This window comes from Ranitomeya imitator, chromosome 10, assembly GCF_032444005.1.
Source record: "Ranitomeya imitator isolate aRanImi1 chromosome 10, aRanImi1.pri, whole genome shotgun sequence".
Taxonomy (NCBI): Eukaryota; Metazoa; Chordata; class Amphibia; order Anura; family Dendrobatidae; genus Ranitomeya; species Ranitomeya imitator.
In genome coordinates, this window is record NC_091291.1 from 129,897,027 (window position 1) to 130,169,645 (window position 272,619).

The 272,619-nt window shown below is 45.1% G+C and overlaps 8 protein-coding genes and 1 long non-coding RNA gene across 17 annotated transcripts; 5 read left to right on the forward strand and 4 right to left on the reverse strand.

The window, feature by feature from the left end:
- Window positions 1-275: 275 nt before the first annotated feature.
- Window positions 276-30,034, reverse strand: ANAPC4 (anaphase promoting complex subunit 4). 3 transcript variants are annotated; one of them, XM_069741288.1, is made up of 29 exons: window positions 29,968-30,015; window positions 24,055-24,176; window positions 23,275-23,380; window positions 23,066-23,198; window positions 22,242-22,316; window positions 20,971-20,997; window positions 20,034-20,078; window positions 19,302-19,386; window positions 18,894-18,998; window positions 18,667-18,750; window positions 17,565-17,651; window positions 15,376-15,440; window positions 14,398-14,440; window positions 14,250-14,326; window positions 13,774-13,874; window positions 12,577-12,628; window positions 12,318-12,373; window positions 11,855-11,901; window positions 11,731-11,787; window positions 11,600-11,656; window positions 11,297-11,390; window positions 10,156-10,253; window positions 9,978-10,039; window positions 9,655-9,693; window positions 9,473-9,574; window positions 8,062-8,139; window positions 7,582-7,752; window positions 6,946-7,069; window positions 276-1,357 (listed from the first exon to the last, which is right to left on the reverse strand). In XM_069741288.1, the coding sequence occupies exons 2-29, from the start codon at window positions 24,160-24,162 to the stop codon at window positions 1,166-1,168; spliced, it is 2,370 nt and encodes a 789-aa protein (XP_069597389.1). In that variant the 5' UTR covers window positions 24,163-24,176; window positions 29,968-30,015; the 3' UTR covers window positions 276-1,165. The 3 variants fall into 3 exon arrangements, with proteins under 3 accessions (XP_069597389.1, XP_069597390.1, XP_069597388.1); XM_069741289.1 differs by having other exon boundaries at window positions 396-1,357; window positions 29,992-30,034; XM_069741287.1 differs by lacking the exon at window positions 29,968-30,015 and adding an exon at window positions 25,704-25,943 and having other exon boundaries at window positions 396-1,357.
- Window positions 30,035-34,885: 4,851 nt separating this feature from the next.
- UBE4A (ubiquitination factor E4A) lies at window positions 34,886-64,183 on the reverse strand. 2 transcript variants are annotated; one of them, XM_069741284.1, is made up of 20 exons: window positions 64,126-64,183; window positions 59,909-60,078; window positions 58,936-59,109; window positions 50,239-50,351; window positions 49,664-49,816; window positions 49,408-49,567; window positions 48,211-48,413; window positions 47,820-48,011; window positions 47,300-47,633; window positions 46,407-46,533; window positions 44,997-45,304; window positions 41,127-41,259; window positions 40,223-40,410; window positions 40,036-40,136; window positions 39,572-39,685; window positions 38,768-38,942; window positions 37,474-37,654; window positions 37,223-37,370; window positions 35,957-36,114; window positions 34,886-35,526 (listed from the first exon to the last, which is right to left on the reverse strand). In XM_069741284.1, the coding sequence occupies exons 2-20, from the start codon at window positions 60,027-60,029 to the stop codon at window positions 35,388-35,390; spliced, it is 3,222 nt and encodes a 1,073-aa protein (XP_069597385.1). In that variant the 5' UTR covers window positions 60,030-60,078; window positions 64,126-64,183; the 3' UTR covers window positions 34,886-35,387. The 2 variants fall into 2 exon arrangements, with proteins under 2 accessions (XP_069597385.1, XP_069597386.1); XM_069741285.1 differs by having other exon boundaries at window positions 63,998-64,131.
- Window positions 64,184-74,963: 10,780 nt separating this feature from the next.
- LOC138651247 (T-cell surface glycoprotein CD3 gamma chain-like) lies at window positions 74,964-87,904 on the forward strand. Of its 2 annotated transcripts, none has more exons than XM_069741298.1 (6): window positions 74,964-75,360; window positions 75,559-75,606; window positions 80,910-80,990; window positions 83,645-83,776; window positions 85,101-85,144; window positions 87,692-87,904. In XM_069741298.1, the coding sequence occupies exons 1-6, from the start codon at window positions 75,105-75,107 to the stop codon at window positions 87,758-87,760; spliced, it is 630 nt and encodes a 209-aa protein (XP_069597399.1). In that variant the 5' UTR covers window positions 74,964-75,104; the 3' UTR covers window positions 87,761-87,904. The 2 variants fall into 2 exon arrangements, with proteins under 2 accessions (XP_069597399.1, XP_069597398.1); XM_069741297.1 differs by having other exon boundaries at window positions 74,968-75,360; window positions 80,910-81,107.
- A 2,817-nt stretch (window positions 87,905-90,721) lies between these two features.
- CD3E (CD3 epsilon subunit of T-cell receptor complex) lies at window positions 90,722-108,472 on the reverse strand. Its single transcript, XM_069741307.1, has 6 exons — window positions 108,207-108,472; window positions 104,090-104,119; window positions 99,677-99,841; window positions 92,439-92,600; window positions 91,925-91,968; window positions 90,722-91,108 (listed from the first exon to the last, which is right to left on the reverse strand). Exons 1-6 carry the CDS (start codon window positions 108,253-108,255, stop codon window positions 91,052-91,054), a joined length of 507 nt encoding a protein of 168 aa, XP_069597408.1. The 5' UTR covers window positions 108,256-108,472; the 3' UTR covers window positions 90,722-91,051.
- Window positions 108,473-112,512: 4,040 nt separating this feature from the next.
- On the forward strand, window positions 112,513-133,273 carry LOC138651252 (myelin protein zero-like protein 2). Its single transcript, XM_069741306.1, has 6 exons — window positions 112,513-112,649; window positions 115,221-115,375; window positions 126,804-127,014; window positions 128,632-128,773; window positions 129,869-129,940; window positions 131,871-133,273. The coding sequence occupies exons 1-5, from the start codon at window positions 112,595-112,597 to the stop codon at window positions 129,915-129,917; spliced, it is 612 nt and encodes a 203-aa protein (XP_069597407.1). The 5' UTR covers window positions 112,513-112,594; the 3' UTR covers window positions 129,918-129,940; window positions 131,871-133,273.
- Window positions 133,274-139,485: 6,212 nt separating this feature from the next.
- Window positions 139,486-153,864, forward strand: LOC138651248 (myelin protein zero-like protein 3). The gene is made up of 6 exons (XM_069741299.1): window positions 139,486-139,610; window positions 143,193-143,359; window positions 147,060-147,270; window positions 148,926-149,088; window positions 150,555-150,654; window positions 151,724-153,864. Exons 1-6 carry the CDS (start codon window positions 139,553-139,555, stop codon window positions 151,766-151,768), a joined length of 744 nt encoding a protein of 247 aa, XP_069597400.1. The 5' UTR covers window positions 139,486-139,552; the 3' UTR covers window positions 151,769-153,864.
- A 9,598-nt stretch (window positions 153,865-163,462) lies between these two features.
- Window positions 163,463-212,853, forward strand: SCN2B (sodium voltage-gated channel beta subunit 2). Of its 4 annotated transcripts, none has more exons than XM_069741304.1 (5): window positions 163,463-165,080; window positions 187,709-187,872; window positions 194,426-194,636; window positions 194,867-195,103; window positions 210,803-212,853. In XM_069741304.1, the coding sequence occupies exons 2-4, from the start codon at window positions 187,723-187,725 to the stop codon at window positions 195,076-195,078; spliced, it is 573 nt and encodes a 190-aa protein (XP_069597405.1). In that variant the 5' UTR covers window positions 163,463-165,080; window positions 187,709-187,722; the 3' UTR covers window positions 195,079-195,103; window positions 210,803-212,853. The 4 variants fall into 4 exon arrangements, with proteins under 4 accessions (XP_069597405.1, XP_069597404.1, XP_069597403.1 ...); XM_069741303.1 differs by having other exon boundaries at window positions 163,476-165,080; window positions 194,867-195,063; XM_069741302.1 differs by lacking the exon at window positions 163,463-165,080 and adding an exon at window positions 180,156-180,354.
- LOC138651256 (uncharacterized) lies at window positions 185,769-194,956 on the reverse strand. The gene is made up of 3 exons (XR_011315458.1): window positions 194,826-194,956; window positions 189,350-189,453; window positions 185,769-185,887 (listed from the first exon to the last, which is right to left on the reverse strand). It is a non-coding gene; the product is annotated as an uncharacterized lncRNA (long non-coding RNA).
- Window positions 212,854-225,791: 12,938 nt separating the features above from the next.
- On the forward strand, window positions 225,792-271,398 carry SCN4B (sodium voltage-gated channel beta subunit 4). 2 transcript variants are annotated; one of them, XR_011315457.1, is made up of 7 exons: window positions 225,918-226,038; window positions 226,300-226,435; window positions 265,825-266,006; window positions 267,954-268,194; window positions 268,736-268,865; window positions 270,717-270,870; window positions 270,995-271,127. XR_011315457.1 is itself a non-coding variant. In XM_069741300.1 (6 exons), exons 2-6 carry the CDS (start codon window positions 226,363-226,365, stop codon window positions 270,799-270,801), a joined length of 711 nt encoding a protein of 236 aa, XP_069597401.1. In that variant the 5' UTR covers window positions 225,792-226,038; window positions 226,300-226,362; the 3' UTR covers window positions 270,802-271,398. The 2 variants fall into 2 exon arrangements, 1 of the variants encoding a protein (XP_069597401.1); XM_069741300.1 differs by having other exon boundaries at window positions 225,792-226,038; window positions 270,717-271,398.
- Window positions 271,399-272,619: the final 1,221 nt, after the last annotated feature.

Genomic DNA, 272,619 nt, shown 5'->3' on the forward strand with positions numbered 1-272,619 from the left:
TTTCCTTAGTATTGCACAGGTGAAAATTGCATCACCTGCACAGGCAATAATTCCATCACCTGGGCAATACTAGGGAAATCCTCAAAACATGACCTGTTGGTGGCTCTTGAGGACCGGAGTTGGGGAACACTGGGATAGACTGTGCTGGGCAAAAGTCCATTGCTTCATTGGGGGACACAGGAAACCATGGGTGTATATGCTGCTGCTGCCACTAGGAGTTCATTTCCTTTACACTTCACAAATATTTGCTACTTTTGTATTGATACCACATAAAATCCCAATAAAATGCATTTGTTTGTGGGTGTAACATGAAAGAAAAAGCAGATAAGTTCACAGCATATGAATACCAGTTCAAGGCTTTGTAAGTCAACCGCACAATTCCACAGGACCAAAAGGAGAAAATATTTGCATTTATTACCATTACAGAACGGCAGACAAACTGGTAAATTTGTTGACAGCGGTTATTACTGGGATAGGCTCCCGGAACACAATCGATATATTAGACCCCCGGTAGCAAACCGTGCAAAATTCCTCAGAGGAAGGCAAATCGGAGATGTGGGGGTCTCACCTCTGTTCATTTCTGATTACGGTAGAGGGTTGAAGCCTTTCTGCCCCATGGTGTATACTGCAGGAGGGCTCGATGGATAAAGACTAGTGATGAGCGAACATGCTGGGATATGGTGTTATCTAAGCATGCTCGGGTCATAAGTGTCTTTGGCGTGTTCAAATAATATGTTAGAGTCCCTGCGGCTGTTAGACAATCCCTGCATGTGTTGTGCCTGTCAAACAGCTGCGATACATGCAGGCACAGGGACTCAAACATTATTCAAGCACGCAGAAGGCACTGTTAGGACTTGAGCATGCTCAGATAACACCTTATCCCCCAGCACATTTTCTCATCACTAAAAACAAAACTAACCACCAGCAACAATAGAGGATACGGTGCTGCTTACTAGCGTTGACCCAAGTGGTAGTTTATCGTATACGCTCCATAATTTTGTGGGCAGCAGCATCCAGAACCTTATCGGCCATTAAAGCGTAAATGTTTTGGCTCTTACACAGACCTATGTCTGGATGCAGTCGTCTACCTGTTTATTGTGGACCTCACCGTCCTCTTCACAGAAGTCTACTGGACGTGAGCCGAGGGTCGCGCTTCCTAGCAGCGTCAGGGCTCCAGACTTTCTTCTGTAACATCTACAGCTTCCAGGCCGTTGTTCGGTGCCTCGTCCGTAGAGTGATCCAAGTCTTCCTCCGTGACTTCTTGAGAATGGCATTCTTCTTCCTCTTCTTCGTCAGCTTCTCCGTCGTCTTCCACGTCCATTTCGAACACTCGTACGTGTCGCAGATTGGAACTTAGCTGCAAAATAAAGAGGGAAAACCTCAGCCAATTCTGCCATTTTTCAGTACCCGGAGAACCAATGCATTTTAGATTTCTCCATCGCCTCGTTGGGGGGCACAGGAAACCAAGGGTGTACGCTGCTGCCACTAGGAGGCTGACACTATGCAAATAAAGTTAGCTCCTCCACCGTGTACACCCCACCGACAGGAAGTAGTATATTCAGTTTAGCTTCGTGTCAGTAGGAGGTGGACACGGGTCTTTCATTAGACCCTTATCTACCTCCGTGTGCGTCGTTCCTTTTCAGGTACCACGGAGGGATACAGGGTAAACAGTCACAACTGTACTCCCACAGAGACTATGAGTACGGCGTGTACTGCCACCCCGTATCCTCATACGTCTAGTCGGCAGGACCCCAGCCCCTAACACAGAAGCGTGTTGAGGTGATCCGATCGTCGGTCCTGCCTCCGTCTCCCACCCACTCGCCCACCAGATCCTGTCGGTTGGAGGAGACGTGGATGTCCCACAGAATTTTCGAACGTCCGATCTATCCCGGATAAGGAGGTACTTGCAGGATACTGAGAGACGACCGCAGCAGTACTCTTTCCGCTATCAAGGTTTTTGACGCACCACCTACCAGGTACAGTAGGGTACTTTGAAACTGTCGTATTTTCAGTGCATTAGACTGGTCCTGGGTTGACTGCTGCAGTGGTACTGGTATTCTGTACAGTATCAGGTGAGTCAGAAGCCTTTTCCTTCATGTTTCCCACGTTCGATTGCAGCAGTACTCTATCCGCTATCCAGGTTTTACATGCGTCATCTGCCAGACACTTGTGGTCGATATCCGCTGTCTTTCCAGTGGTTCAAAAATGCCGAGGTTGAGTGCTGCATCTGTTCCGCTCTTCTGTCCTAGACGCAGGTGAGTCAGAAATGCCCTCTTTCATCCACCTCAGGGTCTTTCTGCAACATCTGCCCAGACTCTGGTTAACCACTCAGAGGTGCCCAGTGTTCATTACTTCTGGTTGGCTGCAGCAGCGGTTACTGTCCGCTTTCAGGATTAGTCAGAGGTACATTCTGCTGCGTGTTTCACGATCAACATCTGTGATCTATTAAGTTTTTACAGAAAATCTACCAGGATCTCAGCGGCAGCATGAGTGGCCAGTCCATTTTCAGGTAGGTCAAACACGCTGGTGTTAGTTACCGGATGGTCGCAGTTTTCTTTTCTTCGGCCACGCTCCGGGCCCGCATTGCAGGTTGCTCTCCAGGGACCTGTCCAAATCTTCTGATTATTTGGGCCTACTACTAACTATCCGTAGGTCAGTTTACAGTGCTGTCTTCAGGCTATCTTCATTATCGAGTTTGTTTCTCCTGTCCATAGATAATTTACCAATCACTGTTTATATGTTCTGGCTGCCTTTTACAGAGTCAGCACCAATATGTACACCATGACTCATGATTGTTCACGGTTCTATCCTAGGGGCCTTTGAGCTACCTCAATACCAGAACTCCCCATCTATTTCTTAGTGCTAACTCTTCTTTCTTACAGACACTGGATAAAGCCTCGAGCAGCTCCGGGATTTGATTTCCGAGGGTGGCATGAACAGGTTCTCCCACCTTGGACAAGAATTGGACCTTACTCGGCGCACATATCAACCAGTGCGGAAGGCTGCTCCAGGCCTGAATCCAATGAGGAGTTTTGTGATAATACGTTTCTTCAGCAAGATTCGTATCTTTTCCACTGTTTTTTTCGGTCATGTGGTCTTGCACTTAGGTAAGTGGGTCCACACACTACAATCCTCTCCCTGTTCCAGAGAGTCCAGGACACACAGGGTCTCCGATGTCATCAGGAAGGATCTTCCCTTCGTCAAGTTTCTTCTGGGGTCTATGTGCTCCTTCCTAGGACCAAGTTTCCATGGCTATGGCACACTCCATGTTTTTTTTTCATGGATTTTCCTCCTTTGCCCACTCATTTTTTACTGTCTCCCAACGCCCATCTAAATCCTCATCCCTATACACTTGGAGTTTAGCTGCCAAGTCGTCCAGTAGTTTATGTTCTACCTGATTAGATGGGCTAACGGTTGTCTTTTCCGACGGTTCTCCTGTTCTGAACAGTTTTTTTTTTTGTTGGTCGAAATAGAGCCTTCACCGTTGTGATGAGATCTAGGGACCACCTTTCAGTGTCTTGCCATCTAGCAGGTTCTCAATAGCCTACTCTCAAGTCGTTCCTTGTCAATTCAATTTAATGGTCTTTCCTCATCCTTTTCTCAGAATCCTAGTCGAGCCGCTTCCAAACAGGGTAGCACCTCGGTATCCTATATCTCCTCTTTTGAGCTCACTGGGAATTGGACCAATTCTCCGACTATGGTCCCTCTGGTTTCCAGACTTTCCACCATACGGTCCTCCCTCTCCCAGATGGTGCATCCCTTGAGGATACCAATGGCGGACTCTGTCATTGACAAGGGCAACCCTTTTAAGCGTCTGTCGCTGCATTGTGCCCTGCCTTTGCTTCCACCTGGGTAGCAAGTTTATAGTCGCAGAGACCGCCGTTGCAAACCAAATTACCTTGGCAGGGAATTATCCGCCTTCCCCAGATGCCGCTGCAGGTGCTGCTCGGGCATCCAGCAATATCGTGTCCTTCCGAAGGCCCATTTGGCTAACAATGTGGCAGGCGAACTTATCCTCAAGGAGTCCCTTTCCGACTTGCCTGTCCAGGGTTCCCATCAGTTTGGCTTCAAGTTGATCCACATTATTAAGGTGATCACCGGAGGGTCGAGCTGTCTCCTTCCTCTGGCTAAACCTCGTTCTCCTGGGGGCTTTGTTTCCGCAGCGTGTTTCGTCGGGGATCCTAGATTGCTGATCGGGAGGGTCAATCCTTGTCTTTTCAGCATGAAACCTCATCGTTCAGTAATTACTTCCTGGGAACCGCATGAGTTTTCCTTTGTCCCATGGAAGCCTTATCCAGGTCTTGATCTCTCAGGGCATCGGACTTTTCTGCGTTTTGTGAGGGGCGCACCCTTTGTTTCCTTTTGTAGCTTTCTCTTTAGGGCTCCCAACCACTCTGAGTCTCACAGAGTGTGTGGCAGCAGTTTTCACATTCTGTGGATCACAGCTTCAGTGCTCGTCACGTATCCCGCCGGTGTTCTCCATGGCCCCGTCAATCATTTTTCATTCTTTCCTTCGCCCTGGCTCGGACTCTTCCTTCATAGCGCTTTCATCAGGCTACCTGGCTAGGGCAACGTGCGTCTGTCTGGCTAATGCCGTCCCTCTCCCTTTTTCAGAACACGGGCTTGGTGTATAGAGGCCCTCTAGCCTCCAGGTCAGCGAATGCTCGCTGAATCCGGTCAACCTTGGTAGGTTTACCAGGTTAGATCAGAGCGTCTTCTTCTGGGTTAGGGCATACTCTACCTGGCCAGGGCAACGTGCGTCTGTCTGGCTAAGGCCGTCCCTCTCCCTTTTTCAGAACACTGGTTCGTATAGAGGCCCTCTGGCCTCCAGGTCAGCGAATGCTCGCTGAATCCGGTCAACATTGGTGGGTTTACCAGGTCAGATCAGAGCGTTGTCTTCTGGCTTAGGGCACACTCTACATGAGCAGGGTGCGCTTCCTGGAGGTGCACATAGGGATTCCGCCCTGCACCTCGACAGAGCGATTTGCAAAATCCTTCAGAGTCTATGTCTTTCTTCGGCGGATGCCGGCTTAGCTAGAAAGACCTTGCAGGTGACGGAGATCCGACCTGATTGGAGTTATCGGCTGTTCCCTCCCTTTGGGGACTGCTTTGGGACGTCCCATGGTTTCTTGTGTCCCCCAATGAGGCGATAGAGAAAACAGGATTTTTGGTTGCTTACCGTAAAATCTGTTTCTCGGAGCCTTCATTGGGGGACACAGCACCCTCCCAAGTTGAACAGCTCTGTTGTATTATACTGTTAGTTTGAGTTTCTGTGTAATTTTTCTAATATTTCTTACTTCTCCTACTGCTTTCTCACTAACCGAATATCCTACTTCCCGTCGGTGGGGTGTACACTGCGGAGGAGGAGATAACTTTATTTGCATAGTGTCGGGCTCCTAGTGGCAGCAGCATACACACGTGGTTTCCTGTGTCCCCCAATGAAGGCTCCGAGAAACAGATTTTACGGTAAGCAACCAAAAATCCTGTTTTTGGGAACAAATCTCTACAGAATTGGAAAGAACATTAACCCTCCACGAAGATGACCCCACACGTATCCCTCGTTCGTCCCAGTAAACACCACATGGAGCAGGAGAATAGATGGTGGCAGGTATCATGGCGCTCCATTCTGCGCCAACTATAGAAACAACAGAGAAAGGAGGGCACCGCACATAATTTGGAAAGAGGGCTCAACCACGTGCATATAAAAAGTATCAGAAGAAACACAAGAAAAAAAGATATGCACAAACTGGGATCAACCATCCTCACTTGAGGATTTCTACTGTGACTATCTGTGACTATGTGAACCTGCAGTTTGATTTCATGTCCTGTGTACCATCTGCACATTTTCTATACATTTTCACATTGATCCTCATTATTGAGTCCTGGGGGACGAGGGTTGGTCCGTTTGGTTTTTTAAATGTTTTTAAATTGTGTGTCCTGTTTACTGCCTTTTTTTGTAATGATATGTTAAAATAAAATTGATTGTCTATGGTTGATCCCAGTTTGTGCATATCTTTTTTCTTGTGTTTCTTCCATTCTGCGCCAACTGCAATATTCAGTTATACTCGTTGTTTTTTTACAAACTTGTAATATGGCGTCCAGGTACCTGCGCAACCTGCCACTCCACTCATTTACTCTTGGGCAAAATCTTGCAAACAGGAGGCCGTAGAAGTCACAAATTCCCCATTCTGCTCCCACAATGGGAAATTGTGGTGGGATCAATGCTAAATTGTAAGATATGTGATAACTTTCTTAAACTGGAATACCCCTTTATGGAAACAAGTCTAATATATAAATTGGGCGAGTGATGGACAGGATCTGTAAACGTGAAAAATCCATCTTTGCAACAATTGTTTTGTGCCTCCAATACGGGGGAATTTTGTGTACTCACCGTAAAATCCTTTTCTCCGAGCCACTCACTGGGGGACACAGGACCATGGGAGCAGGACCTCCTAGTGGGAGCAGCATAACACCCATGGTCCTGTGTCCCCAAAGGAGAAAAGACGACTCTGCACACAGTTTTACTGGAAATCCCTGTTTTGTGTCTACAGCTCTAAATTTACACCTATGCGTTTCCATGGAAACAGACTACAAACACTGATGTAGTCAGGACCAACCTTACTAACTAGGGGAATGTAGGAATGAAATAATTAGGGGGGGAAATAATTAGGGGGGGGATATAATTGTAGGCCCAGACGACTCAGCTCATGCTGTTAACTTGGAGACGCAAAGCAGGAGGACACTTCATTATGGCATCGGATGAATAACTACTTGGATGAAAAAGGTGAATCTTCTCATTGAATAGTTCTGAAGCACAGAGTAATAGTTATCATTCTGTATGCATGGTTACAAACAGGTGTCAGTGTGGCTTTGCTTGGCACTGGCGGCGGAGCTTGTGGTGTAGAGGTGTCTTTCGGCACAGGGGGTCGACACTGAGTCACTTACCACAGATGCCACTTTGCGTATTCCGTTCACAGACACATAATGGGCTTTGATATTCTCCAGGACGCGCCACTGATTTTCCAGGTAAGCCGTGCGAGACGGGATGTCGGCACACTGCTCCTCCAGCCTGTACAACAACAGATGTAAAATATCAAGGTCCAAATTCAATACGTGTCCCCTACAGACATGGCAGATACAGGAGCTCTGTATCATTATACCATATCATTGGCACCCCCACCATAGCACTGGAGGGAGGCCGATGGGAGTCAGAAGGGATGCCCTTCTCATTTCTAAAATCTTAAATGTGGTTACAATTGACAGTGGCATCTAAAATGTTAAACTGCTGAGATTGGAGCAGCTAGGGCTTGCTCACACCTAGCATTTGTGATGCATTTTTTTTTTTTTTAAAGTGTTGGCCAAAATAATTGAGAACACTGGCCTGGGTAAAAAGTGCAGTGATCAGCCATCACACAAGCAAGACACTTGTGGGCTGTCTGGATCATTTACAGTCCGCAGCACATCTCCCTCCAGCCAGGATAGAACTTTTCATTATAGTATACAGCTGATGAGCTTACTCCGTCCTCCGCCCGCGTCTACCCTGCGTGGCTCTATATACAGAATACGTTCACAGCTTCTCACCTCTTACTGGCATCTCTAATGAAAGGACGATCTGCCTGGTCGGCAGAATACACCACAGACAGTGGGAGAAGAGCTAAGACCCGGTCTTTCCCCTCCGGCTCACTGTGATCTCTTAGCACCAAAGTCAAAACTTCATCTTCATAAAAACGAGCATCGAGACAGCTGTAGTGTCTGAGGAGCAGAAATGGCGGCACTACATAAGTAACCACAATAATGATGGCGACGTCACCGATTTCACAGCACCAGTCTATCTCTGGAGCGCCCCGCTACTCCATTTATTGGCTGTGGCATGGTACGTCGTACCGACGTATTCACAGAGACAATGAATAAAGCAGCAGCGTGAGTACACCAGCTCCATTCAGCCCCTTCTGGCCACTTCACTGACCATAGTGAGGGTCTCTGCTTTACTACCTACAGAATGGATGGGTGATCATCTTTTGGACCCCTTTAACAATGTAATGATACTAATAAAAGACCTACATGGATTCTGGATTTTCACACGAGCTTCTGTTTAAGGAACCTCCAAATTCCACTGCAACGAAAGCATCGTTCACAGATCTAGAGAAATAAAAGAACGCAAGCGTTAATACACAGCAGATGAGCAATGTCCGACGACAACTCCAACCGCCTGAAATTGTCCGTCCTGTGTGACGCACTCTGCACACGAATCTCAGCGGGAACGATAAAATGGCAATACCCAGTCAATGCCCAAGGAGAGGAACACGCATCAGATCCTCCTCTGCCCGTCAGCCCCCCGCTGTCCTCCTTTCTACTGGGTTGTCATGATAGAACAATTCTGGATTATCTTTTCTCATTCGCATTATGTTGTACCTCTGTAATTCCTCCTGGACATTTATTAATAGACAACTGGGAGTTACTGCAGAAATTGTGGGGTTAAGGCACCCCTGATTATTGTGGTAGGCTTCAAGGGGTGAATGTCCAGGATAGCGACTAGCCAGCCATTAAGCATAATCCGATCAATGGGGAATCCACTCCACAGACTAGGGGTCTGCCTCAAGACACTTTAGTGTTGAGGGAAATCCAAAAGTGCTCACCGCACCGCACAGGGAAAGGTGCATACTTACAATGTTTCGGGTGTTTTACCCTTCCTCAGGTCAATATAGAATCATATAAAGAGTAGGCAGCCAATGGTCCAGGGTGGTATCCCCTGCGGTAGATCAGTACAGTAGCACCTCTTACCTTTAGACTGCTACATTGGCGCTCGTTGACCTTAGACGTCTATATTGGTGTTTTTAGACCGCAACATTGGCACTTTGTGACCTTATGCAGTGGTGCTGAATAAGGACACAGAGTACCAGTCTACCACAGGCGATACCGCCCAGGACTGTGGGCAGTCTACTGTGGGCAGTCTACTGTGGGCAGTCTCCTGTGGGCAGTCTCCTGTGGCAGGTCTTATTACTGAGGACAGACTGAACACCTTGCACTTTTAGATTCTTCTCAACCATATGGGGTGGTCTTCGGAGCAATGCTCCCCCAATATTCCTAACATACTTGTCAATTTATGCAAACATTTCTAGGAGGAATAACAGGAACGGCACAAGTAAAAATTATGAGAAAAGATGCTCCGGAATTAATGAAAAATACGAACATTTACTAAAATAGACCAGTAAGGAGGGACGACGGGTCAGGGAATGATCAAATAATAAAGCGAGGAAGGGACAGTAAAATCCCCCATGGTTTCATTGTCCGCAGTTATGGGAGGTTTAGTTTGGCCATGTGGAAAGTGCATAAAGAGCGAATAAAGGCGCCCAAAAAAACTAACATTGTGACTTTCTCTTTGAACAAAAAAAAAAAGGCACAGGATCTATAAATCCTGGAAAAATGTATAGAAATTGTAAACAATTATTTTTGTTTCTCCATCTTGTAATACCTGGTAACATCTGTCGGCTGCCGGAAGATAAACAGCTTGGTGTCTGAGCTTTCCTTCATGCGGAACATGACGTAATGCAGATTCCGGGATTTATCGTTCCAGCTGTGAAATGAGACAGAAAAAGTGGCCGTAATCCAGAGATCACCCCGAAATATGTAGCCCTAACGTAGTGCAAAACTTACAGGGACGGCAAAGAAATCAGCCGTGGAGAGGACTCCTCACTGTGAGAAAAGCAGAAAAACAGTCATTTATTCCACGCTAATTATTACAGGAGGAGGAGGAGGTGAGCTGTGACATCACCTATTGTGAATGGTGGATCCTGTGTTATCTGCTGTATATAGAGGTGTTATCAGTCATTGTACAGGAGGAGGAGGTGAGCTGTGGCATCACCTATTGTGAACGGTGGATCCTGTGTTAAGTACTGTATATGTTTAATACATATACTTTGTTGTATTCCACTGATTTACAAATATAGTAAAAAAAATAAAGCAGCAGCAGAAGTTACCTCTTGGATGCATGATATAAAGGAATACACACTCTCTGATGCACAGATTTCCCTATAATGTCCTGCGAGATAACGTACATATAAGAAAAACTCCAATGCACTGTATAAAGCTTCATTGTAAAACATAAAATAAATAATAAAAAAAAACTACAAAGATAATAAAGAAGCACAGTGTTACCGCCGGCTTTTCCAGACATTGGTCAATAACTGCCTCCATCTGTCGTTTCACAAAATGAAGTGACTTTTCAGGATAGTAAGGAAACAGCAATGGACTCTCTGCGGAAGAAAAAGGCCGACATTAAAGCTGCGCCCTTTTTGTATCATGACCTGTAATCACGGCTTATACGACGCGGCTGCATCTCTACTGCAATGTGTGCCGGACAGCGAGACATCACGTGTCCTGGGTGGAAGCTGCCAGCACCATCGTACGGGGACGAGCCTGTGGTCGCTGCAGTTTGGCGTGACCTGTACATCCCTATATACATATATATGTTTCACGGGAGAACGCAGAGATCACGATTTAACCTGTTGAAGTAAAGCTATGGCCATAATGCCGCTGCTATACTGGTTTAATGGATACCTGTAGTGAAAAAAAAATGAGTAGCCTGGTTCTTAATTCACAGACCATTTTGGTGCAATAGCCTTTTCGTGCATCGGGGCGGGACTGTGGTAGGATCTTCGCCTCTGGCATGGCCCCTGCACATTTGTAGGAGCCTCTTTTTTGAAGATTTGCGCAATTGCTGCCCGCACACATTCATGTCCTGGCTTTCTCCAGCAAAATGTCGTTGGAGGTGGTGAGTCCTCAGATCAACCTCCGGCGTTCTGCAGCAAAATGGAGCTGAAGGTGGCGAGTGGTCAGATCAACCTCCAGCGTTCTACAGCAAAATGGAGCTGGAGGTGGCGAGTGGTCAGATCAACCTCCGGCATTCTGCAGCAAAATGGAGCTGGAGGTGGCGAGTGGTCAGATCAACCTCCGGCATTCTGCAGCAAAATGGAGCTGGAGGTGGCGAGTGGTCAGATCAACCTCCGGCATTCTGCAGCAAAATGGAGCTGGAGGTGGCGAGTGGTCAGATCAACCTCCGGCATTCTGCAGCAAAATGACGTTGAAGGTGGTGAGTGGTCAGATCAACCTCCGGCGTTCTACAGCAAAATTGCACAGGAGTAGGCAAGTGATCAGATCAACCTCCGGCGGTCTACAGCAAAATGACTCCAGTGGATGCACAGGCGCAAATTGGGATCTCAGCTCAATGACGAGCACAATGGACCCCCATACAACAGTAAAAAAAAAAAAAAGTTGAATTCCAGTTTTGGGTGATTACCTTTCAGGGGAGCACTGTCCTGGAGGAAGTTAAACCACTGATTCCCTTCTGTGCTGGGGGGCGACATCAAGGTGTCATCTTCATCTTTTAAATACTAGAAGAGATTTCAGAGAGAACGGTTTCACCTTTTCACACCCTATCTCATGCCAGATCATACAATAATGGGGCTGCATCCCTCCCCTTGGACAATGGCCACTTTGTTTTCGGACTTGGAGAGCTGGCATGCACAGGAATAGGTAAACTTGGATTTAAAAGGTTTCCCAAGTGATAAAGCAAATCTCCGTTAAGTGATAAGAGTCCTACCTGTCCGACTCGCTCCACGTTGAAGTATTTGCCCTTCTGGTTATATAGATCAGGTGCCTACAACAATACACAGCAGGACTAAATATGGCACCCGGCGTATGATCAGCCATATAATGGTCACCGGGACTCACCTCATTGAAATGTTCTGTAAGGAAATCTGCCACAAAGGTGATGTCCTTCTGCGTCATCTGCACACAAATAATATATGTAGCCTCCATCCCGCAGCCATCGGGTCGCAGTCAGACGGTACCTTACCTTATTCAGCTCAGGAAGGACGTGATCTTCTGACATCCGCAACATGGCTGCAGAGACACATCGTCAGGGAGCTTTACTCAAGGGAGTGGTGATAGGACAGACATTTATGGCATATCACAAGGATACAAGTCAGAGACATTTCCTCGTCCTAAATCTTCCATTACCTGTGAGTGATGCAACAACTCGACCCCGAGCAGGGGGCCGACAGGGCAGAAAAGTCACCACCGCTCTGCTGACCCCATAACTGCAGAGTCCAGACCTCCTCTTGTATCAGCACAAACACTGCGCCCCCGCCGGGAGCTTCATGCAGCCTTACATCACCAAGCACGATGACAAGGTCCATACTGTTGGGGGGAGTCTGGTGGGAAGAACGTGGCCTGCCTCACAGACCCCGGACGTCAACCCCATTAGTCCCTATCCACTACTGTATTATCCCTGTATAAGAACGGATTATTCATCTTACCTACATACAGCCATCGAAAGAACGCCTTGAAATTTTTCATACCACTGTCTATGACTCTGAAAGAAAGTAGAAGATAATGGTCACTGCCAGCCGATAATCAGTATTAATAATGCGGATGTTGCATCCTGTCTACAACCACAAATCATTATAATCTTACATATATGTACAGGTAATTTCTAATGACACCTAATAGCAGCACATGTTATCAGACAGGCGGTGGTATGATCGATCCGATCTCATCAGTACACGTGCCACTTACTGAAGAAGCTCATTGGCTTTAAGAATGAAGGAACCGACTGACGTCACCGCATCTGCAGAAAAAAAAACAAAAAACGCAGTCATTACCGTGTAATGCATTACTGAGGGTTTTGTATTTTACATTCATCCTCTGATTATTTTTCATTTATTGCCACAATTAGGACACACAATCTCAGTTTTCACTGTCTTTATAGCTGATAGTTTTGCTGACTTCCAGGCACATCAGCTATGTGTGTCACAGAACCCGCCACAACTTCCCTCATTCTTGTGTTAGGGCCAAATAAGGTGCCTAGCATCCGTCTAAAAAGGACTATAGGACAGTCAGGTCTGTGCGACTGACTTCCCTCGTTCTCATGTTAGGGCCATATACTGTGCCTAGCATTCGGCTGAAAAGGACTATAGGACAGTCAGGTCTGTCCGCCACAACTTCCCTCATTCTCGTGCTAGAGCTGTATACTGTGCCTAGCATCCAGCTAAAAAGGACTAGAGGACAGTCAGGTCTGGCCACCAAACAGCATTCTGAGAACACTCCCCGCACCGCTGCCTGGAGAGGAGCAGCTGATTAAATCATAGCAAATCAAAATGGGTTTTCCAAAATGCCATTTTCAGTCTGCCACCAGGACTAGTGTACAGTCTGGCCGGGGGAGATATATACTAATAGGTGTATGGGCGATCGACACGGTATATACCGAGAGGTGTACGGGCGGACTACACGGTATAAACCGAGAGGTGTACGGGCGATCGACGCGGTATATACCGAGAGGTGTACGGGCGGACTACACGGTATAAACCGAGAGGTGTACGGGCGATCGACACGGTATATACCGAGAGGTTTATGGGCAGTCTACATGCTTTTGTTTAGTAATAGAAGATTATGGCCCTTATGGTGAAATATCTCATAACTAAAATGGGGGGGTTTGTATATAACAATGAAGCAGAGTTTTCTTTCGGAGTCTAATTTAGACTTGCACGCGTGAGATGAAAGTCAGCCAAGCCCCTCAACTACGGCCGACCATCTGATGTGTATGGTGGTCTCTCAACTCTCCCACAACAGGAGATGTCGGGGATAGAGAAGGATGGGGCAGTAGGAATTTCAACGCCAGATCCTTTTGTTTTCAGGGGAGATTAGATGCCACTGGCATCGGCTTATCTCAGTGATTAAGTACCTTAAGTATTTGCTAATCGCCCATCAACGCACCTTCAATTGCTCTGGCATCCAAGCCGAGCGGCTGGTATTTCTGCTTCCACAAGGCCATGCCCTTCAGCTCACTTAGGTGGTAGAGCAAAGCTTCCGAACCACTGCAAGAAGAGAAGACAAGTAAAATCACAGACACCGCAATCCCACCAGTGATTCTCATCAGCTACCGAAACACATCAGGCTCCACTAAAGTATATAGTTATCACATGTCACTTCATTTCTGCAAAAAGGAAAACTGCAGCCATAAAAAAACATAAAAAACGAAAAAAATATATATATTAAAAACACATATGTAGCATAAATATCCTGGCAGGCAGCGGAGGGGTCTGCGTTCAGCGCAGATTGCACTAATGTCTATAATAATTTTTACGTTATCAGCGCTGGTCTGAAAACTAAGATGACGACTGTACGGACTCACTACTCAGCGCTGTGTAACACTTGGACGCCCGTGAGAATGACATGAGCGGAGCTCTTACCTCTGCAGATGACTGATAACCAGTTTCTGAATAGTGGAGTATGAAGACTCAACAGACTGTCCAAGCTTCTTCAGCCCCTGATAAAAAGAAGACCTATTAGTTTTGACTGTACGTTTCGTTGATAGAGAAGAGAGGAGTAAAAACTCACCTTCACGGTCAGCTGGTTCATCAGTAGCGCCTGCAGCTCGGGACTAAAGGCCAAAAACAAAAAAGTGCAAGTATCTGACGCAAATATGTGATCTTGTTACATTAAAAATCATTAGTGAGACGTGAAAGTTGGTTCAGGCACCATCTGTTTTTCACTTATTGCATTATCACAGATAGAACAAGTACCCAATATAGTCCATGGGGCTGTTCAGATGCAGACAAAAAAAAACAAAAAACCTGAGATGTCCAATTATTATCAGACCTGGCGTAAATTATCTTGTTTCCCTGAATCTGGCATGGTTTTTCTTTTCTTCCTGCGCTTCTCCATTCTCGAGATATGGGCCCTTCTTCCCTATATAGAATGCCTTTTCCGCCAAGGGGTGTGGTCCTGAAGCACACGCCCACAAAAAAAGCGCTGAGGACCACGCCCCCTTAGCGTAATTTATTAACAGGGAAGAGGAAGTCTTATCTCAGGAACGGAGAGGCGCAGGAACAAAAGAAAAACAGCGCCCGATTCAGGAGAACAGCGACATTAACATCAGGTAACAAATGACATATTTATGACAAGTGACAGATTCTCTTTAAAGGCTCTTTTACATGGGTTGTTGCAAACTATATGGTAAAAAAGATGTGTTACTACAGTTGCATATTGGAGAATAATCGGGACAAGTCAGGCATCTTTTTTCTGTCGGAATCATACATGATAACTATGTATACTGTCAGAGGCGTGCAGTAATACAGCAGGGCCCCATACACCCCTATAGCCACTGATTATAGCTCTGTAGAGACCAGAATCTGTAAAACAGCCGTCATACAGTGGTGTAAATAAGCCCCAAGGCTTAAAAATAAAAAGTAAAAAGACAAATCACTGTATGCCAGTGCAAATATGTCAAAATATTACTAATTACCCCCCCCTCCCCCTTCAAAGCGGTGACAGATACTCCTCTTGTACCACTAGGAGATTGGGCTCTGAAGTTACCTGGCTTTACCCCAAAGCAGAAGCTGCATGAATTCGTCCTGGACAGAAGTTGTTGTATTTTTTTCCTAAAAGTATAAAAAGCATAAAGGATATTATTTATATTATGCACAACAGACACAAGGAAAAAAGTTGGAAGTAAAAGGTCATATAGAGTTAGCGTCTATGCTTAGTCTTTGTTCACTCCAGATTTTAGCCTTTATCTTAGGTGCTTGCTGGGTGCATCCTTCTGATGTACACCACTGCTGGCATACAGCAGCACATGTACACCATAGGTCTCTACACTGTTTGAAATAGACACAATTATATTTATATCATTTACAGGTTTGTTTTTTTTTGTTAAAGTCACGTTTCTTTATTTTTGTCTTACGGTATGTGCTGCTGTGGTTTTTTTCAACTAATTGTGAGGAAGAGAGAAAGAGAGAAAGAAAGAGAGAGAGAAAGAGAGAGAGCGAGAGAGAAAGAAAGAGAGAAAGAGAGAGAAAGAGAGAGAGAGAAAGAGAGACTAAAGATCCTAATAATGGTCCTGTGTCCCCCAATGAGGCGTAGGAGAAAGAGAGAGAAACAGAGACTAAAGAACCTGATACGCCATGGACTCCTATACCCTAACATAGACATGTTAGACATATCCCCTATCCTCTAAAAGGAGCCTGATATATCCTGGACCTCTATATGCCTCCCTACCCCACCCCCTATTTTTACCATATGCTTTGGCAATGCTAACATATACTTAAGGTACCTTCACACTAAACGACGCTGCAGCGATACCGACAACGATGTCGATCACTGCAGCATCGCTGTTTGGTCGCTGGAGAGCTGTCACACAGACAGTTCTCCAGCGACCAACGATGCCCGTAACCAGGGTAAACATCGGGTTACTAAGCGCAGGGCCGCGCTTAGTAACCCGATGTTTACCCTGGTTACCATCGTAAAAGTAAAAAAAAAAAAAAACACTACATACTTACCTTCGCTGTCTGTCCCCGGCGCTCTGCTTTCCTGCACTGACTGTGAGCACAGCGGCCAGAAAGCAGAGCGGTGACGTCACCGCTGTCCTTTCCGGCTGGCCGGCGCTCACAGCCAGTGCAGAGAAGCAGAGCGCCGGGGACAGACAGCGAAGGTAAGTATGTAGTGTTTTGTTTTTTTTTAACTTTTACACTGGAAACCAGGGTATACATCGGGTTACTAAGTGCGGCCCTGCACTTAGTAACCCGATGTTTACCCAGGTTACCAGTGAAGACATCGCTAAATCGGCGTCACACACGCCGATCCAGCGATGTCTGCAGGGAGTCCAGCGACGAAATAAAGTGCTGGACTTTCTGCAGCGACATCACAGCAGGATCCTGATCGCTGCTGCGTGTCAAACTGAACGATATCGCTAGCCAGGATGCTGCAACGTCACGGATCGCTAGCGATATCTTTCAGTGTGAAGGTACCTTTAGTCCTGCCAATAAAGCTCATTTGAAGAGAGAGAGAGAGAGAGAGAGAGAGAGAGAGAGAGAGAGAGAGAGAGAGATAGATAGATAGATAGATAGATAGATAGATAGATAGATAGATAGATAGATAGATAGATAGATATAGATAGATAGAAAGAAAGAAAGAAAGAAAGAAAGAAGGAAAGACCCCCTAGCCCTTAAAGCGACCATTTTACAGCACCAAAGTTTGGGTCCCCGTTGGCTTCTATGGGGTTCAGGTGGAGTTCTGGTACCCGAGCTGAACTTTGGACTAAAGTTTGGTCAAAGCTGGTGAACCTGAACTTTCACAGGTCTGCTCATCTCTAGCCTTTTACCTTTTTTGTGAATTTTTAGTGCCGAAAGTTGCACATTTTGCAAAATATAAAAAATGCTGGCGTGCATAAAATCCATTTGGGGTGGGGGCAAAACTGGAGAAAAAAAAATTCAAACTTTTCAAAAGGTTGCAAATGATGAATCAGACGAAAACATCTGGAAAGTTGAAATACACCCAAAATGGTAAACTATAATAATAAAGACAGATGAAGACAAAGTGACCTTACAAAGGCACAAATGAAAAGCAGGAGAAAAATGCAAAAACCAGATGAAGGATGAACCACACACCATGCCCGTGTATTTCACTCACACCTTTTTTTTTTTTACTTTTCTTGGGGGAAAAAATAAATAAATAAAAGCTGCATAACCTCTTTAAGTAGTCATCCCACAAGGACGATCCGCACATACCTGTACAAACTTAGTGAGTCGTGAATCCATCTGCATGAGGATTTCTTCCCAAGCTTCACACATACAAGTCAGGGATAGCTTTAAATACTGCAAACAATACAAAGAAAATGACTGTCGTAAGAAAAAAAGCAAACATGGGACGTCCCCAGCACAGAATGAGAATTCACAGCGTGCGCCGGCTTTGCTATACAGCCAACACCTATCTAAGGCTACTTTCACACTAGCGTCGGATTCCGATGCTAGCGTTTAACGTACTGCACAATGGAGGCATTTCTCCGGCGCATCCGCTGCCCCATTGTAAGGTGCGGGGAGGTGGGGGCGGAGTTCCGGCCGCGCATGCGCGGTCGGAAAAAGCGGTCCGTCAGGAGCAAAAAACGTTACATGTAGCGTTTTTTGCTCCCGACGGTCCGCAAAAGCACAACGCATCCGTCGCTCGACGGATGCGATGTGTGGCAATCCGTCGCAATGCGTCGTCAATACAAGTCTATGGGGAAAAAACGCATCCTGCAAGCACTTTTGCAGGATGCGTTTTTTCTGCAAAACGACGCATTGTGACGGATTGCAGAAATTGCTAGTGTGAAAGTAGCCTAAAACAGCAGTGATTGGAGCTGGCTCTGATCGCTGCTGCTAAACCACTTAAAGGTCTCTGACAGTAGGATTTAAGTGGGAATCTGGGGTGGGGGTCCGTTCCAATGCTCATTGCAGCCCCGTGACACAATCAAAGGGTTATCTGTGCTGAATCATGTAACCAGGTCATCTTTATTGCAAACTTGAAAAAAAAATACTGCAAAATTGCAGGATTTTTCTTTTTTTTTTTTTTTTTTAACACCATTTCACCCCATTTGGAATTTTTTTTCTGTGCTTTTTCAGTACAATGAATGAGTTAATTCAACACCATAATTCAATCCCTGCAAAATGAACAAACCCTGTATCAATGGAAAAACAAAGCAAAAAGAAAAACGTGCGTCTAAGGATATGGGGAGGAAATAAAGGAAATGCAAAAATGAAAACTGTCCATCCCCTATAAATACACTATGTGGTTACACCGAGACAGGCTAAAATCTGACAGTATCAATGACAACAACACGGTCCAGCAAACTACCTGCAGAAGAGTTGAAATGTGGGTAAACTTTCTCGCCATTCGGGTCACTTCCGGTAAATATTCGGATAGTAAACTAGTATCAAGCTAGGAAAAAAAAAAAAGAAAAAGAGACAAGAACTGATCTAAAAACTAAAATAGTTCCAGTACCCCCAGTACAAAATCTGCCCCAGTACAGAACATGTCCCCCAGTAGAGAATGCACGCCCCAGTACAGAATATGCGCCTCACCTGGAAATAGGTGATCTCGGAAGTTGTGTTTGTGGTCAGCTCAGTAATGACAGAAAGGGACTTTAAATCACTGGCCAAGCACAAGCCAAGACACGATCCAAACACCTGAAATGCAAAAGGAGGAGGACAGACATGAACCTTGCCGCAGGGAAGGGGCGCTGTCTTGTGTGCCGGATTGAGGAAAGGTGGCAAAAATGGGAACGGGGCAAACATGTTCTTTTATTTGCGTGTTTTCCCAATGATTGTTTTCTGCACGGTTCCATGTCACAGTCAATGCATGAGTCCACAAACATCCAGGATGTATGTATGGAGCATCCAGTATGAATGCCTGTGTAATAGCCCCAGAAGATAATATATGGCTATGCTGCTGTAATATAGTGCATTATACGATAAGATTAGAGATTTTACCTCTGTGATTGTCGCGATCTTGTACATGCCGTACGCGTAGATTTCAATCTCCCCCGAGACTCCACCAAGGACCAAAGCATTAAGTCTTAAGGGACAATAAAAAAAACAATATATCAAATACCAGCGATGTCTATTCTCTATACAAAGCAGATCAGAAATCTAATGGGCATCTGCAAAACCCTTCACATTTTGGGGTCTTCTTACGGAGCAGTAAGAAGCTCGTCATGTCACTCGATGACATTGATTCACAATCACTTCTGCTTCCTAACTGGACAGATTGAGCTTCCTAACCTGGAGACTTATTGTATTGTGCAAATGATCCCTTCAATTTTTTGGAGCAATGCACAACGGGCCAATGGCAAACGTCATATGGCAACGGCTAAATAAAGACCCTTCAGGTTAAAATCGCTGTCCATCAACTACAACATTTCACCTATTCTGCGAAGTGTCTGATCGCTGGCAACATGGGTCCCTGGCATGATTTGAGGAGGTCACACGTGCACTGACACTAATCATTATCGATAGGACTGGAGAAGATAGACGAGCGTTGTTCTCAATCATCTCCATCAGTCCGATCACCAATAAATAGAGCGTCGGGGTGCAGGACCTACGTTCTCGTGATCGGAGGGGCTCCCAGCAATCAGACACTTCAGAGTCCTTCTGAAGTTGCTCCACAAACCATGGAAGCAACAAAGAAGGAAGATTTATGGAAACGGTCAGTACTTTACCTACCGTACATCTCCCAAAAGCTTTATTATCTCATCAGATTTCTCTTCACTGCAACAAAAAAAAAAAGTTAGGAAAAGTTAGTGAAACTATTCACACCACATATGAACTTCTTGGGCGACTGAATCACCATGAAGTCTATTCGAACAAGAGCATTCACTATTATTAATAACTTATTACTTTATGGATTTATACATGTTATCATTGCCGCTCCAATCACGATGCAACTTCTCCCCGTGCTGGAATGAGAGCTGAAGGCAGAAGTATCTGTAGTTTGCTCAGAACAAGTTTATTTATGGGTAGGAGAATTTTGCATTTTTCTTTTATCTGGGGTTGTTTCGGCAGCATGTGCATGGATTTCTGCAAGTCTGGTTCACATCTATGTGACGGTTGCATAAACGTGCAACAAATCTGAAGCATTTTGCTTTTACTGCGTTCATTGTGCGGTAAAAAATGACTTGGCAATATGAATCTCCAGGTCAGTACTATTACAGCACTATAATATATTATATAAAATTCAGTAGTAACAAAAAATAGATATATTCAAAACTTTGCAAAAAAATATTTGATTTGTGTCACCATTGTCCGAGACCCATAACCTTGTATAATTCCTGCAATGGAGGACTTTTGCGAATGAGGGGATACCAAATTTTTATTACTTTTTTTGCATTGTGAAATAGGAGTGATAAATAAACAAATCAAAAAAGTTGTTGTTTTCTTTTCTAGACCACTCATGGTAACTTGAACCCTCAAACCTTAGATCGTTTGTCCTATAAACTGTAACACTTCAGTTGGTGTTTTGCGCCTTTTCAATCACATAGATCAATATTTAATAATGGGACAAATAATCTCACAGCCAAACAACTGGAGTGTTACATGCCAGCACTATAGTGTATATTGTGAATTTCCAAATCAATAAAGTCCAATTTTATTTTTCCCTTACCTGAATATTTTAGCTGTGGCATTGTAACTAGGGGAAAAAAAGGGTTAATTAACAGAGTGAAATTATTCAGGGGAAATGGAACATTCACATATAAAATGTGTTGCTTTCAATAACCTTTCATCTATGTGACAATGGAAAACTTATGTGTACTTGTGAAATTACCCTTAAAAAAATAAAATAAATAACAAATAAAAAAAAAACTTTTCCAAAAGTATCTTGGTATTAAACTTCCAGGTAAATGTGTACAGAGACCCCTCAGACCTGTGATAAGAACCCAGGAAATTTTTTTTTTTACTTTAGTTTAAAAGTTTTTCTTTAGAATTTTTCCTCCTCTGGTTCCAAGAGCCACAACAATTTCTTATTTTTCCCAGCGACGTAGCCGTATGAGGGCTTGTTCGGTTCTTTTTTTTTGGAGGGGAGGGAGATGAATTGTAGCTTTGAATGGCAGTTAATTTTCTCATAAAATGTACTGAAACATGGAGAAATAATTTCAAGGGGGATGAAATAGTTAAAAAAAAAAAAAAAAAAGCATTCTGCTATTTATTTAATTTTTTTATGGGGTGGTGTTTTTACAGTTGTTTATTACACGGTAAAAATGACCTGGAAACATGATTCTGCAGGTCAGTATGGTTACTGCAATACCAAACCTCCATGGTTTAAAAAATGGAGAAAAATTAAAAAAAATGAATAAATGTTGGCTTGGGTCGCCATTACAACACTATTTTTTATTGTATTTTTTTTTCTTCTCTCTAGGGGACAAACCTACAAACATCCGATTGCTTATACTATATACTGCCAAGTCTGAAATACAATAATTTTGCAGCATATAGCGAAATTCTGGTCTTCCTATGGAGCCCAGACTGTGGGTGAGCTTCACAAGAATACCAAGATGGACGCAAAGAGGTCTTCAGCGGACCCCTGGCTGCCATAGTAACCTATAGGTGCCCCACCATCGTGCTGCAGGGGCCGGTGACTTTGATGTCATTTAAATGCTGCTGTCAGATGACTAACAGCAACGATCAGAGCTCACGATGGAAAAAATACCCGTGTAAAAAAAAAAAAAAAAAAGCAGGTTCTCCTAGGATTCTCATCACCTCTGACAGTTCTGTCCCCATCTGTATGTATAGGAAAACATCTGTAAATTAGGTGGGAAGTGAGGAGGCAAACTGAACACTTGCAGAAAAGTTTTGCCATAAAGTTTGTATAAAAAAAAATATAAATCATACGTGGAAACGTAAGTACGGTAAATTACAACAACAAAAGATCTTTACTTTTTGGGCAAAGCAGGCAGCCTCGGGAGAAGCGTACTGGACTCGTCCTCTGCACTGTAAAACGACTTCAGGACACTGGGATAATATATAAAAAAAAAATCTGATATTAGAGATCACACAATAACAGCCATTAATCAGTCCTCTGCAGATCTGCAACGGTTCCCGACACCTGAATTTGGCCAAAGCGACACTTTTTGATAAGTGGGTGAATTGGTAAATGAATTGTGAGGACCCGGATGATGCCATCAGCTCGCCAGGGGATAGCTAGGCACAACCATACCAAGTAGTGTCTCTAAAGATCAGTGTGCACAGCATTTTCAGATATTGTCAAGGTTAGACATTAATGAGGCACTGTATGGATGTATGAAATGGCAGACAACATGGAGCACTAATAAATCCACAGAAAGTCATATACTTCTGCAGTTTTCACCATTTGCAATGCAAAAGTTTTTAAGCAGTTTCAATCTGAGAAACCCACCGATGAGCGTTCATACCAGCACCAGAAGTTCACAGCTTCGTACATTGCGTAATGGCTGTTGAAGTTAATGGGAGCTGAGCAACAGTATCCAAGAACGCAGTGTACACAGTGAACATCCACAGCTGTGTGCCGGGCCGCCAATTATCTTATGACCTTAGGGCCCAGTCAAACAGTCATAAATTGGACAGAGATCGGACCGCATAGAAATACATGGAGCTGTCACGCTCGGGTCAGGAGCGTTACCGCCAGTCTGTGCGCTGCACTCCGATTTATACGGCTTTAGAATAGGTCATCTATAACTTTGAGGTTACTTAAAGGGGTCGTCCAGGACGATCCGTGAACTCACCTGTTCTCCTCCGTTACTTCCATCCACTGCATGCAGGACACTGGCGTTTCCACAGAGAAAGAATGAAGGCTCTCAGGCTTTTCGACATCACAAAGCACAACCTTCCTGGTGTCAGCCAGACCAAAAGCCAAGACTTTGGGCACATGCAAAGGAACCATAAGTTAGTGTAATGAAAATTTCTTATAGTCAAGACGCGAGGATGCACTTACTTTTGCCATCGGGTCTCCATGCCAAGCACGTCACTTCTTTTCCTGTATTCTCATTAGGGGGTAGAATCCAGACCCTCTGAATATTGGCCAGTCTGTGGAGCAGCACCTGGCGAGACAAGGGGACATTAGTGTGCAAAACGTACAATTCACATATTTACCACATTGTATATTTTCTGTACTTTTACACATACGGAAACTCTACAAAACAAGATACAAAATAAGATGGAATTATTGCTGTCAGGAAAAAGGTGTTTTCACAGGGCTCCCATCTGACGGACAGATTACCGACGTGGCCATAGGACTAGGTCCTGCAAATCGATCCGACACAATCTCTACTGACCCCTGCTGCTTGTACGGGTGATATTTGGAGGCTGGAAAACCTCTAACGTTCTTTATAAAAGTTTACTAAATCATAAGCAGAAACAAGGTGACGCTGCAAACAATCAGAACGTCGTCCAATTCTAAGACTAGGTACCCACGTTGCAGAATGTTAGCAGAATTTTCCTGATCAAAACCAAACTCCCTTTGAAGGAAATCCGCTCGTGTTTTTCTCACGTTTTTTCCGGTTTGTCCCAATACAATTATATAGCAGCAAAATCGCCAAAATTCCGCAAAATTAATGAACATGCTGCGTTTTTTTTTTTTTGCGGAAAAAAAAAACGCAGCATGGGCACAACAATGCGGAATTCTATTAAAAATAATGGGATTAGTTTGGTAAGCGTTTTCACTGCGAAAAAACGTTATAAAAAACGGAATGTCTGCACACAGCCCGACACTTACCTCTCCGGCTTTGTTGACAAGTGCAATGAGATCCCTCTTGGGAGACCAAGACATAAAGATAATTTCATGGGGTAATTGCTTCTCCCCGACTTGCCTAAATGAAGGCATCGCAAAATCTGCATCTGCAAGGAGAGAAACGGCATCAGCAATGGTATTGTGGTAATGGACGGGAATTACAACCGGGTCAGAGCAAAAAGTTTCTGTTTGGTCTGAAGTCAGCACAAATGATATACATTATATGGCTTCCGCTCCTACATCCATAGACAATTAACATGGAGTCTCCCCTCTGCAGATATGACTCCCGCTCTCCTGGGAAAAATTCCTATAAGATTTTGGAGGCTCGGTGGGAATTTTTTTTCCCTTTTATCCAGAAGATCATTTGTGGGGTCAGACCCTGATGTTGGGGGGAGGCTGGGCTCACAATCTCCATTATAGGATGGGGCGGAGATCTGAGCTCTGTGCTCATGTTCTCCCCTCCATGTCTGTATAGACCTCGTGCCCTGGGCTCAATCATGGGGAGCAGAAAAGGGCGAACTCCAAAGCTGAAGCCACAGTTGTCCACAATGTCTTGTGCTGAAGTATTAAAAATTTCCTTCCCTAGAACTACAGTGGGGAAAATAAGTATTTGATACACTGCAGATTTTGCAAGTTTTCCCACCTACAAAGAATGGAGAGGTCTGTAATTTGTATCGCAGGTGCACTTCACCTGTGAGAGACAGAATCTAAAAAAAATAAAAATCACATTGTATGATTTTTATATAATTAATTAGCATTTTATTGCATGAAAAGTATTTGATACAATAGAAAAACAGAGCTTAATTTTTGGTCCAGAAACCTTTGGTTGTAATTACAGAGGTCAGACGTTTCCTGTAGTTCCTGACCAGGTTTGCACACACTGCAGCCGGGATCTTGGCCCCCTCCTCCATACAGATGTTCTCCAGATCTTTCAGGTTTCTGTCGCTGGACAACTGAGGCTACTTTCACACTAGCGTTAACTGCAATCCGTCACAATGCGTCGTTTTGCAGAAAAAAACGCATCCTGCAAAAGTGCTTGCAGGATGCGTTTTTTTCCCCATAGACTTGTATTGACGACGCATTGCCACACGTCGCATCCGTCGTGCGACGGATGCGTCGTGCTTTGGCGGACCGTCGGGAGCAAAAAACACTACATGTAACGTTTTTTGCTCCTGACGGACTGCTTTTTCCGACTGCGCATGCGCGGCCGGAACTCCGCCCCCACCTCACAATGGGGCAGCGGATGCGCCGGAGAAATGCATCCACTGCCTCCGTTGTGCAGTGCGTTAAACGCTAGCGTCGGAATCTCTGCCCGACGCATTGCGACGGGGAGATTCCGACGCTAGTGTGAAAGTAGCCTGAGTTTCAGCTTCCTCCAAAGATTTTCTATTGGGTGCAGGTCTGGAGACTGGCTAGGCCACTCCAGGACCATGAAATGCTTCTTACGGAGGCACTCCTTAGTTGTCCTCCCTGTGTGTTTCGGGTCATTGTTATGCTGGAAGATCGAGCCACAACCAATCTTCAATGGTGTTACTGAGGTAAGAAGGTTGATGGACAAAATCTCACAATACATGACTCCATCCATCCTCCCTTCAATATGGTGCAGTTGTCCTGTCCCCTTTGCAGAAAATTACCCCCAAAGTATGATGTTTCCTCCATCATGCTTCACGGTTGGGAAGGTGTTTTTGAATTGTACTCATCCTTCTTCTTTCTCCAAAGACGGCGAGTGGAGTTTATACCAAAAAGTTCTATTTTGGTCTCATCTGACCACATGACCTTCTCCTGTGCCTCCTCTGAATCATCCAGATGGTCATTGGCAAACTTCAGACTGGCCATGGACATGTGCTGGCGTGAGCAGGAGGACCTTGCGTGACCTGCAGGATTTTAATCCATGACCGCGTAGTGTGTTACTAACAATAATGTTTGAGACTCTGGTCCCAGTTCTCTTCAGGTCACTGACCAGGTCCTCCCGTGTAGTTCTGTGCCGATTCCGGACCTTTCTCAGAATCATCCTAACCCCACGAGGCGAGATTAAAGAGCCCTAACTTATTTGTCATTATAGAGTGTTATGGGGTGAAAAGCGTGAGTCATCAGTGAGCGGGGCGCTATTTGTGCAGGTATAAGGTGCAACTCTCCGCAAGATAGGATCAGACAGTGCCAGTATAGGGTAAGGCACTGTCCCATTTTTTGTACCATTTATGTATTATTAATGTTCTTAGTCTTTCACTGTATTTTAATAAGTATATATTAAAGGTTATATTTTAATTGCTACATAGTACACACTGGCTCGGTGAGTTTAGGATTTTCGGTTGAACCAAATGAACTTAAGGCCCCTTCACATTAAGCGACGCTGCAGCGATACCGACAACGATTCGGATCGCTGCAGCGTCGCTGTTTGGTCGCTGGAGAGCTGTCACACAGACCGCTCTCCAGCGAGCAACTATGCCGGTAACCAGGGTAAACATCGGGTAACTAAGCGCAGGGCCGCGCTTAGTAACCCGATGTTTACCCTGGTTACCATGCTAAAAGTAAAAAAAAACAAACACTAGATACTTACCTACCGCTGTCTGTCCTCCAGCGCTGCGCTCTGCTTCTCTGCTCTCCTCTTGTACTGTCTGGGAGCCGGAAAGCAGAGCGGTGACGTCACCGCTCTGCTTTCCGGCTCACAGCCAGTGCAGGAGGAGTGCAGAGCGCAGCGCTGGAGGACAGACAGCGGTAGGTAAGTATCTAGTGTTTGTTTTTTTTTACTTTTAGGATGGTAACCAGGGTACACATCGGGTTACTAAGCGCGGCCCTGCGCTTAGTTACCCGATGTTTACCCTGGTTACCAGTGAAGACATCGCTGGATCGGTGTCACACACGCCGATCCAGCGATGTCAGCAGGAGTCCAGCGACGAAATAAAGTTCTGGACTTTCCTCAGCGACCAACGATCTCCCAGCAGGGGCCTGATCGTTGGTCGCTGTCACACATAACGATTTCATTAACGATATCGTTGCTACGTCACAAATAGCAACGATATCGTTAACAATATCGTTATGTGTGAAGGTACCTTTAGTCACGCTGTGAATAGTAGTACACCAGAGGAGGTCTGGAGACCGGTGGTGACTTTCCTCTCCTCTGCTCCTCAGCCCCCCACTCTGTAACATTACGGGGTCTCCACTTTGTGGCTGACTTGCTGCCGTTTCTTCCACTTCTCAATAATATCACTCACAGGTGATGGGGAAAATTCAGGAGGAAGAGATGTCATGGACGGATTTTTTACCCTGGTGGCTCCTATTACAGGACCGCGCTGGTATCAGTGAGCTCTGAACCACCGGCCACTCTGTTACGTTAGTAAAACCAGATGGCAGGTGGGGGCCCAGAGGTTATACACCGGGGGGGGGTGAGGGGCCAGAGGTTATACACCGGGGGGGGTGAGGGGCCAGAGGTTATACACCGGGGGGGGGGGTGAGGGGCCAGAGGTTATACACCGGGGGGGGTGAGGGGCCAGAGGTTATACACTGGGGGGGTGAGGGGCCAGAGGTTATACACTGGGGGGGTGAGGGGCCAGAGGTTATACACTGGGGGGTGAGGGCCCAGAGGTTATACACCGGGGGGGGGGGTGAGGGCCCAGAGGTTATACACCGGGGGGGGGGTGAGGGCCCAGAGGATATACATCGGGGGGGGGGGGGGGGGGATGAGGGCCCAGAGGTTATACACTGGGGGGGGGTGAGGGCCCAGGGGTTATACACCGGGGTGGGTGAGGGCCCAGAGGTTATACACTGGGGGGGGGGGGGGGGTGAGGGCCCAGAGGTTATACCCTGGGGGGGTGAGGGCCCAGGGGTTATACACTGGGGGGGGGGGGTGAGGGCCCAGAGGTTATACACTGGGGAGGTGTGAGGGCCCAGGGGTTATACACCGGGGGGGGGTGAGGGCCCGGAGGTTATACACTGGGGGGGTGTGAGGGCCCGGAGGTTATACACCGGGGGGGTGAGGGCCCAGGGGTTATACACTGGGGGGGGGGGGGTGAGGGCCCGGAGGTTATACACTGGGGGGGGGGGTGAGGGCCCGGAGGTTATACACTGGGGGGGGGGTGAGGGCCCGGAGGTTATACACTGGGAGGGGGGGGGGTGAGGGCCCGGAGGTTATACACTGGGAGGGGGGGGGGGGTGAGGGCCCGGAGGTTATACACTGGGAGGGGGGGGGGGGGGGGGGTGAGGGCCCGGAGGTTATACACTGGGAGGGGGGGGGGGGGTGAGGGCCCGGAGGTTATACACTGGGAGGGGGGGGGGTGAGGGCCCGGAGGTTATACACTGGGAGGGGGGGGGTGAGGGCCCGGAGGTTATACACTGGGAGGGGGGGGGTGAGGGCCCGGAGGTTATACACTGGGAGGGGGGGGGGGTGAGGGCCCGGAGGTTATACACTGGGAGGGGGGGGGTGAGGGCCCGGAGGTTATACACTGGGAGGGGGGGGGGTGAGGGCCCGGAGGTTATACACTGGGAGGGGGGGGGTGAGGGCCCGGAGGTTATACACTGGGAGGGGGGGGTGAGGGCCCGGAGGTTATACACTGGGAGGGGGGGGGGGGGTGAGGGCCCGGAGGTTATACACTGGGAGGGGGGGGGTGAGGGCCCGGAGGTTATACACTGGGAGGGGGGGGGTGAGGGCCCGGAGGTTATACACTGGGAGGGGTGAGGGCCCGGAGGTTATACACTGGGAGGGGTGAGGGCCCGGAGGTTATACACTGGGAGGGGGGGGGGGTGAGGGCCCGGAGGTTATACACTGGGAGGGGGGGGGTGGTGAGGGCCCGGAGGTTATACACTGGGAGGGGGGGGGTGAGGGCCCGGAGGTTATACACTGGGAGGGGGGGGGGGGTGAGGGCCCGGAGGTTATACACTGGGAGGGGGGGGTGAGGGCCCGGAGGTTATACACTGGGAGGGGGGGGTGAGGGCCCGGAGGTTATATATGGGGGGTGAGGGCCCGGAGGTTATATATGGGGGGTGAGGGCCCGGAGGTTATATACGGGGGGTAAGGGCCCGGAGGTTATACACTGGGAGGGGGGGGGTGAGGGCCCGGAGGTTATACACTGGGAGGGGGGGGGGGGTGAGGGCCCGGAGGTTATACACTGGGAGGGGGGGGTGAGGGCCCGGAGGTTATATATGGGGGGTGAGGGCCCGGAGGTTATATATGGGGGGTGAGGGCCCGGAGGTTATATACGGGGGGTGAGGGCCCGGAGGTTATACACTGGGAGGGGGGGGGTGAGGGCCCGGAGGTTATACACTGGGAGGGGGGGGGGGTGAGGGCCCGGAGGTTATACACTGGGAGGGGGGGGTGAGGGCCCGGAGGTTATACACTGGGAGGGGGGGGGGTGAGGGCCCGGAGGTTATATATGGGGGGTGAGGGCCCGGAGGTTATATACGGGGGGTGAGGGCCCGGAGGTTATACACTGGGAGGGGGGGGTGAGGGCCCGGAGGTTATATATGGGGGGTGAGGGCCCGGAGGTTATATACGGGGGGTGAGGGCCCGGAGGTTATATACGGGGGGTGAGGGCCCGGAGGTTATACACCGGGGGGTGAATGTTATCCATTGGAGGTGGCCGGTGGCGGGAGTAATGGGGGTGGGCAGTGATGAGCAGAGCGGAGCTCAGTGATGTCCGGTTGTACGGGCGGGTCTATGCGGTCTGCACACGGTACAGGTCGCACAGGGCGGGGCCGCTGGCGGGGACACGTTACTACACAGGACGCCGCCCACATTACTCCTGATGTCACTTCCATCCCTCCAGAGACAATACATGAGACACGCAGTGACTACGGCGGACGGTCAGTGACGGGAGGACGCGCAGGGCGTGACGTGCAGGTACCGCAGCCCCGCCATATGCAGGACGTCACCCGCAGCGCTACTCCCGGGCCGGCACCACTGACCTCCCAGCGCCGGCTTCACCTCACCGGAAGTAGACGTGGCCCCGCCTCCTGACGTCACACATTTCAGTTTCGCGCCTGTCGTCTCCTGAGGAAATGTATAGCAGAATCAGGGTGACGTCACGGTCACATGACCGCAGCGCCCCGCCCCCTGTGGTGCTCACGGTCACTCGTGTGATTGTCCCGGTCATTGTCACCATCTTCATCTCTCCGCCGCCTTGTGAGGTTCTATAAACCCGTTTATTTTCTAACCAAGCTTAGCTTTCTCCTCCTCCCCAGGTCCATCACTGAGCTCCACTTGTCGGGTATTATATGTATGTAACCAGTCATCGCCTCTGTCCCAGCAGGCCGCACCACCAGCTGCTGAGCTTATTGATTGGCTGCAGCGTTGTCCCCATGACCCCAGCACTGCAGACAATCCCCACCACACAGAGCTGTGCTGGACCCGGGGAGGGGGGAGTAAAGTTCATTCATTTTTTATGTATTTGTTTTAATTACCTGCATTTGGGGGTCTGGTTTCCTGAAACAGAAAAAAAACATTAAATTGTCATTCTGATCATAAATGGTTTAAAAAAAAAAAAAACGAGCAGTTTTACTTTTTAGTTAAAAAAAAATCCGTCTTTTCTCAAAACCACCAATTGTTAAATGATCTTGCTTACCGCTCGTTGCCTAGGTTACCGGCCACCTTTGCTGTCTAGCAGCAGTCAAGCCTGCACAGTGGAGCGCTGACCGAGACAACACTTTACAGGAACGTGCATCACAAAGTGACTGTTCAGACCAAGCAGTGGCGCTGGGTGCCCCGCGGTGGGGCCGGCGGTCTGTCACCTTCCCACCTCCTTCTCTTCTCCGCCCGCCTCTTCCTTGATTGACGGCTCTAGTTTTACAGTAGGGAAAGGAAAGATGGGAAAAAAAGGCAGTGGGAATGTGCACGGACCCCTCGGCACCACCAAGGGTGCGCGGACCCCTCGGCACCAAGGGTGTGCGGACCCCTCGGCAGCACCAAGGGTGCGCGGACCCCTCGGCAGCACCAAGGGTGCACGGACCCCTCGGCACCACCAAGGGTGCGCGGACCCCTCGGCACCAAGGGTGCGCGGACCCCTCGGCAGCACCAAGGGTGCGCGGACCCCTCGGCAGCACCAAGGGTGCACGGACCCCTCGGCACCACCAAGGGTGCACGGACCCCTCGGCAGCACCAAGGGTGCACGGACCCCTCGGCACCACCAAGGGTGCGCGGACCCCTCGGCACCAAGGGTGCGCGGACCCCTCGGCAGCACCAAGGGTGCGCGGACCCCTCGGCACCACCAAGGGTGCACAGACCCCTCGGCACCACCAAGGGTGCACGGACCCCTCAGCAGCACCAAGGGTGCACGGACCCCTCGGCACCACCAAGGGGTGCACAGACCCCTCGGCACCACCAAGGGTGCACGGACCCCTCAGCAGCACCAAGGGTGCACCGGGCGCCCGCTCTGAGCCGGCGATGTGCATCTTAACTGTGTGCGACCTACTCATTACCGGCAATGTGGTCTGTAGCACTTTCCTCACCAGTGTGGGGGGGTCCGGCCCCCAATAACGAGGCCGATTCTGTATCATCCGCAGAATCTTAAAGCCACTGGAAGGCGTCAAATGTGAGAAAAGTCAGAAATTTTTATTTTAATAATTTATTAACGAGGGAAATGATTCATTTACAAATCCAAAGCGAGGATCCACGTAATGTCTAGAGAATGAGCCGCCTCCCCGGCCTTCCAGAATAGATCTTAAAGGGGGATTTCCAAAATTAATGGGATAGATCAGATCAGTGGAGGTCCAACAGCCAGGAAGCGACCTCCTGAATAGTCGCCAGGGGGTCCTACGGCATCTGGATGTGACCCCGCAGCTCCGGACACCATAGCTGTCTCCTATTGAAGAGGATAGAACGGCCACTACTAGATCCGAGCTATTCCGGCTCCATACACTGCATATGGCCGCCGCGGGGGGGGGGGGGGGGGATACCAGCTGATTGGTGTCGTACAACCACTGATCTGAGGACAGCTCATTGATAGATGAGATCTTGACAACCCCTTTAAAAAAGGGTCATCTGACAACTTCCCGAGCCCTTTTCTTTCAGGTCGGAAGCGAGCGGTGCCCATGACGCGGTTGTGCAGGATGTAAACGTCCGAGTCAGAATTCAGCGCTACCAGACGGCGTCCAATAACCCCTTTAAACGTCTCGATGCACAGACTAAATCTGACCAGTAAACTTAAATATCACGGCTTCACTTTTGTCCATGGGTTATTCCCATCGTCACAGATGATATATTATTTGTGAAAACACTTTTGCAATTCACTGTAAATTTACAGCAATTCTTGAGCTATTGACACTGTTTACAGCTTGTTGTAAGTAGGGAAGAGCGGACCCACGGAAGTTCTTGTAAGTAGGGAAGAGCGGACCCACAGAAGTTCTTGTAAGTAGGGAAGAGCGGACCCGCGGAAGTTCTTGTAAGTAGGGAAGAGCGGACCCGCGGAAGTTCTTGTAAGTAGGGAAGAGCGGACCCGCGGAAGTTCTTGTAAGTAGGGAAGAGCGGACCCGCGGAAGTTCTTGTAAATAGGAAAGAGCGGACCCGCGGAAGTTCTTGTAAGTAGGGAAGAGCGGACCCACAGAAGTTCTTGTAAGTAGGGAACAGCGGACCAGCGGAAGTTCTTGTACGTAGGGAAGAGCGGACCCACGGAAGTTCTTGTAAGTAGGGAAGAGCGGACCCGCGGAAGTTCTTGTAAGTAGGGATGAGCGGACTCATGGAAGTTCTTGTAAGTAGGCAAGAGCGGACCCGCGGAAGTTCTTGTAAGTAGGGAAGAGCGGACCCACAGAAGTTCTTGTAAATAGGGAACAGCGGACCAGCGGAAGTTCTTGTACGTAGGGAAGAGCGGACCCACGGAAGTTCTTGTAAGTAGGGAAGAGCGGACCCGCGGAAGTTCTTGTAAGTAGGGATGAGCGGACTCATGAAAGTTCTTGTAAGTAGGGAAGAGCGGACTCATGGAAGTTCTTGTAAGTAGGGAAGAGCGGACCCGCGGAAGTTCTTGTAAGTAGGGAAGAGCGGACCCGCGGAAGTTCTTGTAAGTAGGGAAGAGCGGACCCGCGGAAGTTCTTGTAAATAGGAAAGAGCGGACCAGCGGAAGTTCTTGTAAGTAGGGATGAGCGGACCCACGGAAGGTCTTGTAAGTAGGGATGAGCAGACTCATGGAAGTTCTTGTAAGTAGGGAAGAGCGAACCCACGAAAGTTCTTGTAAGTAGGGATGAGCGGACCCACGGAAGTTCTTGTAAATAGGAAAGAGCGGACCCGCGGAAGTTCTTGTAAATAGGAAAGAGCGGACCAGCGGAAGTTCTTGTAAGTAGGGAAGAGCGAACCCACGGAAGTTCTTGTAAGTAGGGATGAGCGGACCCGCGGAAGTTCTTGTAAGTAGGGAAGAGCGGATCAGCGGAAGTTCTTGTAAGTAGGGATGAGCGGATCAGCAGAAGTTCTTGTAAGTAGGGAAGAGCGGACCAGCGGAAGTTCTTGTAAGTAGGGAAGAGCGAACCCACGGAAGTTCTTGTAAGTAGGGATGAGCGGACTCATGGAAGTTCTTGTAAGTAGGGAAGAGCGAACCCACGAAAGTTCTTGTAAGTAGGGATGAGCGGACCCACGGAAGTTCTTGTAAGTAGGGATGAGCGGACCCACGGAAGTTCTTGTAAGTAGGGAAGAGCGAACCCACGGAAGTTCTTGTAAGTAGGGAAGAGCGGACCCACGGAAGTTCTTGTAAGTAGGGATGAGCGGACCCGCGGATGTTCTTGTAAGTAGGGAAGAGCGGACCCATGGAAGTTCTTGTAAGTAGGGATGAGCGGACCCACGTAAGGTCTTGTAAGTAGGGATGAGCGGACCTGCAGAAGGTCTTGTAAGTAGGGAAGAGCGGACTCACGGAAATTCTTGTAAGTAGGTAAGGGCGGACCCGCGGATGTTCTTGTAAGTAGGGAAGAGCAGACCCATGGAAGTTCTGGTAAGTAGGGATGAGCGGACCTGTGAAAGGTCTTGTAAGTAGGGAAGAGCGGACCAGCGGAAGTTCTTGTAAGTAGGGATGAGCGGACCCACGGAAGGTCTTGTAAGTAGGGATGAGCAGACTCATGGAAGTTCTTGTAAGTAGGGAAGAGCGAACCCACGAAAGTTCTTGTAAGTAGGGATGAGCGGACCCACGGAAGTTCTTGTAAGTAGGGATGAGCGGACCCACGGAAGTTCTTGTAAGTAGGGATGAGCGGACCCACGGAAGGTCTTGTAAGTAGGGATGAGCGGACCCACGGAAGTTCTTGTAAGTAGGGAAGAGCGAACCCACGGAAGTTCTTGTAAGTAGGGAAGAGCGGACCCACGGAAGTTCTTGTAAGTAGGGATGAGCGGACCCGCGGATGTTCTTGTAAGTAGGGAAGAGCGGACCCATGGAAGTTCTTGTAAGTAGGGATGAGCGGACCCACGTAAGGTCTTGTAAGTAGGGATGAGCGAACCCACGGAAGTTCTTGTAAGTAGGGATGAGCGAACCCACGGAAGTTCTTGTAAGTAGGGATGAGCGAACCCACGGAAGTTCTTGTAAGTAGGGAAGAGCGGACCTGTGGAAGGTCTTGTAAGTAGGGATGAGCGGACCCGCGGAAGTTCAGGTCCTGCTACTTGACCTGAACTTTATTCCAAAGTTTACTTCAGGTACCAGAGCCCGAATCCTATTGAAAATAATAGGGACCTGAATTATTGAGCTGGGGAAGTGTTCTTTCTTAAGTTCAGGTTCACTCATCTATCCTTGTAAGCACTGCGCATGATCTGCTGTGTAGCAGAGGTGGTCGGTCTCCTAGGCAACGAGTTGAAAACAAAAGTGTCACTATCTCAAGAACAAATTCAAATTTTAATAGACAATAAATTGCGACTTTGCTCGCGTTTACGAGAAGGTTTCCACAATTTTATTCAGACGGGAATAACCCTTTAGGACTTGAATTCACAGCAAGAAAAGAACGTTTTGCAGTCAGACAACACTGCGAAAGAAAACAACAACAAAAAATGTTTTAGCTCTGCTACAAACTTGTAGAATAAAATATATTCATGAATTACATTAATTACATCTGAGGATATGCCTGTAAATTAAGGAGCGGGGTCGTAGAATGTGGGGATGTGTGCGATACGTGATGTATCTACTGTGCTAAGTCTTACAAACATTCCCACATTACAAGAGCAGGCAACGGTCGGAGACCACTTTGGCAGATCGGTTGTTAAATATATGTTACAATATGATAAAATGAGATTTATGTCACATGTTTGGCTGATTCGTGAGGTCAGCCCCCCCATTTCTCTCCCCGTATCGTCCAGCAGGGGAAGAACACGACCGGAATCTGAACGTTTCTGCTATCTCAGCGGCGAGCAGATTTCCCGCGGCCGAGTCCGTCTATAAAGCCTGATTCCTGTTATCTTCACTCTGCTGCTTGCGCTCCGACAGCCACTTGGAAATCTTCTCCTTTAGTTCACGGTTTGGTTTTATTTGATCCATAGTCAGAGGGCTGCGATTAAACGGATCGGTTTGGTCACTGAAAAGAAAAACAAAAAAATACATTGTAATGTTTTAAGAAACAAAATTTTTTTTAAATTATTTTTGCACTTTTAATTTTCACTTTCTTTCAAGAGTCATAACACTTTTTCCCCCACCATCAAGAGTTATTCTCTCAGTTATTCTCGGGCGCTGGCTGTAGAACACAGCACACACCTGACTGTATGCGGCCGGCTTAGCTCCTGAGCGCGCTCCATACATGTATGATGGATGTCAGAAAAGGTTTACTGCAAATATGTTAAAGGAATCAATGGAAATTGTGTAACGTCTCATTTCCCCTGTGGGGGCGCTGTAAAGAACCTTACACACTTGCTACCAGATTCCTAAGTTATTACAGGGGGTCCCCCCCACACTTATTTGATAACCTCCCCATAGTATACGGCATGATAATGCACTACATTCGCACTTGCCTAAGTAGATGTCGAGCAATGGTCGACCTGTCCACGGTGACCCGGGAGGAGGGAAGGATAACAGGGTCCGACATGACAGTACTCATTATAGGATCCAGGAACTCATCAGGGGCATCAGCGTACGTCTCTTCTTCTCGCTGCTGCTGGTCCGCTAAGGACTAAAACCAGAGAGGTATTTATGATTATACCAGCGGCCGGCAGAACTTTTAATTATTACTGAAAGGAAATACAGTCTGCAAAATACAGAGACCGAACACATTACAGTTCTGCTTCTGATTCCTTTATGGGAGCGGGCTGAAAGACACTAGTGTGACAGCATAAAAAATGCAGACTGGAAAGACAGAAAACACAGAGGTAGTATCATAAGGGAACACAGCCTAGAAAGAAACACTATTACAGCATCCTCACAATGGAACGCAGAAAAAAAAGCAAACTAGTGCGGCATCCTTATAATGGAACACAGCCTAGGAAGAAAAACTACTGCAGCATCCTCACAATGGAACACAGCCTAGGAAGAAACAAACTAGTGCAGCATCCTCACAATGGAACACAGCCTAGGAAGAAACAAACTAGTGCAGCATCCTCACAATGGAACACAGACTGGGAAGAAACGCAATTACAGCATCCTCACAATGGAACACAGCCTAAGAAGAAACGCTATTACAGCATCCTGACAATGGAACACAGCCTAGGGAGAACAACTAGTGCAGCATCCTCACAATGGAACACAGCCTAGGAAGAAACACAATATTGTGGCATCCTCACAATAGAACACAGCCTAGGAAGAAACACAATATTGCAGCATCCTCACAATAGAACACAGCCTAGGAAGAAACACAATATTGTGGCATCCTCACAATAGAACACAGCCTAGGAAGAAACACAATATTGTGGCATCCTCACAACAGAACACAGCCTAGGAAGAAACACAATATTGCAGCATCCTCACAATAGAACACAGCCTAGGAAGAAACACAATATTGTGGCATCCTCACAATAGAACACAGCCTAGGAAGAAACACAATATTGCAGCATCCTCACAATAGAACACAGCCTAGGAAGAAACACAATATTGTGGCATCCTCACAACAGAACACAGCCTAGGAAGAAACACAATATTGCGGCATCCTCACAATGGAACACAGCCTACGAAGACAAACATGATTATGACGCCCAAAAAAACTTTTTGGAGAAAATACCTCTGTGCTACTTTTGAACATGATGTTAGGATTTGTCCTGGAGCGTTAGGACATACATTTGTCTCACCTTGATCTTTTCTGCCATATTTGTGAATGCTACGATCATATTTCCCGGCTTATTGATTTTCTTCAGCACCCGCACAGTTTGAGCAAACAGCGTTGGCGAGTAGGAGCGACCATCTTTTGGCACGGAGGCACAGAAGTTCTCTTCATCTCTGCAGCACAGAAGAGATTTTTTTTACTATGTTAGTTATGAACATAAGCCTCGCCCCGATGGTGACAGCGACATCCCCGATTATTCGGCAGTTGCATATTTACCCCAAGTTTAAGTAGATGGTGCAGATATCCGAAACGAGCTGCTGAGGCTTGAAGTCAAATTCGCTGAAATCCTTCACCTTCAAGGCTCCCATCTTGGGGCCAACTAAATGCTGGAGGAAGTAATTAAGCATGGAGATGATCCGCTCTGCTAGAAACGGTTGGATAAATAGGGAGCGAATGTCTGGGGAAAGAGAAAAAATATATTAAAAAACAACAGCAATATTCATGCTCCCCAGGTCCATCGCTGCACCAATGCTCAGCTCAAGCTTCAGCGGTGACATCACAACTACTACAGACATGAACCCTGCGGCTAATCACCAGGTTCAGTGGCTTTTGCCGTCTACATTGACATCACCTTTAAATGTGATGGGCTGCAGCGGTCATGTCCACTGTAATTGCGATGTCACTGCTGCAGCTTGTCAACAAAAGACGAAGATAAATAAATAAATCTCGGGGAAAGTAACTACAGCCTTGTGCTATTTTCTACACCTTTAAATGTAAAATTAATCCCGGACAACTCCTTTAAGGGTGCATTTTCTCTGGCGAATTATCCTGGGAATGGAAGGTTCCTGATGATTGTGCAAAATGTTTTTTCGTTGGGTAAAAGGATTTTCAGCTCACGTAGAAATAATCATTCTCGGCAGCACATTGTCCTGTGTTAACAGTAAAAGTGTGCTGCCGAGAACAATGATACTCTATGTACACAGAAACATCGTATTTAACAATCTATCAGTACACCTGAAAAATGCGGTCAGCTTGCTGAAATTTTTGTGCAGCCGATCGGGTTGGCTAGTCTAAATGCACGTTAAAGGATTCAGCCTGGGAAGAAAAGCACTTGTGCCACAGAAGACGCACCAATCTATTGGCACGAGTGCCACATCCACCTGCCCACCCTGGACAGCAAAGTGGCATCAGCACTGGATCTGTCCAGCCATTAAATTGTCCCAACGTAGCAAATTATGGGGCATCCACGGGATAGGAGAACCTGCGGATCACTGGGGTTCCCAATGTTCGGATCCCTCAGCGACCTTGAATATAGCACCTAAAGCTCCCCATCTGAATGGGCTAATGGTTGCTCATGTGCACCACCACTCTATACATTGTCTACAAGACTGATGGAGATAACCAAGTACATCACTCCGATGCATCCCTCAGTCCCATAGACAATGAATGAAGCGGTGGTGTGCATGCTGGACTGCCGCTCTATTCAGACGGGGCGCCGTCCTCAGGATCATGGTATCCTCAACGATCGGCAAATAATTGACACGTTGGAAACTTTAGGGTGCGTCGTTACCGGAGGTGAGGAAGGCCAGGGTTCCGATCGTCTCATTCGACATAATATTGTGAAAGCGGGCTAGCTGTCCGAACATGAGCAGATTGGACTCCTTTTCCCGCCGGCTGTCAGCGCTCAGCCCGTCCCACTCTCCGCTGTCCCGCTCTATCTGTAGGACTTTAATTTTACTCAGGTACTGGATGACAAAAAAAAAAAAAAAAAAGGCATTCAGCAAAATGACCTCAGATGACATAGACAATAATGTAATTAAGCTGCAGGCACGGAAGCAAATCCCCCTGTGTATTGGACTACCACATGGCTAGTGTATGGGGTCCTGGGGATTGTCCTGTCCTCAGCTGCTGCGAATGGGCAATAAACCGGCGCCGATCAACCTGTATACAATCACATTCAGAGTGAAGTCAGACGGGTGTATGAACTGGACCGCAATGCTCGGACTGGCAGCGGCTCTTCCGACCCGAGCGTGGAAGTGGCATAAAAACGTATGAAGCGGTCAGGAGGGCCGCGGCCAGTCCAAGCATTGTGATCCGACTTGTATGGCTGTCTGACTGCGCCCTCATTGACCGAATTCAAGGTCTTGACAAACCATGGCTGCTGTCTTACATGTGTTGTATCTGATATTACAATGCAACCCCAGTGAAGTGAATGGATCCGAGCTGCAGTACCAAGCACAGACTATAGTCAGAGGTGGCGCCGTTTCTGAAAGAAAACAACTATGTTTCTCTATTCTTCGATAACCCCTTTAAGATTGCGGATGCTGTTACCGCTGACACCTTTTGGGGTTGCCCTAGATATGCTCTCTCTTACCTGGATAGCCTCATCTAGTAAAAACACTGCATCGTTCATTAGCAGGTTGAGGAAGCGCAGAAACAGAGGAGGGTTTACTGCCTCGAGGTTTTCAGCAGCGTAATCTGCCAGTCTCTGGAGGGCACAAAGTAGATTAATTCGGGAACGGGTATTAAGAGTTTAAAGGGGCCTAATTAGAAACATTACCAAGGGCAGGATTGGAGTGAAAATAATAAAATCCGGCATTATCACCTGCCGCCACTACTGTGGTCTGCACCATCACCACAAGCGATGACATGACCATTCTTCTGTCACAGGATTGCAGAGATTGGCTGCAGCGGTCCGGTAACTTGAAGGCACATCATTCGATAATATCTTGCTGTTGCTTGACCGCTGCAGCCAATCACAGACCTCTGTGAAACAAGTAACGTCGCTGATCACCGCTGGATCCAAAATATTACTGATAAATGTAAACCTCCGCTCACCTTGACGCTCTCCCGATAGGCGTCCTGCCCCCACATGTATCTTAAGATGGGATACATAGGACGTCGATAGTTAAATTTCTGCTCGAACTGATGGGGGTCACCTTAAAAAGTAAATGGTTTGCAGATTAAGAGGCGCAGCCGTGAATGTCGTGTCCTTGACGAGTGCAGATCAGGACCGACCACCTACCAGTAAACTCTATGTCGACGAACACCTTTATGAGCGCCTCGGCCAGACGTGGGGCATGTCGGTAAGAACAAAAGATTCTCTGGCGGTGGTAAACGCTGGAGATAAGTGGGTTCTGACTTTGCTCCAAATGTGGCATGACCGCCTCCAGTACTTCTGCAAGCTTGGCACGCAAGTGGGGATTCTTCATCCTGAAAAACACAATTTTCAAGGGTTAACTTATTTCCAATCTTCATAGCACGATATGGCTGGATAGTACTTCTAAATACAAGACCTTTTCCAATTTACTGTTTATTTGTATTTTCAGTAGTTCTTGAGATATTAACATGTTTACTGCTCGTTGCCTAGGAGACCGACCACCATTGACGCCCAGCTTATAAGCACTGTGCTGAAACTAGTCGAAACTACTGTAGAAAGCACTGGTTTGCTCCAGCAATCCTAACCGGCTTTAACACAGTGCTTACAAGCTTGATAGAAAAGCGCTTGTAAGCCCAACTGTGCGTATTCTGCTGCCTAGCAGAGGTGGTCGGTCTCCAAGTCAACAGGCTGTAAACAAAAATGTTAATATCTCAAGAACGCCTGAAAATTTTCATAAGCAGTAAATTGCAAAATTGGTTTTTATTTACAAACTCTGACAGTATCCATCTATGAAGATGGAAATAACCCATTTAAAGAGCTTTTTCTATTCCATTAGTGGTTTATCTTGTAGTCTTGATTAGAGGAGGTGGTAATGTGGTCATCTAGAATACTCATTGCTCTCATGATTGTACCGGTCAGGGGCAGAGACGTGACAATATCTGATTAATCTCCATTTCAAATTATTGTACCACTTAGCACTTTCTGATATTTTCGGTCCCCCCAGTTTTGACAGAGCGCCCATGATTGTCTTCAATGACGCCCCCTTTACCTTTCAACACTGCCGGTAAACACGGTTATAAAATCCAGTATCTGTTCCAGAGATTCTGCCGCCGTCTCCAAAACTTCATCTGCGAAACGTCTCAGGAAGATGAAAAAGTCTCCCAGGTTATCAGCAAAGAATTCTGTGCAATGAAGAGAAGTGAAGGAATATATTTATTCAAAGACCGGAAAAGAGACAGCAAACCGAGAAAACGCCTCCAAAAATAATTAAAAAAAACCATTTACTCCAATACTTCCTCATTAAGGGTTATTTTCTAGTGTCCTCTCCACTTCTCTATCTGGCGTACTGTTTACTGGGTGCGGTGCGCTACTGAAAATGGAAAGTTCGGAACAGCAATATATAGTTGCACCACTGGTCCAAACTGTGCCCTCTCCGATGCTTCAGGGCTGCTGGATGCTTGTGCGCTCCAGCGATCGTACCACTGAAAAGAGCTTGTAAAAAAAAAAAAAAAAAAATCATCTCTTTGGAGCACAGCCATGTCCTCAACTCCTTGATTTCCCATGCCTGGTTGTAAGACAACTAGCTGCAGCAGGAGCCTCTCCCTTCCGTAAAGGCTACAGTAGTTCACAGAAATTAGCAGGATATTAACTCCAAAGGAATTTTACAAAACGGTTTACATTATTTTAGGTTTATGCAAAAAGTCATGCCGACTAACAAACAGTGAGGGTAAGGACAAGTTTATGCTCTGGTTCCGATGCAAAAATTGATGGCACCGTACTAGGCTTTGCCATCTTTCTTGTCCCACCTCAGGAGCATTTTACAGGTTTCTATTCAAACCCATTTGTAATTCCAAAGAACGACAGAAGAGTCCATCTACATCACATCAGGATGGAATCCCTTAGTTCAGTAATTGCTTCCATGGAATCACAAGAGTTCCTGTGTTCGGTGGATATACATTTTTCAGGGTTATCAGAGATTCCTTCGGTTCACGGTATGGCAGGACCACTTTCAGTTGGTCGCTCTTCCATTTGGCCAACCACACCCAGGGTCTTTACAAGATCATGGCAGGGGTGATGTGGCCACCTTACGGTGCAGGAGTCTAGAGGTCATACCTTGCCTGGATGACATCCTTGTAAAAGCGCAGTCCTCCTCCCTAGTCCAGGAAAGCATGTCCATCACTCTCGACATCCTGTCTCGGCTCGGCGGAATTATCAACAGGTAAAAACCTTGTCTAGTTATGACCCAGGGTCTGATTTTCCTGGGCACACTTTACAACAACCTTCATGCAAGGGACTTTCTCCCCAAAGAAAAGAAAGCAACTCTCCAATGGGGAGTTCGCGCTCTTCAGGCCCCGCAGTCTCAGTCCCTTCACTCGGCCATAGCGGAGTGGTCTCTGCCCCAGGACATCTTTCATCAGATTTGCCTACGGCTGGACTCTCTGGTCGTAGATCTGATGACTTCCTGGATTGACAGACTGGTTCATCTCCAGATCCCACGACCCTTTTGCAGTGGGTGTCGATGCTCTGGCAATGGTCACCGTGGTCACAGTTTGCTGTTCTTTATCTGTCCCCGCCTCTGCCCTTGCTTCCCACGCTGTTGAAGAAAATCAATGTGGAAGGGGTGCTGGTCATCCTAATAGCACCGGATTGGCCCAGGAGGACCTGGTAAGCAGAAGTCGTCAATCTACTCGCAGACATTCCCTGGAGACTCCCACAGAGAACAGATCTGCTTTCTCAGGGTCCTGTTTTCTACCATAATGCTCGGTCACTTGATTTGACGGCGTGGCTGTTGAGACCACGGTTCTAAGTCCGACCAGGTTCTCAAAACGAGTGATTCAGACGATGATTCAGGCTCGGAAGCCGGCATCATCTTGGGTTGACTATCGGACTTGAAAAGCCTTCTTCCGATGGTGTGAGACTAATCACCACATGCCTATGATTTTCTCTGTTCCTTCTGTTCTGGCTTTTCTGCAATTAGGGCTTGATGCAGGTATAGCTCTCAGTGCGCTAAAGGTCCAAATTCTCTGCCTTGGTTATTTTTGTTCAAGAATTTAGCTGCACATTCTCAGGTCAGAACTCTTCTTCAAGGAGTGGCTCATGCAGCCCCTCTGTATCAACCCTCCCCACCCCCCCCGGTAAATCCCTGGGACCTCAACCTGGTTCTGGAGGCTCTAAGGAGTTCCCCCTTTGAACATCTCTGTGCCTCTTCTATCTTGGAAGGTGTTTTTTCTTGTGGCCATCACTTCCATCAGGTGGGTTTTGAAGCTGGCAGCTCTTTCATGTAGCTCACCTTTCCTTATTCTGCACCAGGATAAGGTGGATGTGCGTCCTGTTACCTCCTTCTTCCCAAGGTAATTCCGCCTTTCATCTCAATGAGGACATAGTCCTCCTCTCTTTCTGTTCATCTCCAGTTCACTCTCTGGAGCAAAATCTGAACAGGTTGGACCTGGTCAGGGCAAATCGCATTTACCTGTCACAACACTGCTGTCGGGTGACCCGGGACCAGGGGCTTCTTCCCTGTCCTTAACACTAGGGGGCGCCCTAGCTCGCACTACTTCCCACGGATATTTCTGAATGCTGGGGCCTCCACCCTTGCCTTATCTCCTAAGTTAAGCCTTCCGTTTGTTCTCTTCCCCCACCAGGGTGCACCATAGTACACCAACACAAACAAGGGTCAACAGAAAACTCCAGGCATACAAAATATTCACTCACATATAACAGAGGAATGCACCAGGGCGTGGAGGTAGGGGAATAAACCAAAACAGAAGGATAAGGAATAACCAAACATACAAACCAAACAACAGTCACCGATAACTCCTCCAATTCTACTTCTCATATGCACTCCTCTCCCTCCATTAGCCATGCAGCAAATGCTAGCTCTGACAAGGATTAGTATCAGAGCCCAGATTATAAAGGGGAAAGGAGTGGTTAACCGAGCTCAGCTGTGAGCACAGGGATTTCCAACATGGAGGATTAACCCCTGTTCTGCCAGAAGGAATAACCACATTCAAAATGAAGGAGAAGTGCTTCTTATCAGTGCCGCAGTAGGAGCAATCTTCTGGCTCCACACTGTCGCGGTAACCCCGTGACATTACCTTTCTAGGACCGACTATCTCCGGAGGATGAATTCTCTCTTTGTCATGCCTGATGGCTCTCAAAGAGGCTTTCCGATGTCCAAAGTGACAATTGCTTGCTGGATACAGGCAACTACTGGATTAAAACAGAACGTCTCCCCCTCGGATTAGGGGCCCTTTTACCCGAGCGGTGGGAGCCTCCTGGGTCATTCGACATCGGGAATCCGCCTTACAGCTTTGCAAAGCAGCGACATGGTCCTCTATTCACACATTCGCCAAGTTCTACAGGCTTCATACCTATGACTCGGCGTATGCCAGCCCAGGTAAGAGAATCTTGCAAGCGGCAGTAGCCAGTTCTCCGAACGGAATTGAGTTTGTGCTGTTTCCCTTCCTAGTGACTGCTTTGAGACGTCCCTTGGTTTCCTGTGTCCCCCCCAATGAAGCGATAATGAAAACAGGATTTTTTGGTTACTCACCGTAAAATCTGTTTCTCGGAGCCTTCTTTGGGGACACAGCACCCGCCCATGTTTGACAGCAGTATTCTTTTTTTTTTCAATTGTTACAGTTGTTTTTTCTTCTATTTTCCTTGTGTTGCTTCTCCTACTGCTTTCTCGCTAACTAATTAACTTAGTGCAAGTTGATGGAGTGTACACTGAGGGGGAAAAACCAACACTCATGGTTTCCTGTGTCCCCAATGAAGGCTCCGAGAAACAGATTTTACACTGAGTAACCAAAAATACTGTTATTTACATCTACTCGGCCAGTCTTGTGCAAGTATAAGGTGGTAATTACTGTACCTGCCAACATGTGATATAATACAGATTCAGTAAGCATATACTTGGTACCTGGTATGTATGCGAGGGCACTGTGCTGCACGTCAGGTATCGGGAACGTAAGTGAAACTGGTTCTGTGCCTCGATTGCCCAAAGCGATCTGCACCAAGAGAAGCGCGGTGGAGACCTGCAGCTGCAGGCAGTTTTGGAGAGTCTGCGGTTCGGTCAGCGCAGCCTTCAGGCTCAGATAGATCGTCATAAGTCGCTCAAATTGTTCCCGTAGGTTCTCTGAGCCGGGAGTGCCGCTTTGCTGGGCATCACGCCATGCTCCTTGCAGTCTGTGCAAACTTTGGTTTACTTTCACCATTTGTTCATGCAACCTGGGAAGAGATATGTAAAATAATAATTACATGATTCATAAAGGTTATTTAAAAAAAAAAACATGAAGCAGCAAAAGGTCACGCCAACTATTCCAAGTAGTTAGCATCAAGCTAAAATCATCTAGACTCCTGAGAAAAAAAAGATTTCTAGGCATCCCCAATTTCTCCTGTACTGCTAAGTTAAAGGGATATTCCCATCTCATACACTTATGGTATATTTACAGGATGCACCACAATTGTATAGATTAGGATTCAACCAATGGCACCTGCATCTATCTCGAGAACTGGACCCCTGTCATGTGCCGTGCTCAGTGGAGAGGTGGTCAGAAATTGATATACAAATGAATGGAAACTCCAACCACCTCGCCACTGACAGCTGCATGCTTCATGGCTCCGACAGGTATATACAAAAGTCAAGTCCCATATATCCCATCTACTACACAATTATGGCATATCCTATAGATACTGCTTCCGATGTCCCTCGCTGGTCAACCAGCTTCTCCTTTGGGGGCTGGGTACAGTATCTCCACTGCTCCTGATGTCCCCCACTGCTCACCCAGATTCTCCTCTTTTGGGGTCTGGGTGCAGTATCCCCACTGCTCCTCTGTACTGCTGATGTTCCCGCCGCCTTCCCATCTTCTCCTTTGAGGGGTAATTTTAGGGGTTTAGCATCTCAGCTTCTCCTTCACAACACTGCTAATGTCCCCCTGCCATTCACCTGGCTTCTCCCATCTATCCCTGCTGCTCTTGCATACTTCTGATGTCCCCCACTGCTCACCTGGCTTTTACTTTGGGGGTGGGTTGGGGACCACTGGAGTCAATAAGTGGTCACTTATTGCCTGCAATGACAATCTTCCACCTGAACCGTAAGATTCAGGACCCTTCTTATGGCTCGGGTGGGATGTGACCACTGGTCGCTTGACACCCCACTGCCCCAGAAGAGGAAGCACATGAGCGTTGGGGGGACATCAGCAGCACTATAGAAGAGTGGTGGGATTCAGTAGCTGAGTTTTTTCTTTTTAACAATAGCTCCACGATGGCTTCTTTTTTAAACTTTGTCCAAGTATTAGACACCCCCTTGAAAGGTGAGGACACGGAATACCTGTGAAAGCCGAGATGAAGAGTGTATTGTGTCAGCACCAGGTTTTCTGTCACCAAGTTAAAGTTCTGTGGGAAGTCTGGTTGCTGATCATCAGCCGGTGGAATAAGGCAAGTCTCCTTGTCCAGGCCTGTGTGCAAAAACAATACAGGAAAAGTCGTTAAAAATATAGAGTTGTAGTATAACTGGTAGATGGGGAAAAAGGAAGAATAAGGTTACAACTAATCCTGTATATGAGATATGGGGGGCTTATTCAGATATCGGTTTTAATACAAAGGATCCCTGGTCCATTAATCAGAGTGGAGTAAAGCTATGAAATAAACCTAACGATCCCTGCATTGCATGGACAGGAGGGCTTTAAACAAAACTGTCCAAAGTCAGCTACATACGTGGGTAAAGAGTTATTCACATTATTAAAAGTTAACCGATCTAGTGGATACGTGAAACCTTTGTGTGGCGATGGGGTCCGACCACTCTGACCCTCACAAATCCTGAGAACGAGGTTCCAACAAGTCCAGTAAGACGGGAATGGTGGCCACACATGCATCCACCACTGCGCCATTCATTCCCCATGGGACTGTCGAATGTCGCAGAGTACAGCGCTTGCGATTTCAGAGCCCTGTTTTTAGGATCAATGGGTCTGCCAGCGGTTGGACCCCCAACAATCCCCAAGGTATCCATTATCTTTTAGATAGGAAAGTCATACAAATTAGCTCTTTGGAAACAAAGCCAACTATTTTGCTAGTGACAACCATTGGAGGTAGCTATCAGCTGTAGGTGACATTAGCGAGATAGCTCTCCCCGTGAAGGAAAGAAAACTAATTTGTATGCTGGGGTTTAACACATATTGCAAAAAGTATAACTGTAACATTGGATTTTGTGAGGATTCTGCTTACCCTTCATATGTATATTCCGACTCCTTCGCTCTTCTTCGTTAATGTCTCGAAGCATGCAGTACGTGGGATTGAATGTCAACAGACGGGCCGACTTAGGTTTGCAAAAAGGCTGGCACAGCCGCAACAGGGCTGCACCCAGATTCAGAAAGAAGCTGTCCGAGGCGTACGTCTGAAGGAAGATTTCTGGAACTTGGTTGGCCCAGATTTTAGCACGACCTGCGTTGGCATGAAGACAGTTCCCCAGCCAGGACAAGATGAGATGTTTGGTATCTGGAGATAACTGGAGAAGGTTCTTCAGAAGTTGGTAAATTTTCTCATGAAACTGAGCCATGAACTAGACAAGAAAAAGAGGAGATTAAATTGCATTAGTGATCTGCACAGTCAATGGAAGGAGGTAATGTATATCATCTGGCCACCATATTGGGGGTCCCATGAAGGGATCAGTGATATGAATAGGTGATAAATGTATGTCCTAGAAGAACCCCTTTAGGTTTGGGCCGCACACACTGACTTCCATTACCTGATGTATATTGGCTTCTTGCACTTTAATCTCCTGCGCACTGGAACGTGAAGGGTTCACAAAGTAACCATGATTTTCTACCACTCCCGGGGTACGCAAAAGGCAAGAAATACTAAGGATCTCCCCCAGCAATGTCTTCTGATACTGGTGTCCGTTTGTTGGATCTTGAGGTTGGATATAAGCCACAAAAACCTGAAAAATGAAAAAGTATACAAGAATGAGAAACTAATGGTTTCCAAGGGAAGTCGTGTCTGGCACGACACGTAAAAGGATCATTGGCTTTTGTCGGGCCATTATATTGGGGGGCCGTGCCAAGGTGACACATTGCTGAACGGAAGCGTATGACTTAAACGGTAACAGGACTTTATACATCACAGGTAAAGCCAGTCACCTTTGCAATGTCCTTCTGACGAGTGCAATACAGAAGCAGATCGAGGTACGTGTAGAGCAACATCTGGCAGAGATCCAGGTCCTTGACTCGTTCCAGGATCACATCAAATATAGGATGAAAAACTTCGCTGAAAGACTGCACCTCCTCGTCAGCCAGAAGGGCTTCGATTACCTCCTCCAAAAACTCCACCACCTCATCAAAGTCTGAAACAGAAGCATGGAGCCGACGGAGAGATGGTCATCATTCATTTCTACTGGGTATTAACTGCAGCAATGACAATAAATCCTTAAGATGCAAATCTACTGGATATCCCAGGAGGATTTACTGCAGAATTAATGTAAAAATCAGCATGCTCCATTTCCAGATGCTTCGAAGCCCCCCTAACAGTAATACCAGCCTGATGTTGTATTTTAGCTGTCGGCGAGTTTATGCGAGACCAACCACTGCTTTTATACTTGTTAAAACTTAACTGTTGTTGGTGGGATACCCCTTTTATCCCCCATCCACAGAATAGGTGATAAACATATGATCTGTAGGAATCTGACCACCGGGAGGGACCCCCATAGAAATGAATGGAGGCCACAAGAATGACATTTTAGTAATCGCATTAATTTTGCTTCTAATATAAAATGCTGCAAAATTCTACTTGTGACCAATTGCTAGGACCCCCGCTCAGTGGATTATTGAGGGGTCCCAGTAGTCTACCGTATATTTAGCTCCTGTTCTGTAGGTAGGTAATACATGCTGCTTAAAGGATAAGTCCCTGTGATTCTCCCTATGATAAAGTAATAACATAAACCTCAAAACGTGAACCTTCAGTTTTTGACCTAAGGCTAGGGTCACATTGTGTTAGGCCAGTTCGTTTAGCGCATAGCGCTACGGACTGCGCTAACGCAATGTCCCAAAAGGGATCACGTTAGCCGATCGCGGTCCGTCACTCAAATGACAGCACATCGCTAGCGCACGCCCAATGTGGGCATGCGCTAGCGATGCGTTCGCCATAGACAGTAATGGCGGCGTTAACGGACTACGTTACACCGTGTTATGCCGCGGTGTAAGGGAGTCCGTTAAACGTACCGCCATAACGCAGTGTGACGCTAGCCTAAGAGAGATCTGCTGATTGAGTGTAATCCACTATTTGGCCTCCACTGATCTAGAAGTCACAGAATGACAGATATATACGGCTAAGTAACCTACTTGCTCCACGCAGTCCTTCCAGCATGAGGTCCACCACCTGAGCCGGGACATCCTGCCCCTGATATATCTCCGGGGTCAGCAGAACAGTGCGAGCATTGGAGACGGTTAGTGCCTTACAGCGCACTGCATAAGGCAGCAGATTCTCTGGCACTTTAGTGACCTGTTAAGACAGATAAAAATGCAAAACTTAACAAAACTTAAAAAAAATGTATGGTGTGAACAGTGTTGACAGGTCGTGGCATAAATGAGATCTAACCTCCTTCTTGGCTCTCTGGAAACAAGAGAATAGGAATGGGACGATATGCTTTTCCTCTGCATCTCGTTCCGCGGACAAATTGGGGGCTGCCGATGATGTCATACAGATCATGTATTTCCCGGGTTCGGAGAGAAGAAGCCGCGTGAACAAGGCCTGAAATCAGAACAAGAAAGTGGTGCTCAGACACCTGTAAGAAATGACGGAGGGATTGTACCTACTATGGCATTAAATGGGTTCTCCGGGATATGCAATAACTTATTCATCGGTGCGGATCTAACCGCTGGGACACACATCGATCGGCAGATCGTGTGGCAGGTCAGACGCCTGATCACTGCTCCATTTATTCTCTACGGGGGCTGACGGAAAAAGCAGAGCACAGCCCCACAGGTAATAAATTGAGCGGTGGTTGAGCAGACGCACTGCCCCTCCATTCTAATGGGGATTAAAGTTCCCCATTCTCCCAGCAGTCAGACCCCTGCCGATCAATCACCTATAGAAAACTTGTTTTCACCATACAACCCCTTTAGAAGTACAGATTTACTTGGCGTATGTTGTGTGGATGTCGTGTGATCTACCTGTTCTACATTGTCCATATCCAGCCAGTCCTGTCCATCGAGTTCAGATCCGAGCTCCTCCAGATACACACAGCGCTGAGGGATGCCATTCCCGCTCTTTAAACTGGGGTCACCTACGGGACAGAAAATTGAATAAAACTTACAAATGGACTAGAAGTAACACGTAAGAGATTACACAAACCGATTTTCTGCAAGGAAAGATGTCGTAGCCCCCCATTTATGCAGCCGGACCCTGCCTCCATCAGCAGCGACCAGAGCTAGTTATGATCGTTGCTGATTAATGCCGCTGTCAGAAAGAAAAATACATTCAAGGGTCACGTCCCCGATGGGGAATATGTCCATGCACCGAAATAGCCAAATACTAGGTGTATCCAGATATGGTACCCCTATAAGGTCCTCTAATAGAAAGTCTATATATATATAAAGCCAGGAGGAACCTGATAAATCTAAAACATAACCTTTATTTGTATCCTTCTAAAAAGATTTCTTATGGACAAAACAGTGAAAAGTGCATAAAGTGCTCAAAATAACCAGTGCTCAATAAAAAATGGTTTGATCTCACCACATCAGTCGTTTCTCAGGAGCGTCCACATGTATGTTTAAGGGCAAGGGAAAAGTACACAATAACTATGCTACCCAGTCGTGCCCCTGTATTGCTCCCGTCCTGACAAGGACAGTCCCCAAGTCAGGCTAAGTTTTGTACCCACCACAACCAGATTACTTTCCCTACGCGTTTCCTCTCCCATAGGGGAGATTCATCAGGGGAATAGAAAGACGGTGGTATGCATATAATGCGATATTCTATTTGGGGATATCAAGCCCCTGCATTGGCAGGCGGCTCCTATGTGTCCAGTGCACTTGATTTCCAGTGTGGACTATACCTCACCATAGTCCACACTGGAAGTCAAGTGCACTGGACACATAGGAGCCGCCTGCCAATGCAGGGGCTTGATATCCCCAAATAGAATATCGCATTATATGCATACCACCGTCTTTCTATTCCCCTGATGAATCTCCCCTATGGGAGAGGAAACGCGTAGGGAAAGTAATCTGGTTGTGGTGGGTACAAAACTTAGCCTGACTTGGGGACTGTCCTTGTCAGGACGGGAGCAATACAGGGGCACGACTGGGTAGCATAGTTATTGTGTACTTTTCCCTTGCCCTTAAACATACATGTGGACGCTCCTGAGAAATGACTGATGTGGTGAGATCAAACCATTTTTTATTGAGCACTGGTAATTTTGAGCACTTTATGCACTTTTCACTGTTTTGTCCATAAGAAATCTTTTTAGAAGGATACAAATAAAGGTTATGTTTTAGATTTATCAGGTTCCTCCTGGCTTTATATATATAGAATATGTCCATGCACCCATCGTCAACCAACGCAAATCACAATGGGATGCCCTGGAAATCAGCAACCTCCCAAAAGTTGGCTGCATAGATCATGATTTTTTGTTCTTATTTACTAAATGCTACCACACAAGTCTATTTGCAGACTCCAGTTTTTTTTAACAGGGATATGGTGCCCACATTGCTATATACTGCGTGGGCTGTGTTATATACTACATCTCTGTGCTATATACTATGTGGGCTATGCTATATACTACGTGGCTGTGGTATATATTACTTGGTAATACTACGTTGCTGGGCAATATACTACATCGCTGTGCTATATACTATGTGGCCTGTGTTATATACTGCATGGGCAGTGTTATGTACTACGTCTCTATGCTATATACTACGTGGCTGTAAACTACATACATATTCTAGAATACCTGATGCGTTAGAATCGGGCCACCATCGTGTGTGTGTGTGTGTGTGTGTGTGTGTGTGTGTGTGTGTGTGTGTATGTGTGTATACATACACACATGTCCCCCTTTCAATTTACCTTTAATCAATCCCCCTTTCTTTTACCAACTTAAACATAATTAGAAAAACGCTACTAAAATAAGCATATCTGTATCAGTGCACCAGTAAAAAGGAGATTTGTGTGTACTCACCGTAAAATCTCTTTCTCTTAGCCTCTAATTGGGGGACACAGGACCATGGGTGTTATGTTGCTGTCCACTAGGAGGCGACACTATGCATAATCTGAAAAAGATTAACCGTGGCTCCTCTGCAGTATACACCCCTGGACGGCGTCAGCCTTCTCCAGTTTTGTGCAAAAGCAGTAGGAGGAACGTAACATGAATAATATAACCATGCCTATAAGAAGGCAACTATGTGCGAGCTCAAGAAAACAATATGAGATCTCAACAGTAACAACGGCCCGGAAAGGGCAGCAGAGTGGGAGCTGTGTCCCCCAATTAGAGGCCAAGAAAAAGAGATTTTACGGTGAGTACACAAAAATCTCCTTTACTCTGTCGCCTCATTGGGGGACACAGGACCATGGGACGTCCCAAAGCAGTCCCTGGGTGGGAAGCAATGGACGAATATTGTGCAGACAGGCCCCTACACTTGGGGCACCTCCGCCTGAGAACACATCTACCCAGGCTCGCGTCCGCTGAGGACTGGGTATGAACCCTGTAGTTTTTAGTAAACGTGTGTAGGCTAGTCCAAGTGGCCCCTTACACACTTGTGCCGAAGCCTGGTGCCGAATGGCCCAGGAGGCTCCTACCGCCCGTGTAGAGTGTGCCGTAATACCGGCTGGAAAAGGAGAATTCTTAAGGCGGTAGGCCTCTTGTATGGTGGATTTGATCCACCTGGCAAGGGTAGCTTTGGAAGCTGGCCGACCCTTGTGGCCGCCTTCCGGAAGAAGGAAAGGAGAATCAGACCTCCGGAAAGACGCAGTCCTAGACACATATATACGCAATGCCCTGACAAGGTCAAGCGTATGCAGAGCCTTCTCCACTCTATGAACCGGAATCGGACAAAGATGGCAGTGAAATTTCCTCATTGAGGTGGAAGTTGGACACAACCTTCAGAAGGAAGGATGGGACCGTACGGAGAACTACCCTGTCCTGGTGAACGAGCCAGGAAGGGCCGTCTGCAGGAGAGTGCTGTCAGTTCAGACACCCTGCGTAGCGAGGCGATTGCCACCAGGAAAACCACCTTCTTGGAGAGAAGGCGGAGCGGGACCTCCTTAAGGGATTCGAAGGCTGGTGCCTGCAATGCTGTCAGGACCAGGTTGAGGTCCCACGTTTCTAGTGGTCGTCTGTAGGGGGGAACCAATCGGGAAACCCCCTGAAGAAAAGTCCTTACTTGCGGCTTGGTAGCAATGCGCCTTTGAAAAAGCACTGAGAGGGCTGACACCTGGCTCTTAATCGAGCCCAGTGACAGCCTGGCCTCCAGACCCGATTGGAGAAAACCAAGTACTTTGGGGAGGGAATAAGGGAGTGGGGTTTGGCCACGAGATTCGCACCAGGTAAAGAAAGCTTTCCAGGTACGGTAATAAATCTTGGCAGAGGCTGGCTTCCGTGCCCTGTTCATGGTCCTAATGACGTCCGGCGAGAGCCCTGCCTGGGTTAGAACCCAGGTCTCAAGGGCCACACCGTCAAATTGAGAGCCCCTGAGTTCTGGTGGTAGAACGGGCCTTGTGATAGAAGATCGGGGCGGTCGGGGAAACACCAGGGGGCGTCTGCTATAAGTTGTACGATGTCGGCGTACCATGTACATCTGGGCCAGTCCGGTGCGATTAGGATGGTTGGAACTCCCTCTTGCTTGATCTTCCTCACCACCCTGGATATCAGGGGGAGAGGTGGAAAAATATACAGAAGCTGGAACTGGGTCCAGTCCTGAACCAGAGCGTCTGCTCCGAGCGGCCGCAGATCGTGTGTTCTGGCCATGAAGTTGGAGACCTTGGCATTGAAGTGGGATGCCATTAGGTCCACATCCGGGGTCCCCCAGCGATGGTAGATCTGGCGAAAAATTTCGGGATGGAGAGACCACTCTCCCGAGTCTACTCCTTGTCGGCTGAGGAAGTCTGCTTCCCAGTTGTCCACACCTGGAATGTGGACCGCCGAGAGAACCGACCTTGTGCCCTCCCCCCAGTGGAGGATATGTGACACTTCTCGCATCGCCTGGGTACTGCGGGTCACACCTTGGTGATTTACATATGCCACAGCCGTGGCATTGTCCGACTGTATTCTGATGTGAGAGGCTGCCAGTAAGTGATAGAAGCCCCTCAATGCCAGGAGGATGGCACGAATTTCCAGGATGTTGATGGGCATGGGCGCTTCCACTGGGGACCACTTGCCGTGTGCCCTGTGGTGTGGGTGCATTGCACCCCAACCCGTCTGGCTCGCATCGGTGGACAGAACATTCCATTGACCTGTGAGAAAGGATTTCCCCTTTGCTAGCGAGGTTGGCTTGAGCCACCAGTACAGGGACCTCTTGGTTGACGACGTTAGCTGGAACTCCCTGTCGAGAAAAGGTTCTTGTCCCAGGACTTGGGGATGGCTAATTGGAGAGGCCTGAGGCAAAACTGGCCAAATGGGACCGCTTCTATTGCTGCCCCCATCCTGCCGAGGACTCTCATGGCAAACCGGAAAGATCGAGGGGGTTTGCAGAGGAGGGTGCGAACTCCTAGGCGGAGAGCCAGTGGCTTGTCCTTGGGAAAGGAGCACTAGACCCCTTGAGGTGTTGAATAGCATTCAAAGGAAGGTCAGAGACTGACTCGGGGTTGGTGATGACCTTTGTAAGTTGACTAACCAGCCCATGCGACTCAGTGTCGGTTGTGATTGAGACGCTGAGCTCTCAGTCCTTGAAGGTGGGAGCCTTGATGAGTAGATCGTCCAAGTATGGAACGACTACTATGCCCCTGGAGTGCAGGACGTCCATGATGGCTGCCATGACTTTGGTAAACACTCTGGGAGCCGTGGTGAGTCCGAACAGGAGAGCCACAAACTGGTAGTGATCCTGGTCGAATGAGACCTGAGAAATCTCTGATGGGCGGGTGCAATAGGTATATGCAGGTATGCATCTTGTATGTCTATGGAGGCGAGATATTCTCCCTTCTCCATGGACACAATGATGGACCGAAGGGACTCCATGCGGAAGTGATGGACCCGTACATATTTGTTGAGTTGTTTTAGGTCCAGTATGGGCCTCACGCTGCCTCCTTTCTTGGGGACTACGAATAGATTGGAGTAGAACCCTCGGAAGCGCTCGGCCGTGGGGACCGGTACTATGACTGCTGCTTGAAAAAGCGAGGAGACTGCTTGTCGGAAGGCACGAGCCTTGGCTGGTGGTTTTGGGGGGACAGCGAGGAAGAATCGGTCCGGTGGGTTGGAGGTGAACTCTGTCTTGTATCCGGAAGACACTAGTTCCCTGACCCACCTGTCTTCTGCAATAGGCAGCCAGACTTGATGAAAGAGCAAAAGTCGGCCGCCTACGGGTGTGGTGTCTTCCAAAGTCCGTGAGTCATGATGAGGAGAAAGTCTGAGATTTTCCTCCTCTGGGCTTAGACTGGCCTGCTTTTGACTGCCAGGTCTTGTCTGACCTTTGTGTCGATCGTGAGTTGTCTCTGCGTGGGGAACGCTTACGATTTTGTGCTGGACGCGAGACGGACCAGCCCGAAGAATTACGAAAGGATTGGAATTGAGTTTGGTTACGCTTCTTGTAAGTGCGTTTAGGTTTCAGTTGGGGAAGAGAGGTACTCTTACCCCCGATGGCGTTGGATAGCATCGTGTCCAACTGTTCACCGAAAAGTCGCCCACTGAGGTAGGGGAGGTGCGTGAGGGACTTTGAGGCTGCGTCCGCTTTCCATTCCCGCAGCCAGAGGATACGCCGAATTGTGATGGCGTTTGATGCTATCCCCGCTACGCCCCTTGCTGAATCCAGAGCTGCATGAAGCATGTAATCTGCTACAATGGCTATTTGAACCGCTTGGTCCGACAGCTCAGGAGCGGATGCTTGGAGGCCAGCTTGTAAATTTTTGGCCCAGGCCAGAATGGCCTTGGCAGTCCAAACTGAAGCGAATGCGGAGCCAGGGATGCCCCTGCGGCCTCGAAAATTGAACGAGCCATGCGTTCTACCTGCCATTCTGCTGCGTCCCTGAGGGTTGAGCTATCTGGCAGTGAAAGGAGGGTCTGCGCTGCTAGTCTAGAGACTGGGGGGTCCACTTCAGGTGGATCTGTCCATTCCTTGGTATCCTTCTGCGGGAAGGGGTACCTCGCCTCCAGATATTTGCAATTAGCAAATTTTTTCTCAGGCTGTGAGAGCTGCTTTTTAAGGATCGCCTTAAACTCTGGGTGGTTAGAGAAACCTTAGGCGGCTTCAGAGGTCCTTCAGAGGAAATCTTGTGTTCTGGGGCCTCTGGTGGCAGATCGGAAATGTCCAGCACCCGATGGATGTCCTCAACTAGCGCTGTATTGCTGGGGGGATTGGGATCAGGGACCCCTCTGTTTCCTTGTCTGAGTCGAAGTCACAGATGCCTTCCGAATCCTGTGTATCACCGAGGTGTCCCCTGCTGGGTGAGCTGGGGCGGAGGCCTTCTCTGGTGGGGGATTGCGGATATCTGCATTGTCTGCCCCTGGAAGGGGACGGTCTAGATGACCTGGAACTACGGTGTCTCTCCCTAGAAGGGGATGACCTTGTGCTATGGGATGACGCAGATGAACGTGACCTGTGGGTTCGCTTGCGTCCTGACCTAGATGTGGATGTGCCAGGGTCGTCCTGTTCCTGAGTCAAGCTCTCCCTTTGCTGGGCAACGGTCATAGCTGAGGCATGACTCTGCAGAGCCTGAAGCAATGTGGAGGTTAGGTTATCTATAGACTGCGTCATAGATTGCGACATCTGAGTGACCCATTCCGGCGAGGCATTAGACACTGAAGCATTGGCAGGGGCTTCTTGGGGCTCTGACGCAGTAGTCTGGATGCAGTCCTGGCAGTGCGGGTACGTGCTGCCACTGGGGAGAGTGGTCCTGCAGGCTGTGCAGAATGCATAATAGCAGTCCTGCCTGGTTCTCTTGGACCTTGAGCCCAGCATAGTGCACAGAGTGCAGAAGGGCTGGCTATGCAGAGGACCTTACAGGGGGAGCTATGCAGAGGAACCTATAGGGGAGCCTTATAGGGAATATAGATTCACAGTCGAGTAAAACAACCCAGCTGTGATCTTACCCCACCAGTTTGCCCCTAGGTCCAGCGCCGAAGAACCACAGTCCTGTGCTCCCCGGAGACTGGCTGGCCTGGTCCTGGTCCTGCTGACCGGGAGATGCAGGGTTAATCCTTGCTGCAGTAGAAATGGCCGCCGAGGAGAAGAGGCAGGGGGAGAAGGGGGTGGAGAGCAGAAAAAAAGGCGGCAAAGCTGTGTAAAAAAACGCGCCCTTTCTGTCTCAATCCGCCCCCTCTATGACACTGTAGCGTCATATTTGTCATCCGGGGGGCGGGCCGGGGGGCGGAGAGGAGCTGGCGGCTTCAGCTAGGCCGAAGCCGGGGCCTAAATTAGATGCCTGATGCCCAGAAAGGCTCCAGGCCAAAGTCCGGGAGGGGGTCGGATCTGAACTGGACCCCCCCGGATTTAAAGGCAGGATAGCGGTGGGGCTATAAGTGGAAGGGGGGCCCTGTGAGGGGTCCCCCTGAGGCAGTATAGAGCTGGTGCTGCCGCAGAGACAGGGGCGCAGGGAGCCCTGTGTCTCTATTGTGCCATGCCTGCCTGCACTCCCCCAGCCCCGACAGGAGCCCGCAGCTGGGCTGGGGACCCTGGATGCAGCCGCAGTGTGCTGGCCCATTGCTGGGAGCTGCAGAGTGCTGCCTGTACAGGCCCTACCTGAGGCGTCTCAACCTAATGGCCACAAAGGGGGATTAGGAAGGGTGCTGCTGTCACCATCAGGGGGCTTTATCTTCGCCTCGACCTCAACCCAGAAACCAAAAGGAATTGGGGAAGGAGGGGGGTCTCGACTTCGAACCAGCAGCCGAGGGACTGGGGAAGGAGCGACATGGGGAATAGCCATCTCGACTTCAACCGGGCACCCCGTAATAGGGGACCGAGGAAGGAGCCATGCCGGGAGTCTCACAGGAGACCCACTTTTCTTCATCTGTAATCCGTTGGAAAAAAACGGAGTAAAAAATCTTAGGTGTGCCTCCTATGCGACACTAAGCAAAAACTGGAGGAGGCTGACGCCGTCCAGGGGTGTATACTGCAGAGGAGGAGCCACGGTTAATCTATTTCAGATTATGCATAGTGTCGCCTCCTAGTGGACAGCAGCATAACACCCATGGTCCTGTGTCCCCCAATGAGGCGACAGAGTAAATACAATAAAGAGAAACAAAAAAATATATATATACACTTTTATACAGTATATAAAAGCCCCATAAAGCTCGATCAACTAAAAATAACAGTAACAGGTCTTGAAAAGCAGTGGCAAACCAAATTTATTTTTTATATCAAGTTCAGAATTTGAGATACTGAAATAATAAAAAACACAAATAATTAAGTTTGGGATCATCGTAAATGAACAAGAGAATTACATTGCTGTTTTAATCACACTATGAAAGCTGTAAAAACAAGACCCCAAAATAATGATTTTTTTTTTTTTACATTTTAACACATTGTATTGTAAATTATATAATTTAAAAAAAACACGTCGAACAAAAAAAAAGACAAAAAAAAGGTCTTTGCCAGCTATGCACATGGAAGAATGGAAAGTTTTGGCTCTTAGAAGGGAAAAAAAAAAATCAATAGTGCAAAAATGAAGAATGGCGGCGTCCTTAAAGGGTTAAGAAATGCAGCAAAGGACGTAAATCCGGCGATACTCACTGTTGTCCAATGTGATGAGGAAGATTCTCTGAATCATGTGGTTTATGTTCAGCTGCTCACAGATCTCCTGCTGAGAACGGAACGAGCGACTTATTTCCGCCACGGAGTCGTCGCAGTCGTCCAGGCTTTCGGAGACGCTGTTGTCAGAGTCGTCCTGACTCTCTCCTGCATATTCTACACGGGTCAGAGGGATAACTGCTTAGTTACTGGACTAGTGAAATTTTGCATTAATTTTTTTGTATTGTTCATCTGCTTTCTAAATGTGAAGATGAGCAATTTTCTAAATAATCTTTGGTTGCAGCAGAGTAATTTATATAAGCTGCAAAATCTGACAAAAATCCACCTGAGATCCTCCTGGCTCTGAATTTTCCCTCTGATCTCGCCCTCTCTTCTCAGTGAGTGGGGAAAAGATGGTTGTTGTACGCAGTAGATCAGGAATTAAGAGTTGGAGGAAAGCACGTACAGTCTCGGGGAGGGCAGCTCAGTTAGTTTGTGGATAGGGAGGAAAGCGCATTATCTTTCATGAGCTCTAAATAGCAAATAAAGCTGCGCTAACGCATAGGGTCCAGCGCAGACAGCAGCATCCTGGACATACAGTTTTACTGGGAAGAACACATTCACATGAGAAAAAGGAGCAGTTTGGAAACTGCTTATCGGGGGATTGCAGAACTGAACCTAGTGCAAGTTTTTAACTAAAAATCAAGCTAGACATGTAGCACTGCAGTTCCTCCACCGCTTTTGTCAGGACCCCATGTCCGGTCCTCATTTTTACATGCTTGCTATGGTGACATTGACGTAGTAATACAGCGAAAGGTGGCAACTGGTGGCTGCTGTCACAAGGCTCATGACCAGTATAGGCTACACGTAGAAGGAAAATGAAGGGGTAACGACATGGCCAAGTTTCTATTTTTCCCATTGTAGGATTGCAGACATTTTTTACCCTTGGAACAACCTGCTGTAATAGGTTACTTGCCATTTTGCTGTCGTTGCTGATCCTTTTGCCCAGCGACAAACTGCCGAGCTTCTGCGATCGACCCAAAGAGAGCGGCAAACGGGTTTGTCGAGATGCTGTTGTTGTTCTCTTGATCCGTCATTTCGCTAAGCAGCAGGGTCCATGTAGTGTGTGATGTGGAGGCGTCTTATCTGTGGAGAAGGAACAGGAGCCCGGTTATGTACATGGGCGTTATGGTTTTACAGTTTTAAGGGGTTGTCCGCATTATAATATTTAAAAAATTGGTTCATGGCGCTCTTTTTTAAAAAAAATAATAATAGCAAAACTCACCCATCGGATATTACTACTACCTACATCTTCCACCTGCCAATTGTCACTGGTTGGCTGCAGCGGTCTTGTGCCTTCCAAGATGGAAGAAGCCGTCTCCTTGCTTTCTTTTGTGACTTTGGATGGCACCTAAACGCTGCAGCCAAACAGCAGCAGCTGATTGACTGCAGTGGTCACGAGACACCCCTGCTGGAAAAGGAAGAAAGGACACCTGAGGTGGACATCGGCACTAGTACCAAGGGGTGGTGAGGCTCCTGCGGGTGAGATTAGGCTGTCTTATAAAGAATAGAGTGCGGCCATCATACAGACTCTTCATGGCGGTGGGAGTTGGGAAGATCCCATTAAATCTCTTCTCTACCCAATGTCAAATCACCATCATAAAAAACTAAATAAATAAAAATGGTGTTATCCCAAAAATCTAATATTTCTGGAGGTTTAAAGGGCTCAATTTAGTAATTTTCTGGAACATTATTTCATTTTTTTTTTTTTCAGCTGCAGGCGTCCACAGCCACGGGTGCATAAAAAAAAAAAAAAAGCAGTGAATTTTCCTGTGTGGATTTGCACTGGTATACATTAGTTGGCAATCGGATACTATTTTAACAAGAGATCCGCAAGGAAAAAAAAAAAAAAAGATCTATTGAGCGGATTTTTTTTTTTTTTTTTTAATAAAACAAAAAGTTGCAAAATTAATTTCTGTCGCAGATTTTTTTCTGCTGAGTTCACATGCAGTTTATAGCTCATGTTCTGCCCACAGTCTCCTGTCAATTTTAAAGTGAAATCTGAGATAGATTTATGTTTATCCTCATACAGATTTAAAATCAGTGAGGCAAAAAAAAAAATTAAGAAAAATAATAAGTTTGGTGACTTAAAAGTGAACAGAGGCACGTCTCTGCATAGCCAGCGGTGCAAAGCAAGGTTTGTTCTCAAGATTTCAGGAATTTGTGGTCTATCCTGTGTATAATGCAGACTGTGAGCCCCAATGGGGACAGTGATAATTATGTCAGTAAAGCGCTGCAGAATATGATGGCGCTATGCAAATGCAGCATAATAAATAAAACAAAAAAGGGGGAAAAGAAAAACTTTCTTTAATATGAAGGACTCTAGGAATTTTGTTTTCATACTGCTGTGTTTGCTGTTTTAAAACCAGCGGAAGACCGGAGTGAGCTCAGATTGCTGCTGTTTAACTATCAAGTAGTTGCTATCAAGTGGCATTTAAATGGATGATCAGTTGCAGCGCGACTGAGGCCCACCGACACCCCCACGATACACGGCTGAGGCCCACCGACACCCCCACGATACACGACTGAGGCTCATCGACACCCCCACGATACACGACTGAGGCCCACCGACACCCCCACGATACACGGCTGAGGCCCACCGACACCCCCACGATACGCGACTGAGGCCCACCGACACCCCCACGATACGCGACTGAGGCCCACCGACACCCCCACGATACGCGACTGAGGCCCACCGACACCCCCACGATACACGACTGAGGCCCACCGACACCCCCACGATACACGGCTGAGGCCCACCGACACCCCCACGATACACGGCTGAGGCCCACCGACACCCCCACGATACACGGCTGAGGCCCACCGACACCCCCACGATACACGGCTGAGGCCCACCGACACCCCCACGATACACCACTGAGGCCCACCGACACCCCCACGATACACAACTGAGACCCACCGATACCCCCACGATACACGACTGAGACCCACCGACACCCCCACGATACACGACTGAGGTCCACCGACACCGCCACGATACACGACTGAGGCCCACCGACACCCCCACGATACACGACTGAGGCCCACCGACACCCCCACGATACACGACTGAGGCCCACCGACACCCCCACGATACACGACTGAGGCCCATCGACACCCCACGATACACGACTGAGGCCCACCGACACCCCCACGATACACGACTGAGGCCCATCGACACCCCACGATACACGACTGAGACCCACCGACACCCCCACGATACACGACTGAGGCCCACCGACACCCCCACGATACACGACTGAGGCCCATCGACACCCCCACGATACACGACTGAGGCCCACCGACACCCCCACGATACACGACTGAGGCTCATCGACACCCCCACGATACACGACTGAGGCCACCGACACCCCCACGATACACGACTGAGGCCCACCGACACCCCCACGATACACGACTGAGGCACACCGACACCCCCACGATACACGACTGAGGCCCATCGACACCCCACGATACACGACTGAGGCCCACCGACACCCCCACGATACACGACTGAGGCACACCGACACCCCCACGATACACGACTGAGGCCCATCGACACCCCACGATACACGACTGAGACCCACCGACACCCCCACGATACACGACTGAGGCCCACCGACACCGCCACGATACACGACTGAGGCCCATCGACACCCCCACGATACACGACTGAGGCTCATCGACACCCCACGATACACGACTGAGGCTCATCGACACCGCCACGATACACGACTGAGGCCCATCGACACCCCCACGATACACGACTGAGGCCACCGACACCCCCACGATACACGACTGAGGCCCATCGACACCCCCACGATACACGACTGAGGCCCATCGACACCCCCATGATACATAATTGAGGCCCATCGTCCACCCCCACGATACAATCACAGAGGGGGGCAATGTATTATCATGGCAGAGGTGGGAGGAGGGGGCTTTAATTGCCGCCATCTTGCTACACCCACGACGTAAAGCCTTACTTGCTTTTACTATATACTTGCAACATTACAGCATATAATACAAGCAACCAAAAGAGCACAGGTTCAAGACGCAAAAAAGGGAGTAAATAAGATTAAGAATTTGTAAAAGAAAAATAAAACCTAACTTTAAAAATATATATTTTTAAATATCCATTGGTAACTTAAACCTGGACTTTTGCGCTACGATAGTGAACATACGACTGTTCTAATTGTCCTGTAACCTCTCCCTCTTTTTTTCAGTTTTTGTTATTCTTCTTCTTTTCAAAATTTACTAAAAATTAGTAATTACCGTACTATATTATTAAAATTAAAGTATAATTAAGAAGCGAAATAGATAAAACAATAGTTGGTCACCCAATTTTTCCCTCCATCTAAAAAAAAAAAAAATTATTGAGGCTGTGAAAATATTAAATTTTTTGTCCGGTAAACATTAAATATTGAGACACCAGAATTGCCCTTTTTTTCAGTTGCCGCACCTCTCCCTAAAAAAAGATCAAACTGTCGTATGTACCCCGAAATGGTGTCAATAAGAGTCAGATCGGCGCAGAAACAACAAGCGCTCGCGTGGAGGCAACCGCGGAAAAACTAAAAAGCTGCGGGTCTCGGAAAAACACCGACAAGTTATGATGACAGAGATAAACATTTTATTTTTTAACCACTAACATTTTTTTAACGAAATAAAGAACATCAAAAAATAAAATAAAAAAATATTAAAATAAAATAAATAGAATGTGAAAAAAAAACACGCAGGACAACCCCAATAAAGACAATGGTGGAATCGCGGTTTTTCCCCCATTTCACCACATTTGGATTATTTTCCTCGCCCCCCCCCCCTAAAAAACAATGGGGGAGAATAATAAAGTTATGGCTCTTGGAAGGAGGGGGGGGGGAAACAGAAAGGGAAGGGGTTAATGATCAGGTGACGTCACACCGGGCCAGGAGATGGGGAAGACCCCACTTGTCAGGTGACCAGGAGTGGAGTACAATGCTGCAGTCCCATGTAAAGCACTGTGTGATACCAGCAGGTGACACGCTCAGCTCTGCTGCATCCTGCCGTGTAGTGGGAGCCCCCGCGATACGTGACACACACGGATACACGGCCGCGCCATACGGACAGCGCGCACACAGCCCGCAGCCTCTGACTCACCGCTCTGCCTTCCTGACACTTCCGCTTCCGCCAACACACAGGCGGCGCCGAAAGGGTTACAGACGGTCATGTGACCGATCAGGAAGAGGCGGGACTTACCCTGGAGTGTCCCTGTGGAATGGGGCGGAGCTAGAAGCTGCGGCTGCGCAGTGCTGGGCTCTGCAGGGAAGGACGTTGAACTTGTACATGTACAGGGGTCGGGGAAATGCTCTGCACATGGGAGGAGGAGAGGGGAGATGCAGTGCACAGGGAGGAGGAGAGGGGAGATGCAGTGCACAGGGAGGAGGAGAGGGGAGATGCAGTGCACAGGGAGGAGGAGAGGGGAGATGCTGTGCACAGGGAGGAGGAGAGGGGAGATGCTGTGCACAGGGAGGAGGAGAGGGGAGATGCAGTGCACAGGGAGGAGGAGAGGGGAGATACTGTGCACAGGGAGGAGGAGAGGGGAGATGCTGTGCACAGGGAGGAGGAGAGGGGAGATGCTGTGCACAGGGAGGAGGAGAGGGGTGATGCTGTGCACAGGGAGGAGGAGAGGGGAGATGCTGTGCACAGGGAGGAGGAGAGGGGAGATGCTGTGTACAGGGAGGAGGAGAGGGGAGATGCTGTGTACAGGGAGGAGGAGAGGGGAGATGCTGTGTACAGGGAGGAGGAGAGGGGAGATGCAGTGCACAGGGAGGAGGAGAGGGGAGATGCTGTGCACAGGGAGGAGGAGAGGGGAGATGCTGTGCACAGGAAGGAGGAGGAGGGGAGATGCTGTGCACAGGGAGGAGGAGAGGGGAGATGCTGTGCACATGGGAGGAGGAGAGGGGAGATACTGTGCACAGGGAGGAGGAGAGGGGAGATGCTGTGCACAGGGAGGAGGAGAGGGGAGATGCTGTGCACATGGGAGGAGAGGGGAGATGCTGTGCACAGGGAGGAGGAGAGGGGAGATACTGTGCACAGGGAGGAGGAGAGGGGAGATGCTGTGCACAGGGAGGAGGAGAGGGGAGATGCTGTGCACAGGGAGGAGGAGAGGGGAGATGCTGTGCACAGGAAGGAGGAGGAGGGGAGATGCTGTGCACAGGGAGGAGGAGAGGGGAGATGCTGTGCACATGGGAGGAGGAGAGGGGAGATACTGTGCACAGGGAGGAGGAGAGGGGAGATGCTGTGCACAGGGAGGAGGAGAGGGGAGATGCTGTGCACATGGGAGGAGAGGGGAGATGCTGTGCACAGGGAGGAGGAGAGGGGAGATACTGTGCACAGGGAGGAGGAGAGGGGAGATGCTGTGCACAGGGAGGAGGAGAGGGGAGATGCTGTGCACAGGGAGGAGGAGAGGGGAGATGCTGTGCACAGGAAGGAGGAGGAGGGGAGATGCTGTGCACAGGGAGGAGGAGAGGGGAGATGCTGTGCACATGGGAGGAGGAGAGGGGAGATACTGTGCACAGGGAGGAGGAGAGGGGAGATGCTGTGCACAGGGAGGAGGAGAGGGGAGATGCTGTGCACAGGGAGGAGGAGAGGGGAGATGCTGTGCACAGGGAGGAGGAGAGGGGAGATGCAGTGCACAGGGAGGAGGAGAGGGGAGATGCAGTGCACAGGGAGGAGGAGAGGGGAGATGCAGTGCACAGGGAGGAGGAGAGGGGAGATGCTGTGCACAGGGAGGAGGAGAGGGGAGATGCTGTGCACAGGAAGGAGGAGGAGGGGAGATGCTGTGCACAGGGAGGAGGAGAGGGGAGATGCTGTGCACAGGGAGGAGGAGAGGGGAGATGCAGTGTACAGGGAGGAGGAGAGGGGAAATGCTGTGCACATGGGAGGAGGAGAGGGGAGATGCTGTGCACAGGAAGGAGGAGAGGGGAGATGCTGTGCACAGGGAGGAGGAGAGGGGAGATGCTGTGCACAGGGAGGAGGAGAGGGGAGATGCTGTGCACAGGGAGGAGGAGAGGGGAGATGCTGTGCACATGGGAGGAGGAGAGGGGAGATGCTGTGCACAGGGAGGAGGAGAGGGGAGATGCTGTGCACATGGGAGGAAGAGAGGGGAGATGCTGTGCACAGGGAGGAGGAGAGGGGAGATGCTGTGCACAGGGAGGAGGAGAGGGGAGATGCTGTGCACAGGGAGGAGGAGAGGGGAGATGCTGTGCACAGGGAGGAGGAGAGGGGAGATGCTGTGCACAGGAAGGAGGAGAGGGGAGATGCTGTGCACATAGAGGAGGAGAGGGGAGATGCTGTGCACAGGAAGGAGGAGGAGGGGAGATGCTGTGCACAGGGAGGAGGAGGGGAGATGCTGTGCACAGGGAGGAGGAGAGGGTGATGCTGTGCACATGGAAGGAGGAGAGGGGAGATGCTGTGCACAGGGAGGAGGAGAGGGGAGATGCTGTGCACATAGAGGAGGAGAGGGGAGATGCTGTGCACAGGGAGGAGGAGAGGGGAGATGCAGTGCACAGGGAGGAGGAGAGGGGAGATGCTGTGCACATGGGAGGAGGAGAGGGGAGATGCAGTGCACAGGGAGGAGGAGAGGGGAGATGCTGTGCACAGGGAGGAGGAGAGGGGAGATGCTGTGCACATGGGAGGAGGAGAGGGGAGATGCTGTGCACATGGGAGGAGGAGAGGGGAGATGCAGTGCACAGGGAGGAGGAGAGGGGAGATGCTGTGCACAGGGAGGAGGAGAGGGGAGATGCTGTGCACAGGGAGGAGGAGAGGGGAGATGCTGTGCACAGGGAGGAGGAGAGGGGAGATGCTGTGCACAGGGAGGAGGAGAGGGGAGATGCAGTGCACAGGGAGGAGGAGAGGGGAGATGCTGTGCACAGGGAGGAGGAGAGGGGAGATGCTGTGCACATGGGAGGAGGAGAGGGGAGATGCTGTGCACAGGGAGGAGGAGAGGGGAGATGCTGTGCACAGGGAGGAGGAGAGGGGAGATGCAGTGCACAGGGAGGAGGAGAGGGGAGATGCAGTGCACAGGGAGGAGGAGAGGGGAGATGCAGTGCACATGGGAGGAGGAGAGGGGAGATGCTGTGCACATGGGAGGAGGAGAGGGGAGATGCTGTGCACAGGGAGGAGGAGAGGGGAGATGCTGTGCACATAGAGGAGGAGAGGGGAGATGCTGTGCACATAGAGGAGGAGAGGGGAGATGCTGTGCACAGGAAGGAGGAGGAGGGGAGATGCTGTGCACAGGGAGGAGGAGGGGAGATGCTGTGCACAGGGAGGAGGAGAGGGGAGATGCTGTGCACATGGAAGGAGGAGAGGGGAGATGCTGTGCACAGGGAGGAGGAGAGGGGAGATGCTGTGCACATAGAGGAGGAGAGGGGAGATGCAGTGCACAGGAAGGAGGAGAGGGGAGATGCTGTGCACATGGGAGGAGGAGAGGGGAGATGCAGTGCACAGGGAGGAGGAGAGGGGAGATGCTGTGCACAGGGAGGAGGAGAGGGGAGATGCTGTGCACATGGGAGGAGGAGAGGGGAGATGCAGTGCACAGGGAGGAGGAGAGGGGAGATGCTGTGCACAGGGAGGAGGAGAGGGGAGATGCTGTGCACAGGGAGGAGGAGAGGGGAGATGCTGTGCACAGGGAGGAGGAGAGGGGAGATGCTGTGCACAGGGAGGAGGAGAGGGGAGATGCTGTGCACAGGGAGGAGGAGAGGGGAGATGCTGTGCACAGGGAGGAGGAGAGGGGAGATGCTGTGCACATGGGAGGAGGAGAGGGGAGATGCTGTGCACAGGGAGGAGGAGAGGGGAGATGCTGTGCACATAGAGGAGGAGAGGGGAGATGCTGTGCACATAGAGGAGGGGAGATGCTGTGCACAGGAAGGAGGAGGAGGGGAGATGCTGTGCACAGGGAGGAGGAGGGGAGATGCTGTGCACATAGAGGAGGAGAGGGGAGATGCTGTGCACAGGAAGGAGGAGGAGGGGAGATGCTGTGCACAGGGAGGAGGAGGGGAGATGCTGTGCACAGGGAGGAGGAGAGGGGAGATGCTGTGCACAGGGAGGAGGAGAGGGGAGATGGTCTGCACATGGAGGAGAGGGGAGATGCTGTGCACAGGGAGGAGAAGGAGGGGAGATGCTGTGCACAGGAAGGAGGAGGAGGGGAGATGCTGTGCACAGGGAGGAGGAGAGGGGAGATGCTGTGCACAGGGAGGAGGAGAGGGGAGATGCTGTGCACAGGGAGGAGGAGAGGGGAGATGCTGTGCACAGGGAGGAGGAGAGGGGAGATGCTGTGCACAGGAAGGAGGAGGAGGGGAGATGCTGTGCACAGGGAGGAGGAGAGGGGAGATGCTGTGCACAGGGAGGAGGAGAGGGGAGATGCTGTGCACAGGGAGGAGAGGGGAGATGCTCTGCACATGGAGCAGAGGGGAGATGCTCTGCACAGGGAGGAGGAGAGGGAAGATGCTGTGCACAGGGAGGAGGGGAGATGCTGTGCACAGGGAGGAGGAGAGGGAAGATGCTGTGCACAGGGAGGAGGAGAGGGGAGATGCTGTGCACAGGGAGGAGGAGAGGGGAGATGCTGTGCACAGGGAGGAGGAGAGGGGAGATGGTCTGCACATGGAGAAGAGGGGAGATGCTGTGCACATAGAGGAGGAGAGGGGAGATGCTGTGCACAGGAAGGAGGAGGAGGGGAGATGCTGTGCACAGGGAGGAGGAGAGGGGAGAGGCTGTGCACAGGGAGGAGAGGGGAGATGCTGTGCACAGGGAGGAGGAGAGGGGAGATGCTGTGCACATAGAGGAGGAGAGGGGAGATGCTGTGCACAGGAAGGAGGAGGGGAGATGCTGTGCACATAGAGGAGGAGAGGGGAGATGCTGTGCACAGGAAGGAGGAGGAGGGGAGATGCTGTGCACAGGGAGGAGGAGGGGAGATGCTGTGCACATAGAGGAGGAGAAGGGAGATGCTGTGCACAGGAAGGAGGAGGAGGGGAGATGCTGTGCACAGGGAGGAGGAGAGGGGAGATGCTGTGCACAGGGAGGAGGAGAGGGGAGATGGTCTGCACATGGAGGAGAGGGGAGATGCTGTGCACAGGGAGGAGAAGGAGGGGAGATGCTGTGCACAGGAAGGAGGAGGAGGGGAGATGCTGTGCACAGGAAGGAGGAGAGGGGAGATGCTGTGCACGTGGGAGGAGGAGAGGGGAGATGCTGTGCACAGGGAGGAGGAGAGGAGATGCTGTGCACAGGAAGGAGGAGAGGGGAGATGCTGTGCACGTGGGAGGAGGAGAGGGGAGATCCTATGCACAGGGAGGAGGAGAGGGGAGATGCTGTGCACAGGGAGGAGGAGAGGGGAGATGCTCTGCACATGGAAGGAGGAGAGGGGAGATGCTGTGCACAGGTAGGAGGAGAGGGGAGATGCACTGCACAGGAAGGAGGAGGGGAGATGCTCTGCACAGGAAGGAGGGGAGATGCTCTGCACAGGGAGGAGGAGAGGGGAGATGCTGTGCACAGGGAGGAGGAGAGGGGAGATGCTGTGCACAGGGGGGAGGAGAGGGGAGATGCTGTGCACAGGGAGGAGGAGAGGGGAGATGCTGTGCACAGGGAGGAGGAGAGGGGAGATGCTGTGCACAGGGAGGAGGAGAGGGGAGATGCTGTGCACAGGGAGGAGGAGAGGGGAGATGCTGTGCACAGGGAGGAGGAGAGGGGAGATGCTGTGCACAGGAAGGAGGAGGAGGGGAGATGCTGTGCACAGGGAGGAGGAGAGGGGAGATGCTGTGCACGTGGGAGGAGGAGAGGGGAGATGCTGTGCACAGGGAGGAGGAGAGGGGAGATGCTGTGCACAGGAAGGAGGAGAGGGGAGATGCTGTGCACGTGGGAGGAGGAGAGGGGAGATCCTGTGCACAGGGAGGAGGAGAGGGGAGATGCTGTGCACAGGGAGGAGGAGAGGGGAGATGCTGTGCACATGGGAGGAGGAGAGGGGATATGCTGTGCACAGGTAGGAGGAGAGGGGAGATGCTGTGCACAGGGAGGAGGAGAGGGGAGATGCACTGCACAGGGAGGAGGAGGGGAGATGCTCTGCACAGGAAGGAGGGGAGATGCTCTGCACAGGGAGGAGGAGAGGGGAGATGCTGTGCACAGGGAGGAGAGGGGAGATGCTGTGCACAGGGAGGAGGAGAGGGGAGATGCTGTGCACAGGGAGGAGGAGAGGGGAGATGGTCTGCACATGGAGGAGAGGGGAGATGCTGTGCACATAGAGGAGGAGAGGGGAGATGCTGTGCACAGGGAGGAGGAGAGGGGAGATGCTGTGCACAGGGAGGAGGAGAGGGGAGATGCTGTGCACAGGGAGGAGGAGAGGGGAGATGCTGTGCACATAGAGGAGGAGAGGGGAGATGCTGTGCACAGGAAGGAGGAGGAGGGGAGATGCTGTGCACAGGGAGGAGGAGAGGGGAGATGCTGTGCACAGGAAGGAGGAGGAGGGGAGATGCTGTGCACAGGGAGGAGGAGAGGGGAGATGCTGTGCACGTGGGAGGAGGAGAGGGGAGATGCTGTGCACAGGGAGGAGGAGAGGGGAGATGCTGTGCACAGGAAGGAAGAGAGGGGAGATGCTGTGCACGTGGGAGGAGGAGAGGGGAGATCCTGTGCACAGGGAGGAGGAGAGGGGAGATGCTGTGCACAGGGAGGAGGAGAGGGGAGATGCTGTGCACATGGGAGGAGGAGAGGGGATATGCTGTGCACAGGTAGGAGGAGAGGGGAGATGCTGTGCACAGGGAGGAGGAGAGGGGAGATGCACTGCACAGGGAGGAGGAGGGGAGATGCTCTGCACAGGAAGGAGGGGAGATGCTCTGCACAGGGAGGAGGAGAGGGGAGATGCTGTGCACAGGGAGGAGAGGGGAGATGCTGTGCACAGGGAGGAGGAGAGGGGAGATGCTGTGCACAGGGAGGAGGAGAGGGGAGATGGTCTGCACATGGAGGAGAGGGGAGATGCTGTGCACATAGAGGAGGAGAGGGGAGATGCTGTGCACAGGGAGGAGGAGAGGGGAGATGCTGTGCACAGGGAGGAGGAGAGGGGAGATGCTGTGCACAGGGAGGAGGAGAGGGGAGATGCTGTGCACATAGAGGAGGAGAGGGGAGATGCTGTGCACAGGAAGGAGGAGGAGGGGAGATGCTGTGCACAGGGAGGAGGAGAGGGGAGATGCTGTGCACAGGGAGGAGGAGAGGGGAGATGCTGTGCACAGGGAGGAGGAGAGGGGAGATGGTCTGCACATGGAGGAGAGGGGAGATGCTGTGCACAGGGAGGAGAAGGAGGGGAGATGCTGTGCACAGGAAGGAGGAGGAGGGGAGATGCTGTGCACAGGGAGGAGGAGAGGGGAGATGCTGTGCACAGGGAGGAGGAGAGGGGAGATGCTGTGCACAGGGAGGAGGAGAGGGGAGATGCTGTGCACAGGGAGGAGGAGAGGGGAGATGCTGTGCACAGGGAGGAGGAGAGGTGAGATGCTGTGCACAGGAAGGAGGAGGAGGGGAGATGCTGTGCACAGGAAGGAGGAGGAGGGGAGATGCTGTGCACAGGGAGGAGGAGAGGGGAGATGCTGTGCACAGGGAGGAGGAGAGGGGAGATGCTGTGCACAGGGAGGAGGAGAGGGGAGATGCTGTGCACAGGGAGGAGGAGAGGGGAGATACTCTGCACATGGAGCAGAGGGGAGATGCTGTGCACAGGGAGGAGGAGAGGGAAGATGCTGTGCACAAGGAGGAGGAGAGGGGAGATGCTGTGCACAGGGGGGAGGAGAGGGAAGATGCTGTGCACAGGGAGGAGGAGAGGGGAGATGCTGTGCACAGGGAGGAGGAGAGGGGAAATGCTGTGCACAGGGAGGAGGAGAGGGGAGATGGTCTGCACATGGAGGAGAGGGGAGATGCTGTGCACATAGAGGAGGAGAGGGGAGATGCTGTGCACAGGAAGGAGGAGGAGGGGAGATGCTGTGCACAGGGAGGAGGAGAGGGGAGATGCTGTGCACATAGAGGAGGAGAGGGGAGATGCTGTGCACAGGAAGGAGGAGGGGAGATGCTGTGCACATAGGAGGAGAGGAGATGCTGTGCACAGGAAGGAGGATGAGGGGAGATGCTGTGCACAGGGAGGAGGAGGGGAGATGCTGTGCACATAGAGGAGGAGAGGGGAGATGCTGTGCACAGGGAGGAGGAGGAGGGGAGATGCTGTGCACAGGGAGGAGGAGAGGGGAGATGCTGTGCACAGGGAGGAGGAGAGGGGAGATGCTGTGCACAGGGAGGAGGAGAGGGGAGATGGTCTGCACATGGAGGAGAGGGGAGATGCTGTGCACAGGGAGGAGAAGGAGGGGAGATGCTGTGCACAGGAAGGAGGAGGAGGGGAGATGCTGTGCACAGGGAGGAGGAGAGGGGAGATGCTGTGCACAGGGAGGAGGAGAGGGGAGATGCTGTGCACAGGGAGGAGGAGAGGGGAGATGCTGTGCACAGGGAGGAGGAGAGGGGAGATGCTGTGCACAGGGAGGAGGAGAGGGGAGATGCTGTGCACAGGGAGGAGGAGAGGGAAGATGCTGTGCACAGGGAGGAGGAGAGGGGAGATGCTCTGCACATGGAGCAGAGGGGAGATGCTCTGCACAGGGAGGAGAAGAGGGAAGATGCTGTGCACAGGGAGGAGGAGAGGGGAGATGCTGTGCACAGGGGAGGAGAGGGAAGATGCTGTGCACAGTTAGGAGGAGAGGGGAGATGCTGTGCACAGGAAGGAGGAGAGGGAAGATGCTGTGCACAGTTAGGAGGAGAGGGGAGATGCTGTGCACAGTTAGGAGAGGGGAGATGCTGTGCACAGTTAGGAGGAGAGGGGAGATGCTGTGCACAGTTAGGAGGAGAGGGAAGATGCTGTGCACAGGGAGGAGGAGAGGAGAGATGCTGTGCACAGGGAGGAGGAGAGGGGAGATGCTGTGCACAGGGAAGAGAGGGGAGATGCTGTGCACAGGGAGGAGGAGAGGGGAGATGCTGTGCACAGGGAGGAGGAGAGGGGAGATGCTGTGCACAGGGAGGAGGAGAGGGGAGATGCTCTGCACAGGGAGGAGAGGGGAGATTCTCTGCACAGGGAGGAGGAGAAGGGAGATGCTCTGCACAGGGAGGAGAGGGGAGATGCTGTGCACAGGGAAGAGAGGGGAGATGCTGTGCACAGGGAGGAGGAGAGGGGAGATGCTGTGCACAGGGAAGAGAGGGGAGATGGTGTGCACAGGGAGGAGGAGAGGGGAGATGCTCTGCACAGGGAGGAGGAGAGGGGAGATGCTGTGCACAGGGAGGAGGAGAGGGAAGATTTTTTTTGTAGCCTTTTCATTGAACAGTGTCTAATCTGAAGAGGTTTCCTTTCAAGATCTGCTTTAAACCCCTTCACCCCCGGGTGGTTTTTATTTCATTTCTGTTTTTTCCAGGAGCCACAACTATTTTATTTTTTTTACATCAGTCTTGCTGTATGAGGGCTTGGTTTTTTGTGGGACAAGTTGTACTTTTCAATGACACCACTAATTTTACCATACAATCTACTTGAAAAACGGAAAAAAAATCCAAGTGTAGTGAAATAAAAAAAAAATGCAATTCCACAATTGTTTTTTGGGTTTTTTATTAACCATGTTCACTATATAGTTAAACTGAGATATTATGATTCCCCAGGTCAGTACGAGTGCGCAGATACCAAACATATACAGGTTCTTTATTTATTTATTGCTTAAATAATTTCGAAACTTAAATAAAAAAAAAGTTTTTGCATTTGTCGCCATTTTCCGAGAGCCGCAGCGTTTCCATTTTTCTGGGTCTGGGCGAGGACTTGTTTTTCAAAAGTTAGATTAAGTTAAAAATAAAAATTTCTCTTATGAACATTAAAGTGAATTTGCCATAGAAATAAATTGGAAGAGATTTCTGAGAGTTTTTGAAGCAGTTTTTTTTTTTAGTTGATGGGAGATGATCTACTGAAAAAAAAATCTTTTGAAAAACGCTCAATGTGAACAGAGACAGTAAATCCAAAGGGTAAAACATTTCTAATGAAGCGTAATTGCAACAAAATGTGCTGTAAAAATAAACAATATCTTCTTAAGGGTCACATCAGACTGTGAGGAGGTGTCTGATAGATTTTTTTTTTCAGGCTCTAGCCTAGATGTAGTCAGAAACATCCTACGAGGATGCTAAGGCCTGTCTCACACGTCCAGATAATTCCGGTACTGGAAAAATCGGTACCGGAGTTATCCGTGTGTTCACGTGGCACATCAGTGTGGCACACGTGCTGCAGCCGTGTGCCGACTGGGTACCACACGGACCGTGCAGGAGACAGCGCTACAGTAAGCGCTGTCCCCTGCTTTGGGTGCTGAATCCAGAATTCATTCATTCTTCCCAGCAGCGTTCGCTGGAGAGAAGGAATGAAAAATCAGGGATGGGGGGTTTTGTGTGTGTTTAAGTTCCCGGTCAGCTCCCGCCTCCCTCACCCTGTGCGCCACCCGCTGGCATTAAAATACTTACCCAGCTCCCTCGATGCTTCCTCTCAGCGTCGCAGCTTGTCCTGTATGAGCGGTCATGTGGTGCCGCACATTACAGTGATGAATATGCGGCTCCACCCCTATGGGGTTTAATCCATTTTGATTGGAAGCAATGATGACTGCATGTGCAGAAGAAAATGATGATTTCAAGCATCGGCGCCCTTTTAGAGCAACCAGTCTGCTCTTAGAATTCAATCAGAATGATATCAGTTGCCTTGTCCTTGTTAAAACTTTCTCCTGAGTTAACGAGACGATCGCTGAAGTTGTGTAAGCAAGTCATTTTGTGGCAGGGCTGAATTTCAGTGGAAATAGGGCGTTTCTCATTAAGTTAATTTTCATGGCAAGTAATGACTCAATTTTTTTTTGCAATCCGCTACAAAAACTGAAGCAGCAAACTTTGAAAAAACCAAAATTTGTGACAAGTCCCATAACTTTTGGCCACAATCGCACATCTTCTCTACACTGTATTGTCGCCAGTGCTGGGTATTGTCATTGTTCCTCCGAATAGAAATCATGATGCGAATGTGATCAGACTAGTAGTGCCCCAAGAAAGGCCTTGGGGTTGCAATCATGACCATGATGCCAAAATATCATTGTACTTCATATCCAGTGCAAGTTAAATGCCAGACATTTAAAAAGATGACAGGCAGAGAAACACACAGGAAGACGCCAGCGTCAGCTGCATTTACTTGTTTCCTGCACAGAAAAGGTAGAGGAGCGTTCATTACTGATCATATGCAGCGCTGGGAATCAACACGACACATCATCATGGTCACCTTTTATTTTGGGCTTGTTGTTGCTTTCCTCGTTAAGGGCGCATTTTCAGGTCAGTAGAGGGGACATGGAAAGTGGTGCAAATTAGTTTTTTTTTTTTTTTAAATATTGCAGATATTAAACTAAATGTTGGGGGGATGCAACTGCAGATAAAATGGAAGCTGTACACTAATTCGAGGAAAACAAATACTGCAATGATCACTTGTGATGACTTATTTTAATTTATTTTTTTCTGTCATTCTTTCCAAAGACCCTGCCCAAGATAAAGACCCTGCCAAAGATAAAGACCCTGAAATCCGTAAGTAACCTCTCATTACATGTGATTGTTACTGTCTTGGATTTCTTTATGCCAGTGCTGCACGGCTCTGTGATTTTCTTTTCCGCGGCTATTTAATTGTTGCAAGAGAATAAAATAAAATGCCAGCACATAATAGCCAGTTTGCAAGCTAACCACAGTCCAAAAATTGATTCAATTAGAATTTTTGGTTTCATTTTTTTTTTTTACAGTTATTTTAAATTTTGCACTACACCATCACTTGTTCGATGCAATGCGACATGGCCATCTGTGTCGTGCAAAAGTCAGCGCGTGGACGGAGCCCTAATCTGAAGGCATAGTACCACAGAGGGGAATCTGCTTGTTGCTGGGTTTTTCTTCAGTGATTATATCCTAATTTATGGCTATATTTTAGGGCCGGTCAAGTGAAGATAATATTCAGGGTATGTGCAGAGTCTTTAGGAGTCGTTCACAAGTTTTTCCATTGTAAACCATTTCAGGAAAGCTCCTACTAGGCATCTTTTTTGCCTTGAAGCGTTGTATGGTACGGTAATTATTATTTATTATTATTATTATTTATTTATAAAGCACCATTAATTCCATGGTGCTGTACATGAGAAAAAGGTTACATACAGGGTTATAGATATCGTTTACAGTAAACAAATTTACAATGACAGACTGGTACAGTGGGTTTTTATTTTCTTTCATATTATTATTATTATTTTTTTTTAAATATGCCCCCCAAAACATTCACAAAATGCCGGTTTCACACGTCAGTGGCTCCGGTACGTGTGATGTCAGTTTCCTGACATGTCGGTGTTCGTGGGAGCGCACGGACCCATTAAAGTCAATGGGTCCATGTAAACACGTACCGCACACGGATGCTGTCCGTGTGCCATCCGTGTGCTGTCCGTGTGCGTTTTTCCTGCCATAGGGTTAAAATTGTAAAAATTGTTGCAAGACACAGACAGCACACGGACAGCACACTGACAGCACACGGACCCTAAAAAGGTACTCGCGGACATCACACGGATCCCACACGGATGGCCTACGTGAGCACACGGCCACGGATAACTCCGGTACCGTTTTCTCCGGTACCGGAAATATCTGGACGTGTGAGACTGGCCTGAAACACTTAACATTTTGGGAAACCTGAAGCAGATCAAAAATAATCCAAAACTTGAACGTATGAACAGCAATAGAAATGAATAGGAAAAGTATTTCAAGTATTTTTTTTTTTGAAGTTTTTCTGTTTTTTTTATGAGCAGACACGTTCCACAAAATACCTAATAAAAAAAAAAAAATCTGAGTAAATATAGTCGAAGACTTCTTAGAACCCTTTGTTGACAAAGCCATTCTTTCCGTCAAAATTTCTGGGACCCCAACAAAAACCTCAAAGATCCTTATAAATCAATGACATTTGACAGAATTCAATGGGATCCATTCACCATCGCTCCGATTTTCACGTATATGTGAGATCCTAAGTGTGTGTGTGAATTTGGTCCAATTTGCTGATTAACGTACATGAACTATATGGAGAGATCTATGTGCCCCATCCACATTACACCTACAGGAACTTTTATCATTTTTTGTCCTAAATCCATAGATATTTATATGGAGTCCATCCCCCCGTTTGTTATGAGACAAGTTTAGGACAGGGATTGTTAATAATAAAAATGTAAATTTGATTAATTACATTTTTTACTAATCAGTTTACTTATAAAAAAAAAGAGAGAAATTAGGGGCAAATTGAGCAACATCCTGTAAAAGAAAAACTGTTGCCCATAGCAACCAATCACAGCGCAGCTTTTATTTTACCAGGGCCATTTAAAAAATGAAAGCTGCTCTCTGATTGGTTGCTATGGGAAACAAGGACAGGTTTTCTTTTCGGGCCTATAAAAGATTTGTATATTAAAGCAGATTCTTATCTTCCAGTTTTCAGTCTCCAATTGGCTTTCTCTGAGCCGTCAAAATGGAAATGATTATATTATATATAAAATAATAATAATAACAATTATCATTATTAGAATACACATGTATTATATATTTTTTCTTTTAAGTGCGGCTGATGTCGCACAGTCAAAGGGGTCTATACCCCTGAATATTAAAATTATTATTATTCATTTTTCTAATTACTCAGTATACTTGAAAAAAAAGTATAATCAGCATCAGGGCCGACTCCAGGTTTATCCCCTAGGGACACTGTTCACTTTGGATTTTTCCCCTTCGTCTTGCAAAAGCTGTAAAAAAAAAAATTAGATTTTTCAATTGGTAGAGTTGCATCAGGGCTTATTTTTGCATTTTGCCATTTTTATCGTTACCATTTTGGGGTCCAAACGACTTAAGGATGTCTTTATAGTTTCTTTTTGAGGTGCAAACTGAAAAAAAAAACATTGATTTTGCCACTTTTTAATTTTTTTTCTTCAATATTCATTGTATGGGATATAAATATTATGCTTTTTGATTAGTTTAGTCAGTGATGGCAAACACTTTTATTTTTTATTTTTTTAGAGTTTATTTTTTTACTCTGGGAAAGGAGAGGAGGATTTGAAATGTAATATTTATTTTTTTTATATTTTTTTTTTTTATTTTTTTTATTGTTTCCTCTCGGGGAACTTGAACCTGCAGTCACTTGATCACTTGTACAATGTACTGGAATAAAGCAGCCTCCCACGCCGGCTTCAATGGCAGTGTCACTGGCAACTCGCAATCATGTTGAGGAGCGGTCGATGGGCATCCGGAGGGACCCCTTGCCCCATTTCCAGTCTCTTAAATGCCGCTCTTGTGATTGATAGCAGCATCTAAGGGAGCCCTATCTCCAATCACAGCAGCCAACACCCGCTTAGTATGGACCCGTAGAAGCGCTCATGTGTAGCGCGAAACGGCCGTCGTCTCATCTGCCGCACTCCCACCCCTCTTTTTCTACTCCCCCGTGCTGTGAAGATGTACCGCATGGTGTTTCAATAAAGGACACTTGAAACTGCAGATTTGGCGAGTGCTGTTGCGTTCTTCTACTTTTTTGGTATGGAGCAGGCTCGGCTCATGAGCCTGCTCCATACATCAATGTGCACCTCTGTTGTCAGACTCGGACTGGCCCACCAGAGAACAGGAGAATCCTCCGGTGGGCCATCATGTAGGGATGGGCTCTCCATGCCACTTATATGAGAAGTAGGTGGCACAATATATGTTTCACTATGTACAGACAAGGGCATCACCTCAACATTCATCTAATAAAATACCCCATTTATCATAACATAGAAATATAGGAAAATTTGTGTGTGAGGGTAATGTGATATTTTCATCAAACAGTGGGCCCCGATCAATGTTACCGGGGGGCCCTTGGCACCCTTGTCTGACACTATCTGCTGAACGTAAGTTAAAATCTGTGCAGTGTAGGCAACATGGGCCCCACTTGGGTTTGCCAGGTGCTTCGAGTTCTGCTGCTTTACAAGGGGCTGCCATGTTTTTTTCCAGTAATACCAAAATGCAAAGTGTAAGTACAGGTACTTTCCAGTATGCCATTCCTTCCTTTTCAGTGACCCTGATAGATCCCATATGGCGCTGTCTGTCTTCATACTAGTAGGTCACGTGCCGACCATCCAACCATGTGATCTATTGCGGTTGGTTTCGCCCACCAATTTATATGTGCTCCCTAACAATACACACATGGGACAGCTCCATCACTGCATTTACCATAAAAGCTTCCCCTTGAAAAAGCAAACATATTGGAAGGCGAAACGCGCGTCGGGGTCTCTGTTGGTAGGATCCGACCCGGTGTATACTGCCCTATTATTCAATACTGGTAAGCGCCGTTCATTACTGTTATTTTAGGCTGTGGGATATTTTTTACCCACTGGTTCACTTTCACAATTGACTTCGGGCTGCTTTTCCTTTTTGGCATCATGCATGTTATATAGGGGCAGTTCACGCCGGGGGATGCTCACCCTTTTAACTATCCTTATGCACTTTATTGTATATTGACTTGTTATGCACTTTGTGCTTGTTAACTTAATACAATTTACTATCTTTCATTACTTTTATGCTCCCTTGGTACTCCTTTTTTAGTTATTTACTATAAAAGCGCATGCACGCAAATTACATACCATGCATACGTGGTCCGAGACCCAATATTGACCCATAAGATTGCATTAGAGTAAAGCATGCACTTTCTGAGATCCCTGTAGGCATTTAGTAAGGCAGATAAATTAATTATTGACAATGAAATTCTATATTTGTTTTACTTTGCATAAATCAATAGTACAAAAATACACGTAAAACTTTCCAATATATTTTGAGTGAGATTTGTGGGTTTTTTTTCCATTTATGAGCCACTTCTTCTCATCCTTCTGCTTCCTTAAAGGGAACCGGTAACTAGAAAAAAAACCACTATTAACCTGCAGATATGGGGTTAATCTGCAGGATAATAGCCTTATTAACCTGCCCGGTGCCTACACTTGGCCGAACGTTGCTGTGAGAAGATGAACTTTATTCTCCCCGGCAAAAGTTCAGCTTTCAGTCATAGCAGTAATGCCGGCGCGCAGGTTCAATCACTGCTCTGTGCATGGAGAACGGCGGCTCTGACCCAACATTGACTGACAGCCGGCCCTAATGTTGATCCGCTGTCAGTCATGTTCGAGGGCGTAGATACAGAGCGGTGACTGAACCCGCACCGGCGCTGCCCCATGACTGGAAGCCGAACACTGCTGGGGAATAAAATTAATTTTCTCCACCCCCCCCCCCCCCCCCCCCCCAGCATTCAGCTAATTGCAGGCGCCGGGCAGGTTAATAATGCTATTAACGTGCAGATTAACCCCATATCTGCGGGTAAGTAGCGGTTTTTTTTTCTGGTGACAGGTTCCCTTTCACTCATTTTTAATTCTAAAAAAAAAATAGCTAAAATCACTTTTAGTCAAAACAAGATCGACTGCCTGCTTATCGAGGGATCAGATTATTGAAGTCTATTGACTGGGAAGAGGGAGGAGCAAAGTGAATGAGAGAAAGACAAAGACACTCACAGACACTATTTCTGCTTTCTAGTAAGTGTTTATCTCATCCCAGGTCTGGATTCACAGCTATTCTGCTCAGTAGCTGCAAAATCTCCTTTATAAACATGTGTTATGTAGAGACAGGGAAGCAGGTATCCCTCATGTCTGTATGTGCTGTGTAAAGGAGACATCATAACAGGTAGTCTACACCCACTAGCTCAGAGACCACTGAAGATTGCAGATAGAGGCTGCAGAGGGGAAAACTGGTGAACACAAAATCAGGATGCAAGTTATAGAATGACCAGTGATACTGTTATTAGTTTGATTTTTCTTCTATAACAGATGTAAATGATGACATCTTGTACCTTAAATGTGCTAAGGATTACAACTGGACAAAGCTGGATGGTGAAACAGTGGCTAGTGGTAAGGACCTGAATTTGGGCTCCTTATGGAATGATCCTCGCGGTATCTATGCCCTCAAAAAAGCTGATGGCTCTGAAGACCATTTAGAACCTAAATATCTCCATGTGTTTGTGAGAAGTGAGTACACACTGTCATTTGTGCTGTGGGGAGAAACTTGGTGAAGTTGGAAGATGTAGATTTTATAGAGTTTTTTCTTTTAGCTGGGTTACAAAACATTAATCCCTTCATGTTTATGTATAGGTACGTCATAGCTGATTTGATTAACTGCCATGTGTCCCTAACAGCCACAGGTGGAATAGCAGTCCACCCACGGCTGTTAACATGTTAAATGCCACTGTCAATCTCTGACATCGTCATTTGACTTGCGCTTACAGGAAGCCCGTCACTAATCCTGCCCATCGTTGCCCCTGTCATATGATCGCAGGGCGCCGATAGGTTGTCATGATAGCCGGGGATCTGCAGAAGACCCTTGTGCTTGACACTGCAGATGTATGAATGCCAGTGTTCATAGGAGATGATGATTTGTGCTTCTGTGTAGCACAAGCGATCGGATAATCACAGCTTCAAGTAAGCAAGTAAAAAGTAGAAAAAAAAATGAAAGTTCAAATCACCCCCCTTTTCTCCCATTCAAAATAAAACTATAACAAAAGAATAAAAAATACACATATTTGGTATTGCCGCGTTCAGAAATACCCAGTCTACCAAAACATAAAAACAATACAGACAATACATACAGATCCTACACCAGATCTCCTCTGCGTATATACTATAGAGAATACCCTCTCTGCGTACAGACCCTATACCAGATCTCCTCTCCTTACAGACCCTAGACCAGATCTCCTCTGCGTACAGACCCTAGACCAGATCTCCTCTCCATACAGACCCTAGACCAGATCTCCTCTGCGTACAGACCCTATACCAGATCTCCTCTGTGTACAGACCCTATACCACATCTCCTCTGTGTACAGACCCTATACCAGATCTCCTCTCCATACAGACCCTATACCACATCTCCTCTGTGTACAGACCCTATACCAGATCTCTTCTCCATACAGACCCTATACCACATCTCCTCTGTGTACAGACCCTATACCAGATCTCCTCTCCATACAGACCCTATACCACATCTCCTCTGCGTACAGACCCTATACCAGATCTCCTCTCCGTACAGACCCTATACCAGATCTCCTCTGTGTACAGACCCTATACCAGATCTCCTCTGTGTACAGACCCTATACCAGATCTCCTCTGTGTACAGACCCTATACCTGATCTCCTCTGTGTACAGACCCTATACTAGATCTCCTCTGTGTACAGACCCTATACCAGATCTCTGCGTACAGACCCTATACCAGATCTCCTCTGCGTACAGACCCTATACCAGATCTCCTCTGTGTACAGACCCTATACCAGATCTCCTCTGTGTACAGACCCTATACCAGATCTCCTCTCCATACAGACTCTAGACCAGATCTCCTCTCCATACAGACTCTAGACCAGATCTCCTCTCCATACAGACTCTAGACCAGATCTCCTCTCCATACAGACCCTATACCAGATCTCTGTGTACAGACCCTATACCAGATCTCCTCCGTGTACAGACCCTAGTCCAGATCTCCTCTGCGTACAGACCCTATACCAGATCTCCTCTGTGTACAGACCCTATACCAGATCTCCTCTGTGTACAGACCCTATACCAGATCTCCTCTGTGTACAGACCCTATACCAGATCTCCTCTGTGTACCGACACTAGGCCAGATCTCCTCTGTGTACAGACCCTAATCCAGATCCCCTCTGTGTACAGACCCTAGTCCAGATCTCCTCTGTGTACCGACACTAGGCCAGATCTCCTCTGTGTACTGACACTAGACCAGATCTCCTGTGCATACAGACCCTAGACCAGATCTCCTCTGTGAACAGACCCTACACCAGATCTCCTCTCCATACAGACCCTAGACCAGATCTTCTCTACATACAGACCCTAGACAAGATCTTCTCTGCATACAGACCCTAGACCAGGTCTTCTCTCCATACAGACCCTAGACCAGATCTTCTCTACATACAGACCCTAGACAAGATCTTCTCTGCATACAGACCCTAGACCAGATCTCCTCTCCATACAGACCCTAGACCAGATCTCCTTTACATACAGACCCTAGACCAAGCTTCCCCTTTTCACAGACCGTAGACCAGTACTCTGCTCTGTGCTGACCCAAGACTAGTTCTCTGTTTCACATGCCCCATACAAGTCCCTTCACTGTTTGCAGACTCCAAACCATATGTATCTGGATTTGGTCCTGGGCAGGTCTCTAGAGAGTAGAAAAATGCCAGAATGGGTATAGATGGCAGTATGGGGCATGTGGGAGTTTTGTGGCTATTCTGACAGTCCAGGAGAGCCCTCCATTGCTGGGAGTTACCAGACATAACAGAAGAGTTGGGGCATACACTACAATCACTTCTACTAGACTAGGCTACACATAGACAAACATGAGACCAAAGAACAAAAACAATGCTCAGTATTTAAAAGTAACTCAAAGATAGGAATGTACGGTAATCGTTTGATGCCTACGGACAAAAGATATTATAACCACCTTTTGCATATCCCATTTTTTATAGCAACTTACCATATGAGCATATACTTTCTCTGTTTGTCAGGATGCATGAACTGCATAGAGCTGAACCCGGGAACCATTGCTGGCTTCATCGTAGCTGATGTAATTATGATTGGTCTTATCGCCATGGCTGTATATTTTGTTTCTGGATCAGAAATGCGTCGCCCAGCACGAGGTTAGATGATAGTTTCTTAGATTTTGGGTATATTGCGTATTTCAGATATTGTGCAGTTGTATGCAAACATGTAGCCAAATTTCACAAGGTAGATTACATGTATTATTATGTTGCTCATTTTTAAAAATGTAAACTCAATCTCTGTCCACTTTGCCTGATTGACAGCTCCTCAGTGTCCCTCCTCCTTGCTGATTCTGAATCTCTGCCCATCCAGTCTGATTGACAGCTCCTCAGTGTCCCTCCTCCTTGCTGATTCTGAATCTCTGCCCACCCAGCCTGATTGACAGCTCCTCAGTGTCCCTCCTCCTTGCTGCTGCTGAATCTCTGCCCATCCAGCCTAATTGACAGCTCCTTAGGGTCCCACCTCTCTGCTGCTGGTCTTCCATCCTTCTGGCCCAATTGACAATTCCTCAATATCCCTCCTCATTGCTGCTGCTGAATCTCAGCCCAACCAGTCTAATTGACATTTCCTTAAGGTCCCCCTCCCTGCTGCTGATCTCCTAGCCTGATTGACAATTCCTCGGTGTCCCTTCTCCTGCTGCTAAATAATTTTCCACCAAAACTGGATTGACAGCTCCTCACTGTCCCTCCTTCCTTCTGATTCTCTGCCTTGATTGACAGCTCTTCACTGTCCCTCCTCTCTGCTGCTGTATCGCCACCCAACTATCCTTGATTGACAACTCCTTCGTGTCCCTCCTCCATGCTGCTGCTGAAGCTAGTATGTTTCACAGCTCTGTGTTTTTCCTCCCTGCTGCAGCTGAATGTCCACCCAACTAGCCTGATTGACAGCTCCTCAGTGTCCCTCCTCCTTGCTAGTAAATCTTTGCCTGCTTATCCTGAGTAACAACTACTCAAAGTCCTTCCTCCCTGCTACTGAATCTCTTCCTGACTAGCATGACTTACAAACCCTCAGTGTCCCTCCTCCCTGCTGCTACTTTAATCTCACACTGCTCAGTATAAGCTGCAACAATCAGGCTGTGTGGTGGAGAGGAATATACTTGGACTCACGAGTTCTCTTACTCTACATTGAGGCATCGAGGAGTCATCATAAAGTGTTTGTTTTAATACCAGGACACTTTTTTTTTTGCAAATGTGAAAAATAAAATCACTTTATTGTGAATTTGGCCTTATAGCCTGTTATAGCAGAGACTAGATTGGACTTTTAGAACGGATAATGACCTGATCAGATCATGTAATCTTTTTGCATAAATCACGCGGATTATCGACTGCTTGTGACCCCAGCCCTCTGTACATTAAAGTCCAAAATACACCAAACTCAAAATGAGATTCATTTCATCAATATGTTTTTCCCACCTTTTTTTAGCTTCTGACAAACAGAATCTGATTGAAAACAATGCTGACTATCAGGTGAGTAGTAATACGGACGGTGAGTAATAGCGCAGCATTAGTGGAAGACACGAAACTGATGGCGGAAATTGAATAAATTACTAATTTTTGTTAATAGTATTGGGGGACACAGGACTGGGGGTCTAGGCGTGGCCACTAGGTGGATAGCCACGGAATGTATCCGAATGAACAACTGTGGGTACCGGAGGCAAAGTGGCCAGGAAGGGACCCTCAAGAACTGGAAAAGGACCTCCATAAGAGCGGAAAACCAGCAGTATGAGGAGGATTCATTTGAGGTGGTCAAAATAATGGGCTCCCGGGAAATTGTGGAACAGAGAGGAAGCCCAAAGGGGAATAACAGTAGGGTAGTCCGATAAATAGGAAACTTTCAGAAAAAAAGAAGGAACGGGACAGGCTGAGATAAGCCATAACAGACATCTTCGAACATCCCTTTTAGTGGTCTTTCACAACGGTGGTGACACTGGCACCCGCAGGGAAGTACACTATGGTGGAGATTACCTGGTTTCCACCCTGGACTAAGGTAATCAAAGTGCACCACCTAAAAAAATAAAACGTCTAAAAGTAAAAAATAAAGAAGTGAAGCGGACTAAAGGTCATGTCTGCCTCCTACAGACACTAAACTAAAAACTGAGCTGCCCACTGTCCTAGGGGAGGGTATAGTCCACTGGGTGGAGCCAATAGTGTCACGCCACTTAGCGGCAGGGCATGTATCCCATGGTCCTCCAACGCATTCAAGACAGGGATTTTACGGCAAGTACAAGAATCCAGATATCTCTGAAACACTACAATCAAGTGGCCAGAATGCAACTCTCTAAAATACGTAATTAATCAATTCTTCAGAGTTTGCAAGACCTCTGCATACTTTCCTTGAATAGAAATATTTATGTTTAAGGCCTCATTAATGCCAATTATTTTGAGCCGACTTTGATCAAAGTGTGGTCCGAGTGTCATCAGCTTTTCTCATACGTGGAGAAGAAAAAAAGAAAAGTTTCTACATCTTCTGTGTCACAATCTGTGAAAATGTGACTGCACTCGGAAGCCATCGGAGTGCTGTCCGATTCTTTTCACAGACCCATAGACTTAAATTGACCATGTGGATCCAACGCTTGGATTAAAATCAGACTTGTCTTTGCCATCGGACGTGTCTCCGCCATTGGACGTGTCTCCGCCATTTGACGTGTCTCCACCATTGGACGTGTCTCCGCCATTGGACGTGTCTCCACCATTGGACGTGTCTCCGCCATTGGACGTGTTTCCGCCATCGGACGTGTCTCCGCCATCGGACGGGTCTCCGCCATCAGATGGGTCTCCGCCAAAAAATCATGTATATGTGAATAGCCTTTTAGACTATGACAGATGCGCTAAAATCATATATGTGAATGAGGCCTAATTGACATTTTTTTTCAAGAGGAGACTTCCTATTAAGCAAATGTTAGATATTCTTTGAAAAATCTAAACAATAAAGGTACCGTCACATTTAGCGACACTGCAGCGATATAGACAACGATGCCGATCGCTGCAGCGTCGCTTTTTAGGTCGTTGTGTGGTCGCTGGAGAGCTGTCACACAGACAGCTCTCCAGCGACCAACGATGCCGGAGTCCCCGGGTAACCAGGGTAAACATCGGGTTACTAAGCGCAGGGCCGCGCTTAGTAACCCGATGTTTACCCTGGTTACCATTGTAAAAGTTAAAAAAAACAAACACTACATACTTACATTTCGGTGTCTGTCCCCCGGCGTCAGCTTCCCTGCACTGTGTCAGCGCCGGCCGGCCGTAAAGCAGAGCACAGCGGTGACGTCACCGCTGTGCTCTGCTTTATGGCCGGCCGGCGCTGACACAGTCAGTGCGGGAAGCTGACGCCGGGGGACAGACACCGGAATGTAAGTATGTACTGTTTGTTTTTTTTTACTTTTACAATGGTAACCAGGGTAAATATCGGGTTACTAAGCGCGGCCCTGCGCTTAGTAACCCGATGTTTACCCTGGTTACCAGTGAACACATCGCTGGATTGGCGTCACACACTCCGATTCAGCGATGTCATCGGGTGATCAGCAACCAAATAAAGGTCCTGATCATTCCCCAGTGACCAACGATCTCCCAGCAGGGGCCTGATCGTTGGTCGCTCTCACGCATAACGATTTTGTTAATGATATCGTTGCTACGTCACAAAAAGCAACGATATCGTTAACGAAATCGTTATGTGTGAAGGTACCTTTAGGTAACAGTTGTGCCTATTAAATTGTGCCTAGAGGTGTCATAATTTTAGGCTGGTTTCGCATATCTGAGTTTCATGGTCCTAGTACCGACCTGATGTCCTCAAGGGACACAGGACTCTTGACCTAAACACAAGAGCCTCATTGGTTTATATATATGAGGGTGAGTTTTGGGTATGGAGACCCGTGGCCGGTCCCGTCTGTTTTCGGAGTGTGAAATTTGGATATGTGAAGTTGACCTTACATGGGACCCTAACGAGCACTGATTAACAATATAGCAAGTCCCCCGATCCTCGTTTTCTTGCCTATAATGATCTTTATTCTCTTTTCTCAGGTGTTAGGCCGGCGTGATAACGATCAGTACAGCCACCTTGCTCCTCGCCCTAAGAGAGGAGGCTTTTGAGATCGCAGGGATCTGTCCGTCTTTGCGTTTTGGGGCATTTGAGAATATCGGCGCTGACTTCATTACACGATTTTAACCTCCAGCAATGGAAAATATTCTCTGCCTTCATCTGTTTCTCTGTGCTGAATAAATGATTGAAAACAACGGAAATCCTGTGGGGTTATTTTGCTGACGGGGGGGGAGAATCTCCCACCTGCGATTTTACATGTTCAAAGTCGAGCACGAAAAGGCTGAATGAAAAGGAAGTGGAGACAAGAATGTAACTGAAAAACTGAGTGTGAGAGAGAGAAATAAGAGTGCAAGGTGTAGAAAAGGAGGGGAGAATAAAGTATACAGTAATGGACGCTTATATTAGCATATGGTCAATCCAGTCCATGGGGCTGCATGAAATAAAAGTGCAATTAATGGAGAACTGACCACCGGGACACTCATCAGTTGCCCATTACAAGAAGTCACATGGCCACATTACCCTCCATCTGCCGTAGTACAGGTAGTAATCTAGATGTTGCAAGGAAGTCTATCATTTGCCTTTGTACTCGTTTTTTTATGACTCTTCCAATGTGTCAGGTTGCTGCTGATGAGGTTTCTTTGGAGATTAGAGGGCCTCTATGGAAAGACTTTGCAATAGCTACTCTGCTTGAGGTCAGGAGGAAAGTTAGGGTCAGAAATGGGAGGACGGTACTAGAAACAAAGCCAGCAGGCAGGAACGAGGTCAGGAGGATAGCCGGGGTCAGAATGGGAGGACGGTACCAGACTCAAAACCAGCAGGCAGGAACGAGGTCAAGAGGATAGCCAGGGTCAGGAATGGGAGGATGGTACCAGACTCAAAACCAGCAGGCAGGAACGAGGTTAGGAGGATAGCCGGGATCAGGAATGGGAGGACGGTGCCAGAGTAAAAACCAGCAGGTAAGAATGAGGTCAGAAGGATAGCCGGAGTCAGAAATGGGAGGACAGTACCAGAGTCAAAACCAGCAGGCAGGAACGAGGTCAGGAGGATAGCTGGGATCAGGAATGGGAGGGCAGTACCAGAGTAAAAACCAGCAGGCAGGAACGAGGTCAGGAGGATAGCCGGGGTCAGGAATGGGAGGGTTGTTCCAGAGTAAAAACCAGCAGGCAGGAATGAGGTCAGGAGGGTAGCCGGGGGCAGAAATTGGAGGACAGTACCAGAGTCAAAACCAGCAGGCAGTAACTAGGTCAGGAGGATAGTTGGGGTCAGGAATGGGAGGACAGTACCACAGTCAAAACCAGCAGGCAGGAACGAGGTCAGGAGGATAGACCGGATCAGGAATGTGAGGACAGTATGAGAGTCAAAACCAGCAGGCAGGAACGAGGTCAGGAGGATAGTTTGGGTGAGAAATGGTAGGATGGTACTAGAGTCAAAACCAGCAGACAGGAATGAGGTTAGGAGGATACTTGGGGTCAGAAATGGGAGAATGATAACAGGCATAACAAAGCAGGCAGGAATGAGGTCAGTAGGATAGCCGGGATCAGGAATGGAAGGACGGTATGAGAGTCAAAACCAGCACACAGGAACGAGGTCAGGAGGATAGTTTGGGTGAGAAATGGGAGTACGGTACCAGAGTAAAAACTAGCAGGTGGGAACAAGGTCAGGAGGATAGTTGGGGGTCAGAAATGGGAGAACGATACCAGAGGCAAAGCCAGCAGGCAGGAATGAGGTCAGGAGGATAGCCGGGATAAGGAATGGGAGGGCAGTACCAGAGTAAAAACCAGCAGGCAGGAATGAGATCAGGAGGATAGTTGGGGTCAGAAATGGGATAAAGTGTAAAGGAACAAAACCAGCAGACGGAAACAAGGTCAGAGGGATAGCCGGTGTCAAATTAAGAGGTACAGAACAAAGACAAAAACCATCAGAGAGGAATGAGGTCAGGAGGAAAGCGGGGGGGGGGGGGTGAACAGAGTCAGGATGGTACCAGACAAAGCCAGCATGCAGGTACATTTTCAGGACAATAACCAGTGTCAGAACAGGAAAGACAATACAAAAAAACAAAACCAGCAGGTGTTGCTGATGTTAGGAGGATAGCCAATGTCAAAACAGGAATGGGATCAGACAGGAACTAGCTTAGGAGGATAGCCGAGGGCAAACCCACAGGCACAGAACCAGGAGGATCGCAGGGGTCAGACACAGGAGGACAGTACCGCAGACAAAACTAGCGAGCAGGGATGACGTCAGGAGGATAGCCAAAGACAATATAAGAGGGGTGGGACATTCTAACATAACCTTATCTAATATATAATTGCCTAGAATACTACTTCCTGCAATTTGTGCCAACTTCCGTGGCTTTGTCCGGAGCTAATGTCCGGAGCTAATGTCCGGAGCTAATGTCCGGAGATAAGTGACGTCAACAGTGTCCAGTGTCTGATTGGTTGCCGCCTGCTGCGAGCGACCAATCAGAAACGTGCCGTACTGTGACACACTCCGCCCGCCATTTTGGTGTGATTTTTGAATTTTTACCTCACAGCAAGTTTCTACTGCGTGGAGGCGGGCCCAGTGACGTTGCTCTTCAAGCTCCTGCCGAATTTCGTCAAAAAAATGATAATACCATTTACCAAAACTAGATATATTTAGTTGTGAAGTGGTTCAGTGACATTTTCACACCAATTTTGAACTTTTGTTTGGTGTTTTCTCCATATACTGCCTATTATTTTTGTTCTTTCTTACTATTATTTATTAATTGTATTATTCTTACATTTGAATAAATAAAGTATATATGGATTCTAGACTCCCGATTCTTTAGAATCGGGCTGCCATCTAGTTTAACCAATAAGTAATTCTCCAGAGTAGCATTGCACTTATGCACATTCATCACATACAAACTGAGTTGTCCTGACAGCCCCTAAAGCTGAAAATTAGAAAAACTGGGTAGAATCCAGAATCGGGGAGACAAGTTTTCCTAAGACTTTGTAAGTCGTGTAAAAAAAATAAAATACACAAACACAAAATAACAAATTTGAAGAATTTTTAAACTTCAATTTTCAGTTCATTTATTTTGATTTTCCATTACAACAGGTTTCATTTTTCTCCTCCGTTTTCCAGCTGTTTTATATAACAGCGCTTCACACCATTTTCCTTGAACAGTTATTAAACATACATGAGTTTTCCATATAAAGTTATATTTGTATGTGCAATTTTCCCAGAGTTTTGTTTTAACAAATAAACTTTTCTAAAGTAATGGGTTTCAATATGGAAAAAAAGGGATGTCCAAAAATCTAATTCACACAAATAAGACATGAAAAAATAAGGGATGCTGAAGCACCAGAGGGCTGGCGAAATCATTTTGAGTTTTGATTTAATCCATCGTATAATTCTTGCCTTTTTTTCTGGATTGGCTGCAACAATAAAAGATAAAAAAAAAAAAAGCGTTTATTAACTCGAAACAAACAGTACAGCCATTCTAGTCCTTCTGGAAGGGTGAAAAATGTTGGATGAGTCCGAAGCTAACAAGTCCAAAGTGCTTTTGTCTCAAATTCTACCCTTCATGAAAAATTGTGTGTATGTCCCTTTAAGAAAGTTTATTCTTACTTTTGCGGTTATGTGTTATGTGGTGCGTCCTCTGTTTTTTTTTTCTGCAGGTGTCAATCTGGAGGCCTAGATGTACATGGAGAAGCCACAATACCCTGTCTGAGCTTCTTGGTGGCCAGCTTGTAGTAGGCTGTGCCCTGAATCAGTACAAGACGGGGCTGGTGTTGGTATGAAAGGGCAGAGGGGAGTCTATAAAAGGGTAATATTTGATGTAAAATATTATCCACTTTGTCACCTTTCGTGCCAATTTTATTTTTTCTTACTTAATTGTGTGTATTTTTGGCTAAATTTTGCACCATTTGCATTCTGTAACCCGTTGGTTGCAAAATGAGTTAACTGAGGATCTATCAGTGAGCTCATATTGACGTCCAATGGTTCCAACTCATAATTTTGTCTAAAAATGGCCTTGAGTGGAATAACCATGGGTAACGAGTCACTAAGAAGTGTGCTGGTAGATTACAGGGAGACAGTGTGTCAAAGAGAATGGGTGTCGGTGAGATTCTGGGGAAATCAGAGGAAACAGGAATCAAACAATCTCTGCATTTTAGATATTGGAATATTAAATAAGATCCGCCGCAGTCATTTCCATTCCAAATGTGCGCATTGTGTTCTTCTATATTTACCTCGTAATCGGGATTGGGAACAGGGGGAGGACGTTCTTTGTTGCCTGTATGAGCAAAAATTTTAAAAATCATAGTGTTTACACTCTGTATGTAGAAATTAAAGAGGACCCATCATTTGCCAAAAACATGATTTATTTATTACCCGGTGTAAATGCCGCTGTTCTCCTGAATCTGGCGATGTTTTTCTTATGTTCCTGTCACTCTCCATTCCTGAGATATGGCCCCTTCTTTCCCATTTGTAAATTTAGTCTATTTAATCAAGTGGGCGTGGTCCTCAACTCTTTTTTTGTGGGCATCTTCTTAAGGATCTCGCCCAGTTGTCTAAAAAAAAAACTATAGGGAAAAAAGGGCCCATATCTCAGGAATGGAGAGGCGCAGGAACAAAAGGAAAACGGTGCCGGATTCAGGAAAACAGCGGCATTTACACCAGGTAAAAAAAATACTTGTTTAGGGCAACTGAAAGGTCTTATTTAAATCCAAAGAGATTTACTTTTGTGCCTTATAGGATGGGTACCTTTTTTGCGAGCTCCTTTTGCAAATCCATTTTCTCTGATCTGACCAGGTTTTTTCTTGCAGAACATATACACAAAGACACAAACTCCAATGGTGATCAGGCAATCAGCGATCACAACAGAGGCCACCATGAGAAAGGAGACCTCCGTGCAGGTCTCACATACTGCAACAAAGGAGGACATGACATCAGACGGGCTACATGAACATCACACTGTGCAATGAAAAACGAGGGCAATACTCCGGCCCATTGTTACATGATTAAAAAAATGTTTGAGGTTTTGTAAACATGTTATATCTCAATATTTATACATTACTGATATCTTAGATCTATATGTATAGTTTCCTGTGGGTGAAGCCTTCCTCCCTAAGGTGGTTTGCCACATTGCGCCTGGGAGGAGGTGAGCTGTGAGATCACCTATTGTGGATGGTGGTTGGATCCTGTGTTATCTACTGTATATAGAGGAGTTATCTGTCATTATACAGGAGGAGGAGGAGGTGAGCTGTGACATCACCTATTGTGAATGCTGGATCCTGTGTTATCTACTGTATATAAAGGAGTTATATGTCATTATACAGGAGGAGGAGGAGGTGAGCTGTGATATCACCTATTGTGAATGGTGGATCCCTGTTGTGAATTCTGTTGTCGGGCTCCCTCCTGTGGTCATGAATGGTACTTCAGCTGGTTCTGTCCATGGACTTCCTCTGGTGGGTGTTTCTGAGTTTCCTTCCACAGGTGACTAGGTTAATTCGTTAGCTGCTGCTCTATTTAACTCCACTTAGATCTTTGCTCCATGCCACCTGTCAATGTTCCAGTATTGGTTTAGTTCACTCCTGGATCGTTCTTGTGACCTGTCTTCCCAACAGAAGCTAAGTTCCAGCTTGTATTTCTTTGGTTTGCTATTTTTCTGTCCAGCTTGCAATTTTTATTGTTGTCTTGCTTGCTGGAAGCTCTGGGACGCAGAGGGAGCGCCTCCGCACCGTGAGTCGGTGCAGAGGGTCTTTTTGTAGGTTTTGTGCTGATCGCAAAGTAACCTTTCCTATCCTCAGTCTGTTCAGTAAGTCGGGCCTCACTTTGCTAAATCTATTTCATCTCTGTGTTTGTATTTTCATCTTACTCACAGTCATTATATGTTGGGGGCTGCCTTTTCCTTTTGGGAATTTCTCTGAGGCAAGGTAGGCTTTATTTTTCTATCTTTAGGGCTAGCTAGTTTCTTAGGCTGTGCCGAGTTGCATAGGGAACGTTAGGCGCAATCCACGGCTATTTCTAGTGTGTTTGATAGGATTAGGGATTGCGGTCAGCAGAGTTCCCACGTCCCAGAGCTCGTCCTTTATTATCAGTAACTATCAGGTCATTCCGTGTGCTCTTAACCACCAGGTCCATTATTGTCCTGACCACCAGGTCATAACAGTACAGGTGGCCAAAGTACTAATGCATCTCAATAGAGGGATAAGAGAAGTTCTGAGACCATTTTTTTTTCTTTGCAGTGTGTTTTGTCTCCTTTTTCCCCTTTACCTCTGGGTGGTTCAGGACACTGGTGTAAACATGGACATTCAAGGTCTGTCCTCTTGGATGGATAATCTCACTACAAGAACATTCAAGATTTTGTGGTTCAGAATCCAATGTCTGAGCCTAGGATTCCAATTCTTGATTTGTTTTTTGGTGATAGATCTAAGTTCTTGAATTTCAAAAATAATTGTAAATTATTTCTTGCCTTGAAACCTCGCTCCTCAGGTGACCCTGTTCAACAAGTAAAGATCATTATTTCTTTGTTACGTGGTGACCCTCAAGACTGGGCATTTTCCCTTGCGCCAGGAGATCCGGCATTGCATGATGTTGATGCGTTTTTCCTGGCGCTTGGATTGCTTTATGACGAACCTAATTCAGTGGATCAGGCAGAGAAAATCTTGCTGGCTCTGTGTCAGGGTCAGGATGAAGCGGAGATATATTGTCAGAAGTTTAGAAAGTGGTCTGTGCTCACTCAGTGGAATGAATGTGCCCTGGCAGCAATCTTCAGAAAGGGTCTCTCTGAAGCCCTTAAGGATGTCATGGTGGGGTTTCCCATGCCTGCTGGTTTGAATGAGTCTATGTCCTTGGCCATTCAGATCGACGCTTGCGTGAGCGTAAAGCTGTGCACCATTTGGCGGTACTATCTGAGCATGGGCCTGAGCCTATGCAATGTGATAGGACTTTGACCAGAGCTGAACGGCAAGAACACAGACTTCGGAATGGGCTATGTTTTTACTGTGGTGATTCCACTCATGCTATCTCCGTTTGTCCTAAGCGCACTAAGCGGTTCGCTAGGTCTGCCACCATTGGTATGGCACAGTCTAAATTTCTATTGTCCGTTACTCTGATTTGCTCTTTGTCATCCTATTCTGTTATGGCATTTGTGGATTCAGGCGCTGCCCTGAATTTGATGGACTTGGAGTATGCTAGGCGCTGTGGTTTTTTCTTGGAGCCCTTGCAGTATCCTATTCCATTGAGGGGAATTGATGCTACGCCTTTGGCCAAGAATAAGCCTCAGTACTAGACCCAATTGACCATGTGCATGGCTCCTGCACATCAGGAGGATATCCGCTTTCTGGTGTTACATAATCTGCATGATGTGGTCGTTTTGGGGTTGCCATGGCTACAGGTTCATAATCCAGTATTGGACTGGAAATCTATGTCTGTGTCCAGCTGGGGTTGCCAGGGGGTACATGGTGATGTTCCATTTTTGTCTATTTCGTCATCCACCCCTTCTGAAGTTCCAGAGTTTTTGTCGGATTATCGGGATGTATTTGATGAGCCCAAAGCCAGTGCCCTACCTCCTCATAGGGATTGCGATTGTGCAATTAATTTGATTCCTGGTAGTAAGTTTCCTAAGGGCCGATTGTTCAATTTATCTGTGCCAGAACATGCCACTATGTGGAGTTATATAAAGGAGTCCTTGGAGAAAGGCCATATTCGCCCGTCGTCATCACCGTTAGGAGCAGGGTTCTTTTTTGTGGCCAAGAAGGATGGTTCTTTGAGACCTTGTATTGATTACCACCTTCTTAATAAAATTACAGTCAAATTTTAGTATCCTTTGCTGTTGCTATCTGATTTGTTTGCTCGTATTAAAGGGGCTAGTTGGTTCACCAAGATAGATCTTCGAGGGGCGTATAATCTTGTGCGTATTAAACAAGGCGATGAATGGAAAACAGCATTTAATACGCCCGAGGGCCATTTTGAGTACCTGGTTATGCCATTCGGGCTTTCCAATGCTCCATCAGTATTTCAGTCCTTTATGCATGACATCTTCCGAGAGTACCTGGATAAATTCCTGATTGTGTATTTGGATGATATTTTGGTCTTTTCGGATGATTGGGAGTCTCATGTGAAGCAGGTCAGAATGGTGTTCCAGGTCCTTCGTGCGAATTCCTTGTTTGTGAAGGGGTCAAAGTGTCTCTTTGGAGTTCAGAAGGTTTCATTTTTGGGGTTCATTTTTTCCCCTTCTACTATCGAGATGGACCCTGTTAAAGTCCAGGCCATTTATGATTGGACTCAGCCGACATCTGTGAAGAGCCTGCAGAAGTTCCTGGGCTTTGCTAATTTTTATCGGCGCTTCATCGCTAATTTTTCTACTGTTGCTAAACCATTGACTGATTTGACCAAGAAGGGTGTTGATGTGGTCAATTGGTCTTCTGCAGCTGTAGAGGCTTTTCAGGAATTGAAGCGTCGTTTTCCTTCTGCCCCTGTGTTGTGCCAGCCAGATGTTTCGCTCACGTTTCAGGTTGAGGTTGATGCTTCTGAGATTGGAGCAGGGGCTGTTTTGTCGCAAAGAAGTTCTGATGGCTCGGTGATGAAACCATGTGCTTTCTTTTCTAGAAAGTTTTCGCCTGCTGAGCGTAACTATGATGTTGGTAATCGTGAGTTGTTGGCCATGAAGTGGGCATTCGAGGAGTGGCGTCATTGGCTGGAAGGAGCCAAGCATCGCGTGGTGGTCTTGACAGATCACAAGAATTTGACTTATCTTGAGTCTGCCAAACGGTTGAATCCGAGACAGGCTCGATGGTCGTTATTTTTCTCCCGTTTTGATTTTGTGGTTTCGTACCTTCCGGGCTCTAAGAATGTGAAGGCTGATGCCCTATCAAGGAGTTTTGTGCCTGACTCTCCGGGTGTTCCTGAGCCGGCGGGTATTCTCAAAGAGGGGGTAATTTTGTCTGCCATCTCCCCTGATTTGCGGCGGGTGCTGCAAAAATTTCAGGCTGATAGACCTGACCGTTGCCCAGCGGAGAAACTGTTTGTCCCTGATAGATGGACTAGCAGAGTTATCTCTGAGATTCATAGTTCAGTGTTGGCTGGGCATCCTGGAATCTTTGGTACCAGAGATTTGGTGGCTAGATCCTTCTGGTGGCCGTCTTTGTCACGGGATGTGCGTTCTTTTGTGCAGTCCTGTGGGACTTGTGCTCGGGCTAAGCCCTGCTGTTCTCGTGCCAGTGGGTTGCTTTTGCCCTTGCCGGTCCCGAAGAGGCCCTGGACGCATATTTCTATGGATTTTATTTCGGATCTCCTTGTCTCTCAAAAGATGTCGGTCATTTGGGTGGTTTGTGATTGCTTTTCTAAGATGGTCCATTTGGTACCTTTGTCTAAATTGCCTTCCTCCTCTGATTTGGTGCCATTATTTTTCCAGCATGTGGTTCGTTTACATGGTATCCCGGAGAACATCGTTTCTGACAGAGGTTCCCAGTTTGTTTCGAGGTTTTGGCGATCCTTTTGTGCTAGGATGGGCATTGATTTGTCTTTTTCCTCGGCTTTCCATCCTCAGACAAATGGTCAAACCGAACGAACTAATCAAACTTTGGAAACATATCTGAGATGCTTTGTTTCTGCTGATCAGGATAATTGGGTGTCCTTTTTGCCTTTGGCTGAGTTCGCCCTTAATAATCGGGCCAGCTCGGCTACTTTGGTTTCACCGTTTTTCTGCAATTCTGGTTTCCATCCTCGTTTCTCTTCAGGGCAGGTTGAGTCTTTGGACTGTCCTGGTGTAGATACTGTGGTGGATAGGTTGCAGCAGATTTGGACTCATGTGGTGGACAATTTGACATTGTCCCAGGAGAATGCTCAACGTTTCGCTAACCGCCGGCGCTGTGTGGGTCCCCGACTTCGTGTTGGGGATTTGGTTTGGTTGTCGTCTCGTTATGTTCCTATGAAGGTTTCCTCTCCTAAGTTTAAGCCTCGTTTCATTGGTCCGTATAAGATTTCTGAGGTTATCAATCCTGTGTCATTTCGTTTTGCCCTTCCTGCTTCTTTTGCCATCCATAATGTGTTCCATAGGTCGTTATTGCGGAGATACGTGGCGCCTGTGGTTCCATCCGTTGATCCTCCTGCCCCGGTGTTGGTTGAGGGGGAGTTGGAGTATGTGGTGGAGAAGATTTTGGATTCTCGTGTTTCGAGACGGAAATTCCAGTACCTGGTCAAGTGGAAGGGTTATGGTCAGGAAGATAATTCCTGGGTTTTTGCCTCTGATGTTCATGCTGCCGATCTGGTTCGTGCCTTTCATTTGGCTCATCCTGGTCGGCCTGGGGGCTCTGGTGAGGGTTCGGTGACCCCTCCTCAAGGGGGGGGTACTGTTGTGAATTCTGTTGTCGGGCTCCCTCCTGTGGTCATGAATGGTACTTCGGCTGGTTCTGTCCATGGACTTCCTCTGGTGAGTGTTTCTGAGTTTCCTTCCACAGGTGACGAGGTTAATTCGTTAGCTGCTGCTCTATTTAACTCCACTTAGATCTTTTCTCCATGCCACCTGTCAATGTTCCAGTATTGGTTTAGTTCACTCCTGGATCGTTCTTGTGACCTGTCTTCCCAACAGAAGCTAAGTTCCAGCTTGTATTTCTTTGGTTTGCTATTTTTCTGTCCAGCTTGCAATTTTTATTGTTGTCTTGCTTGCTGGAAGCTCTGGGACGCAGAGGGAGCGCCTCCGCACCGTGAGTCGGTGCGGAGGGTCTTTTTGCGCCCTCTGCGTGGTTTTTTTGTAGGTTTTGTGCTGATCGCAAAGTAACCTTTCCTATCCTCGGTCTGTTCAGTAAGTCGGGCCTCACTTTGCTAAATCTATTTCATCTCTGTGTTTGTATTTTCATCTTACTCACAGTCATTATATGTGGGGGGCTGCCTTTTCCTTTGGGGAATTTCTCTGAGGCAAGGTAGGCTTTATTTTTCTCTCTTCAGGGCTAGCTAGTTTCTTAGGCTGTGCCGAGTTGCATAGGGAGCATTAGGCGCAATCCACGGCTATTTCTAGTGTGTTTGATAGGATTAGGGATTGCGGTCAGCAGAGTTCCCATGTCCCAGAGCTCGTCCTTTATTATCAATAAATATCAGGTCATTCCGTGTGCTCTTAACCACCAGGTCCATTATTGTCCTGACCACCAGGTCATAACAGATCCCGTGTTATCTACTGTATATAGAGGTGTTATCAGCCATTGTACAGGAGGAGGAGGTGAGCTGTGACATCTATTGTGAATGGTGGATCCTGTGTTATCTAAAGTATATAGAGGTGTTATCAGTCATTGTACATGAGGAGGAGGTGAGCTGTGACATCACCTATTGTGAATGGTGGATCCTGTGTTATCTACTGTGTATAGAGGTGTTATCAGTCATTGTACAGGAGGAGGAGGTGAGCTGTGACATCACCTATTGTGACTGGTGGATCCTGTGTTATCTACTGTGTATAGAGGTGTTATCAGCCATTGTACAGGAGGAGGAGGTGAGCTGTGACATCTATTGTGAATGGTGGGTCCTGTGTTATCTAAAGTATATAGAGGTGTTATCAGTCATTGTACATGAGGAGGAGGTGAACTGTGACATCACCTATTGTGAATGGTGAATCCTGTGTTATCTACTGTATATAGAGGTGTTATCAGTCATTGTACATGAGGAGGAGGTGAGCTGTGACATCACCTATTGTGAATGGTGGATCCTGTGTTATCTACTGTATATAGAGGTGTTATCAGTCATTATACAGGAGGAGGAGGTGAGCTGTGACATCACCTATTGTGAATGGTGTATCCTGTGTTATCTGCTGTATATAGAGGTGTTATCAGTCATTATAGAGGAGGAGGAGGTGAGCTGTGACATCACCTATTGTGGATGATGGATTCTGTGTTATCTAATGTCTGTATAGATATATGTATATTTACAGTATATGGATTACCTGAATATACAAATCGCAATCTTTACTATAATACTATGTGGTAAATCTTTGTGCATCTTTTCGTGCTTACCGTATGCATGTAGATAGAGGAAGTCATTGCTGCACTTGTATATCCCATTTTTATCTGAAGAATAATTTTCCAGGATTTTCTGGTGTTGATTATCTTTGAAATGTTGACCACTGGGACAGGTAATTGTCACTGTAAGTCCTGTGATATCCACCTGGAAATTGTGATCTGACGTAACACACAGAAAAGTGTTAAATTTACAAACAGAACTGAATTCCTGCTCCCGGAGTAATTACCATAGTGATATGCTGCAAACTTCTATAATCTGATTAACATGTTACAATAATTTATACAGAGGAGCTTCATTAATTAGCCTCGGCTCATTGTATCCCAGGTCTGCACGATTGGCAATGGATTTGTAATATTTGCTAGGTAAGTTTTTCTTCCTTATGCTGCGGCTTGGTTGGCTTGCGTTACATAAATATTTTCTGACAAAATATCGACACAAGCCATTAATAAATCCGTAATATTTTATGATTCCTTTTTTTTTTCCTAGACGCTTTTAAAACCTGTCACACAAAGGTGGGAATTTGTCAGGGTCTGGCCTCCAGTTTTCTTGGCGTAAAAAAAAGTTGCAAATTTTGGTAAACGCCAAAAAAAATAAAAAATTGGGGGGAAGGGGCATTTTTACTGTTTTTCACAAAACACTGAGTAAATGATACCACAAATCAAAGCTCGTGTAAATGTCATTTTCTAGCTCAGAAGCCGGCAAAGATGCGCCAAATTCAAGAGGCATGAACCTGTTAAAAAATGTGACACATTTTAATAGATCATGGGATACACCGGAGCATAAAATTTCCCCCCAAAGTGTTTAAAACCTATATCTGGCACATCCCTGTAAACGTTAAGTCCTGGCAAATTTTGCAGCACAAATTGTTCCTTCCATCCCAACAACGCCCGCTCCGGGTAATGCAGGTACTTCCATTTCCATCGGTATCTACAGCGTGGGCCATGTATATGGAAAAACCTAAATAAAATGGGAATAGTTGGTGATATCAACTTCCTGTTTGTGGCACATTGGTATACGGGAGGGGGAAAACTTTTCAAGATGGGTGGTGACCATGGCGGCCATTTTGAAGTCGGCCATTTTGGATTGCATCTTTATAAATGGCCCACCCAGGTGTATTAAAATAAATGGCCCACCCTGTACCATAATTCTGCTTAGACCTGAGGCCAAAACAGCTGCTGTCAGTGATTACTTGACGTGAGTGGGGTGGGGGAAGCAACATGGGAATAAAGGGGAGCAGTTTTGCTCTGCGTCGTCGAGAAGCCATAAAAGAACATGACCTACGTGACTTCTAAGCATACAGTGCTGGGGTTCACGTCTTAGAACAAAGGTAAATTTCTATATTTTTTACTTACGAGTCAATCGATAAATGATTTTGTCTTGCTGGACAACCACTATTTGGATTCTGTTCAGAGGAATCCATGGGTGAAGGCATGAAAACTCCAGAAACCATGGGGCAACCATTCTCTTGAATTGTGCAAATGGCCCCCGGTAGAAGGAGATGCTTCCTGGACTCTAAGATGGGTTAGCAAATCTCCCGGAAACTACCTAAATTTCCCAAAACCTTCCAAAAAGCAGGTTTTGTGGGTCTAGAAAAGCACCCAAATTCAGGGAGCATTCACACCACGGAGAGAGGACTTGATTGAGAAAAAGGAGGCACAGGGAGCTTTGAGCTCTGAGACGTCAGCCCAAAAAGGTTGGCAACAAAATGTGCAATTGGTGGAGAAAGGTTGAACTTGATGGACCCAGGTCTTTTTTTCAGCCTACAGTACGTAGCTATGTAACTATTCCAACCTGCTTGAGTGCACTGGCTCTTTAGGTTTGTGTACTTCAGCACGGCACTGAATCAGGAGATATTTTTCCCTAGAATAAGTACGGTCACTGGATTTACCTTCATATTAAATTGGTGGCGTAATGAGGTACAGTAGATACCCTTCAATTTCTACCAGTGCCAGCCTTGACCAACGCAAAGCTTTCACCAAGATGTTTTTTTTAGCAGTGGCACAATCCCTTTGACATGGGCACAAGTATAATAGAGATAATTAAAGAAGCACCATAGGGGGTGAATTTTGAGATTTTTTATAATGACCGGCATTAGGAGTTACAAGAGATCAATAGATATTAAAATGCATTCTTTAAAAAAAAAAAAACATCATGGACATGTAATGATCATGTTCAGCCAAGTAACGTTGGGTGCAGAAACGTGAACCACATTTACAGTGAGGGAAAAAAAGTATTTAGTCAGCCACCAATTGTGCAAGTTCTCCCACTTAGAAAGCTGAGAGAGGCCTGTAATTGGCATCATAGGGAGACCACAACTATGAGAGTCAAAATGAGAAAACAAATCCAGAAAATCACCTTGTCTGATTTGTCACTATTTTTTTTGCAAATTATGGTGGAAAATAAGTATTTGGTCACCTAAAAACATGCAAGATTTCTGGCTCTCACAGACCTGTAAGGCTTCTTTCACTTCCGTTTTTACAATCTGCACAGGATCCGTCAAAATGTCGAAATGACGGATCCTGTGCAGATTGTAAAAAACAGGTGCACTGGGCCCGTTTTTCTGACGGACCCGTCTAGGCTATGTGCACCTGTTGTGTATGCGTCTTCGCAGCGGTTTTCCACTGCATAAACACATACACAACAAAACCCAGGTTAAAAATATTTTAAAAAATTAAAGAAAAAATCACAATATTCTCACCTTCCGACATCCCGCACAGCGTTACCGATGCTCCCGGCAGCTAGCGTTTCCAGTAATGCCTTGCGTGCAATGACCTCTGATGACGTGCGGTCTCGCGAGACCACGGCATCATCGGGTCATTTCGCAATGCATCGGTAACGCTGGGCGGAATGCCGGAAGGTAAGAATATTGTGATTTTTTTATATATTTATTTTTTTAACATTATATCTTGTTACTATTGATGCTGCATAGTCAGCATCAATAGTAAAAAGAGAGAGCGAGCGAGAGATAATTTCCCGGACTGGAAATTCTTCTAGGCATGCTCAGTTTCAAAAGACGGAACGCGTTGCTGGATTCCTGCTTTTGACAGTCAGCGACGGATCCTGCGTCCATAGGCTTCCATTATAGCCAACTACGGACAGCGCAGGACCCGTCACTGAACGATTTTCCGACACGCAGAAAAAAACGTTCCTCTGAATGTTTTCTCCGCGCCGACGGACAGCGATTTTCCGACGGATCCAGTGCACGACGGATGAAACGGATGGCCATCCCTCACAATCCGTCGCTAATAAAAGTCTATGGGAAAAAAACAGGATCCAGCAGAAAAATTTGCTGGATCCTGTATTTTCAAAAATCGACGGATTTCGACGGGAGCTAAAAGACGGAGGTGTGAAAGAGGCCTAACTTCTTCTTCTTTAAGAGGCTCTCTGTCCTCCACTCTTTACCTGTAGTAATGGCACCTGTTTGAACTTATCAGTACAAAAGACGCCTGTCCACAATTGGTGGCTGACTAAATACTTTTTTCCCCACTGTATGTAGCACTGGCATCCAGCATGCTGCCCATCTACCCGGCAGGGACGCCAACTCACTCACTACTGCGGCCCCTGTCCTGCACTTCCTTTTCCTTCCTCGTCAGCTGCTGCCCATGGTGCAGGCACTGTGCTTAGGGTGCGCTCTCCTTCCTTCTTAAAAGGGCCGCATGCGCCGTCCTAAAGTGTCCCCAGCCAATAGCTGGGAAACACTTATTATTTAAGGCACCTCCACCTACATGGAGGTGCCTGTGCAATGTTGTTAGTCTGTTCCCAAACACGCTTGCAAGTTCTCAGGTCCCTGTCCACCAGTATTTTTCCGTTCCTAACCTCCTTGCTAGAACTTGCCTTGTCAGTCTGTATAACAGCCGAACCTGCCTGCACCTACCGTATCAGTCTGTATAACAGCCGGATCTACCTGCACCTTCTGTGCCAGTCTGTATAACAGCCAAATCTACCTGCACCTTCTGTGCCAGTCTGTATAACAGCCGGACTTGCCTGCACATGCCATGCCAGTATGTATATCAGCTGGACCACTACGCACCTGCCAGGGCCTGCCTGCATCAGCTGTCCTTTCCCTCAGGGCCATTCCAGCTGCCAGTCCCTTGGGGGTCAGCTGCTGTGCGTCCATGGTCTGTCCTGGAGTGGCACCTGGTGTCCATCTAGAGCCAAGTCTAACCTCACCATCAGGGGCTCTAGTGAAGAGTCAGGCACTTACCTAGTCACGTCCCTTCATGGCACTCCCATTACAATTTACACGGCAAATCTACCCATCAGTCCTCCTGCGCTCCTTGCAAGGGCAGATGCATGCTGTATGGAGGCCCACAATAAATGATAAGGTCCTCGTACAGACGGCAGCACATACCGCTGACACAAGGACCGACGATGATTATATAGTAGATGGATCATGAGCATCTTACCTGCAATAGTATCGTCGGCCGAAAAGTGATCTGAAACACAAATGAACACATTCTGTCACATAATAATATATGAGTGAACGCTTATCCCATCTGAGCCCACATCTTAATAAATGATCCAAAAAGTAATGCAATATCTGATAATTGTCAGATCAGCTGTGAAATATTCCCTACGTCTTCTAAAAAATAAAGATTATTTTCCAAGTTATATACGGAAAAGCAAAATAAAGAGTTGGACAAAATATTTTGGTGTAAATGTTTCAAACTTTTTCCGTAACGTTTATCCATTATTACTTCTATTTATGTTCCATTTTTGCTGGTGGAATGTTCGCATTCAATAAGATCATTTTGGGATCACATTTTAAACTTTTTCAATTTCAATATATAGACAGATTATTATTTCTTATTATTATCCTTTTTTTTATTATTTATAATTCTACCTTGACACAGATTGGAGAAAACTTATTGGATCAGGAGGCTCATTTCAGTCTCTTATAGGGAGAAGAAGACAATTATCGTCCTTCTAACGGATTTTTAGATGGATCGACCTTGGCACTATCTAAGCACCGTTCGATTATACAGAAGTCGATCAGCCTCTTTACACAGACTGACGGACATTTGTGCAAATGGTTAATATGATCGCTCTATCCCCATACGGTATTATGTTTTCGGCAGCACATTTTTGCTTACAAAGGATGATGTGCTGCCGATAAATATGAAGTTTATGCTGGCATAAACAATCTGAACTCCTGACCATCAAGCTTTTTTTTTTTTGCTCATCCGGTGATCACGGACAAGTTTACGTGTCGATTATTATTATCGGCTCGTCTAAGTGGGATTTTAGAATGTTCAATAGTTTACAATTAAATCCTTTGGTTTTAAGAGGAGCCGTCATCTCTTCCTCTCTCCTTTAAAAAAAAAAACCATGAATACTCTCATTACTATTGGGGAGTCAGAAGAAATCGCTGTTGACAGTGTCGGACTGGAGGGCGAAGGACCCACCAGTACCATTAACACTGGGAGCCCACTGTTCATCTACATGCAAATTTTAGATTATCCTCATTCGCAAATATACCAATATACCTATTCTTCTCTAGAATAATAGACTGCGTAGTTCGTTGAATGAGAAGATGCCAACTTTATTTATATATGGTGAATCAAGAATATTGTGACAACTCCGGCAAAGAGGCCTACCAGGTCATTTACCTGTTGGCCTGTGGGCCAGTCCTAGCCTGACTGTTGGCTAAATCTCTTGTACATGGGCGCCTTAAGAAAAGAACACCTACATCTTGATGTAGTTTGTTTATTTGATATATTGTGAAAGCAAAAGCTTCTTTAATGGGGTTTCCCATATATGAACATCCCATATATATGCCCTAGAGGTGTATGAAGATTTCAGCTTCCAGTAACCCTGTTTTCCAAATTACCAAATGTCCACTGAAGTTCATAAAGAAGTGGTGATTCTTCCGCGCGACTATCTCCTTTAAAGTTCATGGGAGTTGCAGAAAAATGTAATTCTTATGTGGTATATCCTGATGAAGGAGTTCTTTGAAACTCAAAAACGCGTTGAATAAAGACCACTTTTAATAATACCTTTGGACTAAAATGATTCAGCAATGCAAAATTTGACCACGTTCTCCTATATAGAAACATTGAAGCAAGACGTGCCTGTCCAAACCAAGAGGGTTAATAAAATTGTCATAAAGTCACACATACAAACATAGGCTTCTTAATGAAATATTTGGGTGAAAATAAGTCAGTAAATTAGTATAGAGCGAATTCCCACCTCTACGTACTCCTCAACCCCTTACATGAAGTTTCAGGTTTCTCAGAAGAGAAGGGGAAGTAATTCCAAGAAACCTGACTATGATCATACTGGCAGTTGTGGTAAACTGGGAAATCTAGAAGATAGAAAAATCACTCAAAGATGTAGCCGATGAGCTTTATGGTATTTTAAGCTTTCTCTGAAAAGTGTTTTCCTCCTTTGATCCATTGAGTAAAAAAAAACAAAAAAACGAGGCACTAGAAAGCATTCATAGTTTTTGGCCTTGGAGATATAAAGGAGCTGTGGACACAAATGATAGCACATTCTTAGTGGAGACCATTGTTTTTAAGTTTTTGTCAAAGAGTTGTGTTAAACATTTTGTCTTTTGGGGGATCTGGGTACGGAGACCCCAACAATCTCTAAAACAAAGGGACAGAAGCACTTAAAGGGAACTTGTCACCTGAATTTGGCGGGACCGGTTTTCGGTCATATGGGCGGAGTTTTCTGGTGTTTGATTCACCCTTTCCTTACCCGCTGGCTGCATGCTGGCCGCAATAATGGACTGAAGTTCATTTTCTGTCCTCCGTAGTACACTCCTGCGCAAGGTAATCTTGCCTTGCGCACACGCAGTATGCTTTGCCCAACTGCGGGCAAAACCGAAAAGCATTAGTGTGCATGTGCCGGCGCACTATGTCCCGAAACACAGCTAAATACTTCCGGGACATAGTGCGCTGGCGCATGCGCACTAATGCTTTTTGGCTTTCCCCGCAGTTGGGCAAAGCACACTGCGCGTGCGCAAGGCAACATTGCCTTGCGCAGGCGTGTACTATGGAAGACAGAGAATGAACTTCAATCCAATATTGCGGCCAGCATGCAGCCAGCGGGTAAGGAAAGGGTGAATCAAACACCCGAAAACTCCGCCCATATGACCGAAAACCGATCCCGCCAAATTCAGGTGACAGGTTCCCTTTAAAGTTAGGTCTATACATGTCTCATGCAACAAAGAAGCTTGGACAAGTCTTGTGGCTGAAAAACAACTTGCCTCAACTTTTTTTTCGAGCTGTGATTTCAATGTGAGTCAACAGTAACTTTTTTCCCTAATTTCCACTATCATATCCCCTCTGTGGAATAATTCCCACTCTTGTCCTTCAAGTGCATGAGAACACGTTGGGCACCCATGACCCTGTCACCAGGTGTCCTTCCATGGACCATTCTTAGTAGCTATTAACCATACAAGGAACATCCCAAAAAACCTGTTTAAAATAAGTTTATCCTTCCATATATGTATTTAATATTTGACCGTAGACATATCCTATAGAGTTATATAAAAAAAGTTTATCAGCAGTTTAGGAAGATGAATTTTCTTTTTGTCGCAGTAAATTTTGTCATCTTATTGTTTTGCGAATTTGTCTTATTGCTTAGAAAAGAAAAAAAAAAACAAAGTTACAAAAAATGAACATTAAAGAAAGAAACATACAAGAAGAACATGATATAAAATGACAAAGAACCCGTTCACATATATAACATGGTTCTTGTACTTTTATATTATGTTCTTCTTGTATATTTCTTTCTCTAATCTTCTTTTTTTTTTACTTTGTTTTATGTTTTTCCAAGTGATCAAACAAGTTCACGAAGCAATAAGACAAAAAAGTATATAATATTGTTTTGTTTGTTTTTTTAAACAGCTAATTAGAAATTTAAGTCATACTAAAAATCCAATAGTTAATAGTTAGAAAACATTTTTATTTTGCAGGTTATTTATTTAATTTGTATATTAGACATTAAAAAAGAGACATTAAAATCAAAACGAGCAAATTGTGACAAAACCAAAATTGAGGTCTGGAAATTGCTAGTTTCCTGGATAATATGGATCAGGTGCAATAAAGTAATAAAACTGGCCTAAGAAATGTACTTATAAATTAATGGACTTATTTACGGGTTGTATATTTTTTAATCTTTTTATTTACAAAAATATCATTGTATTTTAATAAAGAAAAAGGGAAACTTTTTTTTTCTTAAGTTTCTTAACTTCTTACGTTAATTTCAGCTTCTGGCAAAGAAAAAAAAATAGTAATGGCAACACAGGTCTTAACTAGTCAAGAATTGTGAAAGGTAAAAACATATATATATTACCAAATGTTATGTGTTAGAACATATTATTAAGAGATACAACCTGCCCATAGATCAAGCTGAACAAATATGCAGCCTGTCGCAAGTACCACTACATTTTTACTGCAGCCTTTACGGCACACATCTGTGATTGAGATATATACTTTTTATTCTTTAAATATATTGTATTTCTTATTTTTTTCTGCTATATTTGAATGACGTTTTAGGACTCATCTGTTTACTCACCAACACAAAGTCCAACCAACAGCAAAGAAAGTATGACCCTCGGACTCATCGTATACAACTTTTTGTTTCGAACAGTGATGTGAATTGATCCAGTATTCCTTACGGCCAGCTATTTTTCTATTTTCCTTGCGTATTTTCTTCTTTTCACATTTCTCTACTTTCTGTTTGCTGAACTGAATCTCTTTGATGTGTCAATCTCCTTGTCTTTGGGCTTCCTGTCTCTCGGAGGGGCATTGCTTCTCCTCCCCTCTTCTAGATCACTCTACCACCCCTATCTACACAATTCGCATTACGAACACTTCACCTGCACTTCTCATATACGCGCAATACTAAAACCCACAGTTACAACCACATAGATTTTCCGATGCCATTTTTTAAAAATAGGTCTTTCCGGAATCAAAAAGCAACAAACGCTGCATAAGCAGGCCCTCCGAAAAACTCACCACCAATTACTAAGCCATAGATTTTCGTAGCATTCTTTTATTTACTGCCTCCCAATTGAGATTGATTTACTTTAAAGAGGTTAACCAATTTCTGCAAAAGAAAGAAAAAAACAACAGCGAATAAGGAAACACAAAATAAACACTACTCACATATTCAAACACCCTGAAGATCCAATGCACACACTCCGGAGGTCCACCCGGTCTTTGTTTGCAAGCAGTCAACATGTGACGACAGCCTAGAACTGATAAAGAGATTTCACTAGGCTAAAATCCTTGTGATTTATCATTATCCTTTTGGTTAGCAATTAAAAGTGATCATCAGCTGATACCTGTATGTGGCACCCCAGGAGTCCGGTTGCCACATTGACATTGCCTCCCTCACAGGAAGTAATGTCATGCCTGGAAGCAAGGAGGGGTTCCCTTACCAGGTGTCAGTAGGAGAGAAGTAGAGCAGAACCTGAGGAGTGGAGCTGTGATTAAACTCGCCCCAGAGCTGAGTGCTAGGGACCTGATACCAGAGTCCGTGTTTGCGTGGGTACTGAAGTCCAGGCAGCTATATCCAGAGGGCAGGGGACTGCAGGTCTCCTGGTCCGATCTAATACCCAGTGGCACAGCAGCATACCAGAACCTGGAGCCGACACAAAGGAGCAGCACCTGTGATAGGCTCGAGCTGCCTGCCATGCGGGCAACAGTTTGTTTTTAAAAACAGAGAGACAGCAGCAGGAGGGTTTGCTGTTAGGCAGCAAGAAAAAAGGGAGGACAGCGCAGAAGGAAGGCCTCTGTACCGACCTGGCCAGTTGTATCCAAAATTGCTTCCATGCTGCCCGGCTCTCCATCACGATCTGTTACCAGTGCCACGATCTGTTACCAGTGCCCCGCTCTGTACTATCAACCATAAAGTAAAGGAAAAGAAAACTACAGCCCTTGTGTCCTCCAGTGATCTCTTGCATCCTGAGTCCTGCACTACAAGGTACACGAAGCCTGATATAAACAGAATCGGTAGCCCTGGGGCCCCGCTCCACCTGTTGGGAGCAGAACCATCCCAGCTGCATCACCATGAGCCCCAGTGGTCTCCTTCAGCAGCTTCAGCCCTCCGTTGCCAAACACCACAGGTGGCGTCACATTAAATCCCATATACATATTCCCTGGTTACGCTGGTGGGCGAGGACCCACTGTGCCACGGGTTGAGATTACCCCGGAGGGGTGTAACTAAGCGACTACCTGGTTCTTCACTAGAGCCTCTGATGGTGAGGTTAGGCTTGAGCTGAAGGTAACTGCCAGATACCACTCCAGGGCTGATACTGCATCAGGTGGCCTCAATGGTCCGGGAGGCAAGTACAGACTCGGAGTGTCAGGCAGGACAGAATCAGGATCACAGGCAGTATGGATACTGGTGCTGTTTCAGACAGTACGGGTTCAGGTTCGGACAGAACGGGTTTAGGTTTGTGATCACTGGACAGGTACTGGTACAGAATCGAACAACGGGGTCAGGAACAGGAACCTGACAACGAACTAGTAGGCTGCACATAGCCTAAAATGTTTTTCTAAATAAAAAATGCTGTAAAAAAAGCACCGCGCCATGGATGTTAGCTGTGTTTTCCTATTGAAATGAATAAGAAGCTTATTCAAAGAGTATTTGAAGATGTTTTTATTTGAGTTTTGGAGCAGAATTCGCTCCAAAATGCACATAAAAGATACCCTGTGTGAAGACGTCTTTAGGCCCAGTATAACATGTCCGTGGCACGTGGACCATACTCGGATCAGAAGACCTGGACAACTCCCGTAAATACCGACTGGGATTAACTGCCTCTCATAGGCAGTGTGAAACCGGCCCAAGGCAGAAGTCATAAAAATGGCAAAAATAAGTTCCCGCACTAATTTCACAATGGGTGTGATGAGACGTGGAATTGTGGTTGCCAGTGCCCACACCACCAAGTAATAATGTCCACCCCAAAACAAAAAAAAGTTAACATTGAAAAGTTTTTAATGCCTTCTAAAAAAAAGAGAAAATGAAAAAATGTCCCCTAATTAATCTTTAAAACAAATAATGCCTCCTTTAGAACTTTTTGATTTCAACTTGGTGTCCTATTAGATGTAATTATGACTGTAAAACTAATAATGCCACTCATTGCAAGAAAGTAAAGTTTATACTCTCTTAATCTGAGCGCCCGAGTGTTGTTCTCCTCCCCGTGCACAAAGTGGGCCTGGCACAGGTGGCACAATGCAGTGACATCATTGCACCGCCTGCGCGGGGACGCTGACATCTCTAAGGCTACTTTCACACTTCCATGTTTATAAAGACGTTGCAATGCGTCGTTCTGTGCAAAATACGCATCCTGCAAAGTTGCCCGCAGGATGCGTTTTTTGCACATGGACTTGTATTACCGACGCATCGCGACGTATGGACACACGTTCCATACGTCGTGCACTGGATGCGTTGGTAATTGGTGGACCGTCGTCACAAAAAAAAATTAATGTAACTTTTTTTGTGCAACGCATCCGCCATTTTCAACCGCGCATGAGCGGCTGAAACTCCTCCCCCTCCTCCCTGGAACTCATAATGGGCAGCGGATGCATCTGAAAACTGCATCCGCTGCCCACGTTGTGCACTATTTTACACAACGTCCATCGGTACCACGGGCCGATGGTTTGCGACGGCCATGTACCGACGGAAGTGTGAAAGGAGCCTTAGGCTTCTTTCACACTTGCGTCGTCTGGTAGCCGTTACAATGCGTCGGCACGACGTACCGACGGACGTTGTGAAAATTCGGCACAACGTGGGCAGCGGATGCAGTTTTTCAACGCATCCGCTGCCCATTCTAAAGTCCCAGGGAGGAGGGGGCGGAGTTCCGGCCACGCATGCGCGGTAGGAAATGCAGGTCAGGACGTACAAAAAAAGTTCCCTTGAACGTTTTTTTGTGATGACGGTCCGCCAAAACACGATGCATCCAGTGCACGACGGACGCGACGTTTGGCAATACAAGTCTATGGGGAAAAAAACGCATCCTGCGGGCACATTTGCAGGATGCGCTTTTTCCCAAAACGACGCATTGCGACGGAGTCAAACGATGCAAGTGTGAAAGTAGCCTTAGGCTGTCAGGATGGAAAGTGTTGGGGCACAGTGCCTATGGCTCCCGCTCAACCACAGGATACAAATGTCTCGGCATCAAATTGACTCTTGATACAGTATAAGAAGAGCTTGCCCAGAGATTCATCTGAGACATGTGCACTGCCCCAAATCATGGTGCCAGCGATGCCCCTACTACTTTTTTTTTCTTTTGAAATTTTGGAACCAGGTCAACAACCCCTTGCACTTCCCCAACCCAAACGTTACTCATCTGTTATCCATATACTATTAGTATAAGGGAAATTTTAAAAATTAATTCACAAACACAAGCCTGACCGGAATACATTAGCACCGGGTCGTAGAGGTGAAACATTTCAGTAGGCTTTATACGTGGGATTTACGCAGCTGCGATGTCTGAATACCGCCTTGCAAACATCCCTTGATTTTTTTGCACCGAGTCCAGATAAAATGCATAAAAATCATGTACTCGGTGTCGTCTAAAATAAGCATTTGATTCTTATGTGCTTTATCTGGTTTCACTGTAAACCCGCAGCATTTCGAGGACTGTTTTGCAAACTTTCCAGGAATTTACAGGCAGTCGACAGCTCCACAAATGAAGAGCTGATTTTTTTTAAATGCTAAATAATCAGTCACCCCATACGAATTAGGTGATCCAGCCGAGAACTATGTGGCCAAGTTCCTATGACAAACTATTTCCCAGATTGCATTCAGTCCTTCTCGAGTCCGTCACGCCTGCATTTGTCTGTAAGTAGTAACTCCACCCAATGTAATAGGAGCTAGGGCTACAGGTGGGAACACCACTCCCCTGAACCTGTGCAGACATTCCTCTGGAAGGACAGGCTTCCAAACTCACAACCATGCCTGCTCTCGGCTCCTTTGGCTTAGCCATCTGGATAGCCCTGGTGGCTGCAGGTAAGTCCATACAACTTCTCCGTCCTACCAGTTGAGATCCATGGAAAGAAAAGATTCAAGAACATTCTCGTGAGGTCATTAGCCCAAATAATTGACTTGGGATTATTAACACTATCATTACTCTTGGGCTCGGCCCTCTACGCTGTGACTCATTGTGGGTAGAGTAGTTGCACTCTGACTATTGGGTGTAGTGGCCAGATTGGAGTCTTGATCGTGGTCGTTGTGGCCTCTCGTTGTGTTTCTCCTTTCTGACGTCTGTCCGCTGATACGTCTCGTCTTGCCCTTTGCATATACATGTCTAACAGCTGATACGTCAGACAGTTATGCAACACGGTGGCTCTAAAAGGGGCCCCCTAGATTGCTTTCTACATTAGAAAACAGAAGTTTCCCAGTTAACGCGTAAGGGGTCCGTTCGGAAAATCGTGTTGAAGTTGTGCAAAAATTGCGGGTGCAGCTCCGTGTGTTCCCCTGCATCACAGATGGGTGCAAACGCCATGTGCCCTCAGTCAACACAACTAAAGCTAGCCATGTGTCATCTGCAACACGGGCAAGACTCGTGCACGCCGTGATTTTTTTTTTCGGACACATGTGGCGATTCAAATGGAAAATCGTTCATGTGAACTTGCACCTCGAATTACGCCGCTCTGTGTGCGACTGACTAAACTTCTGTCCATCTGAACGAAGCACTTTGCCTGTTTTTTACACATATAACACTTACCCGTTACAGTCTATTGGCATGTTTTTTTGTGTTTTTTTTTTAGAAAATGTTTTAAAAAAATTTAACTCTACCCCCTCACCACCCTTCAAAAAAGGGGACACGTCTCAATGCAAATCAGTGGGTCTGTGAAAAAAAAGAAATGGACAGCACACAGAGGGCATCAATGTGTCTTCTGAGTGCAGTCCGTTGCACTTGGGATATTTTAATTTTTTGCATATGTGAAAAAATAGATGCCATAAAATGGATGAAAATCGGATGAAGCACACTGGTGAAAAAAATGGTCCATTTTTCCTTGTATGCAAAAAAAAATGGGCTTGCTGAACCCAGAATCAGGCTGCTTGCGACCAGCGAAACATTTGCTCCTTTGTATCACGGTCGCCGTTTGCTGCTCATAAGAAATCATAACATCCAGCATCGCAACGTGTCCCCATGATTAATACCGCATTGTGCGATACGCGGCACCTTGTCGGGTTTTGTCTGAAATATCTGCAGATCCTGATCTCTGACCTGCTGAAATATAGCAATGGGTCAGCGAGGAGGGTGCAGGATATTGGTTAATCTGTGACTCGGGTTAGCTGACCTATTAATTAGATATCGTAGATTTGAAGCCACGACTTGTCACTCATTATCCAGCTGTACTGGATCTACTCCTGGGGACATCAATTTTTTTTACGAAAGAAAGAAGGAATGTAAAGTATGAGCCTCTGGTTACGTGGAGGTTTTTGACATCGATTTTTCTGGCGGAAAAATCCACATCTAAAAACTGCTCCCAAAAGGACAGGTTTTGGAAGCACTCGCGTTTTACGCCATTTTTGTGGCATTTTTTAAGTGTGCTTTTTCATGCTTTTTTCATTACAATATGGCGTTTAGGATGAGTTTGTGTTTTTTGGGAAAAAAAAACAAACAAAACTTTGCATCAAAAGCTGTAATAAAAACCGTTATTTAAGCTTGGGAAATGTGTTGAAGAATGGACATGAAGCTTTTTTTTGCACTTGTAAAAAAAAAAAAAAAGCGTGCCATGCACAAAAAAATAAAAAGCTTTTTCTCATTCAAATCAGTGGGAAGCAGATTTGAAGTGTTAATTGATGCAGATTTTAGAGAGGAATCCATGGCAAAAACCACATAAAAAAACTGTGTCTGTACTGGTAAAGATCTATTTCCTCTCTTTTGTATCCCCTCTTTTTGTGGTTGCCGGACTTACATCCAGAAATGAAATGTGTGAATCCGGACTAAAGATCTGACACTTGTGACTGGAGGATAATCTGAATCCCATGCATGTGAATAAGGTTTTCGCAGTGGTAAACCCCTTAAATGACAATGGGGCTAATTCTTGTGCAGATTTCGTGGACACACAGCCTCATATTTGTGGCACAATAGTCTCAGCATGAATTTATGCCGCCTACCACTAAGGGCAGAGTCACAGTAGGTATTTCTTCACCCGGGCCTAAGGCTATGTTCCCACAGTTGAGTTTTTGATGTTGCCGATTTTCTGCACCCATTAAGTAAAATAGGGTATTTACATTTTTTCAAAAATACAAAGTAAAAAGTAAAAAAACTCACCATAAACTCATCGTAGGAACATAGTCTAAGATTTCCCCCCAAAAAAACTTGCCATCGCTCCCTCCACCATCAATGAATGGATCCCACTATACAGGGATTCCATTTTAGAAAGAAACCAGGACACCATATTTGCGATGTAGATGACGGCACAGACACGTGGGAATGTTTTGTATGTGGCAAGCACCGTGGCTAATGTGGGGCGGGCAGGGACACCATTGTTTTTGCGGGTCAGTTGTAACCTGGGTTTGTGTATCTCCTGTAATTCATAGATATTATTTCGACTTTCCCAACAGTCTCATCAATGGACGTGTTTACTTCAAAGGAGCTCCAGGTTCGGAATGGAACAGATCCCCGGCTGAAGTGTACGTTCAGCTCTTACGTGGCGCTGGGTGACGACGTGTCTGTATCATGGACGTTTCGCCCTCTTTCAGGGGGCAGTGATGAGTCTGTAAGTAGCCAATGATTGGAGCTGGATATCTGTAATTATTCTTAGTGCTCATCCTAATGATCCCTCTTTTGGAGGCGGGTGAGACGTGGTGAACTAGTCAGACTTGTGAAGTCATTCCAGGATTCTGTTCGGTTTTCCCCTTCCTTTGCATGTGAGTACACGTGTCACACAGCGATGGCGCAATACTTACTCACTGAGAGCAGATGCCGGCACGGCCGCCAGCCTGCCAATTACACAGAAATGTACATACAACTGGATAGAAAACATGGAAAAATACAACGAGATACAAGACATGGAAAAATAGAGAAAAAACTGAATCTACTGCCGCCATATTGAGTACACCCTCATATATCAGACACTACTGGATCATATGGTGGCATCCAAAGCGGTTACAGCAGCAATTCTGGCGTTTCATTTCTTTACAGTATTGATCGTACAGATTGAATAATTTGATATGTTGATAGATTGGATTTTTACAAATGCGGCGATACCAAATATGTGTATTTATTTATTATAAGTAAAAGGGGGGTAATTATGGTGCTTGAACCCTCTAAGTCCAAGCAACATATTGTAATCCGATTTCTTTTATTTTATTATTATTCTACTTCTTCTTCTCCGCGTTTTCCGCAATTAATGGGCCCGAACCGCTCGGCGCAGAGACCCTGTTCAGGCGGCCTTTCGAAGCCCTCGGTGGGGACAGGTGTGCTATGTATTTTTGGAGTCGATCCGATTTGTAGGTGTTTTTTTTTTTTAAATCGCATTTTAAGCAAAAAGTTTCCCATAGGAATTCATGGCGACCTTTCCATGACCCCCAACTGACATGGATTGAAGCCAAAGCGCAGGTGCACTGACCTTACAAAGACAGCAGCTATGCAAATGTACGGTGTCCATTTTAGGACACGATCATTTATCAAAGTCAAACATCAGAATAATGTGTCTGTGACTTCTGACTGACTCTGACTCGTGACTACTGAGGGGCCGAATGTGCCAAAGTGGCTACCAAGTGGCTATCGAGGTGCCGAATGTGCCAAAGTGGCTACCAAGTGGCAAAAGTGGCTACAGAGGTGCCGAATGTGCCAAAGTGGCTACCAAGTGGCTACAGAGGTGCTGAATGTGCTAAAGTGGCTACCAAGTAGCAAAAGTGGCTACCAAGTGGCAAAAGTGGCTACCGAGATGCCGAATGTGCCAAAGTGGCTACCAAGTGACAAAAGTGGCTACCGAGGTGCCGAATGTGCCAAAGTGGCTACCAAGTGACAAAAGTGGCTACCAAGTGGCAAAAGTGGCTACCGAGGTGCTGAATGTGCCAAAGTGGCTACCAAGTGACAAAAGTGGCTACCAAGTAGCAAAAGTGGCTACAGAGGTGCCGATGTGTCAAAGTGTCTACCAAGTGGTTAACGTGGCTACCGAGGTGCCGAATGTGCCAAAGTGGCTACCAAGTGCAAAAGTGGCTACTGAGGTGTCGAATGTGCCAAAGTGGCTACCAAGAAGCACCTGCGCTGTGGCTTCAATCCATGTTAGTTGGGGGTCATGGAAAGGTCGCGATTAATTCCTATGGGAACATTTTTGCTTAAAATGTGATTTATTTTTTTTTTTTTTTTTTTTTTAAACTACAAATCGGATCGACTGCAAAAATACATAGCACACCTGTCCACACCGAGGGCTTCATAACGCCGCCTGAACGGGGTCTCTACATGACTGCAAAAATCAGTGACACAGTTGACACATAGACTACAATTTCTTACATACAGACTCTGCTTAGGACAGTCTGCCTGTTCTTCACAAGTGTCCGGACCCCGCTCATTTCATCACTGTGGGTCCCAGTGTCCCCTTGAAGCAAATGGTGGTGACATCACACAGGTCCTTTAGCCTGCACCCAATATTATATGATGGTGACATCACTACATCACTCCCATTGGCTGCATATACAACCCATCCCAGGTTGTGCCATCGCTATACACAACAGTCATATTCTAACGTTACTTTCTTACAGTCGCCACCTGATACACTGCTGTAAAGCCGGCAGCGCTGTTCAAGCACCATGTATTTCCTTCAGGAAATGCCCATCTAGTTTAAAATGTTTTTCTTTTTTACACTTTTAAAAACTTTTTTTTTATTTTGTTGTGTGACTCTACCCAAAAGGTATGTTTACACTGATTTTTTTTTTCTTTTGGAGCAGAAAGTAAATGGAAACTCTCAATCTCCCCCCTCCCCTTCCCGAAAAAAAACTTGGGAGTTTAAGCTCTGTTTCCGCTCCAAAAACAAAGCAAAAAAGACTCAATGTGCACATACCCCAAAAGGCTAGCTGATGAGTAGGAAATCTTACGCTTCTCTAGCTGCCCGGTTGTTTTATACAAATGTTCCTGATGATAAAGGGAACATTTATATGATAACATATTAGGAAATTATACTATATGGATCCAGCTATGGCGTGAGATAAAACACTTACAAGAAAGCAGGTGCAGGACTCTATGTCTCTCTCACTTTGCACTTCCCTCTTCATAGACTTCAATAAGTAGCTGTAATCTGATCCCTCACTGAGCTGGCAGGCCGTCTTAAGGCCCCCATACACATTAGACTAGTGTTGGCCAAAACTCGCTGATATCGAGGAGTTCGACCAATAGTCTAACGTATATCGGAGCCCAGACAACTGTTTATCGGGGAAGATGTTGATCCGATTTTGGACCTCCATTCCATTTGTTTTCCTTGAGCTAAACCGCTCACAGTCATGTTAGGTGACGGACCACAAATAACATAGCAGCGCTTGGCCAAACGAGCTCTCATGTGTACGGGAGCCAAGATAGCTGCCGTCCAAATGATCAATGGAACTATCGGATGGCTGTTGAGAAAACAGCTAAAATCCTTTATTCTAAAGCGGATTTTAGCTGCTTTTCAAAGTGAATGATGAATACAGGAGGAAGAGTTGGGAGAAGTGGCTCATGAGTGTTGAAAGCAGCAAATCTGTCTCATAAAATATTTTACATAGTTTCTTATATTTGCTTTTTTCCCGTCTCCCATGACAGCACACCTGAGAGAGGGATCCGCCCAGTCGGGACAGGAAACCTACTGAAATAAAAGGGCGGTACCTCTCCCTCGCTTCAGTTGGGTTTCCTGTCCTGACGGGAACCCTTGTGCTGAATCACGGCGGGGGAGCGCTGTGGAACGACCCCTTATTAAGGGGGTGGCTGCAATAGATCGCTGCTCATTCCCATACAGTCCAGAGATGGAGGGTATGGAGCAGCAGCAGCAACAGCTATTACAGCAGCAGCAGCAAGAGCCCTTATCAGGCGATACATCTGCTCGTCATCATCCTAAGAAGAATAGCCGCTCAAATGGAAGGAGCAGCAATCATCCTAGTCGGACGTCTCAGGACTCTTCGACATCCAGGAGGAATGTTCCCCGTGCTCCCAGTCCGCCTCGGAATCCGGTACCCTTTATGGTCAGCGGGTGGTGAGTGATCTACGTGAATGTCACCCTGGTGGTAATGGGCTACATTTTCTGTTTACTTGGCAGGCGCCGAGGAAGGCTAGTTCCAAGACAAAGAATAAAGAATGTGCCCTCTGTAATGTCCCATTGGCAGTTCAGTGGCAGAAAAGTCTTTGTATAGATTGTATTCAAAAGACTATCCAGGAAGACACCCCTGACTTTGCCTCTAGTCTTAGAGCAATAATCAGAGCCGAAGTACAAGACTCTGTTAAAGCAGCCCTTAAGAAAAGGGGTAGTAAACACCCTGAACCAGTTTCGGCTTCTGAGGTATCTCCTTCTGATGAGGAAGGTCAGGAGGAACCGTTATCTCCCTGCTCCTCTTCTCCTCTGACTCCTCTTCTGATAGTGATGTGGGGGGGCCGTCCGTGCTTTCTTACTGAGAACACGGACAAGCTAGTAAAAGCCGTTAGAGCTTCAATGGGCCTTAAAGATGAGAAAGCGGCCAAATCCCTGGAGGACATAATGTTTGGGGGTTTAGAGGAAAAGAGAAAACGCACCTTCCCAGTCAATTCCAGAATAAAAGCCCTTATAGAAAAAGAGTGGAGGAAACCAGAAGAATCGGGTAATCTTCCCTCGGCTTCTAAAAGACGTTACCCCTTTGAGGATAAAGATTCAGAGACTTGGGATAAGGTTCCGAAAATCGATGGTGTGGTGGCTAGATCGTCTAAAAAATTATCCCTTCCCTTAGAAGATTCTGGCGTATTAAGAGATCCTTTAGATAAAAAAGCGGATGGGTTCCTAAGACACACCTGGGAAGCAACCGCAGGGGGCTTGAAACCAGCAATCGCAGGAACCTGTGTCTCTCGCTCCCTTATTGTCTGGCTGCAGCAGATAGAGGAGCAACTGAAGTCTAAAGCCCCGAGAGATGAAATTCTAACCAATTTAACTTTAGCTAAAGGTGCAGCTGCCTTCGTAGCGGATTCCTCTGCAGACTCTGTAAGACTGGCAGCTAGGGCTGCAAGTTTATGCAATGCAGCTAGACGTGCTCTCTGGTTGAAGGGATGCCCGGGGGATCTACCTTCAATAAATAGACTTTGTTCTATACCATGTGACGGCCATTTCCTCTTCGGTCAAAAATTGGAAGACATTTTAGAGAAAGCAGGAGATAGGAAAAAGGGATTCCCTAGTTTTCCTGTGGACTTTAGAAGGCCTTATTTTCGGAGGGGCAAATTTAGTAGAGGCCGCCCCCCGGGAGATAGAAGGAATTGGGACTCCAGAGACAGAAGGGGATCTGGATACATGTTTAAAGGTCCCTCAACATCGGCGAAAAAGCCCTCCCAATGACGCCAGGCCAGAGGTGGGGGGAAGGCTTTCATCTTTTCTCCCAGCCTGGGTAGACATCTCCCCCAGTCATTGGACTCTAAAGGTCATCGAACACGGCCTAAGAATAGATTTTGTTTTTCCACCGCGACAAACTTTTGTTTTAACGCCCCAAAGAAAGACTCCAGAGGAGCAGCTAGCCTTGGAGGCAGAGGAACTGGAGCTCGTATCAAAACGGGTTCTTGTGGAGGTCCCGGGGGAAGAGCAGGGAAAAGGTTTTTACTCTCCTCTTTTTCTCATACGAAAACCAGACGGGTCCCTGAGAACTATTATCAATTTAAAAAATCTAAATCAGTCAATAGTAAACTGCTCCTTCAAAATGGAGTCAATAAATACGGCCATAAAACTCTTATTCCCAGGTTGCTTCATGGCAGCCATAGACCTGAAGGACGCCTATTACCACGTCCCAATTCATCAAGACCACCAAAAATACCTAAGGGTGGCGGTTTATGTACAAGGCTGTCTCAGGCACTATCAGTATGCTGCCCTACCATTCGGCCTATCAATAGCACCGAGAATTTTTACAAAATTAATGTCAGAGGTCATGTCTTTCCTCCGCTCTCAGAATGTAGTTATAGTTCCGTATCTGGACGACTTCCTCATAATAGGGAACTCATCAACACATTGCCAAACACAAATAGAACAAGTCATATCAACGCTACAGCGGTTGGGGTGGAAAATAAATCTTGCCAAATCAAGGTTGATGCCGGAGCTAGTGCAATCTTTTCTGGGTTTAGTCCTGGATTCCAGGCGTCAGCTTTGTCTTTTGCCAGAAAACAAGCTGATCAAAATTCAAAATCTTGTAGAGTCAGCAATTCATCACCCCGCAATGACATTGAGAAGGGCAATGTCCCTGTTGGGTTCTCTGACGTCCTGTATACCCGCAGTAAGATGGGCACAGTTCCATCTAAGACAATTACAATGGGAGATCCTGTCAGCGCAGAGGTGGTTAAAAGGGCATTTAGAGGGAAAGCTACGCCTTTCATTAGAGGTAACAGATTCCCTAAAATGGTGGACCATAAGAGACCATTTGACATCAGGGGTCCAGTGGATAACTCCAATAGACCAGGTCATCACCACAGATGCAAGCGGTTCAGGATGGGGAGCTCATTTGGGGACACTCTCAGTTCAGGGATCTTGGTCCCATTTAGAATCACAACAAGCGTCAAACCTAACAGAGTTGTGGGCTGTAGAAAAAGCTGTAAAACATTTCCTTCCCATCCTCCAGGGTCATCATACCAGGGTCATGTCGGACAATCACGCAGTTGTTGCATACATCAACCACCAAGGGGGGACGAGATCCCCTTCCCTGATGAAGTCAGCATCTGTCCTCCTACAACTAGCGGAGCGCCACCTACTATCCCTCTCGGCTCTCCATATAAAAGGGGTCGAGAATATAAAGGCAGACTACCTAAGTCGCAAAACACTGAGGCAAGGAGAGTGGTCTTTGAATCCCCGGGTGTTTCAACAGATAGTGCAGGCTTGGGGCTTACCTGTGATAGATTTATTTGCCACCCTAAGCAACAGGAAGGTAGAGAGCTTCTGTTCACTAGATCCAAGAGAAAAACCCTTCGCGGTAGATGCTCTCCAAATACAATGGAATTTCAGCCTCGCATATGTGTTTCCACCAATAGCGATGATTCCGACGGTAGTAAGAAAAATCAGAATGGAGCAGGCGAGAGTAATTTTGATTGCTCCATTCTGGCCAAAAAGACCTTGGTTCTCCCTCCTGAGACAAATGTCAGTGACCGATCCATGGATTCTGCCAGAAATTCCGGACCTGCTTACTCAGGGTCCAATATGCCACTCTCAAGTGAAGGGCTTCCATCTTGCAGCCTGGAATTTGAGAGGGCATTACTGAGTAGGCAGGGGTTTTCACCAGGGTTAGTCTCCACCTTGTTAAAAAGTAGAAAGCCAGTAACATCAAGGATATATGGCAGAACATGGAAAAGGTTTCTGGAATTTTCGGGGCAACCCGTGGGGGACAGGGCTCCTGTGGGTACTATTTTAGAATTCCTACAGGCGGGGTTGCAACTAGGGTTAGCAACTAATATGCTCAAGGTGCAAGTGTCGGCATTAGGAGCCTTGTATAATTGTAATCTGGCCTCCAATAGATGGGTGTCCCGCTTTATAAAATCATGTAGTAGGTCTAGACCAGTGGTAATTCAGAGGGTTCCTCCATGGGATTTGAATCTGGTGTTAGAGGCTCTGACTAGTGATCCATTTGAACCCTTGCAGGAGTCATCAATAAAAATACTTACTCTTAAGACTGTACTTCTGGTAGCGTTGACATCAGCCCGTAGGGTGAGTGACTTGCAAGCCCTGTCTATCTCCCCTCCTTACACGCAGATATTTGATGATAGAGTAGTGCTCAGGCCAGATCCGGCATATCTGCCGAAAGTAGTACTTAAATTCCATAGGAGCCAAGAAATTGTGTTACCCTCTTTTTGTGATAATCCCAAGAACCCAGGGGAAGAGAAATTTCATACACTGGATGTGAGAAGAGCTATTTTGCAGTATATATCTCTGACTAGTCAGTGGAGGAAGGATCAATCCTTATTTATAGCTTTCCAGGGTAGCAGGAAGGGATATGGGGTATCCAAGGGTACTATTGCTAGATGGATTAGGGAGGCCATTTCCTTATCTTATGCTTCTCGTGGTGCTCCGATCCCTGAAGGCATCAACGCTCACTCCACCAGAGCCGTGGCTACTTCCTGGGCGGAAAAAGCAGAGGTATCGATTGATCAGATTTGTAAGTCCGCTACCTGGTCCTCACCGTCTACCTTCTTTAGACACTACCGGCTCGATCTATCCTCCTCAACTGACCTTACCTTTGGTAGAAGGGTACTACAAGCGGTGGTCCCTCCCTAAGGTGTTCTTTCTCCAAAAATCTCTCAGGTGTGCTGTCATGGGAGACGGGAAAACACCAAGGTTACTTACTGGTAGCCGGTTTTTCCGGAGCCCATGACAGCACCTGTATATTCCCTCCCTTCTTTTTCACCCTTTCGGTGTGCACTTTTTAGTGGGTGTTATTTATTATTACAATGTGGTGGTAGATTGTCATGTGTACTAACCAAGGGGCCTCTCATGCTCTGAAAACCAACTGAAGCGAGGGAGAGGTACCGCCCTTTTATTTCAGTAGGTTTCCTGTCCCGACTGGGCGGATCCCTCTCTCAGGTGTGCTGTCATGGGCTCCGGAAAAACCGGCTACCAGTAAGTAACCCTGGTGTTTCGTTATGATTTATAGAAAGTTTGCTGAGATAATAGTGACCATTGAAACATACGTTATGCAAATACACAGGACATGGCAATGTTTTAGCCATTACCTGGATATTCTTATCTAGTGCTGGACTTTCAAAAGCATTTTGGTGCCCAATGGCGAAATAAAAAGCCGATCTGCTCTCACTTAAATGCTTTTTACTATTGCTGATGCAAATCATAAGAGAATGGATCATTGTTAATGCAATCCATGTACTGTTTGCGCTTGTCTGTAGCACATTCCCTGTTTACACGAAAGATGAACCGTTAACAGTAACGATAAAAGATTTGCTTATTTGTCGGCTGATCTCGCGAATGCTGATTTGGTTGATTATCAGCCCTTGTAATTGGTGTTTAAGGTGTAAAAGCATAGAAAAAAGAGAATAAAAGATAAGGAAACTTAGCAGTGAATGTTGAATTTGTAGGGGTAAAAAGTGCAAATTGGATGTTAAAAAGACTGATAAATTGGTCAATATTGATCCTTCATCTTTATGACTTGCAGGGAGTAAGGTCCATTTATACTGAAAGATTAGCGGCGAACGAAGGTTTCTAAGAACGATAATCATACAATGCAAACAGGCTGACGCTCACCCAATGAATGAGCAAAATACTCGTTCCCTAGGTGCAATGATTTTTAGGTTTGCTTAAACATCATTGTTCTCGGCAGCATATCGTTCTGTGTAAAGCGGATTCGTGCTGCCAAGAACCTACGCGCACACAATGCGTAGTTTCGTGCAATCAGCATGTGTAAACCGGTTTATAAACGATCGCCAATCAGTAAATATTTACCGATCAGTGGTCATTTAGTGTAAACAGACTTTTACTTTGTGCCCAATTTTTGCATTTAGTCCCCCCCATTATGACTAGAAGGGCTCGCAGTCTGCACAGAACACTGATTGTGACTTGTCTGTATTACTTGGAACAATAAGAAGTCTGTAAAGTGCAAAAAGTGATACGCCTAGCCTGAGTGCAGGCATCTAGCATGGCAAGGCTCGGGAATAGACAAAGGGAACTCTGTATCAAAGGAGACTTATTGTCTGATCAGAAAGAAATGTGTCTGATCACGTTACCCTGTGCAGCCCCAGCCTGCAGCATTGTAGTGTCATCCCGCTTGCCTCCCTGAGTTCATCATTCATAATGGACTGCCATTTCACTAATGGCTCAGAGAACACCTGCCCATGAAATTCTGAGTATAGGGGAAGAGGAAGATGTGGCTGCAAAGATAGAGAGTCAGTGATACACACAGATTCTACAGCTGCTTTACAGAAAGTGTTTTATCTCAGCGCAGAGCTGGATTCACAGTTACACTGCTCAGTACTGCTGTGTAATATTCTCCATGCTGTTGCTTCTAAACATGTGCCAAATAATAGAGAAAGGAGAGCAGGAATTCCTCTTGTCTGTGTGTGCCCCGAGACATCATAGTAGCTGGTCTACACCCACTGAGAATTAGAGGTAGCGCCTGCAGAGGAGAACATTTCTGAAAAATGCAGGATACAAGTCCATAAATGTGTTATTTCTCACGTATATACAAATGACAGCTTATTCTGAAAAATAAGATATGGTTTAAGTTATTTTCCGTTCTATAAGTAGCAAATAAGATATAGATCTCCGGAGTATATAAACCCTCTAACGTTCACATGCCGTTAAGGAAGACATAATTATATGAAAAAGTTCAGCATTCAATTTCGGCCTTGAATCCGGGCCTTCCTCAGAATGATACGGATTGCTGTGGGGTGTTATGGTGGGGATATGGACGCAGTGCTATGGTGGCGTGGCGCTGCGTCCACATCACCGCTCTCAGTCCCCACCATTCTGATGAAGGTCCAAATTGAGGGCCAAAACGTTAATTGTTCTGAATCATTTTGGATTGCATGAATAAATATTTTTTTTTTCATTTCACCGCACACCCCTGATTGCCAACATTTTTTCGTATAATTATACTTATGGATTGGAACCATAATCAAGCACCAATGCTCTTACGGAGCGACGTCTACTACTACTTACTTACTACTACTTACTTACAGGAGACATCGGCTGGTTTTGTTGAGCCGAGACAATATTTTCTCTACTTATTATCTCCCTATACTGTACTCCGCAGTGGAAAAACAAACACTGTGAAAGTTCTCTTTAACTTCTGTTCTAAAGTTTCTAAAAAAGGATTTGTAAACATTCCGACAACGGTTGTACAACAGGTCCTACAAGTAGAGCTATTTTGGTGGCAGGCACCATTGCTGTGTATAGAGCCCAAGGAGAGATTGGTTGGACTGATTTTGCTTTCTTAATAAAAGCTGAATACAATTGCATATAGTTCTCCCATACCTGATGAGGCCGGTGTACTTACTTTGGAAATGTAACACAGAATGGCTGTATGATCCTGATATTGAAATGAGGATTTTAGGAGTCCAACTAGAACTGGTCATTTTGGGCCATAAAACTTTGAAAAAGTTGATAGGACATGAACCTTCATAGTAAGTACATCAGCCTTTATAGGTCTATTTAATAATATACAGCTTGTTTTGTGAAATTGGGTTGGTGACAGATCAGCTTAAAGAGGACCTGTCACTAGGTCAAAAGCGGCCAGTTTTGCTTTCCCTTTTATTCCTGTTGATCCTCTGGACATTCTGCTTTTCACTTTTTAAAATACGCCATCTGGTTCCTTTTTATTTAGAGCGTCAAAAATGCTAATTTTTATAGTTTTTACCAAGGGGGCGCTGCTCATAGAAAAATAATGTCATGTAGCCTTAAGACACGCCCCAGAGGAGCCTGTGAGCCACGCCCCAGAGGAGCCTGTGAGCCACGCCCCAGAGGAGCCTGTGAGCCACACCCCAGAGGAGCCTGTTAGCCACGCCCCAGAGGAGTCTGTGAGCCATGCCCCATTAGAAAAGACCATCAAAATTAACCCAAAAATAGAAAGACCCATATCACTGGGACCGTATGACGGATTTATTTATTTTATTTTATTTTTAAAAAAGAGAAAAGTGCAATATTCAGGGGGATGAAATAAGGAAAACCATTTGACCTGGTGACACGTCACCTTTAAAAATGGGTTGACCTAATTTATGAAGTTATTACCTATCATCACTGGGACCCCAACTGACCCCATGAACAAGGCTTTGTATGAGCCCCTCAGATGGGCTTAGAGTTGGCCATACAGACAGGCGTCAGCCATATGCCCCCGATACCATGCATGCGTTTTAAGTGGAGCAAGCTGATGCCAGATTCATTTCTAAGAAGGAAAGGATTGTGCATGTTAAAAGCCATCTGCCCAGTCCTTTTCTAACATCTTCCTTAGGGGGGGAGTCCATGGTGCGTCACAGGATACTACACAATGGATTAATTGCTCTTCAATCCTTTCTTGCTCCGTTAGGTTTTCTACTACCACCGGGAGCCTTATCCTCCTGAGAGAGGCCGCTTCCTAAACCGCGCAGTGTGGGACGGGAACGCCGAACGCGGCGACGGATCGATCATTATCATGAACATTCAGCAAACAGATAACGGCACCTACCTGTGCCAAGTCAAGAATCCGCCCGATGCTCATGGAGAGATGGGAGAGATTACGGTGAGCGTTGTCAACCAAGGCAAGTAGTCATTAACGCATCTACTTGTGATTTTACCCCAAATGTTTTAGCTATGAAATGGTTATTCCCATCTGTCTATGCGCCGGCCATGGAAATAGCCAAGTGGGCTGAGCTAAGCTGTTTATTTGTAACCTCTGTGGCCAGCCATGATTGGTTGAGATGGAAATAATCCCTTAAAGGGATTGACACCTTTAGCTGATATCTGGGGCTACTGCCACTAGAGCACACTAGTGGTAATGTTGGGTATTGCAACTCTGCTCTCATTGAAGCGAATGTGATCTGAGCTTTGGTAACCGGGAATGACCACTACGCCGTGTACAGAGCGGTGACGTTCTGGCTCCGCACACTGTGTATATCCACGTATCATCTTATTAGAGGGGGATGGGCTCCTGGCTGTCAGGGGCTCCTCTGATGCGATATTGATGACCTGTCCTATGGATATATCGCCATTATTTCAGTCCCGGAATACCCCTTTTTGGACCAAGCTAAATTTAGCATTGTATTTTTACTTAAGAGCCATAACTTTTCGTTGAAATAGCTGTATAAGGGCTTTTTTTTTTTTTTTTTAGGGGGCATTTGTATGCTCTAATGGCAGTTTTGGGGATATATATATATATATATATATATATATATATATATATATATATATTGATTAAATTGTATTTACTGCTTCAAAAGGGAAAAGTAATTTTGCTATTTTTTTTTTATCCACAAACACCATGGTAAATACAAGGACTCGTGCACATTGCCTCATTGCGATCCGGAAAAAACATTGGATCAACTCAGACTAATGTTAGTCTATGGGGCCGTTCACATGTCCGATATTTTCCTTCGGCACAGTGTCTGAGTATAATCCGATATTTGAATCGCACTGTGCAATGCAAGTCAGCGAAAAACATTGGGCTGCACTTGGATGACATCAAAGTGCAGTCTCATTTCCGCGCGCTCGCAGAATGGAGAAAACGGGAAACATTTTTTTTTTCTCCATTCTGCATAATGGACCGGTTCTCTCGGATGAGAAAATACATGGTGGTGTGACCATAGCCTAATGCTGATGACTGATTTTTAATCAGACTTTTCCAACTTTTGGATGCGGTTACTGTCACCGATTTACTATAGGACCAGACCGCACGCCTGACCTGTTGTGGTAGATAATAGTATTCCAATGAAAACCAATTCTGAAGCATCACTTAAAACTTTGATATTCTTAGAATTGCGTAAACATTGGCACCTGGGCTTCATCATTCTCTTCGTGGATAAGGAGCCCCCCCGCAGTGTGCCGATTGGCCAGTGAAGTTAGGGGTCCGGTGAACACTCGTCAATTTATTCACACATTTCCAAAAAGAATAATAGAATGGAACAATGCAAAGTTCTAAGATGCTTCAGAATCTTTTTTTATTTCCTTTAATGTATTTATTACCCTGGACATGTCAGGAGTGGCATAAGTCACCTTAATAATCCAGGGAACCTTGCCCTGGGTGCTATAGTTTTCACAAGGGGATACAGTATATGGGTCCAGTTCCCGCAGATTATTTTGCTCCCCGTGTAACCATACTATCTTTGTGTGTCATTCTCTGAACTCTCAGTAACCTGCCATTGCCCTCCATGTCTTCACAGTGAAGTTCTCGGAGATCATGCTGCTGGCGCTGATCATTGGGGTCGGCAGCGTGGTGATAATACTAATAGTAATAGCCGTGGTGTCGTTTCGCTATTATCGTAAGCAGAGGACTCACAGCACCGCCGTATCCGTGATGGAATGGTAAGCTTCGCTGAGGGGAGAGATACAAAGAGGACATAGGACTGAAGTGGATGGACTTTGATATTGATGGTCTACCCTTAAAATTAGCCATCAGTCTTTGATTTGTGGTGGTCCGGCGCCATAACACCCCAATTGATCAGGTGATACTAGGTTCTGCAGATGTAGACAATGGACAGAGCAGCTCTGAACACTGTAATGGCTGTTCTCCAGTAATGCAGCTCAGATCCCATTCACTTTAATTGAAGCCGAGCTGCAGTACCTGAGAATGGCCACTATACAGTATATGGAGCAATGCTGTTCTGGCTCCTTACAGTTAGATATCATTCTTATATCACCCTCATGTTACTGCTGTATACATCTTTTTTTTATATGGAGGTTGTTCCTGTGTGTGTCCCACTGTTGCTGCTGCACTTGTGGTTACTGCCCCATTTTTATGTATGTTTCAATAAAGTTTACACATTTATTTTATCAGCGAAATCTACTTTTTTGCTCCTCGTGGACTGATCGTTCATTCTCAGTTCAGAGATAAAATGTGTATTCAGTGAACAGAGTTTCCCATTACAGAGATAGGAGATGACAGTTGGTGCTCATAAGGTTCCATGGAGTGGGCAGGGAGGAGCTAGAGGCCGACACGGACATCCTGCTACATTTCTCCATAGAACTTTATGAGCACCAACTGTCATCTCCTAGCTTTGTAATGGGAAAATCTGTAAACACCGAACATACATTTTACCCATAAACTGAGAATTTTTGAGACTGAAAGATCCATCCAGGAGGAGAAAAAAGCAGATTTTTCTGATCAGATACAATGCAAAGTTTCTTATTTTCACATGTAATAGTGATTTGTAGAAAAAAAAAATAAAAAAATAAAAACAATGATTACTAAATATAACAATTCTCAAATCTGCTTTTATTCTAGTCTCTCCTATTAGTAGGGAGATGGCTCGCTGTAGGTTAATTATCTCCAATAGGGGGCACTAGGGAGGCAGTCTTCTTTCTACTACAGGAAAGCTTATTTGCATATCTTAAGTCCATATTCTGGGAAAAGAATGAAACGTGTTACTAATCTATCAATCAATTCCTTTTCTTCCATAGTAGAGAGAAGTTAAATGACAAATTGCAGGATTCATCTGTAATTGCGTGATTCCCAGAGAAGCCATCCATAAGGTGAGTGGCTGTAAAGCACAGAAATAACGAAGTACATGTAACTGAAGCATAACATTTATCAATTCTGACCCAAAACAACACAAGTAAAACACAAAACCCCAAATTAACACAAAAGTAATTTGTTTTAAAAGCAACCAACTTTTGTCCGATACAATGTGGGGTTTTCTGCCATCAGCTCCCACTGCGCATGTAGGATCAGAGGGTGTACGGCAAGGTCCAGGGGGTGTATGGCAGGGTCCAGGGGGTGTACGGCAAGGTCCAGGGGGTGTACGGCAAGGTCCAGGGGGTGTACGGCAAGGTCCAGGGGGTGTACAGCAAAGTCCAGGGGGTGTACGGCAGGGTCCAAGGGGGTGTACGGCAAGGTCCAGGGGGTGTACGGCAAGGTCCAGGGGGTGTACGGCAAGGTCCAGGGGGTGTACGGCAAGGTCCAGGGGGTGTACGGCAAGGTCCAGGGGGTGTACGGCAAGGTCCAGGGGGTGTACGGCAAGGTCCAGGGGGTGTACGGCAAGGTCCAGGGGGTGTACGGCAAGGTCCAGGGGGTGTACGGCAAAGTCCAGGGGGTGTACGGCAAGGTCCAGGGGGTGTACGGCAAGGTCCAGGGGGTGTACGGCAAGGTCCAGGGGGTGTACGGCAAGGTCCAGGGGGTGTACGGCAAGGTCCAGGGGGTGTACGGCAAGGTCCAGGGGGTGTACGGCAAGGTCCAGGGGGTGTACGGCAAGGTCCAGGGGGTGTACAGCAGGGTCCAAGGGGGTGTACGGCAAGGTCCAGGGGGTGTACGGCAAGGTCCAGGGGGTGTACGGCAAGGTCCAAGGGGGTGTACGGCAAGGTCCAGGGGGTGTACGGCAGGGTCCAAGGGGGTGTACGGCAAGGTCCAGGGGGTGTACGGCAGGGTCCAAGAGGGTGTACGGCAAGATCCAAGGGGGTGTACGGCAAGATCCAAGGGGGTGTACGGCAAGGTCCAGGGGGTGTACGGCAAGGTCCAGGGGGTGTACGGCAAGGTCCAGGGGGTGTACGGCAAGGTCCAGGGGGGTTTATGGCAAGGTCCAGGGGGTGTATGGCAAAGTCCAGGGGAGTTTACGGCAAGGTACAGGGGGGGTGTACGGCAAGGTCCAGGTGGTGTACGGCAAGGTCCAGGGGGTGTACGGCAAGGTCCAGGGGGTTTATGGCAAGGTCCTGGAGGTGTGCTATTGTGTTACTTTTCAACCCAATGGACTTTCTATGAAATAAAAGAAACAATCATTAACCGAATAGGCATGACTTGCTGGAGCTTGTAGTGTACATCCTAAGCACTGAACTCCAGAATGGCTGCACCAGAGCTCTAAGCACGGGACCCACAGCACAACCAGAACAAGGAGAGGGTGTCTCAGAAAGCAAAAGGATAGAGGAGACCCTTGTATGAAAAGTGGGAAGAAGTACAGGAATGAAGCTGTGCTTCCAGCATATATTACTGTGAGGATCAAACTGCACATTAGCGGGGCTGAAAATGAAGATGTAATCTTGAAACTTAAAGGAGACGTCCAATGAAAACAAGTTATCACCTATCTGGAAGAGCGAGGCAATAACTTATTAACTGTGCCCCACAGCATTCAGCAAAACGGGGAATTTTTATCCTCAACATGGGAAGTTACCCCCATTAGAATAGAGTGGTGTCGGACTGCTGCTTCATTCATTCTTCATGGGGCTGAAAGAAAAAACCAAGCACCATGAATGGAGCGACGGTCGCACATGCGCACTGCCACAAGGTCCATTCTAACCGGTCTAATAGTGCCCTGTTCTGCAGATGTCAGACCCCCACTGATAAATAATCTGCAGATGATCACCAGCTTTGTGCATGTTAATCAACCAGCCGATGCCATGAGGTCTCATCTAGGAGGCCAAAGTAGCACAAGTTCTAGTTTTTATTTTCTCACCATTCTTCTGTCTTACGCAGGTCATTTGAAAAACTTTAGACCATCCCGCCCTACAGCCTATTACATCGGTGAAGTCAGACTCATGACGGGCTGGTGATGGACTTGTTACCAGTTGGAGAACGGAGGCATCTTCTAACGTCCTGCTGCATCTTATGGACTCTGCATTCTTAACATCATGGACGCTAGCAGCCCCGAATTCTACTCCATTTACTCTTCCAAAAAACTGGAAACTCGTCCAAGTAATACAAAGAGGAAAATCATTTCTCGGAGGACCTCTTCTCTTCTCTCCAGGGGTGTTTTTGACTCCCCCCAAAATATGTCCAGAATCACAGACTTTAAAATATGGCGGTGTAAACGTGTGTGTAGTTTACCAGAATGGGACATTTGAATATCAATGTCAAACACTTGATAAATCGGCAGCAGTTGTGCTTGTGCCGACAGTGCGACATACTGCCGGAAATATAGAGGGATGGATGAGTTTACAAACCGGTGAAGACTGTGCCAGATTATTTTTCTATGCAATCTGATGACTCAAATCCATACACATAAAAAAAATGGTGCAAGTCTAATAAATTTGGCGCATCTTAGGACGCGTCTAAGTATTGCACCTTTTCGCTTGACACTTTAAAAAAAAAAAAACTGTCCAGATATGCCCAAAAAGTGTAAAAATCATAAAATACTTTGGCTCCGGTTCATCAAGACTGATATTGTGTGCTCCAGTCTTAATGAAGAGCATGCCAAATTCATTAAAAGGCATACTCCTCTTTAACTTATTTGGCGCAACTTTCAATTTCCAGGCACCACAGCAAGTAATTAACTCCAGTGAACAATTTGAGTATATTTCTGCCATCATTTTCTCCACATTTTTGGCATAAATTATAATAAATTTATCGGCTGCGCTCCCTATCGACTAAGCGGCACCTACTTTTCAAAAAGTCAAGAAATCCGTCTGGGACTAAATTGAGTTATTCAAAAAATGTTGCAAAATTCTAGTAATTTTTTTACACCAAAAACTGGCAAACTGCTTTGATGAATGATAGTCTTCACGCATGGCATGTACTCTGCCATATTTCTTTTATAAGAACACGCCCACGAGGAGCTTCATAATGTTATAATGTCCAATTATGTATTATTTAATATAAATATATCCCAAGAAAGAGAACTGATGTATTACCTGCCCTCATTTGCTTTAGTTTCTCCACTTTTCTGGATTGAAGCTCTTGGTAGAGTTTCCGGCTTTGTGCTGCTATCCCGATCGCACTGCCTTTAGTCACATTGATAACTGTTACGGGGATTTTGTTTGAAGAAAAAAAAAACTGCCCCTATAAATTGGTGTTTGTTTTGTGAGATGTAATATGGTAAATTAGTAAGCGTATGTGTGCAACATTTTATACTGTAAAAAAAAATATATATAGTTGAAACACTTGGGTTCCGATCCATCATTGTCTTAGAACCATTTTGACTCCAGAAAAATAAGGTGCAAATAAAAAAGTCATTGCACCTTATTCATTATTTAATTTGCATCTTTTTTTTCAAAGTCATTCTTCGTGTTTGTGCACGTGACTTCTTTTAGATACTTTCCCGACCCGAGCGTCCCAGCTGCATAGAAATACATGATGCTGCGACGCTCGGGTGAGTATAGCCGCCGGCCAGTCCGTTCAGTGTGTTCCAGTTTATACGCCCGTCTGACCTAAGACCATAAATGTCTGCCGTCTGATAACCAGTTTCTATAGTTGCCCTATCCACATTGGAACGACTTACTGTAGGTTTTCTAACGTTGTCCTTTATTGGGTAATCGCGGTGTTAGATCGATGATTGACCCCTATTGATCTTCAGAGTTCCAGCATTTTTCCTTGTATGGAAGAATAAAGGTACCGTTACACTAAACGACTTACCAACGATCACGACCAGCGATACGACCCGGCCGTGATCGATGGTAAGTCGTTGTGTGGTCGCTGGGGAGCTGTCACACAGACAGCTCTCTCCAGCGACCAACGATCAGGGGAACGACTTTGGCATCGTTGAAACTGTCTTCAACGATGCCGAAGTCCCCGGGTAACCAGGGTAAATATCGGGTTACTAAGCGCAGGGCCACGCTTAGTAACCCGAATTTATACTGGTTACCATTGTAAAAGTAAAAAAAAAAAAAAGAAAAACAGTACATACTCACATTCCGATGTCTGTCACGTCCCCCGGCGTCAGCTTCCCTGCACTGTGTCAGCGCCGGCTGTAAAGCAGAGCACAGCGGTGACGTCACTGCTGTGCTCTGCTTTACGGCCGGCGCTGACACAGTGCAGGGAAGCTGACGCCGGGGGACGTGACAGACATCGGAATGTGAGTATGTACTGTTTTTCTTTTTTTTTAACTTTTACAATGGTAACCAGGGTAAATATCGGGTTACTAAGCGCGGCCCTGCGCTTAGTAACCCGATATTTACCCTGGTTACCAGTGAACACATCGCTGGATCGGCGTCACACACGCCGATCCAGCGATGACAGCGGGTGATCAGCGACCAAAAAAAAGGTCCTGATCATTCCCCAACGACCAACGATCTCCCAGCAGGGGCCTGATCGTTGGTCGCTGTCACACATAACGAGATCGTTAGCGGGATTGTTGCTACGTCACAAAAAGCGTGACGTTGCAACGATATCGTTAACGAAATTGTTATGTGTGAAGGTACCTTAATGCATTGCTTTCTTCTGTGTGTTGCAGATGACTTTCCATGTAACATTGTTTCCTTACATTCTATAGACTGAATATACTGTATAACATTGTTTTATATCTGTGCGTCTAGTGAAATGTGTGTACATATGCAGAATTTTCTTATCCTGGTTTTTTATATATATATTAGTGTCTATATGAAATAGAGGTGATATAAAGTGTTTTAGTGACCTATTAAAAGCTGCTAACAACTTAAAAATTGTCTATAACCGTAATTATGTGTCTCAAGTCAATAAAACTTGGTCTCCAGACAAGGGATTTGACATCTGCTATATGTGTGGATTAAGGGAATGTGTCATCAGAAAATGAACTATTACTTCAATCACAGTTTGTGTTACACGTATTTTTATCATTTTTTTTTTAATTTTGAAAATGTTCTTTTTTTCATATCACTATTTTTTATTAAAAATTAAAATGAGTAATCCTGTCGTTTTCACACTGGCCATTCAGGATATCTTAGACTGACACTTCTGGTCCTTTCTGAGAGTTTTCAGCAGGTTCATTATCATCACAGACAGGATTACACTGACAGGTAACACTTTTATACACAGCTGATAACACAGGATCCACCAACCATAATAAGTGATATGACTGCTGACTCTCCACCCAGGACCTTTGCTCACTCGCATTAGATGTCTGATCATTGTGGTTAATGAACATGCGAATTTCCTGAAAATTCAAGTCTAAAAAAAAAAAGATCCAATGGTCAATATAAAAACTGCAAGATTTCTATTTTTTAATGCAGATTGTGGTATGAAAATAAAAATTCCAAAAAGTAAAAAAAAAGAATATTTCACATAAAACCTGATTAAAACAATAGGTCATTTTCTGATGACAAACTCCATTTAAAAGATGGAAAATGGTAATATATCTGTTAGTAGGTCCAAAAAGAAGAATGCGTGTATAAGGAATGCTCTATAGGACTGATGGAAATAGTCGAGTACAGATGTCTGCGGTGCTTGTCCGCTCCATATACTTCAATAGGGCACATTCAGGAATACAGTGGCATTTACACCAGGTAAGAAAATGTATATATTTGGCAAGCAACGCGGTATTCAGGATGTATCAGAAGATGTGATGTCACTGGCCCCGCTCCCTTCCAAATGCGATAGCGAGTAGAGACGGAAAACCCCTTTAAAATATGTGCAAAAGAAAACTAAATCTTAAAAGCATACTCACTTTGCTAGTTTTTAACACTCCCTGGATCCTCCACCCATCTCCTTGGTTCGTCTTCCTGCAGCAACAGCGAAATGACCCCTGCAGCCAGTCATTGGCGGCAGTGGTAAGTGCTAACGTTTTCTCATAAAAACGCTCATTCCTGTATGCATGCTTGGCGATCTCATGCCAAGTTCATCACCGCTGACCCCAGTGATTGGCTGCAGTAGTCACTTGTAGTTGTGAGCCTGTCAACAAAGACCGAGGCCAAAAGCGGGTGAGAAAAACTCATTTTAATATTTTTACAGCGGGCTAGCATGAGGAATTAGAAAAAAATATATACTGGAAATACCTTTTTTTTAAATTTATGTAGCCTGGTGGAAAGAAGGGCCTCTGCAGCCAATCACTTGCGATGTTAGCATGTATGGCACAAGATTTTGGCCATCGATTGTCTGCAGCGGTCACATGTATGTACAGGATGTCCTCACTGCAGATAATAATCTTTTTTCCCTTGCATCCTGTCTCACATTTCATGGCGAGAACATGGAAGAAACTTGAAGGACCTGTTTGCTTCGGGGCGGAGAGGCAGAAGTCACTGCAATAGGCGACACTTGATAGTTTTAAGATGCTAATAATAAAAGGATATAATGGTACACGCGTCAGTAAGTCACACCCGACACTGACGTGAAGTCTCCTTACAGACGGACACCTCAGCGAAACCCTCGTATGTAGCTTAAGGATTATGATGCGGGTTTCACCCTATGCATTATAAAGTATGAATCCATAATGAAAATCTGCAGGAAGAATTAACAACACGGCAGATTTAAAAAAACGCCTCGGTATACACTCAAAAATATAATCAACATATACGGAGATTTAAAAAAAAATGTTCTGGATTTTCAGCACGTAAATCTGCACCATTTTCCTTTAAGGTATATTTGTGTCTTCTGTATTTGGTTCAGATTTTCAGCGCAGATTTGTGTGCAGAAAATACACAATGGAAGACATTTCCAGCTAAACTGATCTCATCCACACGTTGCTGAAAATTCCTGCACAAAAATGAACATCAGGTCCAGATGTTTAAATCCCCAGTGTGACAAGTCTTCATATGGACTCCACTTTTTGTGATAAAAAGTATCAAATCTGCCTGTAGTACTTGCGGATTTTGCTTCAGATATGCTGCAGAAGAATTTGCTTCCAATAATGGAACATAACCTTAAAGCCAACAGGATCTGTGACTGTCAAGAAGTGCGGTTGGTGTCCATTGTGCGATGGATCTGGCACATCAAATTATTTTTTCCTGTTCCAATAATGAAGCAATAAAGCAGAAAATGTAACGCAAATATGAACACACACTTTACAATAAAGTTTGGTGAAGTGGTGTCTGTTTATAACAGACCATGTACACCGGGATAAATGCCACCAATAAAACCACGGAGGTGGTGGGGCATTTATCACCTGCACTCATTTTTTATGTAAGGGCAAAGGGCAAAGTTGCCATTATTTACAAAAAATTGGGTCTGACAAAATTTGTTAGGCTTTAATTAGGTCCCAAGATTATTAGTTTTTTTTACATTTTTATTCCACGAACCCAAAAAAATTGTGGAAAAAAATTAACAACATTGAAAAAACAACAATAAAACCTAAAAATGATCAATGTAAATCACAACTAATATACCACGGAGGTCTGGAGTTGGAATGATGCTCAAAATCAAAGTGGAACGTGAAGTTACAGGCTGATCCAACTTCAGTGGAAATGCCTCATGACAAGGAAATGATGCTCAGTATTGTGTGTGGCCTCCACGTGCCTGTATGACCTCCCTACAACGCCTGGGCATGCTCCTGATGAGGCGGCGGATGGTCTCCTGAGGGATCTCCTCCCAGACCTGGACTAAAGCATCCGCCAACTCCTGGACAGTCTGTGGTGCAGTGTGACGTTGGTGGATGTAGTGAGACATGATGTCCCAGATGTGCTGAATCCGATTCAGGTCTGGGGAACGGGCGGGCCAGTCCATAGCTTCAATGCCTTCATCTTGCAGGAACTGCTGACACACTCCAGCCACATGAGGTCTGGCATTGTCCTGCATTAGTAGGAACCCAGGGTCAGCCGCACCAGCATATGGTCTCACAAGGGGTGTGAGGATCTCATCTCGGTACCTAATGGCAGTCAGGCTACCTCTGGCGAGCACATGGAGGGCTGTGCGGCCCTCCAAAGAAATGCCACCCCACACCATTCCTGACCCACTGCCAAACTGGTCATGCTGAAGGATGTTGCAGGCAGCAGATCGCTCTCCACGGCGTCTCCAGACTCTGTCACATCTGTCACATGTGCTCAGTGTGATCCTGCTTTCATCTGTGAAGAGCACAGGGCGCCAGTGGCGAATTTGCCAATCCTGGAGTTCTGTGGCAAATGCCAAGTGTCCTGCACGGTGTTGGGCTGTGAGCACAACCCCCATCTGTGGACGTCGGGCACTCAGACCATCCTCACGGAGTCGGTTTCTAACCGTTTGTGCAGACACATGCACATTTGTGGCCTGCTGGAGGTCATTTTGCAGGTCTCTGGCAGTGCTCCTCCCATTCCTCCTTGCACAAAGGCTGATGTAGCGGTCCTGCTGCTGGGTTGTTGCTCTCCTATGGCCCCCTCCACGTGTCCTGGTGTACTGGCCTGTCTCCTTATAGCACCTCCAGCCTCTGGACACTACGCTGACAGACAGCAAACCATCTTACCACAGCTCGCATTGATGTGCCATCCTGGATGAGCTGCACTACCTGAGCCACTCGTGTGGGTTGTAGAGTCCGTCTCAAGCTACCACAAGTGTGAAATCACAACCAACATCAAAAGTGACCAAAACATCAGCCAGAAAGCATTGGTACCGAGATGTGGTCTGTGGTCCCCCCCTGCAGAATCACTCCTTTATTGAGGGTGTCTTGATAATTGCTAATAATTTCCATCTGTCATCTATTCCATGTGCACAACAGCATGTGAAATTGATTGTCAGTCAGTGTTGCTTCCTAAGTGGACAGTTTGATTTCACAGAAGTTTGATTTACTTGGAGTCATGTTCTGTTGTAGTGGTCCCTTTATTTTTTTGAGCAGTGTATATCTCAACGTTTGACTTCCCCAGTTCAAAAAGAGATAAGAAATAAACGTATTTGGTATCATTGTGTTCCCAAAAGTTCAATCTATAGAATTATAAAATTAACGAAACACAAGAGGAAAAAAAAAAATCGGAACACCAGAATTGCCATTTTGCGCATGTCCACTACCAACATAAAAACAAACAAAACAAAGAATCACCCCCCCCCCCCCAAAAAAAAAAAAAAAAAACAGCAATTACAAACAATCAATAAAAGCTGCAGCTCACCAGTCGCCACACACACAAAAAAACAAGTTATGGGTTTTAGAAAATGAAGAGTTTTGAATCTTTGTTTTAACTTCGAAAATATAAAAACATACAGGTTTGGACGTAGGAAGGAGTAAAAAAAATATATAAAGTTGGCTGCAGTAGGAAAGGGTTACAAACAAAACTTGTTGCCCATACATTGGAATAATAATAATAATAATAATTAAGTGACAATGTCGCACTGCAATCAAACATTAATGCGACAAAGCAGCGGAGCATCGGTGTAATATAAGGACGCAGACATGTCTCAGGCCTGCGACATTTGACATTGTGGGACAGGTACACAAATGTCGCACAGTGGGATGAAGCCGTGAGCTGATGAGGGCAGGACTAGTGTGACCGCAGGCGGGGACTGACTCACCTGTGCCCGGGACTGGCTGCTCGGCATTTCCGGTGACTGGTTTCACCTGCTGGACGGGATCTATGGAGCGGAGGCCGGGGGTCCGGAGCGGGGGCCGGGGGCTCCTGCTGCTGATCATTGGTGAGTGCTCGCTGCCCCCCGCACTGTGTGATACATATATACCCCGTGTATAGCGCTTCCTGACGTTACTCCTCACCAGGTTCCTGGTGTTTATTGTTGTTGTTTATTTGTTTGGAGTTTTCTTAGAACTTTTATACTTGGACATAAAACTTTTCTCCCAGACAAGATCTATGGGACATATAGATATAGAGAAATATTGTAATATATATAATTAGGCGGTTTTAATATAACCCGAGACAACCCCATAAACCCATCATCACTGTGTTATTTTTTTGTAATATACTTTCCCATAAAACTTTTCTCCAGGAGAGGGGACACATCTATGATCCTTTCTATCCTATGATATTAGGAGACCACCATATCAAATGGGGAATATCATGGGTGGCAAATGGTTATTTTTATATATAGATTTTTTTTTTATATATATATATATATATATAATATTTTTTTTTAAATTCTAGAGAACCCCTTAACCTCTTCCCATCTTTCATTCTTTTTTTTTTTCCCATTTCTTCCGAGAGACAATTTCTTTTTCTTAATTTTTTTTTCCAGCGGTACAGCAGTATGAGCCTTGTTTTGTTTTCATTGTGTTTTTTTTTTTAAGCTAGCCAAGTCGTAGTTTTGAGTAACACCATAAACTTTATTATATAAGGTACTATATAGCAAGAAAATAAAAAATATATGCTGTGCAATGGAAAAAAAACACTAAAACAATTCAGGCTACGTTCACACTAGCGTTTTTTTAAATACGTCGCAAAGCGTAGTTTTTGGGAAAAAACGCATCCTGTAAAGTTGTCTGCAGGATGCATTTTTGCCCCATAGACTAACATTAGCGACGCATTAACACACGTCGCAACCGTCGTGCGACGGTTGCGCCGTGTTGTGGCGGACCGCCGGGAGCAAAAAACGTTACATGTAACGTTTTTTGCTGCCGAAGTCCGCCATTTCCAACCGCGCATGCACGGCCGGAACTCCGCCCCCACCTCCCCGCAACTCACAATGGGGCAGCGGATGCGCTGTAAAAATGCATCCGGTGCCCCTGTTGTGCGGCGCATTCACTGCTAGCGTCGGTACATCGGCCCGATGCACTGCGACGGGCCGAGTCCGACGCTAGTGTGAAAGTAGCCTGATTTGGGTTTTGTTCTTATGACATTATCTTTCAGTAAAAATGACCAGGCAACCTTTTTATCAGTACGATGAACATTTTAACTATTTTTAAAATTTTCAGCTATTATTGAGATATTGATATTTTTCTTTTGTTTACAGCTTGTTGCCTTGGAGACCGACCACTGGTTCTAGAACAGCAGAACATGTGCAGTGCTTACAAGGTCTTTTGTATTGCGCTTGTAAGCACTGTTTTGAAGCCGGCCAAGATCGCAGGAGTGTTCTATTACCTCCTACAGCTTCAGCAAAAATGCTTATAAGATGAAAAGTATTGGTGGTCGGTCTCCTAGACAACGAGCTCTACACAAAAGAAAAGTGTTAATATCTCAAGAAAGGATGCAAATTTTAATGGGCAGAAATAGCAAAGTGCTCGTTTTTACAAACTCTATTCATCTATTAAAATGGGAATAACTCTTAAAATTTCACAGCTGGCAACCATGGAGGTAAAACAATAATAAAAGAAGGTGTACTCACCTGTGACTGCCGGTCTGACGGTCTTTGCTAGGTCGCGAACGTTTACGTCACTAACCACCAGTGATCTGATTGACCGCTTAATGGCTGCGGGATGAGAACTCCTGACCCACTGGTGGACAATGATCTCACCGCTCCCAGCCCGGGAAAGAGACAGTCGTGAATACGGTCATGTGAAATTGGCCTAATGCTATTACAAGGACATTTTAATGCTGTGGTTCACATTCCTGTCAGCAGAAAGTACCACAGAGACCATTATGGTTTGACTTCGTCGCACTATTGTTTTTAAAATTGCGCGTACAATGGGGAAAATCCACAAAGGATGAGCTACAATCCCATCTCAATGTGGTTCCTTGAGTACATGCAGTTTAATAATCTCGTTTAGAGCCCTGGTCTTTGGGTGAAGGGAATCTGGCAATGCCTGTCCTCATTCCTCCTCAGGATTAGCTGCCATAGTCTATTATGACCAGCTATGACTGTTGCTCCTGACGCTTTACCCAATGCTCATCACACAGATGTATGAGATATTACACATAGATGCCTCTGTAAAGGAGTTTCCTCATGATTCAGATGTAGCCCTTGTCCACTGGACGTCTGCCGATCACGAGAACAGGGGGTCCTGTCTGAACGGGGCGCTGCTCTATTCAGTGTATGCTGAGTACAGTGCTCAGTACCCATGGGCCCCGATTCATCATAATTCTGGAGTAAAATTATTCAAAATGGATTTTGTGCCACTCATAATGACGTAAAAATGTTATTTGGCGCACCTTAGGGGGCAGGACGAGTGGCCAAGCACCGCTAGCAAATTCTTTCTAATTTACACCACACACATGAATTATGACAGGAAAGAACTGAGGATATTTTTTACTCTGGAAAGGAAAGATGTGCCGGCTTTATTAATAAATGCACAATTACTAATGAATTTGGTGCATCTTATTCTCTTGGACCCTTCATTTAGACTGGTTTTGAAATTGGGGCCAAAGGCTTTGAATTGACGGACGTTTATTAACCTGGTAATGACCAAGTATCGCCCCGCCCCATTATAAATGCATGGCACAGCAGTTTCTGACCATTTGTGCCTACATTTTTCAAAATTACATAGCGCTAAGTAGGCCTCATTTATGAAAACAGGCCTAAAACCAAAGTTGTTTCTGTTGCCCTTAGCAACCAATCAGAGTTTAGCTTTCATTATACTGGAGCTGTTTAAAAAATGAAAGCTGCTCTGTCATTGGTTGCTATGGGAAACAGGTTGTTTTTGTCTTTTATACAGTTTTCATTAATGAGACCCAAAGAGCTTTATGTAGTGAATAGAAACATCAGCAATGCTGATCGCTTGGATGCCTCCAAGACTCTGATCAGCTCTGCCAGTAAATAATGGCACCAACGGGGACTATTTACCCCTGGTGCCCTATGAATGCCACCTCTTCAGTAGCAAAAAATATGTACACTGTTAATTTTCTCCAGATGACTTTTATATGGGAAATGTAATGTTACAATTATATGCACAATAAAGAATAGTAATAAAAAATGTCTAAAATAAAATGGATCTAAAGAAAAAAAAAATTGGAAATGACACCGCCAACGACATCACATACCATCACCATAGCCTTCATGTAATCCGAGACTTAAACGATCTTGTGTGGCCACACAATTTGGTTTTAAAACTGTATTGGTCTATGTTCACATTACATTTCTACTACACATCTGGTAGATCAGACATTGCCTGTAACTGAGGCCAAACAAAGCACAATTTCCCATTATAGTGATTTTTTTTTATTACTGTGAGATAAAAAACGCAGATGATATATGGGTGTTAAAGACGGACATACGAAACACTATACGGATGAATCTCTTTCTGGATGACAATTTATTTACGCTCCTCTGAACCCAGCCTTCTAATGATCATGATCTTTAGCACATTACAATGATTTCTTCTGTTTCCCGCAGGTTTTATCAGTGTTGAGGGTATAGACATCCGAATGGACCGGGAAGTTTATGGCGTTCTGGGAGAATCGGCGAAATTATGGTGCGGCTTCTCCTCTAGAGATGTTACTTCTGAGTTCATAACAGTGGACTGGAGCTATCGTCCTCGCGATGGAGGTCCAACTGTGACAGTGAGTAGAAAGAGTAATGAGCGTAAAGAATTTAAAGAAATTTTTGTTGGGTGCATGATCAGACCAAAGATATGCTATATTTATTATGAGTTGTGCGTCTAATAGTAAATTTGACGCACCTTGTTCCAATAGGTTGTTTCTGATCTGTACAACGTTACCGCTGTGAAGGTGCCTCTACTCTGTGATCACATGAGCGTATTTCACGGTCTGTATACGACTGCAATGTCCACACTGACCGCGAATCTCCCAACCCAAACTTGCAGCCCCGTATGTTCCTGAGGCTGTAAGTTTGGGTTGGAAGCAGGGCTGTGGAGTTGGTAACCCAAACCTCCGACTCCTCAATTTCCATGACTCCCGACTCCACCAAAACCGGCTCCGATTCCGACTCCACGACTCCAACTCCACAGCCCTGGTTATAAGAGCCCTAGTCAGTACCGACACTGTGGTCCGTATATAGACTGTGACATATGCCTGTGTGATCCCGGCCTTAGTATTATTTCACACAACCATATGGCGTCATATTTTCTCACGCATATAATGAGCTCAAGTCCCGTTCTGACCACAGATCTCTTGACCTGGATGAACAGACTCACAAATATATGAATGCGAAGTCGAATTGAGACATTCCTGGTTGGGCTGATACTTGTGGCCTTGAAAATATGGCCACCATGTGAGCGTGAGAATCAGCTCTTCGATATCTGTTGAAATTCAACATGCTCCGTCCTTCTTTCCCACGACATCACCTGTCTGGGGAGAATGAATAAGCTCCTGTACATAATTTCATTTGGCCTCAGGAAAAAAAATGTGGGTTCAGATGACTCTCTTATTTTTTAATGTATCAGAGGAATAGACTTGAAACAAGATTGGCCAGATGTATCCCATTGGTGCATTGTGTGTTACATTTGGGGAAGCTTTCTTTAATTTGGACACTTATTCTGTCATTCACTTTAGATCAAGTATGTGCACCTAAAATTTGGTGCATCTCTCCACAAACCGTATTTGCTTTGGTTTTTGTCTAAACGGAAAAACGAAACAAAAGAAGATGCAACTTATGCATGTAAAGTTTATCAGAGGCCATCAGCTGAAACAGGCTAGCCACTTGGTCTTGCAGGTCCCAGTGTTACCACAGCCTTCACACTTTAAGTCCCTCTACACAGGAATCTGGGATTAAAACAGGGCCCCTTGGGTTGTTTCCATGGAGTAGCTACTGGCCGGAGGAGTATGCCTGAAGCAAAGATCTGGACAGACAAATACAGTACTCTTAGGAATTTAATAATAATAATAATAATAACTGCCTTCGGCTCGATCTCAAGCCATGGTGAGTTGATAGATAAATGTTCTGTAGGAAGATGGATCTTGTGCAAGCCTAGATAGGTCCACCAGGGTCTTCTCCGCTGTTATCTTGATTGTATTGAGACATTGGAATGCTGGTCTTCCTCTTCGACTTGTTCCTTCAATTCTTCCAACCATGATGTCCTCCAAACCCTCTGGACTTTGACCCCTGCCCTTCTAACTTAGCATTTGTCTGACTCCATGGTATCTAAGGATTAGTAAGGGTCACATACCAGGAGGTCATACAAATGCTAAATCATACAGGCAGGGGTCAAAGTCCAGAGGGTTCACGGAGACAGACGTAGTCAGCATAACAAGCCGGGTCAAAATCAGAATAAACAGAAGTGGGTATAGACACCAGAGTACATGGTTAAATCCTAGAAAGATAATTGCATACTGCTGGGAGTTTAAGTAGAGTGCGTTGGTGCCCCATTGACCATAACAGGGAGGTGGACAGCGCACACCCATTCTTTCTGGCTGGGCAGCACTACAGGTGTCAAGAACACTAGTATTCCTAGTTGGACAGAGCAGAACCGTTCAGTCCAGTAATATATGGTGATTGTATATCCAAGCCCAATATAAGTATATGGTCATTGTCTAATTTGAAGACAATCATTCTTTAGCATATATTGCATTAGGCATCCATTATTTGCACTCTTTACTAGAGAGGCATTGTTTTCCCATCAGACATGTTAGGCTGCGTACATACACATAGATAACACATCCTTTACGCAGAGGTATGAACTAATCAGTGTTTGTTTTATGAGCCCCAAACAGGTTACAATCCCAACCTGATTACTGATTTTCTCACTTTGACCACCAAGTATTGATTAAACATTACCCCCTTTCCCTCCCTCCATCAGATCAACTATTACTTTGCAAAGTGGGAAACAATAGTGCATTGGTTGAGATTAAATTGGCTCACCCCTCTCCTCTGTGTAATTAGATATTGGATATAACTATAGTAAAAACGAATGTGGGAAAATTCATTTCAATCTTACATTTTTTTTTTTACAACCATAACTTTTTAAAAATATATTTTAAATTATTTTATTTCAAAACAACTGCTTTTTTTAACTTTTTATTTTTGTCTTTTTGTGAAACATTGTTTTCTTTACTGGCACCATTTTGGAGCATTATAATATATTGTATAACTTTTAGTCTTTTTTTTTTTTTTTAATTTCTATTGTGTAAATGTAGAAAGGCATAAAAAAATCCACAACATAAATAATGTATCCCAGCAATCGAACCGATCCAAAAAATGAAAGATAATGTGTATTTTATAGCACAAGGTGAACTCTAAAAAAAAGAAAAACCCCGTCACTATAAAAAAAATAAAAAAATAAAAAAAAATTTGGTGAAAATGTTGTTTTGTTTTTTTTTGTTCGTGTAGCTGCTCACGGTGTATGGAGATGTTGTCATTTTTATTGGTACTATTTTGGGATACAAGCAGCTTTTTGATCACTAACAGGTATTAGTTACCTGATCATTGCACTCCGCATTTAGCAAATTATACAATATGTGGTATTTTTCCTTTACAAGCTGCTATCGAGATATATATATATATATATATATATATATATATATATATATATATATATATATATATATATATATATATATACTGTATCTCATTCTCTGAACGTGTAGCGATTAGCCATATAAGAGATCACGACATTACATTTTGAGAATGCAAAAGCTACATTATATTCATTCTTTCACCCTAGTGCAGTAGGGGAGCTAAGCATATATAAACTAAATATTCATCTTCAATTAAAAAGACATCAAAATGAAAAAAGTACTCACACACAACGGAATCTATTGCTAACCAGCATTCTTCTTATATTATGTGAAAACTGGACTATTATCATGAATGAGTTTTCCTAGAAATGCACAGCACAATAGGTTGACCCCCTCAGGTTATTCCTACCCTACCTCTGGGACCACCCCAGCAATTTTGAGAACGGGGCTCTGGAACTGGGGAATCTGGCTCTGCAAAGCCCCATTCTGAATAGAGTCAAGGTGCGCATGCTACGACGGCTGGACATAGCGGAGCGCTGTACTTGCTTTTCTCCAGAAGTCCCATAGACAATGAATGAAACGGAAGTTAAACATGCATCTACACTCCATTAAAAAAGCCTGGTTCCTGGGCATCAGAGACACTGTTCATAGAATTACTGGAGGTCTTAGTGGTCGGACCCCCAGAGATCAGTAAGTTACAACATATGGGAAAACTTACTATCTTGGGAATAACCACCTAATTAATGAATGTACGGTAATTATTAGTTACGGATGATGAAGATCTCCATGAACGCCCAGTTTTTTTGTTTTTTTTTTGTAATAATGCCTGTTCCTTTTTCTTTCCTAGATCTTGCATTACCAGTCAAAACCATACCCCACGTCAATAGGACCCTTCAAGGATCGAATAACCTGGGAAGGTGACATTGGACGCGGAGATGCTTCCATTATGTTGGAGGATCTGAAACTCACGGATAATGGCACGTTCTCTTGTGTGGTTAGAAATCCTCCTGATGTCCATGGGAACATGCCACAGATGAAACTAACAGTGACTTTAGAAAGTAAGAGAGAAGGGTCCTACTGACTACTGTGGAGGAGAAGTTGTGGGTGGTCTGTGCAGAGGTCTCCCTATATTTGTCCCAGTTCACATCCATTACTCTTGTTCATAGTTTTTACTATACTATAGATGACTCGAGAGTTGTCCAGAACCATGGTGGCTCCGTACACCACATAGTGGCTACTCTCTGATACTGCAGCTCACATCCTATTCACTTCAATGGGAGCTGAGCTGAAGTATGAGAATGACCACTACACAGTGTATAGAGCTCTGCTCTTCTGGCTCTGTGCATTCCTTACTTCCGGAGGCAGATCGGTGGTGAGAGTGACTTGTGTTGGATGCCACCCATCTGATATTGTTGACCTATAATAAGGATAGGCCTTCGTTATCTTTTTTTTTTTTTTTTGGGGGGGGGGGGAGAGGAAATTTAAGAAAATTGTCAAGAAAGAAGAAATTGCATAAAATACTAAAAGAAAAAAAAAATCAAAAATAGTCGTATGTTTAAAGTCACACTGTCACCTGAATTTGGAGGGAACAATCTTTAGCCATGGAGGCGGGGTTTTTGGGTGTTTGATTCACCCTTTCCTTACCTGCTGGCTGCAATATTGGATTGAAGTTCATTCTCTGTCCTCCATAGGACACGCCTGTGCAAGGCAAGATTGCCTTGTGCAGGCATGTGCTACGGAGGACAGAGAATGAACTTCAATCCAATATTGCAGCCAGCATGCAGCCAGCGGGTAAGGAAAGGGTGAATCAAACACCCAAAAACCCCGCCTCCATGGCTAAAGATTGTTTCCTCCAAATTCAGGTGACAGTGTCCCTTTAAATCCCGTGCGGACACCAACCCCTCTGCTCCTTTGTATGAATGTGATTGGTACATGACCTTTGAGGCCATTGATCACATGCATGTTGGAGTCATCGTTGTAGGAAACTGGTGGTCATCACCTGAGTGGCAGAAAACGACTTTGAGTCTCTCTTCCCTGCATGAGTCATCATTAGAACTACAATTATACATCACTACAAAGTCCCTGGCAGCCCAGCTCCATCCCCTCTTCAGCTCATCACCTAGCTGCTCCTCTCCTCCTCCTGCCAGGGACTTTGCAGTGATGTAGAATTGTAGTTCTAATGGTGACTCATGCAAGGAAAAGAGACTTCCTGTTTCTCCGTAGAGCTTAAAATTCCTAGGTCCTCAGAATTTATTACAGGGGTTTTCCAGGACTTTTCTAAAAGTTACCCTTGCAGAAAAGCCCTGCTGCTCCAGTGCTGCCACTCCCATTTTCTCCACCGGGATCAGCAGTAATGACGTCCTGACTCTACAGCCAATCGGTGACCTCAGAGATTAAGGGTCATCACTTCCAATCTTGGAGGACCCCACCAGAACGGTGGTGATGGAGCAGTGGGGGTTAGGAGACAATTTTGAAAACTGGAAAACTCCTTTAAATTTGTTAAAGTAGCCCACCTTCGTGGTGGTTCGAGAGCTGGGACTTCCATGATCACTATCAATAAAGGGACTTTTTTCCCACTGTTGATCTCTAGATATCTATGACCTATCGGAAGACGGATTATAACAGGGGCTAGATAACAGTCGAGATATATTTGCTGTGAAATCATAATTATTCCAAGGAAAGAATTTCAGATCTTCTCAATTCTCTTCTTTAGGTGTTTCCTTCAAGTTCACCACGGCCATTTTGCTGTCCTCTTTGGTGTTCATCCCGTCTGCTCTGGTCTCCATAATTTTGCTGATAAGGATGAAGAAGGCAATCAAGAGAGACCGGATCAGGGGACAGAAGATGAAAAAGTCTCCAATTGAAGCATCTCAAGAGTGAGTGAATATTCTATGGTCATCGAAAATGGTTTAAAAGGGTTGTCCGGAGATAAAATATTGATGACCTGTCCCTACGATAGACTATTATCATTGATGGGTGTCTGACAACCGGCGACCCCACGATCAGCTGTTATTAGCGCTGGTGGTCAGAGCGCTAACAGCACAGCGCCGTGCACAGTGTAGTGGCCATTCCTGGTACTGCAGCTCAGCTCCTATGCACGTGAATGTGATCTGAGTTAAGTGATATTTGTGTTATGGGGTGACAAAGACTTAATATCTTTTTTTTTTTTTTTTTTTGTAAACTGGTGTAAGGTGTTAAAGGGAACCTGTCACCCCGTTTTTTGAGATTGAGCTATAAATACTGTTAAATAGGGCCTGCGCTGTGTGTTCCTATAGTGTATGTAGTGTACCCCGATACCCCACCTATGCTGAGATATAACTTAGCAAAGTCGCCGTTTTCGCCTGTCAATCAGGCTGGTCAGGTCGGGAGGGCGTGGTGACATCGCTGGTTCTTCCTCAGCTTTACGTTGGTGGCGTAGTGGCGTACAAGCAGCGCGCGATCTGTGCTGTAATCCCTTGCATCGGTGGGGGCGGCCATCTTCCTGGGGCCGCGCGTGCGCAGATCGAGTGCTCTGCTGCACGGGGCTTCAGGAAAATGGCCGCGGGATGCCGCGCGTGCGCATTAGATATCGCGGCGGCCATTTTCCCAAAGCTGAGTTTGCATCTCGGCTTTGGGAAAATGGCCGCCGCGATCTCTAATGCGCACGCGCGGCATCCCGCGGCCATTTTCCTGAAGCCCCGTGCAGCAGAGCACTCGATCTGCGCACGCGCGGCCCCAGGAAGATGGCCGCCCCCACCGATGCAAGGGATTACAGCGCAGATCGCGCGCTGCTTGTTCACCACTACGCCACCAACGTAAAGCTGAGGAAGAACCAGCGATGTCACCACGCCCTCCCGACCTGACCAGCCTGATTGACAGGCGAAAACGGCGACTTTGGTAAGTTATATCTCGGCATAGGTGGGGAATCAGGGTACACTACATACACTATAGGAACACACAGCGCAGGCCCTATTTAACAGTATTTATAGCTCAATCTCAAAAAACGGGGTGACAGGTTCCCTTTAAAGACAGTTTCTGAGACTTTAACATTCGTGACCACTTTGTAGGAGAGGTTATTGATATTAGATTTGTGCAGGGTGTAACTCTCTTTCTGCACCCCAAGGGGGACAGCGCACTGGACGTTACAGAGCTCTGTATATAGCATAGTGGCCATGAATGGTACTGCAAGTGAATGGAAGAGAGAGTGCAGTACCACTTATGGCCACTACACAGTGCATGGAGGTCGGACCCCCCACTCATCCGATATTGTAGTCCTATCCCAAGATTAGGTCCTCAATATGATAGCAGTCATCCAGAACCTAAATTCTATGTATGTAAAGATTTATTTATTTCCTTTCCATAGTTGTATGTACGATGAAAATTCGACCGCTCCGCTTCATCGAAGTTCATCTTTAGAAAAGCGCCCCGGCTGTCTAATGCGATTTTGCCAGCGATGTGTAGACGTAAGATGATATTTTTGTTAATATAGTTGCTGAGGTCTGGTTGGGACAGAAGGGCATAAAGGGGCAATACTACAAGAGCGGGTGAGAGTGCTGGTAATGTTCCCCTGGGCTGCACTTGCGGGAATGAAGAATCCTCGATGTATAAAATTAAGATTTTTATTACACCAACGCATTTCGGCGCTGAATTTGTGCATTTTTTTAATGTTAAAAAATGCTTTTTTTTTACCTTGAAAAAGGCTCCAGTCCAATGGCAAAATGTGTTGGTGTAATAAAATCCTTAATTTTATACCATTGAGGATTCATAATTTCCGCAAGCACAGCCCAGGTAGTGTTAAGTCTCCACTAAGGTGGATAAAGTATAGTTAGCGCATTCATGGAATTGCAACTTTCTAATATATTTTGCTTAGAGAAGATTATACTAAAAATTTCTGTCCACTTCCTTAAAGATTGGTCATTAAGACCCCCTATGTACAATGTTGGCCAAACCCACCAACTTAGGGGCTCAGTACTTAATAGATAGCTGTCTACTAAGCGCTCTTTTCGAGACAGACGCTATCGGACTCTTAGTTTCCTATACGTGCACGACTCTAACCCGCGTCGTTTAATAATGCTATTGACATAAAATCAGAAGTTTCTATTCCATATGATGAGACATGGATGTATTGTCTTGGTGGAGGACACTTCAATTTCAGGGTTTTTCCTATGGGAAACGTAACTTAAACCTGGAGTTCGTTCTCCGTTCCCGCACCGCCTTACCGATGATATTCCCAGGACTGGAAGTGATGACATCACGACTGATTGGCAGCAAAGTCAGATGACTGGCGGTCATGATGTCATCACTTCCGATCCTGGAGAGACAGCCGAGGACAGAGAGTATGGCTTCTTTTATCTACACTTTTATAAACCCCTTTTAATACAGAAAGGTTTTAGATATTTTTTTTACAGCTCAATTGTTCTCCATTACCATACAGATTAATGGATTATATAGAAAAGTTTCCGTTCCTGTACTTACTATCCTGTACTATTACTATTCCTGTACTTACTTACTATCGTTTAACTTGCCCTTTAGGATGATGATGGCGACTATGGAGGAGACACGAGGGGTCTTTTGTGAATGGAGACTTTTGGATGAAACATGAAGACCACATCCAGGCTTGAGTAAATGTGAAGGAGCTTGTGAACTGAACTCCACAGGATTGTGTGGACTTTTTATGTAACTTTTTTTATTATATTCATTCTAGGTTATTTTAAGATGAAATTGTAAAGTGTGATTTGACCTGAAACTGAAGACTTTGTAAAGTATTTTAATGTTTGTGTAGAATGAAGTGTCCGGATTAGAAGTAGCGTCCGAATGTTGTCATATACCAGAAGTATTCTCGGGCTGGCCCGTTTTCTATCCTACGCCAGGCTCTGATGTTGGGTTTAACCCCTTCAAGACCCAGCCTATTTTGACCTTAAAGACCTTGCCGTTTTTTGCAATTCTGACCAGTGTCCCTTTATGAGGTAATAACTCAGGAACGCTTCAACGGATCCTAGCGGTTCTGAGATTGTTTTTTCGTGACATATTGGGCTTCATGTTAGTGGTAAATTTAGGTCAATAAATTCTGCATTTATTTGTGATAAACACGGAAATTTGGCGAAAATTTTGAAAATTTCGCAATATTCACATTTTGAATTTTTATTCTGTTAAACCAGAGAGATATGTGACACAAAATAGTTAATAAATAACATTTCCCACATGTTTACTTTACATCAGCACAATTTTGGAAACAAAATTTTTTTTTGTTAGGAAGTTATAAGGGTTAAAATTCGACCAGCGATTTGTCATTTTTACAACGAAATTTACAAAACCATTTTTTTTAGGGACCACCTCACATTTGAAGTCAGTTTGAGGGGTCTATTTGGCTGAAAATACCCAAAAGTGACACCATTCTAAAAACTGCACCCCTCAAGGTACTCAAAACCACATTCAAGAAGTTTATTAACCCTTCAGGTGCTTCACAGCAGCAGAAGCAACATGGAAGGAAAAAATGAACATTTAACTTTTTAGTCACAAAAATTATCTTTTAGCAACAATTTTTTTATTTTCCCAATGGTAAAAGGAGAAACTGAACCACGAAAGTTGTTGTCCAATTTGTCCTGAGTACGCTGATACCTCATATGTGGGGGTAAACCACTGTTTTGGCGCACGGCAGGGCTTGGAAGGGAAGGAGCGCCATTTGACTTTTTGAATCAAAAATTGGCTCCACTCTTTAGCGGACACCATGTCACGTTTGGAGAGCCCCCGTGTGCCTAAAAATTGGAGCTCCCCCACAAGTGACCCCATTTTGGAAACTAGACGCCCCAAGGAACTTATCTAGATGCATAGTGAGCACTTTGAACCCCCAGGTGCTTCACAAATTGATCCGTAAAAATGAAAAAGTACTTTTTTTTCACAAAAAAATTCTTTTAGCCTCAATTTTTTCATTTTCTCATGGGCAACAGGATAAAATGGATCCTAAAATGTGTTGGGCAATTTCTCCTGAGTACACCAATACCTCACATGTGGAGGTAAACCACTGTTTGGGCACATGGTAAGGCTCGGAAGGGAAGGAGCGCCATTTGACTTTTTGAATGAAAAATTATTTCCATCGTTAGCGGACACCATGTCGCGTTTGGATAGCTCCTGTGTGCCTAAACATTGGCGCTCCCCCACAAGTGACCCCATTTTGGAAACTAGACCCCCCAAGGAACTAATTTAGATGCCTAGTGAGCACTTTAAACCCTCAGGTGCTTCACAAATTGATCTGTAAAAATGAAAAAGTAATTTTTTTTCACAAAAAAATTCTTTTCGCCTCAATTTTTTCATTTTCACATGGGCAGTAGGATAAAATGGATCATAAAATTTGTTGGGCAATTTCTCCCGAGTACGCCGATACCTCATATGTGGGGGTAAACCACTGTTTGGGCACTCGGCAGGGCTCGGAAGAGAAGGCACGCCATTTGACTTTTTGAATGGAAAATTAGCTCCAATTGTTAGCGGACACCATGTCGCGTTTGGAGAGCCCCTGTGTGCCTAAACATTGGAGCTCCCGCACAAGTGACCCCATTTTGGAAACTAGACCCCCCAGGGAACTTATCTAGATGCATATTGAGCACTTTAAACCCCCAGGTGCTTCACAGAAGTTTATAACGCAGAGCCATGAAAATAAAAAAAAAAATTATTTTCTCAAAAATGATCTTTTAGCCTGCAATTTTTTATTTTCCCAAGGGTAACAGGAGAAATTTGACCCCAAAAGTTGTTGTCCAGTTTCTCCTGAGTACGCTGATACCCCATATGTGGGGGTAAATCACTGTTTGGGCACATGCCGGGGCTCGGAAGTGAAGTAGTGACGTTTTGAAATGCAGACTTTGATGGAATGCTCTGTGGGCGTCACGTTGCGTTTGCAGAGCCCCTGATGTGGCTTAACAGTAGAAACCCCCCACAAGTGACCCCATTTTGGAAACTAGACCCCCAAAGGAACTTATCTAGATGTGTGGTGAGCACTTTGAACCCCCAAGTGCTTCATAGAAGTTTATAATGCAGAGCCGTGAAAATAATAAATACGTTTTCTTTCCTCAAAAATAATTATTTAGCCCAGAATTTTTTATTTTCCCAAGGGTTACAGGAGAAATTGGACCCCAAAAGTTGTTGTCCAGTTTCTCCTGAGTACGCTAATACCCCATGTGTGGAGGTAAACCACTGTTTGGGCACACGTCGGGGTTCAGAAGGGAAGTAGTGACTTTTGAAATGCAGACTTTGATGGAATGGTCTGCGGGTGTCACGTTGCGTTTGCAGAGCCCCTGGTGTGCCTAAACAGTAGAAATCCCCCACAAGTGACCCCATTTTAGAAACTAGACCCCCCAAGGAACTTATCTAGATATGTGGTGAGCACTTTGAACCCCCAAGTGCTTCACAGACGTTTACAACGCAGAGCCGTGAAAATAAAAAATCATTTTTCTTTCCTCAAAAATTATGTTTTAGCAAGCATTTTTTTAGATTCACAAGGGTAACAGGAGAAATTGGACCCCAGTAATTGTTGCGCAGTTTGTCCTGAGTATGCTGGTACCCCATATGTGGGGGTAAACCACTGTTTGGGCACACGTCAGGGCTCGGAATTGAGGGAGCACCATTTGACTTTTTGAATACGAGATTGGCTGGAATCAATGGTGGCGCCATGTTGCGTTTGGAGACCCCTGATGTGCCTAAACAGTGGTAACCCCTCAATTCTAACTCCAACACTAACCCCAACACACCCCTAACCCTAATCCCAACTGTAGCCATAATCCTAATCACAACCCTAACCCCAACACACCCCTAACCACAACACTAACCCCAACACACCCCTAACCCTAACCACAACCCTAATTCCAACCCTAACCCTAACCCTAAGGCTATGTGCCCACGTTGCGGATTCGTGTGAGATATTTCCGCACCATTTTTGAAAAATCTGCGGGTAAAAGGCACTGTGTTTTACCTGCGGATTTTCCGCGGATTTCCAGTGTTTTTTGTGCGGATTTCACCTGCGGATTCCTATTGAGGAACAGGTGTAAAACGCCGCGGAATCCGCACAAAGAATTGACATGCTGCGGAAAATACAACGCAGCGTTCCCGCGCGGTATTTTCCGCACCATGGGCACAGCGGATTTGGTTTTTCATATGTTTACATGGTACTGTAAACCTGATGGAACACTGCTGCGAATCTGCAGCCAAATCCGCACCGTGTGCACATAGCCTAATTCTAAAGGTATGTGCACACGCTGCGGAAAACGCTGCGGATCCGCAGCAGTTTCCCATGAGTGTACAGTTCAATGTAAACCTATGGGAAACAAAAATCGCTGTACACATGCTGCGGAAAAACTGCACGGAAACGCAGCGGTTTACATTCCGCAGCATGTCACTTCTTTGTGCGGATTCCGCAGCGGTTTTACAACTGCTCCAATAGAAAATCGCAATTGTAAAACCGCAGTGAAATGCGCAGAAAAAAACGCGGTAAATCCGCCATAAATCCGCAGCGGTTTAGCACTGCGGATTTATCAAATCCGCAGCGGAAAAATCCGCAGAGGACCAGAATACGTGTGCACATTCCTAACCCTAACCCTAGCCCTAACCCTAGCCCTAACCCTACCCCTAACCCTACCCCTAACCCTACCCCTAACCCTAGCCCTACCCCTAACCCTACCCCTAACCCTACCCCTAACCCTAACCCTACCCCTAACCCTAACCCTATTCTAACATTAGTGGAAAAAAAAAAATTTCTTTATTTTTTTATTGTCCCTACCTATGGGGGTGACAAAGGGGGGGGGTCATTTATTATTTTTTTTATTTTGATCACTGAGATAGATTATATCTCAGTGATCAAAATGCACTTTGGAACGAATCTGCCGGCCGGCAGATTCGGCGGGCGCACTGCGCATGCGCCCGCCATTTTGGAAGATGGCGGCGCCCGGGAGAAGACGGACGGGACCACGGCTGGATCGGTAAGTATGATAGGGTGGGGGGGGACCACGGGGGGGGGGGGGGGGATCGGAGCACGGGGGGGGAATCGGAGCGCGGGAGGGGTGGAACGGAGCGCGGGGGGCGTGGAACGGAGCACGGGGGGGCTGGAATGGAGCACGGGGGGTGGAACGGAGCACGGGGGGGGGGTGGATCGGAGTGCAGGGGGGGTGATTGGAGCACGGGGGGGTGATTGGAGCACGGGGGGAGCGGACACGAGCACGGGGGGGAGCGGAGCACTGGACGGAGGGGAGCCGGAGCAGTGTACCGGCCAGATCGGGGGGGTGGGGGGGCGATCGGAGGGGTGGGGTGGGGGCACACTAGTATTTCCAGCCATGGTCGATGATATTGCAGCATCGGCCATGGCTGGATTGTAATATTTCACCCGTTATAATGGGTGAAATATTGCAAATCGCTCTGATTGGCAGTTTCACTTTCAACAGCCAATCAGAGCGATCGTAGCCACGAGGGGGTGAAGCCACCCCCCCTGGGCTAAACTACCACTCCCCCTGTCCCTGCAGATCGGGTGAAATGGGAGTTAACCCTTTCACCCGGCCTGCAGGGACGCGATCTTTCTATGACGCCGCATAGGCGTCATGGGTCGGATTGGCACCGACTTTCATGACGCCTACGTGGCGTCAAAGGTCGGGAAGGGGTTAATCATCAGATTGTGATGAAGACCCGAAAGACACAAGGTTTCTAAGACCATAGTATTCTCCTGCTGTGTCCATTACCTTCTGCGCAAAACTACCCTGGATCTACAGATAACGCAGATTCAAGAGAAACTCGAGGAAAGGTTCGGATAAAAAAGCCTTCTGTGCATGTCTTCCATTCCATTTGCGGATGTATTTTTGTCACAGGAAGCTTAAAATGATCTTTTATTTTTATATATATTTTTTTATCTTTTATGTCACTACTAAAAAATCATAATCCTGAAAGCTTGCAGTTTTTTCTCTGAGCCTCTAATTAGGCTGATACTTCCTGTTGTGTAGAGATCATTTCATAGCCGTCATCTCATTGTCATCACAGGCTGGATAACACTGGCATCTACTGCAAATAGAGGTGTTATCAGTCATTGTACAGGAGGAGGAGGTGAGCTGTGACATCACCTATTGTGAATGGTTGACCCTGTGTTATCTACAGTATATAGAGGTATTATCAGTCATTGTACAGGAGGAGGAGGTGAGCTGTGACATCACCTATTGTGAATGGTGGACCCTGTGTTATCTACAGTATATAGAGGTATTATCAGTCATTGTACAGGAGGAGGAGGTGAGCTGTGACATCACCTATTGTGAATGGTGGATCCTGTGTTATCTACTGTATATAGAGGTGTTATCAGTCATTGTACAGGAGGAGGAGGTGAGCTGTGACATCACCTATTGTGAATGGTGGATCCTGTGTAATCTACTGTATATAGAGGTGTTATCAGTCATTATACAGGAGGAGGAGGTGAGCTGTGACATCACCTATTGTGATGATAAGAGAGAATATGCCAGTGATCTAAAAAATGAAGCCCTGTGTATCACAGAAATAAAGAAGCAGAAATTACTTAAATATCCGAACAAGAACATTTTTATATGTCTTTAATCTGCATGTACAAAAAAACACCCCAACTATGCCTGGTTAGAAACTGTTGTAAATGGCTCAGTCTTGAACTGGTTAAATAGCTCCCTTTTCCCCTTTTTCCCCCTGTATGAAAAGAAAGAAACTAAATAAAAAATATATAAATATTTGGTTTCACTGCATTTTTAAAAGTTACGTTTATCCAAATTTGCATATATTTATTAATGCAATGCAGTAAACATAGTGAAGAAAAGACTGCCAGAATTGCCATTTGGTCACTGAATTTTACCCCAAAAATGCTGTAAAAAGTGATCAAATTGTCTTGTGCCCTTCAAAATTGAACTGGATCTCACCTCGCAAAAAACGAGCCCCAACACGGCCCCAGTGATGAAGGAATAAGAAAAAAATTGTGGTCTCTGAAAATGGCAGAAAAGACCTGTGTCTATGTATGTATGTATGTATGTATGTATTTATATAATGTATATATACATTTTATTTTTTTGCAAATTGTCTTGTTTTTTTTTCCTCATTTCTTCTCACTTGGAGGTTTTTTCTTATTCTTTTTCTTGTACATCCCTTGGTAAAATGAATGATGTAATTCAAATCGTCTTGCAAAAAAAACATGCCCTCATATGTCTGATGGAAATAATAATAAAAAAAAAAATTATGGCTCTAGGTGAAAAGGAGGAAAAAAAAAATTGTAAAAAAGGATTAATATGTGTAAACAAGTCTTCTTATCTATTTCATGTTGTCTGAACTGACCTTTAAATTGCCCAGATCCAATGTTGCACTCATCTCCACCATTGTACTTTAGATACATTGAGCAGAAAGTACGTTAATTGTGTGAAGAATGTTATTTTTCTTGATGTTTTTGCTTTTTTCCTGCTGTTATGCATATAAAATCTGACTCTGCCATTCATTTATATCTCTATTTAACTGGCTGCATACATAAATGCTCTAAATTAAAGATTTTATAATAAACTGATTTCTTTAAAAATATATATAGTTATTGGATCCACTCTTTTTTTATATTAAGGGTCTAGTTTTATTGGCCACAAAACCTTACCTCTGATTTTTGCAGCTTGACTCGGATCCCGGGAGCTTGTCCCAGATCCCGGCAGCTTGACTCGGATCCCTGCAGCTTGACTCGGATCCCTGCAGCTTGACTCGGATCCCTGCAGCTTGACTCGGATCCCGGCAGCTTGACTCGGATCCCGGCAGCTTGACTCGGATCCCGGCAGCTTGACTCGGATCCCGGCAGCTTGACTCGGATCCCGGCAGCTTGACTCGGATCCCGGCATCTTGACTCGGATCCCGGCATCTTGACTCGGATCCCGGCATCTTGACTCGGATCCCGGCATCTTGACTCGGATCCCTGCAGCTTGACTCGGATCCCGGCAGCTTGACTCGGATCCCGGCAGCTTGACTCGGATCCCGGCATCTTGACTCGGATCCCGGCATCTTGACTCGGATCCCTGCAGCTTGTCTCGGAACTCGGCAGCTTGACTCGGATCCCGGCAGCTTGTCTCGGATCCCGGCAGCTTGTCTCGGATCCTGGCAGCTTGTGTCGGATTCCGGCAGTTTCGGCAGAAGCGGGGAATTGCAGTAGAGCCCCGCTTCTGCAGCTGATCTTCTGCGTGAACTGATAGCACCCACGACATCAACCTGCTGAGATTGTATGTCATGGTTGTAAGATCAGACACTTTTTTTTTCAATGAGTCATTATGGCGTTAAACTCAAACTCAAAGGGATATTGTGATTTTGGGCATTTCTGGCATCTCCAAAGGAGATGCCAAAAATATCTAATACATGCGAGTCCCAAATGCGCCTTTCGCGAGGACAAAGCCCTGTCTTGCTCCTCTGGGGAATAACGAGGTGGCAGCACCAGACGTACTCAGCTATTTTCAGAGTTGCCAAAGAAGTGAATATAGAGGGAGGCGAATGTGCGGCCACCCACCTATCTGTAAATGACAAGACCCCGTTCTCCCGATAAGTAGGACCTGCATCAAAAATTAATAAGTAAAACTAAGTACACCCTCTTTGAATTCCATGGCTTTATGTATCGGGAACTAATAAAAAAAAAATGCCCATGATTAATTGCTCACAAACAATTGTGACCGCCTTTATAAAAGCAGAAGTTTTGGCAGTTTGCTGGTCTGGAGCATTCAACAATGATCTCGAAAAAAACAATTGTTGCTGCTCATCAATCTGGAAAATGTTATGAGGCTATTTCCAAACAATTTGGAGTTCATTATTCCACAGTAAGAAAGTTGACAATCTTCCCAGTAGTTGACATCCCAGAAAATGTTTCCCAAGGTCAGACCGTTCTGTGCTTGAAGAAATTACAAAAGACCCAAGAGCTACAGCTCAGACTACAGAGAGGATGTTCTTGGTTTTCCTCATGACTCATAAATTTCTGAATATTCCTTTTAAAAGAGGTAATCACAGGAATGATCTGTGCATGAACACTGCTCCATTTTAACAAGGTGCTAAGGAACTTGCGTTCTCGTGATCAGTAAGGGTCCCAGTGGTGGGAAATTGAACGATCAGACACCACCTATCCTTTGGGTATAAAATCAGTTGTGATTCTAGGTCAACCCCTATTACATTTTTGGTGGGGGTGAGGGAGGAGAGGTTATTCCTTTTTTGAAATTTTCTTTATTTTTTTCAAGGGCAGGAGTAGGGTTGCTTTTTTTTTTTTGGAGGGGGGACTTTTGAACCCTGAGACCTTTGGTGACCTGAACACTTTGTTCTTGCTGTTATGTAATATTGAGGAATATGAAGTTCTGAGAAGTGAAATGTAGGCTAAAACTTTGTTGGATCATGCATCGTTGTCAGCTTGTTATAACATGACCGGTATCAGGTTGTTTTATCATCTGGTTTTTATACGGAGCCATTTCCTTAAATTATTTCCAACGCTATCATTTTCCAGTGATCTGTAGGTGCGTAATGCTGGGTTCAGCAGGTGTACGGTCTGACGGGCAGGTTTTGCTCTTGTGTAACTCCCAACTACAATGTTCCTTACCACTATTTCATAAGCAATTGAAGCTCCATGGGACCCAAACTTAAGCAGGTAAGTAGCCAAAATACTCCCAATTGATGACATAGGCGTAAATATAGTTCTTCACATAGTATCAAAACTCGAAAAGCAATTAACAAATCTTTTGAACCAACAGATAAGACAAACGCCAATTTTTTGCACTTAAAGGGTAAGCATACTCCCCCCACAACCTCAAAATGGCCTCCAAAACATGGAGCAAAAACACCACCAAAAAATCAAAGAAAAAGTTCTCTTGATTTAGAATAAAATTGTATTCTTTTATTGCAAAAATTGAGTTAAAAACAAAGTTAAGTTATAAATATGCATAAACAGAGCTATTCGAATATGGCCACAGATGCCAAGATGTACAAATGATACAGACAAGACATACTCATGGGCAAAAGTACTACATAGTCATCAGCAACATCCCCAATAAAAATATAAATTCAAACTAAAGCGCCAGTGCATATACTTCAGAGATATAGGGATGGCCCAATCCTAAGTGTCCTAGAGGTAAGCATACAATAGTAACATAGAGATTTCTCACTGTTCTTCGGTCAGTGACCTGTCATATAAAACTCACCACCTAAAACACTAAGGGGCCATATATATTGTAAGTAGTCTCACTCATATTGATGTCCATCTGTAGCCACGCACGCCGACGCGCGTTTTGCAGTGGCTTCCTCCCGGCCCCCGAGGAAGCCATTGAGAAATGCGCGTCAGGGCGCGTGGCTACATCTTAACCCTAACCCCTTCTCATGTACAGCACCATGGAATTAATGGTGCTATATAAATAAATAATAATACTCCAACACTCCCAGCTTGTGGGTGTCCAAACTTTCTTTTGTAGCTCCACCACAAGTTAGAACTGCTAATATATCCAGGAGCTGTCCCACTATCTGTTCCTTATTAATTTTTGAGTAGGCGTTGGAAGTTTTCCCACCTACAAAGAATGGAAAGGTCTGTAATTTTTATCGTAGGTACACTTTAACTGTGAGAGGTGGAATCTAAAAAAAAAATCACATTGTATGATTTTTATTTGATTTGATCACCTACTAACCAGCATGAATTCTGGCTCTCACAGACCTGTTAGTTTTAAGACGCCTCCTACTCTGCATTCATGGTCAGTAACCATCTGTATGATCCACAGGAGACATGGGAGAAGGTAATGTGGTCAGATGGGACCAAAATAGAACTTTTTGGTATCATCTCCAGTTGCTGTGTTTGGAGGAAGAAGGAGGATGAGAACAACCCAAAGAACACCTTCCCAACCATGAAGCATGGTGGGGAAACCTATTTTGGGGGTACTTTGCTACAAAGGGGACAGGATGACTGCACCGAATTGAAGGGAGGATGGTTGGGGTCATTTTCACAAGATTTTGGCTAACAACCTTCTTCCCTCAGTAAGAGCATTGAAGATGGAGTAGCCAGGTCTTTCATCAAGACAATGACCTAAAACACACAGCCAGGGCAATGAAGGCGTGCCTACGTAAGAGGCATTTCAAGGTCCTGGAGTGGCCCAGCCAGTCTCCAGACCTGAACCCTATAGAAAATCTTTGGAGGGAGCTGAAACTTAATGTTGTCCAGCGACAGCCTCCAAAACCTGAAAGATCTGGAGGAAATCTTTATGGAGGAGGGGGCCAAAATCCCGGCTGCAGTGTGTGCAAACCGGGTCAAGAATTACAGGAAACGTCTGACTGCTGTAACTGCAAACAAAGGTTTCTGTACAAATATTAAATTCTGTTTTTCTTTTTCATACAAAAAATACAAATTAATTATGTAAAAATTATACAGTGTGATTTTCTAGATTTTTTTTATAAAAAAAGTTGAAGTGTACCTATGATAAAAAATTACAGACCTCTCCATTTTTTGTAGGTGGGAAAACTTGTAAAATAGACACTGTATCAAATACTTATTTTCCCCACTGTATGTGTATGAACAAACCGATCATTACTGACGCTGAACCCTAGATCATCATTTTCGTTGCTGATTCAGCTGAATGCTATTTCTTAATCCCACAATTTCTATAAGTGTAGGAGCTCCTTATGGCGAATTTGTAAAAAGCTCATTAAGAGCCCGTGATCAAGGGCGTGTGTTGTTAATTGGCAATCTGAAGGTAAATGATTTAATGCTAATGTATGCAGTATAGTCATGTTACGACTCCGCGCATTCATTCCTAGGAAAGGATCAGATGCCATGTAAAGGATCAGGGAAGCCTTTCCCATAGCAAGAACTGAGAAATAATTATCCAACATAATGCAAAGGAATGGGATCTATCATGTTTTATAGGTTCAACAAAGAGCCTGTTTTTTTCTTGGGTCCACATTTCACCCTTAGAGGGTCACCAAGGTCCGATCCCGTCAATCACAGTTATATAGCCGGTGTGATGAGCCTAAAAGAAAGTGTCGTAGCAAAACCTCTTAAGGCCAGGATCATGCTTGACGTCTCTGTGGATTACCATGCACAATTATAAGCATTGAGCGAGATGGCTGGAAGGGAGACATCCGACCCCAAATGTTTGCATTTAGATAGCAGTGATTTATCTAGCATTTATGATAGCTGCTTAGAAAACACAATATTGAAAAGCTTTAGTGTGGTGCCACCTGTAGGCGAAACGTACTGAATTAATCTCATATGTTTATAGAAAAATATCTAAAACCCCATCAGATCTGCCATGTACCAGAAACACCCACAAAACCTGTTGTATTCTGGAAACACCCCAGAAGACCTCACGTAGATTGGGAACTTCATATAAGACCTGGAACACCCCACAAGACCTGCCGTAGATTGGAAACATCATATAAGACCTGGAACACCCCACAAGACCTGCCGTAGATTGGAAACATCATATAAGACCTGGAACACCCCACAAGACCTGCCGTAGATTGGAAACATCATATAAGACCTGGAACACCCCACAAGACCTGCCGTAGATTGGGAGCACCACACAGGACCCGAAACACTTCACAAGACCTGCTGTAGATTGGGAATTCCCCAAAAGACCTGCTGTAGATTGGGAACACCCCAAAAGACCTGCTGTAGATTGGGAACACCACACAAGACCTGCTGTAGATTGGGAACACCACACAAGACCTGCTGTAGATTGGGAAGTCCCCACAAGACCTGCCATAGATTGGGAACCCCTTACAATACCTGCCATAGATTGGGAACACCCCACAATGCCTGCCATAGATTGGTAATACTCCGCAAGACCTGCCGTAGATTGGGAACACCCCAAAAGACCTGCTGTAGATTGGGAACACCACACAAGACCTGCTGTAGATTGGGAACACCCCAAAAGACCTGCTGTAGATTGGGAACACCCCAAAAGACCTGCTGTAGATTGGGAACACCCCAAAAGACCTGCTGTAGATTGGGAACACCCCAAAAGACCTGCTGTAGATTGGGAACACCACACAAGACCTGCTGTAGATTGGGAACACCCCAAAAGACCTGCTGTAGATTGGGAACACCCCAAAAGACCTGCTGTAGATTGGGAATTCCCCACAAGACCTGCTGTAGATTGGGAACACCGGACAAGACCTGCTGTAGATTGGGAACACTGCACAAGACCTGCCGTTGATTGGGAGCGCCACACAGGACCCGGAACACCCCACAAGACCTGCTGTAGATCGGTAATTCCCCACAAGACATGCCGTAGAGTGGGTACACCCCACAAGACCTGGCGTAGATTGGAAACACTCCACAAGGCCTGCCATAGATTAGAAACACTCCACAAGACCTGCTGTAGATCGGGAATTCCCCACAAGACCTGCCTTAGATTGGGTACACCCCACAAGACCTCGCGTAGATTGGAAACACTCCACAAGGCCTGCCATAGATTGGAAACACCGCACAAGACCTGCTGTAGATCGGGAATTCCCCACAAGACCTCGCGTAGATTGGAAACACTCCACAAGGCCTGCCATAGATTGGAAACACCACACAAGACCTGCTGTAGATTGGGAACACCCCACAAGACCTGCTGTAGATTGGGAACACCGCACAAGGCCTGCTGTAGATTGGGAACACCCCAAAACACCTGCTGTAGATTGGGAACACCCCACAAGGCCTGCTGTAGATTGGGAACACCCCACAAGACCTGCCGTAGATTGGGAACACCCCACAAGACCTGCCGTAGATTGGGAACACCACACAAGACCTGCTGTAAATTGGGAACACCCCAAAAGACCTGCTGTAGATTGGGAATTCCGCACAAGACCTGCTGTAGATTGGGAACATCACACAACACCTGCCATAGATTGGAAACACCACACAATAAATGCCGGAAAAACAAAACTTAGGGTAAGTTCACACTGGGGCATTTTTCAGAGTTTTTTTTCTGCAGCAAAATCTAATCTCTTGGCATGTAAGAAGATGAAGTAAAAAAGCATGTTTTCCGCAGCGTTTTTTGCTGTGGTTTTGGCATGCTAGATTTGCCTCTTGTACATGCTGAGAAAGTTTAGTGTTGAAAAAAAAGTCCTATTCTATAGAATCAGGTTTGGGCACAAAACACAGCAAAACGTGATAACTGCTTTTTTTGTGCGTTTTTTCACCACCCATTCAAATCAATGGGTGAAAAACACTGAAAAAATGTTGAAAGAAGTGTCAAAAAATCAAACAAAGCACAAAATACTGATGGGCAATAAAAAAACAATGATTTGATTTGATTTCTGAAATCTCATAGGCTTTGCTGGTACTGTAAAATGCAGCTGAAAATTAGCAAAAAAAAAAAAGCAGCAAAAACATCTAGTGTGAACTTAGCCTTAAAAAGAAATAGCAGAATTGTGTTTTTTGCCCACCATTTCACCAGATTTTTTCAAATTTTTATGTACATTGTGTAGTAAAATGATTGTTGTAATTCCAAACTACAGTTCGTCCCGTAAATTAACAAGCCGTCAAATGGCGATGTTGGTAGAAAGTGAGTGCAAAAATGAAAACTGTCCACATAGACTGTGACGTATTTTTTTGAAGTTATGGATGGCAAATCAGACCAGTTTTGCAAAGATAACGCAGCAGGAAATTATTTCGGAACTTCGCTAATTTGCTATTGAGAAGTCTAGGAAAACTGCGGATCGCCAGCATGGGATTTGTCACCCAGCTTTCTGGCAGAAAGGAGCAACAGTGAAAAAACTTTAGCGCAGTAATAATAATAATTAATGATATAAAAACAGAATAGTTTGCAATCTTTAATATCTGCATGCTTACAATGAGATAATATATGATAAATATTTATCGTCACAGTTGGACGATCTGTCATTCTTCCCATACTTTTGCCCGCTTCAGATTCTGGTGTCTTCTTTCCCGTTATTTATAGCAGCCTGTTTGATACTGTATCTGTTTATGTTTCAAGTCCCCGCCCCAACAGAATTTTTTTTCGCCCCCTTTCCTTTGACGTCTCGCCGGTTGCCCCTGGTAGACCGTTAAGGTCGCTTCGGCTTTCTCCCTTCAGCACAACGTTATTGTGTTCCCGTCTTTTTGTGATTCCTTTTTTGTCAAATCGTTAAAGATTAAATCAACATTGTAAGCCGACGAAACAACGATACAATGGGAAATCTCTTGTTCGTAGTCATAGCAACAGAGCTTTGTGCCGATACATCTGCTATGCTTGCAATAACTTGTAAAATGTTAAAAAAATGAAAAAAATGAAACAATTGTATTTACGAGATGAACTTTTATTTACTTTTTTTATTTACTCCTTTTAATTTAATCTCAAATATTGACTTTTCATGAATTACAATTTATTAAAATTTCTAGAAAGCCGGCGATTATTTTTTTTTTAGCAAATTAAATAATTACAATTTTTGATACGGTTTTTAAAACAAAAGCTACAAGTGAATTTGGAAGGAAGGAAAGATTAATACTTCTTGCTGGAATCACTTCTGGCTTAAAGAGGTAGTCCATTACTTTAACATTGATAGGTCATGCATGTCTGACCGGTGGGGTGCAACACCCGGCGCTCCTGCCGATGAGCTGTTTCCTGTGTCGGCGGCAACCACAACTGTAAAGTGGCCACCGCTGGGTGCTGCACATCCGCCCCCTATTCAGATCATTAAGGGGGTGGATGTGCAGTACCCGGGACCGACCACTATCAATGGATGGAGCTGTGCAGCTATGTAGTTGGACAGTTCCGGCCACCGCCAACACCAAGAAGAGCTAATTAGCGGGAACACCAAGTGGCGGACCGTCACCGATCAGCAGGCAGCGCATGGCACTGATGTCATATAGTGCACATAGCAGGCACGCTGATGTCACCTGCCGGCCTCTGTGCCTGCTACAGAAGAGGATGCCGTGCGACATGGAAGCAAGGGAAGATGAGTATAAGGGTATTTTACGTCTTGGCAAACAATATTACTGGATGAAGCCCAGGATCTGGGACATATGTACCGTACTTATAAGAAACCCAGGATGAGGGACATGCTCGAAAGGAACCCATAATATACCAGGATGGGGTCATATGTACCCATAAGGAACTCATGATGTGGGGGACATATACAACAGGAAGGGGCATATATACCAGGAAGCAACACTGGATGGAGAGCATATATACCAGGGGTGTCAAACTGCATTCCTCGAGGGCTGCAAACAGATCATGTTTTCAGGATTTCCTTGTACTGCACAGGTGATAATTTAATCACCAACTCATTATTTGTGTAGGTGATTAAATTATCACCTGTGCAGTACAAGGAAATCCTGAAAACATGACCTTTTTGCAGCCCTCCAGGAATGCAGTTTGACATCCCTGATATATACAATGCAGAAGGCCCATGATGGGGGGGGGACATATATAGCCATAAGGAACTGAGGATGGGGGACATATATACTCAAAAAGAACCAATAATGGGGGACATATAAACCATGAAGGGACCCAGAATGGAGGGCACACATATGCCATGAAGGAACCCAGGATGGGGGGTATATATACCAGGAATTGGCCCATGATGAGGGACGCCTAGAGCGCTATACATGCCCATATATTTGACCGACATGCATGTGGGCCCAGGTCCAAATTTTGCATCGGGCCCATCGTTATGCCACTGGCTCCACCACTTCCAGCTGCCCCCTAAATAATGGATGAAGTGGAGTATGCGCACCTCTACTCCATTCAAGATGGGGTTCTTCAGACCCCATTACTAAGGTTCCAAAGCCTTGTTCTCTAGTTGGGGTCCTAGTGGTCGGATCCTCAATGATCACCAAGTTTCCCCCTAAATTGGGTATAACATTTGAAATCACACCTTATATTTCATTCTCTTTTTGACCAGCTATTCTTATTTTATAATTTTATGTGCATATTTTTTTTATTATATATTCTGTATATTCTTTAAAAAAACCTCTAGTGGGAACAAAAAGTAAAATCTCAGCTGAGCAACTAAACTGACCTGAGTTTGCCTGCTGGGGACGAACATTGGATGGGGCTGTTTCCAGGGGTAATTGATGGATAATAAGACACGGGAACACTTTATTTAATATTTTTGGACTGTTTTTAACCAATGTACTGGACTGCACACAGGCATTATATCATCACTTGTGGTTTATGCACATTATGTTCTATTTGGAAACAAATGAAATCACCACTTGTCTGAGCAAGCCCAAAGAAGAAAGGATTATGAATTGCTTAATTGAGTCTGGAAACGCAAATTAAAACGATCATCATTATCTAGTTACATCTGGTTAGTAACGCTTGTAAGATTAAGGGAATTAAAACTCATATGGAATCATTTATCAACCATTGTTTACGTGCAGGACATAGAAAAAGTGCCAAATTAATAAGGTACTGCTGACTGGACACTGGGATGTGAAGGGTCGTGCTCTACAGAGGAAGGGAATGGTGACACCCAATCATTAATTTAGGCTGGGGCTGCATGGCAACTTTGGCCGCTACCCAAGATCACCGTAGGACGCTGCAGAATAATGCCAGTGAGTGAGGTCTCATTGCGACTGGAAGGTACTGCAACCGTGAAAAACAAGCCATGAAAAGTTGGAACCAGTTGGATTTTTTGCGACTTGCTTGTTGCTGTCGCAATACGACCCCATTGATCTGCATTATTCTGCAATGTAGCAGCAGCAAACAGAGATTGTATGGCCCTACGCCCTGTGCCATGGCCAAAATTGTCCTGTGGTCTCAGCCTTATTCGTACATTGCCAGGAAGAATAACAGAAGAACTACACAACATAGAGTTCCACCAAAAGATTCCTGTCCCGTCTGCTATTTTAGAAGTGACTCACGTGACCTGGTCCCACTGTAGGTCAAGAGCTGTAAATTTGGCGTTTGGTAAATTTGACAGCTTTTCTGGCTGGATTTCACCCACATTTTCGAGGTCTGGCTCCATGTACATAGACAGTATCAAGGGCTGCTTCCGGACTGTAAAGGTACCATCACATTAAGCGACGCTGCAGCGATCCAGACAACGATGCCGATCGCTGCAGCGTCGCTGTGTGGTCGCTGGAGAGCTGTCACACAGACAGCTCTCCAGCGACCAACGATGCCGGTCCCCTGGTAACCAGGGTAAACATCGGGTTACTAAGAGCAGGGCCGCGCTTAGTAACCCGATGTTTACCCTGGTTACCAGCGTAAGCGTAAAAAAAACCAAACACTACATACTTACCTTCCGGTGTCTGTCCTCCGGCGCTGTGCTTCTCTGCACTGACTGTGACGTCACCGCTGTAATCTGCTTTCCGGCTGGCCGGCGCTCACAGTGCAGAGAAGCACAGCGCCGGGGACAGACACCGGAATGTAAGTATGTAGTGTTTTTTTTTTTTTTACGTTTACGCTGGTAACCAGGGTAAATATCGGGTTACTAAGCGCGGCCCTGCGCTTAGTAACCCGATGTTTACCCTGGTTACCAGTGAAGATATCGCTGAATCGGCGTCACACACTCCGATTCAGTGATGTCTGCAGGAGGTCCAGCGACTAAATAAAGTTCTGGACTTTCTGCTCCGACCAACGATGGCACAGCAGGATCCTGATCGCTGCTGCCTGTCAAACTGAACGATATCGCTATCCAGGACGCTGCAACGTCACGGATCGCTAGCGATATCGTTCAGTGTGACGGTACCTTAAGCGAGAGGAAAGGATGAGTGAGCGTGCTGGGGTAAGGTGTTATCTGAGCATGCTCGGGTGCTAACAGAGTGACTTCAGAGTGCTTGAATAATATGTTCCATTCCCCGCGGCTGCATGTCTCGCGGCTGTTCGACAGTCACAACACACACAGGGATTGTCTAACAAACAGGATATCGCCGCATGTGTTGTGGTTACAGACGCAAGAACTCCAGTGTCAGCCGGTGACATCACCACTAGCACAGTGAGAAAAGCCTCACGATGCAGCGCTGAGCTCAGAGAGTTTACTAGGAGAAATGAGAAATTTCTCCAGGTGAACTTCGGTGAACCGGCCTGTGCACCATGAGACTTTTTCTCACTGTGCTAGCGATGATGTCACCGGCGGACATCAGGGGCCTAGCTGGGAACGCAGCCTCACTGACCCACTGAGGTAAAGTAGCCTGAGGCGGTGTCTACAACCCACAGAAGTTGCTCAGGAAGTGCGAGCTGTGGCAAGAAGGATTGCTGTGTCTGGCAGCATAATGTCCATAGCATGAAGCAGATACCAGGAGACAGGCCAGTACACCAGGAGACATGGAGGGGGCCATAGGAGGGCAACAACCCAGCAGCGGGACCGCTGCCTCCTCCTTTGTGCAAAGAGGAACAGGAGGAACAGTGCCAGAGCCCTACAAAATGACTTCCAGCAGGCCACTAATATCCATGAGTCTGTTCAAACTGTCAGAAATAGTCTCTATGAGGGCCCGACGTCCACAAGGGGATGTTGTGCTCACAGCCCACCATGCAGGGCGATTAGCAATTGCCAGAGATCACCAAGATTGGGAGATTTGACATTGGCACCCTGTGCTCTTCACGGATGAGAGCAGGGTCACACTGAGCACATGACAGATGTGACAGAGTCTGGAGATGCCGTGGAGAACGTTCTGCTGCCTGCAACATCCTCCAGCATTACTGGTTTGGCAGTGGGTCAGTAACGGGGGAACATGATGTCTCGTTCTATCCAACAATGCCTCATTGCACCACAGACTGTCCAGGAGTTGACTGATACTTTATTATAGGTATTTGAGGAGATCCCTCAGGAATACATTCACTGTCTCATCAGGAGCATGCCCAGGCGTTGTAGAGAGATCAGAAAGGCACGTGAAGGCCACACACACTACTGAGCATCATTTCATTGTCTTGAGGCATTTCCACTGAACTTGGATCAGCCTGTAATTTGATTTTCCACTTTGATTTTGAGTATCTTTCCAAATCCAGACCTCCATGGGATATTCATTTTGATTTACTCTGATCATTTTTAGGTTTCATTGTTATTAATGCATTCCACTATGTAATGAATAGAGACTTGGAACTGGAATATTTCATTCAGTGATATGTAGGATGTGGGATTTTAATGCTCCCTTTATTTTTTTGAGCAGTGTATATAACATACCTTAACTGGGCAAAACTGTATAAATCAGCACGTTCAGATGTCAGGTGCTCTTTATTCCATAGAAGGACAAACACTGGGATTACCCTTACAAAAGTAAATCACTTTGTATAGAATTGATATTGCATATCAAATGTTCAGGCACCTCCATAGTTAACTGATTATCAAAGATTGTAGTGACTGAGTACTTTCTACATCCCGGGTCATTCATGAGTTAAAATTCTGGCAAACTCAGCACAGTTCATACCCAGAGGACTTTTACTACACAGCACTTATTGGTCCCAACAGAGTCTGGAAATCAGCGTTCTGGTGTCTCTGGAGAGGGCAGTCGATTTCATTCTGTCTTCAGATCTTTTTTGTCGTGGCTCAGTCATATTGCACTTTACCTGGTATCCGCCATAGTATAGGGGACACAAAGGAGGGACTGGATCAATAGCCAATAATCCATTAAACTGAAATATATGAAAATCTATTACTTTCTATTACTTTCTTCACTGTTTTTATTTATGACTTAAAGGGAACCTGTCACCCCCAAAATCAAAGGTGAGCTAAGCCCACCGGCATCAGGGGCTTATCTACAGCATTCTGGAATGCTGTAGATAAGCTCCTGATGGAACCTGAAAGATGAGAAAAAGAGGTTGGATTATACTCACCCAGGGGCGGTCCCGCTGCGGTCCGGTCCGATGGGTGTAGCGGTCCGGTTCGGGGCCTCCCATCTTCTTACGATGACGTCCTCTTCTTGTCTTCACGCTGCGGCTCCGGCGCAGGCATACTTTATCTGTCCTGTTGAGGGCAGAGCAAAGTACTGCAGTGCGCAGGCGCAGGGAACTGCAGTACTTTGCTCTGCTTTCAACAGGGCAGACGAAGTACGCCTGCGCCGGAGCCGCAGCTTGAAGACAAGAAGAGGATGTCATCCTATGAAGATGGGAGGCACCGGACCGCGATGCCCATCAGATCAGACCGCCCGCCCAGGTGAGTATTTTTTTGTTAAGGTTCAAAGAATTGTGATGAATGAAATAAATGCTCACACGAAAATTGAATAAACAAAAATGAATTTACCTAATAAAAGATAATAAATATAAACAATCACTAAAAATAGCACATAATTAATAAAGTAATAAGTCATATGGAGTGCCCCCATGGGGTGCTCGGTACCGGACCCTTCGGTTCGCAGGGGGGACGTCACGGTGACTGACCCGGTCCGTGGCCCTGGGACGTCCGTTTTAGAAGGGAAAGGTCTTTAAAGGGGAAATGTTTGTGACGCCACCTGTAGTATTCGGTTAGGGTAACCGACGCTGCTTTAAGGGGTCCACTGGGGTGATGTTATGGCAGCTAGATGGTATACCTTCCCACAGGTGAAGTGTATCCCCAGGGCTTCCCAGAGTGTAGATGATGGATGATGTGAGGCGCAGTGAAGAACGAGGACACAAGGTTGCAGTCTCTTTACCTTTACTGAAGATTCCAGCATCCACAGTCCAGAGCACCAGATCACAGGGCAGGCAGAGTCCGGCCGATTTGGAGGCAAATCCAGAGTCCCATTATCCTTATCTTAGGATAAGAGCCAAATCAGCAAATTGAGATACTGATTTGGCTTTTATCCTAAGTCATAAGTCATATTTCAAGACTCGTTAAACGGTTGATTGTGACTTGTAGGATTGCTGCTTCCAACAGGTGGCCCTATAAAGTTCCTGTAGAGATAAAGACCCGCCCCACTTCCTGTAGAGAGATAAAGACCCTCCCCCACTTCCTGTAGAGAGATAAAGACCCTCCCCCACTTCCAGTAGAGATAAAGACCCTCCCCCACTTCCTGTAGAGAGATAAAGACCCTCCTCCACTTCCTGTAGAGAGATAAAGACCCTCCCCCACTTCCTGTAGAGAGATAAAGACCCTCCCCCACTTCCAGTTGAAATAAAGACCCTCCCCCACTTCCTGTAGAGAGATAAAGACCCTCCTCCACTTCCTGTAGAGAGATAAAGACCCTCCCCCACTTCCAGTAGAGATAAAGACCCTCCCCCTCTTCCTGTAGAGAGATAAAGACCCACTCCCACTTCCTGTAGAGAGATAAAGACCCTCCCCAAATTCCAGTAGAGATAAAGACCCTCCCCCACTTCCTGTAGAGAGATAAAGACCCTCCTCCACTTCCTGTAGAGAGATAAAGACCCTCCCCCACTTCCAGTAGAGATAAAGACCCTCCCCCACTTCCTGTAGAGAGATAAAGACCCTCCCCCACTTCCTGTAGAGAGATAAAGACCCTCCCCCTCTTCCTGTAGAGAGATAAAGACCCTCCCCCTCTTCCTGTAGAGAGATAAAGACCCTCCCCCACTTCCTGTAGAGAGATAAAGACCCTCCCCCACTTCCAGTAGAGATAAAGACCCTCCCCCACTTCCTGTAGAGAGATAAAGACCCTCCTCCACTTCCTGTAGAGAGATAAAGACCCTCCCCCACTTCCAGTAGAGATAAAGACCCTCCCCCACTTCCTGTAGAGAGATAAAGACCCTCCCCCACTTCCTGTAGAGAGATAAAGACTCTCCCCCACTTCCTGTAGAGAGATAAAGACCCTCCCCCACTTCCAGTAGAGATAAAGATCCTCCCCCACTTCCTGTAGAGAGATAAAGCCCCACTCCCTTACTGTAGAAAAATAAAGCCCCACTCTCACTTCCTGTAGAGAGACAAAGCCGTGCCCCCACTTACTGTAGAGAGATAGAGTACAGACCAAAAGTTTGGACACACCTCATTTAAAGATTTTTCTGTATTTTCATGACTATGAAAATTGTAAATTCACACTGAAGGCATCAAAACTATGAATTAACACATGTGGAATTATATAATTAACAAAAAAGTGTGAAACAACTGAAATTATGTCTTATATTCTAGGTTCTTCAAAGTAGCCACCTTTTGCTTTGATGACTGCTTTGCACACTCTTGGCATTCTCTTGATGAGCTTCAAGAGGTAGCCACCGGGAATAGTTTTCACTTCACAGGTGGACCCTGTCAGGTTTAATAAGTGGGATTTCTTGCCTTATAAATGGGGTTGGGACCATCAGTTGTGTTGAGCAGACGTCTGGTGGATACACAGCTAACAGTCCTACTGAATAGACTGTTAGAATTTGTATTATGGCAAGAAAAAAACAGCTAAGAAAAACGAGTGGCCATCATTACTTTAAGAAATGAAGGTCAGTCAGGCAAAAAAATTGGGAAAACTTTGAAAGTATCTGGTGACTCGGATAAATTTATCCTCAGAAGCAGAGGTGACTCTTGGTCTTCCTTTCCTGGAGCGGTCCTCGTGTGAGCCAGTTTCTTTGTAGCGCTTGATGGTTTTTGCAACTGCACTTGGTGACACTTTCAAAGTTTTCCCAATTTTTTTGCCTGACTGACCTTCATTTTTTAAAGTAATGATGGCCACTCATTTTTCTTAGCTGTTTTTTTCTTGCCATAATACAAATTATAACAGTCTATTCAGTAGGCCTGTTAGCTGTGTATCCACCAGACGTCTGCTCAACACAACTGATGGTCCCAACCCCATTTATAAGGCAAGAAATCCCACTTATTAAACCTGACAGGGTCCACCTGTGAAGTGAAAACTATTCCCGGTGACTACCTCTTTAAGCTCATCAAGAGAATGCCAAGAGTGTGCAAAGCAGTCATCAAAGAAAAAAGAGGCTACTTTGAAGAACCTAGAATATAAGACATAATTTCAGTTGTTTCACACTTTTTTTGTTAAGTATATAATTCCACATGTGTTAATTCATAGTTTTGATGCCTTCAGTGTGAATGTACAATTTTCATAGTCATGAAAAGACAGAACAATCTTTAAATGAGAAGGTGTGTCCAAACTTTTGGTCTGTACTGTAAATCTCTACCCCCACTTACTGTAGAGATAAAGCCACGGCCCCACTTACTGTATAGAGATAAAACTCTACCCCACTTACTGTAGAGAGATGAAGACCCACCCCCACTTACTGTAGAGAGAAAGCCACACACCCACTTACTGTAGAGAGATAAAGCCACACCCCCACTTACTGTAGAGAGAAAGCCACACCCCCACTTACTGTAGCGATAAAGCCACACCCCCACTTACTGTAGAGAGATAAAGCCACACCCCCACTTACTGTAGAGATAAAGCCACACCCCCACTTACTGTAGAGATAAAGCCACACCCCCACTTACTGTAGAGAGATAAAGCCACACCCCCACTTACTGTAGAGAGATAAAGCCACACCCCCACTTACTGTAGAGAGAAAGCCACACCCCCACTTACTGTAGAGAGATAAAGCCACACCCCCACTTACTGTAGAGAGATAAAGCCACACCCCCACTTACTGTAGAGAGAAAGCCACACACCCACTTACTGTAGAGAGATAAAGCTACACACCCACTTACTGTAGAGAGAAAGCCACACCCCCACTTACTGTAGAGAGATAAAGCCACACCCCCACTTACTGTAGAGAGATAAAGCTACACACCCACTTACTGTAGAGAGAAAGCCACACCCCCACTTACTGTAGAGAGAAAGCCACACACCCACTTACTGTAGAGAGATAAAGCTACACACCCACTTACTGTAGAGAGATAAAGCCCCACCCCCCCTTACTGTAGAGAGATAAAGCCACACCCCCACTTACTGTAGAGAGATAAAGCCCCACCCCCCCTTACTGTAGAGAGATAAAGCCACACCCCCACTTACTGTAGAGATAAAGCTCTACCCCACTTACTGTAGAGAGATAAAGCCACACCCCCACTTACTGTAGAGATAAAGCTCTACCCCACTTAATGTAGAGAGATAAAGCCACACCCCCACTTACTGTAGAGAGATAAAGCCCCACCCCCCCTTACTGTAGAGAGATAAAGCCACACCCCCACTTACTGTAGAGAGATAAAGCCCCACCCCCCTTACTGTAGAGAGATAAAGCCACACCCCCACTTACTGTAGAGATAAAGCTCTACCCCACTTAATGTAGAGAGATACAGACCCACCCCCACTTACTGTATAGAGATAAAACTCTACCCCACTTACTGTAGAGAGATAAAGCCACACCCCCACTTACTGTAGAGAGATAAAGCTACACACCCACTTACTGTAGAGAGATAAAGCCCCACCCCCACTTACTGTAGAGAGATAAAGCCACACCCCCACTTACTGTAGAGAGAAAGCCACACCCCCACTTACTGTAGAGAGAAAGCCACACCCTCACTTACTGTAGAGAGAAAGCCACACCCCCACTTACTGTAGAGAGAAAGCCCCACCCCCACTTACTGTAGAGAGAAAGCCCCACCCCCACTTACTGTAGAGAGAAAGCCCCGCCCCCACTTACTGTAGAGAGATAAAGCCCCGCCCCCACTTACTGTAGAGAGAAAGCCCCGCCCCCACTTACTGTAGAGAGATAAAGCCCCACCCCCACTTACTGTAGAGAGAGAAAGCCCCACCCCCACTTACTGTAGAGAGAAAGCCCCGCCCCCACTTACTGTAGAGAGAAAGCCCCGCCCCCACTTACTGTAGAGAGATAAAGCCCCACCCCCACTTACTGTAGAGAGAAAGCCACACCCCCACTTACTGTAGAGAGATAAAGCCACATCCCCACTTACTGTAGAGAGATAAAGCCACACCCCCACTTACTGTAGAGATAAAGCCCCGCCCCCACTTACTGTAGATAGATAAAGCCACATCCCCACTTACTGTGTATGGAGATATCACGACTGTGCCTTCCTGATAACAGATGTGCTGAGAAACAAGAATCTGCCATATTATATTTGCCATACATTTTAGTGAGCTGTAAGCTAACACCCCCCCCCCCCCCCCCCGTACACATGCGCGTTCTGCACAGCTAGCAATCTGCCCTCTGCCGAGCTAAGCATTAATGGTTCTGGGAAGATGTCAGAGGGAAACAGCTGCTTCATATGCAGAAATACAATCACACATATTATAGCGCAGGTAAAACAGATATTTTGTTTTCTTTTGTGCAAAATTGATTGTGTAGGGGACAAGTGGAAAGACTTCAAATGTTGCTGACTAAACGCTGATTCTGCCTATGGCTGTTCTTCCCAGTCCGCTCATGCATCCTCCGCTGGGGCGGACATATCATTGCAGCCACAGTGGTCACAAGATAAAGGGACCCATTTCCATCTCCAAAGCAGTAAGCATCTATTTTTTTCTTTACAGATGTGTCACAAAAGCTGAAGGATTTCCTATTATTATTATTTTATTATTAATTATTTATATAGCACCATTGATTCCATGGTGCTGTACATGAGAAGGGGTTACATACATATTACAGATATCACTTACAGTAAGCAAACTAACAATGACAGACTGATACAGAGCGGCGAGGACCCTGCCCTTGCGGGTTTAGATTCTACAGGATGGTGGGGATGGAGACAGTAGTTGGGGGTTGCAGGAGCTCCAGTGTTGGTGAGGCGGTAGCTCCGGTAGTGGTGAGGAGGCAGCGGGGTCAGTGCAGGCTGTAGGGTTCCCTGAAGAGATGAGTTTTCAGGTTCCGCCTGAAGGATCCGAATGTGATTGATAGTCGGATGTGTTGGGGCAAAGAATTCCAGAAGATGGGAGATATTCGGGAGAAGTCTTGGAGGCGATTAGGTGAGGAGCGAATAAGTGTGGAGGAGAGAAGGAGGTCTTGGGAGGACCGGAGATCACGTGAGGGAAGATATCGGGAGATTAGTTCAGAGATATATGGAGAAGACAGGTTATGGATGGCTTTGTAGGTTAGTAATTTGAACTGTATACGCTGAGGGAATAGGAGCCAGTGAAGAGATTTGCAGACGGGGGAAGTGGAGGAGTAGCGAGGAGAGAGATGAATTAGTCGAGTAGCAGAGTTAAGGATGGACTGGAGAGGTGCAAGGGTGTTAGCAGGGAGGCCACAGAAAAGGATGTTGCAGTAGTCGAGGCGGGAGATGATGAGGGCATGCACAAGAGGTTTAGTAGATTGAGGGTTTATAAAAGGATGGATTCTTGAGATATTTTTGAGCTGGAGGCGACAGGAGGTGGAAAGAGCTTGGATGTGCAGTTTGAAGGACAGGGCAGAGTCAAGGGTTACTCCGAGGCAGCGGACTTCCGGTACAGGGGAAAGTGTGATGTTGTTAATTGCGATAGATAGGTCAGGTAAGTCAGGTACGACTGTCCCATACGACTTCTACATCGCAAATACGTCATGAAATTATCGCTCCAGCGCTGTGCATTGCGAAGTGTGACCGCAGGCTACGACGCTGGAGCGATAATCGAGCGACGCTGGAGCGTCACGGGATCGTGCCGTCGTAGCGACCAAAGTGCCACTGTGAGACGGTACCTTAAGGAAGATCTATGGAGATGGAGGAAAGATGATGCGTTCACATTTGTCCACATTGAGTTTGAGGAAGCAAGAGGAGACGAAGAAGGAGAAGGCGGATATGGCTGATAGACACTCCGGGATTCTGGACAGCAGAGCGGTGACGTCTGGGCCGGAGAGGTAGATCTGAGTGTCATCAGCACACAGGTGATACTCGAATCCATGGGACTTTATGAGTTGTCCAAGGCCAAGTGTATAGATTGAGAAGAGTAAGGTTCCTAGAACAAAGCCATGGGGGACTCCAACAGAGAGAGGGTGGGATGAGGAGGTAGTGTGGGAGTGGAAGACGCTGAATGTGTGGTTGGAAAGGTACGAGGAGATCCAGGATAGGGCGAGGTCTTTGATGCCAAAGGAGGAGAGGATCTGTAGTAGGAGGCAGTAGTCAACCGTGTCGAAGGCAGAGGACAGGTCTAGTAGGCGGAGTATTGTCCGTTAGCTTTGGCGGTAAGTAGGTGGTTAGTAATTTTGGTCAGGGCTGTCTCAGTGGAATGGTGGGGATGGAAACCAGATTGTAGATTGTCGAAGAGCGAGTTAGATGAGAGGTGAGAGGAAAGTTCAGAGTGGACGCGCTGCTCCAGGAGTATGGAAGCGAATGGGAGCAGTGATAGAAGATGAATGATGATCGCTTATGTTTGTGGGCAGAGTATTGGAAAAGCTGGATGACTGTCTCTACCCATGGGAGACAAGGAAACACTCTTGGAAAAGGGCAATGCCTGCTTTGATAGAATGATGAGCAGACTATTTTTTTCTAAATGCATTACATTTGCTGAAAATGCTCTGTCAGCTCAGTATAATTAATATTTCATAAACCTAGAACAGATAATTGATCCCTCGTTGGGCAGTCGCTCCAGGTATCCTGTGTACTCGTCTCACACGAAAACAGACTAAGTAATAAAGCGAGGCCGCCGACGCATCAACATTAAGAGCACGTCACGCAGAACCGAGCCTGCTCCTTTCAATTTTCTTTAACAAATGTGTTACTTTTAGGTAACATTTTATTTATTTGATATTGTAAACATTTTCTTCTGTGTATTTTCCACACAATTGCATTTATTTGTAAACATTAATTAACCCTTACCATACTAATGCATCCTTTGGTAGATTTTGCCAGTCGGGACTCTAGGAAAAGCTGGGTGGTTTGTTCTTTATGCATTATCTATCACTACTATAGAGGGAGTTAAAAAGTTAAGAAAGTAATGCAAAGAAAGATGAGAAGGATGTAATATTAGAAGAAAAAAAAAACAGTGAACAACTTGAGAGATGTACTGTAAACAATCCCTGTAAAAAATAAATAAAATAGAAAATGTATTCACATCTATTGTAACGGTTTATTATATCTCGCAAATAAATTAAAAAAAAGAATAGAAATGATAATGTGTGCAAAATGTAAAGCGCTGCGGAATAGGTTAGCGCTATATAAAAAAAAAAGATTATTATTATGATAAATAGATTAAAAGAGAGCTTTTTTTTTCTTTCTCCCTCCTGCATCATTCTAAGAAATCCACCAACCATAAAACCAAGTGTTCCCACCACCCACCACCCCCCAACCCTCCTGCATCTCTGCTGCAGCCAGAGAACCGGCCATATTGAGTTTACAATTCTGTCTGAGCTGTACCATCGAGGGGAAAATTACATTATATAACTAGATATATTCCTGGACAGCAGCCGGAGACCCCCCTCACCCCTCCCAGGCCATGGGCAGGAGAGAGCGCCCAACACCCCATGGGCTATGCTCGGTAACACTGGCACTCAGCCTCCTGGGTAAGTTGTATGGCCAGTTCTGCATGCACAGCTGGGTATACATCTGCCGCAATGCACTTCCACCCTCCGCACACTCCATACTTACCCTTCCACTTCCAATCGGGGGTTAATGAGGCCCATGCATTCAACCTATAAAAAAAAAAAAATGAGATAAAATAATCAAAAATAATCAAAAATAAAGAAACATTTAATCGCATCAGAATGAAACAAGTGTCAGAATGGGGGGTGATAGGTAGATCCTATATCTGTGCATATTATTGTATCATCAATTGGTATTGGACGATGCGCCCCCAAGTCACCTTCACATGTCTGACCCGATTCTGGCACCAAAAAGCAGAAGGGATTCCAGGGAGGATTCATACGGAGGCTGACGATGAAATATGGGAAGAACAATTCCGATGATTTCCTAACTGGGAATTAAAATGCTTCTGGGAGGAATTTCTGTAGATTGCAACAAGGTCATGAATGCAAGAAATGTCATAGACAAGGGGGCGATCACGAACGATGATGTCCAGGCGCTATCGATAAATGGATTGTGTAAATTACAAAAAAAAATTAATTGTACGTGACGTAAATGATATACTATTACTGGGCCGGTTCTGTAAGGTCACTGGGGTGGAAGCGTCATAAAATCCCAGTAATTGTGTTATTATAATGGTGCTGAACTGATACAATGGTGATCGCCTATCAGAAAGATATAATATATTATTAGTGTTAGGCATGGATACCAAAATGCATATGATTCTGGCACGTATATATGCCTGTAAAATAAATAAATATATATGTATACATAAATGGATATAAATATATACAGAGTGTATATATATATATATATATATATATATATATATATATATATATATAAATAAAATATATCAGGTTTAAGGGTCCAGTCTGCTGGCCAAGACCTTCATCTAAAACCCTAATGGTTTTAAATATGTATGTTTTAGTGTGTAAATATATATATATATATATATATATATATAATAAAATCGATCATGCATGGATAGATAGATATGCAAAAATGGCGTAAAGTGTTCAAACCTAAAATTACTAGATTCTAGATTTTAGTATTTACAAGATCTATATAAATAGATAATAAATAGATAATAGATAGATTATAGATGATATTGGATAGATAGATAGATAGATAGATAGATAGATAGATAGATAGATAGATAGATAGATAGATAGATAGATAGATAGATAGATATGCAAAAATAGCAAAAAATTGTCAAAACCTAAAATTACTAGGTTCCAAATTTTCGGAGATTTTACATCCTGAAAATGGGATTCTATGATGCAAAGTCCCATTACAGCAGCATCTGTGCATCTGGGATGCTGCATACAGTGAAACTCTTCGTCCCCTCCTTCCACCCTGATACATCCAGCCTCCTCCTCCTCCTCCTCCTCCAGTAAACTTGACTCAGCAGAGCAGCTATTGATCATGTAATAATGGAGGCTGTGCAGTAACCCTTGCCATTCTGGGGTGCTGGGAGCGATTGCAGTACCATAAGTCACCAGTAGGACGCCTCTTAACCCCTCTTATACCGCTAACTCTGCAATGTGACCTGCACAGTGCGCCAGATGCCGGTCCAGGATCTACCCGCAGTGCAGCAACCGTAGATGAGACCGAGACAAGGAACAGAGAGGGGAGGGAAAGGGAAGAAAAAAGAAGAGTTATTAGGGATGCAGGCGAGAACAAAGTTAGCGGAAATGTAAATGATGCATTGAGAAGATAACAGTATTACCAGTGACGGTGTAAAGGGTTAAAATGCTGCAGAATTTGATTATGACATCTGTATAGTAACAATTTAGGTTGTTTTGTAAACAAATGATTTTGGATGTTAAAATGATCACCGAGATGTTCATTAATGACTGTGGATTATTAGGCTACGTTCCCACTATGAGGTTTCGGTGAGTTTTTGATATTGCCGATTGTCTGATTGTCTGCACCATTTCAGGTTAACTGCATTTTTTCGAAGATACGCAGCGTAAAAAAAACTGACCAAAAACTCAGCCTCACTACATTATCCTGGAAGAGTGTGGAGAAACTATTCTGATCTTTTTATGCTAATAAACTACAGTAAAGGGATTTCTCTATGTAATAAAAAGTTCTACAACTCTCTAATATTCTTTATAATTGAATTCCTGGGAGGCAGAAATCCCTCATTCTGACCTCTTCAAAAGAAGTAAATACAATTGTATCCCTTGAAGACAATGCTCTGTGAGCGAAATGGCAGTGTAGTGTGGTTTGTTCAGCTCACAGAGCATTGTCTTCAAGGGATGCAACTGTATCCGTCTCCTATCTACTCGTATCTATCTATCTATCTATCTATCTATCTATCTATCTATCTATCTATCTGTCTATATCTATATATCATCTTTTATCTACCTATCTATCTATCTATCTATCTATCTATCTATCTATCTATCTATCTATCTATCTATCTATCTACAGTACAGACCAAAAGTTTGGACACACCTTCTCATTTAAAGATTTTTCTGTATTTTCTTGACTATGAAAATTGTACATTCACACTGAAGGCATCAAAACTATGAATTAACAAATGTGGAATTATATACGTAACAAAAAAGTATGAAACAACTGAAATTATGTCTTATATTCTAGGTTCTTCAAAGTAGCCACCTTTTGCTTTGATGATTGCTTTGCGCACACTTGGCATTCTCTTGATGAGCTTCAAGAGGTAGTCACCGGGAATGGTTTTCCAACAATCTTGAAGGAGTTCCCAGAGATGCTCAGCACTTGTTGGCCCTTTTGCCTTCACTCTGTGGTCCAGCTCACCCCAAACCATCTCGATTGGGTTCAGGTCTGGTGACTGTGGAGGCCAGGTCATCTGGCGTAGCCCCCCATCACTCTCCTTCTTGGTCAAATAGCCCTTACACAGCCTGGAGGTGTGTTTGGGGTCATTGTCCTGTTGAAAAATAAATGATGGTCCAACTAAACGCAAACCGCATGGAATAGCATGCCGCTGCAAGATGCTGTGGTAGCCATGCTGGTTCAGTATGCCTTCAATTTTGAATAAATCCCCAACAGTGTCACCAGCAAAGCACCCCCACACCATCACACCTCCTCCTCCATGCTTCACGGTGGGAACCAGGCATGTAGAGTCCATCCGTTCACCTTTTCTGCGCTGCACAAAGACACGATGGTTGAAACCAAAGATCTCAAATTTGGACTCATCAGACCAAAGCACAGATTTCCACAGGTCTAATGTTCATTCCTTGTGTTCTTCAGCCCAAACAAGCCTCTTCTGCTTGTTGCCTGTCCTTAGCAGTGGTTTCCTAGCAGCTATTTTACCATGAAGGCCTGCTGCACAAAGTCTCCTCTTAACAGTTGTTGTAGAGATGTGTCTCCTGCTAGAACTCTGTGTGGCATTGACCTGGTCTCTAATCTGAGCTGCTGTTATCCTGCGATTTCTGAGGCTGGTTACTCGGATAAACTTATCCTCAGAAGCAGAGGTGACTCTTGATCTTCCTTTCCTGGGGTGGTCCTCATGTGAGCCAGTTTCTTTGTAGCACTTGATGATTTTTGCCACTGCATTTGGGGACAATTTCAAAGTTTTCCCAATTTTTTGGACTGACTGACCTTCAATTCTTAAAGTAATGATGGCCACTCGTTTTTCTTTACTTAGCTGCTTTTTTCTTGCCATAATACAAATTCTAACAGTCTATTCAGTAGGACTATCAGCTGTGTATCCACCAGACTTCTGCACAACACAACTGATGATCCCAACACCATTTATAAGGCAAGAAATCCCACTTATTAAACCTGACAGGGCACACCTGTGAAGTGAAAACCATTCCTGGCGACTACCTCTTGAAGCTCATCAAGAGAATGCCAAGAGTGTGCAAAGCAGTACTCAAAGCAAAAGGTGGCTACTTTGAAGAACCTAGAATATAAGACATAATTTCAGTTGTTTCACACTTTTTTGTTAAGTATATAATCCCACATGTGTTAATTCATAGTTTTGATGTCTTCAGTGTGAATGTACAAATTTCATAGTCATGAAAATACAGAAAAATCTTTAAATGAGAAGGTGTGTCCAAACTTTTGCTCTGTACTGTAGATAGATAGATAGGTAGATAAAAGATGATATATAGATAATAGATAGATAGATAATAGATAGATAGATAGATAATAGATAGATAGATAATAGATAGATAGATAAATAGATAGACAGATAGATAGATAATAGATAGATAGATAGATAGATAGATAAATAGATAGATAATAGATAGATAGATAGATAGATAGAATTATAGATAGATAGATAGATAAATAGATAGATAATAGATAGATAGATAGATAGATAGATAGATAAATAGATAGACAGATAGATAGATAGATAAATAGATAGATAATAGATAGATGATAGATAGATAATAGATAGATAGATAGATAGATAAATAGATAGATAGATAGATAGATAGATAGATAGATAGATAGATAATAGATAGATAGATAGATAGATAGATAATAGATAGATGATAGATAGATAGATAGATAGATAGATAGATAGATAGATGATGATAGATAGATAGATAGATAGATAGATAGATAGATAGATAGATAGATGATAGATACATGATAGATAGATAGATGATAGATAGATAGATAGATAGATAGATAATAGATAGATGATAGATAGATAGATAGATGATGGATAGATAGATAGATAGATAGATAGATAGATAGATAGATAGATAGATAGATAGATAGATGATAGATACATGATAGATAGATGATAGATACATGATAGATAGATAGATGATAGATAGATAGATAGATAATTGGAAGATGATAGATAGATAATCGATAGATAATAGATAATAGATAGATAGATAGATAGATAATAGATACAGTACAGACCAAAAGTTTGGACACACCTTCTGATTTTAAGATTTTTAGTGTGGTTTGTTCAGCTCACAGAGCATTGTCTGCAAGGGATGCAACTGTATCCGTCTCCTATCTACTCGTATCTATCTATTATCTATCTATTATCTATCTATCCATCATCTATCTATTATCTATCTATCTATCTATCTATCTATCTATCTATCTATCTATCTATCTATCTATCTATCTATCTATCTATCCATCATCTATTTATTATCTATCTATCATCTAACTATCTATCTATCTATCTATCTATCTATCTATCTATCTATCTATCTATCTATCTATCTATCTATCTATCTATCTATCTATCTATCTATCTATCTATATCACCAATGTCCTGATTTTTTTTCACAACAAACTCGAAACTTTGGAGTAAATAAAACATAAAGTATATTAGAGTATGGTATCACTTTAGTAACCCCCTGTAACATGTCTGTGGTGTAATTTTGTAAATAAGTGACATTACTTACATTGCACTGATCCTGAATTACGGCTTATATTATCGGCCCATGGCTGCATTCAGGCTTCAGAGCTGGAATCTGAGTGTTTCTTGTTGGCTCAGTCTTTCCACAAATATGATCTTCTTTGGAACTTAAAAGCTATGGACACCTTTGACATAAAAAAAAAAAATGTTTTACATGCAGTCAGAAAAAATAAATACACAATATTGGAATTCTCGGGGAGGGGAGGGGGGGGGGGGGGGTTGTAACAGGACATAATAAAATGAACCGGTCCTTAGAAGGTCCTAAAATGAGGTAAATACAACCTCAGATGAACAAACAAGAACGCATGAGACATTGCACCGCGTCACTGTTTGCGTAACATAAAATATGCCAAAATGCTGGAAAAAATATGTGAAAAATTAAGTACACCCCATGGATCAATAGATTGCATGGAACCATAGCATTGTATGTTAGTGGTTGCCTTTAGATACACAGTTTGCAGTCTGCCCCTAGTGTCAGACTTCCCTCATCCCAATGTGCCACCATTACTAGTGATGAGCGAGTATACTCGTTCCTCGGGTTTTTCTGAGCACGCTCGGGGGTCCTCCGAGTATTTGTTAGTGTTCGGAGATTTAGTTTTCATCGCGGCAGCTGAATGATTTACAGCTACTAGACAGCTTGATTTACACGTGGGGATTCCCTAGCAACCAGGCAACCCCCACATGTACTCAGGCTGGCTAGTAGCTGTAAATCATTCAGCTGAGGCGATGAAAACGAAATCTCCGAGCAGTCATAAATACTCAGCGGTCACCCGAGCGTGCTCGGAAAAACCTGAGCAAGGAGTATATTCGCTTATCACTACCCATTACCCCTTCCTTCCTATGTTTCACCCTTCTTATATAGGCCATGAATTATCTATTTCTCCCTCCTATTCACACTGACACTGAGCATTGGATGATTTCCCTCTCCTTTCCCCTGGGTGTTCTTCTCTCTGTAGCTAACCCACAGCCTATGTGATAGGGCAGTCTCACACCTCCAGATAATTACGGTACCGGAAAAATCGGTACCGGAATTATCCGTGTCCGTGTGCTTACGTTGAACATCAGTGTGGCACACGTGCGGCAGCCGTGTGCCGACTGAGGACCACACGGACCGTGCAGGAGACAGCGCTAGAGTTAAGCGCTGTCCCCTGCGTGCGGTGCTGAAGCCGGTATTCATCCCTTCTTCCCAGCAGCGTTTGCTGGAAAGAAGGAATGAATAATCTTTTTTTTTAATTTATTCTTGTTTTTAAAATAAAGTTGCCGGTAATCTGCCCCCTCCCACCCCTTGTGCGCCCCCGCCCCCCCGCTGGCATTAAAATACTTACCCAGCTCCCTCGGCGCTTACATCCTTTCAGCGTTGCTGCTTGTCCTGTATGAGCGGTCACGTGGTGCCGCTTATTACAGTAATGAATATGCGGCTCCACCCCTATGGGAGGTGGAGCCGCATATTCATCACTGTAATGTGCGGCACCACGTGACAACTTCTGGTTGTCATAGGAAACAGTCAGCGGATCTGACAACAAGCCTGCTGACTGTTTCCTGTGACAACCAGCAGAACTGTGAAGCAAGCTCTGCTATAAAAAAAAATATAGACTGTTTCCCCGGATCAGTGAAAATTAACTAAAGCAGTGGGCGACCGCCCATCATTGATCATGTTTTAATTAATGAGAATTTGGTTTAAAGGGTAATTCGTTGTAGCTCAATTTTTAGGAAATTAAAGGAGTATTGTAATTATAGACATTTTTTGGCATATCCACGGAATTTGCTGTAAATAGCTGATAGATGTGGGACCTTCCTCTATCTCAAGGACTGGGGTGTTCCACAATTCACTTCTATGGGAGTTCCCAAAAAAAAAAAGTGCCGATCGCTTGTCACCGCCACGTGCCGCTCTGCATGCAATGACTTCCACTTATACTATTCTGCCACTAATGTTTGCATGTGCTCAGTTTGTGCTTCCGGGATGGAGATCGCTGTGCCCGCTGTTATTTATGCCCTCAATGGCTCCGACATTCGACTGCCCTGCAACTTCAACTCGTGCTACAAGATGGACATCAAACAGTTCTCCATGAACTGGACGTATCGGAGCTGCGAGAACTGTACGGAGGAGACGGTGAGCGATGGTGTGGACCTCTGTGAATGTACTGGCTCATCTGTGCCAAACCATTGCGCTCCAGTATGTCCCCATCATGTGTCCCCAGTATGCACCGGGACTCACACCTGTCCACATTTAACCATTTGTGAGAACCATGAACGTCCACGCTCCGTCCACGCTCCGTCCACGCTCCGTCCACGCTCCGTCCACGCTCCGTCCACGCTGACGTTTCGTTTCTTTCTGATTCATTTCCATCAATGTCTTGTTTCCTTTGTGTTCGCAACTTTTCTCACATTGTACAGATGACATTTTATTGGCTTTGTATTCTAATACTTTTATGTGCAAAACTAAACCCTAGTCGTACAAAGTATTCAAGTGTCCCATTATGTATTCCCCCCAAAAAATAACAAGTTATTTTTTATCTACAGGATTCTGATCGCCGGGGGTCCGACCATTCAAACCCTGAGTTATCCTGAAACCATGGCTCTAAAACCCCGTCATAAATGAAGCAGAGGTGCACACGCTCCATTCATTGTCTATGAGACTGCTGTGCTCTGCTTTATCCTACAGTCCCATAGACAATGAATGGAGCGGAGGTCGAGCGTGTGAACCTCTATTCTAAACGGGGTCTTCAGAGCCCCAATCTTGGGATTGCTGGTGATCAAACCCCCAGCGATCAGCAACTTACACCATGTCCTGTTGATAACACATATCTTTAATTTCACACAAACCTGCCCTTCGTCTTGCTGGCCTCATCCTCAACAACAAGGTACTTTTGATGCACATACCAGTTTGATATATCTTTTGTAATTCTCATGCTGTTACTTTTTTCAGTGAGCGGATCCTTTTTGTCAGCATTCTGACAGCACTGTAGGTGCTGGAACTTACTTTCAATTCGCAACACTTATTTATCCTGCCATTGTCCAGTGGTTTTTCTGACTTTTCTCATGCCATGCTCTGTAATTTGCCATTCAACATTTTTTCAGTGGACGGTTCATTTATTGGCATTCTGACAGCACTGTAGGTGCCGGAACCTACTTCCTTTCAATTCGCAACACCTTTTTATCCTGTCATTGTCCAATGTTTTTTTCTGAGTTTTCTCATGCCATGCTCTGTAATTTGCCATTCAACGTTTTTTTTTTTCATTGAACGGTGCCTTTTTATCAGCATCCTGACAGCACTATAGGTGCTGGAACCTACTTCCCTTCAATTTGCAATGCTTAATTCTCCGGCTATTCTGACAGCACTGTAGGCGCTGGAACTTGCTTACAGGTATGTGTGATGCACAGTGTCAGGCTTACAAACACCTATACTATAAGGGAACCACACAAGGACAGACACCTATACTATAAGGGAACCACACAAGGACAGTCACTCCAACTCACCCTACCAACACTAAAGAGCCTGGCTGCAACTTGCATAAAAATGAAAAAAAAAAAGTAAATAAAAAGATGAAAAATGGTACGAGAGTTGGAGCAGAAAAACAAAAACTTACGTGATTGTATCATCAATCCTTGTAGACCTCCCTTCATTATTGGACATGGAGTCTGGGAATGATATTTCCAATACCTTCAATTTTTCTTGCCCAGATCTGAAGATCTGAAATGTATTATATGAGAAAATATATTATTAAGAAAGCTAAACTTAAATAATAAAAAAAAAAAGAATAAGCAACAAAAACTATAATATGTTTATTGCGGCAGGAAAGCGATCACTAATGGAAGTCTCACAATTTCTCAGGAACTAAAACCCACCGTGCTATTGAAATGGGGCTTCAAGGTCCCACTGAGAGCGTGTGAAAGTGTGGGAAGCCGCGGAATAGGAACGTGGCGTGAAGCCGAAAACAGAAAGGAAGCAACGTGCGCCGGATTAGTCAGTCAACAAGGCTTATGTGTAAGCGCTGAGGCGTGGGAATATACAGCTCGGCTCGTGAATGTGGAGCGCGTGGGTCGAGATTCGCCTCCTCGGGCAACGAGCACAACAGGGGCTGGAGCGGAGGAAGCCTGTGTGGGAAGGACAGGAACCAGAGATTCAATAAGAGAGTTCAGAAAAATGGAAGAATAAAAAAAAAAAGGTGATAATAGAATTATGAATAGAACTGTACAATATAAAGTAGGATCGGCGGGGAACGTGGCGTTAGCGGGGACGGAGAACATCAGCGGAGCTTTGGGTTCACACTTTTTTTTGTAAGATACTGATGATCAAGGGTTTATTTCACACATTGTGGTCAAGTTGAGTTTTTTTTTTTTCTTACCAAAATTGTCAATTGACCTTATCAGGACAACAATGCTTTAAAACTAGCGATGAGCGAACGCGCTTGGATAAGGTGTTATCCGAGTATCTTCGGCTAGGAATGGGCTCAAAAGGAATGGAGACTATAAGGATATGTCCACAGTCTCCAAATTGGGCAGATTTAGTTTCGGAGGGTTAACCCCGTGGTGAAAATCCACGACGTTGGTCACTAACTTGTAGGTCTAGAACATCCATGTACGCACGCATGACTGACGCTCCATACTTATCCACATTCACATCAGGCTTGGAAATTCCAAGAGAAGAATGATACGAGTATACGAGTCACCCCAGAATTTTGTGACATATGCCGTTCATGCCCAGAAACGCCCCAAATTTGCTGAAAATGACCCCAGAGAAAAGCTAAAAATAAATGCAGTAAAGTCCCTGAAATATAGACCTCAAAATAAACAGAGACTTCCTGAGCCCTAATAAATGAAGTCCTTAAAATAACCTCAGCCCAAAATACAGACCCCACAGATCCCAAAATCAACAGATGAGACCCAGAGATGAAGATCACAAGATAAATCTACAGCTATCAGACCAGACAAAGTAGATTAATACAGACCCTAAATTAGAACCCCCCGATCACAAAATTAATACAGATCCAGACAACCCCAAATACAGGTCCCAATGCTGAAACCTTAAACCTATTGACACCCCCTGATTAAATACCGACCCCAGAATAAATGTGTATCATAAGCACAGACCCAAGAGTAAATCCATATATCAGCCCAGAATAAAAAGTAACTACCCACTTGACCCCAGACTAGACCCCCTAACCAAGTACAGATCAGACCCAAGATACACAGGACCTGCGGACCATAGACCAGACCCCCTGAATAAATACACATCCGAAAACAGACCTCATTAAATTCATACAAACCCCAGGCCTCTTACGTAAACACTGACCCCAAAGCAGAGCATCCTAAAAAAATGACCCCAGGATAAATACATACCTCATACATACCCCTAAAAATCTAAGGAGCTAAGAATAAATACAGACCCCATTACAGACTCCCTATACCCCAGCTATGATGTCCAAGATAAATACAGACCCAGACTCCATCATTCTACTAAACATATTGCACCATTTGACTTCTACATCCTCTATGTATCACAGTACATAGCAGTCTGCAGAATGAGTTAACAGCGAATCCATCAGTGAGTTTGTTTTGAGGACAGGGTCTGTAAGTCTTAGTTCTCTTTTCCTGAACTCTCTTCTAAGCTGATTTACGACCAAATCCATTTGCTTTTTTCACATTTATGCAAAACCCTGACATTGGGCTACAACTATGATAAATAATCGTACCACTATACATTACATAACCCCCCACAATATACTACAGCGCCTTCTCTACAACATAATATACAGTGGCTACACCATGCCATACAGAGAACTTATAGTCTCAAAAGTGTAGAAATAATGCCATGCTGGAGTTTGCTTCTTAAATGCAAGTTTACACAATTTTCAAAATAGTCTTCATTAAAATATTCTACCATTTTGTTGCTGGAGAATGTCTGTAACTAGTCCTTTATTTAGCTGAGTGCTTTATAAAAAGTTACAAATTCTTCTCCTGGTTATGAAGACTGCAGAGAAAACTGGATGTAAAAAAAACAAAACACATAATGAGAAACTAAGCGCAGGTCAGAAGCTGTGCTGATAGATTAGCTACTGTAAATATTACTGGGAGAGACACAGAGCTCACATACAGCCTATATTACTGGGAGAGACACACAGACCTCACATCCAGCCTATATTACTGGGAGAGACACACAGAGCTCACATCCAGCCTATATTACTGGGAGAGACACACAGAGCTCACATCCAGCCTATATTACTGGGAGAGACACACAGACCTCACATCCAGCCTATATTACTGGGAGAGACACACAGAGCTCACATCCAGACTATATTACTGGGAGAGAGACACACAGAGCTCACATCCAGCCTATATTACTGGGAGAGAGACACACAGAGCTCACATCCAGACTATATTACTGGGAGAGAGACACACAGAGCTCACATCCAGACTATATTACTGGGAGAGAGACACACAGAGCTCACATCCGGCCTATATTACTGGGAGAGACACACATACCTCACATCCAGCCTATATTACTGGGAGAGACACACAGCTCACATCCAGCCTATATTACTGGGAGAGACACACAGCTCACATCCAGCCTATATTACTGGGAGAGACAGAGCTCACATCCAGCCTATATTACTGAGAGAGACACACAGAACTCACATCCAGCCTATATTACTGGGAGAGACACACAGACCTCACATCCAGCCTATATTACTGGGAGAGACACACAGACCTCACATCCAGACTATATTACTGGGAGAGACACACAGACCTCACATCCAGCCTATATTACTGGGAGACACACAGAGCTCACATCCGGCCTATATTACTGGGAGAGACACACACAGAGCTCACATCCAGCCTATATTACTGGGAGAGACACACAGCTCACATCCAGCCTATATTACTGGGAGATACACACAGAACTCATATCCAGCCTATATTACTGGGAGAGACACACAGCTCACATCCAGCCTATATTACTGGGAGAGACAGAGCTCATATCCAGCCTATATTACTGGGAGAGACACACAGAGCTCACATCCAGCCTATATTACTGGGAGAGACACACAGAGCTCACATCCAGACTATATTACTGGGAGAGACACACAGACCTCACATCCAGCCTATATTACTGGGAGAGACACACAGAGCTCACATCCAGACTATATTACTGGGAGAGACACACAGAACTCACATCCAGCTTATATTACTGGGAGAGACACACAGAACTCACATCCAGCCTATATTACTGGGAGAGACACACAGAGCTCACATCTAGCCTATATTACTGGGAGACACACACAGACCACACATCCAGCCTATATTACTGGGAGAGACACACAGAGCTCACATCCAGCCTATATTACTGGGAGAGACACACATACATCTCATCCAGCCTATATTACTGGGGGAGACACACAGACCTCACATCCAGCCTATATTACTGGGAGAGACACACAGACCTCACATCCAGCCTATATTACTGGGAGAGACACACAGAGCTCACATCCAGCCTATATTACTGGGAGACACACAGACCTCACATCCAGCCTATATTACTGGGAGTGACACACAGACCTCACATCCAGCCTATGTTACTGGGAGAGACACACAGACCTCACATCCAGCCTATATTACTGGGAGAGACACACAGAGCTCGCATCCAGCCTATATTACTGGGAGAGACACAGAGCTCACATCCAGCCTATATTACTGGGAGTGACACAGACCTCACATCCAGCCTATATTACTGGGAGAGACACACAGACCTCACATCCAGCCTATATTACTGGGAGAGACACACAGAGCTCACATCCAGCCTATATTACTGAGAGACATACAGAGCTCACATCCAGCCTATATTACTGGGAGAGACACACAGACCTCACATCCAGCCTATATTACTGGGAGAGACACACATACCTCACATCCAGCCTATATTACTGGGAGAGACACACAGCTCACATCCAGCCTATGTTACTGGGAGAGACACACAGCTCACATCCAGCCTATATTACTGGGAGAGACAGAGCTCACATCCAGCCTATATTACTGAGAGAGACACACAGAACTCACATCCAGCCTATATTACTGGGAGAGACACACAGACCTCACATCCAGCCTATATTACTGGGAGAGACACACAGACCTCACATCCAGCCTATATTACTGGGAGAGACACACAGAGCTCACATCGAGCCTATATTACTGGGAGACACACAGAGCTCACATCCAGCCTATATTACTGGGAGAGACACACAGACCTCACATCCAGACTATATTACTGGGAGACAGACAGACCTCACATCCAGCCTATATTACTGGGAGACACACAGACCTCACATCCAGCCTATATTACTGGGAGACAGACAGACCTCACATCCAGCCTATATTACTGAGAGAGACACTCCCACTGAGGGAAAATAGGTAATTTGGATCAGGCTGCAAACTGCACATCAGGGGGTCTGAAAATGAATGAAGGAAAGAGGATTGCAGAGTAAAACTGCAAGTTTATAACTAAAATTACCTGATAACGTGTCAAACTCATGTTTTCCATAGTGTCCATAGACTTTATTTTTTTGCTACACTATCAGTATATTTTGTGCAATATCTGTCAAAACGTTTCTTGACGTTATTACAAAGTTCCACCAGAATGTAACCATCCTCTGTTTCTGAACTTCCAGTTTATCCAGTACGATAAGAAGATCATCAACCAACGTCTCGAGCGTTTTCAGAACCGCGTGGAGTTTACAGGAAACCCCATTAAAAATGATTTAGCAGTGACAATCCATGACGTTCAGCTGGAAGATGAGGGAGAATACCATTGTTATGTGTTGAACCCACCAGACCGACATAAGGGCACTGGGAGAATTCGCCTAGAGGTCCTTACAGAAGGTATAAAATGGGCAATGACATTTAGTATTGAGTTAGCCAGTCTACAATGGCAATGCATCATAGGAAAAAAACATGCAAATTAGCTCTCGCTACTGCCACCGACTGGAGGCGCCTTCTTTGTATGTCGACGATTGACCCTTTAATATCAAAAATTGCTTGAGACATTAGCTGAGATATTAGCCTCCATACCAGTCCAGTGACGATTCCATCATTGTGTCTTCTTCTCCTAGTTCCACCTGAAAGAGACTCAACTGTTGCAGTTTTGGTCGGAGCATCAGTCGGAGGTTTTTTGGCTGTGGTCATTCTTTGCCTTGTCATTCTGAAATGTGTGAGAAGAAAAAAAATGCAAAACCTTAACTCAGAGGATCAGAAAACTGAGGAAGAAGTAAAGACTGATGGAGAGGGGAACCCTGAAGGAGAACTGAAAGTATGTGAGCAATGAGGAGCTGGGGGAGAGATGGGAGAGGGTGAGTAAGGTGGGCGGCTTTCCGACAGTCGGGGAGGGTCAGGTGGAACAGGGACCTTGGGCAGTGGCCGACATAGAAAGTCCTAACTGGGCCTCTCCCCTCTAATTACACCCTCCCTGATTAAAATCAGGGAAAGGGGCACATATGACGGAAGGTACACAGTAATTATGCCAATAATGAAGCTTCTTATAGAGCATAATGCCTTAGAAAATGCTCCAATTACTGAGTATCCCTACAGTGAATTCCCCCCACAGTCCCCTATCATGCACATTATGATGATGACACCATAGTGCCCCCGGAAAAATAACCCCAACATAGTATAATTCCTCCCACAGCATGATGCCCCTAAAGTGCCCCCCACACAGTATGATGGCCCCACAGCTCCCCTACATATAGAATGGAGGCCCCACAGTCTCCTATACACAGTGTGATGGCCCCACATCTCCCCTATACACATATAGAATGGAGGCCCCCCAGTCTCCTATACACAGTGATGGCCCCACATCTCCCCTATATATATATATATATATATATATATATATATATATATACAGTGCCTACAAGTAGTATTCAACCCCCTGCAGATTTAGCAGGTTTACACATTTGGAATTAACTTGGCATTGTGACATTTGGACTGTAGATCAGCCTGGAAGTGTGAAATGCACTGCAGCAAAAAAGAATGTTATTTCTTTGTTTATTTTTTTTTAAATTGTGAAAAGTCTTTTCAGAGGGTCATTTAGTATTCAACCCCTCAACCCACCAGAATTCTGTTTGGTTCCCCTAAAGTATTAAGAAGTAGTTCAGGCACAAAGAACAATGAGCTTCACATGTTTGGATTAATTATCTCTTTTTCCAGCCTTTTCTGACTATTTAAGACCCTCCCCAAACTTGTGAACAGCACTCATACATGGTCAACATGGGAAAGACAAAGGAGCATTCCAAGGCCATCAGAGACAAGATTGTGGAGGGTCACAAGGCTGGCAAGGGGTACAAAACCCTTTCCAAGGAGTTGGGCCTACCTGTCTCCACTGTTGGGAGCATCATTCGGAAGTGGAAGGCTTATGGAACTACTGTTAGCCTTCCACGGCCTGGACAGCCTTTGAAAGTTTCCTCCCATGCCGAGGCCAGGCTTGTCCGAAGAGTCAAGGCTAACCCAAGGACAACAAGGAAGGAGCTCCGGGAAGATCTCATGGCAGTGGGGACATTGGTTTCAGTCAATACCATAAGTAACAAACTCCACCGCAATGGTCTCCGTTCCAGACGAGCCCGTAAGGTACCTTTACTTTCAAAGCGTCATGTCAAGGCTCGTCTACAGTTTGCTCATGATCACTTGGAGGACTCTGAGACTGACTGGTTCAAGGTTCTCTGGTCTGATGAGACCAAGATCGAGATCTTTGGTGCCAACCACACACGTGACGTTTGGAGACTGGATGGCACTGCATATGACCCCAAGAATACCATCCCTACAGTCAAGCATGGTGGTGGCAGCATCATGCTGTGGGGCTGTTTCTCAGCCAAGGGGCTTGGCCATCTGGTCCGCATCCATGGGAAGATGGATAGCACGGCCTACCTGGAGATTTTGGCCAAGAACCTCCGCTCCTCCATCAAGGATCTTAAGATGGGTCGTCATTTCATCTTCCAACAAGACAACGACCCAAGGCACACAGCCAGGAAAACCAAGGCCTGGCTCAAGAGGCAAAAAATCAAGGTGTTGCAGTGGCCTAGTCAGTCTCCTGACCTTAACCCAATTGAAAACTTGTGGAAGGAGCTCAAGATTAAAGTCCGCATGAGACACCCAAAGAACCTAGATAACTTGGAGCAGATCTGCATGGAGGAGTGGGCCAAGATAACTCCAGAGACCTGTGCCGGCCTGATCAGGTCTTATAAAAGACGATTATTAGCTGTAATTGCAAACAAAGGTTATTCCACAAAATATTAAACCTAGGGGTTGAATAATAATTGACCCACACTTTTATGTTTAAAATTTATAAAAATTTAACTGAGCAACAAAACTTTTTGGTTTGTAAGATTTATGCATCTGTTAATAAATCCTGCTCTTGTTTGAAGTTTGAAGGCTCTAACTTATTTGCATCTTATTAAACCTGCTAAATCTGCAGGGGGTTGAATACTACTTGTAGGCACTGTATATATATATAGGAGGCCCCACAGTCCCGTATACACAGTGTGATGGCCCCACAGCTCCCCTATACACATATAGAATGGAGACCCCACAGTCCCCTATACACAGTGTGATGGCCCCACAGCTCCCCTATATATAGGTACATCTCACAAAATTAGAATATCATCAAAAAGTTGATTTATTTCAGTTCTTCAATACAAAAAGTGATGTATTTCAAGTGTTTATTTCTGTTAATGTTGATGATTATGGCTTACAGCCAATGAAAACCCAAAAGTCATTATCTCAGTAAATTAGAATACTTTATAACTCCAGCTTGAAAAATGATTTTAAAATCCGAAATGTTGGCCTACTGAATTGTATGTTCAGTAAATGCACTCAATACTTGGTCGGGGCTCCTTTTGCATCAATTACTGAATCAATGCGGCGTGGCATGGAGGCGATCACCCTGTGGCACTGCTGAGGGGTTATGGAAGCCCAGGTTGCTTTGATAGCAGCCTTCAGCTTGTCTGCATTGTTGGGTCTGGTGTCTCACATCTTCCTCTTGACAATACTCCATAGATTCTCTATGGGGTTAAGGTCAGGCGAGTTTACTGCCAATCAAGCACAGTGATACTGTTGGTTTTAAACCAGGTATTGGTACTTTTGGCAGTGTGGACAGGTGCCAAGTCCTGCTGGAGAATGACAGTTCCATCTCCAAAAAGCTTGTCGGTACAGGGAAGCATGAAGTGCTCTAAATCTCCTGGTAGACGGCTGCGCTGACTTTGGTCTTGATAAAACACAGTGAGCCTACACCAGCAGATGACATGTCTCCCCAAACGATCACTGATTGTGGAGACTTCACACTAGACCTCCAGCATCTTGGGTTGTGGCCTCTCCACTCTTCCTCCAGACTCTGGGACCCTGATTTCCAAGGTCTAGTGTGACGTTTCCACAATCAGTGATGGTTTGGGGAGCCATGTCATCTGCTGGTGTAGCTCAACTGTGTTTTATCAGAACCAAAGTCAGCGCAGCCGACTACCAGGAAATTTTAGAGCACTTCATGCTTCCCTCTCCCAACAAGCTTTTTGGAGATGGAAATGTAATTCTCCAGCAAGACTTGGCACCTGTCCACACTGCCAAAAGTACCAATACCTGGTGTACAAACAACAGTATCACTGGGCTTGATTAGCAGCAAACTCGCCTGACCTTAACCCCATAGAGAATCTATGGGGTACTGTCAAAAGGAAGATGAGAGACACCAGACCCAACAATGCAGATGAGCTGAAGACTGCTATCAAAGCAACCTGAGCTTCCATAACCCCTCAGCAGTGCCACAGGCTGATCGCCTCCATGCCACGCCGCATTGATGCCGTTATTGATGCAAAGGGAGACCCAACCAAGTACTGAGTGCATTTACTGTTATGTAGGCAATCCAGTGACACAGTGTGCCAGCAATCAGAGCACATACAGTGATTTGATAATAACCCAAAAACAATAGAACGAGCTCTGAGACGTGGAATCTCTGTAGACCGCAATACCTGAACCTATCCTAAACACAACTAAAGGCAGCTGTGGATTGCGCCTGTCACTACCTATGCAACTCGGCACAGCCTGAGGAGCTGACTAGCCTGAAGATAGAAAAACAAGCCTGACTTGCCTCAGAGAAATACCCCAAAGGAAAAGGCAGCCCCCCACATATAATGACTGTTAGCAAGATGAAAAGACAAACGTAGGGATGAAATAGATTCAGCAAAATGAGGCCCGATATTCTAGATAGAGTGAGGATAGCAAAGAGAACTTTGCAGTCTACAAAAAACCCTAAAGCAAAAACCACGCAAAGGGGGCAAAAAGACCCACCGTGCCGAACTAACGGCACGGCGGTGCACCCTTTGCGTCTCAGAGCTTCCAGCAAAAACGAATAGACAAGCTGGACAGAAAAAGTAGCAACAAAAGCAAAGAAACACTTATCTAAGCAGAGCAGCAGGCCACAGGAAAGATCCAGAAGCTCAGGTCCAACACTGGAACATTGACAAGGAGCAAGGAAGACAGAATCAGGTGGAGTTAAATAACAAAGCAGCCAACGAGCTCACCAGAACACCTGAGGGAGGAAGCTCAGAAGCTGCAGTACCACTTGTGACCACAGGAGTGAATTCAGCCACAGAATTCACAACAGTACCCCCCCCTTGAGGAGGGGTCACCAAACCCTCACCAGAGCCCCCAGGCCGACCAGGATGAGCCACATGAAAGGCACGAACAAGATCTGGAGCATGGACATCAGAGGCAAAAACTCAGGAATTATCTTCCTGAGCATAACCCTTCCATTTAACCAGATACTGGAGTTTCCGTCTAGAAACACGAGAATCCAAAATTTTCTCCACAATATACTCCAATTCCCCCTCCACCAAAACCGGGGCAGGAGGTTCAACAGATGGAACCATAGGTGCCACGTATCTCCGCAACAACGACCTATGGAATACATTATGTATGGAAAAGGAGTCTGGGAGGGTCAGACGAAAAGACACAGGATTGAGAATCTCAGAAATCCTATACGGACCAATAAAACGAGGTTTAAATTTAGGAGAGGAAACCTTCATAGGAATATGACGAGAAGATAACCAAACCAGATCCCCAACACGAAGTCGGGGACCCACAAGGCGTCTGCGATTAGCGAAAAGTTGAGCCTTCTCCTGGGACAAGGCCAAATTGTCCACTACCTGAATCCAGATCTGCTGCAACCTGTCCACCACAGAATCCACACCAGGACAGTCCGAAGACTCAACCTGTGCTGAAGAGAAACGAGGATGGAACCCAGAATTGCAGAAAAATGGAGAGACCAAGGTAGCCGAGCTGGCCCGATTATTAAGGGCGAACTCAGCCAACGGCAAAAAGGACACCCAATCATCCTGGTCTGCAGAAACAAAACATCTCAGATATGTCTCCAAGGTCTGATTGGTTCGTTCGGTCTGGCCATTAGTCTGAGGATGGAAAGCCGAGGAAAAAGACAGGTCAATGCCCATCCTGCCACAAAAGGCTCGCCAAAACCTCGAAACAAACTGGGAACCTCTGTCAGAAACAATATTCTCAGGAATGCCATGCAAACAAACCACATGCTGGAAGAACAAAGGCACCAAATCAGAGGAGGAAGGCAATTTAACCAAGGGCACCAGATGGACCATTTTAGAAAAGCGATCACAGACCACCCAAATGACTGACATCTTTTGAGAAACGGGAAGGTCAGAAATGAAATCCATTGAAATATGTGTCCAAGGCCTCTTTGGGACCGGCAAGGGCAAAAGCAACCCACTGGCACGTGAACAGCAGGGCTTAGCCCTAGCACAAATCCCACAGGACTGCACAAAAGTACGTACATCCCGTGACAGAGATGGCCACCAGAAGGATCTAGCCACTAACTCTCTGGTACCAAAGATTCCAGGATGACCAGCCAACACCAAACAATGAAGTTCAGAGATAACTTTAGTAGTCCACCTATCAGGGACGAACAGTTTCTCCGCTGGACAACGATCAGGTTTATTCGCCTGAAATTTTTGCAACACTCGCCGCAAATCAGGGGAGATGGCAGACACAATGACTCCTTCCTTGAGGATACTCGCCGGCTCAGATGAACCCGGAGAGTCGGGCACAAAACTCCTAGACAGAGCATCCGCCTTCACATTTTTAGAGCCCGGAAGGTACGAAATCACAAAATCGAAGCGGGCAAAAAATAACGACCAACGGGCCTGTCTAGGATTCAAGCGCTTGGCAGACTCGAGATAAGTAAGGTTCTTATGATCAGTTAATACCACCACGCGATGCTTAGCTCCTTCAAGCCAATGACGCCATTCCTCGAATGCCCACTTCATGGCCAGCAACTCTCGGTTGCCCACATCATAATTACGCTCAGCAGCCGAAAACTTCCTGGAAAAGAAAGCACATGGTTTCAACACTGAGCAACCAGAACCTCTCTGTGACAAAACCGCCCCTGCTCCAATCTCAGAAGCATCAACCTCGACCTGGAACGGAAGAGAAACATCTGGTTGACACAACACAGGGGCAGAACAAAAACGATCCTTCAACTCCTGAAAAGCTTCCACAGCAGCAGAAGACCAATTAACCAAATCAGCACCCTTCTTGGTCAAATCGGTCAATGGTTTGGCAATGCTAGAAAAATTACAGATGAAGCGACGATAAAAATTAGCAAAGCCCAGGAATTTTTGCAGACTTTTCAGAGATGTCGGCTGAGTCCAATCCTGGATGGCTTGGACCTTAACCGGATCCATCTCGATAGTAGAAGGGGAAAAGATGAACCCCAAAAATGAAACTTTCTGCACACCGAAGAGACACTTTGATCCCTTCACAAACAAAGAATTAGCACGCAGGACCTGGAAAACCATTCTGACCTGCTTCACATGAGAGTCCCAATCATCTGAGAAGATCAAAATGTCATCCAAGTAAACAATCAGGAATTTATCCAGATACTCACGGAAGATGTCATGCATAAAAGACTGAAACACAGATGGAGCATTGGCAAGTCCGAACGGCATCACTAGATACTCAAAACGACCCTCGGGCGTATTAAATGCAGTTTTCCATTCATCTCCTTGCCTGATTCTCACCAGATTATACGCACCACGAAGATCTATCTTAGTGAACCAACTAGCCCCCTTAATCCGAGCAAACAAGTCAGATAACAATGGCAAGGGATACTGAAATTTAACAGTGATCTTATTAAGAAGGCGGTAATCAATACATGGTCTCAGCGAACCATCCTTCTTGGCTACAAAAAAGAACCCTGCTCCCAGTGGTGATGACGATGGGCGAATATGTCCCTTCTCCAGGGATTCCTTCACATAACTGCGCATAGCGGAGTGTTCAGGCACAGATAAATTAAATAATCGACCTTTAGGGAATTTACTACCAGGAATCAAATTGATAGCACAATCACAATCCCTATGCGGAGGTAGGGCATCGGACTTGGGCTCTTCAAATACATCCTGATAATCAGACAAGAACTCTGGGACCTCAGAAGGAGTGGATGACGAAATAGACAAAAATGGAACATCACCATGTACCCCCTGACAACCCCAGCTGGATACCGACATAGAGTTCCAATCCAATACTGGATTATGGGTTTGCAGCCATGGCAACCCCAACACGACCACATCATGCAGATTATGTAGCACCAGAAAGCGAATAACTTCCTTATGTGCAGGAGCCATGCACATGGTCAGCTGGGTCCAGTACTGAGGTTTATTCTTGGCCAAAGGTGTAGCATCAATTCCTCTCAACGGAATAGGACACCGCAAAGGCTCCAAGAAAAACCCACAACGTTTAGCATAATCCAAATCCATCAGATTCAGGGCAGCGCCTGAATCCACAAACGCCATGACAGAATACGATGACAAAGAGCATATCAAGGTAATGGACAGAAGGAATTTGGATTGTACAGTACCAATGACGGCAGACCTATCGAACCGCTTAGTGCGCTTAGGACAATCAGAAATAGCATGAGTGGAATCACCACAGTAGAAACACAGACCATTCAGACGTCTGTGTTCTTGCCGTTCAACTCTGGTCATAGTCCTATCGCACTGCATAGGCTCAGGTTTAATCTTAGACAATACCGCCAAATGGTGCACAGATTTACGCTCGCGCAAGCGTCGACCGATCTGAATGGCCAAAGAAATAGACTCATTCAAACCAGCAGGCATAGGAAAACCCACCATGACATCCTTAAGAGCCTCAGAGAGACCCTTTCTGAACAAAGCTGCCAGCGCAGATTCATTCCACAGAGTGCGTACAGACCACTTCCTAAATTTCTGACAATATACTTCTATATCATCCTGACCCTGGCACAAAGCCAGCAAATTTTTCTCAGCCTGATCCACTGAATTAGGCTCATCGTAAAGCAATCCGAGCGCCAGGAAAAACGCATTAACATTACTCAATGCAGGGTCTCCTGGCGCAAGAGAAAATGCCCAGTCCTGAGGGTCGCCGCGCAAAAAAGAAATAATAATCAAAACCTGTTGAATAGGATTACCAGAAGAATGAGGTTTCAAGGCCAGAAATAGCTTACAATTATTTTTGAAATTAAGAAACTTAGTTCTATCACCAAAAAAACAAATCAGGAATAGGAATTCTTGGTTCTAACATAGATTTCTGATCAATAGTATCTTGAATCCTTTGTACATTTGTAACGAGATTATTCATTGAAGAGCACAGACCCTGAATATCCATGTCCACACCTGTGTCCTGAAACACCCAAATGTCTAGGGGAAAAAAAAGACTGAACACAGAGCTGAGAAAAAAAAATGATGTCAGAACTTCTTTTTTCCCTCTATTGAGAATCATTAGGTTGGCTCCTTGTACTGTTATGTAGGCAATCCAGTGACACAGTGTGCCAGCAATCAGAGCACATACAGTGATTTGATAATAACCCAAAAACAATAGAACGAGCTCTGAGACGTGGAATCTCTGTAGACCGCAATACCTGAACCTATCCTAAACACAACTAAAGGCAGCTGTGGATTGCGCCTGACACTACCTATGCAACTCGGCACAGCCTGAGGAGCTGACTAGCCTGAAGATAGAAAAACAAGCCTGACTTGCCTCAGAGAAATACCCCAAAGGAAAAGGCAGCCCCCCACATATAATGACTGTTAGCAAGATGAAAAGACAAACGTAGGGATGAAATAGATTCAGCAAAATGAGGCCCGATATTCTAGATAGAGCGAGGATAGCAAAGAGAACTTTGCAGTCTACAAAAAACCCTAAAGCAAAAAACCACGCAAAGGGGGCAAAAAGACCCACCGTGCCGAACTAACGGCACGGCGGTACACCCTTTGCGTCTCAGAGCTTCCAGCAAAAACGAATAGACAAGCTGGACAGAAAAAGTAGCAACAAAAGCAAAGAAACACTTATCTAAGCAGAGCAGCAGGCCACAGGAAAGATCCAGAAGCTCAGGTCCAACACTGGAACATTGACAAGGAGCAAGGAAGACAGAATCAGGTGGAGTTAAATAACAAAGCAGCCAACGAGCTCACCAGAACACCTGAGGGAGGAAGCTCAGAAGCTGCAGTACCACTTGTGACCACAGGAGTGAATTCAGCCACAGAATTCACAACAATTTACTGAACTTATATTTCAGTAGGCCAACATTTCGGATGTTAAAACAATTTTTCAAGCTGGTGTTATAAAGTATTCTAATTTACTGAGATAATGACTTTTGGGTTTTCATTGGCTGTAAGCCATAATCATCAACATTAACAGAAATAAACACTTGAAATACATCACTCTGTTTGTAATGACTCTATCTAATATACGAGTTTCACTTTTTATATTGAAGAACTTAAATAAATTAACTTTTTGATGATATTCTAATTTTGTGAGATGTACCTGTATATAATGGAGGCCCCACAGTCCCCTATACACAATGTGATGGCCCCACAGCTCCCCTATATGCACTGCTCAAAAAATAAAGGGAACACTAAAATCCCACATCCTAGATATCACTGAATGTAATATTCCTGTTATATATTTTTATTCATTACATAGTGGAATGTGTTGAGAACAATAAAACCTAAAAATCATCAACATAAATCACAACTAATATCCCATGGAGGTCTGGAGTTGGAATGATGTTCAAAATCAAAGTGGAAATGCCTCAAGGAAAAGGAAATGATGCTCAGTAGTGTGTGTGGCCTCCATGTTCCTGTATGACCTCCCTACAACACCTGGGCATGCTCTTGATGAGGCGGCAGATGGCCTCCTGAGGGATCTCCTCCCAGACCTGGACTAAAGCATCCACCAACTCCTGGACAGTCTGTGGTGCAACGTGACGTTGGTGGATGGTGCGAGACATGATGTCCCAGATGTGTTCAATCGGATTCAGGTCTGGGGAACGGGCGGGCCAGTCCATAGCTTCAATGCTTTCATCTTGCAGGAACTGCTGACACACTCCTGCCACATGAGGTCTGGCATTGTCCTGCATTAGAAGGGAACCAGGGCCAACCGCACCAGCATATGGTCTCACAAGGGGTCTGATGATCTCATCTCGGTACCTAACGGCAGTCAGGCTACCTCTGGTGAGCACATGGAGGGCTGTGCGGCCATCCAAGGAAATAACACCCCACACCATTACTGACCCACTGCCAAACCGGTCATGCTGAAGGATGTTGCAGGCAGCAGATCGCTCTCCACGGCGTCTCCAGACTCTGTCACGTCTGTCACATGTGCTCAGCGTGAACCTGCTTTCATCTGTGAAGAGCACAGGGCGCCAGTGGCAAATTTGGCAATCCTGGTGTTCTGTGCAAATGCCAAGCGTCCTGCACGGTGTTGGGCTGTGAGAACAACCCCCATCAGTGGAAGTTGGGCTCTCAGACCATCCTCATTGAGTCGGTTTCTAACCATTTGTGCAGACACATTCACATTTGTGGCCTGCAGGAGGTCATTTTGCAGTGCTCCTCCTGTTCTTCCTTGCACAAAGCTGAGGTAGCGGTCCTGCTGCTGGGTTGTTGCCTTCCTACGGCCCCTTCCACATCTCCTGGTGTACTGGCCTGTCTCCTGGTAGCTCTTCCAGCCTCTGGACACTACCCTGACAGACACAACAAACCTTCTTGCCACAGCTCGCATTGATGTGCCATCCTGGATGAGCTGCACTACCTGAGCCACTTGTGTGGGTTATAGAGTCCGCCTCATGCTACCACGAGTGTGAAAGCACAACCAACATTTAAAAGTGACCAAAACATCAGCCAGAAAGCATTGGTACTGAGATGTGGTCTGTGGTCCCCACCTGCAGAACCACTCCCTTAGTGAGGGTGTCTTAATAATTGCCAATAATTTCCATCTGTTGTCTATTCCATTTGCACAACAGCATGTCAAAATTGATAGTCAAACAGTGTTGCTTCCTAAGTGGACAGTTTGATTTCACAGAAGTTTGATTTACTTGGAGTTATATTCTGTTGTTTATATGTTCCCTTTATTTTTTGAGCAGTGTACATAGAATGGAGGCCCCACAATCCCCTATACACAGTGTGATGGCCCCAAAACCCCACACACACGATGTCCTCTACAGCCCCAACATGCAATTTGAGGGCCCCCACACACAATATGATGGCCCCGCAGTCCTCCACTTATTATAAGGCCCCACACAGCCAGCAACATAGTATGGGGACCCCCACACACAGCTTGATAGCCCGATAAATCCACTGACATTCCAGGGTGTCAGCTCCAGTGCTTCCAGACAATCTTTGCTTACCTTTGTGCAGGGTTGGTGTCTTTACCTTCCCAAGTGACCGCTGCTACCAATCACTGGCTTTAGTGGTAGTTCTAGCATGTTGGAACAGGATTGCTGAGATCAGTGATATGGGTAGAGTAAGACCAGCTGGGTACTAGAGGCTTTTTCAGGTGAGTGTTTTTGTGATTTTATGCTACTTGTACCATATGGCCAATTTTGTATTTTTTTTTTAAACTTAGACAACCCCCTCTAAAGGCACAAAAATTGAGTTATATATCAGAGCACAAGTCTTTTTTTTTTAAGCCGAAAAACATTAGATGATGATTTTAGCTCGACTGGATCACGATCTAAAGTTTACGGAGGCTTCCTGAATCTTTTCTGACGGGTCAGAAAAAAATTAAAATGGGAAAAAACCAGATCCACAAATATATGTAATAATGGAACACAAGGATTGTATCTGTTCCTTTGCAAAAAAAAAATCGAAATCATCTTCTGCTTAGGACCCAAGTGTCCTTCCCATCCCGTACAGCTCTGGTTCATGTTGCTCCCTTCCAAGACCACAGAGTCTCCAGAGAGTATTACGGGATATTTCCAGTTTACTAAACCAGTGGAGATGTCAAATCCGGCTATGGATGCTGCCTTGCAGTTCACAACTGAAATCCAGTCTAAAAAATATAGGTAGCTGCTGCGGCTGGAGTGGTGAAAGCCGGCGTCCTTGCATGGTGGGAGGAGGGGAACCATGCGGATGCACCGGCAGAAGTTACACCGCTGCAGCCAATCACTTGCATCAGTAATGTACTGCATGGGACCACTGAGGTCAATGATTTTCTGCAGACGTCCCATGAGTAAGCAGGGATGTCATCACTGACCCAAGTGTAAAAAAAAAAAAGACTGTCAGAGAGACCTACAGACAGTATATTAATGCTGTTTATTGGATAGATGGAAGAAAAAGATACTAGTGAGGAAAAACAGATACGTAAAGTTCCTCAGGTGATAACGTTCTGACATACAGAGGGCGACAATGTTGTCACTATAGCCATAGTAATAATAGTCATAGCTGCCAAGGCGGGTGCCATGGGACCGCTCCGCATAGTTGCCAAGCTATGGATAACATTCCCAGGGACTCTGCTGCCGGGCAGGGAATAAACATATGAGCAATGCCTCCAGGACATAAGAATGTTATTATATACATCCTAAGGGTTCCTTAAAGGGGTCTCCTGGATTCTGTTATTGATTGCCTATCCGTAGGTAATGCAATTGAGCTTGAATCCAGGAGGAAGAAAGCAGACTCTGTAGTGGCTCTGATGAACACTGCGGCGCTCTACAGCACATCCTATTCTAGGAGCAGCAGCACGAAACACAGCTCGGTGCATTCTGTAGTAGCTGTGATGAGTACTGCAGTGCTCTACAGAACATCCTATTCTAGGAGCAGCAGCACCAGACACAGCTCGGTGCATTCTGTAGTAGCTGTGATGAATACTGCAGCACTCTACAGCACATCCTATTCTAGGAGCAGCAGCACCAGACACAGCTCGGTGCATTCTGTAGTAGCTGTGAAGAATACTGCAGCACTCTACAGCACATCCTATTCTAGGAGCAGCAGCACCAGACCTAACTATGAGCATTATGTAGTAGCTGTGATGAGTATTGCAGTGCTCTACAGCACATCATATTCTAGGAGCAGCAGCACCAGGCACAGCTCTGTGCATTCTGTAGTAGCTGTGATGAATGCTGCAGCACTCTACAGCACATCCTATTCTAGGAGCAGCAGCACTAGGCACAGCTCAGTGCATTCTGTAGTAGCTGTGAAGAATACTGCAGCACTCTACAGCACATCCTATTCTAGGAGCAGCAGCACTAGGCACAGCTCGGTGCATTCTGTAGTAGCTGTGATGAGTACTGCAGCTCTCTACAGCACATCCTATTCTAGGAGCAGCAGCACCAGACACAGCTCTGTGCATTCTGTAGTAGCTGTGATGAATACTGCAGCACTCTACAGCACATCCTATTCTAGGAGCAGCAGCACTAGGCACAGCTCGGTGCATTCTGTAGTAGCTGTGATGAATACTGCAGCGCTCTACAGAACATCCTATTCTAGGAGCAGCAGCACCAGACACAGCTCGGTGCATTCTGTAGTAGCTGTGATGAATACTGCAGCACTCTACAGCACATCCTATTCTAGGAGCAGCAGCACTAGGCACAGCTTGGTGCATTCTGTAGTAGCTGTGAAGAATACTGCAGCACTCTACAGCACATCCTATTCTAGGAGCAGCAGCACCAGACCTAACTATGAGCATTATGTAGTAGCTGTGATGAGTACTGCAGTGCTCTACAGCACATCATATTCTAGGAGCAGCAGCACCAGACACAGCTCGGTGCATTCTGTAGTAGCTGTGATGAATACTGCAGCGCTCTACAGAACGTCCTATTCTAGGAGCAGCAGCACCAGACATAGCTCGGTGCATTCTGCAGTAGCTGTGATGAATACTGCAGCACTCTACAGCACATCCTATTCTAGGAGCAGCAGCACCAGGCACAGCTCCGGCATTCTTTTTTTGCTGTGATGAATACTACAGCACTATACAGCACATCCTATTCTAGGAGCAGCAGCACCAGACACAGCTCTGTGCATTCTGCAGTAGCTGTGATGAATACTGCAGCACTCTACAGCACATCCTATTCTAGGAGCAGCAGCACCAGACACAGCTCTGTGCATTCTGTAGTAGCTGTGATGAATACTGCAGCTCTCTACAGCACATCCTATTCTAGGAGCAGCAGCACCAGACCTAACTATGTGCATTATGTAGTAGCTGTGATGAATACTGCAGCACTATACAGCACATCCTATTCTAGGAGCAGCAGCACCAGACACAGCACTGTGCATTCTGTAGTAGCTGTGATGAATACTGCAGCTCTCTACAGCACATTCTATTCTAGGAGCAGCAGCACCAGGCACAGCTCGGTGCATTATGTAGTAGCTGTGATGAATACTGCAGCACTCTACAGCACATCCTATTCTAGGAGCACCAGCACCAGGCACAGCTCTGTGCATTCTGTAGTAGCTGTGAGGAATACTGCAGCGCTCTACATCACATCCTATTCAAGAAGCAGCAGCACCAGACACAGCTCTGTGAATTCTGTAGTAGCTGTGATGAATACTGCAGCACTCTACAGCACATCCTATTCTAGGAGCAGCAGCACCAGGCACAGCTCCGGCATTCTTTTTTTGCTGTGATGAATACTACAGCACTATACAGCACATCCTATTCTAGGAGCAGCAGCACCAGACACAGCTCTGTGCATTCTGCAGTAGCTGTGATGAATACTGCAGCACTCTACAGCACATCCTATTCTAGGAGCAGCAGCACCAGACACAGCTCTGTGCATTCTGTAGTAGCTGTGATGAATACTGCAGCTCTCTACAGCACATCCTATTCTAGGAGCAGCAGCACCAGACCTAACTATGTGCATTATGTAGTAGCTGTGATGAATACTGCAGCACTATACAGCACATCCTATTCTAGGAGCAGCAGCACCAGACACAGCACTGTGCATTCTGTAGTAGCTGTGATGAATACTGCAGCTCTCTACAGCACATCCTATTCTAGGAGCAGCAGCACCAGACACAGCACTGTGCATTCTGTAGTAGCTGTGATGAATACTGCAGCTCTCTACAGCACATCCTATTCTAGGAGCAGCAGCACCAGGCACAGCTCGGTGCATTATGTAGTAGCTGTGATGAATACTGCAGCACTCTACAGCACATCCTATTCTAGGAGCACCAGCACCAGGCACAGCTCTGTGCATTCTGTAGTAGCTGTGAGGAATACTGCAGCGCTCTACATCACATCCTATTCAAGGAGCAGCAGCACCAGACACAGCTCTGTGAATTCTGTAGTAGCTGTGATGAATACTGCAGCGCTCTACATCACATCCTATTCAAGGAGCAGCAGGCGCAGCTACAACAAAATCTACATGCTGTGCCAATGTGTTGCGGCCTCTTAAACCACCTAATCAACGGGGTGCAGGAGTTGAACCATGATCCATCTGATGTTAATGACCAATTTTAAGGAGCGGCCATCATTATTAAACCCCTATAAGCTTGGGACATTTCCTAGTTACATACATACCTGTAGCTCTAGAGACCACATAAGGACTTGCTTGGTGATGCTCATAAACCACCATTGTTTATCCTATAATTAGATGGCTGTATGTGATGCATCTAGGGTTTTGGGTAGTGGTGTGGAAATGATGTAATAATCCAGATGTCGCTTTTTTTATTTATCCATAGTATTACAGACTATCCATAATGTGGTTGTAATGTTTTCCCCATGCTTCTTTCCCGCAGGCGACCATCCCTGAGGTTCTATGACCTGCCATCTACAGTTACGAGCAGATTCCCAGGGAGAAGCAGACAACTCTGTCCTTAGAATATATTAATAATACTCTTATATTCATTTTGAGCATTACCAGCTCCCGGGCATGAAGATTATGTGACACCCACTGTTAATAATCCCAAGAGACTGCAGGAACCCTTCCACTGTGTATGATCCTGAGATAGTGAAGGAGACATCTGGGCAGCTTTGGTCTGGAGACACTTGGAGCCTTCTCCTGTTTGTGAGCGTGCACATGTCAGGTTCAGTGGGTGCACGGAGGGTGGACGATCCTGTGGACTGTTTTTGTAAATGTGGACGAACCCAGGTCTCCTTTCATGTATGGATCACTTGCAGAATGAAGGAATGTTTTTTTTTGGCACTGCATAGGTTTTGCATCCATGCTTCTTCATCCATTAATGTCCCATTACTAGTTCAGCACACAATATGTTTCGAAGGTGCCAACATCTATTAAGAGTAAAGTTGGCTAAACCCAGTGGGACCAACCAACTAATACGTATGTGGTGTATCAGACTCTCCCCCAGCAGATAATGTTGGGGGGGAATGAAGATGTCTGATAGCAGCACACTCCTATCTCTAGAATGAGAACTTTGACTAGACTCTCCCCAATGTGAACGCATGCATGATCATCTGAACTGAGCATGCATACGAATAGAGGATGGTCTTTGGCTAAACTAGCATTTGAAAAACTAAGTCAGGACATCATTATTTTCACAAAGGTAAAAGATGCGATATCCTGTACACATACCAATAATACAGAACAGTCCAGGCTAATGCATCCTGTAGATCAGGGCCGCCAAGTCTATTGGTTTCTGATTGTCACTGATTTTTCCACTTTTTTCTGAAAATCATGGGTCCAATCAGAAAAACACTGCCAGTATCTCATCAGAACCAAATATATCGGGCATCCCTGCAAAATATTTTGTAAATCCTTATACCAATTGCTTTTTATTCTTTCTATTCATAAAATGGAACATACGATAGTATAGATATAACAGGATAACCTACTCAGCACTGCCAATATACTGCCAATTGCATCGATATAGGTATTTTAATTCCTATGATTGTAGCAATGTTTTCTTGACTCTAATTCTTTAGCTGTTGTGGTGCCAATCTCATGAAATGTCTTTCCCAAGTGCTAACTGGTGCCACTAAGACAGAGAAAGACGGAGTTTCTGTGACAGCCCCATTTCATTCATGGATGAGAACAGACCGGCTGTATCACTTCTCAGCAATGTCATAATATAGGTCATAGGGTCATAGCTTCTGTCCTGTCTGTACTGTATGTAGAAGACCAGCACATAAAGACTCTACTCAGCAACATCCTATGCTAGCTATAACACTTACAGAAGCCAAAACTAGTAATGACACACAAACTTTAATTTTAAAGGGAACGCATCAGCATAATTTTATTTATGCAACAAGTTATATGACTGTATAGATCCAATTACAACAATAAAAATGATACCTGTTTTGTAGCAATCGGATGTGCCAGCGCTGAGAAATCAAGCTTTGAAACCATATGCAAATTAGCCTGGAAGTGCTGGGGATGTTTAGGTTCACATGGAAGTCACGGACACGCCCCCACATTAATTTGCATGAAGCTTCAAAGCTTGATATCTCAGCTCTGGTACATCGGATCACTACAACACAGGTATCGTTTTCATTGTTATTCCAGGACCTCTACAGCCGTACAACTGGTTTCAGTATTAAAGTCATAATGACAAGTTTAGTTCAAGCCCTTATACACAGCAGAAGGGTCCCCGGCTTAATGCATTTCTGTGTTTATGGGTCCTGCATGCCTAGATTAGGGGGAAACATGAACATTCACTGCATATTCAGAAAATAAAGCCACAGGGATGTTTTGTTGATGGCTGCTAAAATACAGCTCACTGATTTAGCTTTATATTTCCAGTTGGTCAAGCTCAGTGCTGTTTGATACAGTGCTTGGCTATTCACTTTGTCCTTCATTATTTCAGGGATAATAAAAATTATGAAATCTTAATTTGTCTTATTATGTGGTCTATCTATGTACATAAGTCTCAGTGACCTCTGAAGGGTCTTCTATGGCCTCCTACTGAAAACAGAGCAAGGGAAGGGTTACTGATGCAGCCAGTCGCCTATCAGTTAAAGCGAGGTTTTCGTTATAGGAGAATGATTCATATACTTATTTATATTGAATATTATTTATATATTTTTAACAGACTTAATTGGGACAGTATTAAAAGGGGTGACCGGGACTTTAACATTGATGGTCCATCCTTAGGACAGGTCATCAGTGTCCGATCAATGGGGGTGCGACACCCGGTATCCCCGCTGATCAGCTATTCCTATGTGTCTGCAGTGGCCGGAATTGCTCAGTTACAGAGCTACACAGCACAGCACTGTCGACTGAATAATGGCCGCGGCCGTGGACTGCACATCTGCCTACTATTCAAACCAATAGGGGGTGTATGTGCAGTACCAGCCGCGTCCACTAGTTCGTCGATGGAGCTGTGCCGTATCTGTGCGTAAAGGGAACAGCTGATTGATTGGGATGCCGAGTATTGCACCCCCCACCAATTAAACATTGACGACCTGGTGGGAAATCTCTGAGGAGCTCAGAGACAGAATTGTGGCAAGGCAAAGACCTGGCCAAGGTTACACAAGAATTTCTGCAGTAGCAAGGTTCGTGAGAGCACAGTGGTTTCCATAATCATTAAATGGAAGAAGTTTGGGACCACCAGAAGTCTTCCTAGACCTGGCCGTCCAGCCAAACTGAGCAATTGTGGGAGAAGAGACTTGGTGAGAGAGGTAAAGAAGAACCCCAAGATCACTGTGGCTGAGCTCCACAGATGCAGTAGTGAGATGGGACAAAGTTCCACAAAGTCAACTATCACTGCAGCCCTCCACCAGTTGGGCCTTTATGGCAGAGTGGCCCGACGGAAGCCTCTCCTCAGTGCAAGGCATATGAAAGCCTGCAGAGTTTGCTAAAAAACACATGAACATAGTAACATAGTAACATAGTTAGTAAGGCCGAAAAAAGACATTTGTCCATCCAGTTCAGCCTATATTCCATCATAATAAATCCCCAGATCTACGTCCTTCTACAGAACCTAATAATTGTATGATACAATATTGTTCTGCTCCAGGAAGACATCCAGGCCTCTCTTGAACCCCTCGACTGAGTTCGCCATCACCACCTCCTCAGGCAAGCAATTCCAGATTCTCACTGCCCTAACAGTAAAGAATCCTCTTCTATGTTGGTGGAAAAACCTTCTCTCCTCCAGACGCAAAGAATGCCCCCTTGTGCCCGTCACCTTCCTTGGTATAAACAGATCCTCAGCGAGATATTTGTATTGTCCCCTTATATACTTATACATGGTTATTAGATCGCCCCTCAGTCGTCTTTTTTCTAGACTAAATAATCCTAATTTCGCTAATCTATCTGGGTATTGTAGTTCTCCCATCCCCTTTATTAATTTTGTTGCCCTCCTTTGTACTCTCTCTAGTTCCATTATATCCTTCCTGAGCACCGGTGCCCAAAACTGGACACAGTACTCCATGTGCGGTCTAACTAGGGATTTGTACAGAGGCAGTATAATGCTCTCATCATGTGTATCCAGACCTCTTTTAATGCACCCCATGATCCTGTTTGCCTTGGCAGCTGCTGAAGGCCTCCCAGACTATGAGAAATAAGATTCTCTGCTCTGATGAGATGAAGATAGATCTTTTTGGTGATAATTCTATGCAGTATGTATAGAGAAAACCAGGCAGTGCTCATCACCTGCCCAATACAATCCCAACAGTGAAACATGGTGGGGGCAGCATCATGCTATGGGGGTGGTTTTCAGTTGCAGGGACAGGACAACTGGTTGTCATTGAAGGAAACATGTATACGGCCAAGTACAGAGATATCCTGGATGAAAACCTCTTCCAGAGTGCTCTGGACCTCAGACTTGGCCGAAGGTTCACCTTCCAACACGACAATGACCCCAAGCACACAGCTAAAATAACAGAGGAGCGGCTTCAGAACAACTCTGAGACCATTCTTGACCGGCCCAGCCAGAGCCCTGACCTAAGTCCAACTGAGCATCTCAGAGAGACCTAAAAATGGCTGTCCATCAACGTTCACCATCCAACCTGACAGAACTGGAGAGGATCTGCAAGTTAGAATAGCCGAGGATCCCCAAATCCAGGGGTGAAAATGTGCTGCATCATTCCCAAGAAGACTCATGGCTGTACTAGCTCAAAAGGTGCTTTTCCTCAATACTGAGCAAAGGGTCTGAATACTTATGACCATGGGATATTTCAGTTTTTCTTGTTTAATAAATTTGAAAAATTTCTGCATTTCTGGGGGGGTTTCAGTCAAGATGGGGTGCAGAGTGAACATTAATGAGAAAAAAATGAACTTTTTTGAATTTACTAAATGACTGCAATGAAACAAAGAGTGAAAAATGTAAAGGGGTCTGACTATTTGCCATACCCACTGTAGATAATAAGAGCCTTTTTCTCGTTTTGATTCTCATAGTTGTGGTCTACCTATGATGTCAATTACAGGCCTCGCTCATCTTTTTAAGTGGGAGAACTTGCACAATTGGTGGCTGGCTAAATACTTTTTTCCCCACTGTTGATAGATAATGTACAATTATTATAATTCCAGAATCGGATCACTGTTACCTCTGTGTGTCCAGTGTAATATTAGACGTATATCTTGATATACAGATAAAAGCTGTAACGTGTCCCTTGCACTGATAATGGCGCCATATGTTATGTGCATTTGGACGACCCGATTTTACACATTTACCATAAATATATCTTTGTCTCGTCCGGGTTTTTCTGACACCTGATCACATCCTCTCGTCAGTGTTATTACTCATCACATTGATTTATTCCTCCTAATACTATTTGCCATTTCCTTTGGCAACATAGTCTCCTACACAGTCACCAACTCCTACAATTAGTCCCTGGCGTCACTATCTATATCCTTGCAGCACACGATCCGCAGGATTTTGTCCTGGGCTATTAGGGTGGTATATACAGTTGTGCTCAAAAGTTTACATACACTCGGCAGAATTTTTGCTTTCTTGGCCTTTTTTCTGAGAATGTGAATGATAACACCAAAACTTTTCCTCCACTCATGGTTAGTGGTTGGGTGAAGCCATTTATTGTCAGACTAATGTGTTTTCTCTTTTTAAATCACAATGACAACCCAAAACATTCAAATGACCCTGATCAAAATTTTACATACCCTGGTGATTTTGGCCTGATAACATGCACACAAGTTGACACAAATGGGTCTGAATGGCTGCTAAAGGTAACATCCTCACCTGTGACCTGTGACAAATGCCAGGAAAATTGTTTGGGATGCAAAGAAATACCCACAAATAGCTTCAGCTGAAATACAGGACTCTCTGAAAACTAGTGGAGTGGCTGTTTCAAGATGCACAATAAGGACATTTGATGGGTTAGGACCCTCATCAATAAGTTAGAGCAAAGAGCATCAACCAACAGTATCAATCCGGAGGACCCAGCACGTCTTTGTGTTACATTGACGAGCTACCGATTCCAAGGGAAAGTGTGTAATACACTATGTCTCCTGTGGAGGCGCTGCAGAGAATCTGAACACTTACTACTGAATTCCCCGGGAGATCACATCTGTTCTCATAGCTTGTGATCTCCTTATTGTTGAAGGATCCCTCTAACAGCAGGCACTACACACAGTAGACATTTCCATTAAACTTTATCGTCAAATACGTTACTTTAATCATTTAATGTCTTTTAATGAAATTAAAATGTAATAACTTATTAGTATTATTTACTATTATGTTGAAATTCCCTCTCGGAGGATGGGGGTATGTTGTTTACCATGTGTGTTAGGTGACCTCTAGGAGGTGTTACATTGATGACCATATCGGTGACCGCCTGGCTCTGCTCCCACCACCACCCCGGGTGCCCTGATAAGGCTGTGCTGGAGGACTAGCATGTGTCTGGGCACAATTCCCAGATTGTCACCTCCGCAGGATACAGTGAGGAAGCACAGAAACCTTAATATAACTCGGACTGGGTGTCACCATAACATATACAACATCCAAAGCACAAAAAAACGGACAGATGGCTGCAAACTCCGAGAATCACTGACCGGCGACTAGGGAAAGTAGATATCACCTGACTATGGGCTTATATTGCAAGAATAAAAATAATGATGCAATTAAATTAAAAAAAAATTATAATATTCATATTCTACCTATCTATATACCTGGTCAGTTTTTTTGTGGAATACTACTGGAGGTTGTAACTGCCCCCTTTTTTGGTTTGAGCCTCCTGCTCCCATCAGCCTAAGACGTTATTCACACATCAGTATTTTTCATCAGTATTTGTAGGTCAAAATGAGGAGTGTCTCCAAAACACAGAACAGGTGTCAATCTTACAGTTATAGTTTTTCTACGGCTCTGGCATCCAAAAACACTGATGCAAAATACAAGAAGCAATGGCGTACCATTCATCAGTCACTTGACTACCGGTCAGGTCACTGATGAAAAGGCTTGATTCATCTAACAACCACATCTGGTCCCTTCAGGGACCACAGGAGGGGTAAGTAAAGATTATTTTTTTTATTTTATAACAAGCTTTACTTTTCCATATTACAATCTACAGTACATAAACAAAGACTAAAAGATTTCACTTTTACCACCGAGCCTCAAAATAGGTTATGGGTAAAGGAAGAAAGGAAGATTTACTTCCGAGAGAAGCTGCATCTACACCCAACTGGTCCCTGTACAGACTAGTCAATCCCTAGCCACATAACTAAAAACACCACCACGGACCTGACTCCCTAAAAGGCCATCAAGGGATTTCTCGTGCCTCCTGAAGAACCGGAGGTGAGGCCCCAACGCACTGCCAACAAGGGGAAAGGGAGGTGTGCAGGTGGACACAAAGACCCAGGTTGAGAAATTTAAAGCATGTTAATAAAAGGGGAAAGAGGGAACAGTAAGGAGAATAAAGGCTACTTTCACACTAGCGTCGGCCCATCGCAGTGCGTCGGGCCGACGCATCCTGTGTCAACGCAGCACAATGGGGGCAGCGGATGCATTATTACAACGAGATTGTGAGTTGCGGAAAGGAGGGGGCGGACTTCCGGCCGCGCATGCGCGGTCGGAAATGGCGGACACAACACACCAAAAAACGTTACAAGCAACGTTTTTTGGTGCCGACGGTCCGCCACAACACGACGCAACTGTCGCACGACGGTTGCGACGTGTGGCAATGTGTCGCAATGCGTCGCTAATACAAGCCTATGGAGAAAAAAATGCATCTTGCAAACAACTTTGCAGGATGCGTTTTTTTCTGCCAAACGACGCATTGCGACGTGCATCGTACGACGCTAGTGTGAAAATAGCCTAAGAATAAATGAAACTAGAATAACCTCCCAGAAACCTAACTGTGGTAAAAGGAAAAGGTGCTGAGAAGGTAGACAAGCAGACACACAGCAAGTACATCAGCAGTATTAGTTGAAGAGGGTAAATCACTTCATTAAAGGGCTTGAACTCCTAAGCACAAATCCATCTTGAAGTATAGGCAGCAAGGAAGTGCAGTGAAAGCATAATATATATAAAGCCTCATCCAGAATGTGATAGGGCAAACCAAAATATGGAACATATTATTTGAGCACGCCGAAGTCACTCGGTTAGCACCAGAGCATGCTCAGATAATACGGTACCTCATCCCAGCACGTTCGCTCATCAACAACCCCTACATCTTATGGGAACTCATCGGTATCCCACAATTGTGCCACAGTCTCCTCACTATAATTACTTACTTGCAGCATCTGAGGGTTCAAGTGGCCAAGATCAGAGACATCTCTGATCCCGGCCGTTAAAGCAGAATGTCAGCTGCGATATCCAACTATCTCCCACCGCTCCTGGATTCATCGCTGCACTCTGCATTTGTGGACGCTATGTACATGATAAATGTAAGGCACGTGTTTCCAAAGGGTTAAAAGAAACATTGTTGGTAAAGTTTCATTAGCGACTTATAATATTTAGGCTATGTGCACACGTTGCAGATTTCCTGCAGAACTGCAGCTTTTTTTTCCACGCAGAAACGCTGCAGATCTGCAAGTGATTTACAGTACAATGTAAATCAATGGCAAAATAAAAATGCTGTGCTAATGGTGTGGAAAAATCTGCACAGAAGATGCAGCAGATTCAAAAAAGGAGCACGTCACTTCTTTGTGCAGAACTGCTGCGTTTCTGCACCTCTTCCATAATAGAAATCTGCAGGGGTAAAAAAAGGAAGAAATCTGCACAAAAATCTGCAACGTGTGCACATACCATTAGTGCCCCAGATTCTTTTTTTTTCTTTGATTTCCAATGGAAATCCATGAATTTTCTTTCTAAGAGAAGAGCAGTAATTACTCTTTACATTTTCTGTGCCTACGGGATTATTTTGTTCTTCTGCACGATGCAATGTATCGCACATGTAACGTACAGGGACACAATCTGGAAGGATGAACAGTGGTATGAATGTATTGTACAGACACTACCAGCCCTGACATCCTCCTCCTGCCCATAGATCTGCAAGCCTAGAAGCAGGTGGGTATTTTACTGCCCATAAACCTCTAACTAAGCAGTTCAGGAGGAAACATTGAGCTAAATAAATAACATCTTTCTTTATGTCAGCAGTAGGGGAGCTTCGTGCATACTCATTAAATACTGAGTTCAATGAAAGGTGCCCAAATGACTTGAGATTTTGCAAAAATTAATTTTCCAGCCTTGGGAAAATTTTCAGCAAGCACTACAGCCTGCCAAATCCTAGGGCATGTGCACACATGAAGTATTTGGTGCAGAAATGTTTGCACCTTCTGGCAGCAAAAACGCTGTGTGAGACATTAAGGTTCTCATTCACTTTGCTGGCATCGGGAAACCCTTCAGGTTTTGTGACAAACCTGTGCAGAAAAAAACAGGATAAAGACGAGACAAATCTGCAACGTGTGAACAGCCCCTAACAGTGTGTAACGTACACACAGGGTCGGCGTTAGGGGCAGGAAGACTAGGCATCTGCCTAGGGCCTCCACTACTCTAAGGGCCCCCAGCCAGAGTCATGCTGCTAATAGCTGCAGACCACATGGCTGCTAATGGACCCGTGAGTTAGAGGGTCCGGTGCCCGCGCCCCCCACATCTTAGATGCCAATACAGTTGAAAGCAATGATGGAGGAGAGAGCGTCACATGATGCCCCCTCTTCCCACCATACCCCTCTGCCTCCTAAACAGCGGAAGCAGTGACGTCACTTCATCATGCACCACCACGCCATACTAGGCAATGGAGCTATTGAGGTGAAGAGATGCTTTACAGGGAGGAATGGGGAGAGGTAAGTATGTATTTATTTTTTAAATCATTGAGCACGTGGTGGCCATAATACTGCAGGACTTTGGTGCTGGTTTATACTCCTATAGGGGTGCATTATACTTCTATACGGCTGCATGATACTACTATAGGTCTGAATAATACTACTTACTAATATGGGGCTCCAATAAACTCCTATGGGGCTGTATTATGCTCCTATGGGGCTGCATTAAACTCCTATGGGGCTTCATTATGCTCTATAGGGCTGAATTATATTCTATGAGGGTGCATTAAACTCCTGCATTATACTACTGTGGAGGAATATGGTGTGCATTATACTATGGGGTGTTTATTATACTGTATGGAGCACTATGGGGTGCATTATAATATATGGAAGACTATGGGATGTATTATACTATATGGAACACTATGGGGTATTATACTGTATGGGGGACTACGGGATGTATTATACTGTATGGAGCACTATGGGGTTCATTATACTATATGGAGGACTATGGGATGTATTATACTATATGGAGCACTATAGGGTGCATTATACTGTATGGAGCACTATGGGGTTTGCATTATACTATATGGAGGACTATGGGATGTATTATACTATATGGAGCACTATGGGGTGCATTATACTGTATGGAGCACTATGGGGTTCATTATACTATATGGAGGACTATGGGATGTATTATACTATATGGAGCACTATGGGGTGCATTATACTGTATGGAGAACTATGGGGTGCATTATACTATATGGAGGACTATGGGATATATTATACTATATGGAGCACTATGGGGTGCATTATACTATATGGAGTACTATGGGGTGTATTATACTATATGGAGCACTATGGGGTGTATTATACTGTATGGAAGACTACGGGATGTATTATACTATGTGGAGCACTACGAGGTGCATTATACTGTATGGAAGACTATTGGATGTATTATACTGTATGGAGGACTATGGGGTGCATTATACTGTATGGAGGACTATGGGATGTATTATACTATATGGAGCACTATGGGGTGCATTATACTGTATGGAGCACTATGGGGTGTATTATACTATATGGAGGACTATGGGAAGTGTATAATACTATATGGAGGACTATGGGGTGCATTATACTGTATGGAGGACTATGGGATGCATTATACTGTATGGAGCACTGTGGGGTGTATTATACTGTGTGGAGGACTATGGGATGTATTATACTATATGGAGGCTATGGGGTGTACATTATACTATATGGAGGACTATGCGGTGTGTTATACTAAGCAAGACAAATGCTGCCTATTCATTGGGTGATTGGATTGTTTATGCCAAAACAGAAATCCTTGTTGTCGGCAGCACATCATTCGCTATAAGCTGCAGATGTGCTGCTGATAACATGATGCTGTATGGGGACAGATTGATCTACTAGTGGCCGTTCTGTGCCCGTAATTGTTCCTCAGCTGATGTAAAGAGAACAGCGAGAAAGAGTCGAATGACTTCAATATTATTGATCACGCTGAAGTCAGCATATGTAAATACAACTGAAATGTTTCTGTGTGATGGAGCAATATGTGAGCATTTGGGGCCCCACTTTGTCTAACACCGTCCCTGAATACACACTATCAGGATTCAGCTCCGCTAGTGGCTTTGAACGGTCACCACGTAACCACAAGTGTGTGATTTGCATACACGTGGTCACATGCCGACTAGACGTGCGCAGCCTTGCTCACTGTAAGTGTATTGAGCGAGACTGGATACGTCTAGTCGGAATGTGGCCAGCAGTAGTGTGCAAATCACAATCTTGCGGTCCTTTGACCGTGCACTCCTGGGGCTGGCACCATAGAATCCTCACAGTGTGCATTGTGTGGCTTCAAACTTGTAGCTTATGATTGGACAACCCCATCAATCGTTTCCTGAAGGTGTTTTGAAGATTTTAAAAAAAAAAAACATTTTGGATGAGTTTTTGAACCCTGAAGCATTTTTTCTTGCAACCTTTTGATTGGTCAGTGTCACCAAAAACTCACCAAAAGCTCATCGTGTGAACGTAACCTTATTCAATGCTTAACATAATATATCACCATATGGTCCCATGATCAGCTTTTTTGAGTTTTTTTCGATATTGCAGATTTTCTGCTGGATTTCTGCACCCATTATGTAAGACGGGTTACTTGCATAAAATAGACCACCCTAGACCACCATGAATAATATTCAGTATTAACCCTTTCATCACCCTAGATCACAAGAGATACCAGATACCAATGTCAACCATTCTCTCCCTGAACCACCCTACGTAAAAAAAAAGCACATCTGCATTCAGAAAGTTGGTAAAGTGGGCATAAATTTTGTATGTTTGTAGCATGAGAACTATCCTATTTGGAAACCCATCGTTCGAGTGTATAAATCGGACGAACACTATCCAATTTTTTTTATCGTATAGCACACTGACCCATCTGTTTGTGAAAAAAAAAAAATCACACCGTGCTACAACTTGATTCTGAAATCTGATGAGACTGACCCATTCATGTCTATGGGTGTGAGGAAAAAATAAAATCAGATGCCGTACGGAGTCACATTATAGCATCCAATTTTTACAGCTACATTGCAATAACACAATATAGGAAAATGTAAACGATCGACGGCTTCTACTGTAATAATGGCATACGGTTGACAAGTGAAAAAAAAAAAATTGTCCAACTTTTCTGGACAATTTTTTATACTGCCTTAGTCTGAATTTTCCCCCGAATTATAGTCTCATGCTTACGAATGTGCAGCTTATAAAATGCCCATTTAAACGTCACATCTGTATATAGAAAAAGTCCCAGGAGGTGCTGAGATGTTGAGATGGGGCTGACATTTCTCTGGGCTTTCTACATCCTGGCTGATACTTGCAGAACAATGATAGTAAGTGCTGGCTCCGGATAACATTACTGTGCACATGGGAAGTCATACAGGTATGCAGAATTAATAACTAATAAATAATATCAATAATGACAACAATCTATGCACCATGACATGTGTGCTTACCTCTGCACTGAGGTCTGGCAGCTGGTCCTTCTGTTTAAGTATCTACCCCAGTGATACATACTAGTCCTTACTAGTCACAATCCAACTCTTCCTCCAGCTTTCTTGCTCCATGTCTGGTCCCATACTAAAGTCCCTCTACTCATGGTCCTGGCTGCTTCTCCTCTCCCTGTCATTTCCTACAAATCTGATGACAGGACTTTTCTCCCTTCTCTCCTCCTCCCTCCTCTGTCCCATGAGCTGCTAGCCCCTCTCCCTCCCTGTCCCTTACATCCATACACTCATTCCCTGCTCTTCATTATCACATTGCATGATGCATCCTTGGTTTATTTTATTCTACTGATAGAGTCTTGAATTGATCTTCTCTATAGCTAAACTAAGGATACACTTAACACAGCATCCATTATTCAGAACATCTGTAATAACAGTCCTGCTGCACCAATCTACCTGCAGCTTCTCCATCCTGCACTGAATTTGCCAGAGCAGATTTTTTTTTTTTTTTTTTCATTGAATGATTTGCTTTTTTTATTTCCATGAAGGTAACTACATAAAATCTACCTTCGGATTTACATAAATTCACAGCTGAAATATGATTGAAAACAGGAATAGTGTTCTGCAAAATGATAAACTCTGCTTTACTATAGCTGCATTAACTGCCCTATATCAGTGTTGCATTAATTTGCATATTAATCATTATTATCCATCTGCATTAATTGCATAATTATGAGTCTTATTCTTATGCATTAATTTGCCTATTAATCAGTCCTATACATTAATTGCAGTCTTATTCCTATACATTAATTACAGTCTTATTCCTATACATTAATTGCCTAATATTGAGTCTTATTGCTATGCATTAATTGCATTATGATCAGTCTCATTCCTATGGATTAATTGCATAATTATCAGTCTTATTCCAATACATTAATGGCATAAATATCAGTATTATTTCTATGCATTAATTGCATAATAATCAGTCTTATTGCTATCCATTAATTGCTTAATAATCAGTCTTAGGGTATGTGCACACGTATCTGTGAGTGCTGCGGATTTTTCCGCAGCGGATTTGATAAATCCGCAGTGCAAAACCGCTGCGTTTTTTTTCCTGCGGATTTATCGCGGTTTCTATAGCGGATTCCGCTGCGGGTTTACACCTGCAGTTTTCTATTGGAGCAGGTGTAAACCCGCAGCAGAATCCGCACAAAGAATTGACTTGCTGTGGAATGCAAACCGCTGCGTTTCCGTGCGGTTTTTTCCGCAGCATGTGCACTGCAGATTTCGTTTCCCATAGGTTTACATTATACTGTAAACGCATGGGAAACCGCTGCAGACCCGCAGCAAAATCCGCAGCAAAATCCGCAGCATGTGCACATACCCTTATTCCAATGCACTAATTGCATAAGTATCAGTCGTATTGCTATGCATTAATTGCTTAATAATTAGTCTTATTCCTATGCATTAATTGCATAATAATCAGTCTTATTCCTATGCATTAATTGCTTAATAATTAGTCTTATTCCTATGCATTAATTGCATAATAATCAGTCTTATTCCTATGCATTAATTGCTTAATAATCAGTCTTATTCCTATGCATTAATTGCATAATAATCAGTCTTATTCTTATGCATTAATTGCATAATAATCAGTCTTATTCCTATGCATTAATTGCATAATAATCAGTCTTAGGCTTCTTTCACACTAGCGTCGGAATCTCCCCGTCGCAATGCGTCGGGGAGAGATTCCGACGCTAGCGTTTGCTGCATTGCACAATGGAGGCAGCGGATGCATTTTTCCGGCGCATCCGCTGCCCCATTGTAAGGTGCGGGGAGGTGGGGGCAGAGTTCCGGCCGCGCATGCGCGGTCGGAAAAAGCGGTCCGTCGGGAGAAAAAAAGTTACATGTAGGGTTTTTTTCTCCCGACGGTCCGCCAAAGCACGACGCATTCGTCGCAAGACGGATGCGAAGTGTGCAAATCCGTCGCAAATGCGTCGTCAATAGAAGTGTATGGGGAAAAAACGCATCCTGCAAGCACTTTTGCAGGATGCGTTTTTTCTGCAAAACGACGCATTGTGACGGATTTACAAAAAACGCTAGTGTGAAAGTACCCTTATTCTTATGCATTAATTGCATAATAATCAGTCTTATTCCTATGCATTAATTGCATAATAATCAGTCTTATTATTCTTATGCATTAATTGCATAATAATCAGTCTTATTCCTATGCATTAAATGCTTAATAATCAGTCTTATTCCTATGCATTAATTGCTTAATAATCAGTCTTATTCTTATGCATTAATTGCTTAATAATCAGTCTTATTCCTATGCATTAATTGCATAATAATCAGTCTTATTCTTATGCATTAATTGCTTAATAATCAGTCTTATTCCTATGCATTAATTGCCCAATAATCTTTTTTTTTTTGCTGCAAGTGAATAAGCCAGCATGTATCTCTTTTGTTTGTAAATAGATTGGCAGATATTTGTAAATAGAGTATTGCAGACAGAAGAAGCTCATGATTCCGCTTTTGTAGGGACCCATGGATTGGCACAGACAGTGCAGCACTTCATGCACAGACCTGGTGCTGCCTGCATTGAAGTTGCTGCATTGTACAGTGATGGAGAGTATCTCCTACTCTCACACAGAAGACCCTGCAGACAGGGGCAGAGGCAGGGCTTAGGACTCTCCTCCCCCATTAAAACTGCAGAGATGAGAAGTCAGCAGTAGTGTATCTGCACATGGGAAGCAGTCCAGGGATAGAGAGAGGAGGACAGGAGAGAAGAGGGGCCAAGGTGGGGGGGACACACAGACACCCTGCACTGTACCCACACCGCCAGGTAAGCGGGCAAGCTGCTGGGCACCTAATGTCTGGGCCACCTGAGTGCATGCAGTTTGCACATTTATTATCCACATTAGTGTGAGGTTGGGGGTTTATATATTTTATATTGCACTTTGTAGTTATTTGTATTTATTATGAAGGTTCTAAAGCATCGGAATGTGACTCCAGTCTTTGCCACTTAGGGCTGGCGCTGCTTTATCCCTTACACAAGGACATGATGGGTATTCATTTTATGGCACACTCTTCTTATTTCCTTCAGGTTGATCATCACGGCTCTTCCATAGCATTTCGTTTGTCAACCACTTTACTCCCCTGATAGAAAATGCCCCTGGGACCCCCGTGGGAAAGAGAATTATTCCCTTCTATACGTCAGTCATGGCTCGTCGTGACCCTGGGTAAGTGGCACAGTTGCTTTTAATAATATGAATAATTGACTAAATTACTATACTGCTTAGCAACATTGTCTACCCAGGATAATAGGAAAGTTACTTTCTGGATTCTATGTATAACTCTTCTTGTATCTAAAGTGTATCCGAATCCTATAGATGGGGACTGCAGGGGGACTGCAGGAATTAGAACACTACAGGAGGGTGCGGTGTGCGTTACACGGATCGTGTGGATAGAATGCAGGTCTGACATTTTTTATGCCCGGCTTGCAATATTCTGTGCAAATCTGGGACATTTTAAAGGGAGAGGAGAAAAAAAAAATCACAAAGAGAGCAGATTATTTGTGCCAATGACTCAGCAGTGAGATCCAAAAGCTGAAGGCTGAGTCAGCAACAGGCCAATTTTGTCACTTGTCATAGGAGTCCGTTACCTGCTGACTGTCCCCAGCTCCGTCCGTCCCTAAATGTGGCAGATGCAAATCCGTCTGCTTGGTGCACTGAGGGCTATCCGATGTAGAAAACATTATTAGGTGAAAATGTATTCAGATCCCATAAATTAACTATTACCTGGCCTTTCACACTGATATATTTTACCCCAAAAGTGTTCAGTGCCTTAACATTTACCAGCTCATAAAAAGTGACCTTGGGTTTATTCCCCAATCCTGGGAAATGGAAAATTGATGACTATCCATTAAAATGGGCCAAAATGGACAAGGCCCCTTTTGTCCAAGGGTCTTCTATTGTACGTCTTTGAGGCAGGCATTAAAGACAATAAATATCCATCCTCCGTCTTTTCGACTTTTGTGGCTGTTTAGTTTTCTGTGTTTTGATACAATCGCACTTTATAGATGATATTTAGGAAACTCCACATTTTCCACGGTGTGAAATAAAATAATGATGTGATTAATCTTTGCAAATCATTTCCAGACTTTAAGTACATGATCATGATTTTTAGTAAAAGTGAAAAAAAACAACAACTTTTTTTTCACTAATTTGTTTTGGCCATTGCAAAAAATAATTCCTGGGTCCGCGCTGTGTCTCTACCGCTGCTCCGGTGATTGTGCACTGGCTGCAGCGGTGAAAAGTGCTGCAGTTAATCTTATTGCTGTTCTGGTGCTAGGTAAGCCAGTGATTGGCTGCAGCGCTTTTAATATGATGTCACCACTGCAGCCTGTACACTAGGGAGATGTATCACTCGGCATGAGATGATTCTATTATTTTTACCATGTCCACAACTAATTAGTAAGAAAAAGATGAAAGTGTAAGACCCTAATAACTAATGAGTTGTCAGTACATGAAAGTAGTGTATCTCTGCACAGACGCAGTTGTAAAATAATAGCTTGTAAAATGGCACTGCGATGGGGAACGCCAGAGCATTGACTTACTACATAATGTGTAATTGAACCATGGACCATGGGCAGACATATCATTGGTGCAACCTAGGCAGCTGCAAAGGGGCCCAAGAGATAAGGGGGCTATTTGCATGTTCGAATATGTGGAATTGTGCATTATGAGGAGCTATTGGTTTGCAAGGAGCCCATATATTGTTGTATCACAGGGGCCCTTTTCTGTCCAGTGCCGTGGACCACCAGTAAAGTACTGATTGGTCTTTGCCTTGCTCTGTAGTGTTATGCTAATGTGCACCATGTTATGTTATGCATATGCACATGTGCCGTTTAATCACATTTTATTGCAGGCACTGCATCTTTCATGTGCACTTATTATTTTTGCATGCATGGTGATTTTAAGGTTGTTATACATTTATTGACCCTTGGCCAAGCAAGTGGGGTCACAGGTCATATTTGTAGATGCAGTAGCATTCTACTACAAAGGCTCCATTGTACTGGTTGGACCAAGACATATAAGTCTTAAGCGCTCAATAGGTGAGGTAGATTTTCTAAGGCCAGTCTCACACGTCCAGATAATTCCAGTACCGGAAAAATCGGTACCGGAATTATCCGTGTCTGTGTGCTTACGTTGAACATCAGTGTGGCACACGTGCGGCAGCTGTGTGCTGCCCGTGTGCCGACTGAGGACCACATGGACCGTGTAGCAGACAGCGCTAGAGTTATGCGCTGTCCCCTGTGTGCGGTGCTGAAGCCGGTATTCATCCCTTCTTCCCAGCAGCGTTCGCTGGAAAGAAGGAATGAATAATCTTTTTTTTTTAATTTATTTTTGTTTTTAAAATAAAGTTGCCGGTAATCTGCCCCATCCCACCCCCTGTGCGCCCCCGCTGGCATTAAAATACTTACCCAGCTCCCTCAGCGCTGACATCCTCTCAGCGTCGCTGCTTGTCCTGTATGAGCGGCTCCTGCATGGGACACGGACAGCACACGGACAACATCCGTGTGCGGTACGTGTTTTACATAGACCCATTGACTTTAATGGGTCCGTGTGATCCGTGCGCTCCCACTAACACTGACATGTCTCCGTGTTTTCCAAACGGACACACGGTCCGTGAAAACATGCTGACATGTGCAGAGACACATTGATTTTTATTTGTCTACGTGAGTCAGTGTCTCTGGTATGTGAGGAAACTGTCACCTCACATACCGGAGCCACTGACGTGTGAAACCGGCCTAAGCTAAAGTTCTAAGTGGTATCACGGGCCACAATCATTGGTACAGCGGGAAACAGATAGCAGACAGGAGAACATTAGCAGAGGTACTGAAAGCTGCAGGCAGACTGGAGATATCCTGGAAGCAACAGGCAGATGCATAGTAGAGGTCCTGGAAGACCAATGACAGATAGATGGGGTCCTGGAAGCCACAGGCAGACTGGAGATGTCTGGGAAACTACAGACAAGTAGGAGAGGTAGGGAAAATCACAGGCTGACAGGTAACTGAGGAACTGGAAGCTGCAGTCAGCCAGGAGACGTCCTGGAGACCTCAGACAGGGAATTCTGCACTGACAAACTAAAAGTCTTAATTACAAGACACACTGGTGTGTGTGTGTCTTGGGAGGCCTTATGTCGGACTATGAAGTTGAACATACGGCAGCACGCCAGGTTACTTGCAAAGCCCGACGTGGAGCACAAGAAAGTTTCGTGGACTAGGGTATTAGGGAGCAGAGCCCAGACCTGGGACAGATGTGCAACAATAAGGAGGCATCTTAGCGTGCCAACTGCCTGTTGGTTCAGTGGTCAAAGAGTGGTACAGTGAGCTAGAGCCTGCAGCAAGTAGAGTTTCCCGAACTTAGACACAACTGTTATGAGTTAGGAGAAATGAGGAAGATGTGTGGTTGAAGCCTTTCTTGTTAAATGGAGTAGAGACCCTTGGATCCAACGGCATGTGTATGCATTACCTACAGTCTGTATGGTGCACTGCACATGCTTTAATGTTCTGACTTAGGTAAGAGAACTGAGACACTGACCATGCCAGTCTGCTAAATCCTGTAACTACCGTATTTGCCGGTAGTTACATTTTGCACTGTGCTAAGAGACTGTTCCTGTTACTGCTGGTAACTACCAAGTTCTTTGCTTTAACATTTATGTATTACTGCCCTGCTCTGTGTCTCAAGTTTGATGTGTAGCAACCGAGCTCTGTGTCTATATTCTGTTTAATAACCGTCATATTATGATCAACTTTGAAGAGCGACAGCCAAACTCTGACCTAGTCTCTAGTGTATAGTCACTAAGCTTTGTGCCTTATGCTGTTGTTCTAGTGCAAAACATTGTACCTCAACTCTGATGTGTAACCATCAAGCTCTGTTCCTCAACTATGATGAGTAATTATCATGCTCTGTTCCTAAAATATCATGTGTAACTATCAAGCTCTGTGCCTCAACTATGATGAGTAACCATCAAGCTCTGTTCCTAAAATATGATGAGTAACCATCAAGCTCTGTGCTGCAAATCTGATGTGTAACCATCAAGCTCTGTGCCACACCTGTGATGTATAACCATCAAGCTCTGTGCCGCACCTCTGATGTGTAACCATCAAGCTCTGTACCTCAACTCTGATTTCTAACCATCAAGCTCTGTGCCTCAACTCTGATGTGTAACCATCAAGCTCTGTTCCTCAAATAGGATGTGTAACCATCAAGCTCTGTGCCTCAACTTTGATGTGTAACCATCAAGCTCGGTGCCGCAATTCTGATGTGTAACCATCAAGCTCTGTTTCTCAAATAGGATGTGCAACCATTAAACTCTGTGCCTCAACTTTGATGTGTAACCATCAAGCTCTGTGCCTCAACTCTGATGTGTAACCATCAAGCTCTGTGCCTCAACTCTGATGTGTAACCATCAAGCTCTGTGCCTCAACTCTGATGTGTAACCATCAATCTCTGTTTCTCAAATAGGATGTGCAACCATCAAACTCTGTTCATCAACTATGATGTGTCACCATCAAGCTCTGTTCCTCAAATAGGATAAGTAACCATCAAGCTCTGTGCCTCAACTATGATGTGTAAACATCAACTCTATGCCTCAGCTATGATGTGTAACCATCATGCTCTGTGCCTCAACTATGATGTGTAAACATCAACTCTATGCCTCAGCTATGATGTGTAACCATCATGCTCTGTGCCTCAACTCTGATGTGTAACCATCAAGCTCTGTGCCTCAACTCTGATGTGTAACCATCAGGCTCTGTGCCTCAACAATGATATCTAACAATTAAGCTCTGTTCCTCAACTCTGATGTGTAATCATCAAGCTGTGTGCCTGAACAATGATGTGTATCCATCAAGCTCTGTACCTCACCTATGATGTGTATCCATCAAGCTCTGTTCCTCATCTCTGATGTGTAACCATCAAGCTCTGTGCCTCTACAATGATATCTAACCATCAAGCTCTGTTCCTCAACTCTGATGTGTAACCATCAAGCTCTGTGCCACAATTCTGATGTCTAACAATCAAGCTCTGTGCCTCAACTTGGATGTGTAACTACCAAGTTGTTTGCCTTTATTGTGTTGTGCAGCCACCAAGCTTTGTAGCTGAATGGGACTCTCATTCTCGATGTCATTGTTTGTCCCAATGGCCGGACACTGAGCGGCCATACAGTTATCACCTATCCATTGGTTAGGTTTTAAAAATATTTACTGGGAAATCTGAGTCAGTGGGTTCCTAACTGTTTATAGCCTTAAGAGTACGACGCCGTGCCCCAACCACCACCGTCGTAGCGAGAGTGCCCCAGCAGGGCAGGCGATCTGGTGCTTCACAGCGCCCATGGTGCAATGGTGTGTCCCCATAACAGTCTGAGAGCTTGGTGAGTTTCTTTTCATCCTTTCACTTGGTGTTGGTGCTGTGCAACGTTCATTGTTGCTGTGGTTCTGTGCCTGTGCGGTGGTGTGACCTCGAGTAATGGAGACTGTCGCTGGAGCGGTGGGTGATGCACGGCGCTACCCCCTTAGGATACGCTAACACTGGCGTGGATTCTCGGGCCGATTAAGCTAATGACAATTGTCATCTGAGCGTGATCCGAATCTTGGGCACCAGATGATTGCAGCACAGGTGCTGAGAAGACGGAGAACTTAATTTCTCCGTCTTCTCCACTGACTCTGACATCCGAGTGCAGTCTGATGCTTCACACAGACCCATAGACTTGTATGGGCGATCGTGATCGCAGCCACAATGCTGAGATTGTTTTCTCGTGCGAATCAGTGTGAGAAAATAATCACATTTCTGCATTGCCTGATTTTTGGATGTGCGGTCCATGTCTTTTTCTGCAGCATTGGTATATTGCAAGGGAAATAATGTTATTTGTGGTTGGGAATTAATAGATTCTCATTCATTAACAAAGGGCATCTGGTCGGTAAGGTAAAATACTACAGCAAAATGCAATGCAAATGCTCCACATGCACACTACCTATACAAACTAAAATGCAGTTCATGGCACGTTCTATATATACAGGGGCTTCTTACTAAATTAGAATATCATCAGAGAGTGAATTTATTGCAGTTCACCAATAGAAAGAGTGAAACTCTTATATTACATAGAGTCAATATTTCATGTGTTTATTCCTGTTAATGTCGATGATTATGGCTCACAGCCAAAGAAAACACAAAAGTCATTATCTCAGTAAATTAGAATAATTAACAAAAAACACCTGTAAAGGCTGATTTCATTAGACTCCTACAGATATATAAATCATCATTGTATGACTTTGTGTCATTGGTATTAAAAAATGCCTCTTATCTACAATTTATTGACTTATGTATTCGACTTATTGACTAATGTTTAGCTACTTGGCTGCATTGTATCACCGAATGTCCATAGAAATCTATGAGCCCGTCACATGCTGTCCCTCCAATTTTATACAGGACACCAGTTCCCCTAGAAGATGAACTACTTGGTGACCGATGGATTGGCTATTCTTCTGTAATCAAGGTCTGTAAGGACTATGTGCTGCTGTATAGGTTCTGCGTACGTATATGAAGACTCATTTTTAAAGTTCATCTCAATGAGTTTATGAAATAATAAACAATGATTTACTAAGAGTGAATGGTGGGGAAAATGAAGGGAAAGGAAGTTCTGGTACCTATTGTTCTGGCAGAATACTGATAGCGAAGAACTGCCAATTTAAAAAAAAAAACGTGGAAAATCAGGACAGTTCCTGGACCTATTGTACTGGTATGTGCATGCTTTTCTATAGGTTTTGCATGATGGGAAAGGTACTCTTACCAAGTTCTATTGGTGGTCCATTCTGTGTTTTTGACTTCCATGAAGTTGAGCATCAGTTGTCAGACAGCTGGCAGGACAAAGAGGTTTTTGTACATAATGTTCATTGCCCGGCAGCTTATAAGTTATGTATCAGTCATTTTTTTTGCATGGGCTTCTATGGTGGAAGGAATAGGAGATTGCAAATACTACAGTGGGACTTTCAAGGGCAAAAGTAAAACCCTTCTGGAAGGAGCAGTGTCCTTGAAACGGACTGAATGTTGTGCACAAGGTGACGCGACTCGTGCTACTATATATCAAAGGGAATTAGAAACTGTAAACGTAGGCTGCTAAAGAGAATATCAAAGGGGTTTGGATCCAAGAAGCCGGTCCTTGAATAACGTTGTGCAAGAATTTTAAATGAGGGTCAGTCCTTCTGTACCTTGCCCAAAGAGAACCGTGATTGATGGGATTCAGTTGGAGATGGGATGTTCTTTTTTGCAATTTTAGATAGCACAGAGAATACTCTGCATAACAGGGATGTGAGCGAAGGGTCAGCGCAAGAACAAAACGGGGGGCGGCGGAACTAGAATGGTGCTTAATTTCTGAGACGTTAAATAGAAGTTTTAAAGGATACAACATAAGCTGGAAGTGGAAACAAGAGAGTGTATCCTGTGATATCCATTGCTCTGTATCAAGAGAAAATACAGTTATATGAAAAAGTTTGTGCACCCCTATTAATCTTAAGCATAATGTTTTATAAAAATTGTTTTTTTTTGCAACAACTATTTCAGTTTCATATATCTAATAACTGTTGGACACAGTAATGTTTCTGCCTTGAAATGAGGTTTATTGTACTAACAGAAAATGTGCAATCTGCATTCAAACAAAATTTGACAGGTGCATAAGTATGGGCACCCCACCAGAAAAGTGACATTAATAGTTAGTAGATGCTCGTTTTGCAAAAAATAACAGCCTCTAGTCGCTTCCTGTAGCTTTTAATGAGTTCCTGGATCCTGGATGAAGGTATTTTTGACCATTCCTCTTTACAAAACAATTCCAGTTCAGTTAAGTTTGATGGTCGCCGAGCATGGACAGCCCTCTTCAAATTATCCCACAGATGTTCAATGATATTCAGGTCTGGGGACTGGGATGGCCATTCCAGAACAGTGTAATTGTTCCTCTGCATGAATTCCTGAGTAGATTTGGAGCGGTGTTTTGGATCATTGTCTTGCTGAAAGATCCATCCCCTGCGTAACTTCAACTTTGTCACTGATTCATGAACATTTTTCAGGTGACTTTTCAGGATAAGTCATTGTGTGTAAACAGAAAGAATAACACTATTTCTAGCCATTCTATGACTTGTATCCTGCATTTTTCCCCTTTAGAGTTAGAGTCCAGCTGCTTTGATGTATCTCATACTGTTGTGAATTCTGCTTTTGGGCTCCCTCCAGTGGTTGTAAATGATAATGCAGTTGTCCCTGGGCTGCAGTCTTGCACAGGTGTATCTACTGATTACAATTCTGACTGGGGTATTTAGGTTTGCTAGACCCATTACTCCTGGCCAGTTGTCAATGTTTCTTGTGAAGTGTTGGATCACTTTCTGGCTTCTCCTGCTTAGCTGTTAATTCAGCAAAGATAAGTGTCCTGTGGCACACATGCAGTGTGCTTATTTTCAGTGCTGTTCGTTTGTTTTTCTATTTGTCCAGCTTAGACTGTGTCAGTGTTTTCTCAGTCTGGTTGGATTTTCTGGCGTTGCAGATATACGCTCCACATCTTTAGTTAGATGGTGGAGTTTATTTTTGTATTTTCTGCTGTGGATATTTTGGAAGGATTTTAATGCTGACCGCTTAGTGTCCTGTCCTATTCTTTCCTATTTAGCTAGAAGTGGCCTCCTTTGCTAAATCCTGTTTTCTGCCTGAGTTTGTCTTTTCCTCTACTACTCACAGTCATTATTTGTGGGGGGCTGCCTATCCTTTGGGGTTCTGCTCTGAGGCAAGATAGTTTTCCTATTTCCATCTTTAGGGGTATTTAGTTCTCCGGCTGTGTCGAGGTGTCTAGGTTTTGTTAGGCACACCCCACGGCTACTTCTAGTTGCGGTGATAAGATCAAGGTTTGCGGTCAGCATAGTTACCACCTACTCCAGTGTAAGTTTTCATGCTGCTCCAAGGTCACCTGATCATAACACATACTCAGTACACACAGATATAAAAAAAATCCTGCTCTCCTGAGCAGAAGCAGAAGCAGTATAGTGGACATTATATAGCATTACTGAGCATTGTAGCTGTAAATCCAGCTATGGGGTGTAACTGTGTATCTCTCTTCCCCTCTCCAAACACTTCAATGAGCAGCTGTAACCTGATCTCTCAGTAAGCTAGCAATGATGAGTTCAGATAGTAGGGGCTTGGAGCAGAAGTGGATCATAAGAGAAGAACGAAGTAGACCTCTCTTTATTTCTTCTTTATTAGCGCTAACATATTACGCAGCGCTTTACAGACATTATCATCGCTATCCCCGATGGGGCTAACAATTTAAATTCCCTATCAGTATGTCTTTGGAATGTGGGAGGAAACCGGAGAACCCGTAGGTACCCAGCTCCCTCGATGCTTCCTCTCAGCGTCGCAGCTTGTCCTGTATGAGCGGTCACGTGATGCCGCACATTACAGTGATGAATATGCGGCTCCATCTCCCATAGGGGTGGAGCCGCATATTCATCACTGTAATGTGCGGCACCACGTGACCACTCATACAGGACAAGCTGCGACACTGAGAGGAAGCGTTGAGGGAGCTGGGTAAGTATTTTAATGCCAGCGGGCGGGCGAACAGGGGGAGGGAGGCGGGAGCTGACCGGGAACTTTATTTTAAACACACACAAAAAAAACCCTGATTTTTCATTCCTTCTCTCCAGCAAATGCTGCTGGGAAGAAGGAATGAATTCTGGATTCAGCACCCAAAGCAGGGGACAGCGCTTACTGTAGCGCTGTCTCCTGCACAGTCCGTGTGGTACCCAGTCGGCACATGGACGGCACACGGCTGCCGCACGTGTGCCACACTGATGTGCCACGTGAGCACACGGACACGGATAACTCCGGTACCGATTTTTCCGGTACCAGAATTATCTGGACGTGTGAGACAGGCCTGAGGTGGGATTTGAACCCAGGACTCCAGCGCTGCAGTGCTAACCACTAAGCCACCGTGCTGCCCTCTCGGATAAGATGTATTATTACAGTGTTTCTTATATCTGCTTGTATTATTGATTTGCGCAATCTTTGTGACCATTTAACTTTTTGTGCAGTAGGGTGGCTCAGTGGTTAGCACGGGGTCCTGGGTTTTAATTGGGCCGCAGGCAACATCTGCATGGAGTTTATATGTACTCTGCACATTTGTGTGGATCTCTTATGGATACTCCAGTTTCTAGCCAAATTTTTCATATGTAGTAAAAGGTTAATTGGTTACAAATGTAAGTTTAACCTTGATTGTGGCAAAATATTTGGATTTTATAAGAGATTCTATCTTGGAGTATCTCAATAAAAATAACTTCATGATCCAACATTATGAGGGATTAGTCTTGTCAAACTAATCTGATCAGTTTCTGTGAGAAGGTATCAGGATAAGGACCTGGATGTTGACTATCTCGGAAAAGGTTAGCACTTAGCACATAAGATGAGAACAATGAGACAAGGGGAAAACATGTGTAACTGGGCGAATAACTGGCTCAGTGACAGGAAACAAAGGCTGGTTACTAATGGATCACACTCAGATTGGGTCACAGTAAACAGTGGGATACCACAGGGGTCAGTACTGGGCCCTCTTCTTTTAATATATTTATTAACAATTGTAGAGGGCATATAAAGTAGAATGTCAATATTTGCTGATGGTCAGAGAAAAGAGGGAGACACAAAAGTGCAAATAGGGTCTTATCAAACGTTACACAAAGTTGCCCACCAAGAGAACTACTCACCTGGTGAGATTGAAGGAAGGACATATATTAATGGCGGCTGCTGCAGATCCACAGGTTAGTGCAGGACCTGACTGGAACACACACTTGCGCAAGAAGAATTCCAAAAATTGTAGAGGTTTCAACGTGGTTTATTCTACGCGTTTCAGGGTTCAGGTGACCCCTTCATCAGGACATACCACAAATATTGTACACGAGTCATAGGTATACAGGGGCTCACAGTACCCCAAAAGATGGTAACACATATGCAGGTTATTTACAACCTTCCTACTGACAAAATATCTAGTGTGTGTTAGAAATATTTGTGTTTAAACATTTTTGTGATTTTTTTTCTAATTATCCATAACATGTTATATAGTGGAGCAACTAGAGTCTGATGGGCCCCGGTGCGAAATTCAGACCTGCCCCCCCCCATGTTGGTCAGATGTATAGGCTCTTGTAGCGTTCTAAATTCTATAAGGACAAACAAGTTGCCCATCCTCCCCCACTATGTATAATGTTCCCCATCCTGGCCCCATCCTGATATATATATGTGTGCTTCACCCTGGCATACATGTGCCCCATCCTGGAATATATGTTCATCATTTTGACCCCATTCTGGTATACGGTATATGTTACCCATCCTGGTATATGTCCACATCCTTGTATATATATCCCCCATCCTGGTATATGTCCCCATCCTTGTATATATACCTCCCATCCTGGTATATGTCCCCATCCTTGTACATATACCTCCCATCCTGGTATATGTCCCCATCCTTGTATATATATATCCCCCATCCTGGTATATGTCCCCATCCTTGTATATATCCTCCATCCTGGTATATGTCCCCATCCTTGTACAGTATATATACCTCCCATCCTGGTATATGTCCCCATCCTTGTATATATACCTCCCATCCTGGTATATGTCCCCATCCTTGTATATATACCTCCCATCCTGGTATATGTCCCCATCCTTGTGTATATAGCTCCCATCCTGGTATATGTCCCCATTCTTGTATATATACCTCCCATCCTGGTATATGTCCCCATCCTTGTATATATACCTCCCATCCTGGAATATGTCCTCATCTTGGTATATATACCTCCCATCCTGGTATATGTCCCCATCCTTGTACAGGTCCTTCTCAAAAAATTAGCATATAGTGTTAAATTTCATTATTTACCATAATGTAATGATTACAATTAAACTTTCATATATTATAGATTCATTATCCACCAACTGAAATTTGTCAGGTCTTTTATTGTTTTAATACTGATGATTTTGGCATACAACTCCTGATAACCCAAAAAACCTGTCTCAATAAATTAGCATATTTCACCCATCCAATCAAATAAAAGTGTTTTTTAATAACAAACAAAAAAACCATCAAATAATAATGTTCAGTTATGCACTCAATACTTGGTCGGGAATCCTTTGGCAGAAATGACTGCTTCAATGCGGCGTGGCATGGAGGCAATCAGCCTGTGACACTGCTGAGATGTTATGGAGGCCCAGGATGCTTCAATAGCGGCCTTAAGCTCAGCCAGAGTGTTGGGTCTTGCGTCTCTCAACTTTCTCTTCACAATATCCCACAGATTCTCTATGGGGTTCAGGTCAGGAGAGTTGGCAGGCCAATTGAGCACAGTAATACCATGGTCAGTAAACCATTTACCAGTGGTTTTGGCACTGTGAGCAGGTGCCAGGTCGTGCTGAAAAATGAAATCTTCATCTCCATAAAGCATTTCAGCCGATGGAAGCATGAAGTGCTCCAAAATCTCGTGATAGCTAGCTGCATTGACCCTGCCCTTGATGAAACACAGTGGACCAACACCAGCAGCTGACATGGCACCCCACACCATCACTGACTGTGGGTACTTGACACTGGACTTCAGGCATTTTGGCATTTCCTTCTCCCCAGTCTTCCTCCAGACTCTGGCACCTTGATTTCCGAATGACATGCAAAATTTGCTTTCATCAGAAAAAAGTACTTGGGACCACTTAGCAACAGTCCAGTGCTGCTTCTCTGTAGCCCAGGTCAGGCGCCTCTGCCGCTGTTTATGGTTCAAAAGTGGCTTTACCTGGGGAATGCGGCACCTGTAGCCCATTTCCTGCACACGCCTGTGCACGGTGGCTCTGGATGTTTCCCCACCAGACTCAGTCCACTGCTTCCTCAGGTTCCCCAAGGTCTGGAATCGGTCCTTCTCCACAATCTTCCTCAGGGTCCGGTCTCCTCTTCTCGTTGTACAGCGTTTTCGGCCACATTGTTTCCTTCCAACAGACTTACCATTGAGGTGCCTTGATATAGCACTCTGGGAACAGCCTATTTGTTGAGAAATTTCTTTCTGGGTCTTACCCTCTTGCTTGAGGGTGTCAATGATGGCCTTCTTGACATCTGTCAGGTCGCTAGTCTTACCCATGATGGGGGTTTTGAGTAATGAACCAGGCAGGGAGTTTATAAAAGCCTCAGGTATCTTTTGCATGTGTTTAGAGTTAATTAGTTGATTCAGAAGATTAGGGTAATAGGTCGTTTAGAGAACCTTTTCTTGATATGCTAATTTATTGAGACAGGTTTTTTTGGGTTATCAGGAGTTGTATGCCAAAATCATCAGTATTAAAACAATAAAAGACCTGACAAATTTCAGTTGGTGGATAATGAATCTATAATATATGAAAGTTTAAATGTAATCATTACATTATGGTAAATAATGAAATTTAACACTATATGCTAATTTTTTGAGAAGGACCTGTATATATCCCCCATCCTGGTATATGTCCCCATCCTTGTACAGTATATATACCTCCCATCCTGGTATATGTCCCCATCCTTGTATGTATACATCCCATCCTCGAATATGTCCCCATCCTTGTATATATACCTCCCATCCTGGTATATGTCCCCATTCTTGTATATATACCTCCCATCCTGGTATATGTCCCCATCCTTGTATATATACCTCCCATCCTGGAATATGTCCCCATCCTTGTATATATACCTCCCATCCTGGTATATGTCCCCATCCTTGTATATATTCCCCATCCTGGTATATGTACCCATCCTTGTACAGTATATATACCTTCCATCCTGGTATATGTCCCCATCCTTGTATGTATACCTCCCATCCTGGAATATGTCCCCATCCTTGTATATATACCTCCCATCCTGGTATATGTCCCCATCCTTGTATATATCCCCCATCCTGGTATATGTCCCCATCCTTGTACAGTATATATACCTCCCATCCTGGTATATGTCCCCATCCTTGTATGTATACCTCCCATCCTGGAATATGTCCCCATCCTTGTATATATACCTCCCATCCTGGTATATGTCCCCATTCTTGTATATATACCTCCCATCCTGGTATATGTCCCCATCCTTGTATATATACCTCCCATCCTGGAATATGTCCCCATCCTTGTATATATACCTCCCATCCTGGAATATGTCCCCATCCTTGTATATATACCTCCCATCCTGGTACATGTCCCCATCCTTGTATATATACCTCCCATCCTGGTATATGTCCCCATCCTTGTACAGTATATATACCTCCCATCCTGGTATATGTCCCCATCCTTGTATGTATACCTCCCATCCTGATATATGTCCCCATCCTTGTATATATACCTCCCATCCTGGTATATGTCCCCATCCTTGTATATATACCTCCCATCCTGATATATGTCCCCATCCTGCTATATGTCCCCCATCCTGATATACATACAGGTGCTTCTCACTAAATTAGAATATCATCAAAAAGTTAATTTATTTTAGTTCTTCAATTCAAAAAGTGAAACTCGTATATTATACTGTATGGAATCATTAGAAATATAGTGATCCATATCAAGAGTTTATTTTTGTTAATGTTGATGATTATGGCTTGCAGCCAATGAAAACCCAAAAGTCATTATCTCAGGAAATTAGAATAATTAACAAAAAAATCTGCAAAGGCTTCCTAAGCGTTTATAATGGTCCCTTAGTCTGTTTCATTAGCTCCACAATCATGGGGAAGACTGCTGACTTGACAGATGTCCAAAATTTTTGCTGACGCTTCGTTTAACTATCTCAGCACGCTCTGGGATTCTCAAACAAAGCGTCATCAAAAAGGAAGTAGGAAAGAAAAACGAAAAACCGTTAGCTGGTATAGTTAGGGAAGGATGGGGAGTTTTTAATTCAAGTACTATATATATTTGAACACAGTTTAGATTATGATATTAGATAGATAGGGATTTAGAATGATGATTAATTTTTATTTTTGACCACCCCATTAATAATTGTATGTTCAGCTTTTCCCTCGTTAAAGGGTTATTCTCAAAACTACAATATAGTCTTAGAATAATGTACATATATATGTATTTATTTAAGCCAATATAAGTAATTTTTCATTCTGCCGTTTTGCACAGGCTTCTCCTCCAGGCTCTATGTGCACTCCAGTTGCGATTAGCTCCACCTTGCTGAAGTTCCAGTGTTCCTGGTGGATTATGCAGTGCAATCTCTCTCGGCTGGCTTCCTGCCAGCGTAGCTCTGCTTTGTTTTAGGCCTCTTTCACTCGTCAGTGTCTCCGGTACGTGTACTGACAGTTTTCTCACGTACCGGAGACACAGACACACGTAGACCCAACCCATTCAAATGAATGGGTCTATGCACATGTCTCCGTGTTTTCACGGACCGTGTGTCCATGTGCAAAACACGGAGACATGTCTGTTTTTCTCCGGCAGCACGTACCGCAATACGTCCCGCACACGTGCACACGGAGAACAGTGTGCACTCTCCTCCGTGTGCACGTACCGCCCGCAGGAGAGACAGCGCTACAGTAAGCGCTGTCCCCACTGCGTGTGATGCTGAAGCCGGCATTCATTCCTTCTCCCCAGTAGCGTTCGCTGGAGAGAAGGAATGAAAAATCAAGGTTTTTTTTTGTTTGTGTTAAAAATAAAGTTTGGGGTCACCTCCCACCTCCCATCCCCTGTGCGCCCGCCCGCTTGCCGAGAAATACTCACCCAGCTCCTGTGATGTATGCTCTCAGCGCCGGCAGCCTGTCCTGTGTGAGCGGTCACATGGTACCGCTCATTACAGTGATGAATAAGTGCATATTTTTCATTCCTTCTTTCCAGCGAACGCTGCTGGGGAGAAGGAATGAATGCTGGCTTCAGCACCAAAAGCAGGGGACAGCGCTTAACTGTAGCGCTGTCTCCTGCACGGTCCGTGTGGTCCTCAGTCGGCACACGGGCAGCACACTGCTGCCGCACGTGTGCCACACTGATGTGCTACGTGAGCACACGGACATACGGACACGGATAACTCCGGTACCAATTTCTCCGGTACCGGAATTATCTGGACGTGTGAAACCGGCCTTACATCATTTTTCTGTTATCTGGTTTTCAGCAGAGATCGACAGTCCTGCACTGCTGTGTTTGATGCTTGCGGCGGACTGCTCAGTAATGTGAAACTGCAAATTCTGCTGCTGATGCATATGGCAAACGATACAGAGTTAAAGGGTATTTGTCAGCAGGATTTCATGCCACAAACTATTTATATGTGCATGTAGTTCTTTCACAGAGAAGTCCAGTAATACCTTTACATGGCCAGTCCTTTTCTCCTTTACTGAGAAATTAGCATTTGAATTGGTATGCAAAGTAGTCTGTACATCTGATGCCTTTGTCACTCCAGCTCTACTCTCCACCCTGCACCACCACTTCCTGGTTTACTGATGGCTCTTTTACCTTGCAGTCACACAGTGGAGAGGTTGTCAGCCTATCAGGAGGAGATGGTGTGGGGGCGGAGCATGGAGCTGGAGTGACAGAGGTTCCAGATCTACAGCTTGACTTACATATCAATTCAAACTCTTGATTTCTCAATAACAGATGAACGGACTGGCCATGTAAAGGAATTGCTGGACTTCTCTTTGCAAGAGCTACATGCACATGTAAATAGTTTGGAGGGTGAAATCCTGATGACAGATTCCCTTTAATTCTATATTTAGATCAGCTTGAGGATATGCCATGTATCTATGGTGGATGCAGCCGAGTCTGAAACACAGATATGTGTGGATGGTCACTAACACATAGAAAAGGGAGGGAGGGCTCTGCAGCACTCAGGAGAAGCAGGGTGCTACTGATAAATATAAGAATAGGACCACCTATTTAGCTACTTGATGCTGAATTCACAGAGAGGGCAGACGGAGAGGAAAAAATACAATAAAGGTATGAGAAAGAAATATTATTTTGGGATTGGACTGCATATTAACAGTAAGTACAATGCATTTACTGTGCTTAAAGAAAAATAATGGAATTGGGAGAATAACCCTTTAAGTGGCACTAAATAAAAATACATTTCAGTGGATAATATCATTAAAGACTAAGCTAGTAAGGTCAGTGAGAAATCAATACAGTACTCAGGGTCTGTCACAGTGCATTACTGCGGCTAATGGGCTGTCATTTCTGCTGGTCATACAGCCATAGTGGAGAGTTGGGGGCTTTGATGAATAATTGGGTTAGATAGATGAAGATTTAGCACCAGTGATACATTTTGTCGGATACATTAGAGCCCATTTCTGCAATATATATTGCTTACTTTTTGTTTGCAAAGTTTGAGATTGTATTTTCAGAGTAAGCTGTTATGTGTGTGTACATGAGGAATAGCATTATTTCAGGCCATTATAACAGTTTTTCCCTCTGCAGGCGCTATTGTATCTGTAACCGCATCCATAGGGAAATGCAGATCTTGCAACAATGTGATCTTTGCAGGGTTTTTTTTGCATTCACTTGGGCAATTATGATTTATTGCAATCGTGACAGCTACCTGTCATATTAATAAATGGGCAGGTGCGGAATGTCTTCTTCTCTTCCGCTGCAGAGCACCATTCCTGAAAGAGTCCGTATGGACGTATTATGAAGAGCAGGGTGGATTTTCCTGGCTCGGCAGTAACTATTTCTGGTGGATGTGATTGCATTTTCATGCAGGAGAGAAACACGGTATTCATTACCCTTGAAAGCTCAGCTTCTGTTCACTGGCGTCTGTAGAAACGTTGAAGGTGATCGCTGAAAGGGAAAATATTGAACTTGCTAAACATAGAGGAGTTTACAAGAATGCATTTCCAGATAACAGAAAATGTTACTGTGGAGCGTATGGCATCGATTGTGGTGGAGGAAGGGTAACGCGTCCATGTGCCGACTGCTACGCGTGGTGTGGAGGAGCACGACTATGGGCGAGGGCTGCACGGCAATGTTTGGCCGTATAGCTCAATGCACCCAATAAAAAGGAACAGTCATACCCATGAAATCTGGAACACGCTGTTATCAAGGCAAATCACAAAAAATACTAATGGTTCTTATATTTTGGGACTCGTCGCGGTATCTTGCGACTTGCTTTATACTGTCATGTACAAAAAGATTTGGCAGTTTGAGCTTTGTCAGGGCCTATCGCTGCTCTCTGCAATGGGCACCCACTCTGGCTATTAAAGGGGGGTTCTAAAACTCCTAAAACTGGCACATCCCTCTTTGACTTTTTTTTTGCTATGGAATGTGAGAGGAGCATGATGTAGTGCAACTCTGTGACTGTCCTCAGTAAATAAATTATATTTTTAAAATATTTTTTAAAATACAGTACTATAAAGTGATCACTTTATAGTGCTTATTGTATGTCTGTTTTTTTTTTGCTACCTGGTGAAGGCTGCGCTGTAAAAATAGCAGCCGAAACGCGTTGTACTGTATTTTAAAAATATTTTACAAATATAATTTTTTTATTTATTCCTTTTTTTTGTTTTGAGAAAATAAATGAATTTTTATTAACATTTTTCACTGCCTTCAGTAATGAAGGGGCTCTCAAACTGTCCCTGGAACTGGGACACTAACTATCCTTGTCCCGAGGGTACACCAGAAGGTAGAGAGGCCCGAGTCTCTGACTTTACTATGCTCGTGTTAAACCCTGATCTGTCCCCTCACCCCACCCATAGGACAGAAATATAAGGTGTATAAGACACAAAGACAAAACAGGCGTAACAGAAAACCTCTATCATACAAAAGCACTAACCAATAATAGGGAAAAAATTAGGGACAGGGAGGAATAAACTAAATGGGAACAGGAGATAAACACACACACGTACTACTGGAAACCACAGAACACTACTACAATAACTATACTCCAGACACTTAGCTTTAGCATACAGCACAGGAAGACAAATCTTTTGCCAGCAGGGACAAGAAGGTCTAATCAGTTTTTATAGGAAGAGGTAATGACCAGATCAGAAGCAGCTGAAATGGGAGCTGCATGTTTCTGACCAGCACAGAAAGCGTTGTTAACCTTTTCAGCACCGGAGGAAGCTAAATCCATATAATATGGGACCCAAATCACACCATTTCTAAAGAAACCGATGAACTGATAAAAAAAGTGACTTATGGGAACAAATGGAAAGAGGAGTAAGGGACAGAAGAAAAACTCTACAAAAAGAAGGCACAAATGCAGTAATGAATTGGGCCCTTAATTCTTTTTATACTGCTGCATAGGAGCTCATCCATGCTGTTAGGGTTGTGCCTATTGATGATTGTGTTGACAGGCAGCAGAATTATGAATGCAGCTCTGGGCTGTACAGGCTGTTATCCACGATTTGTGCAAACTTAGAAAAGGCAATGCAAGATATTTACAATCTTTATCAACTTTTTAAGTTGGAGGAAAACAAACAATATATCCTCTGTTGACATATTTTATGTGAATATTTCAATGTCAGCAAAAATGAGAAGCATTAAGTTGTGCAGGCACTTAGAGCCGAGGGTAAATAATTAATAAGTGGTAGCGGCGGCTCATCTGCCTCAAAGCTGGATCCAGTGCCTTAGGAATGTGCAAATATCATTGTTGCTCCTGAACCAATTTTCTTTCCAAAAATATGAAAACCTAGATAGCTTTATATTTATTTATATTTATAGTCCTGTGGCTGCCGGCTATGAGCCATAAGGAGCCTTATCCTAATCCTAAAAATTGGTTGAAGTAATCGAAACAGGAGGCCGGTCCAGTGGAACACGACAAGAGCTTGTGCAGAATATGACAGATGCAAGATACCGGTGTACCCGAGCCGGCAGATATCTGTAGATGTGACTTTACTACCCCCGCTCATCTCCGGATGGTGCAGTGGAGCCGGATTACCCCTTTTAGCTTATCTCAGAGCATAGTTAATCGGTTTGGTGGTGACCTTGTGGCCATGTTTTAGACATTATCTTTAGAGGGAGACGTCCGCTTGTTGGCCATCCGGACCAGTTGAGCAATGTGACAGTCACCCTTTAAGGAGTTGTCCGGTGAGAACAAATTAACACCTATCTGCAGGGTAGGTGCTAACTTGCCGATCGGTGAAGGGTCCGAGCACTGGGACCCAACACCTATCAGCGGAACGAGGCACTTTTGTCTTGGTTATAATAGAACGGTTGCATGCATGCCATACAAAATGAATGGAGTTTTATTTCAGACATCCGACTTACCGCACCATTTCGTAATGGGATAAAAGTTAACCATCAGGAGTAAAAAGTTCCCCGGATCAGTGCAGGTCTTATCGGTCGGAGCCCCACCGATCAGCAAGTTATCACATAAAAACGTATTGTTACAAGACAACCCTTTTTATATTAACCTATCCCATTTGAACCCTCTTAAAGGGGGTTTCCAATGAATAAAGCTTAGGCTGTAGATCAGTGTCTGATTGGTGGAGGTCCGACAGCTGAAACTCGCCATCCCACGAGAATGGGTGTCTCCAAGTGCCCGGTGTGAATGGAATGGTCCTGCGCATGTGTGACCACTACCCCATCCACTGTCTACGGCAATGGAGAAAGCCCACTGGCTAATGGTGCACCTGTGTCCCGATTTTCCCCACACGCCATCTTTTACAGAAAAGAAGTATTGGGTTGTGGGATTTCAGCATGCCCCAATCCTTTTGATCTCATCTACTATATAAGTGTCTAAGGGTCACTTCCGTCTGTCCTTCTGTCACGGTTATTCATTCGCTGATTGGTCTCGGAAGCTGCCTGTCATGGCTGCCGGGACCAATCAGCGACGGCCACAGTCCGATTAGTCCCTCCCCTACTCCCCTGCACTCACTGCCCGGCGCCCGCTCCATAATCCCCTCCACTCACACAGGGTTAATGGCAGCTGTAACGGACCGCGGTGTAACGCACTCCGTTACCGCTGCTATAAACCCTGTGTGTCCCAACTATTTACTATTGATGCTGCCTATGCAGCATCAATAGTAAAAATATGTCATGTTAAAAATAATAAAAAAAGCAAAAAACCTGCTATACTCACCCTCCACCGCCTTTCCCGCTCCTCGCGACGCTCCCGGGACCGCTCCATTACAAGCGGCCAAGGCTGGTCATGTGACCGCGACGTCATCACAGGTCCTGCTCATACCAGCCCTGGGACCTGAAGCTGACGCTTGCAATGGAGCGATCCCGGGAGCGTCCCGAGGAGCGGGAAAGGCGGCGGATGGTGAGTATAGCAGGACTTCAACGGGCCTTCGGAAGGTGAGTATATGTTTATTTTATTTTTTAAGTCTCTATACTACATGGCTCTGTGCTGTATACTCCGTCGCTGTGCAATATACTATGTGGCTAGGCAATATACTATGTGGCTGGGCAATATATTACGTGACTGGGCAATATACTACGTGGCTGGGCAATATACTACGTGGCTGGGCAATATACTACGTGACTGGGCAATATACTATGTGGCTGGGCAATATACTACGTGGCTGGGCAATATACTACGTGGCTGGGCAATATACTACGTGGCTGGGCAATATACTACGTGACTGGGCAATATACTACGTGGACATGCATATTCTAGAATACCCGATGCGTTAGAATCGAGCCACCATCTAGTAATAAAATAAGCCGCCACCAAAGATCTCCAGTCTATGACGGGGTTGGGAGAGATATTCGAGCAAAAACGGCCATATTTTTCTAACCCATTCTGTTTTAAAACCTATTTAACCTCTTAGATATGGATCGAATACGGACCATAGTGTTAATAATGGGCCGTTCTACTTTCTCGCTTGTCCTTTATGCCTCCTTCTTCCCTGTGTAACATTAGAAGACGTTGACTAATGACGCTGGGAGGAAGGCGAACCATAAGGGAGATGAAAATAGCTTACTTTATATTTCCTTACAAAAAGGACAATCTATTTTTATTACCGAATAGAAGTAATTTGACCAGAAAACCATCGTCCTGTTCTAGACGTGGCAAGAAAACACCGGAGGGGAGCGATTCATTATTGCATTTCCATTTTTTTTTTTTTATGTTTTTTGACTATTTTTTTTTTTACACCTAATTCTTCTATTATTTTACGCATTTTAAAAAAATTATTTTATGTGTTTGCCTGATTTTCTTTTTCTTTATAAACGTTCATCATTGTGGACAGGGTTTGGGGTTTTCACATATTTTCAGCTGATTAAACATTTTTGCATGAATGTGGTGTAGGTCCCCCACCAACCCCCGGAGTAAGTTCATGCACGTCTCAATTTTTGTGGGGTACATTTAGCGATACTTTAGCGGAACATGTAACTTTTTTGCGCTAAAAAGTTATGAGAAAGGATGAAGACTAAAATAAACTGTATTTTTGATTTTGCGCAAAATTCATGAACCACGTGTGCTGTTGAACAGCTGGACTGTACACAGATTAATCCACTGCCAACATAACCACCCAGCCACCGTGCTGTCCAAGAGCTGTTTACTGGCGAAATCATGAAAATGACTTCCATCACCTATGTGAAGGTTGTGAGAAGAGTAACTAGTTCCCATTGCAGCCACTCACTTCAATTTTTAAAGTGTGCCTGAGAGGTGGAATCTCAGCTCGCTCTGTCCGAGTTGAACCCATGGCTTCAACAACATTACTAACCACTGAGCCACCATGCTGCCCAGGAGATTATTTATAGGTAGGTTATCAATATGACTACCAGCAGCAATGGCAAGATCATGAAAGAGAAAGCTAGATGCCCAAGTCATCAAATCAGTTAATTGATTTTAATTTCTGAAGTGTACCTGAGAGGTGGATTCTCATTATTGTTGGTCAGAGTTGAACCAATCACTCCAGTGCTAACCACTGAGCCACTGTACTAGCTAGCAACAACCACTGCATTACTCGGCAACTGCCACTGTGCTACACTATAAGCATCACCAAGCAACCACCATGCATCACTGTAAGAATCAATAAGCTCCCACTATGCTTTACTGTAGACATCCCCAAGCCCCCCGCCATGCTTCACTGTAGGCAGGGTGTTCCTTTCAGTGTATGCTTCATTTTCCCTCCTCCAAACAGTACATAATGACACTGACACTTGGGTTACAGCATAATGACACTAACACTTTGGGTACAGGGTAATGACACCGATACTTTGAATAGGGAGAAATGATGCTGACAATTACGGAACAGAATAATTACACACTGATTCTTGGGATATATGATAATGACACTGAAACCTGGGGTTCTCCTCTTTCTGACTGGATGTTCATCTAGATCTTATCATCCATTAGTGAAAATAACCCTGAGTGATGAATGAAGCTACATTGTATCTCGTTGTTTGTACCTTCCCATACTGTTTTAAGAATATTGAATCTTCTGATTTTTCTTCTCTGTAGTTTATGCTCATCCTGGAGCCGGTCATGCAGATGACGTGATCATCTCCTCTTTGCACAATGATAACAATTATCAATAATCTAAATGTAAACAATTTTTTTTTGAGGTGTGATATTTATACGAGGTCGAGATCTACACTGTGCTGCAGTCCAGAAAATTATCTACTATAACAATATGTAGTATATAACCGCAGCTCACATGCAAAACCTGCACTGGACCAGCCGGACACCGTGGTGAACCGTCTGCTGATCCAGTGCGAGGATAAGGTGGTGTCATGATCCATTTTTGGATTCGTGGCAGCTCTGGTTCCACTTTGATTTAAATGGAGCTTTTTTCCTTGCAGTACCAGCGGGGGTTAATGTCAGATTCCCTTGCTGGAACCTTGATGCAACTGCAGAGTGGCTAGGTCAGCTGATGTGGGTAGTGACCACTCCCACCATCCTTTAAATAGTCACCTGATGCATCAGCTGACTGTCGGTGATAGAGCATTCTATATTGACCAAGCCTGGAGGAAGGAGCTCTCTGGCTGCTGTGGTGTTTCAGCTGGTTTCGTGATCTGGGTGCCTTTCTTATGCTGTGCAGTGCTTTGCAGCAGAGAACGCTATTAAGCTAAGTTTGGTGTCTCTGTCCTTGTCTGTCTCGTGTTTGTCACTGTCCCTTGTGTTGTTCCTTTTGCAGTGATGAGGCTAGCGCCCTTGCCAGCCAGTGCACTAGCCAGGGCAGTGCTAGGTGACAGCGAGGGGCGAGGTTCCTGATGGCGGTGGGTGGAAGGACCCACTTAGGGCGTTAGGGGAGTGCAGGGTCAGTCTCAGGTTTGAGCAGGAGGTGTCCATCCCTCAATTCCCTATCAGTAGGGCCTTCCTCTCCCCATTTCTATCCCATTGTGTGTATGTGTCGTGCCATCCGCTGAGCCACCCCCTGCGGAGTCGCTACATATCATGACAGGCAGCCGTAGGGCACAGCGCTTTGTATATGGCATCATACATATGTGTTGTGAATTCTGTGGCTGAATTCACTCCTGTGGTCACAAGTGGTACTGCAGCTTCTGAGCTTCCTCCCTCAGGTGTTCTGGTGAGCTCGTTAACTGCTTCATTACTTAACTCCGCCTGATGCTGCTATCCTTGCTCCTTGTCAATGTTTCAGTGTTGGATCTGAGCTTCTCCTGATTGTTCCTGTGACCTGCTGCTCTGTATAGCTAAGTGCTTTTTGTTTTTTTTGTTGCTTTTTTTCTGTCCAGCTTGTCTTTTGTTTTGCTGGAAGCTCTGAGACGCAAAGGGTGTACCGCCGTGCCGTTAGTTCGGCACGGTGGGTTTTTTTTGCCCCCTTTGCGTGGTTTTGCTTTAGGGTTTTTTGTAGACTGCAAAGTTCGCTTTACTGTCCTCGCTCTGTCCTAGAATATCGGGCCCCACTTTGCTGAATCTATTTCATCCCTACGTTTTGTCTTTTCATCTTACTCACAGTCATTATATGTGGGGGGCTGCCTTTTCCTTTGGGAAATTTCTCTGGGGCAAGTCAGGCCTATTTTTCTATCTCCAGGCTAGCTAGTTTCTTAGGCTGTGCCGAGTTGCCTAGGTAGTTGTTAGGCGCAATCCACAACCGCTTTTAGTTGTGTTTAGGATAGGATCAGGTGTGCAGTCTACAGAGTTTCCACGTCTCAGAGCTCGTTCTTGTATTTTTGGGTATTTGTCAGATCACTGTGTGCGCTCTGATCGCTAAGCACACTGTGTTTCTGGATTGCCTTCATAACACCTGTCATTAGCAAACATAACAGTACAAGGAGCCCAAACTAATGATTCTCAATAGAGGGAAAGAAAAAGTTCTGACATCATTTTTTTTTTTTTTTTTCTGCTCTGTGTTCACTTTTTTTTTTTTTCCCCCTAGACATTTGGGTGATTCTGGACACAGGTGTGGACATGGATATTCAGGGTCTGTGCTCTTCAATGGATAATCTCGTTATAAATGTACAAAAAATTCAAGATACTATTGATCAGAAATCTATGTTAGAACCAAGAATTCCTATTCCTGATTTGTTTTTTGGAGATAGAACTAAGTTTCTAAGTTTCAAAAATAATTGTAAGCTATTTCTGGCCTTGAAACCTCATTCTTCTGGTAATCCTATTCAACAGGTTTTGATTATTATTTCTTTTTTGCGCGGCGACCCTCAGGACTGGGCATTTTCTCTTGCGCCAGGAGACCCTGCATTGAGTAGTGTCGATGCGTTTTTCCTGGCGCTCGGATTGCTGTACGATGAGCCTAATTCAGTGGATCAGGCTGAGAAAAATTTGCTGGCTTTGTGCCAGGGTCAGGATGATATAGAAGTATATTGTCAGAAATTTAGGAAATGGTCAGTACTCACTCGGTGGAATGAATCTGCGCTGGCAGCTTTGTTCAGAAAGGGTCTCTCTGAGGCTCTTAAGGATGTCATGGTGGGATTTCCTATGCCTGCTGGTTTGAATGAGTCTTTGTCTTTGGCCATTCAGATCGGTCGACGCTTGCGCGAGCGTAAATCTGTGCACCATTTGGCGGTACTGCCTGAGGTTAAACCTGAGTCTATGCAGTGCGATAGGACTATGACTAGAGTTGAACGGCAGGAATATAGACGTCTGAATGGTCTGTGTTTCTACTGTGGTGATTCCACTCATGCTATTTCTGATTGTCCTAAGCGCACTAAGCGGTCCGCTAGGTCTGCCGTCATTGGTACTGTACAGTCCAAATTCCTTCTGTCCATTACCTTGATATGCTCTTTGTCGTCGTTTTCTGTCATGGCGTTTGTGGATTCGGGCGCTGCCCTGAATCTGATGGATTTGGATTATGCTAAACGTTGTGGGTTTTTCTTGGAGCCTTTGCGGTGTCCTATTCCATTGAGAGGAATTGATGCTACACCTTTGGCCAAGAATAAACCTCAATACTGGGCCCAGCTGACCATGTGCATGGCTCCTGCACATCAGGAAGTTATTCGCTTTCTGGTGTTGCATAATCTGCATGATGTGGTCGTGTTGGGGTTGCCATGGCTACAAACCCATAATCCAGTATTGGATTGGAATTCCATGTCGGTATCCAGCTGGGGTTGTCAGGGGGTACATGGTGATGTTCCATTTTTGTCGATTTCGTCATCCACCCCTTCTGAGGTCCCAGAGTTCTTGTCTGATTATCAGGATGTATTTGAAGAGCCCAAGTCCGATGCTCTACCTCCGCATAGGGATTGTGATTGTGCTATCAATTTGATTCCTGGTAGTAAATTCCCTAAAGGTCGATTATTTAATTTATCCATGCCCGAACACGCCGCTATGCGCAGTTATGTGAAGGAATCCCTGGAGAAGGGACATATTCGCCCATCGTCATCACCACTGGGAGCAGGGTTCTTCTTTGTAGCCAAGAAGGATGGTTCGCTGAGACCGTGTATTGATTACCGCCTTCTTAATAAGATCACTGTTAAATTTCAGTATCCCTTGCCATTGTTATCTGACTTGTTTGCTCGGATTAAGGGGGCTAGTTGGTTCACTAAGATAGATCTTCATGGTGCGTATAATCTGGTGAGAATCAGGCGAGGAGATGAATGGAAAACTGCATTCAATACGCCCGAGGGTCATTTTGAGTATCTAGTGATGCCGTTCGGACTTGCCAATGCTCCATCTGTGTTTCAGTCTTTTATGCATGACATCTTCCGTGAGTATCTGGATAAATTCCTGATTGTTTACTTGGATGACATTTTGATCTTCTCAGATGATTGGGAGTCTCATGTGAAGCAGGTCAGAATGGTTTTTCAGGTCCTGCGTGCTAACTCTTTGTTTGTGAAGGGATCAAAGTGTCTCTTCGGTGTGCAGAAAGTTTCATTTTTGGGGTTCATCTTTACCCCTTCTACTATCGAGATGGATCCAGTTAAGGTCCAAGCCATCCAGGATTGGATTCAGCCGACATCTCTGAAAAGTCTGCAAAAGTTCCTGGGCTTTGCTAATTTTTATCGTCGCTTCATCTGTAATTTTTCTAGCATTGCCAAACCATTGACCAATTTGACCAAGAAGGGTGCTGATTTGGTTAATTGGTCTTCTGCTGCTGTGGAAGCTTTTCAGGAGTTGAAGCGTCGTTTTTGTTCTGCCCCTGTGTTGTGTCAGCCAGATGTTTCTCTTCCGTTCCAGGTCGAGGTTGATGCTTCTGAGATTGGAGCAGGGGCGGTTTTGTCACAGAGAGGTTCTGATTGCTCAGTGATGAAACCATGTGCTTTCTTTTCCAGGAAGTTTTCGCCCGCTGAGCGTAATTATGATGTGGGCAATCGAGAGTTGCTGGCCATGAAGTGGGCATTCGAGGAGTGGCGTCATTGGCTTGAAGGAGCTAAGCATCGCGTGGTGGTATTGACTGATCATAAGAACTTGACTTATCTCGAGTCTGCCAAGCGCTTGAATCCTAGACAGGCCCGTTGGTCGTTATTTTTTGCCCGCTTCGACTTTGTGATTTCGTACCTTCCGGGCTCTAAAAATGTGAAGGCGGATGCTCTGTCTAGGAGTTTTGTGCCCGACTCTCCGGGTTTATCTGAGCCAGCGGGTATCCTCAAGGAAGGAGTCATTGTGTCTGCCATCTCCCCTGATTTGCGGCGGGTGCTGCAAAAATTTCAGGCGAATAAACCTGATCGTTGTCCAGCAGAGAAACTGTTCGTCCCTGATAGGTGGACTAATAAACTTATCTCTGAACTTCATTGTTCGGTGTTGGCTGGTCATCCTGGAATCTTTGGTACCAGAGAGTTAGTGGCTAGATCCTTCTGGTGGCCATCTCTGTCACGGGATGTACGTACTTTTGTGCAGTCCTGTGGGATTTGTGCTAGGGCTAAGCCCTGCTGTTCTCGTGCCAGTGGGTTGCTTTTGCCCTTGCCGGTCCCAAAGAGGCCTTGGACACATATTTCGATGGATTTCATTTCTGACCTTCCCGTTTCTCAAAAGATGTCAGTCATTTGGGTGGTCTGTGATCGCTTTTCTAAAATGGTCCATCTGGTGCCCTTGGCTAAATTGCCTTCCTCCTCTGATTTGGTACCTTTGTTCTTTCAGCATGTGGTTCGGTTGCATGGCATTCCTGAGAATATTGTTTCTGACAGAGGTTCCCAGTTTGTTTCAAGGTTTTGGCGAGCCTTTTGTGGTAGGATGGGCATTGACCTATCCTTTTCCTCGGCTTTCCATCCTCAGACTAATGGCCAGACCGAACGAACCAATCAGACCTTGGAAACATATCTGAGATGTTTTGTTTCTGCAGACCAGGATGATTGGGTGTCCTTTTTGCCGTTGGCTGAGTTCGCCCTTAATAATCGGGCCAGCTCGGCTACCTTGGTTTCTCCATTTTTTTGCAATTCTGGGTTCCATCCTCGTTTCTCTTCAGGACAGGTTGAGTCTTCGGACTGTCCTGGTGTGGATTCTGTGGTGGATAGGTTGCAGCAGATCTGGACTCAGGTAGTGGACAATTTGATCTTGTCCCAGGAGAAAGCTCAACTTTTCGCTAATCGCAGACGCCGTGTGGGTCCCCGACTTCGTGTTGGGGATCTGGTTTGGTTGTCTTCTCGTCATATTCCTATGAAGGTTTCCTCTCCTAAATTTAAACCTCGTTTTATTGGTCCGTATAGGATTTCTGAGGTTCTCAATCCTGTGTCTTTTCGTTTGACCCTCCCAGACTCCTTTTCCATACATAATGTATTCCATAGGTCCTTGTTGCGGAGATACGTGGCACCTATGGTTCCATCTGTTGAGCCTCCTGCCCCGGTTTTGGTGGAGGGGGAATTGGAGTATATTGTGGAGAAGATTTTGGATTCTCGTGTTTCTAGACGGAAACTCCAGTATTCAAACCAGGGATTCAAGCTTCAGGAGGCTAATTTGCATATTCCAGGTGCCTTCTGGGAGAAGCGAAGTCTCCCTAAGTTAGAAGATCGTTGGGTACAGCCGGGACCAGCTGCTTCGAAAGCATCACCAAACCAGGGATTCAAGCTTCAGGAGGCTAATTTGCATATTCCAGGTGCCTTCTGGGAGAAGCGAAGTCTCCCTAAGCTAGAAGATCGTTGGGTACAGCCGGGACCAGCTGCTTCGAAAGCATCACCAAACCAGGGATTCAAGCTTCAGGAGGCTAATTTGCATATTCCAGGTGCCTTCTGGGAGAAGCGAAGTCTCCCTAAGCTAGAAGATCGTTGGGTACAGCCGGGACCAGCTGCTTCGAAAGCATCACCAAACCAGGGATTCAAGCTTCAGGAGGCTAATTTGCATATTCCAGGTGCCTTCTGGGAGAAGCGAAGTCTCCCTAAGCTAGAAGATCGTTGGGTACAGCCGGGACCAGCTGCTTCGAAAGCATCACCAAACCAGGGATTCAAGCTTCAGGAGGCTAATTTGCATATTCCAGGTGCCTTCTGGGAGAAGCGAAGTCTCCCTAAGCTAGAAGATCGTTGGGTACAGCCGGGACCAGCTGCTTCGAAAGCATCACCAAACCAGGGATTCAAGCTTCAGGAGGCTAATTTGCATATTCCAGGTGCCTTCTGGGAGAAGCGAAGTCTACCTAAGCTAGAAGATCGTTGGGTACAGCCGGGACCAGCTGCTTCGAAAGCATCACCAAACTGCGCGCCTTACGGCGCGCGAATTTTTGCCTGTAGGACATTATTGCAAGAGAGCTTGGCTGAGTAGATTACACAAGAAGGAAAACACACAGCAAGTCAGCAGGATCTAGGAGCAACATGGCAGATGTGACAACCTACATGGTGAGCTGCAGCATGTGCTACATGTTCACAGATCGACCAGAAGAAGAATCCAATTTCACCTGTCAGAAGTGTAGACTAGTGGCCCTTTTAGAAGAAAAGGTGCGGGGTCTGGAAGAAAGAATAGCAACTTTGAAACTCATCAAAGAGAATGAAGACTTTCTAGACAGAACAGAAGCATCTCTACTGGTCACAGAAGGTGCAAAAAGTGTCAGAGAACCTCCAAAAGCAGATGAGTGGAAGCATGTGACCAAAAGAAGCAAGAAGACCATGGAGAAATCACCAACCACACAACTGAAGAACCGATATCAAATCTTTGTAGAGGATGAAGATGGCACACCTAAGAATGAAGCAATACCAGCAAGCAAAAAAGAAAAGGGCACACAGCAACAAGTGACAGCAAAAAGTACAGCCAAGAAGCAACGAAGAGTGGTGGTGGTGGGAGACTCACTACTGAGAGGCACCGAAGCAGCCATCTGCAGACCGGACATAACTGCAAGAGAAGTATGCTGCCTTCCAGGTGCGATGATCAAGGATGTGACCGATAGGATACCAAAGCTCTTCAGCTCCAAGGACGTCCACCCATTTCTTCTGATACATGTTGGCACCAATGACACGGCAAGGAAGGACCTACCGACAATCTGCAAGGACTTTGAAGAGTTGGGGAAGAAAGTAAAGGAACTGGATGCACAGGTAGTTTTTTCTTCTATCCTTCCAGTAGACGGGCATGGCACCAGGAGATGGAACAGGATCCTTGATGCAAACAACTGGCTAAGACGATGGTGCAGACAACAAGGATTTGGATTCCTGGACCACGGTGTGAATTACTGGTATGATGGACTCCTCGCCAGAGACGGACTACACCTCAACAAACCTGGGAAACACACATTCGCCAGAAGACTCGCTACACTCATCAGGAGGGCGTTAAACTAGAAGAAGAGGGGACGGGAAGAAAAACATTAGACTCGAACAAAGACGACCCAGGAAAACATACTCAGAAGGGAGGTAAGAACATTTCTAAAACAATCCACAGTGAGGAGATTGGAACAAAACAAAATCCTCTAAACTGCATGCTCGCAAACGCCAGAAGCCTGACAAACAAGATGGAAGAACTAGAAGCAGAAATATCTACAGGTAACTTTGACATAGTGGGAATAACCGAGACATGGTTAGATGAAAGCTATGACTGGGCAGTTAACTTACAGGGTTACAGTCTGTTTAGAAAGGATCGTAAAAATCGGAGAGGAGGAGGGGTTTGTCTCTATGTAAAGTCTTGTCTAAAGTCCACTTTAAGGGAGGATATTAGCGAAGGAAATGAGGATGTCGAGTCCATATGGGTTGAAATTCATGGAGGGAAAAATGGTAACAAAATTCTCATTGGGGTCTGTTACAAACCCCCATATATAACAGAAAGCATGGAAAGTCTACTTCTAAAGCAGATAGATGAAGCTGCAACCCATAATGAGGTCCTGGTTATGGGGGACTTTAACTACCCGGATATTAACTGGGAAACAGAAACCTGTGAAACCCATAAAGGCAACAGGTTTCTGCTAATAACCAAGAAAAATTATCTTTCACAATTGGTGCAGAATCCAACCAGAGGACCAGCACTTTTAGACCTAATACTATCTAATAGACCTGACAGAATAACAAATCTGCAGGTGGTTGGGCATTTAGGAAATAGCGACCACAATATTGTGCAGTTTCACCTGTCTTTCACTAGGGGGACTTGTCAGGGAGTCACAAAAACACTGAACTTTAGGAAGGCAAAGTTTGAACAGCTTAGAGATGCCCTTAATCTGGTAGACTGGGACAATATCCTCAGAAATAAGAATACAGATAATAAATGGGAAATGTTTAAGAACATCCTAAATAGGCAGTGTAAGCGGTTTATACCTTGTGGGAATAAAAGGACTAGAAATAGGAAAAACCCAATGTGGCTAAACAAAGAAGTAAGACAGGCAATTAACAGTAAAAAGAAAGCATTTGCACTACTAAAGCAGGATGGCACCATTGAAGCTCTAAAAAACTATAGGGAGAAAAATACTTTATCTAAAAAACTAATTAAAGCTGCCAAAAAGGAAACAGAGAAGCACATTGCTAAGGAGAGTAAAACTAATCCCAAACTGTTCTTCAACTATATCAATAGTAAAAGAATAAAAACTGAAAATGTAGGCCCCTTAAAAAATAGTGAGGAAAGAATGGTTGTAGATGACGAGGAAAAAGCTAACATATTAAACACCTTCTTCTCCACGGTATTCACGGTGGAAAATGAAATGCTAGGTGAAATCCCAAGAAAGAATGAAAACCCTATATTAAGGGTCACCAATCTAACCCAAGAAGAGGTGCGAAACCGGCTAAATAAGATTAAAATAGATAAATCTCCGGGTCCGGATGGCATACACCCACGAGTACTAAGGGAACTAAGTAATGTAATAGATAAACCATTATTTCTTATTTTTAGTGACTCTATAGCGACAGGGTCTGTTCCGCAGGACTGGCGCATAGCAAATGTGGTGCCAATATTCAAAAAGGGCTCTAAAAGTGAACCTGGAAATTATAGGCCAGTAAGTCTAACCTCTATTGTTGGTAAAATATTTGAAGGGTTTCTGAGGGATGTTATTCTGGATTATCTCAATGAGAATAACTGTTTAACTCCATATCAGCATGGGTTTATGAGAAATCGCTCCTGTCAAACCAATCTAATCAGTTTTTATGAAGAGGTAAGCTATAGACTGGACCACGGTGAGTCATTGGACGTGGTATATCTCGATTTTTCCAAAGCGTTTGATACCGTGCCGCACAAGAGGTTGGTACACAAAATGAGAATGCTTGGTCTGGGGGAAAATGTGTGTAAATGGGTTAGTAACTGGCTTAGTGATAGAAAGCAGAGGGTGGTTATAAATGGTATAGTCTCTAACTGGGTCGCTGTGACCAGTGGGGTACCGCAGGGGTCAGTATTGGGACCTGTTCTCTTCAACATATTCATTAATGATCTGGTAGAAGGTTTACACAGTAAAATATCGATATTTGCAGATGATACAAAACTATGTAAAGCAGTTAATACAAGAGAAGATAGTATTCTGCTACAGATGGATCTGGATAAGTTGGAAACTTGGGCTGAAAGGTGGCAGATGAGGTTTAACAATGATAAATGTAAGGTTATACACATGGGAAGAGGGAATCAATATCACCATTACACACTGAACGGGAAACCACTGGGTAAATCTGACAGGGAGAAGGACTTGGGGATCCTAGTTAATGATAAACTTACCTGGAGCAGCCAGTGCCAGGCAGCAGCTGCCAAGGCAAACAGGATCATAGGGTGCATTAAAAGAGGTCTGGATACACATGATGAGAGCATTATACTGCCTCTGTACAAATCCCTAGTTAGACCGCACATGGAGTACTGTGTCCAGTTTTGGGCACCGGTGCTCAGGAAGGATATAATGGAACTAGAGAGAGTACAAAGGAGGGCAACAAAATTAATAAAGGGGATGGGAGAACTACAATACCCAGATAGATTAGCGAAATTAGGATTATTTAGTCTAGAAAAAAGACGACTGAGGGGCGATCTAATAACCATGTATAAGTATATAAGGGGACAATACAAATATCTCGCTGAGGATCTGTTTATACCAAGGAAGGTGACGGGCACAAGGGGGCATTCTTTGCGTCTGGAGGAGAGAAGGTTTTTCCACCAACATAGAAGAGGATTCTTTACTGTTAGGGCAGTGAGAATCTGGAATTGCTTGCCTGAGGAGGTGGTGATGGCGAACTCAGTCGAGGGGTTCAAGAGAGGCCTGGATGTCTTCCTGGAGCAGAACAATATTGTATCATACAATTATTAGGTTCTGTAGAAGGACATAGATCTGGGTATTTATTATGATGGAATATAGGCTGAACTGGATGGACAAATGTCTTTTTTCGGCCTTACTAACTATGTTACTATGTTACTATGTTACTATGGTTAAATGGAAGGGTTATGCTCAGGAAGATAATTCCTGGGTTTTTGCCTCTGATGTTCATGCTTCCGATCTTGTTCGTGCCTTTCATGCGGCTCATCCTGGTCGGCCTGGGGGCTCTGGTGAGGGTTCGGTGACCCCTCCTCAAGGGGGGGGGGTACTGTTGTGAATTCTGTGGCTGAATTCACTCCTGTGGTCACAAGTGGTACTGCAGCTTCTGAGCTTCCTCCCTCAGGTGTTCTGGTGAGCTCGTTAACTGCTTCATTATTTAACTCCACCTGATGCTGCTATCCTTGCTCCTTGTCAATGTTTCAGTGTTGGATCTGAGCTTCTCCTGATTGTTCCTGTGACCTGCTGCTCTGTATAGCTAAGTGCTTTTTGTTTTTTTTGTTGCTTTTTTTCTGTCCAGCTTGTCTTTTGTTTTGCTGGAAGCTCTGAGACGCAAAGGGTGTACCGCCGTGCCGTTAGTTCGGCACGGTGGGTTTTTTTTGCCCCCTTTGCGTGGTTTTGCTTTAGGGTTTTTTGTAGACTGCAAAGTTCGCTTTACTGTCCTCGCTCTGTCCTAGAATATCGGGCCCCACTTTGCTGAATCTATTTCATCCCTACGTTTTGTCTTTTCATCTTACTCACAGTCATTATATGTGGGGGGCTGCCTTTTCCTTTGGGAAATTTCTCTGGGGCAAGTCAGGCCTATTTTTCTATCTTCAGGCTAGCTAGTTTCTTAGGCTGTGCCGAGTTGCCTAGGTAGTTGTTAGGCGCAATCCACAGCCGCTTTTAGTTGTGTTTAGGATAGGATCAGGTGTGCAGTCTACAGAGTTTCCACGTCTCAGAGCTCGTTCTTGTATTTTTGGGTATTTGTCAGATCACTGTGTGCGCTCTGATCGCTAAGCACACTGTGTTTCTGGATTGCCTTCATAACACCTGTCATTAGCAAACATAACACATATGCATTTGCAGGACTGGATTGCTTGACATAAATATGGCAAAAAAGGTAAACTGGGAAGGAATATCCATTTAATCATTTAATTATTGTGATATCAAAAGTTCTGCAGCTTTCTTATATAATCTGTGCTTGAATCCTATCTATCCATAATGCTTCCATCACCCGCCTACGTCATATATCAGCCATATATCTTATGGAGCACAGTGTGGCTTTAGAAGACCTGACTGTCATCTCTCATGGCCTGTCTCGTCCCTCTATCTCCCACATACTTTTATACCAGTTTCTCTTTGCTTCTCTTTGCACCGCTGGGCATGAACACAACTGTTGGAGATGATCTTTTTGAAGCTGCTTCACACCTCTTTCCTATTCATCACATGCACTGTGCTGTGCACAAGCTGCAGCTGGCAATAAGAGGTAGTCTGCAAGATGGACATGCTTGAACTCTGATTAGCAAAGTGAGGAAATTGGCTTTTGCTGCCAGAACCCCTAAAATTGATTCCATCTTGAAGAGACTTTCTGGAAAAGGGGCAATTGTGGATCAAGCCACTCGGTGGGGCAGCTGTTGTGAATTCCGCTCTTGGGCTCCTTCCGGTGGTTGTAAGTGGCACTTTTGTGAGTTCTGCTCTTGGGCTCCCTCTTGTGGTTTCTAGTGGAATGTCTGCTCCTTGGAGTTAGCTGTCTTCAGCTGCCTCCACTTATCGTCTCTTCTGCTCGGCTATTTAAGTCTGGCTCTATCTTCAGCCAGTGCCACTTGTAAATGGTTCCTGGTTGGATTCACATCTCTTTGGAGTTCCCTGTTATCCTGACCAGTTCAGCTAAGCTAAGTTTTTGCTTGCCCTTTTCTGTCCATAGATTGTGGACTTATCCATTTTGTGCTTTCTATGTTTGTCCAGCTTATCAGTGTGAATTAATTCTGTCTTGCTGGAAGCTCTGGGAGGCAGATTTGCCCTCCACACCTTTAGTCAGGTGTGGAGATTTTTTGTAAACTCTGCGTGGATTTTTGTAGTGTTTTATACTGACCGCACAGTATTCCATCCTGTCCTATCTATTTAGTTAGACTGGCCTCCTGTGCTCATCCTGGTTTCATTCTGTGTATGTCTTTTCCCTCTCCACTCACAGTCATTATTTGTGGGGGCTAATCTATCCTTTGGGGATTTTCTCTGAAGCAAGATAGCTTTCCTGCTTCTATCTTTAGGGGTAGTTAGCTCTTAGGCTGTGACGAGATGCCTAGGGAGAGTTAGGAGCATTGCACGGCTACTTCTAGTGTTGTGTTGAGCTTAGGGACTGCAGTCAGTACAGTTACCACTTCCTTCGGAGCTCATTCCAGAAATTGCTTGAGCTGAAACCCTTCCTTGTAGATATGGCCAACCCTTAGGCCACACTACATGAAGGTCAATGGACACAGGTGGCTGAATTGAAGGAATTGCTTCATCACCCATTTAGAGTGACTAAAAAGTTACAAGCTGAGGATTTAACTTCTGGCGTTTTATGAAGGAGTTTGCCTGCCCCAAAGAGGAGGTTTAATCGCAGATGGCATTGCTGCTTCAATGAAACAGAGAGAGGCACTGCTATTAGAAAATAAAATTCTTCTGGTAGCTGTTTATGTGGACCAGAGTCATTGTATATTGCTGGATGACCAACAGCTTACTAAAGGAAAAGAAGCTCTGATTGAGGTAGCAGTTAGGATGAGTGGGCTACAGGACAGCCAAGAGCAAGAGGACTCGGGTCCTGCCAGTGCTGCTGCTGTGGTTTCTTAATCCTCCTCAGATGAGGAGTTTGATTTAGAAAAGCATTTGGACGACATGGAGAAGGCTGAGCATTGCTGCAGGGAAAAAGATTCCACTGGAAAACAGATTGACCATATTTCAGCAACATTTTTCACTTGCTCTCAAAGAAGTAGAAGAGTTCAATCGTTCATCAAAACTGACTGTGCATGAGGCAATTCCTTTATACCCTGAAATTGCAAGAGATGTCGCCCATGTGGTCACTGCTTTGCCACCAACCCACGTTAGTGTAGAGAGGTCGTTCTCTAGCTTTAAAATAATTAGGTCAGATTTGAGGTCATCTATGAAGAAGGATCTGATGGAGGCGATAATATTTCTCAGAACAAATTCATAGACTGCACAAATATTAGTCAGTACGTTTTTGTTGAAAACTGTTTTTTTCCCACTTACTGCAAAATGTATAATAAATTGTAAATATGCAAAAAATTTTTTGTTCTAAAGTTGTATTCCAATAAATATATTTTATGTTCTATCTAAATGGCTTGATTATTGTATCATAATAATGATTAAAAGCCTGATGTTACCATTTTACTACAGTAAATTTATCACTTGAACATGAGACATTTATGAGGGAGTCGGAGTCATGGAGTCGGAGTTGGTGTCATGGAAATTGAGGAGTCAGAGGTTTGTCTTACCGACTCCACAGCCCTGATTTTGTGTGATTGTGTGGGCTTCCTCCCATGTTCTGAAGACAGACCTGTAGGAGATATGACCTCTGATGGGTGCAGTGATTTCTGTGAAGTGCTGAGCAATCAATATGCTTATTTATGATGCTTCATAAGAACGGTCTCACTTTGCAGACATTATTGCCCCGTCAGGACTCACATCTTAACAGTATGTCTTTGGAAGTTGAGCTGCTCATACTCTGCTCCATTGTTTATGGGACCATCTGGGAAAGCAGAGCTCCATTATTTCCAGACAGTCCCGTAGACAATGAATGCAGTGGAGGATAAGCCCGCGCACCTCTGCTCCATTCAAGAATGGGATGGATCTAGGACACTTTTGCATTGACTCTGTAGACCGTGTCATGGAGATGTTTTCTGGTACGTGGACATGTCCGAAATGTCCTGCAGTGAACGGCCGCCCTCGCCGGTCTCTTGTCTGAGAACACAGAGACTAAAAGCCTTTTGTTCCCATCTCATAGATCGGCGCACAGCCTGCTGTTGCTGGTGGTTAAGCACCCATGTGGCAGCATGGTAACGCTATTGCTTTCTTTTTCATGTTGCTGTTTCCATTGGTTCAGCTCTGACCAAAAACCTCCTCAGTTGTACTTTAGAAATTACAAATGGACCTGTTCTAGTTTTTCATGACCTGTCGCTGGGCACTGATGGACATATTGATGACCTAGCCATCTGGTAATTATCAGGCAGCACGGTGGCTCAGTGGTTAGCTCAATTACCTTTCAATTCTTGGGTCCTTAGTTCAATTCTGGCTAAGGTCGGAGTAATTCTACCTCTTAGTTGTACTTTAGAAATTGTGAATGGACTTGCTCTAGTTTTTAATGACTGGTCGGTGGGCACTGATAGACATATTGATGACCTAGCCATCAGGTAATTCTATGGTGGCTCAGTGGTTAGCTCAATTACCTTTCAATGCTTGGGTCCTTAGTTCAATTCTGGCTAAGGTTGGAGTAATTCTACCTCTTAGTTGTACTTTAGAATAGTAATTCTACCTCTTAGTTGTACTTTAGAAATTGCAAATGGACCCGCTCTAGTTTTTCATGACCTGTCGGTGGGCACTGATGGACATATTGATGACCTAACCATCAGGTAATTCTATGGTGGCTTAGTGGTTAGCTCAATTACCTTTCAACGCTTGGGTCCTTAGTTCAATTCTGGCTAAGGTCGGAGTAATCCTACCTCTCAGTTGTACTTTAGAAATTGCAAATGGACCTGTTCTAGTTTTCCTGGTCTTCCCATTGGTGCTGCCAGTCATGTGAATGAGTTGCCAAAGGTTATCTTCTGAGTAGCACGGTGGCTCAGTGGAAAGCACTGGTGCTTTGTAGCATCAGAGTCCAGGATTCAAGGAGTTTGTACGTTGTCCCTGCGGTCATGTGGGCTGCCACCCATGCTCCAAAGACATAGGGGCCAGGGATGGAAGTGCTCAGGAGCACAAAGTCGCTAACTCCAGGAGCACAAAGTCGCTAACTCCAGGAGCACAAAGTCGCTAACTCCGTCACTTACCCCAGCAGGCCACGGGTATCATTAGAAATATTGGCCTTGTAGAAAATCTTCCTTTCCTCCATCCAGGGTAATATATCCAAACTGGTTCATGGGGACTGGAACAACATGAGCCTGTATGATTTCAAATGCCAGGACTGAATTTCAGCCCCAGTCCGTACCTGCTCCAGCCCATCTCACGCTCTCAGGATTTGGCAATTTGCAGTGTTTATAAGTAAATTTAGCTGAAACCTTGAAATCCCCTTTAATGCTTTGAAAAGTGGAGGTATAGTTCATATATTTCATATATATATATTTCATATATTGCCTATTTAAATGAATCCTGACCTGCAGGATATCTGATGGGTAATCTGCAGGATTTCAGCATATGGTATTGTTTTCATTTTCAGATTTGTATTCTTAGTTATCACGGACTAAGGGCTTTTTGTGAAGGTCAGAAAACAACGGCTTCATCTGATGGGGTTAATCTGCAGCTTAGGATGTGCGGACTGACTGTGGCTGCAGAGTTGGAGAGTAGCGCACACTTTATGCTTTTATTACTACTAGTATTATACTATTATACTTCTCTATTATATGCTTCTTTAGGATTTACATCTATGGCGGTGATTTAATGTTGAAGCTTACTATAAGGATGATAATTAGCGCTTTTGTCTTTTTCTAGCGGCGTTGCTTGCACATACCTGCCTCTCATTGGAAGTCAATGTAGGGAAGAACCCTCAGGTGAAGGCTCGGAATGGGACGGATATCGGCCTCATGTGCATATTTATGACCTGCATTGGTTTTGAGGATGTTACCTTCTCCTGGGAATACAGGGCATTCAATATGTCCACGAAGCCAGAAATCGTAAGTACATCAAATATAAATGACCTTCGTGCTGGACTCCAGGGAGACGTGGCCATTTTCTATTTTTGTGCTTTCATTTTTTCCTCCTTTTCTAATTTTTTTTTAATTTTTCTGTTCATATACCCGTATGACTGCTTCTATGTTTCTTTGTTAGGCACGAGTTGAAGTTTTGAATGACGCCACTGATTTTACTGTACAATGTACTTAAAAGTTAAGTTTCCTTTTTAACAGCATTCATTGTGCCACACAACTTTCAACATGATGCAAGTGACAATTATGGCGATGCCAAACTAGTATTTTTTTTTTTAAAGATTTCTGAACTTTGTAATGAAAAAAAAAAAGAATCGGGGACAGGGGATGGTAATCGGGAGCAACTTTCCCCCTTCTCATTCTTAACTTTTAGTGCCACCATTAGGGCTCATTCACACATCCGTTATTCTTGTACCTGCGCAGTCCATTTTTTTCACGCATAGGACTCTTACCCATTATCAGTGTCTTAACTAGGGTGTGCTGGGACCGGTGCAAAATTACGCACCCACCTGCATGTTGGTCAGATGTATGGGCCCTTGTACACTCTAGAACCAATAAGCACTTATGTGTTCACCCTCCATGTACTAATGTCCCCCATTCTGGCTATTTTCTGTAATAATGGTCCTTACACTGTCCCCTTTCTGTAGTAATATCCCCCATCTTGGCCCTTTTCTGTAATAATGTACCTTGTCTTGACTCCCACCCTGTAATAATATCCTCCCATCCTGGTCCTTGCTTAGTATAATGACCCCCATCTTGGTATAATGACCCCCATACTGGACCAAATTATGGTACAATGATGCCCATCCTGGTATAATGACCCTCATCCTGGTATAATGAGCCTAATCCTAGGCCTCATTCTGGTATAATGAACCCCATCCTGTGCCTCATCCTGCTATAATGACCCTCATCCTGGGCCACATTCTGGTATAAAGACCCCCATGATGGCATACTGACCCCCATCATGGCATAATGTCTGTTCTGATACTCTTTTCCAAAACATTAAAAAAATATATATATTTTTACCTTTCATCGCTCCCACGACACTCGGCATCCTCTTCTGTAACTGGCACAGAGGCCAGCATATAACTTAAGTGTGAATCAGACGGGCAGCGCACGACATCACTGCCATATGCAGGCACGTTCCTGCGAAACAAAACACTTCAACTGAATGTGCGTCATCATACACACATCCAGTTGAAGTAGACCCGGGTGTCAGCGAACTCTTCCCGCACAGGCATGGTTGCACTCTCTGTGACTGTGATCGTGATGTCTCTGCCTATTCTAGTCTATGGAGCTGTTCACCTGTCTGTGTATTCTTGTGGACTCTGTAGTCAGCACAAAATCACAGAGACAGGTCTGATCTCGGATCCAAATCAGCAATGTAAGTCTACGGGTCTGTCATAAAATCAGACAGCACTCGGATGTCACCCATGAGTTGTCCTACATCAGTTTGTTTTGTTTTTTCATCCAAAAGAAACTGGTGAAACTCTGACCCAACTCCGGAAAAAGTTAGACTTGTATAGTTCCTTGATTGATTCCATTTTCGGCTAATGGCTGGCGGATAACTATCTTTTATCTTACTGAAAGCAGAGCTGAGGGGAGAGGTTACTGCTGCAGCTAGTTGTCTTACAACCACATATACAGTAGGAAAGTCAGGATTAGGAAGGTCAGATTCTAAGACACCCTAAGAATATTTATTAATATATTTGTCAGTTTTAATTACAATATGAAGATTAAATATAAAAAGCCGATAAAGGGAGGAGGAGCTGGAATATTCCTTTTTTTTTCTTCTTTTTTTTAATGCCCTCAGATTCTTATTCGGTGTGTACACTAGAACTATTGACCAAGCTCACCGCTTTCTTTATGATTTATTACTATCTTACTGTCTTTCTGTTTTTTTTAAATTATTACTAGCTTTATCATGGAAAACTAAAGAACAAGAATTCGCTACCGAAACGCATGGATATTCCAAATAGTTATCGGCACGAACGAATAATACTCCTTCCCAGCAATAAAACCAAGGATTATAATCTCACATTACTCCTGAAGGATGTGGAATTCGATGACGCGGGATTTTATACCTGTCTTGTGACGAACAAAAAGGAAAAAGACACCAAAAGCAACGCCACCATCTACCTGACAGTGGTGGACAAGTGTGAGTTTCCCCAATCTGTTTTCCATCCGCGATTTTTTTGTTTTCCTTCTTCATTTTTCGTATCTAAAAGAACAAAAACAATAACATGTATTCCTTTTAAAGATATCTCTTTTTTTTTGCATACGGGATAAATGGATGCCACACCGATGGTAGAAACAGACACATTGACCCAAAAAGTGGCTGAAAATGTGATCAACCACGCTGACGAAAAATGGTCCGTTTTCTCTCGTATGCAAAAAAAAAAAGAACTTTTTCATTGCAGATTTTGGTTTGAAATTTCTGCAACTGAAAACAGGTTATTTTCTAGACGTTCCTGCACCTATAGTGCTGGCAGAATGTTCATATATAAGAACCACCTACAGAAAAATCTTTTTTTGTCAAACCCCATACTCATAAGACCGTATTGCTGATCCCACTGATATTCTTGGATCCAGCTGATGTTAGTCTAATGTGTATGGGTGCCATAAGGTCTTGATCAGTTTTTCTCGCCGCCTCTTTGCTCTTAATTTTTGCTGTCTACTCACATTATTTTCTTCCTCAGTTGAGGTCGTGGATAATACTCTGACTGTGATCATCGTGTCCGTTGTTGGTGGCGTCATCGGACTCCTAATATTGATCCTTATCATAAAGAAGACAGTCAGTTTCATTATAAAGAAAAAATGTGACAAAAAGTGAGTTTCTGTTGCTTGTCAATTGTTGCAAAATGTGGCATTTATTACGTGTATGTACTGAGTATCCTCAGTTCTGACAAAGTTTTATTTTTTTCATTAAAAAAAGACTCCGCACATTCATTGATTGCACTGCTACATCAGATCATCCACATCATTCTATAGTTTATACTCCTCCAGAGCTGCATTCACGATTCTGCTGATCAGTCCTACTTAGCTAAATGGAAACTGTCAGTAGTGTAATGTTCCCTCCTATCATGTATAGCATGACGTACTGATAGGCTCCTCCACTGTAGTGTGACAAAGCTTGGAAAAAGAGCTGGGGGCAGAGTAAGTGTCCGCAGGCCGCTCTCCTCCAACTTCTTCCCACCAGCTCAGCTGGAATCACATATCTCTTTCTACACACATAAAGAATGGGGGGAACCAGTCAATGACGTGGAAAAGCCAGTGAGAGCCGATGGTCTGCACTACAGCAACATTGACCGTAGATCGCAGATGCACATTCACTTCTATGGTGAGAGTTTGTGGGCATGCTCTGTCATGGGCATATTTTTGTGATCGAAGGTCATTGTGCAGAGAAGAGGAGGAGGTGATCTGTGACATCACCTATTGTGAATGGTGGATCCTGTGCTATCTACTGTATATAGAGGTGTTATCAGTCGTTGTACAGGAGGAGGAGGTGAGCTGTGACATCACCTATTGTGAATGGTGGATTCTGTGTTATCTACTGTATATAGAGGTGTTATCAGACATACAGGAGGAGGTGAGCTGTGACATCACCTATTGTGAATAGTGGATCCTGTTATCTACTGTATATAGGGGTGTTATCAGTCATTGTACAGGAGGAGGAGGCGAGCTGTGACATCACCTAATATGAATGGTGGATCGTGTGTTATCTACTGTATATAGAGGTGTTATCAGTCTTTGTACAGGAGGAGGAGGTGAGCTGTGACATCACCTATTGTGAATGGTGGATCCTGTGTTACCTACTGTATATAGAGGTGTTATCAGTCATTGTACAGGAGGAGGTGGGCTGTGACATCACCTATTGTGGATGGTGGATCCTGTATTATCTACTGTATATAGAGGTGCTATCAGTCATTGTACAGGAGGGGGAGGTGAGCTGTGACATCACCTATTGTGAATGGTGGATCCTGTGTTACCACCTGTATATAGAGGTGTTATCAGTCATTGTACAGGAGGAGGTGAGCTGAGACATCACCTATTGTGGATGGTGGATCCTGTATTATCTACTGTATATAGAGGTGCTATCAGTCATTGTACAGGAGGAGGAGGTGAGCTGTGACATCACCTATTGTGAATGGTGGATCCTGTGTTACCTACTGTATATAGAGGTGTTATCAGTCATTGTACAGGAGGAGGTGAGCTGTGACATCACCTATTGTGGATGGTGGATCCTGTATTATCTACTGTATATAGAGGTGCTATCAGTCATTGTACAGGAGGAGGAGGTGAGCTGTGACATCACCTATTGTGAATGGTGGATCCTGTGTTACCTACTGTATATAGAGGTGTTATCAGTCATTGTACAGGAGGAGGTGAGCTGTGACATCACCTATTGTGGATGGTGGATCCTGTATTATCTACTGTATATAGAGGTGCTATCAGTCATTGTACAGGAGGAGGAGGTGAGCTGTGACATCACCTATTGTGAATGGTGGATCCTCTGTTATCTACTGTATATAGAGTCAGCCTGTCAATCACGGGGAGAATCTGGCCGGCTTCCACACTACATCCTCTGACACACAGGAATTGATAATCCATGGGAGGGAGCAGGGCGCGCTGTGGGCATGTGATAGATGTAAGATCTCATACTGAACTTTTTCTTCTTAGGAAAGACTGTCTCGTGAGCTCTTCAGTCAACGACAACACGGATAATGCCTCAAAGCAAGAATCCAAAGCTAAAGCAAAAGCATGATGTCGGCCTCCCTCCACGGGTGAGGACACAAAGGACTTCCACAGAAGGACGTTGGCACACAGACCCCTGGTATGGCAGGGACGTTCCTTTAGTGGAGAACCCCTGGTGTTATGGGGGTCTCACCTTCTCCACTACATGTTATTATCTTGCACTGCACAGTAATTACATTGCCTCCTTTTAAGCCTTATCTTAGGTACGATAAATGCAATCCATCCAGGTGAATGAGCAGAGGGACAGACCGAAAGTCCAGCTGGGATTTGTTGCGAGGAGGAAATATTTCACTTTTTTTTTTTCTATGCATGGGGAGAGAATCACTGCAGCGGACGGTCAGTGAATGTATATATATATTTCGGAGTTTATTTCTATAGAATTATATTACACATAGAAATGCATATGATTAATGAATGAAAAAATACTTGATGTTTTTAAAGCGCTTTTACAGCTTGCTGCTCCTCCTCCACTTACCCCACATTGCACATAATGGTCCGGTCGTCGCCAGCCCCTATAATAAATGCTGGCTCCACATATGACTGCCGCTCCCCACTGCAGCTGCTGCCTGGACGTTGTCCCTGTAATAAAATGTGTTCTTTAATACAAGTTGTCATCAGTCATTTCTACCCATCCTTTCACATCAAAGCATGGTCTTGCTGCCCCGACCACCTACAACAAAGTAAAAAAAGTTTTGGCGCAGATACCAGTCAAATATTCCAATGCTCATACTCCATAACGAATCCTCTGCTTTGTTTTTTTTTGTCGGAGCACTACTTTTATAGCTGTATTCTGCCTGCACTATATGTGTTGGGACCCCATTCAACCTCACTTTCCAAGATGTATTGCTCCTGCTATTATCCAATGCCTTGCTGGCCCACCTCTCCTTTATGCCTGTTGTCAGCTTCATAGGCAAAAGAGGAGGAGAAAAGCGGCAAAGACCTGCCCCCCCCTTATTGTGTAGAGACAAAATGGCCTTTTGATAAATTTTCCCCACAGGGTTTTTGACAAAAACTGCCATTCCATGTGTCAGTGTTGAATCAAAAGTCCACGACTCTTAATAAATTTGGTTCATCCTTGATTGTCCTTGGAGTTGGGTCTGGACGCCTTTCTTGAGAAATGTATTATAGGTCACAGGCACTAGATTCTGTAATGGGACGTTGATCTAATTTTATTCTAAATTGCCATATTTGAAGGTGAGAAGGAAGTTTTCCTATGAGCGAACTGGAATCCCGTTACAGGGCTTTTGTAACATCTGGATCAACACAGTAGGTTTAATTAGATATGTATTCTTGGTAAAAAAATAAATAAATAAATAAATAAATACAAATCTAGTCAGGATTATCTAATCATATAAAACTACATATCGGAAAAATTTTCACATTGGCCTCTAGGTGTATTCTAGACCCTCACTCCCTGTTCTGTACATTATGGGCTCACCTGGTGAGGCGATTCTGTAAGCCGGAGGTCAGGACAAGTTAATGCAGCAGTGTTGGACAAGCTAGGTATGACATGGGGCAACAAGGACCAGTAAAGCTTGATATGTTGGATGGGAAGAGGATCATTGGAGCTGGAATGCTGGGCCGTACAACTATCAGCAGAGCAGGAAATGCAGGCTGGCACCTTGAAAAGGTTGTGTCATGCTTTGATTGTCTTCGGTAAGGAAGGGGGTCGCAAACTGTACCTGGAACTTGGACCCTAACTATCCCTGTCCCGGGGGTACTCATAAAGATAGAGAGGCCTGGGTCTCAGACCTTACTATGCTCCTGTTAAACCCTGATCTGTCCCCTCTTCCACCCCAGGAGGCATGGGATAGAAATGTAAGGTGAA

Bases quoted from the DNA above. Each gene is read 5' to 3' on its own strand.
- ANAPC4 (XM_069741287.1), bottom strand. From the start codon at position 25,731: ATGATGGAGGAAACATCATACTTTGGGG. The intron at 18,751-18,893 runs GTGAGGCGCATA...TTTTTTTCCTAG, and splicing joins CCGAGATCACCTATTTCCAG to CTTGATACTAGTTTACTATC. The intron at 11,391-11,599 runs GTAGGACTCTTA...AATCTCTTCTAG, and splicing joins ACGTGGAGCGAGTCGGACAG to TATTTAAAAGATGAAGATGA.
- UBE4A (XM_069741284.1), bottom strand. From the start codon at position 60,029: ATGACGGATCAAGAGAACAACAACAGCATCTCGACAAACCCGTTTGCC. The intron at 46,534-47,299 runs GTAAGCAGAATC...TTTTGCACACAG, and splicing joins TCGGAATATACATATGAAGG to GCCTGGACAAGGAGACTTGC. The intron at 40,411-41,126 runs GTAAAGGGGGCG...TGTGTTTTTCAG, and splicing joins TTTACCGGCAGTGTTGAAAG to GATGAAGAATCCCCACTTGC.
- LOC138651247 (XM_069741297.1), top strand. From the start codon at position 75,105: ATGACCATGATGCCAAAATATCATTGTACTTCATATCCAGTGCAAGTT. The intron at 81,108-83,644 runs GTGAGTACACAC...TCTGTTTGTCAG, and splicing joins TCTCCATGTGTTTGTGAGAA to GATGCATGAACTGCATAGAG. The intron at 83,777-85,100 runs GTTAGATGATAG...ACCTTTTTTTAG, and splicing joins AATGCGTCGCCCAGCACGAG to CTTCTGACAAACAGAATCTG.
- CD3E (XM_069741307.1), bottom strand. From the start codon at position 108,255: ATGAGTCCGAGGGTCATACTTTCTTTGCTGTTGGTTGGACTTTGTGTT. The intron at 104,120-108,206 runs GTGAGTAAACAG...TTTGTGTTTCAG, and splicing joins GTTGGTTGGACTTTGTGTTG to ATCACTTTTCGGCCGACGAT. The intron at 91,109-91,924 runs GTAAATATAGAA...TTATTGTTGCAG, and splicing joins TTCCCAATCCCGATTACGAG to CCAATCCAGAAAAAAAGGCA.
- LOC138651252 (XM_069741306.1), top strand. From the start codon at position 112,595: ATGCCTGCTCTCGGCTCCTTTGGCTTAGCCATCTGGATAGCCCTGGTG. The intron at 127,015-128,631 runs GCAAGTAGTCAT...ATGTCTTCACAG, and splicing joins GGTGAGCGTTGTCAACCAAG to TGAAGTTCTCGGAGATCATG. The intron at 128,774-129,868 runs GTAAGCTTCGCT...TTTCTTCCATAG, and splicing joins GCCGTATCCGTGATGGAATG to TAGAGAGAAGTTAAATGACA.
- LOC138651248 (XM_069741299.1), top strand. From the start codon at position 139,553: ATGGAGCGGAGGCCGGGGGTCCGGAGCGGGGGCCGGGGGCTCCTGCTG. The intron at 139,611-143,192 runs GTGAGTGCTCGC...TGTTTCCCGCAG, and splicing joins GCTCCTGCTGCTGATCATTG to GTTTTATCAGTGTTGAGGGT. The intron at 147,271-148,925 runs GTAAGAGAGAAG...TCTCTTCTTTAG, and splicing joins ACTAACAGTGACTTTAGAAA to GTGTTTCCTTCAAGTTCACC.
- SCN2B (XM_069741301.1), top strand. From the start codon at position 180,288: ATGGGCAGGAGAGAGCGCCCAACACCCCATGGGCTATGCTCGGTAACA. The intron at 180,355-187,708 runs GTAAGTTGTATG...GCATGTGCTCAG, and splicing joins ACTGGCACTCAGCCTCCTGG to TTTGTGCTTCCGGGATGGAG. The intron at 194,637-194,866 runs GTATAAAATGGG...TTCTTCTCCTAG, and splicing joins CCTAGAGGTCCTTACAGAAG to TTCCACCTGAAAGAGACTCA.
- SCN4B (XM_069741300.1), top strand. From the start codon at position 226,363: ATGCCCCTGGGACCCCCGTGGGAAAGAGAATTATTCCCTTCTATACGT. The intron at 226,436-265,824 runs GTAAGTGGCACA...GTCTTTTTCTAG, and splicing joins ATGGCTCGTCGTGACCCTGG to CGGCGTTGCTTGCACATACC. The intron at 266,007-267,953 runs GTAAGTACATCA...AATTATTACTAG, and splicing joins TGTCCACGAAGCCAGAAATC to CTTTATCATGGAAAACTAAA.